We start from the raw sequence: 286,436 nt of genomic DNA, 5'->3' as shown, positions 1-286,436 counted from the left end.
TATCTGATATGATTTTCATAACTGTGTAAAACAAAACTTTAAACCTGTGCTATCATTATTTAACAAAAACTAAACTTCTTGATTTGTTGTCTTTTCAAAAAAGAAGTTTATGTTGCTGCAAACTGTAGGTTCGGCCTTAATTGGTCACATAGACAAATTCGATCTAGAACAATTTATAGATGAATTGTTGGAAAAGTCAAGTAGTTATTTTTTTTTTTTTAATTTTGAGCATCGACCTTCAATAACATCATATGAAGCTCAAAGTATTTCTTATGTCACGTCGTTACGTTGAATGTACCCTGCAACCTTCTCCGAAAAGAAACAGAGAACTGGCCCGAACTCAGTTCGTAGTTGTCTAATTCTTCAAAACTATAGAAACACTAATCAACGGTTGTTGGTATTATTCATAGCAAGTGCTAACTCAAAGTTGACAACTGTGATGTGTGCAGCTAGGATCACTGGAACGGGGAGACCATTTTTCCACAGAGAGAGAGAGTACAAAAAAAAAAAAAAAACTCAGAAAGAGAGACAGAAAAAAATTATGTACACTTAGCACAGAATTAAATTTCATCATACGGTCTGATACAGGGGTCTCCATTGAAATATTGGTCCTAATTAATTTAGAAAAAATCACTTAAGACCGAGCCGAAAAAAATCAATTTAGAATGGAGCCTCAACACTAGTGTAGATATGTTCTCATTGTATTAAGAAAGGATGAAAATACCTTAAGATTTATTGTTATATGTATCTACATATCCTTGCGCAATTTAATGTTACATATAATTACAGGATTACCAGATAGTATGTAAGTACAATTCTACAAATAATTATTATGATGTTGAAAACAAAAATCTACAGTGTTGATAAATTCCTTGGATTGCCGCATTCTTACTGATAGAACACAAAAAAAATGTTGTATACTTCTTTAATTCATCTGTGTTTATTATATCCTAGCGGGAGTACCCGTAATTACTCGGACCTATTAGCCGTAAATGGATATTGTTTTAAGAATATAGATATTTATTATTATGGGCGTCTGCATTGGGTGGACTGGTGGGTATGTAGCCCTTACTCCCAAATTAAAGAATTTCAGCTTTTTGCTAAAAAAAAATTGTCAATGGGGGAAAATATGAGGCTCAGCAAAAAATTTAATTTTACAGGAATTTTTTTTTGTCTAAAAATTTTAAATTTCGATTTTTTTCCCCAAAAAATCCAAAAAACCAAGCTTCTATTAAAATATAATCTTGTGGAGGCCCCTGATAGCAATGTTGTATTTTTTAACTATTATTTATGATTTTAAAATAACGAAATCGGCATCTCTAATTTATAATAGATTTGCATCGGAATTGGCATAGGGATTTTTTTTTTTTTAATTGTCCCATATTCACCGTATTTAGCAATGAAATTCAGAAATTACTCTGATGTCGATCCTCAATCCTACACCGAGTACAAAAAAGAATTAATCTTATGAGCTACCACTTCATTTTTCCAGCACTAGTTATGACTTTATACATAGATTTTCTTCCGAAAGATGAAAGTAATAACGTTAATTGCAATGGAAAATATAAAAACACTGTTCTAGAGGAACTGCAAACAGTCTCACACTTGTCAAATGTCACATTTCCCCCCAACTCTAAGTACATATATATGTATGATGCATTCTGTTTATCTCTATAATAATTTTCCTTTTTTTTCAACAATTATCATTTCAAATAAAGTGATATTTTGCTACGTTATATTTGAAAAAACAAAGAAACTGCAAATCATTGGGCAGCACACCGAAGACCTTCTTGAATAATTAAAACAAGCTATACAACTTTTTTTCCTAATAAACCAAATGCAAAAAATTTTAAACGTTTGATTTTTGACTTATAGAATAATATTTGTGACGTTAAAAGAGTCCTAAAACAATCATTTATGAACTCGAAATAATAATTTTTGTTAAGGAAATAAATGAATGAATATACGTAATTGTGCAATGATTGAAATTTCAGTAAATGTTTGATAAGTGGTTGAAGTAATTTTTCATGTTTCTAATGACAATGATAATATGATGAATATTATATGGCACAATCATATCTCTTTTAATTAGTTACTATAATATTTATTCCAAATTTGATCAGTCCAGATGTTGCTAAAATACGGATTTTCTTTTCAAGACCAATTGAGTAATATAATCCACCATTTATATAGGAACCAAAAGTTAGTTTGTAGCACTATTAGTCTCGAATAGTCCAGTATATATGTGGAACCAATAACCGGATTGTTTGGTGTATTATATTTTATAATTTATAAGACATATTAATTTATAAAAATAAAATAATAACGTCAATGTGTTGTAACTACATAGTTAAATAAGACGTAATGCACTGTACAAAATTTCAACCAGTGCAAAAAATAAGTTTATTGATATTATAACAGAATAAAGTGATATTCTTTTGACCTTCAAATAAAGGAATCAGTATGATGTAATCATTCATAACATAAATATTAATCATATTAGAAAAACTGCATTTTAACGTTGATATTTTTATTCAATATTTAGAGGATTGCATGTCTTGAAATAAGTTCCCTTATGGTGCATACATGCAATACTTCAGCGTACTATACTTCTTTGCCTAGTTTGTATGATTAAGGATCTTTTGTATTGTATACAGTTTTGACAGGTCTAATTGGCTCCTGGGTGGTCAGTTATGTTATGTGTGCCCATATAACCAGGTTTTTTAACATTATGATTTTTAATAATTTTTGGGTGAAAAAAATAATTTTTTTGGAGGATTTTTTAATAAGAAAAAGGAAGTGCTTTGGGGTTATTGGCAGAGATATGGCGTCCTTTTCTGTTTTATATAGGTATATAAATTTATTTCAGCTATAAATTTTGATTTTTTATGAGAAGACAGGGCTATGGAAGATGTGCCCTTGGCCCATTGGCTCAGTATTCATTGATGCACTCCAAAATATATTTTTAATATTTGGGATTATAGGACCAAGTATATATAATGTCCAGTGTGTATAAGCAAATCCTACCGTTTTTGATACTAGGATTTAAATGAACTTCATCAATAACAATATGTACATTAGACTGTTCCAATTTCCATCTTTTTTTTTAATGTTGAGGCGTCATAGGCTTAAAATATACATTTGTGTAAAAATAGATTAATGACAAATTTTGAACAATTTAAAAGAAGTTTTAGAGGTCGCGCAATGAACTTACAGTTTTGAAAATTGACGTTTTTTTTCGATAATTTTGTCTTCTTCTTGTATTATCTTTCAACCATTAGTAGATATGATTCAATCTTTTTCATTATTTGTTTTACATAATGAACTAACTTTTATAAAATATTTATACTATTTTTTTCTTAAGTTAGTTTTTTTGGATTTTAAAAGGAATAGTAGTGAAGGACATTTTTTCACCTATTACTCACAGCGCGCATTATCGATTTTTTTTTTTTTTAATTAAACAGCAATATTGTCGAATCTTTACGGTTAAAAATGAACAATATTATCAGTGGGACTTTGAACCTTCATTAAAATTTGCATAGGATTAATAATAAATAACTATGTCATTGGCTGTAAGAGTACTTTTGCATATTAGCCTTTAATCACACAACTATTTCATTTTTTATGTGTCATATTACAACTTTAAATATTAATAGCAGTTCAATTTAAACAAAGAATACTAAAGTAATGGCAGAATCGACAAGAAGTCAAGCCAAAGATTTCTGGTTACTTGGACACGAAGAGGCCCAAATAACTGATGCAAAGTTACCTTTAAGAAGGCAGTCATTCGTGCTTCAAAAGTGATATTAGATATTATATTTTTTTTGGAAAAAGCTGGAATTCCTGTTCGTCCTATACCTCATGCTTTTAGACAACTCAAAAAGCTTCATTGTGAGTAGCAGATGCTTAAAAAGGATAAAAATCGTTCATCTAAAACTCATCAAAAATTTAAAATTACCATTGAGAGTAAACTAGAAGATTTGTTTGACATTGCACATAAAAATGAACTCATTCTCATCAAGAATCCAGAAGATGAATAATTTCTTTTGGCGCAGAGAGAGAAAGGACGTTGCGGATATATAGGCGTAGAAGATAAAACCCATTCTAAAAAAGTAATGAAAACAGCAAAGAGGTGAGATATAGAATCGCAAAGGCTAAGAAAAACGATAATATCCACTCAAAAAAAAGAATTTATTGCTTACCATGATATTGACGAAGAAAGTACATTGGTAGATAGTGATAAGGATTATGAAGTCCATCACAGAACACATAAAAAAGTCAAAAGTATTATAAGTCCTGAATTGGCTGGATCGATAGACAGAGCAAAGCTATCCGATCTAAATGCAACCTTTTTACTTGCATCAACAGTTAAAAGTATTGGCAAAAGTATTCAGGATTTCAACATCCGCAAATCATCGATAGGTAGGGCAAGGATACATGAGAGAGATAAAATATACAGTAACTTGACAGACAATTTTTGTCCTAAATCTCCTTTAACTTTGCATTGGGATGGCAAATTATTGAAGGACCAAACAAAGAGAAAAATGGTCGATCGTGTACCTGTAATTTTATCTGGATTGGGTACTAGTCAACTTCTGAGTGTTCCTAAGTTGGCCTCTGGAACTGGTGAGGCCCAGGCAAAATGTTCAGTTTTGGGGTAAGGGGCTGTGACCAGGAAACAGCCACAACATATCAACCCAATTGAAAGAGTTTGAGAAAATTCTAAAGAGAGAGTGAGGAACAACATTCCTTTAGAGAATCTTCAAAATATGACTAATTGTATGCCTGCTGGTGTAGATGCTTTATTTCGCAAGAAAGGGTCTAAATTGTAAGCTGAATAGAAATATATGTTTTTGGCACAGAATCATTCACGTTTATTCAATAGACCATTCATTTTGAAATTTAGTATATATATATATATATGATTGAAAGCACACTGAATATTTAAAAGCATTGTCAATTTTTATAAAAATTTTACAAGGGTTCACTAGAATAGTGATATATGTTACTCATAAATGAGAAGAACAGCCTAATTGCCATGACGGTGTATTATATCCGTTGCAAGTAGTCATGAGATGAAGTAAATAAATATATATAGGCTGGAATGACTCCAGTGCCAATCTTCAATTTGACTCCAAGTCCAAAAAGTCCAACTTATAACTCCCAATCCAACCGTCATTGTAACTCTCCGTCTTTCATAAGTAGATTGCAAGATTTTCTCTTCTCAATAAGTAAATACTAATGATAACATCTTTAAAATATAATCAATCCTGTTCATGTTGCAAACACAAAAAGTATCGTACGCGCTCTAGGTCATATTTTATACAACTGTATATTTTAGACATTTGTCAGTTAAAAGGATATGACTCGAATCAGAGGAAAAGCCGTAAGTTAAGGACTTCCAGCTTTGATTTGGTCGTGATCATCAATATTGAAATGCAATCATAATAAGAGAAAAATGGCGCTTTGAGCCTGAATCTTATTACCTTTGACTCCAAATTGCAAGTAGGAGTCCCTATTTCTGGTATTGAGAATCATCTGTGTAGATTTGTAGGTCATTTTTGGGAGTTGCAAAGAGTTTTTAGCGAAAAATACCTCCTATTATTATATTTTGATATAATAATAATAAAAAAACATGTTCAATGCCCATAATTGGACATCTCAACCATAAATCATGATCCCCTCTCTCTGAATAGCAAAAGAAAAATCCACACCACACATTAAGAAGAAGCCACAACATATCAAATTATTAATTTTCATATTTATTTTATTCGTCTATTAAATCATAGTTACCTATTGATGATACTCTCTAGGTAACTTTACCTTTTATTTTTAATGATATTATTTTTATTGTTATTTTGAGAGCAGAGGGGGAAAAAAGGTTATTCATTTTTTACAACTCATAATAAAAATTTTTACACCTAACAATTTTATATGTTATGTTGTACATTAGACTGGTTCAAAATTTAGAGTTTATCTTCTTTCTTTTTTTTGTAGGAAATGTTGAAGAGACCACAAATGTTCCTTTTGATAAAAAATAAAGAAATAGTTTGAGCTATGTTGATCAATGTTTAGATGTTGTGCAGATTTGTTAAGTTGTATTTTCACAATTTTATGAAATATTAAATTGAATTAAAAATAAATAAATTATTGTTACTTGGTGTCTTTAATGAATGTTTATGTCTTGGGCAATCAAAAGAGTACTCACATGACGATCAGATACCACGATTTCCATTACTTTATCCACAATTTCGACAATTGGTCTTCAAGAGCGTGGCGTATCTTTGACATTAAAATTACCGGAACGGACCTGACGAAACCCAAGTTTTGTATGATTGTCTGTTACAGTATCATAATCATAAACAATTTTCACATTTTCAATCGCCTGGCTAGCGTTTTTGCCTTATTCGAAGAAAAACTATATTTTATCTTTGCTGGTGTCCATCTTTGACGTGCGCTCAAACAATACTGAGTTAATCAAACTGGCTGATAAGTTTTTTAGGTTCAAATCTAATTTTTCTAACACTATCCAGCGTAAACCAATCACACGTATACAACGTGAGATACGTATTACTAAAGTCATTTATTGCAAATATAATGAATCTCTTTTTACTACTCCAGTTATAAAGATTTTTACTCCAGAGACGTGATATAATAATAATTAGCCAATCCTTTTTTATAATCAAATAATCATTTTAGAGAATATCGAATTAAAATTTTGAAATATTGTGTATTCATTTAAAATAGATATAAATTACAATCTACTTTATTTTTACTGTCATTGACCATTTTTGGTGGTGGGTATTTTTTTTTCTCCATAAAATGGTTAAATTTACACTTTCAAAGGCTCTGTGCAATCTCACAACATGGATACGTTTGGCTCAAATTTGATATTTCTTTATTTCTTATGAAAGGGAACATTTTTGGTCTATGTCCTCCAACATTCGAAAAATAAATAAAAAATTAAGAACCATTCTAATGGGCAAATATATTTTTTTATTCTCTGGTCTAATGGATGAACGAAGTTAAATTTTGGACCATAAATGTCCAGATATATACCTATACAATACTTCATTGCAATCTCTAAAAGAATGTTGCTCTCTTTGTGAATTGCAATTTTTATCTTAGTTATTTTTACATAGTCATTTGCTACATTTTTTTTTTCATGTGCGGCTTCCCCCTTTTTGTGTGTCTTTTGATACTATACAACCCAAATATATATTTATGTATGAATATTCAAATCTAAAAGGCTCACAAATATTTGGCTCAGACAACCCATGCAAATGTTAATGCATGATACTACATGACGGGGCACGATGTAGCCTATTGAATATCCTTGATAAATTGCTGCCTTTATGTGTCCTTGTTTAAAAATAGATTATTTTATATTTTTTTCATGTATCCAATCTCCAATGTATAATCCCCAGAAGATATTACCCGTTGTTGTTATTGTATTTTGCAACCTTTTATAATAAAAGAGAATGCAATAAAGTTTCGAAATCAATCGATAGTTGCTGAATTCTTTGAAATATTGTTTATTTAATAGTAGAAACTTTTTCAAAGGCCAACAAGAGCTAATTCGAGTTCAACATTCAACACATATTCAACTTTTTATTAGAGGATAGTTATATTATGAAATAATTTAGTGAGCCCTTAAGCCATGAATATTATACATTTCACACTGATCCTTTATAGTTTAAAAACTGCCATCTTTTAGCATCACATCATTTTAATCAATGAATGAAACAAAGCTAATCGGTATGAGCTCAATCAAATCATAATAAAGAAACTATAATGATTTAAAATCAAGAATGAGTCTCTGGAGATCCAAACAACATAAGATTCTCACTTTATTTTATAGAAAACTGCATTTTAATTATTGCATTAATAACGGGATTTATCATTAAATACTGTTTCGTTAATGGAATCAAAATATTCGACAACGAACTACTTGAGGAAAACTCCATTTTTTTACACCCTTTCACCTGTACGCGTATACCTGTTAACAGTGACGGTCATAATAACAACAACTAGATAAAAAAACTTTAACTGTTTTGTCAAGGAAATGAAATAGCTCCAATGTTATGTAATAGTTAAACCACTAGTTCAGAATACATTTCCAGAGGAACTTTGTCATATGTTTTTTTTTGAAAATCCTGTTGTGCATGTTAAAAAAACCGAAAATCAACATGGTAACTCCGACAATATCTAATATGTTTCGGAGGGGAGCAGCTTAGTTATCATGACGTTTAATTAGATCCGATACAATTACCTGTAACAAGGAAGGAAGTAGAAAAGGAAACGAACAAATACATTAGCAAGAATTATTCCGATGTCTATTGTCAATTCGAGTCTGAGTTCAACAAGGGCCTACATTTTATTATTATAACTTTGAAATACTCAAAATTAATCCCCGTCTTTTATGAAGACACCCACGACTATTCATTCAGATTTTAATATAATTGAATGTAGTAGAAAAAGAAGTTCACTACTCAGAAGTTAAATAACATAGAAAACTGCCAATGAATAGAAAATTCATTCTTCTTCAGATTACCAATTCCAAAAAAAAGGGCAAGCTAAAAAATACATATTATTTACATCCCAATCATACATATTATTATGGAAGGTGACTTACTCTACCACGAGTAATATCAGTCCTTCCCTTCTCATGCCGTGAGAACAACCAAGGCGAAACATTGCAACCTTCCTGACCACTGAAGCTGTAGTCAAAGCCTTTCCAGTTTAGTTCTTTGATTTTAGTATCATAACTTTTGCACACACGGTATTTTCCTTTTAAATGCTCCAATATTCCGCTATTACAATCATGCGAGTATATCAAACAATGATATTCCGTGCAAAGACAATTCTGTACACCATTATTCAGCTCAAAGATTATTTATTATATCAAATTTATTTATGTATATTTTCAATTAAATATACATATGTTAAATAAAGAACTCTTATGCTTAATTTGGATATTCGAAGCACTTAACATTTAATTTTATATTTTTTTATTTATTGTTACAAAAATCAAATATAGTCATGAGTTTTCAGACATCAAACGGCAAAGGAAAAACTTAAATCAAATCAGTGTATTTAAAGTTAAACTCATCATGGTTGGTGATGAGTTAACATATAAACAATCTTGCATAAATATAAAGAAAAAAAGAAAGACCCAATTTTTTTTTTATACCAATATACAAATATGACATTTAGGTCAATAACATGTATAAAATTTCTTGGATAGTGTAATATACCCCAAAATATAGACTATGGGGTAAAGCCTTTATTTGATTACTCTGACGTAGTTTGGGCCTGATATAGTCTTTCAAATACACAACATCTATTCATTTCTAATTCTTGTATTGAGATTTTTCTACTTTAATTGCAATTCGCCATAGGGTGAATCAGAATAGTTTATTGATAAGTACAAATGTCATGCAGATTCAATTTTAGGAAAAAGCTTTCTACCTTTTTATTTTTTTAGTTGACGAACCATATTTTGGAGCATTCAGTAGAAATATTTACATATGGATAACATTAAATGAACAAAAAAAAAAATTGAGGGGGTCTTAAAAATATACCTCCATACCCATATATTAAGTGTGTGTGCCCGTTTATTTGTTTTTTGATGTTTTTAATATATTTCTCTCTCTTTAACCATATAAAGAGGTATTTAGCAATTTTAAATTATAATTTCCTTTCGTCTTGGAGTAGTATGTTCTTATGTACCTATGTAGATATTTGAAATGGCCCTTACTCAAAAAAAAATCCAAGTACCATAACTTTGGTTAAACACATTGAAAGAGGAAATATATAAGTACGTACATAAGTGTAATGCCCATTACAAACTGCCAATTACATCTCTTTACCTGCAAATTTCCCTTCTTCTTTTTACGAATATATTTATAAGCACATATTATAATATGGGTACATATAGATATGCATATCTAAAGTAAAGTGTTAATTTGATGCAGTTGAAAACATGGGCTTCTAATTTCTGACGGCCTCCAAAGATGGAGTCCACATATAGATGGTTTTTAAGGCTAGCATGGATTGTTGGTATATAAACAGCAACACCACCCCATTGCTACTTCGATGTCTAATCTAATTCTCAGGAATTTATCGTAGGTGTAAGAACCCGAAAAATGTTTCTTTCTCGTCTATTGTTGTCATTAACCAATATTTTTTGCACCACTTCCGGTACTGGGTCGTTTGAAAAGTATGAGCAAAGTCTGAGAGATTGCACAACTGGTGCGTATCAAGGATATGTTTAGTTAGTGGAATCTCTTGGAAGAACACCAAATTTGAGTGTCATCAAGGAGTGAATAACTAAGGAATGGATAAACTTGATCTTGGCTATATTATTTATTAAAATATACTCGTTACTTCAGGCGGAATAAACCACATTATCGAGGTGTTCAAAGGTTCTATTAAGTAGAATATGAGTTGCAGTTTCTTTGTACAATTTGTCAAAATATCAAGTATCCAGCAATGAATAGTATAAAGATAGGCATAAAAATGTTTCATAAATCTATAGTATATCATAAATAAATTTACACCCCGTAAAAAAACAGTCAAAAATACTGCATGGTGGCTCTAGTATTTAAAGGCATCGCACATATTATTTACTTGCTTGACTCTAAAAACACTACACTGCCTTATAGTTTAACTTATAAGAAAAATATAAAATAATTATTTGTCAAATCGTAGAGAGAGAGAGATTTGTTTTACGATGACGAAAAATGATTTTTAAATATATGTATTTCTGCGAAGACAGTTTGTGATTCAGCATATCTCATGAGTAGTTATTTTCTTTCTTTCCTTCTTTTAATCTTTCACAAAACCACTCATTATGACATAAGTATATAATATGCCTAGTATACATATGCATGCTCATAGGGCCGTTAACACTTTATATCTTTTCATTATAACGATTATAATACTCTATAATTACGAACCTCTCTCTCTCTCTCTCTCTTGTTTTCTTTATCTCATGGTCATTCATTAGATAGAGGGAAAGAAAGAGAATCCATTATGTACTGTGGCGCCATCTACTTCATTTGGGGAAGCAGTAATAATAATATATTCAAAATATATTTCATGGAATATTTTAAGATAAGGATCAGAAGTTGGGAGAAAAAAAAACCTGAAGAAATTAGTGAGGGGGGAAGAAGCACAAAAAACACTCCTTTATGTTGGTGTTAGTAGTTAAAAATTGCAGTGTGGAGGGTGTAGCCAATGAAAACTGTACAAAAAAGTAGATAAAATTCGATAAAGAGCATTGTAAAGAGCACATTGTAGATTAATATGTAGTATATTTTTCTAATAATTGATTGTCAGTTTTTGGCAGATATTTTTTGTATATATTTATCAGGAGAAGTCATCGTTTTCAAATGCTTATAATAATAGTATTAAAGAAATAGCATAATATATACAGGGTGTAACATCAAAATCCAGATTTTCCGGAATATATGATGACGAAATTCTGTAGGGCTTTTTTATGGTGGAATATATGAAATATTATGGTAGAGGTTTTAACTCCAGAACAAGTTTAGACATCAATATTTTGGCAACCCTGAGACCTATGTTTATGACTGTTTATTCACCAGATTAAACTGAGTAAATTGTATTAAAAAAAATTTAAAATTATTGAGATGTATTCCAAATAAGAACGCCGTGCATCCATTATTGGCGGCCTCCGTAATTTAAAAATAATATGAATTGCTTAATAAAATTAGGGAAATGTAATGGGATATCATTATAACTAAATTTTCCAGATTTAATATCCCCACACTGTGCATATAAAGGTTTACTTATTAGCGAAAACACTGCCATTGAGGTAACATTAGAAGATTTCAATAACTACTAGATTTTTAGAGGCAGAAAACAAGTGTGTTGCTGTTATGATTTTAGTGAACAACGATCTGGATATCAATAATGCCAAGACCTCAATGATGACAAGGATTGACAGGAAAAAGTTTTCTGAGCTGATGAAGGCCCTGGCGAGAACAAAGGACCACAGGGGAGCTTCAGGAGAATTGCTACAACTGGGTGTCCAACGATATTTGGCCTTCTAGCTCCCCGGACTTGAATCAGATGGATTATTTTATTTAGAGCTACCTTGAGTCATAGCTATATAGAGATTCTCACACAACCAAGAAGTCCCTGATCGACTCCATCATCCAGGAATACAAGACTTTTGTTTAGGATCTAATTTCCAGGGCATGTGTGCAGTTTAGGACCCAAATGGGGACGTTTATTGATGTCAACGGATGCTACATTGAGTTATATATATTCTCAATGGTTATATCTGCTACTCAGTTTCAGTTGGATGAATAAATACTAAAAAAGTAAAATTTAATGTTAATTTTAACTGAATACATAAATAGCACCGGATTTCGTTGTAATACCCTGTTCTTATATATATTGAAGTTGGGTATTTGTCTGGAAATCCTAGACCTGTCCAAAACCATTGAATTTTTTTTCGAAAAAAAAATTGATTCATTTTGGTGTTATCTAAAATTGGGTGTAGTACGATTTAACAGCATCAATGGCATCATGTAGATCTCATACTGTGAACATGGGTAAAAAGATGTTTTATGAAGCTTAAAGTGGTGTATATGTGTACAATCTTATACACATGGAAAGGGAGAACTCAGTCTATAGAGTGAAACTAAATAAATTGGTACACGGTTTGAAAACGATAAAATTTCGGTTCTCGGTTCCGAGACCGTGGTCTTGACCAAGATATCAGCCTTAAATTTCCTCCCCTATTAAATTATACTAGTTTATCATATTTTAAACTTCATATTACGTCATTTTATTGATAATTAAAATGTGGAAAGACAAAATGATCAAAATAAAAAAAATATTATCCATAAGATGGAATATGGCAGTCTGTAAAAAAAAGGGGCACACTTAGAATAATTTTCACAGTACCACCTGTGTAAGTAAAATACACCTATATTATATATTAAATATGTTTATATTCTTATTGCAGGAGTTGCTTGATTTTATCGCAATACGGTGCCACTCTCTGTCACTTTGTTTACAAACAAGTATAAGTTAACAGTGATCATGCCCAATTTCCCTCCGCATCATTTTGCTTTATAATTTTTGTCAAAAAAGTATGGAAAAACAAATACTCAATTTTGAACTTGAACCAGTACAAAAATAATGCTATCGTGACAACACTTAAATTCTTTCTTTAAAATTAGATACATTTTTCAAACCACAGCCTATTTCCACTCAAATGAGTTAGGGAACAATTAATCATCAAAATATATGAATATATATACAGGAATTAATTAATTGATTCATCACGTCAGACTTAAAGCCAAATTATGCAGAAGGCAGTGCATCAAATTAGTAAGTAACGGATTCAAAATAAAGTATTGACTCATATTTATTAACGCATTTTTACATATAATTTAAAATAATAAATTGTTAGAACTTTTTATTTGATTATTCCAGTTTAGTCATTTTATGCTCACTAATTAAAAAACTTGTACAGTAACTTTTTGTCAACAATTGATTTTTCTCCTTATAAGTATTCTGAACGTTGATTGGTTAAATTTGAATTTACTGTGAAGAATACCAAAATATTATCATTAAATGATAGTCCCATAGTCGGTACCCTAAGCCTTGGCTGTTGGTGACTTAATTAAGTAGAAATACCTAGTACTTATTTTTTCATAGACCTCATTAAAAAAGTGATACCCCAAGACTCAGGAAACTGTCCCATTTATATTTTTCATGTGCCTCTCTAACAAAAGGGATCCCTAGGACCAAACGTTGAATGATTTTTTATATATTTATATCATTTTGGCGCCTTCTAATTAGTTATTACTTTCTGATTCGAGCTCAAGAGTAACAATGCCCAAACATCGGTCCTAACAACCCTAACATTCATTTATGACTTGGGCCCTCTATCGCATAATAGATGTACCTATCAAAACAATGAAAAACAAGGGTGGGGTGTAAAGGAAAAAGTCAATTCAAGGGGGTAGTTGTCCTGTTCTCATTTTGTTTTAATTGAAGCTAATTTTGTATTTGCGACTACTCTTTTCTTTCAATCTATTTAACTACATTCTGCTTTTAGGACTTTATTTTTTATTGTTTGGAGGAAACGCTGCTAAATATTGTAAAAGTAACAACCTGTAGGAAGTAAAAACAAACATAAACAGATCTATGTTAAAATACCTTTTTATCATGTTTCTCTTTTTGGTTTATTATATAATTTATTCATTAATATATTATTTGACAATTAATTTAAAGAAATACAGCAGGGGATATAAAGTGGTTTTTTAAGGGGCTCAATGGAGTTTCTTGTCACTCTCGAATGAATTGCTTATTAGCTCCTTATTATAACAAGAGATAACAAAACTTCTTTATTGTATACGTATACAGTGGTAAATAAAATCTTCTTCTAAATATGAGCTCATCCATGCATAAAAACACTCCGTTTTGGTTCAATAAATCCATAAGGAAGATCTTTAATTAACATATTACATATTAGTCGTCATATTTCCGTACTTCTTATCCATGATAAAGATGAAGATTGTTGCTAGGGCTCTGAGGATTGAATGGATCTGGTTAGATTTGAGATTTGTAATAGATGCGTCATTAATAAGTAAAGTTAACTTTCTCTTTCATTTAAACACCTCATAGGCATTAATTGCCTACAAATTAGTACTTATTTAAACTTCTGTACAGAAGATAATTATGCCCTTTTCCTCAATAGAAATCGTTTTATTATTGTTTTAAAAAATGTAAGAGATCCTTTACTATTAATATGAAATACAAAATCCGAATTCCAATATTAATGATAGTGAAGACGAGCGTTTAGACTCGACCCACCACCAAATTTTTCCCCCAGTTCAGTATTGAATAATTTTTTCAAAACCGATATAAACCAATCTTACATATATTTTAAATGTCTGTATAACCTCAAAGTTCTAAAAATTAGACAACATTATGCTCTATATGACACTCAGAATAATTCGGAATCTATCCACCTATAAATTACAATAAGAAATTTAACCATATAACTAAAATATATAACAATTTGAGATTTGTATATGGTTATAATTTGACAATTATGGCCTATGATCATTCATAATTCAAAAAAAGGAAAGTATTTTAAGCTTAGCCATACATCTCAAAAAATGCTCGAATTTGGATTTTTGTATTCCAAAGGGGGGTGGGAGGGGAGGACAAGATGAAAATTCATCGATCCTATATCTGTTTAAACTTTATATGTCATCATTGTACCGTGTTCCAAATTTTAAACACTTATGACGTCCTAAACAATATCAACGAGGATGGTATGAAAAGTTTCCAACCAAACAAAGATTCAAGACATTTTTTTTCTCAACATAGTCTCCTTGTTACTCTACTTACTTCTCCCGACAATGCCCCATCTTTGTAACTTGTCCAAATAATACTCGGCGTTTTTCTTTGCAAGGCAATTGTTTATCGGACACTTTTTGGTTTTGGCTCAATTACTCCGATTTGGATATACAAGCCTTTATATGTCTGCTATTTTTTTAATGTATTTATAGGTTATACTTTCAAAAAAATTATTTAATGCCAGCTCGATACCATTTTCACAAAGAAACTAAGATCAACTCAATCAAAGGACTATTGCAACTTTAGTGAGTCATTATAAACAGATTCTACATAAATATGACTAGCTTTTATATACAGGTGCTGCCATCTTCACTTGAAGGTCGGAAACTATGTAAATTCGTTCTAGACCGAATTTTAAATAAGACTTACATTGATGTGACCGATCTGGACCGAATTTTTCTTCGAGACCATTTAGATTGAACGTTGTTAAGGGAATGAATTTAGCTTCGTCCAACATAAATCATAACGGTATCAGATCGGTCTAGAAATTCCGGATCCAACCCCAATACTAGTAAATACATACATTTCCGTTGAACATTATTCCTGTTTGGATATATGTGCCTTATTATTCCTATTTTTTTATCCCATTCACTCTAACACGGATGTTACTCATAGTACAAGGAATTGCAACACATTCATGATGTAATTTCTCATCAGTCGACTTGCTATGACTCAAAAACCTTTCTATTCAATTTTTCCTCTTTAAAAATAGATTCGATGACTTCATAAATAAAATCCGATAATGTTCGTTTTACATGTTCCTCAAATGATGTATCCATAAATCCTATCCAAGAACAACCACAAAAATATATTCACAAGACATATTATATAGACATGACACGTATCTGAAAAAACTCAGACATTGGACTTATGCCAAAGACTCTCTTGTAACTTGTATCAAGTAAGAAAGAATATACTAAAAACCGTCGATTCTTCAATCATAAGTAGAAAAGTCGAAATTCTTCTAGAAGGAGACTGTATTTTTTCTGAAAATTGCCATCATTATCAACACCGAAATATAATTAATTATATAAGACAGTTTATTGTATATATGCTGTATCTAAGTTACGTTTTTGAACAAGTTGCAACCCAAAAATGAGATGAATAATTTTAAATGACGGATTTACAGTACATTGAAGAAGGATATTACAATATAATAATATTATAAAGAAGATCCATATATTAACATTGTCATTTTTGACAATTTTAATACAAATGACTAAAATATAAGAATTCTGTGGCACATTATGAAGTTCAAATGTCCAGAGTTATATTCCTCATAAATTCATAATAACTGTGTAATTTTAAGAGTTCGAAATGAAGTGATAGTATCAATTTGTAGTGATAATTAGAATGAGCCACTTTCTAATTAAATAATGCATTTTAAGACAAAGAAATTACAACTTGTACAATTTGCTTACAAGTTACAACTTGTACAGACATTGCAACTTAAAATAAATGTATATAATTGGTAAAAAATTTCTGGGGGATTCATAAATATAAATATTTTTTTAAAGCTCTCCAAAAATGGGTAAGATGATTATACGTATATATATATGCACAATTGTAAAAACATTATTTTTTTGTTTAAATTGTTCTCAAAAGAATATTCAAACTTTTGAATATTCCTTAATTTCTATATTTACTGATTTTGAGAGTTTAATAATAAATTCTGTTCCTTTTTTGAGAAAATCGATATTTTATATTAAATTTTACATTGATTTTTATTGGTCCAGAAAAGAAATTTGAGCTATAATAGGTCGACAACATCTCCAACCTTTCGAAATGTTTATAAAGTCAGTAGTAGTAATACATTATTTCTAAACTTTCTTAAAGTTTTAACAAAAAAAGTGTAGGAATGTAAATTTTAAAAAGGTTTTTTTCTTTCATTTTTAAGTTAAAATTGCCTACTTTTGTCAAAACATATTTTTTTTATATAAAATTTTTATAATTTTTAAATATTATATACAAACTTTTTGAATAAAATGTTTTGTAGAGCTACACATAATCTGTCATAAATTATCTGAATATTATCCCTTAGAAATGGATTCTTTCTATTCAAAAAAGTATAATAACTATGCAGATATGTGTACCGTGTATTGCGTACACTGATGTGAAAACTCCCTTTATATAAAAGGATAATTTTCGAATTAATAAATAATAGAAATTGTTAGATAAATATAGATTTCAAGGAGTAAAAAACAGATTTCAAAAGTTTCGCAAACGATTTTGATTATACAAAAATCATGTTCTACATGTGTGTATGACGTAATATGGAATACAAACATTATTTCCGGTCGTTATTATTTGATTCTACTTTTTGGGGAAGTATATCATGAATTATAACTATGTAATGAATATAACGACTAATATTAGATGTAATGATATATTTTACAGTTAATCAAACAATTTTTGTAATCATGTATTCTGGCAATTAAAGAAGAAGATGCCAACGGGGAAAAAAGTTTAATACGTCTACTTACATATCAATATTCCTAGTTGATAGCAACCTTCATTCTATCTATCAACCTTTCCTCTAAAGAGTAGAAGAACTAAGTCTCGAAACGGTAGTGAGCCAATTGTGCCAGTTCCTCCAACTAGTGAATAGTAGAATAGTTATTATTAAAAAAAATCGATTCCTATGCGATTTTAGTAATAATTACCGATTCCGATTATTTAGTATTTTTTTGGGGAAAAAATTAATTAAATATTGAATTTTCTTGTAAAAAGCAAAAATTCCTTAATTTTGGAGAGCTGTTTTCTTTTTTTCGAATTCCAGCAAAGTAATAAATAAGAATCGGCATTGCAAATTAACATTATTTTCCCGATACTTATCCGATTCTAGAAAATACCTGATTCCCAATTCCGATAAATCATCCCATCACTAGTAGGAATATTCACAGCTCCACAAAATTTAACTCAAATTTAATAAATCAGCGTTCGAAACACGAGCTATGAGCTATTGTAGACACATCGACACCTGAAAAAGAAACACTTAGGAATTGTTGATGATTTGGGGATAGCTGAAACAATAGACGAACAGAATAGCACAAGACCAGGTCGTGCAAAATGGATGTCCCACTAATATAGTTACTTTTTCGAGGTGACGTGATGGTTATTCGTAAATTTCCGATTTTTCACGCGACAGCTGACTTTTTAAGGTTTCGAATCAGCTATTGCAATCGCTTCTATCATTTTTGTAAACAATAATGGAAGCAAAATGAATTCAGATTCCTGCTTTGATTTGCCCCTGCCACAGCAAACCTGAAATTGTCAAGACTGTTGGGATTGAGAAAGACTACAGGCTCAGAAAGCAGATGAAAAAGGGGAAAAACCTTAAAATTGAGCCCCGTAGTAGAAGGCCAGCAAACTGATCTGGAAGTGGACAAGAAGGCTTTTGAGACCAAGCCCAAATTTGCCAAAAATAAGTCAATGGCTACCTCTACCATGTCCAGGGCGATCAAGGCCGCTGGGGAAAGTCCAAGAGGTACGTGGAAATACCATTAATGACTCAACATAACAACATATCCATTTAGAGCAGGCCAAACGCCTCCTAAACGACCTGAAGCATCATACAACCGTATGATCTTCTTCTCGGATGAAATAAAACATTATCTGTTGACCCCGTCTTCAACAAACTGAACAATCGGATGTTTTTCTTCGAGAACACTTCTCCCACGTGTCCAAGACGGGTGGGCGGTTGCCCCATCCTTCTGGAAGACGTAGGACGCCTTGCCCGACTACTTGGAGATCTTTAAGACCAAGGTACTCCTGTTGGTCCTCAAGATCACCAAGAAGTCGGGCAGGGCGTACTATGTCCCATCCAGCAAGATGGGACATCCGCCCACACAGCCAATGTTACGCAAGCCTGGATTGAAAAGAACATGGAGTTTTGGCCCAATAACTTCTGGCCTCCCCAGAGCTCCAATTTTAATTATTTAGATTAGTCTATCTGGTGACAAGTCGAATCCAAGGCCTCTAGATCACGCCACAGCAATGTCACAGACCTGAAGTGCTCCATGGAGAAGGAGTGGAAGCTCATGAGAAGGGACTACATTGTCAGAGTGTGCTCCACCTTCCGTGGCCACTTGAAGGCCGTCATGGAGAGCAATAGATATCAAATTTATAAATAATATATGTCATTGTGTGCTTAATAAATGTATTTAAGGAATCTATCACGTCTGACTTAATTGAGACTCAGGTTTGCTCACGTTGATTAGTGATACATCCATTTCGCATAACCCGATATTCACATATTAAAGTAAAAATTTGTTGAAATAATTTATCATGACATAAAACTTATCAACCTATTATAAAGTCATAACTTTATATAAAATTACTTTTGAATATTTTTGTAGAAATAAAAAAATAATTATATGGCATAGAATCATGTTCATTAAATATTCAACACAGTAATGAACAAATGTATATATTTTATGTAAATATATATTTTTAATTAAAAATAATTTTAGTCATTTATTATACATATGTTGTGTCATAATAATGAGCCTTAAAAATACAGACGCATCATAAATGAATAGCTTAAATGTTCCTACTGTGTTGAAACAACATTAAAGCTCATTAATTAGTTCTAATAGTTGGATTTCCAATCATTCTGAGGTCTTAGTATTCGCAGTAGGTCCTGATCTACATAGATCAACAGGAATAACGATTGCTCACTGCACCGGAATGTATTTTTAAGTAGGAGTGCCAAGTTTGTTTGTTTTTTTTTGGGGGGAATGGAAGAAAGGCTTTTTAGACCATTTTGACAGAATTTTAGACTTAAATTTTTGGAGGAGATCAAATTTGAACCAATAATTTTTTTTAAATTTCAAAATATTGAATTTCAAAAATTCATAAAATTTCATATAAATTATTAGTCCGTCGATGGCGTAATCATCAAGTTTTTGAGCTAGCCTCAAATCTCAGGCCAAAGTCCATATCTATGTGAATTGCTCTCAATGAAATTTAATACCAATCCCAAATTTGGTACAGAAACCGGTACGGAAATATTAGTACCGTGACAACACTAGTTTAATATCAATCAGTTTGTGTCTTAAATAAAAGTTGTCAACGAAACAATAGTGTCTTAATCACGATAATGTTATGCAGGAGGAAATAAACTCAAGTCACAATCGGTATCAAACAAAGATATAGGCGGAAATTACTCCATTGTAGATCTTCAATTCTGCTCGAAATCAATCTGAGACTTATACTGATAATTCCATAACAGCTTTTAAATAATTTAAGTATTCGTAACCGAGGAAGGAAAATACACACAACATCTCACTGCAATATTACACGTTTCTCTGATGAAATCGACTATTCACAAGTCCAATTGATGAACTAGCAAGGCTAGTGGCTATGCTCTACTCAATATAATAATTTAGACTTTAGAAGTGTTTGGGAATTGTGATTGCATAGACTATAGAACGCGTTTGAAATTTGGGAAGTAACCCTATACATTAGGTAACTTAATCAGTTTCATAAATTAATAGTACTTATATACTTTTTTTTCATATACTTTTTGAAAGGATCATAGTGACGTAACATAACATGGTGGCCAGTTTTGTTCACATCATAATTAGCCAGTTCGTTTGACATTAGTTTTTCTTTTTTTTTTATACATATAATTTTTGCAATAACTCCTTTAGTATATATTTATATTTTTTTTCCAACATCATTTGTTACGGGAGGTCTTTTCATATTATGTATTATATATTTGGTTGGGCTTTTTTAAATATATATTTTATATCATAAATAATAATAACAAAAAATATTATATAAATACATTGCTATATAATTTTAAGTCTAATATAAAGAGAGAAAAAGAAAAGAAAAAAATAAGAATTATGATTCCCGGTCTTATTATGGTTATTTAAAAAGATGAAAAATTAATTTAAAATGATTTTCCTTTGTACGCATACATATTATGTACATATAATATAACCTATAACTAACGACTATGACCATGTCTATGAATTGTATGTACATATACAGGGTGTGTTAGCACATCTTACAAAATATATACAAGTATCTAAATAAATAAACTTTCTGAAATTTTTACTTCATAAATTAAGAAAATGTATAATCAAAAAGACGAAGTAACTTAAATTTTACATTTTGTATTCTATTTTATATGACATCTCCCTGCTATGATAACTGTCTCAATGCGAGGGCCGAAATTACTAATGGCATACTCTCCTAAGGAACATTGTCTTAAACACTTGTAATGCCTACGTCTTCTTTGAACGAATCCAAATTCCGATGAGGTGTGAAATTGGACTCTTTATCGACAAATCTCAATCAGAAATAGACAAGCACGTTGAGATGAGGTAGGCCGCTTATTCGAACAACGAGATTTCCGGGGTTTTTCATTTTTGTATTCTTACCAATGATGTTATAAAAGGTGTTGGAGGACATTAACGGAGCTCTTAAAGCAAATGTCTTAATTAATAGCCCGACTGATTGTCCCCTCACTTGTCTATGGTATATTTCTTGAGCTAGTTAGAGCATCGAGATGTTTGGGTACTTCTTTATTTTACTCATGAAACTGCCATTAAATTCGGCATCTCATCATATTTATTTAAATTTAAGATACATTTTTGTACGGAAGGTTATATGTTTGTTTGTTTTTAGGGGGGAAGTTGGTTTTGGATTTTCAATTGAAAAATAAAATCAAAAATCCATAGCTATTCACAAAATAAAACAAATATATAAAATATTAATTTTTTGAAAAAAAAATAATATTAATTTTGAAGAAAAAAAATTAATATTAATTTTGAAGAAAAAAAACTTCAAAAATCCAAAGCTATTCCCCAAAAATTTAGAAAAACTTTGAAAATATAATATATCATCCTGCGGATACCTCTGAATAGTGTAACGTTTCAAAACTTTTAGAATTGTAGGACAGCTTATCTATCTTTAAGACTGATGAATGATGAAAAGCCCCGTACTGATTAGAAAATAGACTGAAAAGGGGAGAAAAAAAGACTGATTAGGAATGCAGTTCTACGACCGATCCAACACTCATTAAAATAAGAGAAAATAAGATAATTCCTGCTTTACAAAGAGTTTGACCTGGTTCAACTTATAAAAGTAATAAAATACTCTCAAAATATTTTCTAAAAAGTACTTACGCACCCTGTTGGTAGTAGTTATAATAAATATATTTAAGTATTCAACCACAGAGAAAAGATTAGAAACCGAAAAAAAAACATTTAGAAAATAATAACACAAATTCGGTTAAAAGGAAATGAACGTTTAATTAAAGTTGAATAAAAAAAACCTCGGAAAATGCTTAGAGTTATAATAAAAAACCCGGATGGGGTGCCAGAGTGAATGATGACATACATATTTATATAATATGCGTCATATATACAAGTCACAACTTGTAGCAACATATTGTACAAGTTGAAATTTCTATAACGTACCATCATCAAATTATATTTAATAACAACATTATCAATTATTTTAATTTTCGAGAGTTATAAAAAACATTATTTTCATAATAATGAAAAAATGAAGAAAAAAAAAAAAAAAACGGACGAACTAAATAATACATCGGATTTTCATCAAGAGCTTCTGATAAAATTACTAAAGTCAAAAATCTTTTTAAATATTTCATACTTTTTATAAGTTTGAGCCAAAAATCAATAATCAGCATAAAAGTTAATTTATTCTTTGTACATTTTTTGTAGATTTTAACTATGTGCTTGTATTTTATATGCGATCAACCAATTTTTAGAAGGAACTCCTATTCTATGGAATTTGTTCTAAAAGGAACAACACTTTGTGTATATTTTGTACCCCAAACGAGTATATTTGAAATAAATTAAATGTTCTAAACGAAATCATCGTTCTCTTTCAGGTAAATGAATAAAGAAGCATCCGATCAATTTCCTTTGAAGTGAAACACTGTGACATGGTATGTGGCCCACCAACACAAAAGAATAAGGGAAGGTTATTTATCAAGATTGTGACTGGATTACATTTATATTTTTGACGATAATTGGCAATTTTTATCTACAAATCTCGTTAATACTTTGGAAGAGTTATAAATTGTACATAGAGTACCAAAAATTAATCGACGCAATGAATGAACTAGAAAAGGTATTGGGAAAGGGCCATATAATGGTCAAATAAGGTATCATAAGTCAAATAAGGGTTCTAATCCATATTTAACCTTCTTAGGTATCTCAACTCATCCCAGATGTTTGAATATAAAGTCTATAGATTACCAAAATATTTTTATGAAATGTTGAAGTGGGAACTCAAAACTTAAAGAAAGATGACTTAATTATAAAACACGTGTTGTTGTTTTTTATTAAATACTTATTGTTGTAGGCAATCTAGATGGAGATGCCAACGGTCTTTCTCGGCAGTACCAGCGGCGCAGAGGAAACCACACAAGTGTTGCCATTTTTGTTGTTGCTCAAATATTTTAACACTTAGAGACATGGGATGAGAACAAAAGTTAGTTTTTTTGAAATTTTTTGGAAAAAAATTTCAAAAATTCACAGTTTTTCACAAAAAATTAAATTTTTGGAAAAAAATTTCAAAAATCCATAGCCACTCAAAACAAAAAATTGAAAAAAAAATTCAAATATTATTTTTTTGCTCTGCTCGATAATTTATTCGAATGACGTAAAAAGTAACTAATAAAAAGCAAAAATGCCTTAATTTTGGGGGAGGGCTACAGCTCCTCCAGCCACCCTTGCGGATACCTCCTATATATGATGTAAAAAAATATCCTAAGTATTTCTCCTTTTCTTGATTTTTGTTCAGAATTGTTTTTGTGTACATACCACCAATCAGGGACATCATTCTAAATAAAAAATAATGTATTATGGTGCAAAGCACTCGCAGTTAAAGTTTAGACTCTATAAATACATATTTTTTTTGTCAAAATGTTTTCACATTTTCAAAAAGTCACCCTTTATAATTATCTTTTTAAATTTAATCATAAAATAAAGAAACAGGAAATGACGTATCCATCCCGGACATACTTAGGTATGTGCATATACTTTAAAGCCTTTAGGTACTACATACAAACAAAGTATGCAACTTGTTAAAATACTTTCAAATCTCCACTGATTTGCAAATAGAATTAATAACAATCCAATTAAATAAAGGTATTTTTTCTTTTTCTTTTACTATTTAACTATTTTTGCATCATTAAGTTTCTCTGATTCACGAATGGTCTTTTCTATTAAATCCCCCCCCCCCCCCATTCTCTTTGGTTTAGTTTATTATTGTTATAGCTATTATGGTTAAGCACTCAGGTAAGTAAGTGAGTAGTGAAATGGTTTGCAAATCCCTAATATGAATCTAAGTTTATATGTGTACATACATATTACTCCGTCATTTTTACCTGTAGCTAGACCATAGAAATGATTGAAAAATGTGCCAATTAAAAGTAGAAATAAGAAACCCTTAGAAAAAACCTTAATGATAGTGAAATTAAAATCATTAAGAAACTTGTTATCAACTTTTTTTTATATATATATATATAATACTTGATGTAGATTTAGGTTTAAGAATCTGGAATTGACCATTTTTTAATGCAAATGTGTATATATATATGTATGTTGCAAATCAGTAAAGATGTGACACATATAGCAGTTTCCACCATTCCATCTCTCAACCTCAATTTTTGACACAAAAAGTAAACACTTTAGGTAAGTGTTTTTTGGAATATATTATAAATTATTATAAAACATGAGATTTTAATTTTATTTTATTAGTCTAGCATAGTCTAGCGTGTTGTTCAATTAATTAATATGTTTGCAATATATTATTAGTTTCAATATTCAGTTCACATCATTTATTCTGATTCCATTACTATAGAGGAGACTTGTTACACCCCATTTTAATTATATATACTCTTACTATATACATATATAAACATTTAGTTATGTTTTGTTTTTTGTGAAATTTCATGATATACTTTAATTATCAATCACAGTAAATAGTAAAAAAATAATTTTTTAATGTCATTATTAATTATTCTCTATTTCTGTAAATGTTTTTTTTTTTTTTTTAAATAATATATATGTAATTATAAGCATTTAATTTATCCTAACAAACTGTAATGAAAAGTAAATAAATGCTTGAATATAACCAATGATAGTTTTTATTACATGTTTTCTCCTGTTGTAACATGTATAATCCTACCCTGTACCATGTCTCCTCCTGGTATTAAATTGTTGTTAATGATTGCACTACATCGAAAATACTTTGGAATTATTTGACTTAGGTAACTACCTATGTCATGTTGCCGGTCGTTGAATTATCTTTTAAATTGTAAAACCTGTACAGTTTAAAAAAAAATTAATTTTAGGTAACATGTTTTCTTACTCTCCGCTAGGTGTATGTTACTTGTATAGAGGGTGCTCTGAAAAAATCAGAATGTGCCATTTTTTATACAACAATCTACAGACTGTCACACCACCTTGTGGATAATATATATATTTTTTACTTTCTTCATATTCTCTTGAATTTCATTTACGAGACAATTTGCCTATATTCTTAATTTAGGCTTAATCATCATAGTATTTACTATTCTTGTATGTATTGTACCCTTCATGGTCGTTATATCAATGATGACGTCACTATCTGATACATATGATGACGACAATATGCAAAGAATCCTGTGTGGGGCTACTTTTACGTCCAATTTGGACACATCTTGAAGATAATTAGCCACCAATTAATATTCGACATTGTTTTTGGGTGGAAAGTTGAGTAGTGCAATTAAGATTGCTGAGCAAAATTATAAGCATCTTCTTCTCCAAAAGTATAATGAAAGAAAACAAAATTATCTGATATATGGTCTATTATACATCTCATTCGACTGTTATATTCTTCTCTTTCTCAATGTGACAAATGCATTGCAAGAAATAGGTATCTACGTAACTTGACTTCAACCGATGAACATTTAAACCATCAACGAAGGAGAAGTGGAAAGATAAATAACTGACGAAATATTCAATGCAAATTCCCATGTTAGTAGCGTGCACAACAAAGTCGACATTATATCTCATCCATGCCCCTAAAAAGACAAGTCATTTGGTAGCAAAGTCAACCATAAAGTTATTATCTTTAACATCTAATTATTAGTCACATAAATATTACTGGATTAATATCTGGTGTCTAGAGTGGCCTGACTGACTCTATGCAAACATATACTTGTACTGAGATCATTATTGAGTTTGTTTTGTTTTTTTTAATGTTTTTTTTATTATATAAAAGTAACAATGAACACCTTTGTGATTGTAGTATCATCACATAGACGACATTTTTATAGAACTGCCTCATATTCGCCACTTATTAATTGTCCAGCGTACTTAGTTATTATTAGAGTTGTAGAAAATAAGATCACCGTTGTCCATACTAAAAAAAAAGAAACTGAAAAATGACGTAGTAAACCTAACAATTTAAATAATGTTTGGATTGAAACAGCTTACGTAGCCTTATATTTCTTAGATCAAAAATATGAATATGATATACATCAGAGATCACTATATACAGTTCATCCTCTATACACGCTCGATTCTACATGCAAAATGTCTGCAAAATTTCATTAATATGACTACAGATAGAGATACATTATTTTTCACCCCTTAGATGGCTCATAACTTGAATAAATTTTACTTTTTAAAGACTTTTTCACAACAATTATCAAGATGTTTTGCAAAAGAACATATGTTTCACTCAATTGAGTACAATTACATCAACCCACTGAATACGCACATTGTATATCCTACTCACATATTAAAATCCCCTAATTTCCTAAATGGAACATCCTTTTAGATTGAAGGAAGTAAGATATGACGCGATTATCAAAAGCCAGAAGGGAAATGTTGTTTTATGAATTCGATTGCATTACTGTTCATCCCTACACGTGAACTGACTGAGTGATGTAGGGCTCGGTGCGCTACAAGTGATGACCGACCACCAACTGTATGCTTGCAACTGATCTCGACTAACCCGTATGTCAACTATACCTCTTCAAATTTGACGTTTTTTTATTAAACATATGCAAATTGATATTTTTCCCTTCTCCAAAGTCTAAATTAACTAAATATACAAATAACTTTGACTTGGATCTACATCCGACAAGAACTTTTAAAGTTTATTATCGACGTTTTTTTAAGAATGCAATATTATTTTCATTGTAGCTACCCAGAAGTTATTGGTATTGCATTAAAAATGGTACCAAATGAAAGCTAATTAAATTATATTAACAAGTCAATATATATGAAAAAATTAATTATTTATAATGTATCTAATATATACAAAAATAAACTTTTGAATATTCCTCCTCCTACCCCATTTTTTTCTGCCAAGCAACAGTTTTTATTCTGCATTCTACTATTAAAAATTAGATGGGAAGGGGAGATTGCATTTGCCAGATAATTTGTCTTCAATGAACACTTATGAGAATTCAATCTTTTCAATATTTTTTTATAGGTAGTAACATAAAGGGAGACTACATTAACCAGTTAATTCGTCTTGGATTGCGGCAATTCAAACGATCACTTATAAGAATTAAATTTGTCCAATAAAGCCAAATAGTGAGATTGTATAACTAATTTGACACATTACTTTGGTAATATTTTGAATTACTTATGGCCCATAAGCATTGGATATTACGTAGGATACTAAATTATTTGGAGGTAAATTAATTTTATAGTTTCAATAGTTAGTACATGTACATATTAAGCGATCTTTACTTTAGGCAATTTAGGGGAAGTTTAGTTTATTGACATAGGGTTAAACAAGGTTTAATTTACAAGGATTATTATAATAAACTTTTTATTTGTGATATAAGAAACATCAAAAACAAAGTCAAAAAATTAATTTATCACAAATTTGGTTTAGCTACATACAGAGAGGATTGTGACGTAGCTATCTGATGACTATTTGCTGCAATCAATATTTAAATCACAATACACATTTACAACTAAAATTGATGATTACTCGCATTTTACAGATGGCAGGTTAAAAAAAAGTGTTGTACAAGAAATCTAGTGTGAGAAAAGCATTTTAAAGAATGATTGAAAATTGTACAGAATCCACCACGTATCTCTATAAAAAAAACTAGTATGTTGGGATACACGTATCTTAACGTATTACAGTATGAATTCAACCATGTACCAGCTACCCAAAAATATGTTTCAATGAGCATTTTCTAGAAAATAAGGGGCATTTTTCCTAATTATCTTGAGGGCTTTACATGAATGAAATAAATCTCCATATTTACAAACATAAAAAAAAAGTAGGAATATATGTATAGGTTCCTTGTTAAATAGCAAATATGAATAATAAAACTTTTATTCTCAATCCGCTTGCTTCCCTATCAAAAAATAAAAATGAAAAATTAATCATGTACTATAATGAATAATATAATATAAATAAATAAACAAACATGAGAATGACATTAAAAGCTCATTAAGGTAAATAATATTAATAATGAATTCGTGAGCCGAACATTAATTTTATATGTTGTACGTTTGTACAACTTTTCACAGCGTCCTTCCATAGCGCAAAAACCATTCAAAGGCACCTATATATTTATTTATGGTTATATATGAATATAGACAAACATATGATATGTATTACGAGAATTGGCATACTTTTTAAAGAAGTCCAGGGGTAGTTGCAACTCTTGTCGTTCGGTAAACCGGTACTGGTGTATTGACACATGGTGCTATACAAAATTCATATTAAAACTCCTCCTTGCATCCTCAAATTTCTGACCTCAAAGAAAATTGTTCTTTATAAAAGAAGCAAGATTTATTTTATTTAAAAATGCCATTAAATTTTAAAGCTACCCAAAACAAAAAATTTGTAAACACGCCTATCTACAGGAAGTTCAACTGCAATTACGTACATTTCGTTTTAAATTTTTAGTCGAAATACTATAAAAAAGTACGAAAATATCGATACTTATTTTGATACGAGAATCGATATGGATTGTAATAACACTGGTTCCAACATGCCCTTTGTCTCACACATGAAAAAAGCGACTTTTACAAAATTTACGTTAGAAATGTATAATAATATATTGTGAGCAAAAATAAATCATTTTTTTGATTTTAAAACAATTCCGTGTAATTTTTATTCATCCTCAGAAATGGCAAGGGCGTTCACAAGATTATAGAAAGACATTATTTTTTTGGGTGGTTGTTTTGATTTTTTTTTAAATTCACAACTGCTCAAAAAAAAATTTGAATATAAAATTTTTTGAAAAAAAATTTATAATATGAAATTTTGCGTTGAGGAATTTGGAAAATCATAGCTATTCACAGAAAATTAAATTTTTTGGAAAAAAAATTTGAAAAATTAAGCTAAATTTCAAATATTTAAAAAAATTTCAAATATCAAACCTTTTAAAAAAAAAATACAAATTATCTACTGAAAAGCAAAAATTCCTAAATTGGGGGAGGGGTACTCCCCCTCTAGCCCACCCTAGGGACGTCCCTGAATGATAGTATTATAATTTGTTTTTGACCCAACCCAAGGGTTTAGTTCAACCATTTAAGGAGCTGTGAAATCATCAAAATGTTAGATATAAAGTACTTCCTTGAAACAAAACAGTTAAAATTTGTAGATTTATGTTTGTTTATAATGTTAATTTACTTTTGCCAAAATATGGATGTAACAATAAATTTGATTTATCGTTGAATCTCATGTTTAGGTCCTTTTAAAAAATCCCTCTCATCACAAGAGTATCCAGTGAACACCAATAACGCCCATGAAGTTTTTATCCACCCGTATATGTGTCTGCTCTTGCAATATATAAATATTTTATAGTTGATTTACTATGGTAGAATAAATGAGCATATTTCTACTACAAATATTGAACTGTACAGCTGTTGGGGAGGATGACGTAATAGACGAAATAACAACTAACAGACACACAGTATTACTTAATGATTTGTTTGTAGGAAATGTTGAGTTTGCTGGATGTTTTACCTTTTAATTACCTGAGCGTTGATTTTATGAACTTGAAACATTCTGTTATGAGACTTAGACTCCGTACTCAACTTGTAAATGAACTCATATTGGGAAGACTTGAGATACTACTGGAGACTTAATTTTGACTCAAGATTTAAATATAAAAGAACTATTTTTAACAAATTGTCTATCAATCATTTCAATTTTTTCGCGGGTCATATATTACACTTTAAAGTACCCTTTCTAAGAAAAAAAATCCATTCAAGTCAAAATATTAACGATATGCTACTTAAAAACTGAAATTTGACTGTGACTAATATTTTTTATTTATATTCCTAACTCAAGAACTTGTAATGGGCTTGAAATGAGCTTGTTTAAATTCGAGAGATCGAGTTGGACTCAATAACATTTAAGGACTTTGATTTTACTTGTGAGCAAAGACTTAGGAATTCATGCAAGACTTGACACCAAACCCTAGGTACTCGAATTGTACTTGCAATAAAAAAACTTTCACTTATCTCTGGAAAGAGTGAATGTATCCCTGCTATTAGATAAATAATATATGATATAATATGGTAAGAATTACAATATTGGTAAACTACCAATTAATTTTGGGACGGTTTATATTTATCTTTTTAAGGAAAGGTTGAGAGATGCAAAGAATATAGCTTCAAAGGTGGGGATTTTGACTCGAGTCCATATTTTGAAAATTTACGATTTGATTGTTTCGCAATTTGCAAGATTTGCAACTTGAATCGGACTGGAAAACTAAGACTCGCTGCCCTACTTGAACTTGAGAGTCATTTCAATTTTTTCAGTGGATATAAAGTAATCTTTAAATATCTTCTGAGCACTTGAACTGCCATTCATGAAAATATTTAAGGACTTTAGACTTGTTTTGGACTTGTATTAAAAGGAATTATTCCCACCTCTATTGTGTCCACTATTAACATAGAAATATGCTTTTTGTCTGTTTACATTTTTAATCCCTCTACTGTTGTCTCTAATAAATGTTTTAATTTTTTACTTGATGAAATAAAACTATGTATTGCTAAGCAAAGAACAAAAAAAAAGAATAAAAAAAAAATAGAAAATAGCCAAACAATTAGAATCAGTTACGTTATAAGCTACAATTAATTTGGGGTCTTTTTCTATTTTACTTATTGAAGCAGAAATTGAGAGATACAACGACGTTTACTATATTTGCTCCTTATTAGTGAACGAGATACCAACAGAAAGATTACCAAACTATAAAATTGTAAAAATATGATTATTGATAAGCGTGAGACTTTTTGTAGTTGCAAACTAACCAGTGAACAGTTTTTTTTGTTATTTGTTTTTTTTTTGAGAAAATATATCATTTATTAACAAATCACAAGTCCTAAATGGACATAATTTTTCAGGGAGGATTTGTTGGGGAGCTATAAATATAAGACCTTGTTGGAGTCAGAGTAGATTTGAGGATCCACATCGAGGTAATTCTTAATGTTTTTGCAAGACACGGAGAGAAATTTGTGTTTTTTTCCTTTCTTTCATAGCTGCTACTCAAATTGTCATGGTTACCATGTTGATTTTCGATTTATTTTATTAACATTCTGTATTTTCTTTGACATTCCATTTTAGTAATGTTTTGTTCTATAGAGTTGAATCTATATCTCGTAACGTAATTAATATATCCCTAATACTGAAGAAAGAACCGTGCAAAAGTTGGGGATTATGACTTAATTGCACAACTACTAATTGATTTTATGTATTTTGTCACCTTTTTTTAGGAGGAAAGTTTGCGAGATGACATAAAACTTTTTATAGTTTTAGTTTCAGAGATATTATCAGAGGTTGTATTAAAGTGTTTATTGTGCAATTAGAATAGTTTTTGAATGTGAAGAAAATAGGGGAAATGCAGTGGATTTTATTAGAAACTGAATGTGAATTGCAAATAATATTTTATATTACTATTACTTAAACACTAAATGATGTGCACTTTAATGGACTTCAAAAAGGGCTCTACCTATACTTATTTACATGGTATAACTATATCCTAAGAATGTATGTTAACTCCAGTAAAAATAAATTTTTTACGAACTCAGACTTGACTCGGACTTGGAACCATATGACCTTGAATTTTGCTATGTACTCCATACTCCGGTAGATACTTCAAAAACAACCCAACCTTAAGCTTGTGAATGTATCTCCCCGGGCTTAGAAATTGGTACAATATCAAGAAGGACACAATGTCCTTTACCTTTTTATCCGATATTAAGCTGATCAGAGGGTATACTACTCGTTGATTGGAGCCAAAAGGCAGAGAGGTGATAAACATTGGTGGTGTGTCGGTCCTCTTTATTTAGCCCAATCCTGTGCTGGGTACTTTAAGTTTTTTTTTTAATGTCACTGGTTTATTAAGTCAAATAAGATAATAAAAGAGATATGTTCTAAGAGCATTGCAAAAATTAACAAGGTTTTGTATTATAATGCAATATAGGACAAATATATTATATTTTTACTTAGTTATAAAATTTATCCTATGATATAACAGAATAGTTGAAAAAGAAATTCATGACGTCACGAGAGATCAATTTTGCATTCTTTAAGGACCCACATGTGGGAGTGGACTGGATTGGAGTGCAGTCCTCGGTTCTAAATATGGACACAACACGAATGGACATGGACATGACTCGAAACCATATGAATTAGACTCAATTGGACCACAGAGAGAGCTGTATTGCGGTCCACATTTTCCGAGTCCCAGTTCAAAATAAAATGATTTGAGTCCAAGTTTGGACTCGAAGACTACAGTTCTGCCTATGTTAGGTTATTTTCTTCTCTTTCTATTTTACGTACTCAAATGTCTATATAGACATTTGGTGTACGTAAAATTAGGTTGATTTGCCCATGGAATAATTATATATTTTGACAATGAAATTTACTGTGAAGGAAGTTGGAGGAGATAAAAATAGCCATGATGGAAAGGAAGAGAATAAAAACACTGTCAGGAGCTAAACATATGAACTCTAACTTTGTCTAAATTATGTACTATCGTGAGTACTGAGGACTGCCCGGAGTTGTTAGGCGTCGACGAATAGGCAAAATTTGCTTAATAATATAGATTTCCTTTTTTAATATAAGAGATGACTCCTTAAGCAATCCTTAGTGTTACTCTACGTTTTACATGAGCTAAACATGCTCGTTACTAATCATCATCCAAAGTTACATTTTTAAATTTAAGTTTTAACTACTCACGCTCGTTGTTAAAAATATGTACTCAACTCATATTTTATAAAGTATGAAGTTGTATAAAAATTAATTTCCCTAAATGAAAGGGAGATTTTATTCATTTTTAGGTACTGTTTCTGTCAAATTCCTATATACTTACTCCTTATTTATTATTATGAAACGCACGCTCGATTGCATTGTTATTTCTTGGATCAAGTACCTATGCAGTCCTAGGGTAGACTCAAAAATGACTGTTTGTAAAATGAAACTCGATAACTGGTTCATTTTCGCAAATATTGCAAAAATTAAGTACAAAAATCTTCCAGAAGTTCAAAAAACTCCCTTTGGAGATATTGCATCGTCGTCTTGTGGCATTTCTTTTTAAAACAATGAAAATTGACGTTTGATGCAAAAATGGAAAAAAGAGAGAAAAATGGATTTTTTTTATTTTAAATTATTCAAAAAATGACGGTTAATTCAATTAAAACCCTATTTTTATTTGGCAAATTTAAATGCAAACGAATCTACCAACAAGTTTCTACAAACTTTACTCCATTTACTAATGCCATATTCCTTTGCAAATTCACTTTTTTGCACCTGAAATAAATAAATTGCAATTTTCACCGATTTCTTTAATAAATTTAGAAAACGAAGTTATTCGTATAGTTGTTTTTCTGAAGCACTTATTGATAAATAATTCAACCCCCTATTTAGTCTCCTTGAGCTGCAAAAAACGGTTGTTGTGTTTTGGGTATAGAATACCCACCCCCCTTATATGACCACTACCCCCCCCCAAATCGACACCCCGTCTTAGCCTGTCTAAGCACAAAAAAAGGACCCATGCAAAATTTCAACCTCCTAGGTTCAACGGTGTTGGAACGTATAAAGGACATCTACACGCACACAATCTCTCTTTTATATATATACAGATAACTCATATAAATAGATAAGTGAAAAAATGACTCCAGAATGTGATACCGAAAAAAAAATCCACTTAGGATTTTAAAATGAATAAATTTCGGTCTACGGTCTCAACTGAAATATTCTTCCAAATAGTCTTAGACAAATTATCATGAGACCAAAATATCCACCCGAGTATCAACACTACTACTATATAGGGCATTGCTTCATCTTAAAATTAAAAGCCCCTTCTTAATGGAGATCAACCAAAGAACCAATCAAAATCCACGAGTTACTTAAAGAAGATGTTTGATGATGCATTAAATAATACTTGTACCTCAAAGTCTCCGACAAAGAAAGTCAATATCTATATAAGTACGTATTATATTTTTATTTTCTTATTTATGATCTTAGTTGAAGAGACGAATCACGCAATAAAGTGGACATTTTTCAATCTCAAACATCATGGCCCATTAAGTCATAACTTCTTCTTTTATATAGGCACCCTAAAATAATAAACCTGAAAACAACAAGAAATTGCAGACATCTTGTAATTTTTTTAAATATTATACGAATGCGCATGTGTTAATCTACATATGTGAATGTGTGTAGATAATATTGACTCAAGACACACCCAAATACATAACTAATTCATGAAACACACATGATTTCAAACACGCCTAAGATACGCAAAAAGCAACTATCCCCAAACAGTGTAAAATAACTTTTATGCATGTTTTGTGTCAGAGCTGTACGTTGAAAGTTGAACGGAAATTCCGATTCTGAGTCATACTCTTCGATTAAGTTCGTTTTTAAGTTGGTGCGTCAACACAAAACACATCTTGAATAAAAATATGATCATATGAAATTCTCAATTTTACAGAAAAACAAAATTATTCATTTAAATTCCCCATTAGAGTCGTCACAATATCAATATTTTTCTACTGGTTTAGGAAACAAAATAGGCCTTGATATTTCGGTACTTTTCGATACATTATTGACAAAAAAAATACCAAAAAAATGTTGTTATATACCATTTTGTTGGAGTAGGATACGGGATCAGGAATTTGAGGAGTTACGTAATCGTTGGGTCATTGTTTATTAACGTAATGAAGCTACTAGTTTCAGTTCTAAAAAAATCCTTAGAATGGTGCATCATCTATCTACATTAATAAAGTAAGGTTTATTAGTATGTTTGTATGAATGTTTGAACCAAATGAAGGGATTTTTGATCAGAGACATAACGATGAGGTCAATGTAAATCTCGCAGTCATTCATCATGTAGCATCGAACATATATATAGGCTATATAGTGCTTCCTAATTTACATCATAAATATTCAAAGATCTAAGAAATAATAATGTAGTCATATTATTGAAATGTTGCTGGCGTGGGGATGTGGCACTAAGTATGCATTAAAGGAGAATTGTTTCTGTTTCAATTGTTATGGGTCTCTTATGTATAACAGGATTAGAGTTAAGTAGTTTGTATTGAAAAAAAAGAGAGCGAGGAAACGGGGATAGCCTGAAATATGGTACACCTGAATCCAGTTTTGTACAATTTTAGTGAGTTGTTTACCCAAGACGACAATGAATTTACATGGATTTCTCCCACATGCAGATGTTTCGCGTAGTCTGAGAGCTTTCTGTGCTCGCATACGTAATGCTTCAGATAGCATAACCTGGATTAGTGTATTGACTAGCCCTAGGAAGTGTCTTCTTCTATTAAAATAATGCCACATGACAAATAACAGGAACGAGGCTGATATGCACAAAAATAATCGTCAATTTAATTTATTGAAATGCTTTCAGACGTTCCAGTCATATCAGCTGTCATATCTTGTCATCCTTAATACACGTCAATGCCTTGACAGATTAAGTGGTTATGTCCTTAGTTTAGTCGCTCTGCCAAAGAGGTGAACCTGATTTCTTCTGACTTGAAAGAAACGATCAAATGGTAAATAATATATTGTAATATAGGAAGTTCTGACTTTATCAATGAATCAGCCGATTTTCTTTCTATTGAAGTCGGTTCTTACAAAATTTTCTATATAACAAGCATTATGAAACCTCATGTGTGTTTTACTATTAATATAATTTGCATGAAAGCAGAAAGAGAAGGATCTATTGAATTTAAGAAGATGAGTAACAAAAAAAAATGTTTTTAGAGAGCAAAAATCTTGTTCCACGACAAGTTTATTCATCCTTTTAACGAGATTTTTTAATGAAGAAAAATAATAACAACTATTCTTAAGATGATGACCAATAGATATACTCCAAATATATTTAATCTCATCTCGTTTGAACAACAGTTTATGAAAATGAGCTCTCTCAAGTCAACATTATGTTGCTAAAATGATAGAAAAAATTGCTCTTACAAAATATGTTTCCTATGAGATAGAAATGAACTCCCATCCCTCTCGTTATAAAAAGAAATTAACTGTAACATATTCATGTCCATCAATAGGTGGAATAATTAGCAGGCACTGCATTACATATTTAGTCATAGCCACCCCAAAATATTACTGTGAATAACAGTATGGTCCTTTTTATTTATAATTTTATTTAAAAGCTCAGAATAAAAAGTACAAATATGATAAAGATATTGGTCGTCATTTGGAAACTTAATATTCCATAAATTTTACGAGTTTCTTTCCTCCATTATTTTATTTAAATATAATATAACCATTTGAATGAAAATTGATATTTGTCTATCTTTGCAAAAAAAGGTATATAGAAAACCCATTATTTTTTTATATATTTTTTCACAAACTGATTGACTCAAAAAACCTATAAAAATAGTGGTTGGCCCAAAAAAGAGTTTAACTATGGGTGGCAGGTAAAAGGTTCTAGATATTATGATAAATATTTTATTTATTTATTTAGTAGTTATGATGACTGTACCTATATAGGTATGTATTTTAAAGACTTCAAGGTCAAAATCACTTGTGGTTGTACCAAAATAGATGAGATACCTATACATGTGTAAATTTATAGCTGTAGTTGCTGATATGATTAAACTACCATAAATTAAATTTAATGAGATGCTCATGACAAAAAAAAAGGCATATTCGTTGACATTATGAAAATCCTGCTGAATCATCCAAGATGTTACTCCACTATTTTTATTGAGGAATCAAAGCTATAAACCAAATGATGAAGCGATGACCACCTGATACATTTATGCCGAAATTTAGATGGCTACGAGAATACTTTTTGAGTGTACCATGAATTACACTATAATAAGCAGCTCAGATACGTTCTCTTTTTTCATCTTGTCCTGAGTGTCCGGAAACTCTTTTATAAATTTATGGAAAGCCTGATTTTTTTGCAATAAGTCTATTTTCATTCAAATTAGTATTAACGATAAATTTTTACGAAAAACATTTCAAAAATCTACAGTTGTTCACATAAAAATAAATTTTTGGGAAAAATATTAATTTTTTTATAAGAAATATTTCAAATAATCGGCGCTAGTCACAACAAATTCCAAAAATCCACAGCTGTTGATATAAAATTAAATTTTTTGATAAAAAAATTTCAAAAATTTAACTTAAAATATTAAGTTTCAAAGAAGTAAATTTCAAAAAATCACAGCTGTCACAAAAAATTTAGAATGTTAAATTTTCTAATAAAAAGCAAAAGTTCCTTATTGGTGGGGGGCAGCCCCTCCTGCCAACTCCTATGGTCACCCTGCCCTACTGCATAAATAACTATACATACATCCATGTCTTTTAATTAATAAATTAAATGTAAACTGTAAATTTCCTTAACCATAGACCTTTGGGCATTTATAACGACATCAACTCTTCCATCTTTTAATCTAGCTTATCATGGTTATTCAGACTGAAAAGCAATTTAGACTTCTGGGTATTCCATTTGAAAACGAATTTTAATTAACATACTCACGCTACGTTTGAAGAGCATTGACCTGCAAGAGTTTTCCAAAACTATAATGGGACTTGACGGTTTCTGGAAGCTGATGTTGTCTCTGTAATTAAGTATTTTCTTCCAATGCTGGAATATAACGAGCCGATCAATTTTAATTGGGTCATGCACCAGCGAAGAAGGTTCTGATGAACTCCAGGTTACTTTTTAACAATCCTTTCACGTCTTCTTGAGAAAAATGGCTCCGCTATCACATGGCCACCTCGTCTATTTTCACTAATAAATCTGTGGCGGATGAAGAATAGAGAATATTCCCCTTTTGCAGTTCAGCAATCGAAACTTCGAAGCATCTATGTCAATATTGCCCAAAAGTCTCCCATATTGTGGTTCGTCTAAAGCTAACCGACTAACTAGGGAATTATCTAGACCAGAGAGATGGGTCTTCTTTGTTACAATAAAATTAAATAAATAACAAGATTTTCTGCATTGTAATGTATGTTAGTATATGTATAAGAAATGAATTATTGGAGAAAAGAAAAGAGTGAGCAAGGAGTCTGCAGTAAATAAAAAACAAAACAGATGATTACCTATTGTTTTCATGTTGACGCATGCGCAGTGTTGTTTTTCAATCATTTTAAAATACTGTGATCATACTTCCAATTTATTCTAAATCGGTACTTTTATTTTCGATTAAATTTTCAATAATGTAATAATTACGGTGTTGGATTGAACAAATCCATATTCACTCTAAAAAATAAATAAAACTCTAGCTTCCTTAAATCTATAAGGATATAACATTAACCAAATGTTTTAGAGTGAATATGGATTTGTTCAATCCAACATCGTAATTATGAAGTATTAAGCACACACTGTGTTTGTGTGTGTGGTCATGAATAATGTTAAGTAACACTTATGATTTGTTGGTCCTTCTTATTCAACTCAAGTTGTTGCGGGTTTTTTTTTAATGTCCCTTAATCGGTTAGATGGAGTTGTACTGATCGAGTATAAGTAAACATTATAGTATTACAATTACTCCAACTAAAGTACATTCCATATACAAAGGTATATTTCTTTCTCTAGGAATCACTTGGGCGCGAACCTACACACACTGAGTTCAAGAGAATAATTTCTCCCAAGCGCGTTGTCCATAATCAATGGCGATTCCAAACCCCAAGTTTGTCTGCTCGTTGAAGCGTAATAACTCCAGGCAATACCCCGTATTACCACTAGTAATTGAATATTAAGAAGATGAATTGTTATAGGAGAAGAACTAAATACATACTTCATTAGGGAAAAACGTTTTCTTGTAGCCAAGGAAATATGTTCAAGCTCAAAGACGCGTTTATTCACTTTATTTTATAGCTTTGGGGGAAATACGAATATATACACAACATATGTTTTGCTCAAAAATGAATCCTTTTTTTTTTTGAGTGACTTTGAATGAGCTACATATGAACATACCCATTTCCCTCCACATCAAAGATTTGATGAAGACGATTAATAAAGATGTAACTTCATTGGAAACAATAAATAAAATATACTTCTGTGAATGAAGAGATATCCAAGTTAAATTCCATTAAGGGCAAACTCATAACTCTTTCTCTATAAGGACTTATTCTAGATATAACAAATCTCTTGGTTGTTTCCGTCCTTTTGATAAAATGAGTTTATTTTTTATATATAGCTTTGATTAATACATTACACACATACATATATTATATACAGTAAGTCCTTAGATTGCGAGACACTTGCTTATATGTCCCGATCTAGTCATTATAGGATGACAGAATCCCACATGTTACAACTTACACTTCGAAGGAGTTCACAGGATTATATTTTGGTTTTATATATTTTGTTTTCGATTTTTTTTGTAAAAGAAATCAAAATATTCAATTTTTTAGCAAAATTTTGTTAAAAATACGTAGCCATTCACAAAAAGTTGAATTTTTAGGAACAAAAATTCTAATATTAAACTTTTTGAAAAAAATTTCAAATATAAAATTTTTTAGACAAAAATTACAAAAATCCATATCTATTCACAAAAATATAATTTACTTGGTTAAAAATTTCCAATATTAAATTTTTTGGAAAAACATTTTAATAATTCAATGCCATTCATTAAAAAAATCACAAATTTACAGCTGCTCTTAAAAACTTTTATTTGGAAAAAAAATTCCAATATTAAACTTTTTGACTAAAACTTCCATAGAAAAACTAAAAATTAGAATACTTTTTTTGGGAGTGGGGAGATACAGGCCCTCCAGACCACTGCCTATGGACGCCCCTGTCTATTGAGGGTAAGATGAGAGATTGTATTAAATATGTAAAAAGAAAATTGCAAAATATTCAAATATCTGGGTTAAAAATCCCACCAAACATCAGAGAGATAATTTAAGTGAAATACACCTATGTAATATTCCTCTCAATTTTGAGCATTTAAAAGTATAAATAAACAATTATCTTATATTTTATAATGATTTCTGTAAGCAGATAATTTTGCTCTCTGTTTGTAAAACCTAAAATCCACATGTGAACGACCACCGTTTTTTGTGATTGTCAAATCTAGTGAAATTAACTAAGTAGCTAATTCGTCGGGATAAAATCAAGTTTCTTTGTTTGCTTTAAAAACAAAGAATTCGTGACTAATTTACAAAGCAAACAAATCTGGAAAACAACATATATTTGGTGGAGACAAAGCAAAAACTAAAAAACATGTGGATAATAGGTTTTAAAAACAGAAGCCAGATGTGTCGTCTCTCAAATTTACCATATTTTTTCCTACCAGGAGTGCCTCGTATTACTCGTAGTAATTAGGCATTGGCTAAATTTAAAAAAATGTTTTAAAAATATACAAAATAACTCCCCAAGAGATCATCAGTGTTTTTTATGGGTATACTCACACAATACTACTCAATACTTACTTGTGTTCTGTCCTTAAAATCAAAGAATAATAATAAGACTTTGAAAAAAAACAACTTAATATGATTGGATGAATGATGAGTACTTCAGTCTCTGGAGCACACACAAAGAAAAACAAACGAACGTATGTTCTCCGTTTGCTAAATACAAAACGTCTGCAAAAGTTAATACATTTTTACATACCAGTGTTTATATTCTATTGAAATCTTTAAATAACCTGAAAAGGCATAGGAATGAGGGTAAACATACTAACAAAAACAACCAGAAATATTTCTGCATATTTGATGCTACATTTACAGGCCTGCCAATTTTCATTAATATTGGTTTTTTAGATGACAGTTATGTAAATGACATACATCAGGGATGACTATAGAAAGTGCCTTCTGTTTACACATTTGATACTATATGTACAGGCCTGCCATATTTCATTAATACAACTATATTGCTATTTCTAGGATCAAAATATTTTTATGATATGGGGCACCATAAACGGTGTACTCCGTGACTATTTTTCATACAGACATACAAACTTTGTTTTATTAATATAGATGACAATATCACATAGTTCGTACGCTCACCAGAATTTTTATTATTTTCATACATCGAGATATAGTTAAAATTATTTAGGACACTAAGATGCTGTTTTGACTGAACAACTCTTCCAAAGATAAATCAATTTAGCTTACTCCTGTTACAAGCATATTGATACTTAATGTCGATTCAATGGCAGTTAACTTATTTTACAAAAGGGAGCTTGATGTCAGTTATGTAATACAATCCACCGTTTTCAAATTGGAAACAAATCCACACTATTGTTGATATTTCACCCCAAAACATCTTAATGATTGTACTCCTAGAGGGGGTTGCTTTTTCAGATTCCTTCGCCTAACCACATTATTAAGGTTTGACTGTACATAATATTTAAAAACTTCAAATTCAAATAGATGAAAGAAATAGCCCAGTGATTTTTTTAATAACCATGATGTTGCATTCTAAAAACAACAACCATATAATTGTACATTCCCTAACTTTGAAGATTGAGAAGACCAATAATGATTGGTCTTTCTTTTAAAAATAGATAGGTTTATATATTATAAAATAAAATATTAAAGTAGGAGCGATAATTGAATTAGTCTACCTGTTCAAAGCCCTCCGATTTTTTTAAAATAATATCTATACCTATTTTTTGTGAGATGATTGTCAATACCTTTTTATTTTATTTGAAAGAGAGGAATCCAACGTATGAACAAATATGGAGTGAGTGACTGCCTGAGTAGAGTGAAGTTCTACATTTAAAGATATGTAGGTACATACTTAGATATATGTATGTTTTATGTAACAGAAGAAATATTTAGGCTATATGTAGGTATATAGAAGTAGTAACAAGGGGGAAAATACAGAAAACAAATAAGATAAAAAAAATAGGGGGGAGGGAGATCACCTTATCATTACTATCAACGAAATAGATCTTGACAATACTTATAGATAGGCTTGTAAATTATAAGCATTTTGGTTATGTAAAAAAAAAAAAAGACCTGAAAATTAACATGTTAGCCCTTACAATTTGATGAATATTTGAGAGGAGAGCAGCTTAGCTGTCATGGCTTGTCTTCATATTAGTTACACGCAGCAGCTATTAAAGGAAACCAATAAATACAAGCAGTCTTCTATTCCAGTCTTTGGGTCTTGGAATGTTTCTTAAAAATGTCGATGGTTTATTAAAACCTATAATATATGCCAGATGGTTCTAGGACAATTTGTCGAATGCCATTTTGCCCAAGGACAATTTCCCGACTGTACATTTGTCGAAGGACAATTTGGGGAACAGAAATTTCGCCGAAGGACAATTTAGGACTTTTTGCCGAAAAATTATATTTATCTATGCGTTTTTAAGCACCAAGAACTCCATCTCATATGCAATTAGAACATCCTGGACCATGGACTGTATACATGAGCTGTTGTATCCCGAAGCATTTTACCTGTACAAACTGAGGGCTGAGAGTACTTTTGGATATATATATTGCTAACAGTGATGTTTCTGCACGATGATATTACTTAAAACAACTTTGTCTCACCATGATAATGTACACGATAATTTTACCAGGCAAACATTTTGTCTGCAACCTTTTTACTATAATCATTTTACAGTGAGCTACTACTGTGGTGTGCTTATATAATATTCATTAACGAATATAAAATATTTTTTTGCAAAAGAACACTCAGTTATTTACTTTATTGACATATATAGTATATCAACAATACCTATTTATCATAGTATCGTTTTAAAATGAATTTGTATATATCAATAAATTAAATATCCTATTTTGCCCAAATTTTTCAAATGGTACTTTGGCAAAACGTCTGTTCGGCAAAATGTACATTTGGCAAATTGTCATTTGGCGATATGTTATTCGGCAAAAGTTTTTTCGGCTAAAAGTCCGCTCACACTGTGAGATAATGTTGTTTTCATTATAATAATATAAATAACAATTATGTTGTTACTTAATCATATTATTTATTATATTATTTAGCTGAATAACTAAAACCAAATGACTTCACGAAGGATCGATTTTATCTTCTTAATAACCGACAAGTGGGACTGGACTAAAACTGGAGTGTAGTCATAAATAAGGAACGACGCAACACTAAACAATGGCGTCCGCAGGATTATATATATATATACATATTTTTATTTCTGGGCACCCCCGTAAATAAAAGTTAGTAATATCTATCTAGCATCTGTTGGCAGTCACTCATCAAAGTTTTAGTCATGTTGGACTTGTGCATGAGATGATGTGAGTGTTTTTGTGAAACTGGACAATATGGAGTATGTAGCTTTCATTCAATATTTGTTGTCCAAAATGTGTAGAACTTAGATGAATAACTTTCATCAGATGCTAAAGACTTGTAAATAGTTGTTTCAGCCAAGTTAGACAACAAATATTCTATACAAAATGGATGATTTAAATGATTAAGTGAGCGATAACATTTGGAATATTACGCTACTACTCAAGTTGTAAAACTTTCGTCCAACAATTTATTTCTGCTTTTATCCGCATTTGCTTGAAATTGAGAATATACATATGTTCTGAGGTTACTTTTAAGGTGAAATAAAATTATCATTCATATTATTTTGCCACAAAACGACGCCACTCTCAATCGTTTAGTAAACAAATTAACATAAGTAAACAACCTGTATGCCATATTTATTAAATCAATTATTGAAATATTTAAAAAAATAACAAAGTTGAATTTTTTTATTCGTTCATATCGCGGAAAAAAATTGATTAACTGTCCGTTCCTTAATTTTGCAAGTTATTCACGACTTTTACATATGGTAGTAGCACCTTTTGGCCATAAAACTTTAAATACTTCCCTTCACAACTATTTGGGCACCAATGTACATAAATAAATTACCCATTATATATGGATAATATTCACGATTTCCCAATATTTGTGTGAATCAAAGTGTTTTTTTTTTTCTTTTCGTTTTCTTTAATTTCTTTGAGGAGTCATGCGTATCTAATTTTGCAAATTACATGAAAAATAAAAAAAATTGGGTCCCACACGTTGAGATTATTTCATGTATTTTTTACAATGGATATTAAACTCAAATATAGTGGACGGTTTTTGAATTATACCTTCTTTTTTGCTTTGATTTTAGGAATGAAATGGCTTGAAATTGGTAATAAAACTACTTATATTGTTTAAATCGAAATCATATACATATATAGACACTAGATAAGAAATAAAATAATTTTTTGTGAGCCCAAAAAGTGAAAAGTCAATCAATAAATCAATTTAATTGATATTTTAAAAAAAGTTATCATTAACTTTTTTGGAAAAAAGACAAATCTGCAAAAAAAAAAAAACTTCATTTTTTTAGAATGGTTGATTTAATAGATCAACTTAATTTAATACATATCCAACGCTAAAGGAAAACAACTAGTTTTGGGTGTCAGAAGGTTTTAATCTATATAAACTATTATGACAGAGAGATTTTTATTAAAAAAATACGTCACAAAAAAAAATACGTTAAAGTTTTTAGAAAATAAATTTTACCAAAAAAATTAAAACGGTTGCAAGAAATAAGACAAATGATTGTTTGAACTTAAGAAAGAAAATTTTGGTCCACGGTTTGAAACTGGAGTGTACACCAAAATTTTGATCTATATTGGTCTTTGGTACAAAAAAATTACATAAGAACAAACGGAAAAAAGTTCAATTTCGAACCGAGTCTCACCACTAATAAAAACCTCATGAAATGCTAAAATGTAACTGTGCCAAGGAGATTTGGAATATATTATATAAGTTCTCATACAAACTACTAAAAAACTATATTGGGAAAATATTTATTAGTTATACAGTATGCACTATTTTTTTACAGCTGATTTTATGATGACCCAACAAATTGGGATTCATGTGTTAAGAAAAAGAATTATTCACGTCCAATTTTTTTATTTATCAAAAACAATTAAAATAAATAAGTAATTTTAATCAATGAAAGTATAAAGATAGCATCAATTAGAAGTTGGTAATTAAAATGACTGATACTCTAATTAATTAAAGTGCAATGAAATATAGAAATTATATCTACTCTTACAACTTATATATAAATTGCAACTTTTACACAATATATATATAAATATTTATATTACAACTCTCCAAACCTTTCACATATGCATAGCATTTTTTTCCTAAAAAACAAAGAGATTCTTCTACTAATTACCTTTAAAATACCTGGTCCGAGTGTGTAGAGATCGTCCAATCCAATTTTTTTCCTAATTTTTGCAATATCATGACCTTATAATATACATGGTATAAAGTTAATATTACCTATGATGCGATAATATTACGTGATTCAAGGTTTTATGAACTTTTTTTTTCGCAAAGGTGGTCGAATTTTTATATACATTAATATTTGGCCAATCCTGTGACAGTTGTTCTCTACCCACTTATTTCAGTTGCATCTTCAAAAAATATCTTGGTTTTTGCCACGTGTTGACTGATCCATGCAATAAAGGTACCCCCTTACGATAAGGACATATAATATATACACTATTAGTGTCTTGTTTCGATCTGAAAATCCTAGATTCGATCGGAGATAGTTATAACCTTTCTTGTCCCGAACTCATTCGATCTTAAGAAAATGTTTAGTCAAAACTAGTCTCCTAGAATACCAATTTTATATACATATGAATAGGCCATCAGCAAATTAAAAGAAATGTATTCCCAACTAGGAGGTGTGACAGCCTGTACCTTATTGCTTAAAAAATTCTGTATCCTGCGACATTTTAATACAGTATGTGAGTAAACTACATCTATACATTTTTTTATTAAATATTATTATCACTCAGGGAGTTGTACTATTTTACCATCTAACAGCGCCATTCTCTGTTGCTTTGTTTACAAACTAATACAGGGTACTAACTCTAATTAACAACCAACAAGATTTATTTTTAAATGAATTTTCTCCTAAACTAATTGTCCGATTTCAAATAAAAACAAATTCTAAATGAAAGTTGAATAGAATCCCCTTATTATTTTTAATATAATGCTTTGGCGTACATAACAGCCTCGACTCGACCTCGGAAAGGGCAGCAGGTCTTGATGACAGTCTCCCGTGGAAGATTGCCGAGTTCCTCAGGGATCCGGTATGTCAGCTCGGATTTTATGTTGCAGGAGGATCTATTGTTGTGCTGTTAAACCTTGTCTTGGACAAAAAAGTCAATGGAGTTTAGGTCTGGTGAGTTTGAAGGCCAAACAGTGGGTCTAATAAGGTTCTCTTTACGGCGCGGCATGAAACAGGGTCATAATCACCTCCAGACTCTCCCAGTTCCTCCCCGACTCTCCAGTTGGAGGACTTGTCCAGGTTTAATAAGTTTGGAATCTTGACATTGTCTCGTTCGGCACGGATCGCAACCAAGAAACTTTGTTTTTTTTACTTAGATGATCAACTCTATTTTTTAAATGACGGCAAACACTTATTGCTAACCTCGAAACAACAAACAACGTCCTACCTGGACATACGCAGATATCAATGGAGCTTAAATTTAGCTGTAAAACAATTTTGTATGAGTACAAACGTTGTACAAATAATGGGGAAAAAATTTGTTAAGAGTGAGGACGTACAAAATCAATCGTCGCATTCAAGACGATTAAATTACGGTCCACAATCTTGAGTAAAATATTGGTCCAAATAAGACAAGAAATAAATCACTCAGACCATACCAAACAAAAAAAAATATTAGTCTCAACACTAATATGTATACATAATTTACATATTCTTGGTTTTTTTGTTTTTTTTACTAACTAAGACGGAAGTAACGGATGGCTTGACAAATAAATAAATAATATATTAATTAATTGTATAAATCATTTTAGTTTTTAGTGTGATCTAAGGGGGGGGGCTACCTTTGTACATAGTACATAGGCAGATATAATATTTTGCTCTATATATTTACAATCTATGCACATTAGATTTAAAGGGAGAAAAAAACCTGTTTCAAAAACGAGAGAGAAAAAATAGCTCGGCTATGTAATGTTTTTAGTTTTTTTAATCAGGTACATAATTTGAGTATGCTTTTTTTTCATCCCAAAAAAGAAGATTAATTTACCTTAATTAATTTTTCTCTCTTCATTTTTGCCCCAAAGATAATTGACCATTGATAAATGTTTTTTTTGTTTTTTTATAGGAAGGTACGAAGGAAAGAAGATATATTTCCACTGTAGACACAGAGGTCTCTCCTACCAGTGCAACCAAGTACATACCTTGCAGTCATAATCCATCTTTTAATTAATCTAATACAACCATTGAATTAAACACTAATTGCCCTGAGAAGAAGAAGAGTTGAGGTTTTTGTTCTTATTATTATTGTTTAATTACAAATTACATTTAAGCAATAAATATTTGTACAAGGGGTCATTATACAGTGTCTATGGATTAGTGATATTTGTAGTTTTTTTTTCTAAATAAACTCTGGATTTTTGGATGTTGGAAGAAAATCTTTTACAGAGTTTTGTTATAGGCTACAAAAAATCAAACCCAAATTATCAACAAGGTTGTACATCTGCAATAAGTTATTTGATAAAGAAATAATTAAACAATTTACTTATCAACAAACATAACAAAATGCTATATATTTTACCCCCAAGACGGCGCCACTATTTGGAACTATAAAAATACAATACTTTTAAGTAGACAACTCTCATGCCCAGAACTTAAAGCATTAAAAAAATGTAGCAAAACAAAGAACATGTGATCAACGTGATTTTTACATGGATGTGGTCGTAGCAACACTTTTTTGATCCGCTAGGAGTGCTGAAAATTACTCCATAACTAACCAAGCAGCTTCCATGAATTCATTGTTTTAAAAGAATTAACAAAATAAATTATGCAAAGGATCGCAAAAGTTAAAAAAGGTATTAGGAAAATGATCAAAAATGATAAAGTGACGACACAAGCGTTATCATAAAAAGTAAAATCTTGCTTAGGAAAAATATGAATATATGACCATGTATCTCCTAAAGATAACAGCCCTATTTCCCTACATAATTTTAAAGGTTTAGTTAGTCCCTCCAGACAAAATCCAATTTAAAACCAAATTCATTGGCTTCTATAGGAAATCTGAAGGTCCAATTAATGATTATGCCATAGCTAGGATGTTTACACATGACTCCATGATCTTACACAACATTTTTGACGTTGAAAATAGTCGTCCATGTTGTTTCTAGATGTCTCGGGATCTCAGAACGAGTAGTTTCTGCGTGGAGAATAGTTTTAGTAAGGATTTTATTTAGGCTCTTTTGCACATCTTTTTTTTTTTTTTTGGTAAATTTTATTTAGAAAATATTTGCTTATTAGTTCATTCTGAATTAACTTTACAGAAGTTTGAAGAAAAAAAATCACGTAAACTTTGCTAAGTCATCTTAAAAAGCCACTCTCAATTTGAATCGAGAAGAACCACAAAAATGATACTTGATAACATGGGAAAGAGGGTGTGTGGTGCAAAAATACCCGAATAACTCCTAAACTCATTTGGGGATTCCCTCTAGTTTGGCCTGAAAAGAATGATCCACACAGAAATCGATTTACGCTCGAATATAGAATGTATCTCTAGTTTTGTTGTTTCTACTCTAGTAAGTTATTTTTCTACATCTCATTTGACTAAAGAGACATTTTTCTTTCTTTTTGTTCAGACCACCCAAGTGTTTTCTTTTTTTAATAGCTCTAATAAATGATATAAAAGATAAACTCTTTAAAAGAGTCTTTTCCCGAATATGCAGGGGGTTGAATCCACTTAAATACATATGTAGGTACACACAGTGTGTACAGGTACCTATAAATATATAATCAAAAAGTGGTTACTACTCTCTAAATAGGTAAGTATACTAGCTTCTCTAAAATATATTTTATTACATTAAGAATTCCCCTTCTGCCGGATTTTACTTTTTAATTAATTTTAAATAACTCTTTTTCCATCTCGTTCTACTACCCCTTTGAGCATAACTTAATCAATGGAATGTTGTTGATAATCTGTGGAATTATTTATGAGGAATGAGGATAATGACGAAAGATGTATGGAATGAGAGAGGGAGGGCTTGTTTCAAGGACAGATATGCTATGAATGGTCAGATGGTCAATTATCTATGGCAGAAGGGAACATCAGTCATGATTGTTTTTTTGTTTTGTTTAGTTGATGAATCTCGGAAGGGGAGAAAAAATGACATCATTAGTCTGTTTGTTTGTTTGTTATTTCTTGTGAGAACTCTGTTTGTGTTTTTCTCATCATGGAGTTCTTATCAGAATCAACAGCCTACGTAGATATATATGTAGGAATAATCCTAGGCTAAGATAATTGAGTCCTTCATAAGGTGACTCATAGAGAAAGAAATATATAGAGCCAACATATACACAGATGCATTGGGGGCTATTAATGGAGCAGAGGAAAAAATGTAATAGTTGTAATTGGATTTTTCAATTTTTTTTTGACAAAAAACTTAATATTTGAAATAAAATTTATCATTTTTTCCTTTCCAAAGAATTTACTTTTTGTTGTGGATAGCTATAGATTGTTTAATTTTTTTTTCCAAAAAATTTACTTTTTGTTGTGGATAGCTATAAGTTGTTTAATTTTTTTTTGCAAAAATTTAATTTCCCCTGAATAACTATGTGTTTTTGAAATTTTTTTCAAAAAAAATTATTGTTTTCAAATAGCTACGGATTTTTTAAGTTTTTCCAAAATATTTAAATTTAAAAGTTTAATTTTTTGTGAATAGAATTATTGAAATTATTATTTCGTGAATAGGATTTTTGGAAAAAAAATATATATATATATAATCCTGGGGACGCCTTGGCTAATAAAACGGGTATATGGCACATATCTTTGTTTTTATGACATAAATTTTCATTAACACAAACAACCGTAATTTCAACTAGGGAAATAATATTCAACACTGCTTGATTTTGATGATGTAATAAGCAAGTAAGATCTTCTTTTAGTTGAAGTTGATATTATAAGACACCTTATTTAAATTAATATACAGAAATACCTTTATATAGGAGTTCAAATTCGCTCTGGAACAGAGCTTGTAAGTCAAAGCAATTTATCTCCAAAGAAATATGCATAAAAATAAATAAAATGAAGTATCTCTCCTGTCCCTTCATTTGTTTTTCCTTACCGACAATCTCGTATCCATAAAAAAATTATAAAACCGTACATTTCATGAATAAATCATGTAAAAGATGTATAAAGATAGTATGTCCGCAGGAAAGAGGACGGTGTGATTCCATATAAATGTGGGACAGATTAAAAAATTGTTGAGTATAATTCTTAATTTTAAAAGTGTGTCATTAACATATTCTCATACAAGTAGTCTATTATGTTTAAATGATTAATATCAATTTTGAGCCTTTTAATGCTTGGGCAGGGCTGACAATTACCTATCCAGTGACTCTCTACTGGATGTCTGAGGTATTGTTTGTTGGAAATCAACTTTTTTCAATGCAATGAAAATGCAAAAATGGTTTTATAGTTTCTCTATCTTAATCTAAGCTCAAGAAAATAACATTGTTCTTTAAGACCTTATAACTTATTCATCATTCATGGTATTAAGAAATATACACAAATATCACATCTTTTATTTAAAAAAAAAAGATTTATTGAAAAAATATGCATATTCAGGGGTATCAGCTTGATAGAAACAGTTGATGGCAAGATAATCACACAACTTCCATTGTTCTTGTCTTTCAATAAGTTGTATGAGCTCAGGACTACCGAAATAAATCCGGACAAAATTGAAAAGTGTCTTTCTAAAATTGTAGGTTAAATAGAGATATAAGCAATAAAACAACAACTATTTGTTTGACATTTATGTATTATTTTATTCAATGTGACTCCCTTTAGCAGCAATCCCTTTTTCGATCCTGGCCCTGAAGAGCTTGCAGGTATTCTCCACATTTGTAGCCAAGATCCTCGCCCCCTCCTTTTTCATGGTTGCCTTCAGACTGCCCACGCTTTAGTGGTGCTTTGGTCAGACCTCCCTCACCGATTTTCCCTAGAAGAAGTAACCGAACGGATTGCAAACAGGAGAGTTGGGGGGGCAGAAATCGTAAAAGTGGGTCTTGATGATCTTGGACGTGTGGTAGGGGGCAGAGTCATGTTACCTAACGTAGGGCTCAGGGACGTTTGCCTGCACCCATGGAATCACAATGTGTCTAAAGCACTTTACATACACAGTAGAATTGACTTTTTCTCCCTTCGGAAAAAGAATGGGGGCATGACCTTCCCTGTGCAAGACCATAGTGTAGATTTAGTTTTTGGACTTGTACAAAAAGGAGACATTTTCCTTGGGGATGGAGAGCCATCTGTCATTTTGAGAATTCCTTTTGTGTTCAATAGTGGATATTATATCATCTGAGAAAATGATGGTGTGACCTACATTGGATTTCTTGAGCCTAGAGAGCAGAGTCTTGCAGTGGGCCAACCTGACCTCCTTCTGTTTTTCAGTCAACAGATCATATTATACACAAGACTCTCTCTCTTAATTGAGACACTCAGATTTGAACTCAGTGTAAGGATACCATTGTCATAAACTATTGAATTTTGCCCTGATTTATCTAATCAACCCAGTACATTCATTTTTTGACAAGAAAAACAATGTTTTTTAGACAAATTTGAGAGCAAGATCTCAGTCAGGGGAAATAGACTCCCTCCGGTCTTCTAGTAGCAACGAGCCTCCATAAACATAGTTATAAGATATACCACTAATAATGCCAGAACAAAAGTGTCCATTCCCTCCCACTTTTAAAAATGTTTATGCTAATAACAAAATTAATTTTTTGATTTACCTCCAAAAAATTAAATGTTCATTTCTCTTTGTTTTTTTAAATTGTCAAATTTGGATGTTATGAAAAAACTTCTTTAAACATTGTTAAAAAAGTCAATTACAGGTTATATAATAGTATTATTCATGAATTTATAATTTATTTATTCAAAAAGATGAGCTGGTCAACCTCTTCCAGTAAAAACCAAGACCGATTAGCAGTCACAATATTGCCAGCTATTGAAAAAAATATTTCGCCTGATACGGAAGTACCTGTAGTTGCGAAGTATCGACAAACTAACTTGGAAACTTATTTATTCAAATAATTTCTCCTCCATTACACTGGGTTTTTGTCAACTGGGATGCATTTTATCATTTTGTAAGCCATTATCTCATTTTCTATTTCTTTTAACTCAGGTTTGTTGGTAGCATATCAATAATTAAGATACAATAGATAATTACGAGGCAAAATATATGTTCGATCATTTAAAAAATAATAACAAACGCAATCACTTCGGCTTCTTTATATACGTATAATATATAAACCAAATGACGAATGATAAAAAAAAATAACAAATACGTTATAATATCCAAATATTTAACATGTGATTATATATATATATATATATATACGTACCGCACCGAGGCTATAAACATACCGAACCAAACCACGGTACAACCCCGTACCGTATCAGCCTTAGTAAATATGTATACTTTTCTCCATTTATTGATCTCTTATCACCACCCTTTGATACATACATACCTGCAGTCGTGATTCAAAAATCATTTTTGAGTTATGAAATCTCATGAATATAATAAGAATATTATGTAAATTTGTGAGTATCGTTATTAAGATTTTTGTCAATTTCATTATCATTACTGCTATGTGTGCTCTCTTTTTTTTAAACACCCCTTTTTATTTCATGCCTGATTTAGCTTGGCATACCTACATATATGGAAGAAGAGATGAAAAGTAATTTTCTCACGCCGTAACTGAAAAAATTAAAATAATCATAAAATCAAGTGCGTACTTAAATTAAATTCATAAGAGATTCCATTTCTTTTTTAAACAGAAAACTACCATCATAATTCGCAAAAAAAAGTATGAAAATATACATAATAGATGTAATTATGAGGCTATTATAAATAAGGTGGGAAAATGATGGTGGGCAGCATTTCCGTGCTTAGATAGTAATGAGTCTCATGCCTCTCTTTGAAGGAATGAAGGGACCCCCTGGAGTGAGTAACATCCGACCCGCATTTGTGTCAACTATGATACATTTTTCTCATGAAATCCACTCTTAATTCATTTTATTTTCTGACAAATTAACAAAAAACCCTCTTCCTCTCAAAACATGTATATGGGGGACAGGATCGGCTTCCGGCAACGTGTTTTAAATTCTAGATACGTTATGCTAATTTAAAAAATTTGTTTAAAATAAAACTTCATAATATTTTGAAGATATGGGGACTTGGGAACGAGACTTGCGACTGAACTTATGGGCTTGAGTCCATTTTTTGAAAACTTGCGACACGATTTGATCTTACAATCATTCTTGATTTTAATTAGTTATAATCATTTCTTGATTTGGACTCGATAGCTAAGTTCTCGCAACTCAACTTGGACTCAAAAAGCTAAGTTTTCTGACTCGCTTGGACTCAAAAGCTTCTTTAATACTGAACTCAAGAAATTAATTTACACAATGGCTGCTATGTTATAATTATGAAACTGAAATGACCTCATAAGAGGTCTGAGTAATCGAACTGAATTCATAAAAAATATTGACAGGCTCGAAATGGACTCGGTCAAAATATTTAAGGACTAGAACTATGATTTGGACTTGTGAGTAAGGACTTGAGACTCCACTTAAACTGAGAGTAGAGGGACTTTTCCGGAACCTATGATATTTTGACATAAAAGAGAATTGTTAAAGATTTGCTCATTTTAGCAGTAAAGTTGGGTACTAGCTGGATAAAAGTAATTTTGATGAAACCCGACTTTTTCATTCTGAGGTTGTTTTGGCTTTTCTTGGATCTACAACGAGCTGCAATATTGAGTATCCACGTGTGCTTAATGTTTACATCGCTAGGTACTTACACCTTACACTATTTTGCATCAGGAAATGTTGCCTAAAAGCATTTCACCTAAGGACATCTTGCCTGAAAGCCAATTTGCTATAAATATATTTTGTCTTAATATAAAGATAAATAAGTTTTATAAGTTGTTACTGTTTATTTTCGGCAGAAATGGATATTCCATTTATATTTTGTTAAATAAATATATGTAATGTTTTTTACTATAAAACTCATTAAATGCTTGTTTTCTGTAAGAAAAATTATGGAAATATGCCCGAAAATTTCAATGCATATCCATTATCAAAATCTCACTGTGTAATAACTTCAATCCAGAGACAAAATATGTGTAATAAAATCAGTACAATAATAAATAAAAAAATATATACAAACAGAACAATGATTCGAATGGAAGAAGTGCTAATCACTACTCCGTTATCGATTATCTTAGACATGATATATTAATCATCTTGGAAAAGACTCATAAATTGACAAACAAGTATAATATGAGGCAAGTGCATAATTCAATCCTTTTTCCGACAAAAAATAACGTTATATAATACGTTTAAATGTAATAAACATTACATTTTTTAGATCAAAAATAAACAATAACGACGTATAAACCTCATTTATTTATATATGAAGATATCCTAAGGCAAAATATCCTTTGGCGAAATGGTTTAAGGCAAAATAGTTTTAGGCGAAAGTACAGTGCTCCAATGTTGACTTTTATAAGGATTTTAAACATAAAAATATAACGTCCGGTTTCTTCACAAAATAAGACATGAAGGTCTGAATTAAATTTAAACAACGTGTTTTCAATTTCGATATATTTCACACATAATTTTCATAGTAATTTACCCGAATGTTCCATAGTTTTAAAGTTATAAGAGGTCTGTACAGATTACCTCTCAAATCCCAGTAATATCCGAATTAGGGAATCCTAGCATAAAATGCATTTTATATTAAGGAAGTAACTTCTATTGTTGTATACATAACTTAACCGGCATAGTATGCCCATGCATCAACTAAACAGGTCTACATATTAATAAAAGGTGAAATATAAATAACGAAGCAAGATGTGATTAATGATTATGAAAGACTTATTTGGTATTTTAAAATATGCAGATCATGTTGCCCAATGTTGATTGTTTAATATGTTTGTGGATTTGTGATGTGCAGTTTGGTTTTTTGGAGTTCGTGAGTCCCACATCTTTGGAGTTCTACAGCATTTGATCTAATTTGATTATTGTAGAAAATTTGAAAAAAACAACACATGATGTTAAATCATTTTTTCCACAATATATTTTCGTATACATTTTATTTAAATGTATGTAATTGGAACTTGGAAGTTTATTCACGAAATTACCCCAAAACCTTTGATCTCAAAACTTAACATGTTTCATGATGAAATTATGTTATAAACTCTTATTTTAGTGTGACGGAACATTTTTAAATAAAGCCTTCTAGGTGTACCCCCCAAATGTATTCAAAACTCATCACGGAAATGGATCCGCATTTACTCATCCTTCTCCTTCCCAGGAGATCATATTTTTGCAATTTGGAGGATATCCAATTTACACTACTCTTTGTACCAACAATTTAAACTTTAAGTAAATAAATGAACTTAACTTATCGAACATGGGCATGTCTTAAATTTGTCGAAACCAAGTAAAAGGCTGCCTCCTGCAATACCTAGCTGGCGAAGCCAGGCTAGTACTTTTATAATAAAAACTAAGAAATTTTATTAAAAAAAATTATATTGGAATATCTGAATGTGATTGCAATTCTCCATTAGAGTCGGGAATCATGTTATAAACAACGTAGTTGCCTATCACCATATTGAAATAATACTCCCATGAAGATCTAAGACCTCCAAGTAAATAAATTTATTATTGATAATAATCATAATAGTTAATTAAAAGTTTTTTTAAAGAGTATAGTTAAAACATGTTAAAACGTATGTATTTAGAAAAAAAATGTATTAAAAATAAGAACATTAAAGATATTCAGACAAATTTCGATTTCGTATTTATGTGTTCTCCAATTGTATTATTGATTCTATTGACTTTTTTTTCGGAGGGATTTTTATCAACTGTGTAGAGGCTTCAAAATCATTTTTATTGTCATATTCCGTTCTGTTATGAAGACAATTAAATTGAACTCTATATGTATTATATTCAGGATAAGTTATCAATAAAGATCTCAGTCTTTTTATGTTTTTAATTGATCAATTCATTTTTATAACATAATATCAAGGTATCTTAATAATAAGTATATATTGTATTAAAAAATGTTGATAATAATGTAGCAATGACAAAATTAATCATTTTTAGTAACAATCAATAAAATGAAACAATTTAAACAGTATATGTCGAATAGAAAATATATTTACACTTATACGTGTACACGCATGATATTTGTGGAAACCCATCTTAATGCATAATAATTGGTGCTGGATATAAGGAAATTATTGAATAAGTACTTAATTTTTGTTTCTTAACCCCAGAACGTAGTAATATATTTTTCTTATTTGGATATTAAAAGGTTAGCTTTAGAATATTGTTGACAAAAAAATTCTGACAGAGAGGAAGGGACTAAACAATTCCCAATGAATGAGCTGTAGTGACACTTGAACAATGTTACCATATATTTTTCGAAGGGCTCAAAGGTGTGTTATTTGCGCTCACCTTATTTTCCCCAGAACTTCCATCTTTGATCATAGCCTTAGCATCCATAGTGTCGCATCGAAAGTATGTAAGCTTATCTATATTGTCACCATGTCGTTTTTCATTAGGAGGAGAAATTTATTTTTACACGCCGAATGTGCTCATTTCCCCTTCACTTAATTCATCATTTATCATATTTTCTTGTATACGTTAAGAAAAGGGTATGAACATCCAGAAGTAATAAGATGATAACATTTAAGATATAAAAATGTATTTTAATTTAACAGCATAATTATTATTACATGGCAAAATCCATGTTATTTCTCATAGAGAGAGTCCCTATAAATTTTTATTGCCACATACGAGTCAATCTCTTTTTTCTTAATAATGATAATAAATTGTTAAAACGTACTTATGCGCCTTTTAAATTTATACAAGCAACTTACAGTTTTCACGGAACTAAAAATAAAATAAGAAAAAAAATCCCCTTCACTGCCCAATATAGGTATACATATAAGTACTTACCCATAAATAAATAGTGAAGGACTATGCAACCCATAAGATTTATTAGTTCAATTTAACTCAAGTCAATAAATTTTCGTTTAACAAAAAATTATTGTTATATAAACATAGGTAATATGTTTGTAATTCAAATACAAAGTTGCCAACTAATATCTAGAAGTTGTAGTAAAGGGTACTTCGATTTTGAGTACATAACTCTACTGCACCTCTCTTATTTATGTATTAATAATAGTTAGTGTTGGATTCTCGAACTCTATGAAAACCCGACTTTACTAAAGGTTACAATTTTCTGAAATGACTCCACCTCTTCCTAAATATTATTTGAAGAACTCGACAAAACTTGAATTCGGATGATCATAACTCAAAACATTCGAGTATATACGAATCTTATCTCCATTTTTTTTTTTTTTTACATTTTTATTGACTAATGGTGAGTTATCAAATCTATAATGTTTGTACATGCAATTTATTTGTAAGAACATTGCTTATTATTATCTTCAAACGTCAACAGTTCTCCTTTTCAAAATGAAGAGGTTCTATAATTCAAAACGTTTTTTGGTTTTAGGGAGAGAAAATGCAAGTTTAGTAATTTTTGTGCATCACAAATTTAATTTATCATGTATTTTTACTCCTGCAAATAAGACACTTTTAAAGCAAAGAACCTCATGAGTTGAAAAAGATAATTATTGATAGGGACGAAAATCGTTGGTATTTTTTAGCTCACCTGTTTTTTTTTTTTTTTGAGTTTGCAAACTAAAGAGTGAATTTTCTTTTTCTAAAACCTGTTGCCACTATTATTTAAGTACTGAGGAGTGAGTTCCCCTTTTATTTGCTGGTGATTGAATTGTCAGAGGGAGACTCAGATATAGTGATGTAAATGTCTGTATTTTTTAGCTGGCCTGCTATTTTGGAATTGGTAATCTCAAGATTGAATTTTCTTTTCTTTTGCTGTTGTCATTATTATTTAACTCCTGAGTAGTGACCTTTCTTTTAGACTAAATTCAATTATATTCAAAACTTGAATGAACAATCGTGTGTACTCATAAAAGACGTATAGTAACCTTGATTATTTGTTGCAGAGGTGTTGGACTCAGAGTAGAATAAACGATTGACATAGGAGTAATTCTTGCCAATGTCTTATATATTTACATATCTTCCCTCTTCGCAGTTTATATAGTATAATGAAACCTCAAAACAGCTAAGCTGCTCTCCTTCAAAACATTCTTCAAATTGTCAGTATGTCCATGTAAATTTTCTTTTTCTTTTTTGAACATACCTAGAATACACACGAATTTCATAACTACATATGAGTACAAAGCGTAACCAAGAGTGTGGGTGATCATTAATGTTAGAGAGTAATGCTAAGTAGTTATAACTGTATGCCATTGGTGGACTCAGGTGGAACTTAGGATCGAAATCGGAGTAATTCCTGCCAATGTCCTTGCCAGCTGATCTACTAACACATCATGATATTTAAGCAACTCTCTTCCAAAACATTCTTCAAATTGTCAGACTAACCATGTTTATTTTCGTTTCTTCTTTTTTTTAACAGCCTCAAAATACACACAATTAGCATGACTGATAATTATTGAGGTTTGAAAATTATAATATGCAAAGTTCTTAGAAATAAATAATTATATAGGTGTACACGCATAGTACATGTGGTAAATCACCTTAATTCCCTATCAGTTTTATCGTCACATTTTTAGCAGGACATTTTTTCCCTTTGTTTAATTACTTTTTTAACTCCCATATTGAAGTAGTCAAACTGACCAAATTGTTAGATTTGATCAATTTAATAAAAAAATATTTTTCCATGACAGATACTTTTATTCAAGCTCTAGCTCATACTCAACTTTACTCAACGCTCAAAACTCGAACTTGATAGTTATAACTCCAATCCAACACTTAAAATATTAATTATTAAATGACGTCATGAAGAAATCACTTTAACTAGTCATTGTTATGGGTAATCATGTTATTAGTAGGTACTCTGTACCAACTAATAATGTATACCTTATAATAGCCAATATGATTCTTTTTTGTTTAGGGATGTGTGATAATAGGTTTTGAATGACTTTCAAAAAGATATATACATGGACCTATAATGTACAACACATATTTCATTCATTTTTTTTTTTTTAAATTGCTATGAATTTCCGAGTATTTCCCCTTTTTATGATGACGAGTAAAAAAAGAATAATGAAACAGAGAAACATAATATGTAAATAGCTGTTTTGGACAAGTTACGATTTTGTACAAGTTGCAACAATCAAAAAATGAGATGACTAATTTTCAAGCTTGGAGATTGAACGGAAAAAAGAATGGCGTTAATTATTCATAAATGGTATAATTATTATTATCTTTAAGGGTGCCTAAAATAAAATAAATATATATTGAAAAATTAAGAATATAATTTTTTCAGTACAATTATCATTTACCATGTAAATTGATTACTTTTTATGAAAATTCTCACAGCATAACATTTGCAAATCACTGAACTATGGAATTGTCATGTATAAAATAGGTGTTCAAGGTTAAAAAAGAGTTCAATTTTCTACATACTAAATCATTTCTTTTTTTAATAGGAAAATACTTTACTCAAATTTGAATTTTATTTAAGATACAATAATGAATGTAGTATCAAATCAAATACATTCATGGGAATACTGCTAAATAAGTAAGGTACGATTTTTGGGTGGCCAGAAGTTATTGGTCTCCGATTATGTATCACGAGAAGAGTGATGTTAGAACCAAGTAGGGTGTACAAAATAAGGTTTCAAAATTTTTAGATTATGTCATAGATTATTTTTGGTTCCTCTACTTCCGATCTTATTTCACTTATATTAGCCATGAATATATAATAACTATGTAATTTTAACAAATCAAAATGAAATGATAGTATCAATTAATAGTTGGTAATTAGAGTGACCAATGTTGTAATTTGATAATCCATTTTCTGACGAAGAAAGGGCAACTTTTACATTGTGCTTATGCAAGTTATATATATATAATATAATATAACTAGAGTTGATATCTTATACGGAAAAAACAGCGCGAGGAGAAAGTGGGCGTGATATATATGGTATTCCTGAATTAAAACCCTTATTAATGTCAGCTACCTGTTATATGATTTTGGGGGATATAATAAATTGAGCCTTCTATATTTAAAATAGTATCAATCCAGGGAAAAAAATATAACTATATATTTTTTAAACTATTTACACCAAGAACAAGCAAGAATTCTTTTTTCAGAGAGATATACGAACACCACAAGGACCTCTTAAATAATGAAAAAAAAAAAAGAAGAAAGAGCACTGATTTTTCTTATCCAATTTTTTAAGGTAGTTTTTTCATTACAAACTACTCAACTAGAAATATTGTACAATGTGTGCACGGAGGATTGCTCTCAAAAAAATTTATGTATACGGAAAATTGGACACAGATCAGTATGTCCCATCTACAGATGGGCTTGGTCCATTTAAGAGTTTTTTGATAATTTTCCCATCTATGGATGTGTGATAATAATATAACCCTCCTAATTTCCCAAATTACACACTAGACATACGAAATGTGTTTTAAATAACCGTGCAACATCATTGTATATTAAAAACCCCAAATGGTACTTCAAAGAATATTCTATAGAATCGTCTATGTCAACGGGTTCTGCAATAAAACCTGGGATCTCGATACAGATTAAAACCGAAAAAAAGTAATCATGTAGTTAACTCCATACAAATGGAGTATTTATCTGAGAGTAATTTTCTCATGACAATATTACGGAGTACAATATTCTAAGAACCAACGAAATAGTCTATTATATCTCTACATCTCTATATTGTCAGTGTTTTTATTCTGATAATGCAATTTGTAATTTTTTTCATGTTATGACATTAACATTTTGCTGTTGTTCGTATTGAGAAACTAAACAACTTTTTTTTTTTTTTTTTTTTTTGATTAAAAAATTCATTAAGAATAAGGTAAATGATGAACTACTGGCGCGTATTTGGATGACAAAATGGGAACAATAAATAAAAGGCTTTAAGCCAGTATTTTCTATCAAAAACGTAGGATTCTTATGTTTGGCTTTATTATATACAAATAATTATATTTACATATAATATGTAATTACATCGTGACACCTTTTAAGTTACAAGGTATAATCAATTAATTAAATATTACACTTGCAAGAATCATATATTTGTCTCCAATTATCTAAAATAAATTATAAAAGCCTATCCATTTGATACGTCTTGATTTAATTCAAATATCATTGTTTTTCTAAGGCATCAAATTGCAGTTTATACAGGTGTCTAGTCTTTTTTTATCATTATAGCCTTTATCGTAAATATAGTAAAGTTTCTCCCGTTTTTTTTTTGGAAAATTCGGCCATTTGAAATAATAAATATCGTGACAGGTAATATCTAGTAAATTTTGAAAGGGCATATTTATTGACGTCAACTAATTCATGTTTCTATACTAGTTTGAAATGTGTGAGTAATACTGTACAGGGAGGGCTGAGTTGGCAGTCGGTATGGTGATGAATAGTGATGGATAGGAAAGGGAAATGATTATCTGATGTCTATGAATTATAAATGAAATCATCTAAAATATTTAATTGTGGTTAGGAAGGGAATCTATGGATATAATTGGTACTTTGGAAGATGAAAGTAAATCCCATGATTGTTCTCCCCCTTGCCATTGACCATCGTCTATCCTTACTTCTTCGGATCAATTAAGAATATTAACCCGTTCTTTTTTTTTTTTTTTTTTAATCCACTGTTCCTTTTATATGTAAAAAGCAATTACATAAAATATACATAGATAAAGATTATAGTTTAAAGTTATTGCTTCATATAAGAACTTTCAAAAATTTCGATCAAAGAGGCCAGTTGAAAAATGAAAACACAAAATAGCCTATTTGAAGCATGCAGTTTATTCTAGTGGGGGAAGTTCAGTCTCATTGATTTAATTTTTTTTTTTTTTTAAATTAAGCAAATCAATAATAAAAAAAACATCATCAACAAAACTCATCGATAATTGTTACTATATAAAAATAAATTCTAGCAATCAAGAGTCCGAGTAATAAATTCTAAAACTTCTGAGGATTGACTTTAGTTGCTTCTTATGTTGGAGTGATACCGATGGATATAATTTTACTTCTTTTGCCGCCGGGATCCAGGACGTGTCATCAGCATTAGAGATTTTCAAGGGAAGGGTGGTATATCTAGCAGCGGATGCCATAAAAATTGATCTAAGTTCGTAAGGGTATATTGGGTCATAGGATGTAAGCTCCCTGCAATTAATGACTTAGAGTTTAATATGGCAAAATCAATGGCTTTAGACTTTTCTGGAGACTGTTTCTTCCTTTCAGATAATTCGAAGAGTATAGAAGGTTTTATTAAATTCCTAGGTCCATTTTCCAAACCCTTGATGTTGATGGCGATGAATCTTTGCAGAATTTTGACAGTCCTGAGCCAGCATCGGATCATAAACTAATAGAGATCAGCTTCTATTATCATATGAAACAGCGTTTATTTATTTTATCAAGATGAACTATTGGCGAAGAAAAATTTAGAATAAATATTTAAAAAAATCTTATTTAAGGTTATAAGTCAAAATTCAACGCAAAGCAAGCAATACATATTCTATCTCGAGCTATTTAAACTTCTGCTTCAGAATTTTACGGGAAAGGAAAATGGAAAAACGGACATAACAAAACAAAGTAGAAAAATTATTGAATTCTAGCTCTCTATTTACTTGAACCTTTACGGCAGATACTGTTAATTCATTTAGAATAGCAGAAATAGCCGAGAAGGAGATGATTGACAATGTTATGGATGAGAGTGATTCTAATAGAAGACTTAAAAATTTGCTCAGACAGAAAATGTAATCTGCTCCTGGGATAAAAAAAGATTATTACTAATGGCAATGTAATTACAAGCCCAAATATATTTATAGTATTTTCATTCGGGTTTTCAATCAGTAGTCCACACTGGGAGGATTTTGTTCCCTAAAAGGCGTGGATATGACCTGAATGATAACGCTTATTCAATGAAAAATATTAAGAATTTCATCATGAAAAATGAACAAGGCGACAGGCCCAGATGGAGTTTCTGCAGAGGTTTTTACCATGTGCCTGGATGAAATTACGCCCATTCTGAATAGAAAAGGGTGTATGATGAAAAAGACTGGTAGAATGCCTGGATCATTCACAAAAGAAGAATAGCTGTGATTCCTTAAAAAAATAGATTGGACGGACTTCAATCACTGGAGGCCTATTACCGTATATAATGCCTATCAAAGAATTTTATCAAGTGTTTTGGCTGTGCAAATGGATCCCATATTAAATAAAATATTGGAATGGCTCGGAAAGGCTTCTTGAAGAAAAGGAAAATTTCCGATGTGTCACGAAACATCCAAGCAGCTATCGAATCAGTCAGTACTAGAAAAGGAAAATATGAAGCTGATCTGCTTCTTCGAAGAGTATGAGAAAAGATCTGTTCTAAGACTCAAAGGCAAAAGACCTCCATTCTTTCTCTGGGTGCTTGGAAGCCAATTGAGGATCAAAAAGAAGTTGTCAAGTTAAAAATAAAATTGAGATCTTGGAGGTGATTTGGGAGTGTCAAGGTGCTCATATTTTGAATTGACATTCTATAAAGGCTGATATTTACCGAAACTTCGCAAGGTGGAGTAATTTTCATCTTTAGAGAAGAATTGATCTATATAACACACAAGTAGTTCCCCAAGTTATTTAAAAAGCCACTGCGTTGCCTCAATTTTCTATGAGGGTGAAGAAAGAGGAACAAGAGTAGCTTCAAAAGCTATTTCACCAATGCTATTTTACCCCCATAAAAAAGTCTAAATCGCTCATTGCACTTCTAGTAAATATAACTCCAAAAATATATATCAAAACTTTTATCAATATATCCAGGAAACCGGATGTTGAATGGAGGAAACAGGTTTCATGCCGAGTTCTACCATAGGGTTATGATTGGTACTGACCTCGCCAAAGAGAAAATTGTTGCTCACTTCCCAGTATGGGCTACAGTTCAACTCATTATTTGGTCAGCTGTTCCTTTATTCATTGGAGATTCTATTCTGGATATAATCCGAGGCAAGGTTAAGAAGCCTGTCTTCTTTAGGAATCATAACAATTCAAAGAAATTAGAGGAAGAAGCCCTGAGAAAAAATATTTTAACCTTTCATGACCTAAAGGCGCAAACCCCCTTTTGCAATGGTCGTTTTTATTTCCCTTTAAAAATAGCGACAAAATAATTTATTGTTTCTAGACTCTGGCATCTTAAAATGACTTTTATTAAACCAACAAACGAAGCTCATTCTATTTTTGATTACTATTTAAATATGTTAAGACTTTGAGAAAATTGGAGAAGAAGAATTTTATCTTCCCTTGTGTATATTTCGAATAGAAGGAAATTTACTGCACAATTTCAAATTTCTGCCAATTGTATCAAATTATAAAATCCATGGAAAGATTGTGCGAAATTTTTTAGCAATATACTGCTGCATTCCTTTGTGGATTGCAGGGCTGTCAATCCGTTTTTCTATTTCTTTTTTCTCCTGACAATTCAAATCTACTTATCCAATAAGTAGTATTCGGGTACAGCAATACACAAAACTACTAACTACTTTAGAAACATAAACTGTATGACATCACGAAATATCCCTCTTCCAAATGGGGATGAAATGAACCGGGATACATGTTGCACCAATAAATAGATATATCAACTCTGGGCCCTCAACTAGCGTCACTTAGCTTTATGATTTATGATTAGTGGTCGTTCGAATTGTTTTTGACCATCTATATGACGAAGAGTTAGGAGATTTTGTAAAGTTCCAATCGATGTTCTCTATTTATATCAGCTGAAGCTGGGTTTCTTAACTAATGTTGTTGTATGTTGATAATTAATAAAAATGGATGCAAAACGATTGCCACATTGATCTGTGCCACCCTTAACAATTCTGAGATTGTTAAGAGCTTGAATGTAAAACGTCATACGGTATACAAGGTCAGTAAGCTTGTGGATGATGGAGAAAGTCTCAGGGATCGGCTTAGAACTGGTTGAGCTGCTGAACATGCATTTGAGTTCAATCTAATCATGAGCATGTCAGCGTTTGCTAGGAAAGATGATAGGGAGAAAGTCTCTTAAGCTATTCAATGTCCTGGAAGAAGATATCTGAGGAATGTGGAAATTCAACAACCAAAATGACAGAGTTGTTTGCTTTTGACGGTACCACTAGAAACCTTTTGAAAGTTTCTAAAAAGAAAAATTGAGCATTAGGTGATGCTTGGGATCATAGTCTCAACAAGTGACAAAATGTCGTCAATTTTGTTTCAAACAGACTACTGGATAAAGAAATCCTGGATATGCCAACAAGAAAATGGTGCTGCAGTGCAATCAGCAAACATAGTTCCAAATCTGGAAGAGAGAAAACGTGGATTGGCAGGCAAAGACTTATGGGCGCTCCAGTCCACCGATCTGAATCTTTTGAACTTTTCAATTTTGGGGCACATTTATTCCAAAGCCTGTAGAGTCAGCCACAGCAACATCACTAATCTCACACCCTCTATGGAGGCCCATTGGAGGAGGATGTCCAGGACTTACACTTCTAAAGTATACTCGTATTCTTCCGACCTTATTGGAGATGGTGGAAATCAAATTCATAAATAATAATCTTCATAATGTGTATGTCAAAAATTATTTTTATGATTTTCTTGTACAACCTCTATCTGATCTGTTGTGCATGGCCATTTGCGGCAGAATCAAAGTGGTCAAATACTTTGCAGACAACCAGTACGTGATGTCAGTGAGAACACTTTTTTTATTTGCCTATTCTTGCCTTTTTTATATGTTCTGAACTCAAATTATATTTTTTTTAGCTGTGAATATCCCCACTATGAATTAATAAAGAATGACTTTACTTGTTTGTTTACTTGTTGTACTTGTTCTGTTTACTTGTTTAAAAATTACTTGTTTACTCTGTATCAGCAAATCAACACCCTGCTCGTATTAACATTCTTAAGACATTATATGACGCCTTAGCCTTAATAAATCTATTTTAAAAAATTTATTTCATTTTGCAGCACATTTCAATTCCAATATATTTCTTTAGTACAAATGCATTTCTCCTCAAAAAGTGACATGACATGGTGCGAGCTGTCTAAGGGATATGATTTATGTACTATTTATTATTATATGCATATATCACGCAACCCCTTTACTCCCAATATATAGAGATGAAGAAATTATTTTCACCGCTAGAAGGGACATGAAGAACTTAAGTATATATTTATTATCAAATCTATTTTTATATTAGGTACAACATACCTACATATAAAGATATTTGCAAAAAGTATGTATGCTGATGAATATCAGTTTATTTGATTATGCTCTCATGCCCGAGCCAAAGGATTTCTTGTACGCGTCATCATCATAGCCTTCGGATATCCATATTTTCATTTATCTTTATTAACAAAACAAAAAGAAGTATTTAAAAACAAAAATCGGCGGGGGCTGAAGTCCTATTTATGTACGTAGATTGTAGATATTATATTATATAATTCCATTAATATTATAAATCATCAACTAATGTGCCTATACATATGTATGCACATAGGTAGTGAAGGGGAGGAAAAAGGAGGAGAATCATTCGTTCTGGTTGAGACCACAGCCAGGGAAACAATGGTTTCTGTACGACAAGCGGCGTAAATAAACAACATATCGTAACAATCATAAATTATAATATTAAATTCAAGTTAATTGAGATTTCAAAGACGAAGGAAGGGCAAGGAGGAAAGGTGGAGTCAACCTTTTTTCGGTTATAAAGTGTTGCTCTGTTTCTAGGTAAATTATACAAGTAGGATTGTAAATCCTAATCATTTTTTGGCGTGCGAGTTTCTTTGTTCTTGGCTATCTGATGACTGTTTATATTTTCTAAAGCTATTATCATTATCCTTTCATTCTTGAGGAGAGACGTGAAAGTAGTAATGAAAATCACTTGTATTTTTTGGCTTGCCTACTTTCTTGGAATTGGTTATTTGAAGAATAAGCTTTCATTTCATTAGGAGTTGTCATTATTATCTAATTCCTGAGTAGTGAACTTCCCCTCCTACTCTACATTCAATTATATTCAAAACCTGTTTGAGCATTCGTGTGTACCCATAAAAGACGGATAGGAATTTTGAAGATATGTGTTGTAGTTAATATATGATCTAATGATACCAAATGTATTTAAAAGAAGAAGCTCATGGTCATTTTTGTATTAACTCCTATTCAGTTGGGATCATGTCTTTGAGTCAATAAATAGTTAATATAAGCTATGAAGAGACCAGCGACAGTTGTAACAAACAATTTTGTCAACTACTTCTCGAGGGTTAAGATAAAAACTGATTCTGATTTTTTGTCAAAAATGCTATCATTTTTTAATTATTTTTCCTCTAAAATTATATTATATCATTTGAACAATTGACTTTTTTGCCATGAGTGAAAATAATTTCATCAAAAATCACTCTTTGAGATTAAGCAGGAGATATTGTAACGTTTAGTACAAAGGGATCCGTTGTAACAGGTGTTTTAATTGTCCTCATATTGTTTATTCGTTTATACATTTACACTTCACAGCAATCATGTTTGTTTAATAGAGAAGGGCTTTGAAGAGCTTTATGAAAGTAAATGTATCTGAAATAATACATTAAAAGTTGATAATTTTCTTAGTCTAATTGTCTTGATACCCCAAGGTGGGAGACCACATCTATTATGCATGTACATGCAACTTATGTCAAAAGAACCTTTCATATTATAATCTAAAAACATCAACAATTATCCCTTACAAAATAAAGAGTTTCTGTCATTTAAAATGTTCATTGTTTTGAGGGAGAAAAAAAAATAGCCCTAAAAAAATATAAATTTTCTTCAACAAATAAAGTTATCAAATTCAGTTGTGAACAGCCAAGTAAGTGAATTTTGATTGCCGTTGATGATATCTGGTTTATATTTAAATTAGGAAAATGTTGAAAAGTATCACAATACCTATATCTAAAGAGTGGAACTCAAAACTTACAGAAGCAATACTAAATTACGAAAAACATGATTTTCATGGAACCATGACAATGCAACTCAAAACAAATTTATCATATGTTTAAATACTATATTTAGCTATAGTTTTTGTGTAATATGTTCTTCTTCCCCAGCAATAACAGCCTCAACACTCCGGCTAACAGATAGGAAGCTCATGACGATGAAGCCGTGTCCATGGCGTACCACACTGTCATGATGCCATCTTGGAGCAGACATTCTTCGCCAGGACAACCCTACTGTAAAGTACTGGGGGGGTTGAGGTCAGGGCTGGAAGAGGGGCACGTGGATGTAGGCCAGAAGTCAGCCATATAGTGGATTCAGAAGTTTTAGTCCTGCTTGGTCGTATAGGGCTACAATTGACTTCTTGTAGGCAGTCCGAATGGATATACCAACAGTCTTTGCAGCCTTCACGCCACAGACATCGACGCAAATATAGTAATTAAAAATAGCTGGGATAAAATTGTAATTAATTGCTACATTATTTTTTGGGTCCTTACTCAGAATATTGGTAATGGAACAGGTATTACGACGACCCTATATTAGACACAGAGGTACAAATAGATTTTATACGCAATTGAATCACTCTTCTGCTAATTTAGGGTGAGTCCTTCTTGAGGTAACATTGTAAGGTTATACTCCAAATGAAGAAAATAGGTCAACACGCCAAATATAACAAAAATCCGTGATATTACTGTATGTTATCAAAGGTGGTGATAGAAGTTCATTTCATGGCTTATGCCCCTCTATCAAGATAACATTATCTTTTCCCCTCCCCCTTTTAGATAATCATGACAAACACTTTTGATAGGAAGCAATTAAACAACAACGAGGGAAGGAACAAGCGAACCAAACGACTCTCAGCCTCCTGATCATTAATAAGAGATAAGTGAATATATGTATACATATGTGTGTAGAACGTACATATTTGTAGTCTTATCTCAAAATTTAATTAAATGATTTTCTATGACAGATTTTTGGATGGAATTTTCTATTTTTCTCCTGTATATATATATCCATTTTTTTTTGGGGGGGGAGAGGTATCAAGATTGAAGTGTCCATTATTGATGACGGTGATCGTTAAACTGGGACAGCTTTGACAATTATTATTATTATTTTTTTTGCTTAATTAAGATAAAGACACAAGATAGGTAGATACTAAGGTTTCTTGTCCGAGGTCCCGGGATCTGGTTCTCCGAGTTTTCTCTGGGTTTTACACCTTTAGGAAATTCCTCTGAAATATATATATATTTTCCTGGGAAAGAACGAATTTATATATGTATTAACATAATTTACATTCAATTACATTTTAATCTATATTATTAAAGCAAAGTTTATCTGTATGTATGCAAAACTGTATCTGTGTGCACTATAAACAGTGCACCCTGATTTATAGCATATACAAATACATTATAAAGAAAAAAAAGAGTATAAATTAAATCTTGCAGGCGTTGAGTTCAACTCATATTAAAAAAGAAAATAAAGTAAAATGTACTTCATATAAAGTTAAAAAAATGGGGACTTTTAATTAGGTTTAAGGACGAGCAAAAGTACTCCCTGGCTCATATAATCATATTTTTAAAAAATTATAAAGCTTTTATTATTTTTTTTTAAATTCAATTAAAGAGATCATGTAAGTATTGAGTGAGTAGCTACGTGTGAGTGTGGTCATGAAACATGGGGAGTAACACAAATGATTTGTTGGGGGAGTTATCTTCTATGAAACTAAATTTGTAGGTTCGTAGATCACGAATAACTTGTGCAATGCCGGGTACTACCACTAGTCATGTCATAAATTAACAAACTATTAAATTAAACATTAAATACATATTGTAGAATCACTCTGATTAAAGTTTTACGATTGCGGTAATATACGTTGCGAAATTTGACTTTTAACTTGCAGGTCGTGCAGTGTACTTCCTAATTATACAACCCTATCTAAAATTAGCCAGTTCATCATTCACTATTTGAGCTTTTAATTTTACGTATTGGATCCGGTTACAGAATTAAAAATGTGGGATCTGCTGGCCCTATATTAAAAAAAGCCGCCCTCATTAGTCATAATGAAAAAAATATGAATTTATAATATATAGATTATTTAGCTTAAAATCTAATTTTTTTCTAAAATACTTAAATTTCACGGTATTTAGTATCCCAATATTTCCCGGGAGCCCGTAATTTAAAAATGAGTTTCCCGGAAAATGAGATACCCTAGTACATAGCGACAAAGTTTTATGTATACTTTGTCTTCTATATATTTTTATGTGATGTAGTTCATACTGATGAGAAGAGGAGGCTGATTTGGCTTTCTTTGTAAAATATAAACTTACATATTATGTTCGTATATTCACATGCCCTTCCTTTATAATTGATTTACTTCCAATGGACAAAGAATATTCCATCAAAATATAAAACATTCCATCAATATAATGAGCTATAGATTATTTGAAATTAAAAATTATCATAAATTGGTGATTGATATATTATGTATATACCAATGGATTTATTATCAAATGCAAGATCCTCCTGTCCTTAAGTACTAATTTAAATTTGTTCGTTACTAATTTGGTACAATTATATATTGTACTTATCACCGCGTCTCCTCACAAACAAAAAAATATCCATTGTATTGTATTATCAGCTCTCGATGTTTCTGCTTCTTTTCTCCTAAGCAGTGCTCTGAACGTTAATTGGTTGTGTTTGAATTAGCTATTGACAATTCCTTATAATTATTGAATAATAATGCCACAGTTAAGAAGAACTGTTTATTTACCAACTGATTCTGGGCCTTAGTTCTGTTTACGGTTGGTGGAAAGGTTGAGTGATACAATAAAGATAGCTATATGTTATGTGAGAATATGGTATAATTGAGAGTAAATGTGATTTAAAAAAATATATATTATTTGATTTGTGATCCTCTTATTATTTCCAGCCATTGTAAAATTTAAGGAACTGATGCTATTTCATAGCCTTACCTCATTAACACAATATTTTTGAAGTATTTTGTTACCCCCTGTCCTTATATCTGTTTCTTTTCCACTTAGCTGTGCTTGGAACGTTGATTAGGTGGCTTTGAATTAGCTGATGTTAAGCTTTGAACAATTCCTGAGGTTATTGAATCAAAATTCCGTATTTTGAAAAAAATGGATAACACCAAAACAAACTGTTTTGGGTCTTTTTTCTGTTTTTTGTTTTTTATTAATGAAAGGTTGTGAGATACAATAAAAACATTGAGATGATATATACAACAAATAAAATAAATGAATATTTCTTCTTCTTTTATATGTATGTATAATTTGCACCAATCAGCATGTCCCAACTCGCTCCCTACCCATCACTCTTTGACTTCAAAGAACGATGTCTCATTCAATACTTAACTCTTAAATTAACCACAAATAATTTTGTTTTCATGAAATAAAACGAGTCCAAGGTAGAATTTAAGTCAATACTTGAATTTCAGAAGATTAAAGAGTGCCAAGTTTCCTCACATACCAACTATCCCCGCTCTTCCCTCCACGCAATATATGAGGGCTTAGGTGGTCTTAACCAGAATGTATAATTTACTCTTTGACCTTGTGTCGCATAATCCGAGGATTTATTACAGATAAAGTATTCAATGAATGTGACTCCTAATTAAGCTCAATTGTTATGCCCAACATTACAAGTCATTCATGTGTGTAGACAATTATTTATTTACATAGTCAATAGTAGAGTTTCTCATTCCCGAGAAAGTTGTCTTTGAGGGGGATCCCGGAAAACAAACTTCTAAACTATAATGGGCTTCCACCCAAAACCATATACATTATGTACCTTAATTAGATTTTAATTTATTTGGAGACAATGCGTTTTAACATTTTGTGTGAACTTGACCTTTGATATTGACCTCTTAAAATTTAATGAACTCTTACTGTGAACATATATAATCTTCCTATACAGATTTACTAAAATCGGCCGGTAACTTTTTTCTGCATCCTCCTTACAAATAGACAAACAAACGGAGACGATTACATGCATAAAGTCTACTCCGTTGGGTGGAGGTAATAACGGGATCCTAAGAAATATCGGAATCTTATTAATAAGTAATATATCAGTGAAAGTTATAAATTTTTTATTATATTTGAAGAGACAATAATATTTTTAGCTAATAATATCAATCCTAATTTGTATTATTATCAACAACAGTGGGCAAGTTGTTTTTTAGAGCTCACTTTTTTCATTCTCTAACCCGATTCGACGCACAACAACAAAAATACTCTAATAGTAAGTGATTAACTAGCTAATTTTGATCCGAGGTTGGAGATTCTATTATAATTGTGAAGTACACGGCCTGACCCAAGAACTGAAAACAACTTGTGCATCACAAGAAGAATCCATGTTGCTCATTTGATAACAATATGATACATCACTTCTCATACTGCTTTAGAGACACATATTTTATTCAATCTATGGATCTCTTGTGCAGATTTGGAACAATTTACAAATAATTTACCTGACACATAAATAATGGATTGAGTAGGGGTTTCTTTTTGGTTGATTCCTAGTCCTTATTTTCTTTTTTCAAGTATCAAACCTAGTTATTCTTAATATATATATTTAACGTTTAATTTAACTAATTGAATCTGATTAGATGAAGCGTATATTATGTAACAATGAAATTTGAAACTTTCAACTGATTTACCGGAGCTTAGAAGCCCAAGAACTCCTGGGAAAACCAGATCCTTGGAGAGAACCCCTATTCAGTAATTCTACACTCGATTATTGTCTTTTACTTGTATATATGGATGTTGTATACAAGTTGCGGTTTGTACAAGTTGTTTCACGGCTAAACAGATTATGTAAATTACAATTTGTACGTCACACAACGCCTGTTTTAATTACAATATACGTCCTTTTAATTAAAAACTATTAATGGATGTCATCATTTCATTTTGATTTATTAAAATGACTTATTTATTACGCATGTACGAGTAACATAACTCTGGGTATATGAACTTTATATACTACTTATCAATCAGTAATTTTCATTCAAATGGTTAAAAATTATGCCAATAATGTATCAAACATACAAGGAATATCCAAATATTGCATTATTTTCATGACAAGTATTTTATATTATAGTAAAATTTGCCACATACGTATGTCATGAAATTGAATATTTTCATAGAGTCCAGTTCTAGTCTTTGAATATTTTCATCCAGTCTAGCTCGAGCCTTAGAGCTATATTCCGTTAGAAAATTGAAAATGATTGTGAAGACATTTTTCTGTGGGCAAAAATATTCAAAGTATTTACAATTCCAATGTATAGGGCGCTGCTATGAAGACTAAAGAGTACTTTATATCAAAATTGAAACAATTTTTACAACATTTGTTAAAAAATGGTCTGAAATCGAATAAAGTCTAAACTCAAGTAGCGAGTCATAGTACTCAAGTCGAAGGCAAGTCTCAAGTATTTTATTGAGAGGTCATGTTGAGGCGGAAATCTTTAAAATATGAACTCAATTACAAGTCGAGTTTCAAATCTTGAATCCAAGTCCACATCTCTGCAATTTGCTTTTAAATGTAAAAATTAGAAGTTGTACTAAATATATATGTTATTTGTCTACATAAAAATAATCTTGAACAAGATCAATAAAATGAGAAAATCTCAATTCATTTTTTACTTCATATTTACATACAACCGAAAACTTTATATACACATTTGAATCAATCATAGGTTTTTATAAAATTTGTCGGATAAGCTATGATACCCCATAATTTTGGATATACCGGGCCCTGCAAAATTATTTACCGATGATGTAAATATACTTTTTAAGAGGTTTTGTGGCAACCAATCTGATTGTTTCGTATTTTTACTATTAAAATAAACAAAATCCTTCCTGTGAGAGCGTAACAACTTCCACACGTGAGACCATGTCCAATCTGGAAGTAAAGAGGATCGAAATTGCAGCCGTCCTTCCGAGCGGGAGTACCTCATAACAACATTAAGGAACAGGTTGGGGCCTCGTTGAAGACAATTTACAACGTTTCCAAGCGCTTGGAGGCTGGGGGTGATCTCAAGCATTCCCCTGGGGCTGGCAGGAAGCCCACTGTCTCAAGAAGGCAAGTAAAGGCAGTGTTCAAGAAGACTCCCAACAGGTTCATTGCCGACATGGCCAGAAAGATGGGAACGTCGAGATCAACTGTTTCAAGGGCATTGAAAAGGGCTGGAGGAAAGTCCCTGAGGCGTACTGAACGCCCTCTGCTAACTGAACCTCAGCGAGAAGTCAGACTTGAGCGTGCCAAGAAAATCTTGAATGATATCAAGAGCTCATCTGGACGCATCATCATTTTTTCAGATGAGAAAACTTATACGGTCGATCCTGTTTTCAACAGGCAAAATGACCGTGTTGTGAGCTTTGGAGATGTGCAAGATAAGCACCGCTATGTGGCAACAACAAAGCACCCTGCTTCGGTGATGATGTTGGGTCTCGTGGCATCCAACGGGAAGGCCATGAAGCTGGTATGATTCCCCACTGGCTACAGATTAACAGCGGAGGATTATGTGAAGATTCTTCTGGCGTCCAAGGTCCTTCCGTGGATCAAATCCATAGTCAGCAACTCTCCTTGGGTTTTTCAACAAGATGGATCACCCGCCCACGCTTCCAAGAAAGCTCAGGAGTGGCTCAAGGACAACATGAACTTTTGCCCCAAGGACTACTGGCCCCCTCAGAGCCCAGATCTGAACCCACTAGACTTCTCTATCTAGGCGCACGTGGAGACCAAGGCCTGCAAAAAACGACACAAGAACATAAATGCCTTAAAGGCTGCTGTCAACAAGGCCCGGGCCTCCATGGACGCCGATTACATCCAGCAAGTCTGTGGCAGCTTCAGACGTCGCCTGACCAGTGTCATTGAGTCAAATGGTGGCTACATTGATTAAATGGGATCACAAACTATTTTATTATTCTAAAAAGGTATGAATAAATTGTTTCTCAAGTCATTCGAAATGTAATTATTGTCCACGATATGTTCTGAACAAAAATCGGTAAATAATTCTGCACAGCCTGGTAGTTTATAACTTTTATTTGATTTAAGAGACTTATATTGGCCTTTTCAAATAAAATCTATTCAATTATCATTTTTTCTTTATTGTGACTATACATTCGGGGAATTTTAATTTGCGATTTGCGACACTATTTACGCGTTAATAATATTTTTTTTCAGATAAATCAACGATAATGAGCCAAAGAGTACAAATGTATACGCAATATAAAGAAAAATCATTTTAGTTTACTTTATTGTTGACGGACCACATATATTAGATATAGCTATTAACTTCAAAGGAAGTAGTTTTTTTTTACTTACTTACAAGAAACTTTTGAACTTGTCTCTCTTTATCAGTCAAACAACATAATATCTACAAAAGTTATATATTTATTTTTCGGTAAAACCTTTTTATTAAAACAAATTCGACCTACATACAACATACATACATAAAGGTTCTCAGAGCAAGAGGGATAATAATGATTGCATACCTACATATGTAGATATGACTACATACATATATAGATACCCATGCAGCAATGACGAACCAGCTTCCTTCCTTGTTTATTTATAATGATATATATAAATAAATATTAGATATTATTAGAACATGAGTATAACAATCTCAAATTAAACCTTGATATCCATACATAATCCTTCGTTAGATAAGAAAACACACGCTATGAAAGAGTTGTTTGGAATATATATTATTATGTTGTACAAACATATATTGTTCATTAATTTCTTACTTCAACCCCCTTGATCATGTTGTTATTCCTATTTAGGTAACATACAAGATTATAACTTAGAATTGATGACTTCTACGACTTTTAATAATAATTCTCATTTCCAACGATGATGTGAAGTATTAAAAATCATATCTGGCTACTACCTACATGAATATTATGTAAATTACATATTGGGTGCATATATTATGTACCTTAGACTGTTTCGGATTTGCAAGTACAATTGAGTTTAAAATAGAGGACAGTATTCTCTAATTGTTTGGATCAATTTAGGATGTTGTAGATTAATAGAATTTATAACATATTGATATGGACCGAGCGCATTAGGATTAAAGTTTTGGGATTTTTGGGGTATGAAAACGATCTTTAATGCCTACAATCAAATCCGGATATATCGGGTGTAGAAAAAGTAATGAGACCTGCTTTATGTAGTGATTCAAATACTCATAATTGATCAGAATGACGTTGTACATAGAAAATTTTATTTTATAATATTTTTTACTTTAACGGAGGTCTTTAGGGTATCCATATCCGGGTGTCGGACTTTGCAAGCCTTCTTCTCAATTTGCCACCAAATGGAGTAAATCCAGTTGATTCAGATCTGGGCTCTGAGGAGGCCAAAGGTTCTTGAATCACAAGTTCATTTTGCACTCTTGTACAGTATTACCACTATGGGCCTGAGACATACATAGAAGACACACAAAGTTATTTTCAAAAAAACTAAGCACCCCCCTCCCTGCGGATGCCCCTGTCTTCATCACCACATTGCAAAAATCTTGAAACCCCAAACTCGCTGCTCTGTTACTATCAACATATCCGAAATATTATTTATCATCATTAATTTAAATGGAACCAAATAACGCAAAGATCCTATTTTTCAGGTAAAATTCGATAGTTACCATTATTCTGAACCAGCTTAACGTGCATATGCTTAAAAATGATAAAGTGATACCAAGATCTAAGTAGCTTTTTGATGATTATGCAATAATATTTTATAAATACCTATGAGAATTGGGGCAGTGGGTCGATTTACATATATTGGGAATAAGAGGGTGAGTAATTAAATTTATAAATTTTGTAGAAATTAAGGGTGAAGAAAATTCTTGGTGTTTTGAAAAAATCGATAACTCTGCACCCAAGCTACAAATGTAGTTGTCATAAATTATCACCCATCAATTTTTCGACCTTTTTTCTTAATTCCTACACAACTTCAAATTTGTTACTCCGTCCCAGTTATTACTTGTAATTATAAACCCACTTTGAAAACCGGCCTCCATCAATGTATGACGTACAGTTACCTTAAATGGCAAACATTCACATCTGATCTGTATTTCTGAAGTAGTTCAGATCAAACAGAACAAATACTTGGACTTTAAAAAGACTAATGTACTACTATGGATCCAGGAAGAGCTTTCAGGAACTCAATTCCGTTTTTCACAGGATAAAGCACCTTTAAACAATAGCTAAATTGTCTTGGTATGCAATGCGTCCAATTTTGAGCAATTTTAAGCCTAAATATTATTTGGCTTCCTCTTGCTTCTGATTAAAATCCCTCGGAATTGGCCATGTTGTGTATAAAATCCTAAAGCTTCCGACGGCCTCAAGTATAGTACGGTATCATTGGTTATTTACAAATCTTAATAAAATACATATTTTCAGGAATTATATTATAGAAAGATAGATTTATATAAATGTACTTCATTTAATCCCATTTCCTTATCAAACCACGGATTTCAAGTGTTAGTTGAATCTAATGTCGTTTTATACTTAGAGTAATATAAGTGATCATAATCAAATATCAAATTCAAAAGAGGTGACTGGAATTAAAAATAATGATATAAAACATTATTCAAGAGGTTAAAGAATGAAAAACATTACTTTGAAATATATTTCATCTTTTGTGAATATCTATTTCTTAATTTTGCATTGGGTTGAGTCAAATGATCAAAATGGAGTTCATCTAATAAAAAGTTCAACAAACCAATTCAAAATCAAGTTATCTATTACTCCACTCATGAAAGTCAAATAGGCCAAACACCTTATTAATTCATAACTTAAAGTAGTATATCCCACGATTAATAAATAATCGTCAAAATATAGGGAATTCGCACCATGACGTCTGCTGCCAACGAGTCTATTTATTATTATACGTATAGTTATTATTACTATTCGGAATGCAAATCTGTTTATCTGTCTGTCTGAGAAACTAACTCCTGGTATAGTTTATTGTCTTTAGTTAGCCCTCCTTCAAACTAAACAAAGATATGATGATTCTATTATGTATGTTAATGAATTAAGACTCGAGAGTTGTACAAATATTATGATCCTTAGAGGAGATGCTGTTTTTGTTTTTCCTACATATATGTAATGTAGGGATGACAGGGTAAGTTGCATGACGTCAACTAAGCCACAACCACAAAATTTACTTCACAATAGCATTATGTAATGCAGATTATTGTGAAAAAGGATAAATAATATTTGCTAACTTTTCTTCCAGATATTTAATAAAAACTTATAATTAGAGGTAGAAGTAAACATTTTGATGAGTCAATATATTCGAAATGATGCCATGGGGGTCCACAAGATTATATTTTTGGGAGAGGAGCTTGGTTTTTGGAAGTTTTAAAAGGTTTGAAAAAAAAAAAAAAAAATCCAAGCTATTCACAAAAAGTTTAATTTTTTGAAAATAATTTCAAAAATCCATATCCATTCAAAAATAATTAAGTTTAAGGAAAATAATTTTAAAAAAACTAATTTTTCGGAAATAAAATTTCAAATATTTAATTTTTTTAAATTTTTTTGAAAAATCCTACCTACTAACTTTTATATAATAATGTAAAAAAAACATAGCTACTCACAAAATTTTTCAAATTTTACATATTTTGTTCTGCTTCGCCAATTGTCCAAATGGCGAATTTTTTTATTTTGTAAAAAGCAAATATGTCGAATTTTTTGGATTTTTATTTACTTTTTTCGACTCAAATGCAGTTTTGTTTATTAAAAAATTGATTTATTTTTAAATCTTTGTTTTTATTAGTTTGTACAATCCAGTTATAAAATCGTTTAAATAGAACTCATGTTATGTTCTGAAAAAAAATGCTAGATGGTTTATTCAGAGGTGGGAATTGGAATCGAATATTTTTGATCAAAGATGTTTAACTCCACCTAGCTGGAGACAAAGAGCTTAAAATTTTTGCTGTGAGAGTCTTAATGAATAAGATGGATACTTTTGTTAAATCGTAACAAACATTGTTTTCATTTTCATTGCTCTACATACAAAATTAATCAGTATGTAGGTGAAGATATTATCTTTTCATTCGTCAAATATTATTAAAGTTTTTACCTTTTCCTCATTACTGTTTTGATTCAATAATTTATATAAATATATTTTTTTATCGTCAATTAGTTATAAATAAATATTATTTTACTTAGAAATTGATTATTCTTCCTAGACGTGAAATATGCCTTCAAATTGTGTGATTCCTTATTGCTATTATTTATTAGAATAAACAGCTTCAGTCTAACCATTTCTGATCTAGATCAATTAATTTCAAATGAAAAAATATCATTTATTTCTGAGCAGTTAAAGCTGGGAACTCAAATCTCTAGCCAGAGAAGATATTATTCAGAAACTTTGGCGACAGCTTTTATCTTGTACAAAATTTTATCCCCTGTTTATAAATAACTTTTAAAATGTTATGTCTGACAACTTTGTAAAAAAACTGTCTTCCGTTATTTTGGAATCAAGTAGGATATCGAAAGCAACATTCAATTATTTAAAAGCAAGATATTCAAAATTCAGTGAGAAGGATAAAGTATGTCCAATTATATTAGATGAAGTCTACTCTGGTTCGAAGAATGGAGTTTGACAAAATATATGGTCACAACAACAATGGACCAACAAGGATTACTTATGTTTAATGATCAATTTAATTGCTTGAAATTATCAAGATGTTGTAGTAATACATGATAGGATTTTCAAAAAAAGAATATTATTATAGAACTGTACAAGAAATTATAAGTTTATTCTAGAATGTTACTTTATAGTGAATTACTCTACATCAAGTGATCAATGTAATTATGAGTTATTCCAATTAAAGATCCTTATCTAAATATAATATAATATAAATATCTGTAAGTAAAAGCCGAACTTGCTGTCATAATAAATTATCAAAATTACTTTGAAATGAAAGAAATATCAACCCAACTTCATACTGTGCCGTGTTTTCAGTTTAAGTAGTGACGATAAAACCGATTTGTTGTATTAAAATAGGTAAAATATGGACTAATTCATGCCTAACATGTTGAATAGCCCACACTGAGGTTCTTAATTTATAAAATTAGTTTAAAATTCATGAGGTTAAAGTCACATATTCAAGCAGATATCCCCTCCTCTCTCTCTAAAAATATGTACATTGGAGGATGAGGCAGCCTAGATAATAAATTCTTCAAAAATGAACCACAAACATATACCCATCCTGGAAATCAAATCTGAAACACTATTTTCAACACTTTATTGAATGAGAAAAGGGAGATCAAATCCAAATACATGTGACCAGACATGAATTACTTAATGTGAAGTCGATGAAAAAAGGTTCATCAAGAGACGCTTTTCTCCAAAATAAGAGAAATATGACAAACTACGAAAGAACTCACTATCTCATAACTATGTTATTGATATTCCTTCAGTTAATGTTTTCCATCAATGAGGTTGAATAAGAGATCCTTCCTTCCATACTCACTAATAAATACGATCCGCAATTAAAAGTTAGATCTGAAAGGAATAAAAGGAAATATTTTATTTAAAAAAATAGCACTTCCTTCGACAGAATTGAATCATACTTGATAATTAATTGCTTTTGTTGGACTCATTCAAGTTTCACCCCCAAAAAAATAAAATTTTCTGACAGAATTTTCCACCAAACGACCCACAATTCCATGATTGATTACTTGGATCACGAATGAGGGTTTTCAATGGACAATCGGATAAGTCCCTATCTCCGCGTTCATGATGTATTGCTTTATAAAAAAATATTATCTTTTATAATTGTTATTAAAAAGAAGAATGATTTATTATTTATTGAAAAAGTACAAATAACAAGGTTGCACGGCGATGTTAAGTAATCTATTGCTAAAGTACACCAGTCAAAAATGTTCCAATTCATTGCAATAAGAGCCAACATTTGTTTCATATAAATTACTACAAAATTCCATAATTTCATCATTAATTACAAGGACTTCAAGTAAAGGAAAAACTTAAATTATACGTGGAAAGTGCATTTTTGCAATAATATATATAAGAGGGGGAAATTCCCAGGCCTAAACTACAAAGGGCGTAACTTCCGGTCCCCACAATGACCCATCAAAATCGATGAGGGGTATTCTCAGAAATATCCCTGGATTAATGAAGCTTCAGCTGGGAGAACATTCGTCTGGCAACAAGACTCTTCTCCATGCCACACTGTAAAGAAAAAGTTGACCTGGTTTTGCGATTATTTTTTTCGACTGTATTAAGCAGAAGCAGACTGCTTCAAGCTCACCAGAGCTCAACCACAAGGAATCATTTTTGTAGGGCGCAGTTAAGCGACACATAAACAGATCCTCCCGCAACAAAAAAAAATCCAAGCGGAAGTACAGGATCTCGGAGGAATTTCAGAATCTGTCAAAGGAGATTGTCATCAAGACCTACTCCCGTTTCCAAGATCAAGTTGAGGCTATTATTGACACCAAAGGGGATTATATTGATTAATCATTTAAATAAATGATTCAGCTTTCACATAGCATTGGTTACTATTAAAATGGGATGATTAGTGTTAGAGAAAATCTATTTTAAAATATTGTGTTGGTTGTTAAATAGTGGTTCCACCCTGTAAGTCAAGTCTGGACTCTTTGACAGTTTGATCAAGTAGAATCAAGAGACATCAAAGTGTGGACTCAAGTTCATAGCGAGTCGCAAGTCTTGATTCCAAGTCTCTAAACCAAAACTGTCCCCTGTCTCCCCTACTTACATTCTAGAGTCCTCGTTTTCCTGTTTGATTTGTACATGATGATGATTATGATGATGTTCGAAGAGTCACCCCCTACCTATGTACAAGTACAATGATAGTTGTTCAATCTTTCTCTTTCTTTTAATTACACATTTGTTTGTGTCAGAAATGTAATTAAAAATGTGTCAGTGAGCAGCCATATAAAATATATATTTATACATATATAAAAAGTTTAAATAACACATCTCCATGTTTTGCTTTGTTTTCGTTTATGAGACATGTACAATAGTACCATATGTATTTTAAATGAAACACACTCCAGGACTTCATAGTGAGTTTCTAGAAAAAATAGGGAGAGGAAAACAAGAAGGGGAGCTAGCTGTATGGATGTGGGTATTTATACCTAGTAGCATGTCAGTTGATGGAGATAAATCTGAATAATTAATGATCCATGGTTTTATACTTTGCCTGGTATGAATCAATTGTGTGTATAGCATCACATTTGCAGGTAAATAAATATATAAAAAATAATGGTTTTTATACTCTCCTCATTTATTGGAGAACATAATCATTTTTCATCTTTTGTTCGTTGGTGCCTATGGATTATCATATACCCTTTACTTATAACAAATACTAAAATTCGAATATGCTTTTTTTTTAAATCCACAGCTGTTTACAGAAAATAAAATTTTTGAAAAACAAATTCCCAACTATTGGCCCCAAAAATCCTTTAAATAATAGGGTATAAGCAAACTAAACAATCTATATATTATGCAAGATGGTATGACAGTCTTTAGCTTGTTATTTAAACTATGTATTTGTCAAGACGAATTTTCACATTGAAAAATAGTTCAATAGTATATTTAGTTTTAAAATGTCGTTTTACATTAATCATCAAACGGACTGTAGTAATAGTTATATATTAAAGAAATAACCAATTTTTTTCCAGACCTGACTTGAATATAGTTTTCAATTCAAATCCATTTCAGGGTAAATACTATCTACAATTAACCCATTAACGCCTATCGTTATATTATGAACACTTCAATTATCTATACACTAAAGTCAATCCCATATTAAATAAATCATTTCAATTTGAAAATATGAAGTACTGTCATTTTTGAAAGAGTAGCTGTTATATATTTCAACAGTTTTTAATTACATCTTCCATAGTTTATAAAAATTTTTACTTACAGAGTCGGACACAAAACTTGCATTTTCATTTCACTACTATTCATCCCCTTCATTTTTTATTAACATGTTTTATTACGTAACCAAACGGCAGCTTAAACAAAGATAAACAAGTTTTGTTTTATTTCATGTCTATAAGTGTAAAAATTTCGGAGCAACAACAATAAAGGCAACTCGTCTGCGATCTCCTCCACGTGGGTGTCAGTGCTGAAAAGGCTATCAAGAGGTCCATTACAGCCCCATGCAGCAAAGAAAAACTAAAACTTCTGCAAGAACCAAATATGGCTGACTTCTGGGTTATTTTCATGTGGTCTTCTTATAGCCATGACCTCAACTCCTTGGACTTTGAAGTTTAAGGTGTCTTAGAAAATAATATCTGCTACACTTTTCATCCAAATTTGGATTCGTACCGAGCTGTCATCCCGATAGCCTGGTACGCCATAAACACTCCCTTCATGGTCAAAAGCTGTCAATCTGTTAGCCAGCGTGTCGAGGCATTTTTTGCTAGTGAAGGAGGACATATTGAATCAAAAATATAGCTCAATATAGTGGTTAATCAAATCACAAATTGTTTATGAATTGTATTTTCTTGATTCTATAAAAACCTCGTTTTTCGTCATTTAGTCTTGCTACTACAAGTTTGGTTCCCACTCTGTAAACATCAAAGTCAATGCCAGATCAAATTAATCAAATTAATTAGAAAATATGAATTAATATCATTTTTTTTAAAAGGAGTATTTGTGATTAGTTTTAACAGTTTCTATTTATGGGTCATTCCACGTCAAGTGAACACACTTTTTTGCAATTTACAACCTGATCATCTCTGATTTTGATGATTTTTGGAGAGCTGGCTTCTCTATATAAAATAAGAGAGTGTGTGAAATATTAGGGTTCTGTGACTCCCCTGGGCCGTTCTAGGCCCGCTCAAAGTTGGGCCTGATGCGTTGGACCCAGTGATGTTTAGAAGTCCATAATTCCACTCGCAGTTGCTCGATTTTAACACAAGTTACGTCAAAAGATGAACTAGAAGACAAATTTAACTTATATTTGATCATAATCTTATTTTAATCAAATATAAAAGTTTGGGGCTCTGGTGTGCCCTTCAAAATTGGGCCCCTGCCTTGCAGCAAACCTGATTTTGTTTTAATTTTTATAGAACATGCATCAGTATATGTTTTTTAACGTATCAAAAATTCAGGGTGGGATCTTAATGGGATCACTTCCAACAGGAGCATTATTTAGAGCATATAGAGCTGATTTTATAGTATATTGGTATGATTGTTGTATATTTAAACTCGTATTATATACAATATACATCTTACCTGTTGATTAATAAAATAGAATAGGATTCTTATTTAAGTATAATAGAATTGAAAATTTATATATTTTATAAAATAACAATATGATTGAGTCAATCTCAGACTTTTGACTCCAGTGATTCACTATACAAGTGAACTCTTAGTGATCGTTCTAATTCGGGAATAAATGAATGAAGTTTTTGTGTACCATAAATGGTTTTTGCAAAACCAAACCTTTCTTTTAAAATAGTCTTTTCTTTTTCATAATCTTCCTCTGTGCAAAAATATATCTTCATATTTTTCATATTGTCCCGTATATATTCGAATAAATCGTTCGGCTTTGTAATTTGATTTTTATAAGGACGTCGGAGGCTCTCATTCGTAGCTTCTCTTTTAATAGTGCCACATACACCATCTGAAGGTCCCTTACCGTTACTTGTGGAAAAGAAATGCCACTCAGCAGACAATTGAAAGTCCTCTTGGTGGAACATGAGGTTCAGGAAGGCTTTACAGTTTTTATATTGGGCCGCACACCCGTCGGAAAAGTAATATATTTTTTTAATATGACTCAATTTTTCCTTTAAATGATCTACAGGTCGTTTCTGGTATAAATGAACGACAACAACATCGTGATTGTTGTTATAGGATATAATAGTGCAAGAGTGGTGACATAGCTTACCATTATTCTTATAATAGTAAACTCAAGGGTGTATTGTTGCCTGTGCTTTATTCCAATGAAATACTTGAGCCGCATCCTGGACAATAAAACTGTAATTTTCTGAAAATTCACCAATTACCACAACTTCTTCCACCGTAATTTCTTCTTTGTTAAGAAATTGCTTTGTGCCTTTGCAACAAAGTCGTGTTTTGCCAGCTTGACTGCTTTTTCAAAGAAACGCTCAACAAAAATCTTGTGTTGGAAGTACTGTAGAAGTTAACTCACATTTATCAGTGGATACCCACTATTGAAATGGAACCTCGTCGATTTTGTTGTTTTCATGTTTGTTGAGTAATATATTTTCATGATCTCAGTACTCTTTCAGGAATCACAAGTACGAAAGTAGCACGAAGGTAATGCAAGGTTACATACAATAAATGCAATAACGTGACGGTACGTTTGGTAAATTGTTATTTCGGCCATTTTCGATCCTATGATCATAAGTTGAATGTTTTGATGAAAAGTGCAAACACATACAGAGTGTGTACCACAAGTACCAGCAACAACATATTCTGCTGATCTAAGGATGCGAATTCTGAAAATCAAATACTCAAATTTGGGCTTGTATCTTTAAATCTCTGATAAAGTTCACTTAAATTGTTCAGAATTAATCGCTTTTATATATATTTCTTGCCAGTAGGCTCTCGTATCACAACATAATCTTTTTAACCAGGTAACACTCTACTTGAATCATCAGAACGATAAAATTCGACCACTTTGTTTATCAAATCGGGTGCCAGTGGCTTGCCATCCTTTGAATTAGGAGATGATAACATGCCTCTTTCATCGAGTAATTTATTTGCCTGAACTGCCATTATTTGTGAGCAATTGAAATTTTACATCAATCATTAATCTGATGCTCCTAGTCTTGGCAAAAATTGTTAAAATCTGAATTTTCTGTTTATTATTTGAAACTTCATCGTTTTCTTTTAGGTCTTTAATGACTTCAGGCATGCAGTAATCCTCACATAATAGAACATTCGATATATTTTCTTCAGGAGAACCAATGACTAAGTAGTTTTCTTTTTACAGATTCCTGTACTTTTTTTCGCTTAGATAATGCATAGGTTTTTGATTGATCTGCTTTTCGTTGGACAAATAGACTTTCCCCATAAAGAGTAAATGGCTGATTTAAAGTATACATTTCAGTATTTTTCTCCAAAACTTCATCCTCAGTAAATATGTTATCAATTTCTGTTGCTATTGGAGAAACACTGATTTCTGTTTCTGTTGGTGATATAGGAGAATCTGTTTTATTGAGCATTTTCCTGCATCCACTGCAAAGTCTATCACCTGCATTTAATAACGAAGAAAACTGCACTAAAAGGCTTTGAAACATCAAGGAGATCTGTTCCGTAATACTTCTTTTTGTGTGCTTTTATAGGATCTGCACAATACTTACGAAAATCCTTTTTATTTGCAGATGCAATTTTATCAGCTGTTTATATCAATTTTAGAATGTGCCTAACTTAATAGTTTCTTCAAAATGCACACATCAATTAAAGTACAATAATGCATTTCGATGGTTCAATTATTTAATGCGCAATAAAACTATGTGGGGATTTAAAGTACTTTGAGCACGTAATTTATTTGTTAGGAATACTAACTTATTGACTTTATAATATCATAGTGTTATTTTTATTGTTATTTTATAAAATATATACATTTTCAATCATATTATACTTAAATAAGAATCCAATTTTACTTCATTAATCAACAGAAAATATGAATATTATATATAATACGAGTTTAAATATAGAACAATCATACCAATATGCTGTAAAAGCGGTTCTATATACTCTAAATAATGCTCTTGTTGGAAGTGATCCCATTAAGATCCCACTTTGAATTTTTGATACGTTAAAAAATATATACTGATACATGTTCTACGAAAATGGAAACAAAATCAGGATTGCTACTTGGCAGGGGCGCAATTTTGAAGGCCGCGCCAGAGCCACAAACTTTCATATTTTATTAAAATAAGATTATGATTAACTATAAGTTAAAGTTTGTATTGTTGTTCATCTTTTGACGTAATTTGTGCTAAAATCAAGCAACTGCAAGCGGAATTAAGACCTTCTAACAAACACAGGTCCAACGCATCAGGCACAACGTTGAGCGGGTCTAGAACAACCCAGGTGAGTCACAGAACCCTAATATTTCACACACTCTCTTATTTTATATAGAGAAGCCAGCTCACCAAAAATCATCAAAATCGGTGATGGTCATGGCGTGAGGGTGTGTACACATGGAATTACCCTTATAACTTCCGTAGTTAATATTGATTTTTCCCATTGCAATTTTTTTTCAAAAATAGAAATTGCAAAACTCTATATTTTAGCTGAAAGTCTTCATGGATATTGACTAAATGAAGTGAAATGTATTTGAATTATTTTCTATCATTGTACTTTAATATGTATGTACTATTTTTCTTCCGTAGTTTGCTTGCAGTTTCATATCGAGAAATTATAGAGAATAAAAAATAGGTTTAAAATGTATTCTGGTTTGCCTGATGTGTTGTTAGAAACATATCCTTTTTATCGGCCAAATGACATTCATTTTCGGGAGCAAATATTCTTACTTCTGATTTCCATTCATATTAGTGAAGGTAAACAGTTTCATTCAAAAAAATTTACAAAATATTTAACAGTGTTAATGAGTAGCATGCAAAATGTTTTATGTGTGTGAGAATATGCCTTGACCAATATATTCAATGTTCATATTTATTATTACTTTTTAAGAGATATTACGTATCACATTCTATTTCCGACAGAATAAAAGTTTGCATGAAACAACCATTACTTAAAGACACTCAATAATCATTCTTGTCAATTATTTTACAATTGCTATATTTCCCTCTTTAACGAATATAGGCATATAACAATACTATTCAATATAAATAATATTTAAACTCTTTTTCCTATTCTGTATAAATAGACTTTAATGAGATGTAATTTTTCAAATTCTTTGGAGGGGGAAGAAAAAGATATGTATATAGCAGTAGCTGAAGCATTTACTCCAATCCCATACTTGAATATTTTGAAATTAAAGGGGTATACTTTTGTATTTATATATGTACCGGGTGTTCCTGAATTAGTTCCCTATCTAAAAAATTGAAATTACTTACAAATTATGGCTTGTAGTGGCGTGTCTATCCCCTTTTTTGGGAGATGGCTCAATCTTGCCCAAAGTTTTCTAAAGCCCCACCGAAAAAGCCAAAATAATTTTATCATACATATATATTGTTGGTGGTTGAAAAGTTGTCTACTTCAACGTGAAGATGGCAGCATCAGTAAATGAAAGCAAGTCACATCTGTCTAGTATCTATTGGCAGTTACTCACCAAAGTTTTAACCATTTTGGACGCGACGTTGTTATGTAACAGTCGTTTGAGTGAGTTGATGTGAGTGTTTTTGTGATCGGTAGATGAAATTTGGATACACCATTATACGCCCGAAACAAAAATACAGTCCAAACAGTGGGCAGTAAATATTTTTGTCAACCTTCATGAACAATTATTTTGCAGGGCAAAAAAAAAAAAAACAATTACTATTTGGACGGGTTACAGAGATGGGAGCATCGCTGGAAGAATTGCGCAGTGTTATAAGGAGACACTGTTGAAAAATTAAATAAAAATTCGGGAAAAATGTCTTTTATCTTTGGCCGGTCGGAAACTTTTCAGACCACCCCGTTTATATTAGGGGTAGTATCCGGCATTGCATGGAGTAATTAGCCACTGGCTAAAAGACACACAGTTTTATTTAATAATATAGGAGATAACTCCCAAGAAATATTCAGCGTTACTCTCCATTTTTCATGAAAATATCCAATTGTACCTACTGGATACTTATATCAGTTCATATATGTTTCGTCCTGAAGAATAAAAAGAGTTTGAGAAAAAAAAATAATATGTTGTTTTTGGTTTTTTTACTTTAGTCTTTAAAGTGCTCAAAAATAAAAATTTATTTCATAATTTATTCAAATCTGAACAAATACCCCAAGGAATTATAAATATATACATAAGACACCAATAATAAAAACAGTTAGAAACAGTGCCCTTGTTAAACGCACACGCCTGCAATATTATTTTTTTTAAGACTTTATTAATTCAGAGAAGTTACATATAAAATTTTTTGATATTCTTCTTCTTTTTCTACATGTTATTATTATTATTTATCAAGAATATAATCAGTAGATATTTGAACTTTAAATACTTTATATTGGTGACCCCGAGGTGATTCGAGAAATGGCCCGAACGCAAACTTCACCACCTGTGTCTCCCCAAAAACAAGCATGGTCGATTAAAACGGAAGTGGCGAATTTAGCAATGGCCGTTGCAGAACTCAGCATTCCTAGGTTCTATTCTTCGGATGTTGATAACTGGTTCCGGAGAATTGAATTTGATATTGCGTTGAGGTGGATTTGTCATACCTAAGTTAAATATAGTCTTATGGCGTCAGCATTGCTGGGTGAGGTTTTCAATATTATTTCTATTAGTGAGGAGAATCTCACTTATGAGGGAGCGAAGAAGTCCATATTAGTTCGATATTGGCTATCATCTTCTGCAAGGATTAAAAGAGTAGTCGACATTATGATTGATACTTCCGGGATCTCCAGTATGGAGGTAAAAGATGAGGTTGAACGTATTCTAGATGAGGAATACCTGAAGGATTTACATGAAAGTTTGGAGTACCATTGAATAGAAGAGCTCTAATTGTGTTTAAAAATCTTCTAAGAAGGAGTATATATATTTTTCTCAAAATATGTCGATGTAAAATGTTATCATAGGCCTTACAGAAGTCAAAATCCTTTAACTTTCAAACCGAGCTTATAATTTAAAATTTGCTCCATTTTGGCTGCAATAATGCCAGAAAGGATTCTATAGCTTTCATAATGTAATAACTGATTTATACGACAATATTATTATTTCTTATATATCAAAAATATCTATATGATTTACATCAAGGAGCACTATATACAGTGCACCCAGTATACCCGTTGGATTCTTTATCATATAGCATAGTGGTTCTCAAATTGGGGGTACTTGGAAGCACTCCAAGGGGTACTTGTGATTTTGAAAGAATATTTTACAAGTGGTACATAACTCACGGTAAATTATTGAGTTGTAGCTCCCAGCGCAGATTCCAAGGAGGACTCCGTGCCATTTCCAAATATTTAACACAACTAAATCGTTAATTGATTCAATATATTTTTAACTGGTACAAGTTTGAACAAGCTATCTACTAAAAAAAGACAGGTACTTTAGTTTGCCCAAAAGAACCAGCCAAAAGTGGTGGAATAGACAGCATGCACACCCTGTACATACATTTATTGATAAAACTTGATATTTCTTACAATCAGTCAAATAATTGACTGAATCATATTTAATTTCATAACATTATCACGTAACTTGACTGCTATGCATGGGTGCCTTTAGTGGAGATAAGTAATATTACTATCCCATTCTCGTCGCAATCCCCCATGACTCAACCTTCATAATTTATGTAATTTTGTAGATGCTGGTTCCCCCCGAGCAAGAAGTAAGATTAACACCAAAAGGACGATCATCGATGATAACAAACAAAACATACTCAATTGTTAGCGGGAATATGAAGTATAAAGTAAAGAAAGTGGAAGGGTAGGAACAAGTTTAAAGACATTGCAAATGTATTAAATATTCTGTATGAAAATTAAGAGTTAAACTGATTTAATTAATCAAAATCAAACTTGTTTTGACGCCAAATCTTTTTAAAGTTGTAATATAAGGTGTATTCTTTAGTTTTAGCTATCATATTATGCAATTGAAAAAAGTGTTAGCTTTCAAATAAGATCTTCTGACATGAGAAAATTCCACTCTTGATATATCATTCAAAAAATTGTATAAAATTGTGTGTCATCATCTTTGTTTATTAAAAATTTAATTAAACAAAAGGTAAAGCATTAATCTATGTAAGGCCTCAAAGCTACTTAGAAAATTCAATAAGTAAAATATAGTGGTAAAAACAATGTGTCCAAATTTTTTAAAATAATTTCATTCTCTGGCTTTTTTGGAGATCACAAGGTCTGTCGAAAATTTGTCCATAGGATCTAATCCATTTATTTGAAACTATAAACAATGCGTTTTATATGTTAGAAACGTGGTCTGAGTGTTATTCAAAGTAGTATTGTGTCAAATTCAGTCCATTCGTTACAAATGAACTCGAGTCGATAAACTAAAAAAGAGGGGGGAAATAAGTGGCTACTCATGCTCATTGACCATTAATAAAATAGCCAATATTACTTAAGCAAAGATTGTCTGTTTGTCGGTCGATACCTCATTTTTGAGTTGCATTTAATATTATATAACTGCGTGCTACTTGATCTAAAAAATAAAACCTCTGGAATGAGCGCGTGTAGGTAAAGCTCATTTCCTCATATTAAAAAAGAAAAGGAGAGTATATTTATACATTTTTAAGGAAGGTTTGTCTGTACGTTACGCCTAATAATTCTGATCAATGCCGGGTACCCCGTGTGTACTTTATTTTTCCTTCCCTACTTTTTTAGGTTTTGGATCACCAATGCAATGATACTTTTTTTAGTAAATATTAGATCGTACATGTCGTTGCAAACCCGTAGTAAATATCAAGTCTGGCTCTTTAAAGATTAAATGAATTTGAATGTAAATTGGGATTGATTAGAAAAATTCAGACAGGGACAGCAATGCCACCAATCTCAAAGCATTTGATGGAGTTCAATGACAAATATTAAGCCGACTCAATAAAATATGAAGTCGATTCTGTTTGTTTTTTTGCGTTGGAATTTAAAAATTGCACCATTCGACACAATACTAATTCGAAGTCACGATATCCTACCCCATTTGATACCATACATTGTTGGACACGCTCCATGGGTCAAATGGGTGTCTATCTCACCATCAGAAAAAAGGTTAAACCAAAACACAGAGGATCCCATTTTGGGATAGGCTACCTTGCCTAGCTCAGTGAAGGCAGTTCCTCCACCATCCACGTTGCTCAACTGAAAAAAAAATTATAATCATAAAATATAAACCATTTGAGGGATATTACGTAGAGCATCAAAGTGGCAATTCTATTTCCGATGAATTCATTCTCATAATTCACCAACTAGGGGTTGGAACATTGAATTAGTATGACAGAACATAATTATCAATTATATACTTACTTCATTCTCTGTATTAAAAGTGTCCATATGAGGAAGATACACTCCACCTGGAGAATATACTCCAATCTATAATAGGAATCCTGGTCAATAACTTAATTATTGGCTAATTAATAATTTACAAACGATAAAATTGAATGTATAATACATAAATTAAGACCAAACAATTGTAGTGATTTTATGGACTAAGTGATCTAAAATTTCATTTCGTGATACTTATGATTGATTATGTCCTAAATTCTGAACTGCTTCAATAATGTATGCTGGTACCTCAATAAAATAAATATTTACACTGTATTTTGTTATCAGCTCTGGATTTCCCGCCTTCCTTTTACATTTTTAGTATTATAAACAATGATAGTTTTGTAGAAGAAATAATTTTTGTTAAGTTGAATAATTATCGACTTTTAATTATTGAATATTAATTTCATAGCAAAGAAAAATTGGCTAAACACTACCGATTGATTTTGGACCTTTTTTTTTCTCTTGTTTAAAAAGAAAGGTTGGGAGATAAAATAAAGTTAAATACGTGACTATTATATATTTTTTCTAATTTAGTCTCTGTTTCGACCCTAAAAACAAAAGATCCTATGAGAAAATTATGTATCGTTCGATATCTTCACTAATACTTTAAAATTTATAAAATACAATATGTGAAAATATTAAATAATTCAAGCACTTATATTTTACAACTGAAAAGGTATTTACAAGAGACGCCGAAATGTATTTGCAAGTTTTTTGTTTTTGTTTTTTGGAGGGAGGTCCAAATTTTATAATGGTGACGTATAGTTACACAACTTTGCAATTTTACTATAGAAATAATAAACTTAGTCTCAAAAAGTGGGGACCAATTGCTCTTATGCAGGGACGTATGCAGGATTTTATTTAGAAGACATAAAATAATTTTTTTAATAATTTTTGAGGTCGAGCTTAAATTTTAAAAAGAGACTTCCTTTTTTTTTTTAACTTGAGCATTAACTTCTCATCACTATTTTTACGTAAAATATTTCAAAGAAAATTGCCCAATAACTACAAATATTTCTTGCCCCGCCAGCTCACGACCTACAGATGCCCCTTTTCTGGTTTTGGTGTCATATTATTACATTTAACAAGTTCAATAATATGTAATACCTGATAAGTCTCTGATTCCACCATGCTACCATCATTGAATAATTTTGAAATGCTGAGATGTGTAACCTTTTCAAAATATTTCGATATTTTTGGTAAATTTGGATATTCGCTATTCTGTAACCATGCATTAGATTGGGTTCTATCGTAGCTTTTCTAATTAAAAAAAGATAAATTGTAAATATTTTTTAGCTATCTTATTTGGAGTTACTTACTTTATTGCCTTCATCTGCTGCTACTTGTGCTCTGACTATCTGTGAACATAATAAATCAGACATACATTTTATCGTGAATCCTGCTTCAAAGCTATAAATCTAGTGGCGAAACGAGGACAACGGGATAAATACTTGTACAAAGTAACAATATAATCAAAATGATTTTTTCTGTTAGGGACGTTGAGTTTACATGAATATCACTCTATAACTATCTATGCAAATTCCATGAACGTACTCTTTCAATTGAGTTAATACGGGAAATTCCGCAACGGGAAGAAAAAATTGAATAGGTTTTGAGAGGAAATGAAAAAAAATGATCAAGTGATGTAATCAGTGCAAACATAAAAATCAACATCTTACCGGAAAAGAAAGTTGTCAGTAACTCAAGGAATCTACTCAATCTACCAAACGCGTTTTGCAACTTGTTTTAAAGCTAAACTCTACCCTTACTTTATTTATACTCAATTCTTTGATCTTGTCAATCCAAGAGAATGGAACAACATCGTGGATTTGAACTAATGTCGGGTTCTCATTGAGAATCTCAATTTTGGCTGGTTGTAATAATAAAAATGGATTGGAAAAGTGTTTGACGTAGCATCTTTGATCACTAGAAGATGATGATGCTCTTTTGGCCCATTTCTAAAAAGATTGATAAATTCAGAGAATTACAATCTAAAGAAAAAGTTTTTATTTGTTTTTTGAATCAAAATATTTACTTGTTCTTCACCACGGCAAATCGAGAAAAAATCTCTCCCCCCAAGGAGATCTTTGATTTGAAAATTTATTGACATGTTCTTTTTCCAATTTTCTCATTTCTTTGGAGGTCATATCCCTATTTCCATTGAACCTTTGAACAAAAAATTCCTCATTGGGATACTGCAGTAAACTTTGGCCTGTCCATGGTTCTTGAAAGTGTTTGTCATGCTATAAGAGTAATAAATTTCAATTAAACAATCTGTAAGCAATCAGACTGTAATGAGATACTTCGTCCTGTATTTCAAGAAGAAGTGTCTTGATTTCTTCAATAAACACATCTTGCAAATCATCTTCAAAGCTTAGTCTACGAAGAGCAACAATTCAAAGATAATCGATGGTTAAAAATAAAAATTTAAAAACCTTATAACACCCTCGAGCCATGTTATGGCCAAAGCATATTCAATTCCAGAACTATAATATGTTCTATCAGATCCGTAATACAAAATTTTAACAATTTTGTAGAGCTCTTCAGCTGAAAGTCTTGCATTTGTCTGTCGAGTTCCGAGTCTGCCCATTGCCATATCATAAGGATCTAGTTCATAAGCCTGTTGAATCCTAATCAATGCAAACGTAACTCCAACTAAATCATCCTGTGATATATCTTTGATTTGGGGAGAATCGAGGAAATCCTTTGTTTCTTGAGGAATACCAGGCTCCTTAAATGGAGAAAACCTCAATAATTATCATTTATCACACAATACATAGGCAATTTTATTTGGATAAAGAATGAATAATGGGCGGTTAAACAATTAAGAGAGGAACTCACTTTTTTGATCTCATTCAGCTCTTTTGAAATGATGGGTAAAAGTATCAAAATTCGATAAAAGAGGGAAAATACATGGAGTGGATTAGCAACTAATCCCTCAATTCCATAAGCTTCATCTTCGTTTTTCTCTTGACTCTGAGTTCCAATCAAGCTCTCGAGCGTGTTCTTGTTTAAATACCTACATATAATATTATTATTATTATGAAAGTATGATAGAAAATGTAGAAATTCAGATTCACATAAAGAAAGTCAACGCTAAAACACGCACTTATTCAATAAATTAAAGTAGATGGGATTGTCCTGTGATATATCATAGAGAGATTGGAAAAACAATTTTTCTTCTTTCACAATTCTGGAAATGGCAATTGGATTTGAAAAGAGATCCGATGATTGTATCTGTTCTATCAAGACAAATATGAGCACAATAATGGAGAACTTCATGTTGAGGACTAGATTAAAACTGAGGATGAAAGCAATAATGTATATTTTTCATGTTAATTTAGTCAAGTGTTTTCATAAAAAATAATTCATGAAGTATGTATCAGATTAACGATTTTACGTAAATAAATATGTTACAATTGGCCAGCATTGTGCGATTCATAGAGGAAGTAAAATACTATTCAGATATTCTATCATAACATTTTCTTAATTTTATTCTTTTAAAGAATTGCTATCAAGTTAGCAGATTGCCTGCTGATCAAGTCTGGCAAGGGAATTAATTTTGCATGACCTTCATGTTCTCTGTAATATTATATAAAAAATCTCTACTAAAATAAATGATAAAATATATGCATGTAATTTGCCTTTTAATCTCTAGTAGGGCTAGTTAAAGAGTTTTCAACTATGCACACTTGTAACATATTTATTATAGATGAAGTGAGTAACCGACGACATAATATTTTGACAAATGATTTATTTTTTCCAAGATACAACAAACTTGGGACTTATCGTTTCAGCGCCGCTGATGTGAAGCAATATATTGCTCGGTCCACATCATCGTACATATTACGCTAAAAGGGAATACGACATCTCCCAAAAATAGGAAAGCTGACGGCTACATCGTGAATTCAATCCGGAATGGGAACTGGAAACCCCAAAAATTAAAGGGTGTATCCAAAAGCTGTACTCACATGCCAGTCCAACTGGACGATTTCCATTTCTTTATCGACATTTTCGAGGTCCATATTACCAGAATGGAATCATTGGAACCACCACATTGCAATTGCATTCGATACTGTATTGGATCCATAAAGAGTACAAATTTTTTCGGATGTCTGCTCCACCTTTTCACCTTGGTCGTTGAGATACTGAAGAATGTATCAAATTTTTACTTCCATTTTGAAACGCTGTAATACACAACTGGCATCACCAAACACAAAACTGTAGATGAACTTTTTAAAGTATATGCTTTACCTTTAAGTATTTTTTAAGATTTTTTTTATGCAATGTATATTCGTGAGATGATATCCCTCACCACTCGACGAAAAACCCTCAGGTATTTTTTTCTATAAGAATGTTTCAAAAGATGTAATAACTAATAAGCGTTGTCAGATGATATTCTGATCTTGAATCGGGACACTATAGAAACCATTTCATGCGTAGGCAACTGTTTTGTAGGTCTCTGAAGGCATAGATCTCGCCATTTGGAAAGAAAACTTCATAGCATGGGTTTCTCTTTTACAATATTTATTCAATAGTGACAAATCTACCAAGTGTCTATGATTTCCATTATTTTTCCTAGTTACAAGCTTTCTGTGGTGCCATTAACTTGATTCGCTCATTGGTAAACGTTCTATAATGTTTTTTTAGATCTCTTTCCACTTTATCTTCCCAGTGGATGGGTACTGGTGAAGGAGTATGTACAGTCATAGGAATATAGCCTGCCTCTAATATGATCTTAATTGTAGACAATCAACATTGGGTATTGGTTGATTCAGACATATATTAAAAGGTTCTAGGATGTTACGCCCTGGGCAGTTTCGACGTGAGAAAAACAGCTCTGGTAAGTTTCCCCTTATAGAAGATTCGCCCTTACAAATATATTATAGCATAAATGTACCTTCCACATATGATTTAATACTTAAAATGAGTCTCCCCCAATTGAAGTCATTTGTAATGCATTTTTGCACTCATTAGTGTATAATGAGTGCATTTAATTCAATTTTAATATATTTTAAATAGAACATTTCAAACATGAATATTGCACCTTTTTATAAAGAGTTCGATCCGACGTCTTTAAAAACCATTATACCTCAGATGAAAGAAACGAAAAAGAAACACAATAAACAAATAAATAATTATGAGATGAAGTATTAATTTATCATATCCCACAGAAGCTTGCTGATGGGAGGCCTCTCGAGAAGAATCCCTACTAATAAGGAGCACAACAGATCTGGCACCAGGAATCGCACTATTAACTTCTTAGTGTACCAATAAATCGCCATGAGTGATCAGAGCAATGACTCGGACTGTTCCATAGCGGCTCTACAACATATCCAGTTGTACAAATTCTACTTGTTAAAGCTGAATCAGGTATTTTAGAGGCTATTAAGAAGCACTAGTCCAGTAAGGCATTGGCCCTCTTCTTATCGCTCAAAAAGGTAGTCCCTCTTTTAGGACGAGAAGATCTCTGTGGAAGACTAGATGGCACATGAACGACAGGTGGTTTATGTATGATCCGTAGGACGTGCTTTTATAGACAAAAATAAGTAACTGGCATCTGTGGACGTCTTGTTCGTCTTCATCCATGAGGGGGTGAGGGGCGTGTCAAGTCGCACATAAAGCTGAGATTGTAAATACTCTCAATTCCTACATCTGCGGCTTGAATTATAAGGCCCCAACAATAGTTTTCACCTTAACGTGGGCTCCATGAGACAAAGCTATCAATCTTCCTCTCCTCTTTGTTCACCTATTTCGGCCTCTCCTCTTTCTTCACCTATTTCGGACAATCAATATAGCTTTAAAATTGGTTCAGAACTAATTCATTTTCAAAAAATGCGTCATGTAGGATTTAAATACAAGCAAATCTTTTCATTCCATCGTTAGGTCTTGAAATGTAATTGCATCGTTTACATTGGACTCCTATTAGGAAAAGGTATTGATTTTTATTTACTTTTTTCGACTCAAATGCAGTTTTGTTTATTAAAAAATTGATTTATTTTTTAAATCCTTGTTTTATTAGTTTGTACAATCCAGTTATAAAATTGTTTAAATAGAACTCGTGTTATGATCTGAAAAAAGAAATAACTAAAAAATGGAAGATGTCCTAGTCAGAGGTGAGGAGTTGGATTCGAAAATTTTAGATCAAACAACTTAAAATTGTTGCTTTAAGAGTCTTAATGAATAAGATGAATACTTCTGTTAAAATCGTAATAAACTTTGTTTTCATCTTCATTGCTCTACAATTGCAAAAATAATAAGTATTTAGGCATAGTAATTTTCTTTTCATTCATCGACTATTATTCAAGTTTCTTCATATTCCTCATCATCTTCAGATGAATTTTTGGAGCATTCTGACTTGATTAGTGTATAACTGACGTTTACATCTCATTGTTTTAAGATTTTTTTTTTAAATCTGCAATCAAAACAAGATTTTCCCTTACTTTTATATTTTCAATACCAATGGATTCAGCTATTTGGGGATACTCTTCCACGGTCCAGCCAATTATTTAATTGGTATAGTAAATTTATACTCTTCGAGACACTTATCTCTGAAGTAACATCTAATTTGGATGAGAACATTTTAGCTCTACTATCGAGCACTCCCAGCTTGTCAAGAAATATTCGATATTGGAGACAAAAGAACGATCAGGTCCATCCCATTCCTACTGGACGGAGTTCGTATTTAATTCCCATCGAGTATACCTTGCTAGCCAATGGTGAATTTTTTTTTGCTTTTCGACACTGGACAGTTTGATGAGGATAGTGTATTGATTTTTGGAACAATAAGTGAGATTATCGTTTTCGTTAATTGCAAGAACTGGGCTTGTGATGGGACTTCTAAATGCTGCCCAAGTATCTACCATCAGATGTTTCCAATAATTGCTGTTCTAGGGCATACATGCATCCCTCGTCTTTTTGCATTACTCCCATCCAAATCGCAGGAGACATACCAGCGCTTTTTCATAGCATTGAAGGGACTGAATGAAGCTTTGGAACCGTAATCGTTAATAATTGATTTTGAGAAAGCCCTGGTGAATCCATTTTGGTGAAGTTTTTCCCACCACTAATATCACAGGATGCCTCTTCCATTTATCAAAAAATGTATTTTGGTATATCATGAATCTTGTGATGAAAGAACGATAACACACCGATCCCATTTTTAACACAAAAGTTAAATGCATCACCGCGTTGGCATTTTTACCGGTAGAAGATGTCATTGATGGTTTCATTGACTTAACCGATGATGATGATTTGCCTCGAGAACTTGTCTCATATTTTGAGACAAATTACATCGGAGGTGAAAGAGGTCGAGGAGATCATCGAAGGCGAATACAGCCTATTTTCCCTATTACATTATGGAAAATGCATGAACGAACTCTTCAAGCAAATTGTCGTAAAAATAATATTTTAAAATGGTATCATAATGGAATCCGAAGTTCATTTGTGTGCAAACATCCCCATTTATGGAAGCTTATAGACTATTTAAAGAAAGGGGAATCACTGGCAAGAAAGGAAAAAAATGATAAAGAACGAGGTGATCCGAGACTATCAAAAAAATATACAGGGATATAAATACAAGACTGGAACGTCAAGTTTCTCAGCATAATCTCAATGACAAATTAGAGGTTTTGAGAAGCATTGTTAGGGATTTACAGAATTTTTAATTTAGTTTTTTTTTGTGTTTTATATAATATATATTTGTATTTATAAGTCCTCTGCACTTTTTTTTTTCTTGTGAAAAAATTAATTTTCCTATTTATTAGTATAAATATTTTATGGAATATATATATATTTATATATTGTGTATTCTATTATTTGTGTTCAACACAACAATAATAGGTAAACAATTAGAATTTGATTGTCATGCTTCCACAATGGTGAAAAAGATGGGGTACCCAATCTAGGTAAAAGCAATAAAAGACTCAAGAATACGTTAAATTAAAGTCCTCCCTGTAGCAACAGCAATACAGTCAAAACATTGATGTAATATAAATAATTGTACTGAGGGAGATCGGTATAATAAAAGAGGGTTTCTATGATCCCCCTCTTTCGATCCGGCACTGATAGTTAATTTTCAAAGATTATGCAAAAAACAACAACATTAAATATGCGATTTTATATTCATACGGGGGATTATTCGTCCCAGTACAAAATCTTAGTCTTAGTTGTGAATAGAATGAATAATTCTGGTTAATATCATAAAAACCCTTGCCTTCCTCTCCTTGACAGGTTTATGAAGACCATATATTAATATATAAAATACCTTGCGGCAAGCTCAAAAACGTTTATGTTACGTTATCCAATGTCCATTGGAAGTTTATGGCTACGATTGACCCTAATCTTAATCCGTCTTGGGATATGACGACTAAAAAAGCTGAAAAAAGGTCCCCTGATTTAGCTGCAAAATATTAGAAATTGAATATTTTATATTTCTTAGCAGGGATTCTCAAAGGGAGTCTGATGATGATCGTCGCAAGTCTCATCCTATTTAATTTAAACATTTAAAGCCAAAAAGTTATTAACAAGCAATAAAGTATTACAAATACTCACATTATATGTCAAAAAGTGTAACAACTTCTTGACTAAAAGACTAAGAGCATGTAAAATTAAAGTATTCCCTGTAGCAACACTTACTATATCCATGTTCATTCAAAATTATTTATTTGTGTTCCTTCTTCCTCTTTTCCCTCAGCTTAAGTACACCAGTAAAAAAAACCGTTCGAATTCATTATAATAAGAAACAACAATTATATTATATTAATTACTCAAATACCATAATTAATTACAAAGGACTTCAAGTTGAAGTAAAGGAAGACCTTAAATTATAAGTGGAAGATACATTTATGCTATAATATATGTATGAGATCGAAACTTCCCATGGCGAAATTGTACAGGGCGTAACTTCCGGTCCCAATATTAAAAGTGGATGTTGCATATCTGTCAATTACCTATTTTCTCATCAGAGTCTTCAAAATTCTCTAAGTACCTTGTGTCTCAATATCCCAGAGGGGAAAAAATTAACTTCCTATTGGGATGTTTTGTTCGTTAATAATCGAAAATTTCCTCTACTACATCACCATTGTTAACAGCTGAAAGAAAAATCAAAAAAATTTCCAACTAAGTGTAAGTTCAAATTTTGATTGCTAAATTTTTTTAATTTTTTTTTGTGAAAATTCAGATGAAAATCTCTGTATTTTTCGATATTTCTTCTCGACAGATATCCTTCACTCCAGGGACTAAATATTTCAAAATAACATAAATTTTAAAAAAACAAAAACAAGACTAACTTATTTTCATTTTTTAATCAAAAAACTATAACTTATCTCAGCGAAAGATATTAGAGTCTATAAGGAGATATTTCTTATTAGTTCTTTTCGAGTCGGAAGTATTTTGATTACAAGCCCAAAACATCCCGAGTAGGGAAAAAATACGACTTAGAGTCACACTTGAGTCTACGTCCTCAGCTCTGAAAGGCCCATCCTTTCCCGTGATGGGATAATTTCCTGATGGATTTTATACCAAAAGGAATCGCATATTTTATACCATTTGAAAGCGTGCGTACTTACGTATACCTTTTAACACATAAAAATGGATTTTTTGCAAGAAAAAACCATTTAGCTATTTCTTCAGGTGAAATAACTCTACTTATAAAAAATTTGCTTCTTTAATCCATAAATTATGGCTTGAAAAAAAAAAATGCTTATAAAATGTGTTATCATCTTTTTTCCCCTAACTAAGAAGAATAATTAATTTTATGAAACATATCACCTGTACTTTAAAAAGGTGATAAATGATAATGCTAATTAAATGGGGTACCCATAGATTGTGCTTAACTTATTTTATAGGCATAGGAGTGGTCAACGGCAATAATTATATGTATTGCATTGATTATAATGTACATTGGAGAATATATTTTTTATTATTGATATACCTTGAAATAGACGCAAGAATGGCATCATACATAGATTGTGGGGGTCGGGGAAGGGGTATGGGTGTCATTTGCCTCCGATTGCATTTGATTATACAAAATGGAGTAGATTTTTATTAATTCATTAAAAAATTATAATAAAAGGCCATTTGATGAAAAAAAATCTACAGGCTCGTGCACTTCAATTGGAACAAACTTTGTCTCATCCAAATTCTGAATAAATCCATTGTGACAATGTTTATGGTTTTATTTAATACTATAGATGGTAATATCAAATGAATTACCAATATGAACTTTCTGGGGGCTCAATCACTACCTCAAGGCTCCCAGTGAGTAAACATTTTACTTCCTAAAGAAAAAAAATTAATGTTGCACAAACGGTTGCATAGTGGGTAATATTGGTTTTAAAGTCAAATTATGGTTTAAATATTAGCAAATCTTTTGAATACACAAGGGTTTTGTATTAACAAAGGTTCACATTATCTTAACGTAACTTTGTATTTTTCTCTCTGTTGCACTTTTTCAAGGAATAGATGATTAATGAAAAATTTCAGAAATTAAAAAAAAAAATAAGGCCATGTTGTACCATTTGAAACCTTTGGTATTACTGATATTTCTACTATTTTAACTCTATTAACATGTAGATATATTCATTTATATAAATTTATAAATAAAAACAATCAAAACTCTTGTATTTTACATGTTTTAAAGAGATTTAATTTAATTTTTCAATTTAATCTTGCATAAATGATACCAAAGTGGGTTCCAATTACTTGATGTGGACCAATTGTACCAATTGGAAATACTTGAATGAAGGGAGATCAGAAGGCATCCTTTTCAGCTCTCTATCAAAATACATTTTTCAGTTATTTGTATTGAAAGAATTTTGAAAGTTTCCAATTAGCAAAACATTATTTAATGAGTTATCCTCTCGACAACTAACTAAAAATGGAAAAAAAAGAGAATTTATTTTATTAAGCACCTAACCTCTTGTATGAGGAGGAAAAAATCGGTTGTGATGTACTCATACAGGATCTCGATAAGGTCAATATTTGTTCCAACTTTCGTCCACGACTTTGTACATAAAAAAGCCCCTATTATATTTTCTATTAAAAGATTTGGATGAAAAAAAAAAAAAATTAATATTTGGGACATTTTTGAAAAAGCAAAATTCGAAATAGAATACAAATAAGTCCAAAAGAGCCCGGTACTTTTATCCTTGCCCCAGGCCACTCTCAATGTAAAACCATCCCTGTATATAGATATTTAATGTGTAATACCTCTAAAACTAAATTATTACAGTTGTCGAGTTACTTTTGGAACTCTTGAATTATATTTTGTATTTACTTATTTATTAAGTTCCTTGATACTAATATAAATATATAACAAAAGATAATAGAAACATAATAATAAAGTCCAAATGATACATAAAAAACATTAAAGCGAAAAAAAATACTAAGACATTCTTTTCCGAAAATTATTTCTAATTCTCCTAAAAACTCTTATACCGTTCCTATCTTTTGAATTTTTAGCGATAAGATTATACATCTCGTGGAGGCGGGACAAAATTACAGGTCTCACTTCTTCCCCTGCCATAGGTTCATATACGTTTATATTTCTGACCTCAACGACCTTCTTAACCGTTTGTTTTTTGCTCTAAGTTTTGATTTTTATATTTTAACCCCCCTATATACATTTTATCGTACTCATATCCGGTGATTTTCAAAAAACAAAGGGATGTAATTGCAAGATAGTCTCTAACTTGTTCTAGAGACCAGCTTGAGGTCTTAAAAAATAGCTTATTTGGACTAAATAGAAAAATTATTAGTTCTAGTACTTCAAAAATTAGGATTTTTAATATACAAAATTTAACATGACAATGATTAAACGTTACGGTTGATCTTTTATTACGCTGAAGAGAGTAAGAAGAAGGACCAAGGCTATTATTACAACTTATTTTTTAAGCCAATTTTTTGTAACTAGTGTATGGATGAGGTTCCTTGAAGTTGAAGACTCAAAGCTCTTCAAATACATTTACCCACTGAATTTTTTTGCAGAATTTTCGGCTATAAAACCCAATTTGTATTTTGTCTCTAACTGTTGATATCGAAATATTCACTTTTTTTTATCAGAGGGCGAGTTCGAAAATGAATTTGTGTTTGAGTCGTTCCAAATAAGACTTTTGTGTTGTACTATAGAAAATTTGAACTTTGAGGGATCAGGACTAAGACTAAGTCGAGACCAGGATAAAAAAATAGACATTTTTTTAACAAAAAGTTTTTTTACATATAGCCGTTTTTACCTTTTGACATCGGGTCATAAAATTTCAAGGGTCAAAACCAAGATTTTAAGGAATTGATATAGGAACGAATATCGATCTCTAGAACCATTTAACTAATTTGAGTATGGAGACTCTTCTTTATACTGAAGTGATATAAGAGTAGCCTTTTAAATCTATCTTGGTCTTGAGGTCAATTTTTCAAAGTATTGGCTTGTCTTGATATCACTAAAAGAAGGTGTGCCCCTACAAAGTCTTGTCTCTGTCAACACTTCTCAAAGTCTAGATTTTTTCTTGATCTTGGATAAAGTGGCCCTAATTGCAACACTAGTAGACTCATTACCTGAGTTGTTTAAAATATGATCTGCCAGTATATAAAAATGAATGAAGTCGAAAAATGACCATGTAATCCTGACAATTTGAAGAATGTTTGTAGAATAACAGCTTAGCTGTCATGGTGTTTTACTAAACCCTAATCCTACTCCATATCTGTTGTGTCTGGACGAGGGAGGGGAGACGACACAAACTGGAGAGATCCAGGACGACCGAGAGACAAATGAGAAGAAGGAATGGCGTGGAGGAATAAAACTATACTTATTAAAGGAACTATTCTTTGTAATACAAAACTCTACTCTAATTAATTTACAAAATACATGACTATTTATACTATGTAAAGGACAGTACTTTAATACATATATATATATATAAAAGAAAATACAAGACGATAAGAAGAAGAACAAGGAGGAAGGAAATACATTACACCACCCCCCAAGCACCAAATCCATGACAGTGCTTACACAGGTTCCGCTCCATGAATAGTAGCTTATTAATCCGCTCCATCCATGTCCAGGCGCGGACAAACCATTCGCTCTTGTACATAAAAATTTTATCTCTATAGACGTGCCGTGCTCTCAGTTTTAGGGCGCACCGGAGAAAGGAGAACACTACTCCTCATAAAGGTTTTAGGGACACGAGCACCCTGCTCGTCCCTGGGAGACATATCGATCACCCTTATAGAAAGAACATAGGTAGCAATGACTCCAATGTCGATCTTCAATTCTACTCCGGAACTTAACAAAGAATGACCACTCCCCGGAGAAAACTTCACTGTTACTCTCCATCATTCATGAGCACACCCATTAGTTATTACTTTGATGTTCTCTCTTCAAGAATTAAATAATAATGAAAACAGCTTTGAAAAATAAAATTCCTGTTCAGATTGCCTACTAAAAAAAGCAGCTCCCACATTCTAAGACATACTTTATACGCTTCTGCTTATATACACTGACAGAACAATGTTAACCCAAAAACGTCGAAAAAGGTTTGAAACTTATTACTCCCCAATAAAAAAGTGTTATTATTTGTCATTCATGAGTACACGCACTAGTGATTACTGAATATTTAGATGTTCTCTCTTTAAAAATTAAATAATAATGACAACAAGTTTGGAAGAAAAAAGATACACTCCACATTGTCAAGTAGGAAAAAAATATAATACGTGTGAATGACATACTTTGTACAACTATATCCATTACTTGCAGAAAAGTTTACGTCCAACAACAATTTGATAAATGATGCATAGTTTAAATGGGAATTGTTTATTAATTAAAAAACGAATTTGTCTTGAATGAATCAAAACGGAGAAAGAACAAAGTTTGTCTAATAATTTGGCAAAGAACTATGGGCGGCACAAATAAAGTCTTATTGTTGGATTCGTTTTTGACAGATTATGATTCCAAGTGTTGTTGTTTTTTCATTTAGTTATTTACAACAATGTGATGATATTCAGCTACAAATATGTGCAAATATTACTTTAAAACAAGCCAAATTAATCATCTAATCCGCATCTTAAATTATCGATAATAGACCTCCATCCCTTAATATGATTAACACATTTTTTTGACATTACGGATTAATTTCCTAATTCATAAGGGTTTATCTCTTGTTAAAACGCGCTTTAAATAGAAGATTAACTGTTCTTTACACTTTCACCTTTAAAAAAAAGCGTATATTGTATAATATATCTACACATAACGATAATGATGAAGAAGGTAATTTAATCAATGCTCTAAATTGCTTTGCATAAATGAACCTCATATATTTCTGTCATTTGCTACACTCAAATATGTACATTGTACATACATAATATATTATGACCCCATATTTTGAGGGGCGCCTCAAAAGAAATGCTTACCTATGTGTGTAGACATTTATACGTTCTATTACCTATTATGAGTACTTTTATGTGCATAGGTATGAGTAAGGTTTGAATTAAATTATATTCAAAGGGAATTCAACGCAGTACAATTTCACTGACATACTCGTATGTACAAAAATTAATTTGTACAACACTTTTATCAGCTGTAGTGTGTCTTTTTAAAGGTCGATTTATATTTAGTGTCGACTATTTCATAATAGACCGAAAGTTACTCTATCTTGGAGGCATAGTTATTACTTAAATCAGTGATTATCAGCCTTTTCATCACTTGAGAGCCCCATGATATAATTAAATAGGGATCATCTAATTTTTTTGGGAGATTGTTTTTTAAGCATTTATCTAGTTTAAACTTTTTTTTAAACAGAAGACAATTCTTGGAAATGAATGACTAATGTTTTGATAACCATGTAGAGCAGTATTTGAGAATCATTAACTGAAATATTAAAACAGTTATTAAGCAAAATACGAAAATAACTAAACTCTTGCATAGTTCTTGACTTGAAATTTGACTTGTTATTTCCAAAAAAAAACGGATCAAAAACAGTCTTGGGCTTTAATTTTACACTGGTTCTTGATGGAACAAAGTAGACAAATAAAATAAATAATTATTATTTAAAAAAGGCAATTTTGAACGGAAAAAAATATGTTTTCATTGTTAAGCCCGGAACATTTCGGTACATGTGTTATGTACTTTAAAAAAACATTGATAGAAAAAATTAACCCACTTAAAGTTCTTCAAACTCAAAGCAAAAAATTAGGTTGAGCTTTTGATATAGCCTCATAATAGAGTAAATAATACAATTCCAGGAGCTACGATGATTTAGATTAGGTTACCTAAAAATCACTTTTTGCAAATTTTCTAACTTGTTTTGTGTACCATAAGAGGGACAGATTTTTGAATGAAAGTTTTAGTCCATATGTTAGTCAGTTCAAACGCACTGCAAAAATTCACCATTTTCCTTTATCAAAAATATATTTGCTGTTGTATTTTCCAATATGGCTGAATTACATAATGATTAAATCATGTGAAGACGCACCTTGTTTTTAGCCAAAAGGCCAAGAAGCTATTTTATGAATTGAATTCATAGAAGACTCTTCATATTATGTTCTTTAAAATCTAACAATTTAGTGATTCGCATGTTTCACTAAATGATTACCTTCATAACATTTTTAACTTTCCAAAAAATTTCTTACAAATAAATTTTTTTAAAAGACAATAAATTTGACAATTTGAGCAAATATTTTGGAGGAGAACAGCTAAGCTGTCATGACTTGAGTTGGGTCTTGGTAGGAAAATTCTAGACTCGTCTTGGACCTTTATCATTTTTAATTGACCCAAATAGTTCAGTCCTTTGAAGAAACTAAGTCTGGAGAGGTTGGAACAAAAAATTCGGTTAGGATTTGTCTCAAAGTTAATAGAAATACAAGGTTATACCACAACGCGAGTACACCTGATGTTTGACTTCTACCACGCTATTAATATTGACGTCATAGTAAATGAGTGGTTAAGTGTTTTGTCTAATTCTGTTGGTTTTTTTTTTGCCCAGCAGTCGGTACGATACATTAAACTGAAAATTCTAGAAATTGTGACGTCATAGACTATGACTGGTTACGTGTTTTGTTAAAATCTCCCTATTTTGCCCAGCAGTCGCTACAATACATCAGACTGAAAGTTCTAACAAGCCCGATTAAGTGATTGTCAAACCTTGTATTTCTATTAACTTTGGATTCGTCTTATTTAAAATTCAGTTTAGACCGATTCTATAGATGAACTGTTGATAACATTATGAGAGTTTTAAAATTGAGAAACATTAATGGAAGAACAACATCATATGAAGTTAAATGTGTTATATTTATCATGTTAGTCTAATTTATAAATCAGGATCAAGGAGAAAATCTGTTCACGGTTTGAAAACGGTTAAATTTCGATCTAGAGTCTGAGAGTGCGGTCTGGAACAAAATATAGCTGTCAATTGGTTTAAAAAAAATTATTAAGACTCATGGAATTCAAGAGATATGGAATAATCACACATGCAGCTTAAATATTTTTCTTTTCCTCCCGTCTTGAAGGAATTGAGAAATATATGAGCTTGACTATTCTTTTCCTTTTTTTTTTTTTTTTTTTTTTTTTTTTTTTAACCAATCACTCTTTTTTTCTTTTTTTTTTAATTTTCCTCAAGTGGGAATAAATACTCTTCGTGATTATCCAGGTCTCTAAAATTCCAAACAAAGGAAAAAGTTGGTTTTGGACGAGTCTCAACATTACTCATGATGTTTTATTAAATTAGCAGCCAAGGAAATGACCACGAGTCCCACTCCGAATCAAACAAGAACAAATGCAGGAATTACTCCATTTTTGATCTTCAATTATACTCTGAGTACAACAGGGACTGACTAGTATTGAGTCCGTCCTCATATATTGAGTCCAGTCCAGTTTTATGACTGGTCCTTAAGACCGTCGGTCCTTTGGACTCTCAGTTCTAGAACTGATTGAAAAAAGAAGAAATAAAGTAGATTGACGTCATCAAGTTTTATGATTGATATACAATAATATGGTCTCATGTTGACCTCTTGATTGTACTTGGATCTTCTAAAGAATAGAGTGATGCCATAGCTGGAAGTCAGATACCCTCCAGACACAAAGTTCATGTGGATTCAAGACTTGACATGCTCCTAAAACTTTTATGCATTAGCTTGACTTAAGTTCCACGTCGTTATCAAAGCTGATGAGTGGCCTTCCAACAGCGCTGACCTTAACCTGTGTCATTTCTAGTTGTAGTCAGAGCTGAGAAGGAAGGTACACGAACATCTCCATAGTCCCTTGAGATCCCTGAAGCTCTTTATGAAGAGGAACAGGTTCTGCTTCAACAAGAAAGGTGTAATCTAGGCCCGCTCAGCATTTTTTGGTAAGAGAGACTGACGGAAGAATACTTCTAACTCCCCAACAAATCCACAGCCTTACTATCAATCATTAATGAGAGAACCCCTGCTGGGTACACTTTATAATTAGATGTTCACTCACTCCTTATGTATGAAGCGACAATGAACAGCTCTTGAAAATAGAAAAAACACTGTTCAGATGTGAACAACTAAAAAAGTAGCACACTAAAAAATGCTTAGGATTTACTACCATACATGTGTAGATAGTGATATTTCAATTGTTAATTTTAATTAAAAGTATGTACCTACCTACCTACATACATACGATGTGATACACAGATGTTTCATTATTTTGTCTTCATACGCAGAGAAGAGTATAAGTTCAACTACATACATATACTTCTATAATATAAAAAGATCTATCTGAGAAATAAAATATTTTTTAATTAAGATGTTCAATTCTTAACTCTTTGTAAAAATATATATATGTGTATGTATGATTTCTATTATTTGAATTCCTTAAGATGAACTCAAGTGTAAATATATACATACATATGAGATTGAGAGATGAAGTCCGACTTGAGAAACTTTGAAGCATTGGGTGTGAAAAAATAGGGTTTTAAAAGAGAAAAATAGCTGCAATCATACCAAATAAGATCAAAAATATATCAGGGATGTCAATAATAAATCAGGGTGGGTCTTTTTGAAACTTTTTTATTTATTTTCAAACGTATGTATATCTTATTAACTCCTCAACTAAAATATTGTATAATTGACTAATTATATAGTTTCACATTTAGAGTTTCTTTTTTCCTATTTTGTAACAAATTATATATAACTAAAGTCCGCAACTAAACCAAAATGTATCATATGCCTATATAGAGAGGTGGGCAAAAGTTTAAATAATAGTAGATGGCATTTTAAGACAAAATTTATTAGATATGAAACTTAAATTAAACAATTAGCCGTTATATCATACAATATGATCACCCTTTGGATTGATCACTAACTCTACACGGGACAGAAAGACTGAGTAGGCCTTTATTTCATCTTTCTTGTTGAAGGAGGACATGTTTCTATTCACAAAGAGCTTCAAGGATCTCAAGGAGCTATGGGAATATTCCTGTACCTTCTTTCTCAGCTCTGACCACAACTAGAAATTACACAGGTTCAGGTCAGAGCCGTTGAAAGGTCACTCATCAGCTTTGATAACGACGTGGAACTGGCTGTAGAAGTAATGTATGACAGTTTTGGCAACATGACAAGACGCAGAGTGTTGAATCCACATGAACCTATGTGGATTCCACGTAGGACAACACAACATTCTTAAGAAGGTCCAAGTATAATGAGGAGGTCAACTTGAGACCGTTGTAAAAAAAAAATTGAGCTACCATGACATTCCTGTGACTGGTGATCAAGCCAAACATCTTCGACGGGGCAGTAATAACTACGTTTTCGATCTTCAATTCTACTCTGAGTTCAATAAGGACTTACAATCATAACTCCCAAGCAAATCCTCATTGGTACACTCTGATCTAATACACTAGATATATTATAGCTGTCTTGACGTTTTATTAGATTATAGGGCTATAAACAGCTATACAAGGATGGAAATAAACACAAGTGCATCTCCGTATCAAGCAAGGAAATAGGCTCTGTTGTCGATACTTAATTCTAGTCTGAGTCGGACAAGTACTCACACTTATAACTCCTTAGGGTTATTCGACGTAATTTATGAGCACACATGCACGCGGTTATACTTTATACTTAGATATTCTCCCCTCAAGAATGAAAGAATACTGAGAACAACTTTAGAAGAACAAGAAAAACACTTTTCAGGTTGAAAATAACAAAAAAAAACTTGCACATATTAGCTCCTGTTGCACTCATGCCGAGTGGTCCATTAAAAAATAAACACTTTGAATTTTAAACTTCAAGAAGATATAATTTATTAATTAACAATAGAATTTCAACAAAATTAATAGATGTGTGTCGGATCTCCTTTAATCATTCATGTAGCCAGCCTTGGCGGCAATAAAGGCTTATAGGTGGCTGCCAAAAAACAAAAAAATAACTGCAGTACAACAATAATCTAGATATGTCAAATTTTCTGATATACTGAACCTTCTTTTATGCTGGAAAACAAAAACAAAGGAAGACATAAAGATCAAGGTTTTACATTTACTTATCTCACCCGTCCATTTTGTTCTGTTTGTAATAAAACTTCCCTCCTCAAAATATTCCGTACTTTAATAAATATGAGATGGTGGCCCCTGCTACAAAATGTATTGCCCTATATTGACAAAGTAGTCGAATAAAAATTCGATGTCTGCAATTATTTCTAGTAATATAAAGTTATAATATCGAGTTTGTCTGTAAGCATGAATAAATTTTATGACAAAAGAAATAACTTTATTCCTTGGTTTAGTAGTTTTTGTAGTTTAAATGTTCAATCCTGCATAAAATCAGTTACCGATTAGTCCATTAAAATTTGAACACTTTAAATTTTGAACTTCAACGATACATAATTTATTAATTAACAATATAATTTCAACAAAATTAATTCTATAAACAGATGTGTGGATGAGCTCTGTTAATCATTCATTTAGCCGCCCTTTGCGACAATGATGGCTTCCAAGCGGTGATAAAAAGCCTGGCATCCATTATGGATGTAGTCTTCTGTCTCATAGTCTGTAGCACAAACTGATATCTACTTTGAGGATCTGGAACGATTCAAGGAGAGGTGTGCTCCATCCTTTGGAGATACTACTAAATTTAATCGGTTAAAGACTAAACTATTGATATCTATATAAAACTTCAGTTTGCCTTCATTTAAAAATAATGACTATTAACTATTCAAAATTTACAATAAAGTAAGATTTGTATTATGTAGTTTTTATCTCATAATTTAACAAAACATTTCAATTCTTTGAAAGGGGTTAAAAAATTTCGTTAAGTCAAAGTTGACTATTTGTATTCAAAAATGTAATTTTTTCCTCAGTAAATTTTCTTTCAATTATTGAGTTTACTTTATGGTTTTACATTGTACATAGAATGAATGGATTAGAAGCTCAATGAAGTGCAAAGATGGCTTAAATCTGTTAAAAAATATTTTCCTTTAATCCCATTGAAATAAAATTCCACGTAAGCTGTTTATTAGGTAAGATATTTCCAATTGAGTGGATTTACCTTCTTATTTCCTTCTTTTAAGAAGAAATTGCAATATAATATTAAGGGAAAATGAAGAAGAGGGACAATAATTGTCTCGGGATATACTAACAGTAAAAATAAACAAATACATTAGTCGTCATAGCAAAAATAGTAACGTGCACTAAATAAATTACATAGTTTTTTCAAAGGTTGGATATTTTGATAACTTTTCAAGAAATGATATTAATAATAAGGTTGATAATGATTTTTAACTGATAAAAAAATATATATGACGGAAAAAAGTGGGGAAATAACATTTATAGAAAAAGCTGTATTAAGTAATATTATACTTATCTTTAATATAGAAAAAATATTTATAATGTACCATTCAATTTTGAAATGTTTCTTTGATCAGATCTTTATTATCCCAGTTTTCCCAAATAATACTTTGCCCAACAAGATCCCTCTAGTATGAAACAAAACTTATCATAAATTGTTTTTGCTGTCTTGGTGTGGAAAATATAATCAAATTTGTTTTTTCCTTGTTGTTATATTTATTAACTCTTCCGCCTCCATTTGTTGAGTTGTGGCAGCAGTAAATAAAGATTATTTACTTTCTGAATTAATGATTAATTTTGGGAGGATATAATTTTCCAAAATATCTTGATAGAAATTGTTTCAAATAAAACTACTATACATAACATTTGTAATGATGCAGACTGGCCACCCATCTCTATTACATATTTTAAGGGAATCTGCATTAGACGTTTCATGGTATTTAAAGGATAATTTTTCGAAGGTTTTTATATATTTATCTCTCCTTGAGATTCGATGGGAACTTGTGTGAACAAAATATATTCTACGTTTTTTCATAACCCAGATGACCAGTGTATACGAGTGTGGCCAGAAAAGTTTCCTACCTCAACGTGAGGATTGTAGCACATTTAAATAGAGGCCAGTCATATCTATCTAGTATCTGTTGATAGTTACTCACACAAATTTAAGCCATTTTGGACCTGCAGTTGTTACGAAATCAGTCGTTTGAGTGAGATGATGTGAGTGTTTTTGTGAAAATTGACAAAATGGGGTATCGACCGTCATTAAATACTTATTTCTGAAAGTGTAAGTTATAAAAAGATTCAAACAATAGCAGATATATATAAGCTAGTTGTGGTAAAATTTGATGCGTCTAAGTCAATCCAACTCGTAGTAATTGAGACAAAAAACAGAAAATCTCTTGTGAACAATTACTTTGCAGAAAAAAATGCCGAGTACTATTTTGAATGGTTACAGATATGGGAACATCGCTGGGAGAAGTGTGTTGAAAGGAGACTGAGTAAATTAAAAAATTCAGAAAAAACAACTTGCATCTTTGTTAGGTAGGAAACTTTTCAGACCAACTTCGTGGTATATTTAGTTATAGAAAAGAAGAAGGGAATCTAATGACGACTAATGTATAGAAACAAAAAATGTTATCTCCTGTGTACTTCATGATAATTATTGACACAAGAAGGAATTGATCTCTCAACCTTTCTTTTAAGACAAAGAGTCCAAAATTACATTATAATCTCATTGTACCCAATTCTTGAATATAGGATTATAGGAATATTCAAAGTTTAACTAGATTTACTTAGATTTTTGTAGGTCAATGATTAAAATATTAATAAAGAGCCAAAAAAAAGTGTGAGCTTGTACGTTAATCGAAAAAGTATAGCTTATTAGCACGTTATAATTTTTGAAAGTATCCTGGAGAGACAAATTTTATAATATTTGAAAATGACCTTTTTATATAAAAGACATAAAATTGACAATTTATAATTCCGAATAAAAAATTCAAAATTAGGACAATATAATTTCATTTTTTGACAAAAAACCACTGTTGTTGTTTTTTACCAATTTGGCAACATAATTTAAGTCAAAAAATTTAAGACTCGGTCCTACTCGAGGTTTGAAATCCAGGATCAAGAAAAAAGAAATATCTGAACTATTTTACTTAAAAAAAGGTCATACATTACAATTTTAATTTGTATTTTCTAAATTAAAACATTATTTTAAGAATACATATATTTTGTCAGATATGGAGGAACATAGCTCAATGGACAATGGGATCTTATAAACTCAATGTGTGTAGGTTGGATACTCATTTGCTCCTAGAAAATAAAAATGACATTCATTATGTGGATGGACTTCAAAGGCAATTCTTAGGTCAGATGGAGTTATTGTAATACTATAATTCTTACTTATACTTAACCAGTACAACTCCATCCTACCAAATAAAAGAATATTTTTAAAAAAAGGTAATGCACAGCCAATTTTTAAGAATATATTTTCTCGGATATCGATTCTAAGTACTATACAGAGTGATTAATTAAAATCTGAACACTTTTGAATTTTAAACTTCAGCAAGATATAATTTATTAATTAACAAGTAATTTCTACAAAATTAATCCTATAAATAAATGTGTATCTGAGCTCTCTTAATCATTAATTTAACTACCCTTAGCGGCAATGATGGCTCCCAGGCGGTGGAAGAAGTCCTGGCACCCAAGGCAGATGTGTCATGGCGTCTCAGTGCTGGCTGAAAGTGGCTTTGAGAGTCTTGGTGTTTGAATTACAGACACGACAGGCCTTTATTTCGACATATAACCAAAATGTGACGTTGAGAGGGTTAGCATCAGGGCTGTAGGGGGCCAAAAGTGTAAGAAATAGTTCAAATGAGTATTGCCACTAAGGATATGTATTTATTTCATTGCTGGTGTTAAAAGTGGACTCTCCACCATCACAAGGGTCTCTCTGCCCACTTTTTTGATAGCTCTCGACAGTCTGGTCTGTAACCCCGATATATCTTGAATAGGTTCTTAAGGTCTTGAGGGGATTGGCCTGGGCTGGTTTTTTTTAACTCATACGTATCCAGTTTAGCCTTTTTGATAAAAGTCTTCCTCATCTTAAGTTTGGATTTACTGACGGCGTAGACGGTGGTCCTTGAGACACCCATCATCAAAGGAGTGTACAAATGGAAGATCTTTGATGACGTTCATGATTTTGACAACTTGTCTGTAGCCTAGAGAGCTCAGGTATGTTTTGTTTGTAACTAATTATTTGTGCTGTAATATATTGGAATATGAATTAATTTCAATCATTCAAATTTCATTAATTATTGAATTAGTAAGTGTTCAGATTTCAATGGACCACCCAGTATTAACATAACATCTAGGATGGTTTACCGTTTGGAATGTGTGAATTTGGAAGAAAAAAAAGAGATTGAACTATAAATATTATGGATTTGTGAGGTGAGAAAACGCAGTTTTAATAGATTTTCTAAGAATCGTCTTTTTTTTTATTAGCTAGTATAAAAAGTCCTTTCCTCACCTCGGAAATCTTTTTCCAAGTTAATTATTTCCTCGTCTTTTCAAGAATAAAATATATTTTAAAGTATACAAAAATAACTCAGCAGGAGTTGAACAATTTTGACGTGTTGAGAATGAAGGAATCAACATTTTTTATTATTATTTTACTGTACTTTGACCTTTCTCACCATGAAGACGAACGAATATTGCTTTGATTCATAATAACCCCAGTATGTTTCACTTCTTTTATTAAAAAAAAAAGTTGTGTGACACTGAAAGGATGTAGGTACCTAGTTTATGGGCTTGTAGTTTGAAGTATGGGCATTTATTTTCAAGAGAGATTTGTAATGTTGCAAATTAATTATTTTATTTTCATTGCTTTGCACCATCGGTACTACTAATCAATTCTGTCTAATTATAAAGTTACATAATAATTACTCTAATTTTTATTTGGATTTTAACAAGTTACTAACAAACTTTCAATTTCATATCAATCTATGAAATAATAATTACATTTCAATGATGATAAATTAAACAAAAAACTATGGCTCAAAACCATTGATAAACCGATATTTAGTTTTTAAAAATTAAGAGAAAATATTTTTAAATAATTAGTTAAATTTTAGATACTCTTAACAACTTGTGAACCAAATTTAATATATTTTCAGAATATGCAAACTTTGTTCAAAAAAAGAAATACTCAGATCTATCTAATAAAGTATAGATAACTTTACATCTGGATATATGCTAGACACGCACACTTGTTAATAGCGCCTCGCAAATAGATATTAATTAATTATTCAATAAAATAACAACTGTAAAAGAGTATAATTAATTTTTGCTAAAATGTCATTAAATATGAACGCGCAGACATAGATTCATCACATCCTCCATTGAAAACCCTCATTTGTGATTTATCTAATTAATCATGGAGCTGTGGGTACATGAAAGATATTGCTGGAAAGTTTCATTTTGGGTGAAGCTTGAAAGAGTGGTCCAAAAGTAATAATCAAGTATGATTCAATTTGTTCAAAGAAAGAGCTAATTGTATATATGGAATTTCTTTCTATTTCTGTCAGATCTAACTTTATTTTAGAGAGATTGTGTGATTTTAAAAGTGAATAGTTTATTAATATGTTAAGTAATCCATAAATGAAATCGAGATAGTAAAAAAAGAAAATATAAATTTCTAGCTGTCATTGACGTCACTGATGGTATAAATTTGGTAATAGGATGGAACCTGCTCAATGCTGAATACGGATATTCGTTTATTGAGGACACTGGACATTAATGAAAGTCCCAGTTGGTTATTTAATAGAATATATATTGATGATCTTTGTTTAAAGCGTATCCATCTATGACGAATTAGTTGATGAATATTTTTGTCCTGTAGTATTTTCAGTGATTGGCAAGTTAACTTATCTTTTTAACAAGTTTATTAAAATTTAATTATTATCTTATTTTTTAATAACCAGCTGAGTTAAAGTTAATTTTGATTTCTATAAAAATTAGCTATGTAAGTTAAAGTTAAATTCTAGTTTAATTTTTTTTATAATTAGTTAAGTTTTAACTACAACAGGTATTTTCAGTGATGGGCAAGTTTATTTATCTTTTTAACTAGTTAAGTAAAAGTTAATTATTATTTTATTTTTCAATAACCAGAAGAGTTAAAGTTAATTTCGATTTCTATAAAAATTAACTATTTAAGTTAAAGCTAATTTCTAGTTTCATTTTTTTTTAACTAGCTAAGTTAAAATTAACAACAACGGGTCCTTTTCTATTGGCTTATTATACAAATTTTATTTTCAACAGGTTCTTACAGATAAATTGGGACTGAATTTAACTGCTTCTATATCATTAAAGGTTGGAAGTAGAAAAAAAGTGTAATGATTCAATTTATTCTTTATTTTATTGAGAATAATGTTATTCAATGTGATTTCCATTTTTGGCAACCATTCTCTCTATTTTTGGCCTGAAGCCCTTGACAACTTCCGCAGGATCAATAGCCGCCTGATGCTTGGTAATAAAGGCATTCAAGACCTTGATACTGTTGTGGCTTGTAGCAAAAACCTGAGATAATAACAGTATATTTCAAACAGTAAATTAAAATAATAATTCATACTCTTTTTATTGATATGGATGCAGTTAATGTTAGTCACAATTTATATCAGACCTACTAAACTAATAATGGGCCTCATGGGCAAAACCAATTCGGTATCCCTTTCTTTCGAACATTCCTCAATTATGTATATTTCTTTTAGGACTGATTTACCTAATAAATGTGATTTTTAAGGCGAGTTATGTATTTACAAAGTTTCTAAAAAATTTGATATTTTATTTCTTTTTTGATGTACATTTTTAAACTTCTATTACATGATGGAATTTACGTGGGATGGGAAGGCAAGATCTTGTTGAAGACCTATTATTAGGGATAATTGCCACTGTAGATATTGATAGAATAAATATGCGCCGAAAATGTGTTTCGAATAGATTCATGGTAGAAACAGTGGAATTTTATACATAAGTAACGAAAGAAAAATAAAAAAATTCTACGTTTACTTGATGGTGGTTTTATATACATAGCCATCTTCATTGTATCACTCAACCATTCTTTCATAAATATATAAATTAACAATCAGAAAAAGTTTGCAAAATATGTTTGACTGATTCCTATTCACTATAATATTAGGAATGGGATTTTTGTAGAACACTAGGAGAAAACGAAGCGGAAATAGAAGTACTTCATGAAAAAATAAGTAAACAATTGGATTATAGAAGATATTGAAAAAAAGTAGGGATCTCATATAATTTTTTCTAAATAAAAAGATTTAATATTGTATTTTTTGTATTATATCGTTTACTTTTTTTTTGGATTTGTTAATCGTTTATCGTTCATGAACGATTATAAACAAGGCTGGTCATTGATTAGTGTGCCCATGTTTCATGTTTTAGTGTTGGGGTTCAGTCTGGAAATCCTAGACCGGTCTGAGACCGCTATAATTTAGTTAAATCAAACTAATTCTGTCCAACAAAAAAGTTTGGTTTGGACAGGTCTCATAGAAAAAATCGTTCTAGATCTATCCCAAGGAAAAGTTCGGTCTAGATTGGTCCAAAGGAAAAATTCGGTCGTGATCGGTCTAAAAGAAATGTTTGGTCTAGTTGCACTCAAAAAATTGGTGTAACCCGATTTTACAGATAATTTGCTTATAACATGACATCATATGTATTTTCAAGTACATTGACGTCATAATGAGTTTAAACAGAGCTAGCTTTATTTTAATACCGTCGTCTCTCGTGAAATACCGAATTCTCTATTCCAGAATCTCTTAAGATGGATTATCAAGCTAGAAGAATCTTTTTTCGATTTCTTCTATCTTCCTTTGGTCCTAGGAAATAGTCTGTAAAATTTTATTTAATGAATGATTTATTTTCAGTTTAAAATAAAGTCATTTAGGCAAATAATGTAGTGAATTACTGTGGCGTTTTGAATTTTTTTGTGAATAACTATGGATTTTTCAAAAAATATAATGTTTGAACTTTTATTTTATTTGTATTTTTTCCCCAAAAATTTAATATTTGAAATGACATTTTTGAAATTTTTTCACGAAAAAATTAATACATTGTGAACAGCTTTGAATTCTCGAAATTTTATTCGAAAAAATTTAATTTTTTGTGAATGGCAATAGATTTTAGAAATTTTTGGTGTAAAACTATTATTTCAAAAAATTCATATTTGCAGTTTCATTTTTGAAATTTTTTTCCCAAAAAATTGATTTGATATGAATAGCTATGTTTTTTTTTAATTTGAAAAAATAATTAACCGTGATCCTGATACATTTAAATACATAAACTATTTCCTACATCCTAAACACGGAAAAATATTGAGGTGCGTCTGAATTTCCCTTAACAGGATTTTTTTCTATATTTGAGTAAAAAATGTATTGGAATAGCCATACCAACTTTGATTTGAAGACGTTGCCAAAATATTGGTATCATCACCAATGGAAGTGTTTTACAGGGAAGAACATGTGTAAATTTCAGTGTTGATATCCTACAGATTTACAAAATTACATTTTTGAAAAGAAAAAAAAATTGTTACAGAAATTTCTGATCCTGTATTTTCTTTTTTTTTTTTATATTTTTTTGAAGTAGCGTCCCCTTCAGAATATTAGTTGATATCCCTAGGCCAGAGCCAGATTTAACATGAGCGGACTCTTTTATTTATTTCCTCTATAAATCTTTCTAAACAATAAAACCTTTTTATATTAAATTTTATCAGAAATATAGTCACCTTTTGGATGTCAAACTGAGACCAACAAATAAACCTTAGCCCTACTATCCCTCCAACAAAAATATGTCCCTATATTACCTAGTTTTATATGAGCCCAAAAGTTAATTTAAAATTAGTTATTACATCGTTATACAATATTATTTCGATATTGTAGATAAACAATAAAAAGGAAACTTTCTCGTCCCTAATTAGACATTTTATAGAGATTTTTAGTACACAATTACTTTTATTATATTCAAATACCCATGTTTATTATTGCCATCAAGTATAATTCAATGCAAGTGTTAACTCTGTTTTTATTCATAAGCCCATTTAATGATGTATCATGTAGATTTATTGGAAAGTTTTATTTTTTGTAGTAAAAATGTCACTTTGAGCCACCAAAGACGGCGGCGTCTTCCTCAATTATGACAATAAACAGAGGTAACAATACATATATCAAAATAACAAATTGTCGCTTATTTAGAGTTTCAATTGAATGGAATTTAGGGGGATATGTCATAAGGAAACAATAATAAAAAATAATGGATATTTAAATTACAATAAACAAAATATACGCCTATTTTATGAGCGTGACTTACAATTCAAGTGCTCATTTGAAATAATAACAATAAAATATGCTACACAAAGAGGTATATAGGTATACAGTAACAACTTGAGATGCGATTGTCCCAATTTAGAATGGTTTATTTTAGATACTAGCATGTCTAGAGTCACTTCAAATAGCGATTCAACAAGGAATTTGTTACAGGATTAATACCTTGACTTACGAGCTCTGTCCAAGAGCTCGTTAGTTAAGGTAATACTGTGCCTATACTGTGAATAATTGCAATTTCGAGTTATTTATGAAGTACTTACATTTATAGGAACTTGAGGTTTTAACCTTCCCGCCTCATGATGCATAATAGGTATGTACAATGTACATACTGACATACATATATATATACGTCAGTATGTACATAGTTAAAAGTGTAAATTAATAGGGCTAATTAATTTAGTGGGTAACCGGGCCCAGCTACTAAATGTGTGCATGCGGTATATGTTGTATATATTTATCTTGGTGTGAGAAATGAAGTTTACTTACATACATATGAGAAGGGGGTTCACTTTTTCTAGAAAATGACGTTAAAATTGCAAAAAAAAAAAAAAGAATGGCTCCAGGGACTTTGAAAATTATTTTAAATGTGTCCGGGTTTTGTATAAGAATACAAATACAGATTGTAACTTGCACAAGCATATCCATTTTAAATGATGCTACTTATATATAAGATGAAATTTTTTATATGAAAAAGGTGCAATATATCATATATCTATGGTGCGTCAACATAAAAAGAAACTTGAACAAAAATAAAGAAAAAGGGGATATTCCAATTTATTTTTTACTCCATATAATTTGTGAGCCATAAGTCTTAGGACAACTCCAACAGCTAGGAAATTATACAAATATTTATTTCTCGAAACCTATTTTTATAACATTGAAATCAACCTAAAAATCCCTTCAAAATGAGTGCCAGTTCATTCCGTATGGCCACCATTTGCGGCAACTATAGCTCTCAGACGCTTCGAAACTGTTTTACACGCTGCACTGATGGTCTTCTGGGACAAGTTATACCATGCAGATACTATGGCTGCCTACAAGTCCTTCACGCTTCAGTAGGAAGTCATTACATTAAGATCTGGGGAAGAAGGGAGCCATATGTATTTGCTCCAAAAGTGCTCGAAAGTGGTTTGGCACCACTTTTGCTCAGACTTTGCCGTATATAAAGGTTCTCCGTCCTCCTAGAAGCAGTAAACCCCTATGCAGAGCTGTTTCTGGATCCAGGAAAGTACTCGGGAGTGTAATATGTCCAGATAGACAAATTGATTGACCTTCACGCCCTCGAGAAATAAAATCAAGGGTTTTTTTATAACGTAAGAGGTGACGCCCACCAAGACCATCACCAAGGCCGGCTTTTGGTCCCTGAACGAGCACAGTGTGTCAACACTCAACGCACCAGGCCAGCAACCGGTCGTTGTGAGTGTTGTAAGCATCTTCTCGGCAGTCCAAATTATTGAAACGTGTGTACTATAATTGAGGAATTTCAACAGCACCTTTTTCTTGGTCAGCCTCTTGAGCATTGTGGCTTCGTTGAGAAGTTGTCGCTTTTGTGGACTATACGGCTTCATCTTAAGGTTCTCCCTGAACATCCTACGCATGGTTTTCGATACACATTATCCTCATAAGGCATCTTTCTCAGTCTCTGAGTACAGTATCCTTGTATCGCTTGATCGTGTAGTGGACCGATGAATAGACACATTGAGGTCTTTTATGGCCTTCATAGTGGTCCGACAACACTTCCCTTCCAAATGAAGCGAAATGATGACGCGATTCGGGTTCATGATATCATCGTTAGAGCCTCAAGAAACAGTTTCATATAAAAGTTTGTTTTACATCAAACAAAGATGGAAGTTGCATGAATTATATTCATTAAACAGAAGTTAAAAATATATACTTGTCTAGAGAAATATTAAGTTGAAGTTGCTGTCCTAAGACTTATGGGTCACCCTATAAATAAAATACATAGTATGGACCCTAAACTTGCAGTAGCATGGCTAAATTACGAAATACGTTATTTTTATTAAATCAAGAAATGACAACTCCAAACCAATTGTTGATATCTTGAAATACTATAAAAAGCTATATTTTTCATGCAATAAGTCCTACTTCACAAGCAATGAAAGCATCGTTCGGCAGCTCTTGACACGATGACGGACGTGTCCACCAAGTACCGTGCTCTCATGATAGTAGCTCGGAGCGAATCCAATTTTAAATGAAAGGTGTGGCATACATTTCTTTTCAAGACACCCTAAACTGAGAAGTTCAGATGGCGGAGGTCATGGCTGGAGACAGAGGGAAAAAGGCCCAAAGTCTGCCATATTGTTTCTGTAGAAGTTTTGATTCTTCTTATCTGTATGGAGAAATAATGAACTGTTTGATGTTGTAGGCAGTACAGATTGAGATGCTAGCAGCCTCTTCAGTCTTCTCGTTACTGACACTGGCAGGGAGGAGATTGCAAACATTTTTATACTTAGGGGCATGGGATAAAAAAAATTATTGTTTTTTGGTTTCAGCTGTCGTTTGTTTTCATAATGAAACCTCGTAATTAAACAATACTGTAAGTTTTGATTCCCAACTTTGTACATGCAGCTCAATATTTCATTGACATATTTGAATCAATAAATATAATTCAAATTTATGGGATGAGTAAATATACTCAAAAATCTTAGCTATAGTTTATAATCTTTATTTATTTCAAGAGTCTTATATTGGCCCTGGTATGGCCCCTTTCAAGGAAAACATGTTAATTTATGATGTTTTAATATGGCGATTCATTTTGTCTACTTTCAGTACCATTCGCGACACACCCAAAGGGTGAATAAAAATAATTTATTGATAGATATTAATGATAATTGTTCGAAGAATCAGCAATAATCCACAGTCAATTTTGAGAGACATCCTTCTAGCTTACTTTTGTAATGACAAAAAACTATGTATTAGATATAACCATAAACTCACTTCAAAAGAAGTTCTTTTTTTTTTACTTTGAAGAAACTTTTGAACATGTGTCTTAATCAGTCAAACAACATAGCTACAAAAGTTATATATATATAATCTATTCATTCTTCAGAAAAAATATTTTATTAAAACAGATTAATTCTTGCTTGATTTTTTATTGACGAGCTACACTTGTGATGAGTATAGATTAGGGTGGCTCTTGTTGTGTACTTAAAAAATACATGTTTTTATTTCAATTCTCTCACGCTCTTAGTCAGTTCGAATGGTGAAAATATATTCAAGGGCCAAAAAAGGTAACATTTGACCGACATTCAGTGTTGGCAATCCTTGGCCCTTAAAGTTTTTGCTTAAAATTCTACATTTCTGGACGCTTTATTTTTAGCACAAATTAAATGTAGAATAAGTTTAAATATATCCCTTACCAAGGTGCATTAAATAATGGTTCTATTTGTATATAAATAACTATATAACACAATAAACATTATATAATCTACTGGGTAGTCCAATGAAATATGAACACTTACAAATTCAATAGTTAATAAAGCTTAAGTGATTAAAATTAATTCATATCTGGATATATTAAAGCATAAACAATTACTTACGAAACAAAATAAACTTAAGCTCTCTATCTTACGTCAAGTAAAAGAAGTGACACTTGAACGGGATTGACGAATTTCCATTAGGCACACTCCAAGCAGTTCGGTGTCTTCAAGATAGCTAGTCGGAAATGTTGGAGAGGAAGAAGGGTTCTGTCAAAAAGGCCAAAATGGATCCGGGGAGTTAAAGAAAGAGCCCAGGTCAATCTCCTAAAGTCCATGAGGACCCACGCAAGAGTTCTCGGGGTTTCACACCAGACTATCCAGAGAGATACAATAAGGTGTGTGGAAAGAGCCTTGTGGGGCTAAAGAGAACACCCCTACAGCCCTGATGCCCACCCCTCGACTACTCCTTTTGGGTGAATGCAGTGGGGAAGGTGTGCAGTGTCCGTCATCCAACCACCAAGGACCTCAAAGCCACTGTCAGCCAACACTGGGACGCCCTCTCAGAGGACGACATCTGCAGCAGGTGCCAAGTCATCTGCCGCCTCCTGGAGGCCATCATTGCCGCTAAAAGTGGCTACATTAATGATTGAGAGAGCTCAGAAACACATCTATTTATAGTATTAATTTTATTGAAGATCTAGTGTTAATTAATTATTTATATCTTGTTAAATTTTAAAATTCAAAGTATTTAGATTTTGGTGGACGAGTCGGTAACTGATGTTGAACGGGATTGAATATTTAAAATACAAAAACCACCAAAAGAGACGGTTAAGGTTGCATACAATTTATTCATACTTACAGATAAAATCGATGTGATAACTTTATGTTATCAGAAAAAAATTGCAGATATTGATTTTTTTCCGTCTAATTTTCCTAAATATTATGAAGAAAGGTCCACCATTTAATATTTAATATTAATTAAACTCAACAATAGTTTGCACATCGAGGTTTTATTACAAAGGGCCCAAAATGGATGGGTGAGTAAAAGTACAACATTGATTTATAGGTCATCCATTGATTTTGGTTTCCAGTCATTTTCAGTCATACTGATCCTACACTTTTTTAAGTTAAGATTATTTGCCCACAAGAGCTTTTAACTTTTTTTAGTTGTAATCAAATTGTAAGTCGTGCCTTCGGGATTGGATATTTAGTGAATAGTTTAAATAAGAAAATGAACGTTAACTCTATTGCTAACAATTTATTACTCGATGTATAAGAAAAAAATCAGAAAACTAAAGACATTGTATAAAAGAAGTTTCACAATATCAGAAAATTTGACGTATCTAAATTTGGTGTAGTACTTTATAGTTTGGATATTTATTAAAACGCTAACTATGTAATAAATAAATAAACTTATTTCCCCCAAAAAAGTTAATATAATTGAACTGAATATAAAAAAAGACATTTTTGATATAAAAAGATAATTTTATAAATAAAGGTCATGGAAATCCTGATCTATAAAATACGGAGAGGGGATAGCTTTATAGAGATTTTGAAATTGGGTAATGAAGGAAAAATACTTAAATAGTACATATATATTTGGGAATAATTAAATATCTAAAAAAGTGTAGTTATATGATTATCAAAATTTAGAGGCAAATGCAAAGATATATAAAACCCGAGTAATCTGCAGATACAATTGTGAGTATTCAATACATAAAAAAATATTCATAATTTGTAGTTATAGACAGGTATGAGCCTGTTTATAAAAAGCCCTTAAATATTTAAAATCATTGTTTGTTTTACTCTTGAGTCTTGTATAGATTTTCTTTTTTGCAATAATATTGATTGATGATAAGAATATGAATCAATATTTGCAAATCATTGTGCAATTACTTGTTCAATTACAATTTGCAAAACCAAAAAAAAACACTACTGGTTATACAAAAATTCTGCAAGGATATACTTGGTTACCGTTCTGGTTCAAACCCCTACAACAAGTCCTTCAGAAATTAAGGTGTGGAGTTTGTTCTTTTAAATTTTGTTTAATCAGAAAAACTTTCAGTCTTGTTCACAAATTTTAATTTAGGAATTTTTTTTTAAACTTCTGAATCCCAGGTCCAGTCTGAATTTTAGACACAGTGTTTAATTTAAAAACTTTAGAATATTTAAATTATATTTCCATAACTTATTCTTATTGAAGGATCTTCATGTACCTATACAGAAATTTCATCAATAATAGATAAAAAGCTACGGAATCATTGTCCACTCTTTGTCAGGGCTGTGAAATTGGCACCTAATTTTTTGGTGGAATCCGAAAATTTGTACCGACTCTGCCTACAAAAATTATTATTTATATTCTAAAGCTTACATTGAGTGTTTGTAATTTTTTTTTTTCTAAATGGTTATAAATTATAGCTATTCAGTACTTTTAATTTAAAACACATGAAAGTTAACTCATTCGTAAGTTTACTTCACAAATTTCAAACGTACTCTATAGTATAAATCAGTGGTTCTCTAATGGGGGTATGATTATACCTTGGGGTACTTGGAGGCACTCCAACAAGTGGTACATAACTTAAGGGCATCCGCAGGGGGTGGCCTGGAGGGGCTATTTTGTTTTTTACAAGAAAATTTGATTTTTTGTTTTTTTTCAAAAAAAAATTATATTTGAAATTTAATTTAATTTTCTGTGAAAGGATATGGATTTATCAATTTTCCTACAAAAATTTAATATTTGAAATTATATGTGATCAGCAGTGGATTTTTTTTCCAAAAAATTAATTTTTTTGTGAATAGTTTTGATTTTTTTTTTTTTTTTTGAAAATTTTATTTATATTTTTTTTAATCCAAAAACCCCTCCTCCAAAATATAATCCTTTGTATGCCCCCACCATTTAAGCTAACAATGCTTTGTGCTGATAAGGGAGTACTTAGGTTAAATAAATATTTTACAAACACAATTCCTGATCATATTTTCAGTCTATATTATTATGTTGTGTAGATCATAGCCCCTAGCCATGCCGTGAATAGTCAATTTCATTAGAGTAGGTAAAGCGTAACATTGCAAAGACAGGGTGTTGGTATTGTGGTTCCTCGGTTGATTCCTTGTTGATTATCGTATATTCCAACTATTTTCATTATATCTGGGACAATTATTTGCTACTAACCATTGCTCTAAATTAAATCTATATCAATAGTCTATATACTCAAATGACTCAATAGTACTTAAACAGGGTAAAAATATATGTTTAACAAATTGTCTGTTAGATTGGAGTCGGAATCGGGCATTTTATGTACCGACTCAGTATGTATGTACATTTATGTCTTTAAAATGAATGTATAGGGATTTGTTTTTCTAATTATGTGTCATTCTATCCAATGATGGCGTTCATGCTCCCACAAATATTTATGAAGTATGTACACAATTCCAAATCCATTCGATTACGGATCAGTTTACGTACATGCTATCTTACTTTAAGAATAAACTACATTATAGTTATTAGTATTGAAAATAAATATTTCGTATAATTTAAATGCAACTAAATATGTAATCTTGTAGAAACACGAACTGAAGTTAAATCATTATTTTTGAAGGTCAAATTCATCATTTTAAATAATACGACCCAACAAAAGAACAAAATATACTAAACTTAGTAAAATTTGATACCTGGATTTCAAATACGGTATGATTTTTTTCCTATTTCTCTCAGGGTTTTCAGAAAAAGCCTATAAATTTTTGGTAACTTTCTTATTTTTTTAGATTCAAAGGTTTTTTAAGTACTTGGTGTTGACAATAAGGATAAATGATTTGAATATACCTAAAAATCTATTGTTAAATGATTCCAAAACCATTTTTAGATTACTTTTTTTATGATGTTGGGAACTCAAATATCTTTGTTTAAAGTTGAAAATTGTTTATGTTTTTTTATATTTAATTTGATAGTTAAAGGTCTTAACTTTAATTCTTCTTTTCAAAATTTTCTTCAAAAACACTCCAGATCGTTGTCAATTTGGAATAAGGTATCAAACAATATTTCAAGGATACAGTTCCTTTTTGAATTGATTAAATAAAAAAAAGTGAATTTTATTAAAAGGCCATAAAAAGAAAAGGGAAGAGAAACAGAGAGTGAAAGATAGACAGACAGAGAGAGTGAGGAGACGATATAACTTAAAATTTGTGAATTTTTTTTTTTTTTTTAAGTTTACTTTTGAAATTTCTTAACAAATATCTACTTAGATTTCAGTTGTAAATATGCAGTGAGCACATAAAAGTTTTAGCTGAGGAACAATTTTTGGAGATTTCAAATATTTCCACAAAATGAAAGGATTAGTACAGTACCTTTGAGTTTGGTATGAAATGACAACTACGACAAAGTAAAGACATGAATTTATCTTCCAGAATGATGTTTTTTCATCACGAAAGGTTCCTGTTTCTATATATTAATATTCTTGAAACTTATTTACACTTTTTCCATAATTAATAGCAGCAAAACAGGTTAAAATTTCTTTTGCAGACTTGATTCTGAAGGTTGAATCATCTAACTATGATTATTTCGTGACAACATTTGAAAATAACCCAACAGCCAAGAGTTCGGAGGTGTGACGTAATTATGAATTTGGGGTTTGTATAGTTCTCTGTTTGAAGGAAACGTTGAGTGATATAATAAATAAAAGAAAGAATCAAGTCTCTGGCACAAACGACATAGATGTAATTTTTTTTATCACATATTTACTTAGTCATTATCGTCTTACAGGGGCTTCTACAATACTTTTGTTTGAGAGAGAGGGAGAGTAGCTCATAAATTGCATTACAAGTTCATTTTGGGGGTGTGGAAGTCGTCACATAGCCCCTCTCCTCTCTGGAGCTACCCCCGTTTTACTATGGCCATTTTCATCAATGACTCAAATAATAAAAATCACAAAACCTCTTGAAATCAGTTGAAGATTGACTATATTTTATGACTTAAGAGCCTGCAAATTGATGCAAGGTACAACTAATTGTTAGATGAACTGACATACACGGTTCGCTATTTTAAATAAACACAAATGCAGTATATATTCATTTCAGCTGTTTAATTAATTTTAAAAGTACAGAGGTTGGACACTGGTGCATCAATTGTTAATAGCCGCTGCAGTAGACTGGGGATCTCTGTTTTAACTTGCCTCCTAAAATAGTATTGGGGAACCCTTTTACTTCCTATGAACAAAAGGGGTTTCGAGATCGAATAGCTACATCCACAGTGACAAATCAGTAGTGGAAAATAAATACTGTACTTTCTGAGCCTTGGGAATTGAAAATATAGAGGACCTCTTCTTACTGCAGCAATTGATTAAAAGATTGGAGAAAATGATACCAAACAAATGGAACTGTAGAGTCACAAAAAGGGATTGGCGCGTGTCAACGACGTCAAGTCACCCAGAAAAGTTCAAAATGGAAGCTTTGATAGACAAAAAAACAGTCAGTCATGTACGCAGCAAGTACTAATAAAAAGACAATACCTCGAGGAGGGATGGAGAAAATAGTCAAAATATCAATATTAGTGATGGAGAGTTTTGATAAGATGTTGATTAAATAAATAATAATTAATTTTCAAAAGTTTACTCATCTATGATTTGAAGCAGATGACTCTACGTATTATGAACTCAAAAAAAGGTATTACATAGGATTTGGATTTGTATACTAAACAAGGGCCTTTGTTTAGAATTAGTGTCATTTCATACTCAGTCATTGATAGTATTATCAATTTAATGTTCATATCTAATAATTAATAACTATTCAAAAATATTAATTAACAGTTGGTAACAAGAAAAATACAGAAGACTAACTACCATATGTTTTATCTAATTTTTCCTTTCCCTTTTGATGATCTAGGTTGAGAGTGGATAAAAAAGCTGGTCGCGGTAATCCTCTACGAATGGGGCATGAGCGTTGTTTACTTATCTCGGTCAGGTTCAGTTCCTTCCTAAAACTTATAAAGTTTTGTCCTTCATGACGTCACTCAACTTTATTTCTTCCTTTTTTAACCACTGAAAGTCTGAAGGACCGGTCCCAAGGACTCATAGGACCGGCCTTAAGACTGGAGTAAACTGGAACAAATAAATAAGGTCTGACACAACACTAGTAATGGGTGTACATAGGTTAAGTATTGAATGCTATTCTGGAAGTTATATGGCCCACAATTTCATTTCGAACCCACCAATATACAATTATAATAATCAAAAAGCAATATGACCTATTGACTGCTTAAAAAAATATAACCCTTCAATTTTTATGGAAGAGAAAATCAATTGACTTCATGTCAGTAAAGGGGATGTGGGGAGGATCAAAGTTAATCAAACTGGAGCACAGATGTGCACTCATTAATCTACACGAATAAATAGGCATATAAACTCAGGAATCAGATATCTACAGTCGAGTACATAGGTACAAGTACATATTGAAGGGACGGCAAAGATGTTACAAAAGAATAAGAAGGCATCTTACAGATGTTATTGAATATATTTTTTTCTTCCTTTGATGGAGATATAGATCTGGGAGATATAACTCAATGTTATGAGGCATCTACATGAGATGAAAGACTTTCTAACTCTAAGGGGGTGGTTTTTTATATAAAAAAATACAGTCGTATCCAAAAAAATTGTCATTCCTCTCTTTTTTGTTTTCATTGGGTTGTAGATAAAGCTTAACAAGATTGATATAGAAACAAAGGTGTTCAATTAATTTTTTACGATGATAACTCATAATCACAAAAAATCACTGCAAAATGTTTTCACTAATGTCAAAAATCGTATCATAAAACACCATCTTGGAGGCCAAGAGTTGCTATAAACTCCCCCCAAAAGGGAAGGTACAAGAAAACTCTTCTTGATAGCTGTGATAACATTTATTTTTTTAATTTGATTTTTTTTAAATTCAAATTAAAATGTCCCAAAAAGATGAAGATAGGTTTAAAAAATAAGTTTTATAATAAGCAGCACCATTACATCACAATAAGAAAACAATCATTATAATCTCGAGGAAAATGAAGATGATCAAAACGGAGGATATAAAATAAAGTTGGGAAATGCGCTTGTTAGCTTGAGAAGATTTCTTGTCATATTGATACCTTTTTTTCACGCAAGATGTCGCTTGTTATGATATAAAAAATGATTAGACTTGATCATTTTCCTTTATGACGTATGTTACATTTTCTTCTCTGAGCAGAATTCACCTGGTTAATTCTGGTAAATGAGTGAATTTATGGAGGATGCTGCATAGATAGATAGATGTAGAGTAATATTCAAGTACCATTTTTACAAGTAGGAGTCCAACCTCAAGTCTTTTAACTAGACGAATTTATGTAACTAGTTATATTATGGATATTACACAGCAAAGCTCAATGGATAATGATGTCGCAATTTTATTTAGTTAGGCTTAACTAGAACTCTATGTAGTCTGAGTCCTGAATGACGAGTCTTTCTCAGCTTTGAGTCAATCCTTGCATTAATATTAAAATTATATAAAAACGTAAATGGTGCTTGAATAATAAAAATAATTATTTGAAATACCTAGAGGATGTGTCTGAGTCTCAAGGAGCCTCGAATTTTTATATTCAAGTATGAATTTCTTTACTTCGAGTCGTGAGCCTTTTCAACTCAAGACTGAATTTGCAGATTAATTAGGCTTAAGTGTGACTTGGGTCCGAGTCGTGAGTACAAATCTTCAACTCTTTGTATAATTTAAAAAAAGATGGCTGGGTAAACCTTATTTTTTAAATGATTAATATTACTAAAACGATTGCCATGTTTTTATAGTTGCAATATAAGCTGTGCTTTTATATTTTCCGAAGCTGTTATCATTATTATTTTACTTTTGAGGAGAGAACATTTAAGTAGACCCCATGAATAATGGAGGGCAAGGATTGGTTTGCGAGTTATAAGTAAAGTTAGTCCTAGTTAGACTCGGAGTAGAAATCAAGATTGACATCAGAGTAATTCATGTCTTTGTCCTTGCTATATACAGGGTGGAATTTGTGATTAATCTCTTGAAATGTCATGACAATTGAGTTTCTCTTCTCCTAAGCATTATTCAAATTGTCCAATTTACCATGTCATTTTTCGATTTCTTTTTTTATTACCATACTGACAGAGCATATTTTCTGCAACTCCACTAATACTTCACAAATAGATGAAATTATAAGTGTTGTATTTCGTTATAAAAATTAAAGACCGATCTGAGGGTGTTATACTTTATATTGAATGAAACTAATACTATCTTTAAAATAAGATTAGTCTGGACATTGGACAGATTGTAAATATCATGTATACAGGGTGCCAGGATAAATTGGAACTATCTTAAAATTCAACCTACTTGATAAAAGGGAATTTGGAGTGTATTTGTTAATATGGAAAAGTTAGATATGATATTAAACAATAAATTTATTCAACATGTCCTCCCTCAGAAGCCACCATCTTCTCCATCCTGCCCCTAAAGGATTAGCATGCCCTGATGACTTCCGCGGAATCGACAGCATTCCAATCCCTCGTAATGGAGCCCTTCAGAGCCGCGATGCTCTTGTGGCTGACCTTGCACACCTCCCTCTCCAACTTCCCCTACCAGTAGTAATCACATGGATTGAGGTCGGGTGAGTTGGAGGGCCAGGTGTTGCGATCCCAGAAAGTGATGTCGTGGGAGTTGAAGATGTTAGTGGTCCTCATGGCGATGTGTGCGGGCGCTGAGTCTTGTTGGAATATGAACTCCCTCCCAGCGGCCGTATCTTTCATCCAGGGGACGACGAACTCCTCCATGTCTTCGCAGTACTTTATCACGTTAACCCTTTCCTTGGGATTGAAAAAGAAAGGAGGCATCACCTCACCGGTGCTGCAGACGACACCCAGGGTCATCGCAGAGGCCAGGAACTTTGTGGTAAAGACCGCAGGGACCTCTTCTCTCTCCTTGGCAAGCTACCTGTCATTCTGGACGTTATAGCTTCTGTCGACAGTCCAGTTATTCTTGTAGGAGAAGAAGATGATTCTTCCTCCATGGCTCTTGAGGTCATTGAGGAGACGCTTACCGTTGGTGAGCCTGGTGGCCTTCATGGATGCCGTGAGGATGTGTTATTTGGCCATTCGGTATGACTTGTACCCGAGGTCCTCATTCACAGCCTTGGATACCAGCTGCTTGCTCACTCCACGGTTCTTGGCCAACCTGGACAAGGAAGTCCCTGGCGAAGCCTTGATGGACTTCCAGATGCCTTTAAGGAAGCGGGGAGTGCGGATTCGGTCACTTATCATGTTGTGGGCCTTGCGGCAGACCTACCCCTCAACCTCCCAGGCATTGAATACCCGGTACACCATGGTCTTGGGGTAGTTAAGAAGCTTGCAGATAGCAGAGGGCTTGTGTCCCGCACGAGCCAATTGGAGGATGACGTCTCTCCTTGCTTGTTCTATGATTAATATTGTTTGTTGTCAAAACAATTGTGGTGGAACTTATAGTTTATTGTTAACTCTACCTTTTATATTAGTATGATTTAACCCCGAATATCCACATTATGGATCTGGATGATGTTTAAAGTAGTTCCAATTTATCGTATAAAACACTTCTAAATTGTGAGTATAGAATAGATGCAATGACGTCATATGAACATAATATTGTTTCATATTTTTACAACTCGTTTAGTTTAATAGGGATGAAAATTGGACGATAGAGTTAGACCCAAAAAATGATCCACGGTTTGAACACGATTAGATTTCGGTTCACGGTCTGAGACTGCGGTATTGACTAGCATTGGTCCAAATAAGTATTTATAGAAAAATTTACATAATACTGAATACAAAACATATGTCTCGGACGAGTATCGACAATGGTATATATATATATGTATAGAATTGGAAGTTACGAGCCATTCATACCAAACCTCTTACTAGTATTCATCCTCTACTACTATCAATTTTAAGTTATCATGATAAACAATAGACATTATTTTCGTCTAAAACTATAGTAGTGTATGTCAATCATAGACTCTGTCTAAAAGTAATGATTTATCCATAAAGGCCCTGAAATCCTGGCTTGAAAAGAAGTGTAATTTCATGCTCAAACAATATACCTATATGTAGAGCAGAAATTCAAAAGGTCATAGAAATCAAGAAATACTGAGCACTATCCTGAATCATGGAAAGAGTTTGAATATGGTTCAATGGTAATTGTCCCATGGTTTTCACTTCCAAATGGAGTTAACCACACATAAAAAAAGTTTATAACCATTTTCATTTGTATTCATTCACATATTTTGAAACCATTTCTACAGAGTGGTTTTGTAAAATATATATAAATAGACACCTTAATATTAAGAATAATATTTAAAAAAGGAAGAAAAGGAGTACATTCCTTTGCTCGTTACATGAATCATTTATAATTTGTTCATACATCTACATATAAGAATTAGCAACTAGTTGAAACCACATGTACCATTTTGAAATAAAGAAGATTTATCTTGGATGTCCTATGGTATTAACTTTTCAGTCACTATAACCTCATGCTAAACATAATATGTAGGATATAAGTATTTAAAATCAAACCATAGACTTTCACAAAAAATATATATAATCCTACGAATGGGGCATTCGTAGGATTATATTCAAAAAAAAATTTCAAAAATCCACACCCATTTACAAGAAATTTTATATTTTCGAAAATAATTAAAAATTTTATATTTTTGTAAAAAAATATAAAAAATCCATAACGATTCTCAAAAAATTAGAAATTTTGGAAAAAAGAATGAATAATCTACAACTGTTCACAAAAAATTACATTTTTTGTGGAAAAAAAATTTCAAATATTACATATATATAAATTTTTTAGAAAGTAAATTCAAAAATTACATTTTTAGAAGAAATATTTCAAAAATCCACAGCTATTCACGAGAAACTCAATCTTGTGGAAAATAATTAAAAATATTTAATTTTTGGAAAAAAATATCAAAAATTCATAGGGGTTCTCTAAAAATTAAATTGTTTGGAAAAAAAAATTCGATAATTCATAGCTGTTCACAAAAAATAACTAAAGGTAACTTCAATTATATCTGGATGTTCATAACTATGTAACTCAATGCAAATTTGTGACTAGGGTTTTTATGGATAACGTTTATATATTTTTTTTAAAGTTAATTTCTGGTTTGGCTTTTAAAAATTAATAACTCGAATATTGGCCCCCTCTTCCACATCTCCAACATGGGGGCTTTAACATCTACTACAACTATCACATTGTTATTTGGGTAATTAGTAGAGAAAGAATCGAAGAATTGGTTGGTTCTTCTGGAATCGGAATCGGGAAAATAAGATGTAGCGTCTTATAATTCTATTCCAATTATTATGTATTACTTTTCTAAGTTAAAAAAGTGGAAAATGAAATGTTTCCGCCAAGATATACGAAACGACCATATGAATATAATAAGACTTTTAGTTTTATATAATAAATAAATAAAATCATTTCTGAACAAAAAATAATGATCAAACACTGAGAAGAAAGAAAATGAACACAAATATATTCGTATATATTCGGTAATGTCTCATGTGATAGTTGATTTGATTGGATACTTTATTGACAATGAGTTGACCTATTACATCTCACGACATGAACTAGACTTAGAATCAAGTCCTTGAGACTCATAAATACGATAATTTGTACCACCTCAGCTATATACTCTCACATATAGGTATGTCGGACTACAAAAAGGGATCTACTTAAAAATAAATATATAGAAATGTACTTTGACGTCATAGCGTTTTATGTGGTTAGATGGACTCCGTGATACATTAAGGGTGGTGAAATCAGGAAATACATTTACATACTTATAATGGCTCACTTTTCAAGGTATACTTTATATTTAAGATATAGAATAACAAATGAAAATTAAATATGAAAAGCCCCCCAAACATTCTAGGCCATAGCACAATGTATATTACCCACAATCGGTCCACAAAGGAAAATTATTAGAGACACGCAATATCAGATATCAAAAATGTAACATACATGGGTCCAACATAAGAGTACATATTTGTACAGAGAAGACTGTCAGTTTTAATATAATATAAATTTGTACATTATCATTAAAGAATATTTTTGATGTACACATTAATATATAACCAATCACTGGGTTAGAGAAACGAACCATATGTTACCTTTTGTATGTAGTATACATTATATATATGTAGAATAGACTGTCTCGTTTTCGAGTCGATTTTTCTTTTCAATGCTAATAAGCTGAGGTGTATAAATTATGTCTTAAAAAGAGGGAACGACATTTTTTAGTTGGCCATCTGAAGAGGGTTTTTATTTTCCAAAGCAGTTATTATTATTATTTAATTATTGAGAAGATATAAATACGTATAAAGTAATAACTAGTATGTGTACCCATACAATAATACAAAGAGTGGCAATAAGGGTTTAATCGGAAGTTATACGTGTAATTCCTTTCATAAGTCGGAGAAGAATTGAGGATTGACATCGGAGTAATACCAGCATACACATATACTGAGTGGAATTTACATTTATTTACTTTCTCTCACAGCTGCTTGTAGCTGATCCAATAAAACGTTTAAACAGCTAAGCAGCTTCCCTCCCAAACATACTTCAAATTGTAAGGATTACCACGTTCATTTTCGGTGTATTTTATTTTACATACCGGCAGGACATATTTAATGCAGTACTGCACATAAATGTTCTCCACTTGTGGTAATAAAAAATTAATTTTTCCAAAGTTTAAGCCATTTTTAGAGTCTATGGTGTGTAGTGATAAAATTGGGTGTATTTTTTTTTTTTTTTTTTTTTTGAGTTGATTAAAAATAGTAAAGTTTCGTATCTTAACTAGTTGTCATTGTTACTTAATTCCTGAGGATTGAACTTCCTCATCCATTACATTCAATTATATTCAAAATCTGATTTAACATTTGTGTGTACTCATAAAAAAAAGAAAGTCATCTTGAGGATTTGTTGTGGGGTAATAAGTGAAAGTCGTTGTTGGACTCAGAGTAGAATTGAGGATCGACATCCGAGTAATTCTTGATAATGTCCTTTTTTATTTCCTTCTCCCACTCCTCCCTTGTCACAGCTGATTTTTAGCTGATCTCCTTCAACACATTCTTGAAATTGTCAGGCTTGTCATATTGATTTTTTTTAGCATGCCCAAAATCCTCCTAATTAGCATCACCTATGCAAGTAATATAACAAAATTTAAGATCAGTTGAAGGGATATTTGTTAAACAAAAAAGAGTAACATTATCTTTGATAAAACAGGGTACCCGCAAATTATTGTGTACGCTTTAGGCCCTCTAAATGATTAAAAACAAGATGCTCAATATTTTTAGCTAATAAATCAAATAAAAAAAATATATAAAATAATAATTTTTGACTCATAGCATCCTATTTGGGACGGTACAAATGGCTTAAAAAAGGGCAATTTTGACACAAATATCCATTTTATTTAGTTATTGATATGGCTTGAGAGGTTTTAAACTTTGCCAAAGACAGTTTTTGGATTGTCCTGAGTAGTAAGGATTTTTTTTTTTCCCCTGAAAAAAAATAAATTATCCCCGAAACGGGACAGTCTAATTTAAACATACCTAGTTTTATGCTGAATACGTACTGACATGTATACATGGGTATTATGGGTACAAATAAGTACATAATGTTGTAGGTATAAATATGTATACCATCATATAGAAAATGCAAAATCCAGGAACTGCCATAAATCATTACCTATCTAAACATGTAATTATGAAGAGAATAGGGGTTGCACATACCTACATACATTCTATGTCAGATCCTTTATTTGAAGGCACGAGATAACATCATTATTCTTAAATACATATCTGTACATATTATTTGATACGAGGATTTTCTGAGTACATTAATACCTATTAATTATATAAATTTACTCAAAAAACAAATTTCATAGGAACCACTCACTCAGGGGTTGCCCACACAAAGGGATACCGTGCATTGCATGTGAACCCATTATCATTACATATTGTACTATGGCTGCCATGCCCTAATGTCTTACATACATATTATTTACAAGACAAAGTCTTTCAATTCCTTTCTTTGTTCTTACTCCAAGTATTTTGTTGTGTGTGCAGCCCATGAAGTAAACAATATTTATGGCTGACAAAATAAGGGTTGATGTTTCAGTGCGTTATCTCACGAACACAACAATGTACACTATTTTTTGTTGTCAACGCTTCTTTTCTTCTAATAAGTCTTCTGAACGTAGATTGGTTGAATTCAAATTAGCTCTTGGGAAGAAGTGGCTGACTATTAACTGATTTGAAGCCCTTTTTCTCTGTTTATCCTTGGATGAAAGGTTGTGATATACATAAAGCTAACGATATCGTTGAAGTTGAAATGAGATAATAATTGTAAGATTCACTTCAATTAATGAAATTTTCTTAAATATCTATTAATCAGGTCCACATTTTCAATTGTTTTTAAACATTGTGTTGTTATTTTTGCAATTGTTTAGAGGAAACTATTTTTAGGACTCCATTTCCTTTTTAAACATGTCGATTTTTAATCAAATCTGCTGTCTCACGAGCAATATTTAATGCTCCATGTGTTTTACTATTCTTTTATTATTTGTATAGTTTGCCTGCAGAGAAATATGATGTGAAGAGAACACGGCAATTGCAAGAAAATGCTTGATCCCATTAAAACCATATGCCAAAGTGACAAAACGATGAGCAAAGGACCAATTTATGTAAAAATCTTATTTCTAAGAACTTTTAAAAAAACCTCTATCAAACGGTTCCAGAATATGCGATGACTGTTTAATTTGTTCCATTTACAACTTATAATCTCGTATTCTGACACTCGTGTGAGGTCGAAATCTTGATAATGCCTATAAAAGCTCCCAAAATTAATAGACTTACTCTCTTCCTCTTATTAGGATATCAAAGGATTTTAGTGCAAAGCGGCGCGAAAAGAACAAAGCAACAATAAAACGTGTTAAGAAAGAAATTAAAATAAATTTGAACAAAACCTTATTTTTCATTAATTAATTAATTCAATGTCGATATCCCAGAGATTTACAAGGTTTTACAGATGTTACTCCTCCTTCAAGGACCCCCTTTGGACTCTCATTAATTGGGGCTAACGATGCATTAATTGCCTTTAGATAGATCGACAGTTGTTGTAGCATAGCATAAGAGATTGTACAACACTGTGCCTTAGGAGCTCTTCCACAGAAGAGTCAACCCAGCTTATTTCTATGTATCAAGTCAGTAGGGATGAAATAATTTATTATGACGATTATTCAAACCATCTGCTTTTTTTTTTCTCCCCTTCAAGATCTTTTCTCATTTTTACCTTCGTTTAATGAAGAAAAAATTATTATATCAGCTATGGGCTGATGGAATAACATGTTGATTTTTACCCAATTAAAGAAAAAGAAAAATAATGATCTCATCAATAAAGCTAATATTAATAGTAATACAATGTGTTTTGTAACATTATTAATTACTCAATTTCCCTTCTACCTGCGCTCTGGGTAAAACATCACCCTTGAAAAAAATATGCCACTAAATTTCACAAGCCATACAAGAAATTAAATCATATAAAAATTTGTGAAATATTTAATGATGAGAAATATCTTTTAAGGAAGGGATATTAAGTTTTTATTTCACAGGTAGATTATATGTACATACATAATTTGTAATTATGCAGTAATATTCATCGCCAATTGGAGGGATTTCTATTGAGTTTTATAGGAAAAAGAGGCAACTTAGGACTGATAACTAATAACTAAGGACATATTAATATCCTTTTGAGTTCATAAAACGTACGATCAACTGCTTTCAATAAAAAAGATTCGATGGATGAAAAAATCAACGAAGAAAGACAAAATATTATGTTCGTTAATCCTAATAAGCGAGACGTTATAATAGCTAGGTTTCTTTCAAAATTATTGTTTTTGTTATTATATTCTCAAAAAAAGGCAAAAAAATTAAATGTCTATTTATTAAGAAGGCGTTGAATATTATTGAGGGACGCCATATTAAGTATTTTGCTATAAAATAACTTCTTGTCTAAAGAACCATAACCCAAAAAAAAATCAATTTCTATTCACCAAAAGTTAATTTTTCTAAAAAAAATTTCAAAAATACACAAATATATATAAAAATTAAATGTTTTAGAAAAAAATTAAATCTTCTAGTAAAAAGTAAAAATTCCTTAATTGAAAGAGGGCAACAGCCCTTACAGCCACCCCTGCGGACGCCCCTGACTAGATGAGATGGCTCTAAAGGTACAATTTGAGGTGTCTTCTAAAGATTAAACAGAATGATTTCATTATATAAATGGAAGATAAGAAATTGTAGAAACATAGTTATCCAAAATCATTCTTTCATACTTTTGTGTTGATGAAGCAAATATAGTTTTTCATTTTTTACTTTCAAAGAAATTATAGCCCTTAAGGAGATTTTTTATAAATTCTTGTTGTTCAAGCTGCTTTGAACGAGGATGTATAAAAAAATACTTTCCATAATCAAGAGAATTATTGTTCTATGCCTTCTTTTCGATACACGAAAAGATGTACAAAGGTATTTAAACGTGTCTTCCAGGCATTAAAAAATCATATACATATGTACCTATACAAATGATAACTTTACATATAACATATATGTATATAAAATACTCAAAAACGGGACTCCCTATACAAATGTCGTCACCCAGAAAGTATACTACATTTATTTATGGTTATTATCATAACCATTAAAGGTTACTCAATCTAAATCTTAAAAACGATAATTATTGCAACAAAATCTTCATATATCTTATGTATAAAATTGTCAAATGACGTTTTTGAGGTATGTTGACTTGGCATATCATGTTTCTTTTATTTATTAAAAAGGCCAAATAGGATTCTATTGAGTTACCTATCAGAGGCGTTCACCCCTGATAGGTAACTCAATTTTCAAAAAATCAAATTTTCTGCCAATAGCTATAGATTTTTGTTTGTTTTTTTCAAAAAATTTAATGTTTAAAATTTAATTTTTAAAATTTTTTTTTCAAAAAATTTTATGATTATAAATTAAATTTTGTAATTTTTTTGAATATATTTTCGAAAAAAGTTATTATTTGATTTTTTTTTCAAAAAAAATTGAATAGTTGAAACTTCTTTTTTTAATTATTATGGCTTTTTGATTTTTTTTTTTTTTTTTAATCTTAGTTTTTTGACTTATTTTACAAAAAAAAAACCAAAAACCAAGTCCCCCACCCCCAAATATACTCCTACGGACGCCCTTGCCTATTTTAAAAAAATATACAATATATTTTGTTGTCAGCTTTCATTTTTCTGCTTCTTTACTTCGAATCATTATTTGGAACGCTAATAAGTAGACATAGGATTAGCTTTTCTTAGCTATGAATAAGATTTAGGAAGAATTTGTAAACTAATTCCAATTGATTTTTGGCTTTTTCCCTGTTTCTTTTCGAAGGAAAGGTTAAGTGATATAATAAATTTAACGACGTGTTTCATGTACATATCTACATGGTGGAGACTTTAACGATCAAAAATAAACATTGAAATCATTAATGATATAATTTATTGAAATAAAAGGAAAGAACTCGTTATCAAAGACACATTTTGGATCATTAGGTGACTTTATGTTGTTATCTAACAATTATTACGCATATGGGTACATAAATTGGTGTATTATATATATATTTAGTAACATGATTAAAGCCCATTGTATAAGTCATTTTGTCTTACTTAGCAATTTTTCAATGTGTGTATTTATATGAGTACATGTATGTGATATATGTACTCATATTAACGCAGTCTTTCCACCTTTCATAGCAATATAGTTTTTTAAGACAACAACGAAAATGCTATTGTATTTTTTAACTTTTTTTACAAAAAAAAAAGAGAAAGAAAAAAGGCCTGGAATCATTTGAAAGTTAACTCATACATTATTATATCCCTCAGTTTGAATTTATTTCTGCAAATCAATTTTCAGATTCAAGAAGCTAACAAAAGAGTCAAGTCTGGATGTTATTTGGAACTAATCAAAAAAATATCGTTTTTGATGCTTCAGGTTTCTTTACAAGATGTGATCTTTATGATATTTATCAATCTTTCATTTGAAAAGGAAGAGAGAGAAAAGGCTGTTGGTAGTTAGCCAATTCTTGTTCCCAACTTTCTATCATAACTATTTTACAATTATTAATGGGAACCGTTCACAGCTTAACCTATATTTATTTTAATTCAACCAATCTACCTTGTTTAGCACAACTCTCTTTTGGGATAAACAAAATTGTACAACGTATTATCCCTTCAGCTGTTTTAGTCAATTGACTCATTCTGATTTAAAGTCGTTAACTACGTATTTATTCATCGCAAAGACAAAACCATACAAAAAAGTGTCGAAACGTGCCTGTTGCCGTAAGAATATATTTCCTCAGCTATGAGACAAAATTTGTCATAACATTTTGTTTTTGTGGATTATCAGATGATTTCACTTTATCGCTTCCTCGAAGTAGAAGCTGTATACTATGTGAGAAAAGGGAGGATTTTCTTGGCTAAGGTAAAAAAATTCCTCCGCAAGATCTAAATTTTGAGGTACCACAGATGACGTCACCTGGATAGGTTATTTGTCTGGAGAGTCAGGAAGGAACTGGAAGAGTCTGCAGGTGATTATGAATCAACAGCAAAGCGTGCTGATCACAAGATAAGTTCAAACTGGCACCAGAGGGATCAGGGTTTCATTGCAAATTTGCAAAAAATCATTGATGATTAGCCATACATATCGATGAGGGATCTCAACTCTTCTAAAAGGTCTAGATAGGCCTATTAGAACAGTATCCTAATTTTACCTATGTACATAGTTATAAATTTAAGTGAAGGGGTATAATGCTGAGAGGGCATGTTTGTACAAATCTAGTTATTAGGTGTTTGGGAAGCTTACATAAAAGTATACTATAGGAGTTAATAATTTATTCTTTTTTAGTTAATGTAAGGTGATTAGTTTTATTAGTTAATTCCTACCAGTTAATGATATTATTTTTTGTTATGTACTGATTATTACTATTAGCTTGTTGGCGTCAGTTTAATAACTTAGGGGCGGACTCTATTCAGCAAATGCTTCTAAGAGAGGGTGAGCTTCTGCTTTTTTTGTCTTAAGCGGATCCCCCCCCCCCTGGTTAGGGTTTATTTATAAATTTAGGTTATTTAGGGTATCAGAAAGTGTGTGGCAGATGAATTGCGATAAAAATCCTACAAAATGCAAAGAGCTCAGCTTCTGATTAAAAAATAAAGGAACGGAAGTGCAACGATTTTTTTGAGTTTGTTTGACGCAGTGTTTAACCTCGAAGCTCACCGAACCTTTACCCCATGGACTTCTGTGTGTGTGGGGGGGGGCGCAGTTGAGCTACATACCAGCAGATCCCACTGCAACAAAAATACAAGCTGATATTCAGGATCCGGGAGGTTGTACAAATTTTCCATAGGAGACTATTATGCAGACTTGCTCCCGTTTTTGAGGTCGAATGAAGGCTGTTATGGACGCCAAAGGCGATTATACTGAATAATAATATTTTTATATTTTTTCAGTTTTCCTTTGGTATTCGTTTTTATTACGATCAAATGTTTAGTTTTGTACAAAATCCATTTTGTTAATAAATTGTGTTGCTTTTTAAATGGAAATCGCACCCGGCAGAGACATTTACAGCTGGAAAAACCCCACTGATATACTAAGTAAGCACAAACGCAACTTTTCTTTCATTCACATGAATACAATTTCTTTGACTTCACGAGTTTTCTGCATAATTCTTTAAAACTGAATGAAATTTGATACTTTTTTAAACATTTTTACTATTATATCCTAGTATCCTAAAGTGGTTTTCATATATAGGGAAATAAAGATATCCATCAATGCTTCATTGTAACATGATACCAGCCCAAAAGTTGTCATCAACTCATTATGATTGTAATCTGAATACATTATCTTTAAGAATGTGAAATACATATATACTTTTTGTGTAGCTTTTAACAAATTTTCTTTTGAATAAAGGCAAAAAAAAGTATTTCAACCACCGTTAGGTATTGAAAGTAAAAGTACTTTGATATATATTATATGTACACTTTCAACAGGCTGTCTGTTGAATTAGGATTCTCCATTGAAGCCGAGAGAGAAATCTATTTACTACAAAAGGGATCTTTTTTGGAGTACCAAATAACGTCATAGGAAGAGCGCGATTTCTACTTTGGTTCTATGTACATACATATGTATTGTTTTGTTATTTTTATGTGAAAAAAAAAAAAAATTTAAAAATTATTTGAAGCAAAATCCGTCAAAGTGAATCATCATCTATTCTATAGTGCAGCCTTTATCCATTTATTTTGTTTCGAATAATAAGTGAAGATGTAAAAAAATTGTGAGAAGGAGTCTTTTTTAGATATGCAAAAAAAAACTTCCCATGGACAACAATGAAAAACGTGTATTTTGTATCCCTTGTGCCGTGGTTCCTAGTTTTGGTTTGCTTCTGTTGCTTTAATAATGGAGAGGATGTAGAACTTGGACCTCAAAAAAGGACTACGAGTAAGATAATTTTTCATTCGTTTTTTTGCTTCTTTTTTTTTTTTGTTTCTGATTATCTTTTAAACTATAAATTACGACTGCTTCAAATAGTTGAAGTGTCTTTGAATGTGTGCGTTTAATTACCTGTCTCCTTAAGATAATCTCTGTTTTATTTATTTGTTGTATATATATAAATATATATATATACTTTACCCGTTTCAAGAAGCAGGAGGAAAGACAGAGGACAAAAAACCATTAAAGATGCTTATATTCTCTTATTTAAAGGCAGCCATCTCACACACACAAAAAAAACACCAACCTATTTGTCAAAAGGAAGACATTTTCTTCTGTAAGAGTAGTTAATTTATTATCATAAACTTGCAATTGGTATTAATAATAATTTATTTTACAAAAATAGCAATTCAAGCATTGAGCCAAGGTTTTCTGAATATTAATAGACAATATTTTGATGGTCAAAATTAAATAATGTATTGTTTTTACTTGGAAATGATTAGTATTATGGAAGTCCTTATTCATTAGGTACAATTCAGTCTGAGGACCAGTCCCATTAGTCTTTGGCATTGGTCCTTAGGGCTGTCATTACTACAATTGATTAAAAAATAAATATACTTGAGTAACGGCATCAATGACTACTGAACTTTATAAGTTTTAGGACTGATATGCATGACTGAACTGGAACGGACCGAGACTGTTCTGGAAGGGACAACAATCTTTAATCCCAAATAAGGATCAACACATCACTAAAAATGATTACTTATTCAAATTACAATTAAATCTATGAAAGAATGTTAATGAATACTCTGTTAAATCCGCATCAGTTTGTGTTCCAAATCATAGTACAGTTTGTCAATTCGTACTGTCTACGTAATAAAATACATTATGATAATAACTTGGTAGCCCTGACACTTATTGATGAATCTAAAGTTTGGACAATTGCTCAATTACTTCATATGTAGGACTGTATCAGTCCATAACATGGGAATTAAAATTTGCCATGTCCAGTTTAGTTCCTGTTATTGAGCTCTGAACAATGTCCCAAATTTTAGAGTCCCTTTCGTAAATCATTATTTTCACTAAGATCATAGAATGTACCTCAGTTTAACAATTCCAATTAGTTTAGCAATCCCTCAGTTGTTGTTTTTTTATACACGAGAATAGCTTTCCATTATTCTTAATCCGGGACTAATCTAAATATTTTTAATTAGATTAATTGATGATGACGTCACATTTTACATTCAATTCTGCCTCTTCTAAAGATTTAGAATTTTGATACTCTTATATCCCTATTAATAGATAATATTACTCCAAATGAAAAAATAATTAAAAGTAGGTAGGTGTGAGTTATCCAAGGATGGTACAATTGAAAAAAATAATTAATGATTCATGTATTATTTTTTACTGGCAAATGATTATTTGTTATATGGACATACAAACAATGAAAGGAGGTTCAGTGATTTTGATTAGTTTAATAGATCATTTATTCTAATGAGAAATTTCTTCGAGTCAATTTATAATTTTGTACTGGCAAATGATAAGTTATTAAAAATGATTCAGTGATAATTATAATTTGAGGGTCCAAACTAAAATAAAAATATTTTCTTGTATCAGAAAATGCATTTGAAAAAAAGAAAAATACATATAGACACGTCAAAAACACACAACAGCTGTGAGTGAAATTTGATTTAAAAAGAGGAGTAAAAGTGATTAATCCTACAAGAAAGAACGAAAAAATAGAAGATTTATCAAGATGCTTCGTTTTTTTATTATTATGATTATTGCTGCAGCTATTGTTAAGTATAAGAGTATGGCTTTATGGCCATTATCAAAGTACTTATAATGATTTGAGAAATGTCAACACACTCTTATAGGTAGGTAGGTAGATCAACAAGTCTTGAGATAAGAAGAGCCGAGGGAATAGACTAAAAAATAAAGTTTATTGGGATCTTAATGACATTTTTGATCTTTTTTTTAAATGGCAATTAGGCTTTGACTTTGCCAATTTTAATCTTTTTATTTTTCCTCATAATATCCCGGTAACTAAAAGATGATTGTTTTAATAAAAATCAATTGATGAGATATTTGAAAAAGTTTATATTGTCATGATGGATAAGCAAAAATATGGCAGTCATCTGAGTATGATCTGATTTGGCAGTTTTTTAACCCTGCCACAGAGGTGGGGGCTTGAACTTTACTTGATATCATAGTTGAAGACTCAATACTTGACTTGGGCTCGAAAACTAAGACTTGGGACTTAGCTTGAACTCGAAACTCATCTTAATTTTTGTATCAGATATAAAGTACTCTGGAAAGGATCCTTTATTCCTGAAGATTGAACTGGTCTCTCGATGAAAACATTCAATAATTTTGACTTGAAGTATAACAACTTAAAATCGGTTTAATAGGTGCTCTTTAAGATTAAATAAAATTAATTTTGTTATGGTGGGGGAAAAACCAAACTATGTGGGATGCAACTCATATAAAAATAGGTTGAAAGACAGCTTTTTGACAGCTAGAGTTTTCGAACTATAATTAAATATTTGACCCAGTAACGTCCAGAAGCTCGACCTTATCCCGCTAACAACAAAGTTAATACAGCATTTTTGTCAGCTATCCATTTTTCTTCCAGTCATTTTCTTTATTATATTATAATAATGTTGACTATTTGAAGGAATTTTGTGAGCAATATTTATCATTTAAGAATTATTGACATAATTAGATTTGTCATTTTTCAAAAAATATTCAGTTTTAACACATCTTTGATGAAGCAATGCTTTTACAACATTGTAAGGTCATGAATGAGAAATTCACACACGTTTTTTTTTCATTGATCCATAGATTATATAAATATATCCATGAACTTTCTCATCTAAAAAACGGCTCAAATCAAAGATTCAAAAACTTATGTATCAAATATGATAGGGTTAAGTAAAATGGTAGAAAAATAGTTTAGTAGTCTATGTATTTAGACTCACTCTTCTTTTTTATATACATTGGAATTATAGCATCAGTATAATATGTTGATACTTAAACTTAGAAAAATCAAGGGATGTGAGCCATTCTTAGAGTGTGGTGTATAAAGTAATTCAAAAACCATTAGTTCAGTTGAAATGAAGGAAATTTGAGTTTTTTGAAATACAAAACTTATCTCAATTATTTTTACGTGTTGTGAACTTTAGCTACTCCAAAAAAAGGCCAACAAATATTTTTATCTTAGATTATTATACTCAAGAACTATTCATCATCTTCTAGAAGGAGGTTCTGGTCGAAAGAGGATGGAAGTTTAAAGTGATTCCGCCAATAATAAGGGTATTTTAATATAGGCAGAGGACAGATCCTCCCCTCTTATATGACGTCGAACTTTATTCGATATGCCCCAAAAAAATGAATGCATATTTGCATTTAAAAAATGCTAGAGATATTAATATCCTTTTTTCTCTAAATGCAAAACAATAAAAGACTGAATAATAATTATTTTTTACAAAATTTTTGAATTGGTATTATTCATACTTCTAAAACAATCATTTAAAAAATAAGTTCTAATTAAATTTAAATACAGTAGGCACATTGATTATCATTGAATCTAAGATGGATCTATATAGCTCGTAATCCAAGGTACCCCAGTATTTAAAATCAGTATAATTGAATTGCCTCATAGTTTTACAAAATATTATTTATTCATGATTAAATGGTAAAAAAAAGTCAGATCGTGACTGTAATAAACTCAATCTATTAGACCATCTCATCCTTCTCTGTGCTCGTTATGTTGGTATGTTATAACTAAATAAAACTTTGATGATTGTAGTGTATAGGGACTCAAAAGTGATCCATTCGGATCAGCTAGAAGATGTAATCTGTTATATTTTGTGTAAAAAGCTGGATATTGCATTGTTTTCTTTGTAATGACCTTTCCTATGTATAAAAAAATTATCATAAACTTTAAGGGAGGTTTTTTTATCAATATTTATCAAGTGTGAAAATGACATTTATCCTCAACTGTCCTCGATATTTCATAATTACGAAGAGTTAGATCCAAATGTCAAAGTCAAGCCTTCAAAATGTATAGAATGAATTATGAGCTTGTTTGATCTATTTATACACAATAGAGTCATGCTGATTTCACCCTTTGCATTTTGCCGTGGAGAATCAAGGATAAAAATGATTACTGCAACGGATTTTGTGATGGATGGTGCGTACAAGATTCCAAAGCTCGACCTTATCCAAATAACATCAAAATTTACACTGCATAATTGTCAGCTATAGATCTTTCTTAGTATTCCTTATTATTGTTTCGGACGTTGATTAGTTGAAGCAATTTTCTGAGCGATTTATTGCTCAGAAAATTGCCTCAACTAATATAAACTCTTATTATTGAAGAATAGTACCATATTTGTGAAAAACATGTAAACTGCATACTGATTTTGGGACTTTTCTTCATTTCTCTCTTTGGAGGAGGAAAAGTTGTGGGTACATTGAAGATCTTATATAGAGCAGTAAATTCTAAGCATTTACTCGTGTATATATTTTTCTGCAGTTGGCCATCTGAGCAGTGTTTTTGTGGAGTGTGAGTAGAGTAAAACTGTTATGTTATGTGTGTAAAAAGATGAGCTATAATTTTATTTTCTCATTGATACCGAGTGGTCCATTAAAATCTGAACACTTTAAATTTTGAACTTCAACGATGTATAATTTATTAATTAACAATAGAATTTCAACAAAATTAATACTATAAATAGCTGTGTGTCAAAGCTCTCTTAATCATTAATGTAGCCACCCTTAGGAGAAATGAGTGCTTCCTGGCGACTGCAGAAGGCCTGGCACCCATTGCGAATGTATTCCTGTATCATGACGTCTCAGTGCTGGCTAGCAGTCGTTTTGAGGGCCTCGGTTTCTGGATGACGGACACTGTAGGCCTCAGGTGCATATCGAGGGGGTTGGCATCAGTGTTTTATGGGTACGAAAAGTGTCAACAAAGAGTTCAAATGAACTCAAAAGATTCTTGCAACAAAGGAGATATGTTTTTTTCATGAGTGGTGGTCTCCACCTTAAGAAGGATCTCTCCACCCAATTTTTGTGATAGTTCTTTTAACAGTCTGGTGCAAAACCCTGAGATCTCTTGGATGGGCCCTCACGGACTTGGGGGATTTGGCCTGGGCTTATTTCTTAAACTCATACGGATCCAGTTTGGTATTTTTTACAAAGATATTCTCCCTTTCCAACGTTGCGGATTTCCTGATGGTGTAGACAGGGGTCCTGGAGACGCCCAGTGTCATCGAGTGAGCGAATGGAAATTCGTCGATCCTGTTCAAGTGTCATTTTCTCGACTTGTACGTAAGCTACAGTGCTCAATTTTTTTTTAAACTATTTGTTTATCCATTAATATATATAAATATATGTTAATTTCAATCTCTCAACCTTAATTATGAAATTAGTAAGTGTTCTGAATTCAATGGACCACCAGGTATGTATGATGCCTCTTTTCTTTGAGTGTCTTTAGTTATACAAAGAGTTTAATTTGTATATATACCCTTAATAGCTACTAGAAGCTAATATAATGAAACTTTGTAAAAGCTAAGATGCTCTTCTTCCAAACATTTTCCAAATTGTCAGGAAAAAATTTTGAGTTTTCATTTTTTTATTTTACATATCAGTAGTACATAAAATTTACAACTCTCATCATATTGTGAAAAACGACTTCTATATCTACAGAATAGAATATTTTAAAAATGTTTAGGATAAAGAAAGTTAATTAATAGTACCGGAGATTCAGGAAATGTAATGACAAGAGGCTTTTAAAAACTAGATATGGTATTAGAATAAGGAAAAAGTATACATACATCAAAGAAGGTAAACAAATTCAACACATCCATCCTTCTCTCGTGCCTCTTTTGTGATGAATAGAAAATACTTTAGAATGATTTTGCAATAAATCCAAAGTTGATATACAGTTAAACGTTTTCATCCACTTCTTGATGAAACAACGTTTCATCAATAAGTTCCATTTTGATATATACTATGTCACATAGCAACATTTTTTGGAATCTCTTAATATTTTCTGTTAAAACAAAAATAAAAAATGACAGATATGAATGTTTGTTCCCCAATTCCTTTGTTATCCCCAAACTGTTTGACTATTCTTAACTCAACAGCCGGAAATTGTTCACACTGTTTTGTAAAACTTGTACTCGGTCAATCAATGTAAAACTACCAAATGATTAGCCCCAAAAACGGGTGCATTACTAATGGATGGTAAAAAATACCGAAGTATTCGTATCTTTATTAGAGGGTACCCTTTTTATCAGAGCATTTGTCATGTATCAATCCCTAGTGTTGTGTCGAACCTTATATAGGACTAAAAAACTACAGTCCCATCCAGTGCAGTCTCGATCAGGTCAGGTTCATTCCTGCATTTCAGTGCATAAAACTGATCAAGTTCGATCTTTGATGACGTCACTCAACTTTACTTCTAAAGCTGACAGTCGTAAGGACCGATCCTTAGACTGGACTGGATCGAATAAATCAGGACTGATACAACATTATCAATCACAAGATAGTATTTGTGACGTCATTATAGATCATATAAACTGATCCATAAATAATCTCACTCACCCCAAGGCTTGCCGGAATCCATTTAAAAGTAGGCAGGATAGTATTATAAAAATAATTATTCACGTCAACTTTTCATTGTTATTGTCTTTTGAAAGGCTGGAGGCAATGCCTTCTGTTCTATTGACTATTTGCGCATCACTTATCAATAATTTAGTTACATTAGCGCAATATAATGTACTTCTGAAGGGGTTTGTAATTAAAACATTCCTTTTTATTTATTAAAACTAATTAAACCAAAACTAATTATAATTTTTAGAGTAAAATCAATAAATAAATGATGATGGGAGATGAGTAGAATAGTATAAAATATGGTATTAACACGTCTGAGATATTGTTCTAGTTGATAATCCGTACGGTGTTTTTTTTATTTTCTTTAGCTGATATTATTATTCTTTAATTATTGAACAGAAATATATAAATAAAATGTAATCACTAGTGTGTATACCCATGAACACGGAGTGGGATTTTTGTTTATTTCCCTCCGCTCATAGCTAACTTGTAGGTAATCTAATAGAACGTCACGATAGCTAAGGTACTCAAAAACATTCTTCAATTGGGCAAATCATATTTCCTACAACTCTATAGATGAGTAACCCAGGCCCATAACTACAGTTAGGGGATACTAACCTCCTCCTCTGACTACAATACATTTTTGTTAAAAATACGTTTTCTATCTATGATTTATTTTTTTAACAACTTTGAAATTAACAAAATTCATTGTCGATAAATTTTGTCCTTCTAAAAAAGGTTGTTTGTCCAATTTTTCCAAAAAAATCTCTCAAAACTATCAAATATGATTCAAAATGGCCATCACCCCTCCTCCCAAAAAAAAATATTAGTAACAGTCCTGCAATAGATAAATCAATAGCTGAATGTACTAATATATTGTTATCTCCGACAACAAAATTAAACAGAAATTATCTTTTGGTTATCTCCGCCAGTAAAATTGAATGGAGGTTATGTTTTTGCCTCTGTTTGTTTGTCTGTTTATCAATTGGTCACCAAGGTAACATATCCATTTCAATCTAACCTGATACGAAGATTATATGATCACAATAAGAGAGCATTCAATTTTGAGAGGTTAAGGTAGCACAAAACGTTAGAAATATATAATCGAAAATAACTTTGGAACATATTGAGGTACAGAGCTCATATTGTTGTCATTATGTAGGTGTAATAAAGATGATTCATGTAGCACAAAATAAACAAGGTCAAGATTAATGGTTAGTCAAGCAAAAGGTTTGCACTCTGCCAAGTGTCCATTCCATTTGATCATGTTTTGAGGGGTATACTATTGATATGTACATAAATAATATGTAATGTTGCTTTATAAAGAAAATTTAAATTTCAAATATTTATTTCTACTTATTATAAGAGATATTTTTTGAAAGGTACATATACTTATCTTAGAAGGAGATGAATTTAAATGTCGCTTCAAAAACGCCTTCCAAGATGTACTTACATATTTGGAAGCATCTTCTTATATTCTTTTGTGACTTGATTCTTTTTGATGAATTCGATTGAAGATTGGATTTTAAATCATTGATTTTATTTATTAAAAAAAGAACATGAGGGGGGATGGGGAAGTTCAAGGATAGAAAAACAACTCCTTCAGAAAAGAGTTATTCCCTTTCTACCTATTAGGCATACATTATTATTCAACAAGGTCAAACCAACGAGGGAGGTCGAAAATGTATTTTTTTTTTTTTTTTTTTACATAATGTAATTATACAAATAAAGGCCCAATTATTTCCGAAATGGTTCAAAGAAACGCTCTGTCACACTTTGTAACACCTACATTTTTTTATAAAACTCATATCAAGTTTTGTTATTAATCACGGTCTTACTTCACTAAAACAAAAATTACTCTGTCTTTTGCTGTTGAGGTTTCTGCTCTTCTCCCATAATCCGCGTTCTTAACCTTGATTAGTTGAATTAGAATTTGCAATGATTAAGAAGTGAACAATTCCCAACAATTAATACTAAATACATAATGGGGCGTTGTTTACTTATATTCGCTTGTTTACAAAACGATCGAGTGTTTCGCCGTCTTCCGGCAAAAAAATACAACTCCCTCATTAATAATATTATTATTACTTGTAAATTCAAAAATGTATTCGGGCGAAAGAATTAAATAACTTTATATTTAATTATGTTAGGCCCCGAAAACTGCTTACTGTAGTGTTGGATCGGTCCTAATTTAGGACTAAAGACTGTAGTCCCATCCCTTATTAAGTATATGTCCAGTTCATTCCTGCAACTGAGTCCTAAAACTTATAAAATTCGTCCCTTGATGACGTCACTACTCAACTTTATTTCCTCTTTTTTAATCAGTTTTAGTATTGATAGTCTCGAAGGACCGGTCCTAAAGCTGGGACTGGACTGGACCGAATAAACTGACACAATACTAGTCATACCAGCTTGCAGATTATATAAATATATATATATATCAGTTTGTATATTCCTCATTGGGAAGAACTGAATAACTACCAACGATTATGCCCCTGACCAACTGATTTTAATCCTTTTTTCTGTTTCTTTTAGGGGCAAAGGTAACGACGAGATAAATAACTAAATTTTATAATTAAAAGAAACTCTTTTCCTACCTATACAAGTGTTTAGTATATTTTTATCTATTTTTAAAGTCATTCAATAAGTCAACTACTGCCTTTATTTACCCTTTATTATGTATTGAACCTCGACTCACATTTAATTTATGATTCAATCTTAAATGTATGACGTATATAAAAAGGATCTACTCCTGGGATCTCAAAATAAATTATAAAGATGAATTAATAACTGCTAAAAAACTTCCAATATATCTCGGTTTTTATTTTTTCTCATTTAATAGGAAAGGTTGAGAGATAGAATAAATATTCAAATGATAAATATATTTATATGTATTTTTAGACCATTCCATTTTTAATATACAAAACTAACTCAATTTTGAATGGAAAATCTTGTCACGGAGTACATCCATTTGAATACAAAATGCAAATCATGATTTTTGTTTCTGTCGCCAAAGGACAAATATGATTTTTTAATTTTTCTCAAATTTGAAATTAATCAAAGTAAGGTCAGGGGAAAAAGAGATGACAATTGTTCTTAGATGAGATCCTATTTGAAAAGGATTCCATTGAGATCCTTGAGGAAGTTACAGCGTTATCACATCAGGCACTTGAATGTTTTTTCTATATAATTTTGTCAACAGTTGGTTTGCTCTATTCTAGGCTTTGATTTGTTGAACTTGAATTAAACCGTGTTAAGTAGGGAACATATCACTACTATGAAATATGGAACATTCCAACAATTTGAAATATCATAATATAATTGGCTGCTTTGTGAGTAATATGGAGCTTTAGTTTCTGGGGTACAAGAAAGACATCCTTGTGTTGAACATTAGTCCTATTATCTTGAATGCTATATTGCATCATTTAAATGAACTCTTTTTTAGTCATATACAAAACTGTTAAAAGCGATTGACAAAATTTATCACCAAATGATTTCGACCTTTTTTTATTATTCAACTATATCCTTTCAGTTGTTCAACATAACCTCTTTCAATGAGACCAGCTGAAAACTGAAGTTTAAAGGAGAAGGTGTATTGCTAGATCTTATTATCATACGTTCTCGCTAACATTCATTATTTTTATATTCTTTAATCTTGGGTAGAAGTGAAGAAAATAAAAAGATAGCTAGGACTGACATATCCGTCCTTACAACCGTTTAATGGTTTAAAAGACCTTACCAACGAAGAAAAAAATATTTGTATTTTTTTCACTACGTTATTTCAGATATTGTAGTTACTATAAAATACTGATAAGTATCGGTCCTAGTACTGAAAAATTTTATTAGGACAGGACAGATTGCAGTATTTTTAGTCTTTCTTGACCAATCCAACAATACTGGTTAGTGTTGGATCAGTCCTAGGATTGCCTAATAAATCTTTTTCGCCTTTCATTGTTGTTGTTTTTATTGGGCTTATCTTTTTTACCATTCAACAGTCCTAAGGAGCGATACATAGGTCCATCAATCCTACGGTCCTATCTATTTTTATAGCCATACTTCACTCATAGCTAAACTGAATAATATAAAAGCCCAGAAGAAAAAAAAATAGCTAGAAAGTATAATAATAACTTCTAGCAATAAACTTTATGTAATAGCTTGTCCCTTTGTAAAGGCTGATGTTGAACAGCTTAAAGGACATAATTAGTAACTAAGTCATTTCAGCAGTTGTAGTTACTATATAATGCCAATAAGGACCTGTCCTAGTCTGACAAATTGTATTAGGACCGGACTGATTGGACTGAATCTTATAGGTTTTTCTAGACCGATCCAACACTACTGGTAACCGATATTTACGAGGGTTACTTAAAAGTCCATGCATAGTCCGAGAGATGACACTACTGGCGCAAATCGAGGTTATGTTTAGTTATTAGCATCTCTTGGTAGAACATACACCAACTTTCAGCCAGATTCGTCTATTTCTAGAATATAAGAATCGACCGGGAAGATTATGACTTTTGGATTTACAAGGAATAATACTAATCGACTATCTGGAAATGGGTAAAACTATTATAGGCGCATATTATTCATCCTCATTGGAACGTTGCAAAACCAAACTACACGATTGCCCCACAACAAAAAAAAAATCCTATTCCATCACAACAATGCACCACCTCACACCTCAGCAGTTGTGGTTGCAAAATTAATGGAAATAGTGTTTCAACTCGAGATACCCACAGCACTAGCAATCTCATGCACCTTCACTCTTCTGTCATCCATCAAAATTTCATCGAGTTTATCAATATAATATTTGAAATTTTTTTTGTGATTTTTATATTCATTTTTTTTCAAAAAACTATATTTTCTATGAATAGCTATGGATTTTTGGAATTTTTTCCAAGAAATTAAATAATTGAAATTTAATTTCCATATGGCCACTCCAAAAAATTTTCAAAGTACTTATAAACTGTTCCAATGGAAGGGACAGAGTCCCATAATTTTTATCAATCTTATTTTTAGTCTCTTGAGACGTTGTTCTTTTTATAAAGTAATGTTTTAGAAGCACACAAAATTACTCCACTTCCTCAATTCAAACGAATGCCAAAACGAAGGATATAGACTGATCTGGCTGAAAGTTGTTGTGTGTTATTCCAAGAGATGCTACTAACTATATATAACCTCAATACGTTCCAGTTGTGCCATCTCTTGGACTTTGCACAGACTTTTCAGACGACCCCCGTACATCTAGCTAGAAAAAAAGGAAGGAAGGGATTAAAAGAAGGGAAAATTGGATTTAATTTCCTTCAAAAGTTTCCTGGTATCATTTGCAGATTTTTAATTTTGATAATGTATTTAAGGCAATGATGCCCGTTACTTATTAAGTATGTATATATGTAATATAAGAACATGGTTCGTAGGAGAGAGGATATAAAAGAACGAGAATTCATGGATATTACATATATACATACATACTCTAAATTATGTATTTTTTCCCCTCATTCTAAACAAAAATATATCTCTATAGGTGGTCCACGTATTACGATGATGATTATGATTACATAGCTATAGAACCAGATCTCAAAGACCCTATACTTTTTTATAACCTATGAGAGTTATAGGTATTTATTTTTATTATTTTTTTACTAGCCCAAATAGTTGTTCATAGAATGTAAAAATAAAAAAAAATTGCTAAAAGGCCGGTCAGATATATTACATAAATAAATAAATATATAACTGCGAATACAAGACTATTTACGGAAGAGAAATTTTTCTCTTTTTATTTTGTGGGGAGCAAATAAAATTTTAATTAGAAGCATATAATAGAAGTTCTGTGGTGTCTACAGAGGATGGGCTGGCTGGAGGGGCTCCCTTCATAAAAAATAATTAAAGAATTTTTACTTTTTACTAAAATATATTTATTTTCGCCATTCCGGCAAATTATGCAGCAGAGCAAAAATTTTAATATTTGAAATATTTGTGAATAGCTATAGATTTTTGAATTTTTTTACGAAAAGATTTGATTTTTTGTAAATAGCTGTGGATTTTTAAAAAATCAATTTTTTCGTGACTAGGCATAGATTTTTGAATTTATTTTCTAGAAAAATTAATATTTAAAATTTAATTTTTGAATTTTTTTTTTCCAAAAAATTAATTTTCTGTAAGTAGCTATGGATTTTTAAAAAAAATTTAACTTTTTTTTTCCAAAAAATTTAATTTTCTGTCAATAACTACAAAAAAAATTTTTATATTCTTTACAAAAAAAAAAAATATTTGAAACATTTTGTGAATACCTATGGAGTTTTAAAATATTTTTAAAAAAATCCAAGAACCCCCCTCCTGCACCTAAAAATATAATTCCCTGATGTTAAATCAAAATTTGGGAAGAGGTATGACGTCATGAACTTTACTGATGGTGCATATATAGAGCATTTTTATTTGGTGTCAACATTGATTATGGTAAGAGCTCAAACAAACAAGTTTTATAAGGGGGTCATTCATATTTATGAAAATGGCGACCATTTACAGGTGCTGTTGATGTAAAAAGAAGATTAAATAATAAAAGGGCTTAGAAATTTATTGTACATCAAAAATATATCTCTCTAACAACTATCTTTATTGTATAACAAACATTGATATATATTTAAAATGTGTTATTAGTCTAAAATTGATAATTCTGTAGAGAAAAACGCGTACAAGGAGAAGGGGGGAAAGACTTATGGTATCATTGTTTAAAATACTGATGTGATTATCAGCTTTTTGAGGGTATAACGAAAGTATTTACTAGCAAAATCTTTAATAAAGATATACTACGACGTTTTTTATCCGTTACAGTAGATTTGAAAACGTCACACTCCATGAAATTGTAATTCATTATGAACCATATTCTCAGAATAATAACTAATGAAACGACAAAGTAGAATATTTCGAAATATATTTGAAGTTCCAAATTTAAAAAGAAGGCTTAACTTAAATATAATCAACATACTAAAAAATAAACCATCATACATTTTTGTTAAATATACAAAATTAAACAATTACATATAACTAATAATAACAATAAATTATAAATACAGAATATTGAGATGATAGACGGATCCAAATAATATTTTCTTGTTCTGACATAAATTTAATTTAAATATGTCATAACTTTAAGTTGCTAAACATAAGCCAGACGTGGAGTTTAATCAAAAATATAATCACCCCTTTTTCTTCATGTGGAAGTTGCAATATACAATTGTGCACAGGATAGATATCGATGAGATCTAAATAATTCTTAATAATAAAGTAAATGTCAAAATCATAAAATTAGACAATAAATATACTAATAAAAAATATGTTAGAATGAAATCCATCGTAAAGATTTAGAGCAAAAGCTAATTATGTAGTAATGTCTGGAGATATTACTCCTCATTAAGAGCATCAAAAAATATTTTCCCCCTTTATTTATGCTTATATAACAACATATCATGAAGGATAGACACTATTGCTAATTATAATGCTACACCCAATGCAACTACCTCCGTTGTTTTTGCCTTTGATGAGTTTTCTGAGCACCATTTCTTGGAGCTTATCAACCATAGATAATCCTTAAGTGATAAAAAAGTAATATTTATTGACCATGTAATATTATATTGTTATATATATGTATCCAAGTCTTTAAGTGAAGAAACTAGTCTCAGACAAACTAGTTGCGAGCCATCCAAAGCTACTACCCTTGTTGTTGTGACCATTTAAGCACTTGTTTTTGCCATTTAATGAGTTGTGTATCATAATTCTTGATAATTTTAGCTAAAATAGAATCATATTTTATGATTAGATTTTTTTTTTTAAATGAATACTTACTGTTAGATGGTAAAAAAATTCTGAGTTCTATTTCGTAATTTGGTGTGGATGACTCTAAACATTCTGAAAATTATCTTAACTGCACAATTTAAAATCTATAAATGACATCATTACCAACATTCTCCATTAAATAATGATGGTTCCTTGGGAAGGGAAGAATTTAAATGTGTATTTCTCCATAAATTTTTTGAACGTAGGATGATTAGCAATAGATAAAGTTATATTGTACGCAATAAGCATCTTTGTGAGATCAAAGTTAAAGTCTGACTTAATATATTTATCGTGAACTTGATTTTATAGATGAATATCCATACTCTTGATATGAGATGAGAATAATGAGTGGTGTATAATTCTAGACAGGGTACTAAATGCACATTTGTATCGACAAATCCGACAAGCCATCTATTTCTCATCCGGTAAGTATTTTCCAAATTCCTGAGCCTCCATTTTCAGAAATCCAGACAGAAGGCGACGTTATTTTAGGCATTTTATTGAGTTCTCTATCGACTATCTGCATCTAATATTATGTTAATATTGAATAATAAAGGCGGGAATAATAACGTTCTTGATAGAAGAATATGTATATTACTTAATCAATGATGCCATAAGTATTTCTTCCCTTCTCCTCGCACGCTTTTCTCTTCTTATTAAAATTATCAACCTTAGTTATTACATCATTTTCATAGCTGTAGTAAAAAGAAATCCATTATCTTTCCAAAAACTAGGTAAAATAAGTTTACTATAGATATTGTTAGAGATAGAAAATTTTGTACTAAAAAAACTTCACCACAGTTTTGTGATTGTTTGACTCAGTACTGTTTGATGGCACGTCAATATGGACACCGGCTTTGAGAAAATATGCCTCATTTTACAGTTTTTTGACGATAAAGGAGAAATCACAAATCAGACGGATGAAAATGTGAATACTGTATAGTGTATATGGTCTTGATACTGTAACAACCAATCACGCGGAATTTTGGTTCCGTCAATTCCGTTCTGGTAATTTTTAAGTGAAAGATACACCACACCCTGGAAGGCCAAATTCCGAAAATTTAGATAAAAAAATGGAAATTGTCTATTCTGAACGTCATGTAAGTACTGTTTTGATTGCCAAGGAGACGCTCCCTCTCCTATGGCCAGACTATAAAAAGAACCGAAACCTTTATTGTCTATCAAAAATATATTTCTCTAATGACTAGCTGTATTACATAATAGGCTGGAGAAAAAGTAATTTCGTATTTCCCGCCCTTTTTTTAAACTTAGTATATCTTGTTCATTTTTTGTCAGATCGGATCATACAATATGGTATTGTAAAGGGTTAAGTAAATACTACAAATGTTTTTTTCACAGTATTGCGCTTGGTCGATAAAGTTGTGAATTATTGTGCATCGAGAATGGAGATCTCAAAAGAAGAAATTCGAGATATTTTACATATTTACAACCAGAAAGGGAAAAACGAATCAAAAGCGACCAAGAAAATTTGGGATGCATACAGAGACGATACTCAATTGGTTCATGTAGTGCAGCAGTGGTTCGAGCAATTTCGTTCTGGAATAGTGGAAGTGAATGATGCACCAAGCACTCGTAGGCCTTTTGTCGAAAATGTCCATAAAATCCTGGAAAATATCGACATACACCGTCATCTTGACAGTCTTAGTATCGTCCAGGAGCTGGACGTTGATCATAAAACCGTTTTGAACCATTTGAAGAAGGGTGGAAACAAATTGAAACTCGAGTAGGAGAGTAAAAGTTTTTCATCAAGACAACCCCAGGTCGCACATATCTTTAATGACCTCTAAAAGCTCCGGGAGCTTGGATGGGAAGTTAATGTATCCAACCTACATTCCAGACCTGGAACCAAGTGACTACTACCTGTTTGTGTCTATAGCTAACGCGCTTGTGGTACAAATTTGGCCTCAATAGAGGCCTGTGAAAATTGTTAGCCCAAGTTTTTTGCCAATAGGGACAAGGGCTCCAACGAAAAGGGTGTTATGGAATAAGATTCTCGTTGGCAACAAGTTATCAAATAGAACGATACATACTTGGCTTAAATCGAATCATTATAATACTTCATATAAAACATACGAATACATAGACCAAAAAATACGAGATTATTTTTATCTCAACCTTATAAATAGCAAAGCCTAATATGTTATTACATAATTATAAATTCATATTATATATATATACATTTATCCAACAAATTAAGTATTACATTTTTGCAGGGATTATATATTTTTCTCCAAATACCATACTCTTCTCGTTCCTAATTGATCGAAAGCAAAATGTATTATACAAAACTGGCCATTTCATAGGGATTTTCACAATAGCTATATTAATTTGATTTAATTCAAATATCATTGTTTTTCTTTGGCATCAAGTAGTATTCAATGCAGGTGTTAAGTCTTTTTTATTTATTTTGAAAGCCATTAAGTGGAGTTGAATCAAGATTTATTAGAAATTTGTTCATTTTATATAGTAAAAACATCAACTATGAGTGCCCAAGATGATGAAGCCTATAATTATGATGCAATTTTTGACGCTAGTAAAAACGCTCCATTCTCCAAAGATTCAACTGTTACTCCTATCACTCATGTTAAATGACATTTGATTAGTTAATCTCTCTTCACATTACATATATAAATATATGTGTCATATAAATTGTAATTTTTATTAGCAAATTGTAAAAGTTGCAATCAAAAAATGATATGAATAAATTTAACAGTACTTGGATTTACAGTACTTGAGATGAGGATCATGCCAATAATTGAAAGTTCAATGGATAAGTTACATTTTAGTAGTATAATATTTGATTAGTTTAGTATCAATTACTAAAATATAAGTATTTTGTGGGGCAACTTCAAATGTCCAGAGTTATATTACCCATAAATACATAGCAACTATGCAATTTGAATAGATCAAATGAAATGATCGTATCAATGTTAGATGCCAATTTGAATCATCAAGCCCGATTCTAACCTTGTATTTGTATTGGCCTTGATATCAATTAATATAATATATATATAAAGCATTTTAAGATGATGAAATTCGAACTTGTACACAACATACATATACAATCATGTAAATCATGTGTGTTTTTTAGCTGGTCCGTTATTTTAGAATTGGTACCATAAAGAATAAATTTTATTTTCCTTAGCAGTTGTTTTTATTATTTAATTTCTGATTAGTGAACATCATTACCTAAATAGTTTCAATGATATTCAACCCCTGATTTAACATTTGTGTGTGCACATAAAAGACAGAGCGTAACACTGAGGATTTGTTGTGGAGTCATTTGTCATTGGAAGTCCTTGTTGGACTCAAAGTAGACTTGGAGATCGAAATTGGATTAATTCTAGTAAATGTCTTTTTTTATATCCTTTTCTCCTTCCTCTCTTATCACAGCTGATTGTAGCTGCTCGAATGATTCGTCATGAGCATTATTCTTTCTTTCCTCCTAAGCATTCTTCAAATTGTCAGGGTTACCATGTTGATTTTCGGTTTCTTTTTTATAAACATGCCTATTCTACATTGGTTTGTCATCATTGTACATATATTATATATATTTTGTTTACAGAGTTGGCCTTAGGCCACTGTAACCTATGCTGCCGAAGTGGGCTTGCACTTATATTAGACCCAGCTCAGAGCAGATTTTTTTAATGTTATTAATAGTATACCAGGGCATTAGAAAAAAATTATAATCTGCCCTCATTATATTTTCTTAAGAAAATGATATTCAATATTAAAAATATCCTTACCCTAGGCCCCACTCACGCTAAAATCTCCCCTAGCCTCAGTTATTATCATTCTTTCTAGCCAATCAGTTTCACATAGGGTTCCGTAATAGTTAAGGGATGAAAATATATAAAATGACTACTATATGAAAAAAAAGTTTTTTATTCTTATAAAACTTGGTTGTTTAAGAACCCAAAATGGCCGACATCAACACTGCTGGCGTCATATGAAAACGCTAAATACTTTATTCTTAAATTTTATTAATTTCAAAATATTAACTCTTCCCCCCCCCCCAAGCAAAGTGTCCCCTTTTTTGTGAAATAAAAATATAGTCGCCCTAAAGTTCAAAAAAGATATAACGGCATGAACTTTATTGACGATGAAGATGGCTAAAAATTTATAGTAGTTACTCCAAGCAGTTATCTTAGAGTCACACAATTTGGTTAACACAGCATTACCTGGCTAACACAAAAATACCCTAAGTATTTTGTTGTCAGCTGTCGATTCCCTCGTCTCACTTGATATGTAATGGCTATTTCATAATTTATTCTTTCTGTTAAATAAACGAAGTAATATGTTATTCCATGGTTATGCTCTGTTTCCAAAAGAACATTTCTACAATTTCTTTTTTATCACTCGTCGTATATATATTGGCTATTTTATTAATTCTATGAAGAAATTTTAGCTATCTTATATAAATGCAAATGTATAGCTACGCTTTAAAAAAAATTCTACTAAGTAATATTAAAAATTGTTATTCAGTTTCAAATAAGATACTAAGTAAGATTTTAATATTATGACGTATATATATATATATAGTTCCTTTTAAAAATTGTGAAGGATTAGTATGCCAGTGATAGTCTAGCAGTAAATAAGAGATAAATAGATGTTGATATGATTGACTTATTTAATTAACTACCAGAAAGTGTCTTTTTGTATGAAAGGTTGTGTGATACAATAAAGGTAAAGACGTGTTAATCAACATATCTATGTTTCTCTATGGCTTAGAGATTGAAACAAAATATATAAGATAAGTTTTTTTATGGTTCCTTGTCTACTTCTTGTACAGTGGTGCCATCCCATGGGCAACATTTTTTTACAGTTTCATCATATCCCATTTCTAGAATTCAATGTTCCTTCAGTGCATATCATAATTTGCTTTATATGCAGACTGACTTGACAATTAGATACATTTATTTATTCACATCATTGCATGCCTATCAATGTACATACAAGCTTAAATATTTTATTGCTTGTATATCTTTTTCTTTTTCCTACTTATTTTCTTGGCACGTCATAACTGATTAATCATTGGCCTCAAAATCAAAGTAGATATCATTCCTCCTAAAAAGAAGGAAGTTTTAATAAATATTTTTTTATTTTTTCAAAAATATTGTAAGGAGAAGAAAAACACATCAAGATTTACTGATTGATAGGGTTTGCAAATTGAATTGGCATGGATTGAATTTGACTCACCATTTACTCATTAAATGATAAAAGTTGATTTTCAATTTACTCTTACAAAACGGGAATATGAAAATGAAGATATCGATTAACTGTGTAAAATACTAGTTAGCTGTTAATTATTGTGTATGTAGTCTGTATTTATATATCCCAGTGTTACCTTACAAACATACAAATGTACCCTGTATTTATTTGTCAGGTGTCGATATTTCTTTTTCTTTTCCCTCATCAGTATTTTGAACGTTGATCACGGTGCTACCTCGCTAACGCAAAAATGTGCTTTTGTTGTCAGCTGTCGATGTTTATGCTTCTTTTCTCTTAATAAGTGTTCTGAACACTTATTGAATTTTGAATTAGAATTTACTCTTGTTAAGCTGCAGACAATTCCCAATAATTATTGAACAATAGTTAAATAGTTGGGACGAATTGCCTGGCTACCAGCTGATTTGAGGGATTTTTTGTTTCATTTCAGAGGAAAGGTTGCGGGATATAATAAAGGTAACGACGTTTGGGCTGCACAGGCTTTTTTTTTAAAGATTTATTTCCTTTTAAAAATGTTCATTGGGACAAATTATACCAGAGCAAAAAATTTCCTTTTTGTAATTTTTTGTGAATAGCTATGGATTTTTGTAAAAAAAAATTCCAAAAAAATTAATATTTGGAATTTAATTTTTGAAATTTTTTATAAACAGCTGTAGATTTTTGATTTTTTTTTTCAAAAAAAATCACTTTTGTAAATAGCTGTGGAGCTTTGAATTTTCTTTACAAAAAAAATAATTTTCTGTCAACAGCTGTTGAATTTTGAACTTCTTTTCTAAAAAACTTAAAATCTAAAATTTTCTAAAAAAAATTAATTTTACATAAGAACTTAAAATGGACCTATTTTTACTGCCCAAAAAAAACAAGAGGAATATTATTGAAATACAAAATTCAACTCTGTTAGATCGAATTTAAAAAAAAATTAAAATTAAAAAAAAATCGTATAATAAATTAGAGTCTATAATTTATTTTGTATTTCTTCTATACTAATCTAATATACCGCCTTCTGCACATTTTGCCATTAAATGTGGCGAATACAGTTTATATTTATATTGATGGGGATATTTTCATGATTAATAACCCTAATCATCAGACTATTAATCGAAAATATATCCAATATAGCTTTAAGACTATTAGAGGATTTTCAGGACTATCTACTATGGAAAAAAAAGACAATAAAATATCTTATGTTTAATCCTCATATACGAGTATGTACTAAATAAGTAGATGAGGTTGCGTGGGTATTAAATATATTGTTACGACTTTTTTACTCATTGAATATTTATTTATTTTATATTTTTCAGAGCCATGCAAATTGGTTTATTTAAACAAGGGCCAAAATGAATCCCTGGTAAGAATGGATTTGTACAATATTTTCTTTTATTAATATAATCCTTTTTCTACCCTATTATTTATAGACGAATGGAAGGGATCAATACAGTCTTCGGTATAAGGGAAAGATATTTAAATATAAAGAAAAGTAAGTAAACCGTTCGTCATTCCAACAAATATCTATCATGAATCATGATTCAATAATAGAGTGATGCATGGCGCTCCTCCCTTCTGTCTGTTTGTATGATAATCATTGGCTTACCATTGTTTCGTCAAGTCATGCCAAATAAAGCCTTGAATAATATGTACAAATCTATAAATATAAACTGTGGAAAAACAATAAGATAATAATAATTCTATTATTCGATTCTTAATGCCGTGAAATTATTTTAATTCCCAAGATGAAAAATGATGATAACACAAAAAAATATTTTATACGTATTCCAGATCTCTCGCAGTGGTATGTAAAGAACCCATTGAATCCCTCATGCCTAGTCTTCAATGCGGCCATCGTTCAAAAAAGGGTTTCGGCTTTCAATGTTTGAATCTGAAAGAGGAAAGAAAATGCAATGACCCCATGGATAATAATATGGAATGTAAATTAATTGATAAAATTAGACATCATGTTGATATATTCCCAAATGTAAAAAATGGCTCGTCATTAAGGAAAGCGAAAAAGAAGGTAAATACAAGACCCACTGTGGTGCTATTCTTTAAATCATTGAATACCTCTGAATATATGTATGTATTTTTGTATATTTCAGTCTGTCCTACTAATGCTCCCATGTAACGAACACGATCCATCTCTTACACATAAATGGCTCAAATACTATAAAGCCTCGTCTTCCAGTACTGTAAATTTTAAATACTTTGCAACCCTTTCATGTAAGGCAAGGCGTTACTTTATGGACAATCTCTCACTCCTAAAGGATTTTGACTATGTAATTCAATTTAGTCGCAAAGACGAAGTTACTCAAAATCAATTTGTCAATCAAACTATCCGATATTGCGATCGGAGTTCTCTTAACTTAGAAAATTTACAGAATCTCTATGAAACCGTTGTTAATGTTCGGGACTTTACCATTTTCAATACCTTTTCTCCACATACGATACAGGCCATGAATCTTCTTTCTAAATTAGCAGTCAAGGACATGATTCGTTTCAAATTAAAAAGGCGGAGACTTCGGGCCAAGGATTTATATGGGGATGGCGTTTTGCATTTGGGAGGGACTCGAACTTGTTCCGATGATATGGATCAGGACTTGAGTGTTGAGGCCTTAATGAGAATGAACCAGGTAAATGAAATTGTTACTTATCGAAATTGTAAATCCTGTTGGCGATTTCGATTTGTGTCCTTCCCAAGTACCACGACAATCACTAAGACAGCCACTCTGTATACTACTACTACTACTATTCCAACAACGACTATTGAAATTACGACAACAACTATGACCACAACCAGTATGATTACAACCAGACCATCCACACTCAGAACAACTACTGTAATAACCCTCCAACCTGTTCCTACAATATCAACCACTCCTCAGAGAATCCTCATTCCTAGTTCCCCTAATATTTATAAACAAGAAACTTATACAACTGAAATGGCCAATCCGGGTTGCCAGAGCCATCAGAAAAGGAAACAAGAACCTCTCTTCTCTTGGGAGCTTCTCACCATCATTATTAGTCTTCTGGGGATCACCATTATTGTATTCACAATTGTGTCCTACCTTATACTCATGAGAAGGAAGCGGGAGTCCTTTATCGAAGTTATAAATGAAGAGGACACAGAAATTAAAATACACGAAGTATTTCTTCCATTTGGATTATTAGTACTTTATTTATCAAATTTTGTACTCATCATTGTGAGAGATCCAGATATCAATTGCACACTAAGACGTCTCTTCCCAGGGATCGGAATTGCAGTGTCTCTCACAGGGGTTTTAAGTCATATTTTGAGAGATATGAAACAAAATGCCTACACAGTGAACACATTTGAAAGTAAAGTCTCCCGGGGAGGTGTCATTTTCCTTCTGGGTACATGTTTGATTGCTATTCAAATATTAGTTCAAGTTCTTTGGATTCGTTTATCCCCGAGGGGCCCGTGTGGGGGATTTTGCGACTATGATGTCCATCGTCAATTTGTAGTTTCGTTTTCCTATCCAATCTTTCTAGCCTCACTAGTTATGATTTTATCCATAGTTGGTCTAAAGAGGAAAGTTAAGATTGGAGCCATTTGGAACATGGTAGCCCTCTTTGGTTCCCTAATAGGTGCTGTTATTTTGGGTTCTGCAAATAGCTTTATGGACAACAATAATGCAACAATCATTTTATCGCAGTCAGTGATTGCTTATAGCATACTTACGTGTATATTCCTTCGCAAATATTTGAGTAAATCCAAAATACTTTGGCCTCAAATTCAAAGTGATGACAATCAAATCCGACACATCAATACAAGAAAAAATACAAGTCGAGTTAATACAATTAGTCGTAACTATACAAGGGACTTTTCTCTCTACGGCGCTGGCAATAGTACTGTTAGAAGCAATGCAACTAATCGAAGCTTTGGAACTATAAGAAGTGGAGGGTCATTTATCCTTCCAAACATTATCGGTAAGAATTATATTTTATAAAATATTTTTGTATTTGTAATAAATAATACATTTTATAGCCATGCCTGAAACCACTACATGGCGAGATGTTTGGGACTACTCCGAGCGGGATAGAGGACTAGAAGAGCTTCAAGAAGAGGAAGACGAGTTCTCCACGAGTAATTCAGAGCTCAGTGATCGGAGAACTCATTACTTAGATGATGAATACACAACGGAAAATATATATAGTGAGGCGGATGATGTTAGATAAATCACGTTCTGACTATTCATCTACATATATTCTGATTACGCTTTTATTAAATATATATATATTTGTTATAATTTATACAGTATAGTCTGTTATATTTTAGTGCAATATCAACAATAAATATAATGAAATATTCAAATTTAATATTTATGTATATGTATAGGTATATATATTAATTGTTTCATTCTCCATCAGAGAAAGCCCCAAGTCTTTCTTTGTATAAGACGTTATCCCACATCGTAGTCGTAGTTACTTAAAAATGTGCACTGGGTAACAATTCATATACTTTAAATATTACAATTATTGATGTTAAGTATTAATATAATCTCGATTTCTTTCAAGAACTGTATTTTAGCTGTATGGTCATGGACCAAGTGCAATGTTGGATCCTTTTGAAACAAATTAATCGATGTGTATTTATCGAAGTACTTTATACAACCTAAAATTTTAAGTAAATTACAGACAATTTTTTACACTGGGTCTTTTCTCTAGGCAAATGTCTACGTGCACCTTTCCGTACCAAATTCCAGTACCCCAACCCCGTATAAAACATTAGGAATGTCGGTCTTTCAGACTATCAGTACTAGAACGGATTAAAAAAATAAAAAAATGTAGTTGAGTGACGTTATTATCAGTTTTTAGGACTTATATGCAGGACTGGACCTGGCCGAGACTAAACTTGACGTTACTACAGTCTTCATTCCTAAATAAGAAATGACACGACACTTCTCATGACCTCATCATACGCTGCATTGCCCTCCTATTAGGATCTAAATTACTTTCCTACCAAACTATTTAAAACTTTTTCTAAAAGAAAAAAATATTATATCGAAGCCATATATTAGGACTGTACGAGAGATAATCATTCACTTAATCTCATTCTTTCATTTGAAAAATATTTTGTGATGAATGAGATCTTTTATTTTTCATTTCAATAATTATATATATTGTCAATTTTTCTAAAACTCATGCCCCTATTAGTGTTCTGAACGTTAATACCCTTATATTATTGAAAAATGACTCACAGTTGGGAAGAATTGGCTAACTACCATTTCCTCCTTTGTTCTTCATCACCATTGTCAAATATCCATCAACTGTTGCACCTATTATACGATTGGTCTCTGGACCGATATTGGACCATACAGCCTAAATTGCTTATGAGTAAAGAAGGGATTAAAGTAAATATCGATTCCAACCCAATTAAAAGATTATCGTTTAGAATATATCTTTAACTTAAATGATTATTTATTTACACATGAAGGAAGAGGGATTGTTGTATATTATAATTGTATAACTTCCCTATAAATAACTTTATAAATGTATATTATATTCTGTAAATTTATGCAAGACAAAATATTTGTTAGTTAGAGAACATCAAACCCATCATTACTGGAAATGTATTCGTAACTTCTTGGTGACCACTGACCATAAAGAATGAATAGATAACTTTGGTATGAAATCTAAAGAATAGAAATGAGGCAATAAAGTAACAAATTATTTAAAAAAATATTGTTAATAGTTACGTGCTAACAATTAAATGATAACAAAACTTTCATTCCATTTGGTGATCAACAATTCCCTCAATTTCATATTACTTAGTTTGGACCTCCTCTTCGTACTGATGATATTCATTATACTAAAGACTCTCTCAACATCACAATTGAAGTATTTATGTATACAAGGTTTTCACTTGTTGAGAGTTCCTTTAGATTTGTGTAGTCAGGATTCTTTTGAAGCACTTCTTTTAACTTGATCTTGAATGGCTCTTCCTTCAAATCTTGAGTCAGATTTTCTAATATGGTTAGCCTGGTAGGAAAAGGCAATCTTTCCTCAAGTGCAGTTATTGCCAAAGGTATTTGACGAAAATTTTCCTGGATAAATACGACTTCTTCTCTTAGAAATCATTATTAATTACTTCTTGTGCTCTTCTGGTTGCTACCAAATCTTCATCAAGGCTGTGTAAATATTCTCTGAAGACGTAGAAGTGATGGTAGTAGTACTCTACTGCTTTTAACCAAGTTCCCTATCTTGTTATAATTCGTGATGGAGGGAGGAGAATTTCGTACGAAGCAGTTAATACTCTCTTTCTTCTTCCAGAATTCCAAAACATCTTCTTCACATTGGAAATAAGTTCGTTCGTTAGAGGAAAATTTTGTTGAACCATATCTGCAACTCTATGTAATCTATGAGCAATACATGCAAAACGGTAAGATATACTTTTATTTTCAAAATCATAATTCCACACATCAATACCTCCGTTGTAAGAAACCCATAAAAAAGGCACGTTGTCTACGGCATGATAATGATGCAAGTACCAGAGCAGTAAGTTGGCTTTGCTGATGATTAGTACAATATTAAGGTTAATTTGATTAGAAGATGCAAGGGTACCAACGTATTTTATTCCTTTTTTATATAATCTCTTCCAACCAATCAAATTCGTTCTTTTCAACGATTCCAACAACTATAGTGTTACCTCACCAATATATAGACAGTTTACACCGTATTTTCTTTACATCAGCTGTAGAATTTTTTTTTTCTCTTCCATAGTATTATTAACGCACTAGCTGGGTTGTTAAGCAGTGAACAATTTCCAACAATTATTGAATAATAATTTGATAGTCGGGAAGAATTGGATCACTATCAATTGGGCTTGGGGGATTGAACGAAAGAATGAACAGCATTGACGCTTTTGGTTTTTGAACGAATGAGTACTAAACGGGGGAAAAATAAGCGACATTCATTTTTTTGTTCATTTTCTTATTCTATCAAGACTAATAAAGCCAAGGAAACCACATTATTTACTTTTATAAAAGCTTTATGCTCTGGAATCTTTAAAAAAAAAAAACTCACAGAAAAAACCTATTTTGCTACGGTTTTCAATAATATTTCCATATATATTTTTTTTAATGTGGTACTATAGCATTTATTTTTTATAATTATGATAAATTAATGTAAATATATCAAATTTATAGATTAATTTGTTAATTAAATTAATCAACACTTAGTAGATTTTATATAAAGATAGACACGGACCAATGTTAATTGTATCATATTTGTCGTTGAATAGCTTGTAGTATTTTCATTAATAAAAAACATCATGAGAATTATAAATAAAAGTCGAATTATAAATATTTAAGGGTCAAATGTCTTCTTTTTTATTTCATCATTTATTTCTATTTGAATTTCGATATTTGTCAATACAGTGTACCCTGAATCTAAACATGATTCTTTATGTTTTTTAAATACAACTTTTCTATTCTAATGATGAGGGAAACAAATTATTTTGGAAGATCATAATGAGATGCAACTTTTCCTGATACAAAAATACCAAGATCCTTCATTAGGTTCTCCAGAAAATGTTTAATACCTTCTCTTCTTTTATTAATATTTCGACTGTACGGATTATTAGATGGATTTCCAACCAACTAATATGTTTTGTATGCGGGAACTCGTTTTTCAAATGAGAAATGTAAATTCCCTTAACTCTGGAACTCTCCATAGCCATGAAGAAAGAAAAAAGTTGAGAGACAAACTCCCATCCACTAATTTTGAATTTTATTTTTTGATCTTCTCTATCCAGGACGCCAAAATGTATAAGCATATACGCTTCATGATTCATTGGACAAATAGAAGACATTTCTAAGCATTGATCTTGCAAAAAAAAAAAAACACTTAAACCAATGAAAACAAGGAGTTTAGTTTCCTAAGAAACAACCATTTTTGAGATCTCTTTCAACTCTTTGTCCTTTTTTTTTTTTTTTTTTTTTTTTTTTTTTTTGCATCCCACATTACAAAATGTTTCTATGCTGTGAAGTTCGGATATCAGAGATATCACCACTAATTGAAGAACAAATCAGGGAATTCATGACAAAAATATATTATATCAATATAGCAATGGCGTCGAAAGATTGAAAATATAAGAATTAGAATAATTCAGATCAGCCGGTTAGGAACCTATCCTACCAACATCAATATTTACTCATCTATATAATCTAATTTAATAATATGTCATCTTTAAGAAGCTATTGAGGATTTTTAAACATTATAAAGTGCATTCAAATTAAATTACAGATTCTAATCAATAAGGTTTTCTTTGCAGTTTTGGAAACTTGTAAAAAAAGTGGTGACCTTTCCTGTTCGAAGAATAGTCTTTTCTTTTCTTATGCAACAAAAATAGCTAGAAATAGACTAACCCGTTTTATCTTTTCCACATATTTTTTCTAAAGCGGATTTCTAGTAATTGCCTCACATGTGCTCTTTTTTTATAATTTGTTTTTATTTTACTTTGATTATTTGTAAATACAGGGTGACCAGTATAATTTAGAGTGGATTAAATCTTTTATAACATAATAAGACATGGGTTTCACAAAAAAAATATTTTCCATAATATGATAAATATGAACCTTCAATTAGATAGAAAAGGTTCTTTTTATTAATAAAAAAAATCCAAGCCTTGTGTGAGAAGTAATATCCACATTTTTGGTTGATAGAAATGCGAACATCTTCCTCTTCAGATCTCAGTCATAAGTGGGGATGGGATTTGGATAAGAGGGCGCGGAGAAGGCGGGAGTGAGACATATGGTACAACTGAATTAAGACCCTAGTTTATACCAGCTCCTTGTTATATGATTTTAGAGGGGAAAAATGAATTACTGCTATAAAGTAGATAACCTTCTGCATTTAAAATAGTCTTAGTACAGGTAAAATATTATAACTGTATTTTAATTCATATATATTTATTTTATTATGCATTTTTAAATCAGTTTACACCTAAGATAGACGAGAATTCTTCTTTTAGAGGAAAATGTTAACACCCCCCACGACTTAATAAATAATGAGCAAAAAAAGAGGAAAGAGCACACACACAATCGTTTTTCCTTTTCTAATCGCAAAACTTAGTTTTTTATTTACATAGATCCCTTCTTTGCCTTTGGCAATTTAGGCTGTATGGTAGTATTTTGGTCTAGAGATCAGTTGATGGATATTTGACGAGGGCGATGAAGAGGAGCGAAGGCAATGTCGAATAAAAAGAACTTTTTCCATTTCGTTCATCATATTTCGACTAAATACATTTTTGACCACACTGTGAGTATAAACTAGAAAATATGGGGAAAATTTGATATTTAATTGGGGTTGTGGATGGGCAAATAAATGTGAGATATCATGGATTATATATGAAATACAGTGTAATGTTGAACCCGATTCAGACTGGTTCAAAAAATAAAATGATCAGGTAGTTATAAATTTGTGATCAAAAAGATATGTTGTTTTAGTAAATGTCATGTTATACCCCCTCTTTCAGACACTACTATTCTAATTAACAAAATAAGAAGCTTGATGCGGTATACGTAAATGTAATAATGTAAAAAATTAAGTAATATCAGAACATGGATATTATATTTGAGCTATTGTAATAAAATTTAAATCTATTAAATTTAACACACCAAAACATTTGAGTAAGTGGAGAGACTAATTTTAAATTTAATTGTCCTTTTCATTTGCTTACATCGATCTAAATTTATTGAAGACGGAAAGACTTCCATTTTCTTTAAGGATTCGGACAAAAGATGAGATCCGAGATACTTTATCCAAAACGAAGATGCTCTATTTCTGATATGTACAGGGGTAATGATGGGAGGAAAATGTATCCTAAGAAGAGAACCAAACGAAACTAAGCTTCATACAAGAGTATAGAGAATTCCTTCCCTATGTAGGAATCTATTCATCTATATATAAAAAAGAATATATTCAAGGGTTTAAACGATGACTGGATCCATTCACTTTCCAATTCCGATATATATTTATATTTGTCGATTTCTTATAAAACATTTATTTTGATCTTTTTTTGGAAAAGACATTTCTTGATGGTCTGATAGACCTACAGAGGATAGATTTTTTCTACATAAATAAATTATTACGAAATAAGATATGTTTTATACAGAATCAGACATCTCGAACTCTTTTTCATTTTTTTCGTTGGGCAGTGTTACCTCTCTAACACAAAAAATACTCAAAGTATCTTGTTTTCAGCTGTCAATTCCCTCGTCTCACTTGATACACCATGGATATTTCATAGTTTATTATTTTCGATAAATAAACAAAGTAATAAGTTATTACTTATTATTAAAGTTGACATAATTGTAACAAAAAAAAAAGAATAACTGTTTTTGCGTGTGCTCTTTCTTCTTTTTTGTTCATTTTTTAATAGTTAGTTGTGATGTTAACTTCTCCTTCTGAAGTAAGCATTATTGTCTATCTTTCGTGTAAATTTTTTTTTAAATGCATAATTAAATATATTTTTATATAAATTTAAATATAACTACAATAATACTGTTTTAAAAGATGAAGGTTCTCCTCTTTATAGCAGTAATTCATTTTCTCCCTTCAAAATCATATAATCAGGCAGCTAATATTAACAATAGTCTTAATTCAGTATTACCATATGTCTCACTCCCGCCTTCTCCTCGCGCTCTTTTTTTTTTTTTTTTTTTTTTGTCTTACAAAAATTGTCAACTCTACTTATTCTATACTTATTCCCCGTTTCCAAAAGTACAGGAATACAATTTCTTGTTCATCCCCTCGTCGTTGGTATTGGATCGGTCTAAAAAAACAACTAAAAAGACGACAGTCCTATCAGTTGGGTTCTAATAAAATTTGTCAGTCCCATGACCGGTCCGCAGTGTTTTATCTCTCAAAAAAAGTGGCCAAATCTATAAAAATTAATTTTGTATATTGATTTTTACGATTCCAGTTTGATATAAACTGTTTATCAAAACATATCAACGTTGACTTATTTCATATGATTCTTAAAGGATTTATTTGGATATTTATGAAAATAATTAAAATGTGAATTATTTTTTTATATACCTACAAGGCAAATAAACGAAAAAATAAGTGTAATCTATTTAATATAAAAGTTTATAAAATATTTAATTCATCATTCACTGTATCAATATACAATAATGATTTAGCACCTGTTGATAACTCTTGTTTATTTCTATTATAATTATATTTCCTAATGTGAGATATATCAAATTCATTTTAAAATTTTGGAAAAATAGTATGACAATTATAGTCTAAGAGATAAATAGTAGTTGGCATGAGTTACTTATTTGACTGACTACCAAATGATTTCTGACCTTTTGTCTGTTTCTTTTTGGAGTAAAGGTTGCATATAGAATATGTCATGTGTGGAGTTGATAAATAATATCTTGTATAATCCATGTTACATAATAAGAACGTATAAAAAAACTTCTTTGAAACCCCCGATAATGAATTCCAAAATTTGTTAATAGCTCATAAACTAATAAAGTATCAACTCTAAAAAAATTTTATATGAATTTACATAGAAACTGGAGGAAAAATATAATATTCACAAAATATTATAAGGATATTTTAGTTCCTGAGTTGGATAAATACCCCAAGTGAAATAAAGGAGTGTTTCTTTCACAAATGTATCTAATACTAATTAAGGATCATTAATTGTTGAAGAAAGGAAAGGATCCATAGAGTACTCAATCATGAAGAAACAGTATAATTTAATTGATCCTTGTTCCACAGACATACGAGGGTCGTTTGAAAAAAATGTTTAGAGTCCAAAAGATGGCACTACTGGAGCGTACCGAGGTTATGTGTAGAAGCATCTCTCGGAAGAACACATACAAACTTTCTGCTAGTTATGTCTATTTTTTTCTGTTTGGTATTCGTTTGAATCGAGGAATTGATCGTAAAGATTATGACGATTGTCGTTTGGATTCACAAGGAATAATCATCATCGACTTTCTGGAAAAGTGTAAAACTATTACAGGTGCATATTATTCATCGTCATGGTACTGTTATGGAACTGAGCTGCAAGAAAAAGAACTACGATTGGCCCAAAAAAAAAAGTCATTTTCCAACACAGCAATGTACCAGCTCACACCTCAGCAGTTGTAGTAGCAAAATTAATGAAAATAGGGTTTAAACTCGAGATGCCCACAGTACTAGCAATCTCACACACCTTCATTCTACTTTCACCCATCATCATATCATGGATTTTATCTATGATTTCTGGAGTAGTAACCTCAACTGAGTATCCAGAACGTTCAGCGTCATGTGCCCATATTGCCACTCCAAAATTTTTTGAAATCACATATAAAATGTTTTAATCGAAGGTGAATAATAGTCCTCATAATGGTTATCAAGCTTCTTTTTAGTCTCCTCAGGCGTTTTTTTCATAAAATAATGTTTAATCAACATACAAAAGTTATTTATCGTCCATTTTTTTGAAAATAAATCCACTTCCTCGATTCAAACGAATACCTAAGAAAGAAAAAAATAAGCAATCTGGCTGAAAATAGTTATGTGTTCGTCCAAGAACACACACCAATTAGACATAACCTCGATATGCGCCAGTAGTGCCATCCTTCGGACTTTTCAAACGACCCTCGTATTAATGTATGAAGTTTACATTTATGTAACTTTGTAAATATTGTTTGTTTTGAAAATTGAATGTTATTTGCGACTTATTAGATTTCATGTATCGTAAAAGAGAAGGATATTTTCATATACATATGTGCTTCTTGAGTCAAGTCTGATGAGCAAGTGTCATATTCATGAAACATTAATTAACTACGTTTTATAGGACATACCAATTAAGTATCGTAAATGTATATCCTAACGGATTCAAATGTACTCCATGAAATTATGAGGAGGAGGAAAATGACACACATCTGGTTTGATTAAGAGATGGTATCAAAGGTCAAAAAAGTTGTAATAAGTGCAAGAAAATAATTATTTAATGTCATTCGTCTTATAACTAACAACAAAAAAGAGTTGACCCAGTTATCGTTTTCTTTTAGCAATCGTCATAGTTGGGCAAAATTTCAAGAATTTTTTCTCAATCAGCTTTCGAATTTCCTAGTGCGAATTAGTTGTGAATTTAATTTATCATAGAGATGTAAGTTTTTATTGTTAGTGAATAAATAACATAATATAATATTATTCCTGAGGTGGTAAATATTTAGATACCCCATGTGTTAGTGTTCAAACGGTCTGGTTTGGTATTTGACTTATTTTTTAACCATTGTAATATTCATTTCTTAATTTGTAAAGAAAAGTATTAAACAAATCAAGTCGTAATAAGAGATTCTTCGTTCTGATAGTATATTTATTTAGATAAATTAATTAGATTCATGACCAAAAATTTACATAATTACATAGAGAGAACACGAAAATTGAAAAATAAATATAGTATTTACATAAATACATGTATATTTAAAACATAACCCAATAACATTTGTCTCAAGATTCATAAATAGCAAGTTGTCAAGTATAACTCACATGTTCCCTAGTGTGTCATAGAAATCAGTCTACTCTGTGACCTTAATATATCAATATATATTTTTTCTAATTTCTCTATAAGATTCTAAAGATCATTTTCCAAAAACACTTTCAGTAAATTAAAAGAGTCAACTTCTTCAAAATGTTTCGAGTTAAATCTCCATCCATTTTGAGAAGCCAAATGCGCCTATCTTCAAATGACTCTGGTAGACTCAGAGTCATGGCTATTCGAAGAGAAGATCAGTCTGTTTGGGAGCGTCGATCCCCATTGGGACCTCAACATGTCCGGAAGTTAACCAAGGAAGGAATTAAGGTTCTTGTACAACCCTCAAACAGACGAGCATATCCTATGGAATTATATAAAAAGGCTGGAGCATTTATACAAGAGGATATTTCTGAGGCTTCTGTCATTTTTGGTGTTAAACAGGTCCCCGTGGATAGTTTAATATCAAACAAGACATTCTGTTTTTTTTCTCATACAATCAAGGTAGGTGCATTTGTTACTATTTAAACTCCTGAATTACACAAACCCATTCACTCTGGATGTAATTTATTTCAGGCACAAGCAGATAACATGGATTTACTAGATGCCTGTTTGGAAAAGAATGTACGTTTAATTGACTATGAAAAAATGTGTGACGAAAGTGGGCAGAGAGTAGTAGCTTTTGGTAAATTCGCCGGAATTGCCGGTATGATTGATATTCTGAATGGTCTTGGACTACGAATGCTGGCTCTTGGGCACCATACTCCCTTCATGCATATTGGCCCTGCACATAATTACAGAAACTCTCACCATGCAAGGTTTTAAACATTGTTATGCATCATTATAATCCTATATGATATCCATTTATTTTCAGACAAGGTATTCGTGACGCAGGTTACGAGATCTCAATGGGCATGATGCCTGATTCGATAGGACCAATGACTTTTGTTTTTACTGGAAGTGGAAACGTATCACAAGGTGCTCAGGAAATTTTCCAAGAACTTCCATTCGAGTATGTTTCCCCATCAATGCTTCCAAAAGTTGCGAAAGGAGGAAGAAAAGATCGTGTATATGCCTGTGAGGTGAGTCGAAAAGATCAATTTGAACGAAGAAATGGTGGAGGCTATGATGCAGTGGAGCTTGAGGAATTCCCAGAGAGATACATCTCCAATTTTTCTCACAAAATAGCTCCATATGCTTCTGTAATAGTTAATGGTATTTATTGGTCTCCACAAACACCTCGTTTATTGACCATTCCAGACGCAAAATCTTTGCTCACGCCCCCTATCATTCCATGGATTCCAAGTTCGCTTGGCACTCCAAATTTACCTCATCGTTTAATTGCTGTTTGTGATATATCTGCCGATCCTGGAGGTTCAATTGAATTCATGAACGAATGTACAACTATAGATGAACCTTTCTGTCTTTATGACGCTGATCGCAATAAGGATAAAAAGACTTTTAAGGGACCTGGTGTCCTCATTTGCTCAATCGACAACATGCCAACTCAACTTCCAAGTGAGGCAACAGATTTCTTCGGTGATCTCCTTCTCCCACATGTTCCTAATATTTTGAACTCAAATGCAAAGACAGCATTCGATTCCGAGGAAATCAATAAAGTAGGCTCCATAGTGGCTGGGTCTGTTATTACTTCCAATGGAAAATTAACCCCTTCATATGAGTATATAAATGATTTACGAAATGCATCAAAGCCTCAAGGCGCCACTCCACCAGGAGATTATAAAAGCTCGAATCAAAAAGTTCTCGCTTTAGGAGCTGGATATGTTTCTGCTCCTATCGTGGAATACTTGAGTCGCGATGGATCTATCCAAATCACAGTAGCTGCTGATCCTAAGGACCAAGCCACAAAACTTGCGGAAAAATACCCACATACTGAACCTGTATTACTAAATGTGAGTGAACGCCCAGATCTTTTGGATGATCTCATTCAGCAGCATGATGCCGTAATATCTGTACTTCCTGTTCCACTTCATCCTTCTATTGCTAAGAGATGTATTGCTAACAAAACAAACATGATAACCGCTTCATATTGCTCTCCATTAATGAAGGAACTTCATAATGATGCTGTTAATGCTGGAATCACAGTCGTAAATGAAGTTGGAGTAGATCCAGGAATTGATCACTTCCTGGCAATGCAATGCTTTGATGAGGCTCACACTGGAGGTGGTAAGGTAGAGAGCTTTATATCCTTCTGTGGAGGACTTCCGGCTCCTGAGGCATCTGATAATCCATTGGGCTATAAATTTTCTTGGAGTCCTCGAGGTGCCTTAATGAATATGTTGGCTGGAGGTAAATGTATATTATTTCTTTTAAAAAAACTTCATTCTAATTGTAATTTATAGCAAAATATTTGAAAGATGGTAAAATGATAAATATTGAGGAAAATGGAGGTCTATTGGATGCAGTGAATCCCATGAATTTATTCCCTGGTTTTAATGTTGAAGGATATCCCAATCGTGATTCCACAGTTTATTCAGAGCTCTACGGAATCGCTGAGGCTTCAACAATTCTCCGAGGAACTCTTCGTTACCAGGGCTATGTCAATGCAATTAAGGGTTTTGTTCGTTTAGGCCTTTTGAATCCTGATCCACATCCTGCTCTTCATGAAAAAGCTTCCAGTATTACTTGGAAAGACTTTATGGGTACTTTAGTGGGTATGTCAGGAGATACTGAGAGTATTGTGGAAAAGGTTTTAGACCGAGTTGGATCTGAAGAAAGACTTAAAGTTATCCAAGATTTGGGATTATTAGATGATGAGCCCATTAAAAAATTAAATAGTCCTTTAGATACCCTTAGTGCCCATTTAGGACAAAAGTACGTTAAATTTTAAAGACAAAAATATCAAGGATTTGAGATCTTAATGCATAATGGACATATTTATTTCAGACTCACCTTCGGTAAAGAAGAGAGAGACATGATTCTTATGCGGAATGAAGTCATCATTCGTTGGCCAGACAACCGAAGAGAGAAGAGAATGATCAACTTTGTCAACTATGGAGATCCAAATGGTTTCTCTGCCATGGCCCGTACTGTTGGCTACCCATGCGCAATTGCCACCAAAATGGTTCTTAATCAAGAAATCACACAAAAGGGAATGGTTCTACCCTTCTCTAAAAATATTTATGGCCCCATTCTTGAGAAGCTAAAGGCAGAAAACATTAAGGCTACCGAAAAAAGCATATATTTGTAAACTTTTTATTTTTATTATTTAAATATATATTTGTATTCCTTATCACATATCAATAATAACCCTATTGAAGCATTTAAAATCAATTACCATCTGAGTTCTGAGTGTCTTGGGACACCACATATTAGGAATAACCTAATATGGAATGATACGATACCAATTATTCTACAAAAAATTATACTTTTTGTCAACTTTTCTTCGAATATATCCATTGGATAAAGACTGGTCTTGAGGGATAAAAGTAAGAATTAGTGTATCTTCATAAAAGATGGAGATTAACTCTAAGGAGTTATAATTTTATAAGTCCTTATTAGACTCAGAGTAGAATTGAGGATCGACATAAGAGTAATTCTTACCTAAGACCTTGCTTATTTTCATCTATCCCTTACTTTTCACCACAGGCGCTTGTAGCTGATATAATGATACTTCATAACAGCTAAGCTGTTCCCCTGTAAGAATTTCTTCAAATTGTAGGGGCTACCATGTTTATTTTCGGTTGTTGTTTTTTTGAACATATGAAAAATTTTATAGTATGTGACATCCTTTCTATCAAATTAGGCCTACACCTTTGATTCCGTATCCCTTGGCCACGAACTACTCCCCGTCTATCAATGAAGAGCAATAACCACAGTTGGATAGACTTGGCCACCTTTTTGTCCAGAAAATAAATTTCAAATCTTCTTTTTTGACACCTCATGGCGACTGATTTTAATTTTTTTTTTAATTTTGAATCTTATTTTGTTTTAAAGAAAATAAATTACAAATCTTATTATTTTAGAAAAAAAAATTTTTTTTTAATTTTTATTATTTGAAAACCCCTCATACTAGTAGCACCGTATAAAATATTCATCAAAGGAAGGGACGTAGAACGCTGACATCCCTGGCAACTCTGCTACTGTCCGAGGCATGTGCATTGTGGTGTGCATATGAAAATCCGGTGTATTATTTAGATGGCCCGTTTTTTTGGAATTGGTAATCCGAAGAATGAATTTTCTTTTCCTCAGCAGTTGTCATTATTATTCCACTCCTGATTAGTGAAAATCCTTTCCTAAATAGATTCAATTATAGTCCAATCCTGATTGAACATTCGTTTGTGCCCATAAAAGATGGAGCATAACTCTGAGGATTTGCTCCGGAGTTACAATTGTAAGTCCTTGTTGGACTACGAGTAGAATTGGGGATCGACATCAGAGTAATTCTCGTAAATTTCCTTGCTTATATCCTTTTCGCCTTACTCCCTTTTTCACAGCTGATTTAATGAAACGTCATGAGCATTATTCTTTCTCTCCTCCAAAATATTCTTGCAATAGTCAGGGCTACAATGTTTAATTTCCGTTTTTTTTTTTTAACATGCCTATTCTACATTGGATTTTCATCACTGCCCATGTGTATTCTTTTTCAAATTTTCTGGGATAAGTTGAAATACCCAAGAATGTGAACTATAGCTTAAAATTTTCATAGGCTTGCTTTTGATACATAGTTTGATCCGGATAGGCTCTTTCATGTAGAATCTATCAGTTTCTAATTCTTTTAGTATGACGATAAACTTTTGCTACTTTAATTGCAATTTGCAGTGTCCTCATGGGATTAATTCCTTGATAGAAATTGATGATAATTTGTTGAAGAATAAAAATGTAATCCAGACTTAATTTTTACTTGCTTTTGTGTCCCCAATGTGGACGGATACAGTGGCTCATGGAGTAGTATTTGTAAATATTACCCTTTCCACACTCAATTACAAAATGTAAAAAGATGACGAATATAACAGTTTGCACAATTACACATTCTTAGTCTCAAAATAAACAAATGAATCAGGGACTGAAGCCACATTTATATCATGTTCAACTTTCATAGCACTTGAATCCACCTGTTGTATTTTTGATGTCGTCTTTCTATACATAACTATACATCATACAGTTAGTTATTTTCTAACCATCTATCAAAATGAAGAATTGGATAATTTTCATATTTATATTTATATTGATACAATTAAGGGTACACGCATTGGATCTCTTTGCAAATCCAATTGCCATTTCCAGAATTATGAAAGAGGAAAAAGTGTTTCTCCAATCCCTCTATGATATATCGCAGGACAATCCCATCTATCTTAACTTATTGAATAAGTGTGTGTTTCAGTGTTGCTTTTTTTATGTGAATTTGATCTTCTTTATTTTCTATCATTATTTCATCATTGATGAACCATTAATATATGTAGGTATTTAAACAAGAATACACTCGAGAGCTTGATTGGAACTCAGAGTCAAGAGAAAAACGAAGAAGAAGCTTTTGGAATGGAGGGATTAGTTGCTAATCCACTCCATGTATTTTCCCTCTTTTATCGAATTTTGATACTTTTACCCAGTATTTCAAAAGAGCTGAATGAGATCAAAAAAGTGGGTTCCTCTCTAAATTGTTTAACTGCCCATTATTCATTCTTTATCCAAATAAAAATGCCCATGTATTCTGTGATATGATAATTATTTTGTTTTTATCTATTCAAGGAGCCTGGTCTTCCTCAAGTAACAAAGGGTTTCCTCGATTCCCCCAAATCAAGGATATATCACGAGAAAATTTGGTTGGAGTTGCGTTTGCATTGATAAGGATTCAATGGGTTTATGAACTAGATCCCTATGATATGGCAATGGGCAGACTCGGAGCTCGGCAGACAAATGCAAGGCTTTCAGCTGAAGAACTCTATGAAATTGTTAAAATCTTGTATTACGGAGTAGATAGAACAAATAGTGATCATGGCGTTGAGTATGCTTTGGCAATAACATGGATGGAAAGTACTTTAAGGTCATTCTCAATTACTAAGTGATTTTTTTTTTTTTTTACAATTGACTACACATGATCATATCTATTTTATAAAGATTCCCGTAATTGTAGACTAAGCGTCGAAAATGATTCGAAAGATGCATTCATTGAGGAAATTAGGACTCTTCTGTTCGAGATTCAGGACGAGGTAAGGCTTTTACAGTTTTGATTGATTTCAAAAGATTTACTCAAAATAGCGTACTCTAATAGCATGATGAAAGCTTTCAAGAACAATGGGAAGGTCAAGATGAGGAGCTTATAAATCCAAATGAGGAATTTTTTGTTCAAAAGTTTAATGGAAATAGGAACATGACTTCCAAAGAAATGAAGAAATTGGAAAAAGAACACTTTAATAACTTTGCAAATCATAGTTTTCTTTCGTCCAGAGATTTTTTTCGATATGCCGTGGTGAAGAGCCAGTAAGTAACTAAGGCTCCATAGTAGAAAGTCAAAATAATTTCAAATATCGTACGTTATTGCTTAATTAATCCATTTTTTTTTTAGAAGTGGATCAAACAAACATCCGTTTCTCGTTCGCAACGATGCTACGTTAGGAACTTTTCCAGCCCATTTTTACTGTTACAACCAGCCAAAATTGAGGTTCTCAATGAGAGTCCAACATTAGTTCAAATTCACGATGTTATTCCCTTCTCTTGGATTGATAAGATTAAGGAGTTGAGCATGAACAAAGTAAGGGCAGGATTGCTGTATTTAGATAACAGCAATTATATATTCATTAATCATTAGATTAATTATTGACATATTGTATAATTCACTGATTATCTATGCTTATAAAAATCACAGATACGTAGATCAAAAATTGAAGCAACGCAAGGGGCCAAAGTAAGTTTTAAACATATTATAATCAGGGCCGGTTTTAGCGTGAGCGGAGCTTGGGACAAAGATAAATAGTAATAAAAATCGTGTCTACTTGGGACATGTAAAAAACGAAATAGGAAGAAGATTCTTTTTAATTTTTCGAATTACTTTTTTATAAAAGGCCAAGCTTTCTTTATCCTTTTTTAAAACGTATGTACATATATAATTTTAATATTTCAGTATATTTTTAAAATGGGCCTTTTCTATTTTTAAATGTCTTCCTCAGATATATATTTACAAATTATATCAAGCGCAGGGGCCCAATTAAGAGTGGGAATAGAACAAGTGACTCTTTCCTTAAACCGGTTTTTAATCATAATATTAATTCAAAATTCGTTATCATTTCAATAAAATAGACAAGTTTCGTTAGAACGCAATCCAATGCCTGGTTATATAATAAAGATTATCCAAATCTGAATAAAATATCAAAATATTTCGACACCGTCTCGCAACTTAGCATATCGAACACATTTAGTGATCAATACATGATCGAATCTGAACCTTATCAGGTATGTACATATTATGTATTATTCATTTTAGTGTTTGATGCGATTATTATTGGAATCAAAATAAAACTCGATTTTACTAAAGACGACAATTATCTGAAAATCAATCAAATTCGATCGAAATATTATTTCAAAACTCGACTGAACTCTTGAAATATTCAAAGATAGATTAATTTTATCACCAATTCATTGAACTACATTTTTATTGAGTAATTCCTTATAAATTATCTTGTTACATTTTTGATGGGATATTTTTTTCTTTATTCTAATTTGCACCTAGTTTTTCTACTTTGCTATTTTTTTTAAAAGTATATCCCCTCATTTTTCGCTTTCATAATATGCATATTTTTTTACAATTGGTTTATATTATACCAAAAAAATCGCCGTCAAAACATAAATTATAATTGATTTTTTTCAGATTAATTCTTTATTTTTTTTAGAATACTTAATAAATAAGAAATGTGAGGTTGCATGACTAAATGTTAATTAAGTCGATTATTTGCCTAATAATGTAATATTATAGCATTTTAGGGTGTTAAGATATTTTTCAGTGGATTTACTAGAAAAATGGCTTGAATTGTACATATAAATGTTGAAAAAGAGCTAATGTGATATATTTGCCTCCAAAATCAATCATGGCCTTGATTTGGGATGGATGCTGGAGCAGGCGTTGACGAGTTCGTTCCTTGGTATGTTAGTCATTGTATCCTTGATAGAGGCAATCAGAGAGTCCTTGATGGCATAATATGTTCGATTTGTTTTAGATTCAACTTAGCCTCAGACAAAATAATCGATAAGATTAAGATCCGGACTCCGTGGGACCCATATTTCCTTACTAATGAAGTCATAGCAGTGCTCACATTTTTCGAAGCTAATGACGGGTCTGGGATCATAAGTCTCCAGAAGAGCCATATAAATTTTTTGCACTGTACGGATTTAATGATTTTTTCAATACTGATTTGGAGCGATATTTCGGTCCAGACTGAGATCTCAGACATTATGCATTAATTATACTTGCCAGTCATGTTTGAGACCATCTAGTATAAATTATACTGATGGGCACTCGGAAGAAAAACCACTTGAATCACTTAACTAATCCAAGAAAATAATACTTTTGCCTTGAAGGTTATAACCTGAAACTTCTTAATTGCATATGAATAGCTTGTTTCCATGTCTCTACCGACTATATTAGACCGAGCTTTTGAATTGATTGGTATTTGCTAATTAATGAATTTGTCACACCACCGGCGCATGCACAGGTTAGTCTTCACTAGTCTTACGAAGGTGGATGTTAGGTGCTGAACTCTCCCTCTCCTCAACTCTTGTATAGTGCAATACTTTTTCTTCCCCTAAATTTTATTTAGTGTGTGAACTAAGTCATATTCTTTCAAGTACTTAAGAATGTTACCAAGTGAAATATGCATAAATATTCGAACCCAATTTACTTTAAATTTGGAAAAATTATAAGTTACCCTTGTTTAAAGATCAAGAGTTGAATTTTTATGTTATAAGGTATGCTTCTTCAGTAATGAAGTATGCCTCTCAAGATATTGTAAGACTAACAGACCCTACTTTTTTCTCGGAACTCGTCAAAAGCCTGAGAATATTTTCATACTTTACAAAAATATTAACACCAATATCGTACAGAGATAATTATATAAATCTTTAGATATTTTCACACAGGAATTGGCATCAAATTAGACATCTTCCTTAATAATTTCATTGTTCAGCCTTGTCATTTTCGGACTGCAAATCGTACACATGATATTTATTTATAATTATATGTATAAACATTTCATAATCTCAAAAAATTCAATATATCAATTTACATGTTTTTAAATTGTACACTCAAGAGTGAATTAAGTCATTGATATAGATTCCTATTACAGATTGGATTATATTCTCCAGGCGGAGTATTTCTTCCTCATATGGATACATTGAAAACGCAGGAAAATGTAAGAAATAATTAGATTTATGATGTAGTTATGTATGTACAGGGTTTTCGAGATAGATTTACACTATATTTACATGTTTATAAATAAATATGTATAAGAAGCAGAGTTGGGCAAGTTAACGTAAATTAACTTACCTTAAATAAGTTAAATAGTTAGGTTAATTAATTTTTAGGTTAACTAGTTAATTATTTAAATAGCGTTATTTTAATTATAACTAAACTAGTTAAATTTTTTTTGCATCAAAATTAACTTTTAACTTAACTAGTTAATATTTTAAACTGCATTATCTTAACTTTACTTGATCAAGTTAAAGTTTAAGTGAAAATCCACAGAGACGTCGTTCAACGTGTTTAATTCCGCATTAGCCTCCTCCCGTAGTTATCAATTATCTGTATTTTTTTCTTGATCATTCAATTGGAAGTGGAAAAAATCCCAACCAGACCAACAGAATAATCTTTATTATGTAGTCTTGATAAATCTCTCAATTCACTTTAACTTAAATATTTATTTTTTAATATCAAAATTACCATTAACTTAACCAAGGTAGGCTAAGTTATTTAATTTAAATTACTCTTTTAAGTTAATTAACTTAAACTTAACTAGTTAATTTTTATAGAAATCGAAATTAACTTTAACTCAAATAGTTATTAAAAAATAAAGTGATAATTAACTTTAGCTTAACTATTTAAAAAGATAAGTTAGCTTGCCCATCACTGATAATAAGTAAATAAAACGTACTTCGTTAGCTTTGAGCTTTAACTATAAATTTAAAAGTTTCGCAGAAACACTTTGTTTAATCAAAATGGAGTAGAATCGAATTGTACCACTGTCGATATAGTAAGACACCCTTTTTATGGCAAAGTGCTTGCCGAGACTGCATATACATACTAATAAAATCTCCAATTCATATATAAACAAAGAGATCCTTTTTAAGTGTCTTAAGTAAAGTTTCCTTCCTTTTGTGACTTACAAACATTGCTCCAAAATTGCCCAGATTCAAATAATTTAGATTCGGCCTGTAAATGAGGGCATCAAAGTCCTAAGCCCTATTATGAAGTTACAAGGCATATCTCCCAGCTTATAAATTAGTAAAAGCCAATCAGCCATTCCGTAGTCACCTTGAACAAACAATAAAGGCTAGAGGGGCACATAGAATAAATGTGATCCTTGATATATTATGAAATCATTTTAAAATCAAATTATTGTCAAATCCAATATCAAATATGTTTCTCAAGACATGAAGAAAATTGCTTTAATAACGTGTAAATTTGTCTAGAGAATCCTGTAAAGAGTATACGGACTTACATAGTTTGTATTCTTTCCCTTTAGTTCATCAACTCCAAAAAGGATTACATCGGTAACAGAATAGCCACATTGATGCTTTATGTAATGCAACTCAATATATACAATATGAACTTTAAGATGTTGATATTTATTTTCTTAGTTGAGTGATGTGGATGGTGGAGGAACGGCCTTCACCAAAATAAACAAATTGGTATATCCTAAAAAGGGATCCTCCGTATTCTGGTTTAACCTTTACTCTGATGGTAAAGAGGACACACTCACGATACACGGAGCGTGTCCAACAATGTATGGTATTAAATGGGGTAGGAATTTTGTTATACGCGTTGTAACTCATGTCCATTCAAATAAATGATATCCCTTTGTTTCCAGTCTCCAATAAGTGGATTCGTTCCTTTGCACAAATTTTCAAAAGACCTTGTCACACAACCAAGCCTCAAAGACTGCACTTACTTTAAATTTCTTCATTTATCGATAAAAAAAACATTCCATATAATATATTATACGATGTGTAAATTGCGGTTTTGTTTGTACTTTTATATCCTTTTGTGTTGCAATAAAATTGACATGACTTACAAATTTAAAAAAATGTGTCAGACTTTTCTCTATAATCATATTACAAAAAAACTTATTCACTTTGTACGAAAAACACACAACTCAATTCATAGAGATAGAGTTGATAAACATACTGATTAATACAAATTATATAAATATAAATTATTATAATAAGTAATAAAAAGTAATTTTTCTCTCCATCAGAATGTAATCCATCTATCTTCCTTCATGAAGTAATTTTATGTGGCATAGATAAATTTTCAGGCAGAATAATAATAATATAATTATTTTAAATAATGAATTTTAAAGGCATAAAATCAAAAAAAAAAAAAAAAAAAAAAAAAAATGGAAAAAGGGTTGTAAATAACATTATGACTCAACAAAAATAAAGAACTTGACTTCTCCTACATACATATGCATACAACATATGTATGTAAGTATACCATAAATGATTGTGTCTTTGAGATTATTCATCATGAGCCTTAATTGGGAAAGGAAAGTCAACATATTACATCAAAAAACCTGATGGACTTAATCAGAACCAATAGAAGTAGTAATTTGTAGTAGTAAGTAGAGTATCACATATTATCAAAAATGTAGAAATGTAGAATTATTTTTGTTGTTACAAATTATTGTTATTATTGATAATGGTTTCATCATGAAAAGCCCAAGGGCTTAATGGAAGGTGGCTTCTTCTCCTCAGAACCTGGTGGAGTATTATTACTGGTTTGATTATTTATAGTTTTTTTGAAAGGTGATAGGAAGTCCTTACGAGAAGGATTTGAAGAAGAGTTCACGGATGACCCTCCACTCCCAGGTGGAGGTCCACTCCCAGGACCACTGGGACCAACACCACCCCCACTCCCCGTTGTGAGGTTCATTTTCTCGAGTATTTTATTGGTGTTGGCTCTATAGTCTAGATTTTTCTTGAAAAATTCACCACCCCAATTGGAGAAGACTTTACGAACAGGGCTTTCAGGCTCATCCTTTTTCTTAAGAGAAATCCCACTGGATGAGGATGAGAGACCGGAAAGACGATTTTCGGCAGGGGAAGAGTCTCCACTAGGAGACTTTGAAAAACCACCGATATCAACAGGTAAATGACCGCCATACAAACTGAAAGAAATTTTTGGTTCCTCATCTTCATCCAGATCCTCCTCGCCATTGTTATCATGGTTCTTAACCACATTAATACCGATCCCACCATTAAGACGATCCCCATTTAACACTTTAGAAGAGGAAGAAGAGAGAGTTCCACTCTTTTGAAGGCCAGCAGTTTGAAGGAGTCGTCCCGGGGATTTTCGAATAGTCTTATCTAAATTAGAATCCCGTGTGGACTTTGTACCCACTTTTAAAAGGGCATTTGCAAATGAACTTGTCTTGGATACCTTTGGGCTCTCAGAAGTTTCATCTGCGGCTTCATTTTCTTCTTCTTGTTTGATCACCTCTTTAATTTGTTGTTCTTCACCCGCACTAGATTCTGAATGATGAGGCTCTTCACTTGAGGCAGAAATCATGTCGTCCTCGAGTTCATCTTCCTCTTTATAGTCATGATCGTCATCATTGTCATTATCCTCATTAGAGGACGAGTCGGACTTCCACTTGTGTCTCTTTGATGGTCTTACTGAAGATTTAGGTAGGCGCTTCTTCCTTTTGAGAGATTCTCTCTTCTTTACAGGACTTGATTTTCTCGAAAGCTTTTTAGGTGAAGTGGTAGTGTCATTGGAGTTTTTCACATCCAGCTTCTCTTCGTCCTTTATAACTTCCTCTTCTTCCACCTTTATCTTTTTGTGTTTAACATTGTCATCGAAAATATTATTCCTCTTGGAAGAAGTTTTTTGAGTTTTCTTAATAATAGGAGATGATTGTAAGGAGACCTACAAAATTAAAGAGGAAATAATGATATGAGAAGATTCATAAGGCATAATTTACTCCTGTTACTCACATCACTGAGATCATCTTCGCCTTCGATTTGAGGAGATAAAGGTTCATCTTTCTTTATTTCTAGATTCATTTTCTGAGTTTCAACCTCTCTCGGAAATGTTTTTGCGACTTCTTTTTCAGCAATTTTCTTTTCTCGTAACTCTTTCATTTGCTCTCTTTGACGCATCCTTTCAGATCTATTTCGTTCAACAGCATTATCTTCATTTAACCTACGACTTCGTCGTTTCCCGCAATCCTCAAGGATTTTTTCATCATAGTCTTCGTCTAATTGCTGATCATCTTCGTACTAAAACAAGGCAGTATTTTTACAATCGTAGACACATATAATTGCGAACTTAAATTAACGCATTACATTTCTTTAAAACTGTATACCACAATATTTTAGTAACTTTGATTTTTGAAAATGACTTTCCAGACACAAAATATGAATTATGATTACAAAATCATATATTTCAATTAGCTGAGGAGTCCCAGGGGCTTTTTTTATATGACTTTTTTCCTACATAACTCCCCCTCATTTACTTCTTATATAGATAAATTATGCCTTGGAATGGTTTTCACTATTCTAAATACCAAGTATCGTCTTTACTGGGTTAATTTATTAAACATACCTTTTCAGCCAGAACCCGATCCTTTTCCTCCTGCTCCGCACGCTTCCTTTCGATACGACTACTCATCCTTTTAGGAGCAAGTAGCTGGAGCCTTCTACGTTCCTCACGCTCCTTATCCGCAAACATTTTAATTATTTCAGGTAAGAAATTATCCGATAATGTGATATACAAATCCTTATCGTGTTTCTTTTTGGAATGTCTCATTTTATTTGTGAGATCAATCCAATCTTGTAGAGTGAGACAAGCCACAGACCATGTAGGAGGGGACGGCGTGCTGTCAGCATAGTTGTCATCATCTGAAGAGGAATGCGAATTCTTCTTTTTTTTCTTCTTTTTCTCTTTCTTTTTGCGTTTCTTCTTATCCTTCTCCTTGCGTCTTTTCTTATCCTCAGAGGATGATGGAGACTTCAAACTCAGAGAAGATGGAGCAGTAGTTGTGCTTGCCTCTTTGTAGAGTCTGTAAATAGAGAAAATCAATTGACAGCTATTTATAATATATATATATATATTACCTTGTCCCGTAGAAATACCAATATGTGAATCCTTCAGAATCCTTTCCAAGGGGCTCGACCCGTAGACTTGAAGCTTCTAGATTCTTGACTTTATCACTCACATCCTCTCCATCCAGTCGGAATTCACAGAGCTGATGTAGAATCGTAACGCGATTTCTTAGTGAGCAATTCTCAAAATTAACACTTCTCTCAATAAATTCCTCACACTCAAAATCGTAGTCTACTTCATCTTCCTCTGCTTCTTCGGCTTTCGATATAAATAAGCGACGTAGATATTTATTGTAATTCTGAATTATGGAGTAGTAGTAGTAGTAGGGTATATAATAAGAAAGTATGTAGAAAAATAAAAAGGAAAAAAAGAATTAGTATTTTTAATATTTAGTAACATACATAGTTATCGTAGAGTATATACATATAAAATAAATAAATCCACTAGCTAATTCCGCGTCATCAAAATAAGAAAGAAAAAATAAGTATAAATCCACATTAAATACTGCATATATATATATACATGCATATGTACACGACATATGTATGCATGTATATTAGGCCGGTTTGTTTTTCAATTTCTTTCTAAATTCCATATCAGCTAGAGCGGAAAAGCTGTGATAAGGTATGAAAATGACCTATCCAAAATTTCATTGTCCTACTACATGGTCATCTTTAAGTCGCACATCTCGATCAAATTATTAAGAAAGACAAAAACTCTTCAATTAGTAAATATAGATACTCAGAAGACATAAATAATTTTGATAGACATTTATTTAATCCAGAGATGTGGAACCCATGGCTCGCAAGCCAGATGTGGTTATTTTCATGACTGCATCTAGCTCGCAGACAAATCCTCAATCAAAAAAATACTGTTAAAAATAATATAGCAACCCCTACTAATAGCTTCTATCTTCAAAGTGACACAATGTTATAAGGGAAGCTGACCCACCCAAATCATTGAATTTGAGTTTTTCGTTTTTATCATAAAAGTTATTTGTCAGAACAAAAAAAACAACACGCGAAATGAGGGGATTTTTTTTATAAGCCAAGCCAATATATATATATTTTTATAATATTGCAGACGCCACTGGGTTTAGTTCTGATTTCCTATTGCGTGAACAAACAGTGAATGTCACATGCATTATTAACTTTATTAATAAGAATTCAGAGACTTTTTGTACTTTGAAAGTGTTGGTCTTACATAAAATGCACAGATTTACTTGCATTTAATGTTAAACAGTATGTTAGTATGGCTCTCACGGAATTACATTTTAAAATATGTGGCTTTCATGCTTCAAGCAGCCAAAAAAGGTTCCCAACCCCTGATTTAACCGAGTTTTACAACGAGAAAAAGGTTAGGATAATCCCCGGATAGTGCGCATCATTTTTTTTCATCTTCAGGAAGGAAGGATTAAGATTTTCTTATGTTATTCTTTCTTTTTACTCCATAGGGTAGCTTTAGAAAAAAACGATCATTCTTTTTTTTATAGGTTAGTATAATGTCTATCATTCTAAACAGATGCAAAATAATGAATAAAGCATTGTTTTAATCTTTATCTATAGATAAATAACTTGTGGCTCTTTTCAAATTTTGAATGAGGAGTTATGTGCTAAGAAAAAGACCTATGCAAAATTTCATTGTCCTGCGAGTTCATCTTTAGGTAGCACATCTAGTTCAAATTTTCTTAAGGAGACAAAAGTTATTTATTTACTCAATAAAGATTAAAACGCAACATTATCATCATTTTGCATTAATTAATTATGATAGACATTATACTAACCTATAAAAAAGATTAATAACTTTTTTTACCTACTCTATGGATCAATAAGGGATAATAACATAAGAAAATTTTGATCTTTCCTTTCTAAAAATGTAAAAAAAGGGACGCGGATCATAAAACTTCCATAACTTTTATGATTCTTTTTGTTCTATAGGACAATTATAGAAAAACACATTTGATACACTTTTTATGTTTCAACAAAATGTCTATAAAAATTATTATATGCAAAATAACTAAAAATGTCTGCTAAGTAATTATATTAACGAAGTAATGAGTATTTGCCTTTTTTCATAATTTGATCGAGATGTGCAACCCAAAGATGACCTCATAGGGCAACGAAATCTTGAATAGGTAATTTTCTTACCATATCACAGCTTTTCCGACCTAGCCGTAACCGATATTCGAAAAAAGTTGAAAAGCAAACCGGCCTAATGTACATACTTACAATAAATAAGATTAACAAACGGAACGCTTCCCTCCTCCCCCCTACACAATATTTATTATCAATATCACATAGGAAATGTGAAATACATACATATGTATGAACGTACGAACATAGAGCTAGAAACATACAGAATTATCGAAGAGTTCAAATAACATGGTATCACACACACAAAGAGGTGCTTCTAAGCTTAGTTTATCTCCATCTGTACACAATAATATCATATAGCAGTACTCAGCACTCAGCATCATCATTGATTATAAAGAGAAATAACTAAGCATATGCACATATTATTATTATTAATATGTATAATTGTAACTAAAGGTTTCTAGTAGGGGAGACGGAGGAGAGTATGCACAAACTACATGTGCCCCCGTTAATACAAAATCAAGCTGGGATAATTTACTCAAAAAGCCTTACATTTCTATTCTGAGTCGAATGTTCTTGCATTTCTATTAATTCATTATTCTGATAAGTCCTTAGGGTGCCTCACAAATGTGACTAAAATAATTTGGGCTACTTTATGCGTAATTTGTATGAACCCTTTGGGGTTCATACAAATAATAAGTTGATGGAAATGAACGATAATTCAGTGAAAAATACAAAACTCGCAAAATTATTCTACAATCAAGGGCGTCCGCAGGATTTTTTTAGGGGGGAATTTTTTGATACAAAAAATATCTTAAAAAAAAAAAAAATTCAAATATTCAATTTTTTAGATGAAAAATTCAAAAACCCACAATTATTCACAAAAAAATTTCAAAAATCCATAGCTATTCTCAAAAAATTAAACTTTTTGGGAAAAAAAATCCAAAGCTATTCACATAAGATTTTATTTTTTTGAAAAGAAATTTCAAAAATCCACAGCTGTTCAAAAAAAATTCAAAAGTTAAATTTTTTTGAGAGAAATTTCAAAAATCCATAGCTAATCACAAAAAATTTGAAAAATTAAATTATATTGCAAATATTTAATTTTTTTTAGTAAAAAACCAAAAATCCTTAATCTGGGGGATAGATAACCCCTCTAGCCCACCCCCTGCGACGTCCCTGGCATTGGTTTTGTTTTGACGGGTCATATATTATGTTCTTTGGCGATGGTATTAAAAAATAAGTTAGGAGAGTTTATTTGAATATAACACCAGAGTGTTATGTTTTGATTAAGACGATAGTCATAAAATCAACTACAACGACTGAAGATGTCAAAATTAATTAATGATGTCCATTTTTATGATAAATAAAAAGTAGATCTTTCATAACTTATCCAGAGATATTGTAGAAAAGGTGTTTTTGAGTATAGTCACATTAGACATTTCACACTCGAATGCAAATTACGAAAAGGTCATTATTGTATGTGTTTTTTAATTGATTTATCTTTTAGTACAAAGATGTAAAATTGGTAGGTCAAAACCATATCATATTCGAGTAATTGAAGAAAAGATGCCTCAACTGTCGACAGTCTCCTCTATACATATAAATTCTAAAATAGAGTAAAATAACCTTAAACCCATCATCTGCGTTCTCTGAGGAAAATGCAGATTACATAGTATGTATTTGTAAATATAAATCGTCAACATAAAAGCAAGAAACGAAGAATAATACTTTATCATCAAAAATTAATTTGTATTAAATTTAATTTTGGTCACTAATCAAAATTATCTTCCATTTCTATTAATAAATTATTGAAATAGATCCTACAGAATTTGCCGCAAATTGCTCTTAAATCCACCCAATATCAGAGTCAAATGCAGGCTCTAGAGAAATAGTTATCATACTGGGATTCGTTGAATCTTTTTCCGGGCCATGGGGAAGTAGTGTTGTATCGATCCTTATTTAGGACAGAAGACTGCAATCAGTCCAGTTCAATCTCGGTCCGGTCAAGTTTAGTCCTGCATATCAATCTTAAAACTTATAAAGTTCGATCCTTGATGACATGACTCAATTTTATTTCTTCTTTTTTTAAACAGTTATAGTCTCGACAGTCTTAAGGCCCGATCCTAAGACTGAACTGGACTCAACCAAATTAATAAGAAGTAATGATGTACCACGAGCAGAACTCGTAAATTGCTACTCGAGTTTTAATAAGTGAATAAAAAGCGACACAAAAGACTCGGCTCGTAGGCATAAAAAGCCGAGTGATACTCGGAACCCGTCAAAACCTTGGAGCTCGTCAAAACAGGGGATTCTATGTTTTTCTTAGTTTGATTTTTTTAGACTAGCAGGATTAATCGATATTGCCTGGAATTACTTAGTTTATTAAGTACACACTCAAAAAGTTATCCTCAGACCAATAGACATACGACAAACTTGGCTGCATTAATATAGATAAATGAATATAAATCTAAATGCATGAGGGAGGGGTCATTATTAAACCTGAATTTCTATGGTCAAATTTTATTTTCAATCGACTAACTACTAATTCGTTTGGCATATCCCCTGAGATTTAAGCTTTAACATAAACCCCATTCCTCTAGCATTTGCAGCATTTCAGTACTCGAGTATTATCTTAGTAACTATCATTATCTTCTTTGTTGAAATAGTAGTTATTTTTAACTGAATCATGGAAAATTAATTACGAAAAAAAATTTTAATTAACAAGTTTCAATCATTCTTTAAAAAATATGATTTTTTTTTGTCAGACGAGTTTTTTAGCTAGCAAAAGTGTTAGGGTGAGTAACGCGTAAAGCTTGTAATTCCTTGAGTATTTTTTTTTTTTTGTTCAGCAAAACTCAGCTCGCGGCACATCACTAATAAGAACTGAAACAACACTATTGGGAATTATTAGTATTTCGAGGAACCAAAAATATTTTTTTTGTGTGGACTTGCATATTTATATAGAGATATTGTAATTAATATTAAAGGGTCTGCGAGATATCTAAAGCAGTATAAAAATAAAAGTAAAAAACTCTTAAAATAGTTTGAGAACGCCTGCTCTAACGACAATTCCTAGGTATCCAAATATATCCCAAAAATATGAATATAACACGTTGTTACACTTATTGTATCTTGCAACCTCTCTCCGAAAAGAAAAAAAAGGGGGGAGCAGAAATATCAACCGTTGACAAAAAAATACAGTATACATTTTTATGTAAGTGAGGTAAACCTATAATTGACAGAAATATGAGGTGCATCGAAATAAAAACAATCTTGAGCAAAAATCAAGAAAAGGAGAAAATCCAAATTAATTTTTGAACTTAATAAAGGCCAATATTTGATTGATAGTTATATTTGAGTAAGCTATAGGTTTCTTATTCCAATTTGTGGGCCAAGTTAAGATACTCAAGAATTTTAACTTTAGTTTAGAACAATTATTTGATTTAAGAGACTTATATTGACCCCGATAAGGCCCCTTTTAAATAAAATCTCTCAATTTCTCATTCTTATATGTGACAGTCAATTTTGTCATCTTTAAGTGAATTTGTTATGCTTGCTAAGAAAACGAACCAAAACATACATCCAAGCTCTGCAAAAACTTCTTGGAAAAGAAAAAAGCCTCTCATATCTTATCTTTTATGCATTGGCCAGCTCAATCTCCTGATTTGAACACAATAGAGCTATTGTGGAAAGACCTAGACAGAAAAGTCCGGGAGGAATGCAAAAAAAGTAAAAATTAGTTGTGGAACATTTTGAAAAAATGCTTGGAATGATATCACACACCTGCCTATCTTGAAAAACTAACAGCAAGAATGCCAAAAGTCTGTAAAGCAGTTATAGTGGCAAAGGGAGGATTTTTTGATGAAGCTAAAATTTAAACAAAAATACTTTGATTTTTACAAATAAATGTTTATATCTATATTGAACCTAATTTTTCTTCATTTTAATAGCTTATTTTAACCCGGTATACTGGATGATAAAGTCATAGGTAGCTAGAAAAATAAGTAAAATTCTTTTTTTTTTTAAACTTGTTCTTGTTAGTGTATATATAACAAAAATGTGCGAAATGGATGTACCACTAATCAACATGATCAAACTTTTATTCCTCTCGAGTCTCAATTAAGTCAGACTTGATAGATTACTGAACACGGTGGAGGAAGCCACTGACTTCTTTTTGGTAAATTTGGTCATGAACATGGTGGGCTTGGTCTCAAACGCCTTCTTGGCCATTTTTGGAGTCAGTTTGGCTGGCCTTCCACTACTAGGCTTGATTTTAAGGCTTCCACCCTCTTTCAGAGCTTTCTGACCCATTAGACAGTGTGCTCGATCCCAACAATCTTGACAATTTCAGGTGTGCTGTGGCCGGCGTAAATCAAAGCATCAATCTAATTTCTTTTTGCTTCCATTTTTGTTTACAGAAATGATGGAGGCAATTGTAATAGGTCATTCGAAAGCTTAAAAAGTCAGCTGTTGCGTGAAACATCGGGAATTTACGAATTACAATCACTATACCTCGAAAAATTAATCTGTAGTAATAGAACATCCATTTCACATTACACATTCCACAATTATAATATATTATTAAAAAAATTGGATGGGAGGGGATCCAGACACTTTTACATAAAATAAAAATATCATAAATCCACCACCAGAAAATATACTTGATAATATTATAAATGTTTTTTTTTTAATTTGTGAGAGGATTCAATACATCTATATTAACGAAGCAAAATATATGTATGTATGTATTTATGAAAAACAGTCAGAAGATGCACTGTATATAGTGGTCCACGATGTATATAATTTACCTAGAGTTGATATTTGGTAGAGGGAGGGAATTAGCGCAAAGAGAAGGCAGGAGCGAGGCATATGTTACAACTGAATTAAGACCCTTGTTAATATCAGCTGCAAGTAATATGATCTTTTTTTGTAGGGGGAGAGAAAATGTATTACAGCAATAAAGAGGAGAACCTTCTGCAATTAAGATACTATAGTGCAGGGGAAAATTTTGTTTTATATTTAAATTTATAAATGTTTAATTTATTATCCATTTTTAAAACAATTTATACCAAAGATAGCAATAATGTTTACTTTAGAAGGAGAAGTTAACACACCATAACGATCAATTAAATAATGAACAAAAAAGAAGAAAGAGCATACGCAACAACCGTTTTTCCATTTTAATTTCTAAGCGTAGTTTTTTTCATTACAAATATGTCAACTCCAATCACAACAATATACTAATATAGTATAAAGAAAAAAAGGGAGTATAATGTAAGGGGAGCGCTGCATAAAATGTATTAAATCTTTCAGGTATTTAGTTCAACTCATAATAAAAAGAAAAAAAGCGGGCAGTACTTTATATAATATTAACAAATAAACATGACTTCAAAATAGGTTTGGAAACGAGCTAAAGTACTCTCTTGCTCATAAAATCATATATCAAAAAAATCTCAAGCTGTTATTATTACTATTTTTTATCCTCGGGGAGAGAACGTCTAAGTATTGAAGGAGTACCTAAGTGTGAGTGTGCTAATGAAAAACGGAAATTAACACCAATGATTTGTTGAAGAGTTATATTCTATATTATTAAAGTAATATTTGTATGTTCTTTAACGCCAAATAATTCCGGACAATCCTGGGTACTACTGCTAGTAGAGAAATAAGGCAATGTAAATGTCAAAAATGATTTCTACTCATGTGGTTGGTTGGGAGATAAATAGCACTTTTTACTTTCTCAAAATTATTTTTCATTCCATATTTAATTCTATTAGTACTTGAGGATTCGGGTTTCCAACTATTTTAGGCCAAATGAATTAATTTAAACTGTACTAATTATAAAAAGGGTAAAAATACTCTAAAACCATACTTGATAAATAAAAAAAAATACAGATTCGTGATCAACTTTTCAAGTTCTACTAGAATTGAATATGGAATTTAAAAGATTTGTTTGTTATTGAATTGTGTTACTTAGTTTCAAGTAAGATATATTTAAAACACGATTAATTATTCTTTCACGGTCAAAAAAGTCTTCACTTCTAGAGGGTCTAATTCAGCACCAATATTGATTTGATTTTTTTTTTTTTAATTATACAGAAATTTCTCAAAATTAAAAATAATACTAACTATTAATTATTTATTACATATTTGTAGACTTCTGTCAATCTACAAAACAGAGATTCCCAAACTTTTTGAATGGAATGAACTAATCTTCGTTTCTTTAAAAGACATTGAACCAAAAGTGGTGTTCGGTATAGTATACTTAATTGATATTAAAACCTGTATTACAACGCAACTACGTCATAAAAACATTTACCTACAAGTAACGTAACCCCTCAAATTTCCCTCCAAACAAAATTGTCCTTTTTAAAACTAGCAAAAAAAAGATATTTTTTTCTTAATGTATTGGTCAGATAGAGAAGCAAACCTACACACATTGAGTTGAAGAGAATTATATCTCTCGAGTACGTTGTCCATTGACAAAAAAAAAAATTGTTCTTTATAAAAAAAAAAGTCTTCAAGTTCCTGAACTAGCTCCCACCCAAAAAAATTAAAATTCCTGCAGATGCTTTTGTGAATGTATGTGAAAATTGATCTAAACATTTTTTTTTTCTAGTAAAAAAAAAGTACCGAAATACAAATATGGTACCAGACCCGGTACGAAAATATTAATATCATGGCAACATTATGTGCTAAGCATATGCAAGTTTTTATACTCCAAGCACCAAGGCGTCTTTAGAGCGTATATATTTTCAGTCTTCATTCCACTTAGTGCCATCATATTGGGGTTTCTGTTTATTTATTTTTACATTTTTCCAATAATTGGTCAGATTTTATGCACAAATCTTGATCATTTAGCATTAGAAAACTTACCTCAACTTCAAGGTTACCTTGCTTGAAAATTGAATTTTTTTTATACATGAATTAGTAATTACTAAAATTACCTCTGTATCATTTTTGGATATGGATTCACATCAGAATAGAGATAAGGCGTCTATATTCTTATTAAGGCCTAGATACCTCATTTTCCAAGCTATATTCTATTTACATGTACAATAAATAAAAATTTCAACAATTAATTTATTTGTACAAAATTACAGGTTCAGATAGTTATCCTTGCATTTACTTTTAATAATAGATATATTATTAATATTTCACATTAAAACATTATAAATAGACGCCGAAATGATTAAATCAGGGTATCCTTGGGACTTCATAATTAATTTTATGGGGTATGAAAACTGTCATTTTATTTCTATACTCATCTCAAAAAATTGGTATGACATAATAGCAATGATAGCTAGTATACGGTAATATACAATAACTTTTTTGTAATCGAAGATAGAGTGTTTTCACTCAAGTCATAAATTGTATCATAATTGAAGGAAAACGCCATCTTATGGCTTTAAGTTGATATTTTGAATACATAAATGGATAAATTTCCAGTAAATCTAGATGAAACTTCTTCAAATGACTTTATGAATAAAAAAAGGCTTAACTACTGCATTGAATACTACTTGATGACAATGATAAACAGTGATATTTGAACTAAATCAAAGTAATATATACTGAAAATACCTATGTATAAATGTGTACAGTTTTTTTACAAATTCAATTTAAAAAAAGATTTTTCCTGATCAATACTCCACTTTTAATCTATTAGTAACATTCCGAGCTCATTGATAGAATGACATTGTTTAAAAAAAAAAAAAGTGTACAAAAATAGATTAAATCACACATAGGGTATACAACCGAATGTGAAAAGAACACAGATGTGTTGTAGATCTTATATTGTATCAATAGATTACCCGATATGGTTTTAATTAAATTTCAGTTAATTAAAAAGGAATTTTTAAAATTCAAACAATGTATGTGTGAAGGAAAAATAAACCCCCAATAAATGAGAGAAAAATATTTCATTCAACAAACATTAATTTATTCGCTCTAACAGTAATCCATATATCTAAATGAATATAAGCGTCTATTAAGTACAATGAAATGGTGACAAATCGGTTCAAAAATCTGGATGAGATCATTCATCTCTGGAGCGTTATGTACAGTTCAAATCAGAATGATTTTTCAATTCTAGTTCGAATATAGAGTCGTGCCTAGTGTTGGATTCGAGTTATAGCTAGGGATGTGAAAATTTTTAAAATCCTCTTGAGCATACATTTTTTTTAAAAATAGATCTTTGTAACCTAAAATATATCAGTCCTCTTATTAAACATTTCTTCCTATTTTTAAAATTCAAACACATTAGCGAGTAAGGAGTACTAGAGTTTTTATAGTGATCTCTTTCAGCAGATATGAAGCTTATCAAAAATGCCAACCATATACTTAATTTTTTAATTTACACTCATTTTCACATCACTAAATATAACTATCGAGTTAGAGTAATTTCAATATTGTGACAAGTCAAGTTTGAGTAAAGACATCAGGCAAAGAAAAAAACTATTTTTTCATTAAATTGATCGAAGTTAAGCAAAATAGTTTGACTACCTCAATAGGGCATGACCAAACTAAAAAACCTTCTGTAGCCTGTGCTAATATAAGTATAGATTACTTAAAGTGCTGGTGCCCCTCTATGTGATAATGGTAATTATTAGTAGTGAAAATTTACTGTAGAATGGGCATATTAAAAAAACGAAAATCAACATGGTAACCCTGACAATTTGAAGGATGTTTTGGAGGAGAGAAAAAATAATGTTCATGACGTTTCATTAGATCAGCTACAATCGGTTGTGACAAGGGATGAAGGAGAAAAGGATATAAACAAGGACATTTGGTAGAATTACTCCGATGTCGATCACAATTATAAGCTCAGGGTCTAACAAGGACTTAAATTATTACTCCGCGACAAATCCTCAGGGTTGTCATCCATCTTTTATGAGCACACACGAATGTTCAATCAGGTTTTGAATATAATTGAATCTATTGAGGAAAGGATGTTTACAACTCAGGAATTAAATAATAAAGACGACTGCTAAGGAAAGGAAAATTCATTCTTCAGCATACCAATTCCAAAATAACGGACCAGCTAAAAAATTCAGCGAATTTACATTGCTGGAAATTATCATTCAGGGAGTTGTATTATTTTATCGCAATACAACGTCACTCTCTTTCACCGTATTTACAAACCAATATAAGTAAACAACGCTCATGCACTATGAGGCAGTCAGTAATGTAGACAATGTTATAAAATATTGAGGTATTTGCATAATTGGAAATTATTTAAAAAGTTGTATCTATATAATCACAACATAGCATAATTAATTTAGTTGGCCATTATGTATCCTTAACATCTCAGAAGCATCACTAACAATTGATATAATTTCGAATTTTAGGTGATATTAATCTATATACGAATATTTCGAGTGTTGATCATTCGAGTAATACTCTATTCCAACACTAGTATTGACTCTTCACACTTTTCCGTCCATAAAACTGCGGCTCAAGAAGACCAAAATGTTGTTACTAATATACATTTTTTTTCACTGATAAATTAAAAAGGAATATCATGAGTTAACTATAGTTTATTTCTTCACATTTCAATTTTTCAATTGTCAAGTGGTTTTAGCTATCTGAAAGGTTTAGATACCCTTGATCTCAAACTTATTTTTACACCTTTAAACATTCTTGATTATAGTCTATAATTGTTCTCTCTCAACTGTGTCACAAAGATTATATATATCGTTTTAGAGTATCATATACTAAAAATTATATCCATAAAAAATATCTCAAAATATATTAATAGACACTCAGAATTATTCAAATATAAATGATATAACTACAATAAACTAAGATACAGCCAAATCTGGATGAGAAAATTTTTGCATTAAAGCAACTGATTGTAAAAAATCCAGGTAAGTGATAATTTTGCATGTAATTTTTAGATGGACAATTATTTTAAATTCACAGATATAATTTCTTATTATCTCATTTGTCTATTTTATTATAATGTTGAAAGAAGATTTATTTAATCCCAGCGTTGAGGAAATTAAAAAAATAATAATATATATTACTTAAAAAAATAAATATGTTTCGAAATTAATAGGAAATGGTCTTATTTCAATGTTGTTAAATAATAAAGAAAATGGAATTTGTTTCTTCACTTTGGATAAAAGCAATTTTTTGCCGGAACCAAAGGGTTGCTCTTATCCAGATTTGACTCAAGTAATAAACATTTTATTTAGAAGTACATATTATCAGGGAGGAAAGTATATTAAAATCAATTTGGTTTGATGCTGCTCGTTTAAATTAGAGGGATGATTATAATAGGAACATGAGTGTATAACATTTTCATAGTCCAAAATGTGTACATCATTGAATATTTAGGATAATATAAATTGAAAGACTTTACAGAGCGTTTTCACGTGACTTCAGTATTGTTGATATCGACCATTTTGGGGGATAAACATCCAAGTTTTATATCAATAAAAACTCTTTTTCAACTATTTGATGTCAAAAGGGGAGCAACAAATAAAAGGGGCTTTAAACTTGCTCCCTATCAAAAATATATTCCTTTATTGCCTAGTATTATTATACATCTGACCCTAAAATGTATTCAAAATACATATATTAGTACATCCTTATAAAATCTTATTTCGATATAGTAGATAAGAATTAACTATTACAATGGAAATAATAACATATTTTTATCTAATCAGCCTACTTTTTTTTGTTCCTAATCGATCAACAAAATAATAACTGTACAAATCTAGGATTTTTAGGGATGTTTAGTACATATTACTTTGATTATATTCAAATATAAGTGTTAGTCATTGACATCAAGTAGTATTATATGCAGATGCTAAGTTTTTTTTATTCATAAAGCCATTTGATAGAGTTTAATCAAGATTTATTGAAAAGTTGTGCATTTGGTGTAGTAAAAATATCTACTTAGAGCCCTCATGATGGTGTCTCTTTCAATTATAATGCAATTTATGATGAGATTTATATGAGATATCGGAGAGGATAGGAATTTGTATGTGTGCCACAGGGATTCTACAAAGAAGAAATGAGCTCCTGATGAAAGAGCAACTTGATTCCGTAGGAAGGATATCGTCTATCGATAGACGATATCGGATATTGCATTATAAAAAAACTAATGACAGCAGATACTTACATTCTGATTGACGTTTTTGGTAAAGGTCCTGGAGCATCCTTTAAGAAGTTTAACTACCAATTGTGGAAAAAGTCGTTCATCATCCTCAAGGAGTAAAAGTCCCTCTTCCAAGTCTTGAATATCAAACTCCAGGAGATCAAAAGCCTTTCTGAATAAGGAGCAAAAATGTGCAATCCTCGGCACTTCACTCCAAGTTTGTAGATCATCCGTCATTTTCGTGTATTAAGTAGTAGAATCTTTACTCCGGATCCGCTCCAATCCAATCCGCTCCCTCCTCCTCCTTCTTGATCCTATGTAGGCTGCTGCTTCTTTTTCTATCTCAGCAGCAGACAGCAGCAGTGTCTTTATTTCTTTCTCTAATTTTTCCTTCCTCTCTCTCTCTCTCTCCTTCCCTTTAGGGTGAAAACGCACGCTTGGCTCCTCCTTCTCTCTTTCATCCCACAACTACTTGTACTACAGCTCTTCACTCATCACTCTTCCCATCCAGCTTCTTTTTCTTAGTTATTCTCCCTCGCTAACACAAAAATACCCTATGTATTTTGTTGTCAGCTATCGATTCGATCGTCTCACTTAATACGTCATGGCTATTTTATAATTTATTCTTTTGATAAATAAACGAAGTTATAACTTCGTTAATACTTCCTATGCTCCGTTTCCAAAAGGACAGGAATACAATTTCTATCAATAAATTATAGCCATCATATACAAATATATACTATGCTAATAATTAAATATTACTATACCATTTTATAGTAGAGTATCGAATAAAATACTATCTAGGATTTTAATATTATGAAATATATATTTGTAATTCATCTTTAAAATTGGGAGTAAACAACATTACAATGTTATACATGGATTCCTTAAGAGATAAATAAGAGTTGGTGTGACTGATTTATTTGGCTCACTACCAACTGATTTCAGGCCTTTTTTCCTTGTTTCTTTTTGGGGAAAAGGTTGATTGATACAAAAAGTATCGGCGTGCCTTTTCCCCTTCTTCTTTTCAACTTATTCTTCTCATTCCTTTCTGGGCGCAAATTGAACATTAATATAAAATTGTTATAAATTTATATATCAGCGTATGTGGTATATGACATGTACTTCAATTTAGTTAACCACCTTGATAGTGATGATCGAAGTTCGAGGTTCTTCTCAATAATTTCATAATCAACATTCTACTTTTAAAGAAACAAATACAAAAAAAAAGTTGAATTTACTTATTATTTCATATTGCCTTTGTCACATTAAAAAGATTAACAATTAGTGTTACAATGTAATATTAAAACGGAACTTGATCATTATTGATTCTATAAAACCTCGAATCAAATCTACTATGAGAGTATGTTGAGTACAATGAAGTGGGTATTTTGTAAAAGTTGGAATTATAAAATGAGATTCGCCCATTTTATGTACAAACTTGCAATTTGTACAAAAAAATAAAGAAAAACTATTCCGATGGTTGTGAAGTTTCGTTCATGAGCATCTCCGACACATTTGTCTGTGACCATGATCCTTTCATTAAAATATTATCCGTTTGGGTTTCTTTCTTTTTGCGAGGAAAGTCAATGGTTTGGCACCAACGCTCACAAGCATCTCTTTGATCCTTATTGAGTACTTTTTCATTGATTTCCTTATTTGAAGATGTATCTAGAGGAATGCAGGTTCCAGCAAAGGCTAGTATCCATATTGTACTCGTTTCTTTCAAATAAATGCTAAAAGAATCGGTAGATGACGATAAGTTCTCCTCATTTCCAGACATTTTCGAACTAATAGGCCCTAGAATAATAAAAATCATTTTTTTTAAATATTAACTCTTGATTAATTATGTGCATAGTTTATTACCCTTTTGACGTAATTTTGGATCTCGCATATTCATTTTTTCTTCTTCGTCAATAGTTTTTTGTATATCATTTTCCTCGTCCTCAATATCCTCTTGATTATCCTCATCCAATGTGACTGGCTTGCCTCTTGATAATGCTCCCAATCCAGAGAGAGCATATATGGTGTTAGTCACATTGATTAGAGCTTTAATGATTGGATTGGAACCAGTTCTAATACTTTGATCTCCCTCAATTCTATCCGGAATAAATAAAGGAATCGGCGTAAGATCCCGTCCGGTTTTACTTTCCCTTTTTAGAACGGATGATTAATTTCAACTATTTCATTTTCAAGCTCATATTGTGCCTACCTATATTTTATAACAAGGTTGTCATTGACTCCCTCATATTCAGCCTCGACAGAATCATCTTCCAATGACATTTTGTTGTCGTATTGTGAATCTTGGTAATTTTGTTTCATGGATTTATTGATATAAACAAAATACAGGTAATAGTTGTGAAAGCCTCAATTTATATCGTAACCTCTGTTCGTGTGTAATTTACCATACTAGTATATATTATGTTGTGTACAAGCTGTAAAAATGTAATATGTATATGCAGATTATTCATTTGATATTCAATCATTACATTATCCTTAACACAAATGATTTAAATTCTTCATCCCATTCTAGGGTAACAACTGGTAAAATTTGCTTCCACAAGTTAAAACTTATACACGACTTATGTAGTATTACATGTATAAGTCTTTACAGTCAAATATGGATAAGAGTAAAATTTGGCTAACGTCAAATTTTCTAAAAAACTTTTTTTTTTAATATTCAATTTCCTACATTAAGTTTCTATATTATTAACATTAATTATCAAAATAGTAGCAACTTTTAATGGCATATTACATACATACTCCAAAATTTCCTACATTAAATCCCAAATGTGTAGTTAAAAATATTTTTTAGAACATATTCCTACCATATATTCTACCACTTCGTACCCTTAAAATTTATTCTTAATACATAGTTATAGATTATTTATTCGTGAAGTAACTATACATTCCGTAAATTATTCAAATGAAAATCAAAGGGTCGCCTTAATGTTTGAAGTCATTAAGAAGACTGCAAAAACGCTCAATACGGAATTGATGATGCTTTTAAATCAATAATGACCTTGAAGTCGGAGAATCGGGTGCTTTTTTCAAATAGGAATCGGCATATCGAAAATAAAGTGTAATTTCCTATTCTTACATGTTATTATTGAATACTTATCTAAGTTATGGAGAAGAAAAAAATAAATATTTCCATCAAGACGTAGGAAACGACCATGTGAATTAATGACTTTAGTCTTATAGTTATCGTAATAAAATAATTTATAATCAAAAAATGCTCAAAAACTGAACTTAAACAAACTTGTTCTAAACATATGCGGTCGTTGCAGCAATTGTTATTTTAGTACAATAAGTTTTGCAAAATGTAATGCATGTTGTGTCATATCTGGGACAGTACCGAATGTTTTTAAACGTAGATGATCATCGTACTTTATCGTTGTACCCGTTAGACACAAGTAGAGCTGTAACATCGTTCGACATATAAGTGTACATATTACGCTCTAACCAGGGATTATTTTAGGCAAGTAAAATGTGATAAGATGTAAAATAGTTCAACAGATTTTTAGCAGTGTTATAAATATTATCGGGATTGGATACACAATCGACATTGGAGTCGGGATTTTTTACGAGAATTGGAGATGGGAAATTTTCAAGAATTTTCCTGTCACTAGAAAAAAATCAATACAAATAGAAACAACGATTAAAAATCAACCTCGAGTGATTTTTTGCCTCATTAAATTAAGAAAAAATCCATATTGGCGCTGAACAAAAACTTTTAATAGCTAATATATATATTTTTTAAATAAAAGAGCAATTAGTTATGCTTTCAATAAATATGTTTGTTTTAATAAAAAATTAAGGTGCTATATTTCATTCCATACAAAACCCTAAAAAAAATAAAGTAATTTTTTAAATTGCATTTTGTCTGCAACAGTCTGATATGATTTTCAAAACTTTGTGGAAACTTTAAATCTGTTCATTATGAAACAAAATGGGGGGGGGGGGGAATTCGATTATTGAACTGTAATAATTAAAACTAAAAACATTTAAGTAATGATTACTCAAATTTCAAGTGTCGCTCAATTAAAGGAAAATTAAAAAAAACTGCAGAAAAACTTCATTTCTTTTCAAAAGAAGAGTAGATGTATTAAAAAAGATAAACCACATTACATATTACCTATGTAAAATTCTCATAAACTCGAACTCGAACTCAAAAATTGATATATTGTCCTAACACGAACTTAAAATTTTTGAATCGAATCCATCACTAAAAATTAGTCGATCAAGAGTAATTAGTGTTGAATCAGTCTAAAAATTAAAAAGACTGAAGTCCTGGCTATCAGTCTGGTCCACGACCTATATAATAATAAGAATACAATGGCGACAATGTACAACTTATTGAATAAAACAAGGAGAAAGAGAGCTCCTCGTTTTTCAGCTGTTGACTACTACATAAGTACTACTACTACGCGAGGTCCCCGCATAACCACCGTGCTTTTCTAATAACGCGGATTTGTAATTATTGTGACTCCCCATATAATCTGTATATATTAATAATACAGTTTGTCTGTGTGTATGTCATTTATGGGTACCAATACCGTTGGGGCTAGGGGGCTGAAACTTTGAATGCCTGCTTCTTTTGAACCTGGTATGGCTAAGACGGGTGTGCTGACTTTCGGGAGGAGGGATCATATAAAGGGGGCTTAGTTGTAATGGTTGTTATAAAAAAAGTATACGATACAAACTCGAACATATGAACTTGACCAGCGCAATAATTCTGAATAATGGGACTGAGGCTCAACATTTAGCCGTGAATGTAACCAAATGGGCCACTAAAAATAATAAATTCTTCTCTAGTGTGTTGCTAGGGCCGCAGCATATTCCTGCTGGAATACATAACTTAACTCTGGAGTTCACCCAGTGCAAGACCACCTCCTTGAGGACGTCCTGGTTTTGGGCATATTAAAAAAAGAAACTGAAATATAACATGGTAACCCTGACAATTTGAAAACTGTTTTGGAAGAGATCAGCTTAGCTTTCATGACGTTTGATTTGAGGAACTACAATCAACTGCGAGAAGGAGAAGGAAATAAGCAAGGGCATTGGCAAGAATTAATTAGATGTCAATCCTCAATTCTACTCTGAGTACAAAAAGGACTTACAAGTATAACTCCCGAAACAAATCCTCAAGGTTACTCTCCGTCTTTTATGAGCACACAGGGATTTTCAATCAGGTTTTGAATATAATTGAGTGTATTAGAAAAGGAAGTTCACTAATTAGGAGTTAAATAATAAAAATTACCAATTCAAAAAAACTGAAGAGTTAAAAAATACAGCGGATTTTCATGACTAGATCCGACACGAATAGCAATGCAAGACTTCCACAGTGTAGAAGGGATTCTTAAAGGCTAAAGCCCCGTCCACACCCCCAAAAAAAAATCATTTTATAACAAAAACTGAGCTAGTCGGCCATTTGAAAAGACCCCATTCTTGTGCATGTTCCTGTATTATTTTATTTTATACTAACTTTTATGAGAAAAGATTAAATGAATGATGCAGGTACTTTCAATTGACGTTATATCAATAAGATTTTGTTAGTTATTGCTTAGTAACTTAGTATTAAGATTTCTTCTCTTCAAGAATATTAAATATTCTTAAAGAATAGACTGAGAACGAAATACATACTGTTTCTTTTCAAATAAACTATTAATATGAGTATTCAAAGGGGACATGTGATCACAACAGGTTTAAAAACAGGAATGAAAGGTATATTGAGTGACTGCTACACGTTAGTGATACTTACAATATTTCCTAGGAGTCTCAAAATTTTGCATTGTATAAAATATACCAACGGGATTACTTGTGTAATATCATTTTATATTAATGGTTCAGTAAATATATCTATCTGTCTAAATCTAATGCCAAATTGAAAATGTTATAGGGTAAATACTCAATGACTGTGGACTATTATAATACCGTCAAATATATGAGAATTCTTCGAGAAAGTGCCTACATTTAGTCTTAACATATATGTGGTACAATAGCCAAGTAGAATAATTTTTATCAATATCGAGTGAGGATTAAATTTATATTCTAATACGAAGTATCGTCAATTTCTATCAACAAATTATTGTTATTAACTCTCTAGATGCACCGCAAGTTGCACTTAAAACATCTAAAATTGATCGTCACAATAAAAGAATGAGAAATTGAGAGATTTTATTTAAAAGGAGCCTTATTATTCTCTTAAATCAAATAAAGATAAAACGATATTATGATACTTAATAGTAATTAATTTTACCCTAACTAATTAACCCATAGAATTAATGACATAATACTATCTTGACAACATTACATCTAATAGAAAATATTAAAATTTTCATCAAGTATAAACATTCATGATGAAAATTTAGAAAGAAAATTAGGATGACATGCATTGAACCAGGGTATTTAGTTAGAAAGAAAGCCGATTATTTGAAATAACTAATGGTGCTATATGATTACTACGTAAAAAATTTATTTTTATGAATAATAAAACTTGAACAAAACACGTGATTTGAGCACGGGACACTAAACTAGATTATTTTACTTTAGTTAGAGGGGGTCACCTTCACTGAAGGGCAAAATCTTTCAACAGACATGCGCTTTTAACTCTTCTCTACTCTTACTGCTGAGAGTTGGCTTGCTCTTAGCTCTCTCTTTTTCTATTTCTTTCCCACTTCTATGATTTTGTATTATGCAATAAATGATTACCGTCAGTTATAAAGCACTACTCGATTGCTAAGTACATCGCGAGGTTCCTACTAATTGTAATATAGTTGAAAAAATACATTCAAAAATGGGTGGAGGAAGAAAATTTTTCGTTGGTGGAAACTGGAAAATGAATGGAGACAAGAAATCTATTGATGGAATCGTAGATTTTTTGAGCAAGGGGGATTTGGACCCAAATTGTGGTATTTAAAAATCCCCAATTTTTAAATTGTATTTATTTTTCTAAGTTACTAATTAAATTTGTTATCAATTGAACAGAGGTTGTTGTTGGAGCCTCACCCTGCTATTTGGACTATTCCCGTTCTAAACTTCCTGCCAATATCGGAGTGGCTGCACAAAATTGTTATAAGGTGGCCAAAGGAGCATTTACCGGAGAAATCAGTCCTCAAATGATTAAAGATGTTGGTTGTGAATGGGCGATTCTTGGTCATTCAGAGCGTAGAAATGTCTTTGGGGAATCTGATGAGCTCATTGGCGAAAAGGTTGCTTTTGCACTTGAGTCTGGTCTCAAAATTATTCCATGCATTGGAGAAAAATTAGACGAACGTGAATCTGGGAAGACTGAGGAGGTCTGCTTTAAGCAACTTAAAGCCATTTCTGACAAAGTATCTGATTGGGATCGTGTCGTCTTAGCTTATGAACCAGTTTGGGCCATTGGAACTGGCAAAACAGCTACACCTGCTCAGGCTCAAGAAACACATCTTGCTCTTCGTAAATGGCTAAAGGAGAACGTTTCTGGTAATACATTAATTAGTTATATGCATAACAAATGATTATCACGACTTCTTTTCTCTTTTAATTATAGAGGAAGTTTCACAAAAAGTGCGAATCCTCTATGGAGGTTCCGTGAGTGCTGGTAATTGTAAGGAACTTGGCACTCAGCCTGATATTGACGGCTTCCTTGTTGGAGGAGCCTCTCTCAAACCTGACTTTGTTCAAATCATCAACGCTACTAAGTAAACAAAATACTGGATATTCGACTCTTCTATAATAGTCTTATCATCTCTTTAATGCTCTTACTCATTATTTGATAAATAACGAGGTTAAAATATTATTTATTTGATTAAACGTAATCTAACGTAATACATATATATTAATTTTCACGAATGCAGAAAAAAAAATTATTGCATAAATACGTATTTTACGTAAGATTTGTCTTTAATTTTAAGTTCTTGGGAGTACATCACCCCCTCAAGAAAAAATACATAATGAAATAGTGGTAGTTTTTGTGGGGAAGCCATTTTAAGAAAAGGTAAATAATTAAATTGTGTGGGTAGAGGGATTTTAGATCAAAAAAACCAAAAAGTGAATGTTAAAGCACATAATCCAAATATCTACAATAATTGTTAAAATCTGGAGGAAAAAGTAAGAGTCCTACTATTTAGTAAAACTTGTGTATTAAGTCTCAGCTTTAGGTCGTAACTTAGGTACTGTGTAAAAGGGATTAAGGGAATGATGGAGCTTTCCCTAGAATTTTCCAAAAGTTCTTAAAAATATTAACAATCGCTAAAATAATATAAACCTTTTTATGTTCATACCACAAATTTTAGTGAGGAAGACCGCATCCATGAGCAGTGAAGAAAGATATATTATCTACCGGTATGTTAAAAAATAGATGAAATTAACGTGATCACCCTGACTATTTGAATATTTTTTTGGAGGAGACCAGATTAACTGACCGGTGATGCTAATCGGGAGGATTTTGGGCATGTTAAAAAAACAAACTGAAAATCAACATGGTAACCCTAACTATTTAAAGAATGTGTTGGAGGAAATTCCCTTTTCAGGTTGCCAACTCCAAAAATTGGCGAGCTAAAAAATCCAACCGATTTGAATCACTGCTTATATAGGAGTATGATAGTTTGAAGATCGCGCTCCTTTTGTAATTGCAACTTGAAATTATTTTTTATTTTCCAAAACTATTACACTGTCCAACAGCAAAAATAGTACAAAAAACGTATATGCTTTATTTAATAGAGTTTGATCCTCTGATTCCAAATATGGCCTTCTTTTTTCTCTCATAGCTCAGGGGGTACTGTAGTACTCCCTACATGGGCTCGTGGCCTTCAGAAAGAGGGCAAACATTTTTTTGCTATATTTAAGGTTCAAAGCTGTTTTAAGCCCTCGGTGTTGTAGATGGGGATAAATTATATTAATATATTTTAAAGCTGAATGTTAAAAAATTCTAAAACCATTTTTAAAATGTCTGCACAATACTTTTAACTACATTTATCTTTGTCTAAAGTGTAAAATAGGTGAATTTTGTTCAGAGGCTCATAGTTTCAAGACGAATAGATTAAAAAAAGCTTAAAAGTATTGCATTGGCTAAAATCGGTTTGCCGATAAATCTGTGGTTCCCTTAAAAAATACATACGAACAATGTTACTTGTCACCTTTTTCGCACTAGGACCACGATATTGACTACATAAAATAGTTTGTAATAGATTAATTTAATTAATGGTGGGGCTATTTAGAATATTTAATGTTTGAGAATAAATTTACATAATATCATTTTCAAAATTATGATACCACGACTAATTGAATGGAATGTAAGAATGAACGGCAAAAATGTCTTCATTTGAATGGAATGTATAATATATTTATATTCACTAAATTAAATTGCCTAAGTCACAAAATAAAGTATTTGGCGGAAGACTATGTAAAGCTACAATATGTTTTGAGCAAATATTGAGTTGAATGCGTGCAGAAAGCCTTTTTATTAAATCTGCAACGGAGTTATAAGCACCAGAGTACATACATATTAATCGGTACAGTCTTTATCCGATGAGCTGGCTCCTCCAATATATTTCCTATAATAAATAAACATGATCAAAATGTATTAAATTATCATTTAAAAAAAATAAGACTACCGTGTTGTAATATCCATGGCATAGTGAACTATAGTATCAATGGGATGAACAATGAATGGAATAGTTGCAAGGCCTATAAAAGTAGTTATCCATTTACGAGTAGAGAGTGGGATCTTCGGTAGTGTTTTTTCCAGCCCCATGAGAGAGAACGCGCAGATACGATTAATCGTAAATCCTGGAACAATGACAGACGCTAATGCCTAATAGCAAAAGGAGTTATTTTGACTACTTATTCATTATCTAATATTCTGAGAAGTCCTTCAAACCTGCCAAATCAGGGTATCCCCTGCAGCTACTGCCACTTTTTTCATCTTTTCAGGATCGCTGGATTTGAGAGATGAATTCATTTTGATGGATTTATCAAATGTGTCTGCTAATACATAGGCAGAAGAAATTCCGTAGGAAAATCGAACCCATCGCACATGAACTAAGGCACGAAAGGCTTCTCCTACCTCATTTGCATATCCCAACAGACGTACGGGAGTGTCACGATATATATCCACTTCTTTATCCGTCATTTTGTTTACTTAAATATATCTAAGTTGTTAGAACTAGAGACACAAAAAAACATACGAATATGCCCACAAATTGTCAAAAACTAACAGTTACGAGCATTTTCTAAGGACTATGGATACTTGAAGCGCGCAATATTAAATTTATTTATTATTGTGTCCATAATTTTGTATGATAACTAACCCAAGTAAATTTATTATTTTAAGGTCAATTGATATCTACCTAATTCAGAGTTTATACACTTAACAATATACAAATACGATAATGAAACAATAATTAGGGCCTAACACCTACGACCCTTTCATGAGCAATAAAATATATAAATAATAAAGTCCCAAATCCCTCATTGTTACAGAAGGAGTACGAGATTCATAGAGTACATTTTTATATTATGTATGTATATCTGCATTAATTATAATTTATATTTATATAGAGCTTAGAGCGCTCCCTACAGTAAACATTGCTCCAAGATACAGGCAGAGAGGATGAAGAAAAGACAGTGAGAGAACAGTGTTGTATTCAACAATTGTAAGACCATATATATATATAGCAACGTCCTCAATTACGAGCAGTTGAATATGCATATGGATTAATATTAGCTCTAAAGTAATTATCTGGTAATTAAATAAAAGATTAAAATTCATGCATTAAATTTGATAGTAATTGAACAGATCTATTATTCTGCTCGTAGTGTGAGTAATCCCTGAATAATCATTCTGAAAACATGGACAATGTTTTGATCCTCGGATGAAAGCAAGATAACCTAAGAATTCAAGTTGAGAATCTTGGTGGAGGTCATCCGTCCCAAGGGATTTTGAAGCTTATTATCATCATCATGTCTTCTCTTACCTTCATACGAAGACTCTCGAACCCTTCCTTTATAACACGATCACTTCGACCTCTTTCAACCACTGGAAATGTGGAAATCCGTGAATTTCTTCGTCATCCTCAAAGACAGACCCTAAATTTCCATCGAATCAAGAATCTTCCGTTTCCACCTCAGACTCACCGATTCTATTCCTCCGATGAGTCCTCCAATGATTCATCGTCTGCTTCAGATGCCGTTCTGTCAGAGCCTGCGACCCCTCAAGTAACGGATTTGCCAGCTCCTCAAACCATTCCAGAGTTCTTGCCCGTAGTTCCAATCATCCCCGTTTCGCGCAGTCCTGTCTTTCCAAAGTTTGTTAAAATCCTTGAAGTAACTGAGCCTAAACTCATGGACTTGCTTAGAAGGAAAGTCAAACTCAACCAGCCTTACGTAGGGATATTTGTTAAAAAAGAGGACGATTCCATGAGAGAGACGATTCGATCCATGGATGAGGTCTATCATGTCGGTACCTTTGGACAAATCATGGAACTTCAGGATCTAGGTATTAATAATTCCCTTTAACTATCTCCGAGAAATATGACTATAATACTGCCACGCACTCCTGAAGGTGACGATTGTAGTCAAAATTACTTAACTTAATGTTTTGTTATTCTGCAAATTCAGAGTCAATGTGAAAAGATTTGCAGTCAATTGATTATTATTTATGTTTCATCTATCTTTTATGTCATAATTGATTAGCAATTAATCAGAGCTGAGGACTCTGACTCGAGTTACATTTAAATTAAACTTAACTGATTCGTACTCGAAATGAAAACAGCTCTGCTACCTCTCAGATATTACCACATAATATCTAATTTCCTCCAAATTTCACTCATAAAATAATATTTTTCCCTTTGGGGTGGTCAATTTTTACTTAACGCGGGATCTGCAGGTTGGGGTGTATATCTTTAACCCGTAGTTCCAACAATAATCAGCTTTAAATTGTTTTATTTGCACATTGACTACAAAGTTTCTAAAAGTAGAAAATTATATATAATATTAAAGGAATCATTATAGTATCCGTGATGTACGATTAGCACCAGAATTGCCAATTTGATGAGTGCGTGCAAGCTCTTTGGTCATCCTGAATTTGGTAGGCCAAAAATGTTTTATTTATGAATGGAACATACTAAGAACTTAATTTAGAGACTGAAAAAAATAATCAAATCAAGCATATTACTTTTGACTATGATGTTCTACGTTTTGAAAGGATTAATTATATTTATTTATTGTATATAGGAGAAAGACTCCGTATGGTACTCATGGCTCATCGTCGCATCAAAATCATGGGCCCTCATAATGAGGATCCCGAAGTTACGGATCAAATTTTGTGTGTTGATACCATCAATATGGAGGCAGAGCCCTTTGAAACCAATGATGAAGTTAAAGCTTTAACTCAGGAGGTCATCAAAACTATAAGGGATATTATTGCCCTTAATCCACTCTATAGAGAATCTCTTCAGCAAATGCTTTCTATCGGACAAAGAGTTGTGGATAATCCTATTTATTTATCGGACTTGGGTGCTGCTCTTACGGGAGGTGGTGGTGAGACATATGAATTGCAAGAGGTCATGGAGGAATTGAATATACCAAAGCGACTAAGTCTTACTTTAGGTCTTTTAAAAAAGGAATATGAACTGAGTAAGCTGCAACAAAAGATTGGCAAGGAAGTCGAAGAAAAGGTGAAATCAGTTCAGAGAAAATATATGCTTCAAGAACAATTAAAGGTTATCCGTAAAGAATTAGGAATGGAAAAAGATGATGCTGAGAGCATTGAAGAGAAATACACGGCAAGAATGGCAGACATGACCATTCCGACCGCTATTAAGGATGTCATAGATGAAGAATTAGCAAAATTAAAGTTTTTAGATAATAATTCATCCGAGTTTAATGTCACAAGAAATTATTTAGACTGGCTCACAACTATTCCATGGGGTATTTCCTCTGAAGAAAATCTTGACATCGAAAAGGCACGTTCTATACTTGAAATGGATCATTACGGTTTAGATGATGTTAAGAAAAGAATATTAGAGTTTATAGCCGTATCTCAACTCAAAGGTTCATGTCAAGGAAAGATCATTTGTTTATTTGGTCCTCCTGGTGTTGGGAAAACGAGTATTGCCAAGTCAATTGCTCGAGCTTTAAGCCGACAATTTTTTAGATTTTCAGTTGGAGGCTTGTCTGATGTTGCCGAGCTCAAGGTAATTAATTTTTTACAACTCATTTTACTCATTTTCTTATTATTAAATATAGGGTCATAGACGTACATATGTTGGAGCAATGCCTGGAAAGGCTGTTCAAGCCTTAAAGAAGACAAAAACAGAAAATCCAGTTCTATTAATTGATGAAATAGATAAAATGGGTAAGGGTTGGCAAGGAGATCCTACGGCAGCTTTATTGGAAATGTTAGATCCCGAGCAAAATAATACCTTTTTAGATCATTATATGGATGTCCCGGTGGATTTATCAAAGGTTTTATTTATTTGTACCGCAAACACAATTGATACTATCCCTGAACCATTGAGAGATCGAATGGAAATGATTGATGTGTCGGGATATGTGGCCGAAGAGAAAGTTGTTATAGCTAACAAATATCTCATACCGCAAATGTTGGAGGTATCAGGATTACAGGTATTTAGGGTCTTCATTTGCGTGGTGTAAGGAAAGAGTCTCTCTTCTCCTTCCATTCCCTTTAGTTTAATTTTCTAATATTGTCATTATCTTTTATTAGGAAAATGATATTTCCATTACCGACACTGGTTTGAATAAGCTAATCAAGTCATACTGTAGAGAAAGTGGAGTACGTAACCTTCGAAAGTGCTTGGAAAAGGTGTATCGTAAAGCTGCCTATTTAAAAGTAATGGATAATAAAAAAGAAAACGGTCATCTCAATGTCGACGAAAATAATTTGGCGGAATTTGTCGGCAAGCCAGTGTATAGCCATGATAAAATGTATGACGTAACTCCGTCTGGTGTGTGTATGGGATTGGCATGGACTTCTCATGGAGGTTCTACACTCTATATCGAAACCGTCGAACAAAAAACTTCTTCAAAAGAAGATGGAAAACAAGGAGGGATCGAGTTTACTGGGAATTTGGGAGATGTCATGAAAGGTAATATTTTATTACCTTATTTCTTTTAAGTTATTTTATAATATATATCAACAAATGATTTCTTGATTCGTTTTAGAGTCTATTAGGATCTCATATACTTGTGCAAAAAACATTTTAAGTATATTAGACGCCGAGAACAAATTCCTTTTAGAGAATCATGTTCACCTTCATGTTCCTGAGGGAGCTACACCCAAAGATGGCCCTAGTGCAGGCTGTACTATCACGACTGCAATTTTGTCTTTAGCTATGAACAAACCCGTTGCAGAAAATCTTGCTATGACAGGCGAAATATCATTAAGAGGAAAAATTCTTCCAGTCGGCGGAATCAAAGAAAAAGTGATTGCAGCTAAGAGATCTGGAGTCACTTCTGTTTTACTTCCAGGAGATAACCGAAAAGACTTTGAAGATCTTCCCGAAGTTGTAAAGGATGGAATTAATGTGCATTTTGTGAACATTTATGATGACGTGTTTAAAATTGCATTTCCTTAATGATGGACTTGTATATTTTATAATATTAATGTTTATCTATTTTTTGTATTAAATGATGAGCTTACTGCTTGTGATATTGATTGCAGTTACTTTTAATATTGTATTTAGATTATTACCTCCTATTAGTAAAAATTTTGAATATATTTTGCGAAGAGAATATATTATCATTCATCAGTTTTTTGTATTTTGACAACAAATTATGATCTAATAATTTTGAATAATTAAACTCACAAAATATATTAACAAAAAGTATTTTTTTTAAATAATAAAAAATCTATTTTAAATTATATTTATAGAATCTTAATAATGTTAAACAACATTATCTTGAGTAGGAGTTTGAATTTTTGGCTCCGCAGTAATCGATATCTTTCAACAATATATGCGGTGTCTTCTGGATTTGGAAAATGTGGAGTATCTATTGTTAGAGTTTCTGGACCAAACGCATCCCTCTCCTTGAAGATGCTCTCTCCAATGGCAGCAAAATCATTACGAAACCCGAGGAAGGCTGTTTTTACACCGATTCAAAATCCTTATTCATCAGATCTGTTGGATCGAGGACTAGTTCTTTGGTTTCCTTCCCCAAATAGTTTTACTGGAGAGGATTGTGTTGAGTATCATGTACATGGAAGTGTTGCTGTTTTACGAGAACTCATTAGACTTTTTGGCTCATTCGATGATCACAAACATGCTGAGGCGGGAGAATTTACAAAACGAGCATTTACGAACGGGAAACTTGATTTGACTAAAGTTGATGGGCTTGCAGATCTCATTCATGCAGAAACTGAGGAACAGCGTAAACAAGCAATCAGGTCTTTTTTAGGACATAAATAATATTTTGTGTTATAGTAATGTAATTTTTATTCATTTGTATTTAGACAAATGGAAGGGGGTCTATATAGTCTCTATCAAAGTTGGACCACGAAGATTATTAATGTTCTTTCCCAAATTGAGGCCCTCATAGACTTTTCAGAATCGGAGCATTTAGACCCCAATTTGGAAAATATCATTAAAACAGGAATATCCAAACTAATTCACGAAATACTTTTACACATCAATGATTTTAGAGTTGGAGAAAGGATTCGTAATGGCGTTAGAGTAGTTATTGTTGGAAAACCTAATGTTGGAAAGAGCTCCTTGCTTAATCTACTACTACAGAGACCAGCAGCAATTACTTCTCCACTTCCAGGTTCAAAATTTGTATTTTATAATTGTAGCTAATTATGACATAATTTGATCTCAAGGAACTACTCGCGACTTGTTACAGTTTCAAATTGATCTGGGTGGATATCCAGTCATTATTACGGATACAGCAGGATTAAGATCTGATTCGCATGATCCAATCGAAAATCAAGGTATAGAAAGAGCCAAGAACGAGGCCAATACTGCTGATATTATTATTAATTTAATGGACATAAATGATTCAGAAAATGAGGAGTTCACCCATGATAATGTGATAGATGTTTATAATAAGATAGATTTGGCACCTACTGTCTACTCAGTACCCAAAGGTACTTTTCCTATTTCAGTTCTACATTCAAAAGGAATAAATCCTTTATTGGAATCCTTGACTATTAAAGGTAACATTAATTTACTCATCAAACTGTTTATTATAAAGGACTCAAATTCTTTTAGTGCAGGAGTTGTGTCAGTCTAGTGGAAGTTCCACTTCGCCCTCGCTTACACGAATGCGCTATCAGACACATTGTAAAAAAGCCGTTGAATTCTTAGAAAAGGCGCAAACTGGAGATTTAGAGAACAACACGGACGTTGTTGCTCATTATTGTCGATTGGCTATGCGAGAAATTGAGAGTATTGTTGGAAAAATTGATCCAGAATTGATTTTTGATGTTATATTTGCAGACTTCTGTATAGGGAAATAATGAGTAGAAATTAACTAAGTCTACTCTATTAATGTTATAGTTCATTGAAAGCGTAGCTATACCAATGAGTTCTAATACTATAGTATAGTATTATAACTCATTTCCTATACATTTATTAATTATTAGAATGTGATAATATATTAGATGATAAAATAAAGTAAAATAGGTTATAACTAAAGCTTTATATAAAATATTTAATCATGTTCCGTACTCCTTTTTTTTTACTCTCCGGCCAAATTATTTTTTTATTTCCATTTATTCACTCAACTTCGTTTATTTTTCACCAAGGGGGGAAATGTCAAATAATAATTTATTATGTACATGTAGGTATGTTTTTATTATAAGGGTGTAAATTAGAGAATATCTATCCAATGGCTTCCCTTCCATCTTCGGTGAGTTTTTCCTTGGAGGCCCCTTCGGCAGAAGACTCTGCACTTACCTCGGATTTGAGTAAGATGGATCTGGGAAATTGTATTATTGCAACTGATGATAACATTAACATCACTGAGGAGGAGGATCGAAATACTTCTTTATCCATGAGTAAAAAGAATGATGTCGAAGTGGAAGAAGACGAAGAAGAAGAGGAAGAAGAAGAAGAGGAGTTTCTTGATGCAAGGGATGATTTAAGTCCAAATCTGGAGAAAGAATCAATCACGGACAAAGGTTTTTATATACTTCTTCTTCAGTATCCATCATTGTTGTAATTTAGCTTATAAATGATTTATATGATTCATTCCTCTTTTTCAGAGTGGAGATGTCAAGAAAAACATTTTTTTGTTCTAAGTGAAGCAGGGAAACCCATCTACTCCCGCCATGGCGATGAAAATGAATTGGCATCGTTGACTGCTGTGATGCAAGCCCTTGTTTCTTTTGTACAAGACTTGGATGACTCCATTAAATGCATCAGTTTCGATGATGCTCAAATCTCATTTCTCATCAAGCCCCCTCTCATCCTCTTAGGAACGACGAGAAGGGCAGAAAGTCATTCACAAATGATAACACAACTCACATATATCTACAATCAAATCCTCTCAGTTCTTACACTGAAGCAACTTAACAAAATATTTGAAAAGAAGAAAAGTTATGATCTTCGAATCATGTTGGGGGGTGCTGAAAGACTTTTGACTCATTTGATCAGTGCGTTTCAAACAGATCCCTCCTTTATGTTAAATTCTGTTAGAGTCCTACATTTACCCTCCTCTGTGAGAGACTCAATTTCGAATGCCATACATATGACCTTATCTAAGACTAAAAACGTTGTTTTTGTAGTTCTAATGGCAGAAAATCATCTTGTGACACTCATTAGGTAATGAATTCCCTCTATTCATGTATTTAAAAAAAGAAGAAATATAATTATGGCTTTAATTTAGGATGAAGCAATACTATATCCATTCAGCTGATCTTCATATTCTATTCAACTTTGTTAATTCATCTGAATCCCTTAAGAACTCTGAGAGTTGGACTCCCATTTGTCTCCCAAAGTTTAACTCTAACGGATTTCTGCATGCTCACGTCTCATATTTAAAAGAAGACGTTCCTGTTTGTCTTTTAATGCTGACCGTTCAAAAGGATATATTCTTCGAGCTCTCAGAGGCAAAGAAAAAGATCGTTGGAGTGAGTATCATTTTTATTTGTTATCAATTGTGTAACTGAAAATCCAAGGCCCCTCAGAATGATCGATTTAATTTTTAATAGTCTTGAATCCCTTTATTTTGCTCCATTACGCCACTGACACTAACTCTAGTCATAATCATATTATTAATATCCGTTATCAAATTAATTCAATGTAGATTCTTGAAAAGAACAATGCTATCCCTGCCATGATGGAAAGCCTTAAAACATGTCATTTTGATGCTAAAAGCATCGGTGTTCCAGAAATACGGCATTTCCTCTACAAGTCCAAAGTCTCTGGACAATTCACTTCAACTACATATAGCCCACCCTATAATTTAGAAGAGGACAAGCGACGATTGGTGGATCTATATTTTATATTGAACAATCGTTTACATTCAGCCAATCGACCTTCAAAATTGATTTATTATGCTGGCACCTTGGAGAACATTATGTGTTGGGTAAGTGGAGTGAGTCTACTTTGTGGTATTGAAATGATTTTTTTTTTCTGCAGGCAACCCCTACATTCGATATTTATGCAACCTTTGATCCTCTTACGAGTCGGATAGTTTCTATTAATGCCGTCAATAAACTCCTTCGATGGATAAAGAAGGAGGAAGGATCTCTTTTTATCAACTCCGCACCGACTTTTTGATTTTATATTTATTTATTAATTAATATTTATCATTATGTGCAAAGGTTCAACAATGACTCTAGTTGACTGCACCATATTTATTGTTCAAAAAGGATGATCATGCCAATTATGTCATAATATGTCTTTATTTTTTATAAATAAAAAGATTTAATCAAACACACACTAAAAAAAAACTACGAATTGAACTCTTGAAATATTATTTTCTACACTTATTTACAGAGTTTTATGACTTGAGGAGAGGCGCAGTGATCGATACAATGAACCAAGTCCATGATCTCTTCCAAACATGTTTCTGAGGTTTTGCTTTTAGAATTGACTCTATCGTTGCAGGTTTCGAGCCGTGTGACATAGGAAGTGCAGGCCTGGGTCTTGCATCTCTCCTTGATCTCCACTGCAGGATCCACCAATTCCTCTTCTTCTTCCTCCTCCTCTTCTTCAGCTTTCACCTTTGGAATCAATTTATCTTGGATCTCAGATGTCATTTTCTACAAATAAATTAAAATTAATCAAATCCCTTCATTGAATATTCATTATAAATATCCTTCACCTAAAATTGATGGATATCCCTTCGAAAAAAGAAGAAAGTAGGAATAAAGTAAATAAAAAGGTAACGACCCCACAACTCACTGACCGATCAAGAAGAAGACACAGTTGCTGTATGTAGTAGTAATTTGGTTAATAATGTGTATCAGCTGTTTCAGCTGTTACTTCGTCATATGCTGGGTTGCGTGGCATATTCATACTTCTCCAATGGCGTCAGAATATTATTGCCACACTAATTGTCAATATTAGGCCGACGGAGTCTGTGTTAATGACTTAGGGAGGTAGGGGAGTTGGAAATATTTTCTATGAGGGGTGCGTATTATTAGGTAGTTTTTAAATGGAAGTGTTGTAACGAATTTCACTGACGTCATAAATGACATATTAATTGAAGGAGTCGCCATTTCGGGGCCTCAAAATTGATATTTTTACTACGCAAAATGGACAAATTTCCAATCAATCTTTATGAAACTTCATAAAATGGTTTTCTGAATAAAAAATGACTTCACGTCTGCATTGAATACTACTAGGTGACAATGATAAGCACTGATATTTGAATATAATCAAAGTAATAATTATGTACTTAAAATTCCTAAAAATGGCTCTATTTGTACTTTTTTTTTTGATCAATTGGGGACGAGAAAAGTAGGATAGTTAGAGAAAAATATCCTACCTTTCCATTATAATAGTTAATTTCTATCTACAAATTAAAAAATGCGATTTTATAACGATGTAATAACATATTTTTTGATACATTTTAGTGTCATATATATAATAAAACAATACAATAGAGGTATACATTTTTGAAAGACAGTAAGGTCCTTCTATTTTTGGTCCCATTATAGCGTCCCATAGTTCACTTTTTTTTTTTAGTTCAAGAAGGTAAAGTTGATGTAGCTCAATTAGTATCAATAAATTAATTAAGGGCAAACTATAAGAGCTGAATTAGAACATAACATAGGAGTTTCTGAGTAAGAGGCAAAGGTCAAAATGTTTTGATCTTAGTAATTTATGCACAAAATACAATCTAAACTGCTAATTAGAAATTTTATTGCATTGATAAATTTATCTTATACATTTGTTTGTGAATGTTTCAATTGAAAGCAATTCTTTTTAATATTGTACCAATTTTTTAATATATATTTTACAATTTCAGCCTATAATTTTCAAGAGAATAGGACACGTATTTTGATAATCTACTTTAGAATATATTTATATTTAGAAATTATTATAAAATAAATTTAAATAGATAATTTTACTATATCCGAAGATTATAAAATACCTAAATAATAATCCAGTGCTGATTATTTTATACATTGAAAAATATTCTTAAACGCTGAATATTGTTCCTGGAACGTTTTGAAATGCTTTAAAACTCTTTCAGGAAGCTCTTTAGGCGTCCATTTAAATATTTTTTAAAGACAAGATGAGTAAGACTCTAATAATAATTATCTGCTCCTATTGCAGTTTCTGATATATGTGACTTTATAAGATTTAGAAAAGGGAAAAGTGTTTCAGCCAATAAAATCTTTTGCAACCATTTTTCTAGAGCATTTTTGTTAAAAGCAAGATGTTGATAGCGTCGAAATATTTTCTCCCAGTGATACAGTAATTGGCACATACTTCCTGAAGGATAACATAGTTATTTATCACTCATCTTAGAAAAGACAATATAACTCTTGGAAAAGAATTAACGATTCTTCCTTGCAGGGATCGCCCTCTCATTGAATAAGTGCTAACTTACAAGTAAGACTTTTAATTGACTGACTTATTGTGCGTGCCAAAAATCCAGCAATGTAAAATAAAGATGCTGTACGTACTTAGTATCTGAATGAAAAGTGACATACTCTCAAGTGTTTCAGTTCAGAATTGTTGTTCTCATCTGTTTGTTCTTCCTCTGGATAAAATTCTCCAACCGTTGGCATCACATAATTCAAGGTCAACCCATTATACGATACATTTAATACACCAGTTTCATCAAGAGCCGTACAGTTAGCAGAATAACTTCCAACAATTTGCTTCAATGAATTAAAAGAGATCGATATGCATTTGTGAATTGTCTGCAGGTAGGATTATAACTCCATCCATTGCGTAATCTCACAACATTGAACCAGATTTCTAAATGATCCTGGCAAAGTTTATATGGTGCAAGGTACGAGAGCTCTATTGACTCCAAATTTGAGATAAAAAAACAAATAGATTTGATATAACCAAGAATGCCAGGAGGGGCTGTTTTTCTCATTGAAAGTGTTACTTTCTACAAAGTGAGAGTGTTTCTTATGAGTTTTTTTAAACTAACACAGTTGTTTTCTTTTTTTGTTTTTGGAAATTTAAAATTTCAAAAATCTGTGTTTCTTTAAACTCTGGAGCCTTCATTGTGCGACTGTTGAGAATGTCAAACACTTTATCACGAAGAAGAATAAACTAAGCTGTAGCGAGTGTATCATCTGTTTGAAATCCAAGAATTATTTTACTCTGACACCATTTTAGTGCACGGCCAACACTTTGGCCTGCTATAGCTTGCAATGCTAAAGCAACTTTCATTTTATTCTTATGAAATTTGATGTACTTCTCAGTTAATATATTTCCCAACGAAAACCGTGTTAAATTTGAAGTTCATGCAGTTTGGCTATCAAGTTTCACCGAGCAGTTCCTATCCTATGCCAATACAGTTCTTTGAAGTTTGCTAAAGTACCACGGATATTTTTAAAGCAATGAGGCAATTCGACTAAAGTAACTTCATTACTATTGCAATCTTCATGTGGAGGAGAAAAAGTTACCGACTGCTCATTAATAGACTTCGTTAAAATATTAACTCCAAGCGAAGACAAAGCAGAAATATTAACTCTTGCTCCATCCATTGAAACAGATCAGACCGTGATACCAACTTCAAATGCACGTAAAATGCATTCACGTATTATTCCAGCAACCACAACTGATTGTATGCCTTTACAAAGAAAATAAGCGATTGTCAGTTTCCAGTAAGCTCGATAACCAACAAGCATACAAACCAAACCCTCGTTTGCTTTCTCTTCCCTATACCCCAAATCACATTGTCTGCCGTAATTAACAAATCCAAAAACACGGCCCAAATTCTTGTCGTACTCGAGAGCTTCTTTTAAATGTAGTCCATCAATAATAAGAGCTATATCCTTTCCTTATGTGAAAATAGTTCACGAAAAGACGCTTCCTGAAAGCCCGGCAGACACTTGATGGCATACATGTATCTGTGTAGACTGGATGGTGATGGCAAAAAGAAAGTTCGATGACACAATTCATACGCACGAGGGGAATAGAAATTAAGAGTTAGTGCAAAATCTTTGAGCATGGCGGAATAATGATGAGATTTTCCGCGATTTCCAACCAACTCCTCCACTGTCCGAAGTCTGGCATTCTGAAAATGAGTCAAGGCTACTACTCTCTCTGAAGATAATAAATTATTTTTCTGCAAATCTACAATTATATCTCTCACCTCCCCCATTCGCTTTCTTTGCATGCCTCAAACGATTGCGAATGTTTATATACAATTTATATGTTTATGCTAATCCTAGAAAAAAAACACATTAAATATGTAAGCATTACCTTGTCTAGTTTTGAATAAGTATGCAATGTATATTAAGATATATATATAGATAAACAACTACATTACCTCAATAATTGTATTTGATTCTGGAACATCTGAATTGCATTGCATATCTTTATTCGTCTTTCTCTCATTCTGAGCATGACCAACAAGAAATCGGGGTCTTTTCAGACTACGAGGAATAGTCTATCCGGAATACGTGAGAATACTTCCTTGTCTGAAATAATAATTTTGTACGACACCATCAGGAACAAAGTCCGACTCCTTTAAATATTCAGACCACAAATAGGTGTGAAGTGATGGTTTAAAATTTTCACTGGGAATTGCCCGTAGCCATTCACCCATCTTGTGGAATCTGATGATATGAAATTTGGTTTAATTTAACCTTGTCTGATCCATGGCCATTACTACATTTTATTGCATAGCAACTTCTAACCATATCGCATTGTTCCACTAAAGTAAAATACTCTATAGATTATTAAAGCACGTAGTTTCAAAATAATTTATCTTGCCCCGCCAAGTCGAGCCAGGTCAACAATTTTTCATATATCGTTCTTTGATAGGCAAGTAAAGAGGAGAGTAGTCACTCTACTTATGCATATTCTCTATGGTTTAAGCCAAAGAACATACAGGGGTGTTCAAAAGTATTAAACTTTTTAGATATAGCGGTAAAGTATACCATCTGCGATCTGATTGGTTTTCATGTAATCTGAATTCAATCTCTCTCTTCTGTTATAAAAAGAGGACCATTAAAAGATATTTTTATTGGTCCAGATGTATCATCTAAGAAAAGCAGTAGAAAGTATTCATCGTGCTAGCAAATCATCCCTTCAAAATTTATCAGATTTTGAGAACTTACATCAGTCTCAGTTCTGTTAAATATAACGTTAAAAATATTCCAGAGACTAGAAACGTTGCTGATAAACCAATAAGTGGAAGCTTAAGGTCCGCTCAGAACCCGAATAACGTCCAGAAAGTTAAATTAAAAATAAACAGGAACCCCAACAGATCAATGGAAAAAAATGGCTAACGAGATCAACGTGTCAAGGACTTCGATGAATCGACCGAGGGATGGTTTCTCTGAATTTTAGTTACGGTGAGAATATCACGGAAGATACACCGATGAAACGGATTCAAAGAAGCAAAACGTTATTAGAACTTTACACGCGAAGAATAAATAAAGTCTTTTCCGATGAGAAGAAATGGGACCTAGATCAAAAATTCAAGCGTCAAAACGACCGAATCTTGGCTCCTTCATCAAAAGATGTATCTTTAGACCAAAGAACAAATCGGAAACGGGTTGATAGTCGATCCCTTTTGGCTTTGGCAGAGATTTCAAGTAAAGGAGATAAGTTTCCTTCGGTTTTTATTCCGGAGGGCCCCCGTATGAAGACGGGTAACTACATTTCATATGTTTTGGAGCCTGTGGTCCTTCCGTGGTGTAAAGCCAATTCATCTAAACCGATTCAGGTGACCTTTCAGCAAGATTGAGCTCCAATACATACCAGTATTCAATACGAAGAGTGGCTTCAAGTAAACATTCCTTTTTAGGAAAAATCTATGTGGCCCCTTTCGAGTCAATATCTTAACCCCCGACTACTTTGTGTGGGGTTATGTCGAATCGAAGGTAAAAACTTGTCAATTTTTAAATTTGGAAGATCTATGTGCCTCAATTCAGACGGAATGGGCGAAACTTTCCAAATCTATGGTGCGTGCCGCATGTGAAGCATTTCTATCAAGTCTATGGGAGGTAGTCGATAAAGGAGGCAGTTATATCGAATAATTTATAAAATATGAAATAAAATTCAATCAATTTTCTGAAATATTTAGTCAGAGTGTTTTTCTCTTCGATCAATCAATATATAAAATTTAAAAAGGTTTAAAACTTATGGTCACCCTAATGCAGTAGTTGTGCTGAAATTTATGTATTAAACTTTTTTTTATATTTCGTTATAAGTTCCTATTAACATTTTTATTAACTATTGTTTCGTAATCTATGATATTATTATTCAATGATTATGTAATAAGTACTATTTTTGATTTATAATATTTATTTTATTAATAAAAAAATTAAGTTTTAATGTGGTTGATGAAATTATTGTCCTGGGAGGACAATGTAGGATTTTGAAGAATATCATTGATGTTCTAGTTATCTTAATTTTTTCAATGAATACTCTAACAATAGTATTATTATCTTGATACATTTTAACTATTTTCTTCAATCAAACAATTTATCTATTTAGTAGAAGATTCCTATCTCAATAAGTTTGGAAATTGCAATGTCATTCATATATTACAATAGAAATCGATTAAAGTTAAGAAGTCACTTATATTTTTAAAGCAAATTGTAGCTTAACAGTTCCCAATAACTGTTCATATGTAATAGCATAATAGAATAATGCATTGTAGACCAACATATGGAGAAAAGAAAATAATTTTGTTTTGAGAGTTTAAAATAATCATCTACTTGTTTTCCAAAGGCAAAATAGTATCGAGTACTAAGGAAATTGGGAGTGAGGCTTGAAGTGTTCAAGATGTTTCATTGTCCATATTTGCAGTACAGACCGAATTCAAACTTATAAATGGAATTGATATTTGGGATGGAGACTATTTAGTTGTGATTTGTACGTTATATGCATAAAGGACTCTTATCAATGAAAGCGTTTACTTAAAGTAGGAGTTGACTTTAGGATGATTGAACAAGAGAGTTTAAATGAAGAATTTTTTGGTAGAGAATGATAATTTTTTTTGTTCCTCACTGTATTTTACATTATATTTTTCTTTGTGTAACTCTTCAGTTCAATAATATAAGTATAGGATGATTGGATAGAAGATACAATAACTATTTATATGTAATAGCAGAATAGAATATGCGTTGCAGACAAAACTATCGAGAAAAGAGAGGCACATTATCTTTAAGAGTCTAGAATCATCTTCCACTTATTTTCCTATCACAAGAGAGACTCAAGTATTAAAGAAATCACTAATTAGGGATGAGGCTTAAAGTGGCCAGGTTATATAATTATCAACATAGAACATATATATTAAACTCAACCTTATAATTTGAATTGACATCAATGTGATTGAGATAAGTTATTTCTCCATTATATACATCAAGAAAACTTATTAATTCAATAGTTTTGTAAGAGTAGGAGACGAAGCAGAGTTTACTTAAGGAGAAAAAGACTTAAGAAATTCAATGAAGGAGCAGTGAATGGTGGATTAGAACTCTATTTGTTCCTCACTGGATCTTTAGTCGATTGTTCTGTCGTTTTATGGAACTCAATAGCTCATAAAACAACAGAAAAATCGACTAGAAGTAAACGATGATTCCATAGAAGATCTGGAGAAATTTTATACATTCTTAAGCGTTGACGCAATGATTCTAAAGGTCAGCAACAAGGCATTTCGATCTTTTAGATGAAGATATATTAAAAAAAAATATATATATTGCTTAACTAATAAGTAATAATAGCCAGTGTTGCCAGGTGGATTTAAGCAAAATCAGCTAGATGTGTTTCTAAAATCGGCTAAAAATCAACTAAAAGAAAAATATTTACTGTTTCAGGAACTATTTTATTCCTTAACTTGGTTTTTATTAAATTCAATTGGGATGAATACCCTTTCAACTTCAGCATTGGAATGAGTAATATTAATATTATTAAGACAACAGACTTAAGCTCAGCAAAAGTATTTAAGCTAGACGCACCCTTGTACCTATATATCTACGTCTGCTCAAAATTTTATTGTATCTTTTGTTTCTAGCCATTTGCCAAGGGATATATTGGACCATTGAATTCCTATTTTTTGTTATGTCCTCTGGGCTCAGAAGGTGTATCCAAAGATTTACTAAGGATAATATGAACTTTTTCACGACCCACGAAGTGCTTCCAAGACTAAACATTGACATTGTTTTTAATAATTTAGTATTGTCGGGGAGCCTATTTCTATGTTCTTTAATAAGTTTCAACAAAAATTGAGAACATCAATCCCTAAGTTCTTATCTAGCGTGCGCGGACACATTGCCAAAAGTAATTTGGCCGAACAGACACATTGCCAAATGACCACTTTCCCAATCAGAAGGATTAGCGAATGGCAGTTTGCCGAAGGACCACTTTGCCGAATTCTTTATTAAATACATTTCATGATGATGATTCTTGCACCAATACTATGTTATTATGATTCCCATTCATGTTACTCCAAAATTAAAAGATAATATGTTTAATTATTTGTCACAAATTGCAATAATTGAGTGTTCATTAATTAATGATTTATTGAAATTCGACTAAAGAGCCCCTCATTATATTTCCTAAAAAAAGAGGTTTAAAATGACTTCTCTAAAAAAAATCTGGCTATTTGTCTTTACCCCAGGTTCCCTCAGACTAAAACCGACTCTGATTACCATATATTTTTGAAAAATTCTATTCTAAACACGGTTTTAATCCCAACAATATAAAAAATTAGTTTTTTATTTTTAAATTATATCTTTTATTTCAAGGGATATGATTTTTGTAAAGAAAAAATACTTTTTTTTTATTAGGAAAGGAAAAAGGGAATTTCTTGTCAATTAGCATATGTTTTCATTTTTAGAATGGTGCGTTAAATGGATTGGTAATAATTAGTGATGCGCCTCGAGCTTAATTTGACAAAATGAGTATTTTCGAGTTTCTAAAGAAAATACTCGACGAATTACGAGCTTTACTCGTTACTCGCCTGAATACTTGTTACTCACTTAAAAACTGGAGACTTACCTGAACACTCGAATCTCAACCTAACACTTTTTACTCACTAAAATACTGTTCATTCATGAAAAATCATAATTTTTCATTAATTATTCAAACTTGACTTCAAAAAATTTGTGTAGCTCTTGAGTGGACTCTGTATTTGTAATTGTATATATTATATAACATGTACTAATATACCAGAAAGACTATAATACATTTAATATAAGATGCTGATGATCACACAAAATTGAATTCGTAATTTATTAATCTAAGAATTAGGTTAAATTATTTGAATCGTGATCATAAGCGTAATTCAACAGTTTACATAGTCAATAAATCTGTAGTCTGGTTATAATTTGTATAAATATGTTTTTTTAGTGGCACTGATAAGTAATTCTAAGCAATGTCAAGTAATCCCATTTGTCTTAAAAAATCAAAAAAAGTTTTTCTTTTAAAAATAACTCGGATTTTGAGTACACATTGCAAAAAATCAACACATTTCCAACTGTAGGCAAACATGTATTCTAAATATATAATTATAATATAAATATATAATTCTAAAGTAAGTCTACAAGTTATAATGGGGTCAAAAAAGAAAAGAAAGAATCCCAAGTTTTATCGAGTCCCGAGTAATACTCTGCTTTTTATGCCCTCGAGCCGAGTTTTTTGAATCTTTTTTTATTTACTGCATACAACTCGAATACCAATGTACAAGTTTTGCTCGATGTACATCACTAGTAATAATGCTCCGCCTGACGACAAAATGGTTAAATGATAAGTTTGTAGCAGATAAAATAATAATTGAATTTCATATCAATATTGATTAGACTTTTTAGTTTGACTTTCAATATTAATAACTAATGATATACATTAAAGGTGACCTCATTTTTATTTCCAAAAAGAAGGACGAATTCAATTTTTGAAATTCATGGTAACTTTTTTTTGGTTTTTTTTGAAAAAATGCTTTAAATCTTGTTTAAAAAAAATGGATTATATTGTTAAAAAATTGTGTAATTTTAAATTATTTATAAAGTCGATTTTCAACAATTCAAACAAGCAAGAGTCCCATAGCATGTAAAAAGAGGTCACTCTAATAAGGTGCCCATATTTTAATTTCCAAAAAAGAGGATTTATGCCCCAATAAGTGTGAGTTATAGGAGGGGCCACCTATAAATGGATTTTCATATATTTTGTAATTATAAATTTAGAATACATTTTTTTGCAGATGTGGTTCAGCACTTTCGTAGAATATCCACCTATTATTACTCCAATAACGACCACTCTTTGGAGGTGGCGAGTACACCCAATCCCGAGCTATAACTCATTTTCTGAATTTAATGCGTCGGAGTAATTTTTTACTTGTTCACTAATTTTCTTACGAAACTCAAGTAATACCCTAAATTCTTTGTATTGTATGAAAATCCCCTAATTATTTGTGGTTAATTTTAGAGTTAATGGTGTTAAGCAGTTAAGTATTCAGTGAGATATTAGCAGAGGTGTATAAGATATGTTCTGGAATGCAGGTTCGTCTTTCTCTAATTGGCAATCTGAACAGGGTTTTTTTATTTCCAAAGCTGTTGTCAGTATTATTAACATAAAATATAAGTATCTTGAACAAAGGACATCTATGTATAAAGTAATAACTAGTTTGTGTGCTCGTGAAAGACAGAGTAACAATGAAGGTTTGCTTGGTAGTTATAAGTAGTGATGAAAATCGTGTGTATTTTGCCCATATTAAAAATAAATAAAGCGAAAATCAAAATAGTAAACCTTCTAATTGGAAAAATGTTTTGGAGGAGAGCAGCTTAGCTATCATAATATGCTATTAAATAAGCGACAATCAGCTGTGACGAAGGAGGAGGGGAGAAGGAAATAAACAAGGAGATTGGCAAGAAGTACTCTGATGTCGATCATCAATTCTACTCTAATTCCATCAAGGACTTACAAGTATAATTCAACAACAAATCCTCAAGGCTACTTTCTGTCTTCTATGAGCACACACGAATGTTCAATCAGGTTTTTAATATAATTGAATGTGGTAGAAAAAGACGTTCACTACTCAGGGGTTAAATGATGATGACAGCAGATGAGGAAAAGAAAATTCATATGTCAGATTACCAACTACAAAAAACTAACTAGCTCAAAAATACACCGGATTTTCATCACTAGTTATAAATGACTTGTTGGAGTCGGAATAGAATTGAGGATCGACATCCGAGGGATTCCAGCTAATATGTCCTTGCTACAAATAGAGTGGGATTTGTGTTGATTTACGTCTGCTTGCAGCTGATAAAATACAGTGTAATGAGAGCTAAGCTGCTCTACTCATAAAAATTCTTCAAATTGTGAGCATTACCACACTATTTTTTATTTTTATATACCGACAAAAAAAAACATAGAAAAAATTTGTGGTTCTCGTAATCATTCGCAGGTTTTTAGAATCTCGGAAATTTATTGAAATATGGAAAATTTTGAATTTATAAATGAGTTAATTTCTACCATTTTTTATATGTCGATTGGGATTCTATATATATATATATGACGTAATGCATATCAATAATTGAATAAAACTATAGCTTCAATGGAAACAAAAACTGTCATGCTTCTTATTAAGGGTGTTCCTTGGAGATTCAGACATGTGTCATGAATTTAGAGGAAATCATCGCATAGATTTCACAACAGTGGCCTATTGGTAAAAATCTATAATTGTCCTCCCTCTCCATAACTCGACAACATGATAACATAACTTCTTCCGGTGCTGAATACATTTTGTTTAGAACTGAAAGTGTCAGTTCTTTCAAAGTTTATCGTGTTAAGGAGACCTAATAGCTACTTATATTATTTAAGAATGGGTAAGAAAAGTAAAAAAGGTGCAAGTGACGAAGATGGTCTCATTTATATAAAAGTTGGAATATTTGGCGGAGGCGGTGTGGGAAAATCCTGCTTAACTCTCCGATTTCAAAATAGAAAATTTGTCGAAACCTACGATCCCACCATCTTGGATTCTTTTCTTAATAAAACCTTTATGGTGGACGGTGTTGTTAGACCCCTTGAAATCATGGACACTGCTGGGCAGGTATGTTTTGGAATCAAATTATAACTGTAAAAATATGACCTAAAACGAGTGCAATAGTTTTTGTAGTTGTAACCAGAACAGTGTTTGATGTAGCTTCTAAAGTATTATTCTTTCATTCTTGAAAAGGAAAATCTAAGGATTTTTGTTCCGTTTTGTATTTTTTAAGGGATCCCATTTTGAAATATTAAAATTCTCTTCTCATTGTGAATGGATCGCTTTATTGTTTCCTGGTATCTCATTCCCAAGGAAGGAATCCACTGTAATACCTTATAAGGTCTAGTAGTTTTTCTCGGATGAATTCCCCTCCCGTCATCCCTCGTGGAATTCAGAATCTCAATTCGAAGATCTCTTGAGATGGATAATTAATTTAGAAGGATCTTCTTTCGATTGCCTCAATCTTCCTTTTACAAAGCATGACGTCATGAAATTGGCATTGAAATGGGAATAAAATATGAAAATAATGTTAACTATGTGTTAGTAAACCCCCATAAAAATAGGATCACTTAAAAAAAATAAAAAAGAACAAAAATTCTTGAAGATCCATATTTTTTTAAATTATACATTAAATATTTTTCTATAATATAAGCTTTGATATTCCTCACCACTATGTACAAATGGCAATATATCTAGCTCAGAACAAGATACAGAATCGATAAAAACACTATATAATCCTTAAAAGCACTTTTACATAAGTTTTATTTATCCTACTTGTCATTTGGGGGTTGTTTTATGGCTAAAATATGAGTCTGAACGATAATAGTCCAGAATGACTGTAACTCCGGATATTTCAGAATCCAGATGACTGAGAGAAAAAATGAGCTTAGTATTGGATTCAGCGCTCATAGATAAATTCGATTATTGTCATCAATTAATTTGTGCAAAATCTCTCTCCCCCTCCCCAATAATTAATTTGTTGACGAGTTATCGGATTTTTTTGGACTCGGAGTAGAATCGACATGTCTTTTTCTTACTAGTTATGGATTGGGAATGAATTGTGTTTATTTCCTTCCTCCTATTGCTGCTTGCAGTTAATCTAATAAAACGTCATAAACCCCAAAAAATTCTTCAAATTTTCAGGATTATCACATTAATTTTAGGTGTGTTTTTTTTTTTTTACATAACCACAGGTCATATTTTTTTTTGCAACTCTAGATAAAATACAGGACTATTTTTGCAGATTAATATATTTTTACGTATCAGGATGAGTATAAAACCATGATGGATCTATATTTGAAAACATCAGATGGATTCTTTATGGTATATGATGTCACGGATCGAGCCTCTTTCAACGAGATTTCCACATTAGTTAAAAGTCTTAAACTTGCTCGAGTAAGATACATTTTAGACTGGGTTGATTTTAAGGGGAGAAGGGGCATTGAGGAAACTTTCTCTAACCCATAACTTGATTATAAAAAATTGGGGCTCCGCATAGGATAGATTTTTGAAATAAAAGTAGAAATCTTCAATTTCCTTAAACAGTTATTTTAAAAATATGTTAGTAAAATATTCAGTTTCCAATTTTAAACATAATTGTCAACTCAAGAATTAAAAAGAGAGCGCATTTTATTTTCTAAAATAATAAACAAAAAATATAAATAAATTTATATATTAGAAAAGAAAGAAATGGATGCGTATATTTATCTTTGCCATAGCCTTAATTATTACATAATATATTATCTGTACATATTTAATGATTATTTATCATAAATCCAGGGTATCGAAGACGCAAAGGATCTTCCTCCAACTATTATCATTGGAAATAAGTGTGACTTAAACGAACGAAGGAATATTTCATTTGAAGAAGGACAGAGTCTTGCAGAGCAATTTGGTCCAAATTTTGCATTCGAGGAAACTTCAGCTAAAGAGGATATCAACATTATCAAAGTCAGTATACTTTATAGTAATATTAAGATTAGTAAATTCTAAGCATTTACTCGCGTGTAATTTTTTTTTAGTTGGCAACCTAAAAAAGTATTCTTTCTCATTTTCAAAAGCTGTTACCATCATTCTTTCATTTTTGAGGAGATAACTTATAAGTTTAAAATAGGGACATTATTTACATGGCATAACCTCACTGAGACAAAAATGTACATTGTATTTTGTTGTCAACTCTCGATTTTGTTACTGCCCTTATCAGTGTTCTAAATATTGATTAGTTGAACTTCAATTAGCTCTTGTTAAGCTGTGAACAATTCAGTAACTGTGGGTTACCACATGTATCGTGCGTGTACAAGTCTAATTGTATATATATATACATATAAATGATATACATACACGATAGATGTGGTAACCCGCCTTAACAAAAAAATATATACTGAGTATTGTTGTCAACAGTCGATGTTTTTGCTTCTTTCCCCTTAATCAGTGGTCTAGACGTTGATTGGTTGAATTAAAACTACCCCTTTTTAAGCTGTGAATACTTCTTAACAATAATTAAATAATAATACCATAGTTAGGAAGGATTGGCTATCTACCAACTGATTTTGGCCATTTTTTCTCCCTTGTTTTTGTTTGAAAGGTTGCGTGGTACAATAAAGGTACCGACATGAACTATCAACCATTATTAGATAATAATTATATAGTCACGAATAATGTAACTTGAAATACTTGTAATTCAAGTCCTTGGTCGGGAAGAATCCCAATTGATTTTGAGCCTTTTTTTTGTTTCTTTTAATTAAAAGGTTGCGAGATACAATAAAGAAACGACGTGATGAAAAACGGAGAATGACACTGAGGATTTGTTGGGGAGTTACAATAAGTGTCAGTTCTTATTGGACTCAAGTATAATTTATGATTGACATCGGAGTTATTCCTACCTATGTCTTTGCTAGTGCTTGATAATTTTGCCTTAAACCATTTCAACTTAGGACATTTTCCCTTAACATTTAAATAAATGATACTAATGAGTCGTTTCTGTTATTTGTGGTTAAAATTGATGTTCCCTTTGAATTTTTTAATCAAAATATGTAATGTGCATTACTATAAAACGGTTGTTTTCTCTTGGAAAAATGATGGAATCATGCCCCAAAGTTTCAATGCATACACAAACAAAACCTCACTATGTAGATAATTTGAATTTGAAACAAAATAGGTGATAAAATTAGTATAATACGAGAAAACAATAATAAATATACACGGCAACGATTCGAATAGAAGAATTGCCAATCACTTCTACGTAAGTAATTATCATTTGACATGATGTATTATTCATACTAGAAAAGACTCACGGATTGACAAACATGCATACTTGAGGCAAGAACATAATTCTATGATTATTCTAAAAGAAAACAAACGTTTAATGCATTTTAAAGTTATAAAAATTGCATATTTTGCTTTTTAAAAAATCAAACGGAACATCAATTTCAACCAAAAATAAATAATAACCTTCATTCATTTATATATTAAGGCGAAATATCCTTGAGGCAAAATAGATATCAGGCAAAATGTCCTAAGGCGAAATGGGTTAAGCCAACATTTCTCCAGGCAAAATAGTTTAAAGCAATATTACCGGGGACTGTCTTTGCTTGATATTGAGTGGATACTGTGTTTGTTTGCTTCTTCTTATAGCTGCATGGAGCTAATCTAATAAAATTGCCATGACAGCTTAGCTGCTCTCCTCCCAAACATTATTCAAATTTTCAGGGTTACAATGAAATTTAATGAATATTTCTTTCTTGCATAATGGCATTGCTTAGAATTTACAGCTCTAAAAATATTACTTGATTATATAAATTGATGTATCCCCCCCTACAATTTTGATTAGGTCTTTGAGGATATTGTACGCATGATTTTGAGTCATAATCGCAAATTGAAAAAGAAGAAGAGGAAGGAGAATCGAAACTGTAGCCTTCTTTGATCAATATCTTTGAGATTGGAGTGGATAATTCATTTATTATGTTGTGTATGCTCTTAATTCATTTTTAATCAAACTAATAAATTCTTTAAAGAATATATTTCTGATGTTATTAAATGTTTTCAACATTTAAACTCTTTATAAAATAAATCGATATTAGTTAATTATTTCTAGTAATTTAGATTTATCAAAATCCTATTCGTTTAGTAGGGCATAAATCAGGAGAATGATCCGGTTAATATTATAAGGATATATTTATAAAGTACTTGATTCTTTTGTATCATATCCTCGCTCCCTTCTTAAATAAAATCATCTGTTCCTTAAAATATAAGGTAGTAGTCAGATACGTTGGAATTGTACTAATTAAAAGGATAATAATGAATTATCAACAAGAGGAGTTTGTTTGGTCCGCCACATTAGATAAAAAGAATCCGTGAGTATTGACTCTTTGTGTTAAATCATTTTTTGATTTACTAATCTTAGTTGCTTTCTTTGTATAGAGAGCACAATTGGAGTCCTCCTGACTCTGATAGCGAAGACATTGATGATTCAATCATACACAAACTTCGCATCAAAAATGCATTTCTCAGCTCTAAGGCCAAAAAAGAGGATGAATTCAATACAATTGAGTTAGAAACGACGGGTTATAAAGAAGAAGAAATCAAGTGCCCTCTTGTTATGATGAAGTCGAGTTCCACCTCCCAATGCACAGTAGATCTAAGTTTCAATAGATCTGTAAAATTTACTTTGACAGAGGGAAATGGGCCCATTCATTTAGTAGGAAGTCATATTCTTGAGTTTGGGTAAGTGGAAGGATCAAATAAAAGGCATTTTTATTTCACAAAGTTAAATTTTGAGGAGTTAAATCTTTCAGTTATACGTATCGTTAGGTAGTGAATCATATAATAAGATCCTGGATCTTAATCACATTTAATTAGCAGATTATTATTTTTGTTGTAATTTTTGTGTTAATAAGTTTTAATCTCATTTTTTGTTACAAATATCAATCCTGGACTCTTGTAGAAACGGAAAAGAGGTGGGTTCACTCAGACTAAATTTATACTTATGTTTTCATAATTTACATATGTACAATCTAGGAACCAGAAGATGAAGGAGCTGGTGTGGAAGGAGGGAGTGAAGGTGAGGCCGAAGAAGAGGAAGAAGCAGACGAAGAGATGACGGAGGAAGAGTCACCGCCTCCTAAGCCCAAAAGGAACTCCAAAAAGCCAGTTGTTGTCAAAAATGGAAAGAAACGTAAGGCCCGTAGCGATGATGACAATGGTGATGAGGACTGCGACAACAGTGATGATGATGAAGAATCTAAGCAATCACCAAAGAAGAAGAAAATTCAAGAATCTAATGGAAAACAAAACAAATCCAAAAAGTCGACTAAGTAACATTTTACTTCAACTCTCGTAAATGATTTATAAAACAATTTTTAACTAGACTTGCTGTTTTTATAAGAATATGTGAATATAATTGTTTAGATATTTTAATTTTTAGAGTAAATATATTCTATTTTTTGAAGCATAATACCGAGCTCTTGACATACATACACAATGCATAAAAAAATATATGGTGTGCTTAGATGATTGAGTGTACATAGAAAATTTAATTTAAGTAGTGGGTATAACGGGCGCTAATTTGGTTATGACACACTTTTTTAAATTAACTATTTAGAGGTATGACTAATTGTAATCCAAAAGTTTCGTGGGGATTCAACTGTTATCTTTTGCGTTTACAAAAAAAAAAAACACTCAAATATTTACATATTTTTTAGATGAAAAACAAAATTCACAACGGATTTTAGCGCATTCTGCTCGCCAATATGTAATTTGTGAGGAATTAAATGTTTCCAAGTTAACTATATATAGAATAAAACGACAGTCTTAGGAAGAGATTACTTTGGGAATCGACAATGTCAAAATAGACAGCCTCGGATCAATAATATCATCGTCAATTCGAGGATATAAAACGGTTTTCGTTACTATCAACGCGAATCTATGAGTCTTATATATCCGTCCTTCATACTGATTCTCAAAATTGGCATCCATATTTGGTACAAGATCTGTGCCATACATATACCAAATTTGAGTGTCCTCAAGGAACAATTAACAGAGGAATTCATGAAAATTGAGTCATATATTATCAAGGTATACTCGTCATTTTCAGATGGATTAAAGCGCACTATCGAGGTGCATCAGAATTATAATTACGGGTCCTATGTTATTTGTACAAAGTTATATCAAGTATCTTGAAGTATCATGTTTAAGAGATAAGTACATATAAAAATGTTTAATTAATCTAAAGTGTGTCATAATTAAGTTTACATCCGGTACGGTACATTTGTAGTATTTTAATTTGAAATGGGTAAGATTGAAAATATGTATCACAAGGGAGGAGAAGGGAGATAATTATAATGAATTAATGAGCAGCATGACATGTAATTAGGAGAATGAGTTGGCTCATTAAAAGACTGAATGAATACTTTAATTGCTCAGTGTGTTGTTCTTGGTTATTAATACATAATGCAGTTGAAAGCAATATTATTTGATATGTAGATAGGTGTAATGATAATGCAACAAGTCGGCTAAAGGATTGTCCATGACGTAGATGAAGTGAGCTGACTAAAAGGCCTCGCTCATATCCTGAAATTGTTTCACGGCAACATCCACTGGGAGATTGAATCCGTAAAGAGAAAGACGCTCTATTGATCGAAATGCATCATCGAAATCTATTAATATAATAGTTGATATTAAAAACATTAGGGAATTATAAAAAATTCTTTTTTCTTACTAGTTTTGACAACATAGCTCCAAGGTTGATAAAAGATCTCCAAAATGTGCTGATTCTTCACTATTAATTTCAACCATGGGATTAGCTTGCGTTGACTATAAAATCGAAATAAAGATACATAATTACTCATTACAACTATGCACATAACTTGTGTACAATAGAGCGGTATGATTTGAAACTTTTTTTCGAATTTCGATCACGTATAGTGCAGAAAAGTTGTCATATGATTTGAAAATTACCTATACAAAATTGTCGGAGGTCATCTTTAGGTCGCAGATCTCGATCCAATTATGAAAAAAGGCTAAAAACTCTTTACTTAGTGAGTGTAGATATTAAGAATACATTTTTAGTTATTTTGCAGAAAATAGTTTCGATTAACATTTTTCTAACCTATAAAAAGTATTAAAAAGTGTTTTTTCTAAAATTGTCTTACTGAGCAAAAAAAGAGAAAAAAGTTTGGAAAATTTTATAGTCTGCGTATGGCGCGCATCATTTTTGCTCAATAGGATAGTAATGTTTATCATCATTAATTAATGTAAAATAAAGATTAATGCTGTATTTTAATCTTTATGGACGAATTAAATAACTTTTGTCTCCTTTGAAACTTTGAACTAGATGTGCTAACTAAAGAAGACATTGTATGGAAATTAAATTTTGCATAGGTTATTTCTTTACCAAAAACCAAACTTTTCGGAACGAGCCGTAATATAAATTCAAAAAAAGTTAATAATCAAATCAGACTAGTGTACAAGTTGCCATTTTTTATACACGTTGTAACTTTTAAAAGTAGATTGTAATAGTTACAATTTTTACATTTCAATCTTATTACGCCTTATTTAATTACAATATGAGTCATTTGAATTCCAAATTAGCTATAAATTGATTCTATCATTTCATTTTGATCTATTAAAAATACTCAGTTATGATGTATTTAGAATAATAATCAAAATTTTGGACATTTGACTTTATAATATGCCACAGAATACTTATTGAAGTAATTTTCAACAACATAATCAATATATTAATGATATATTGTTGACTATCAATGGAATAATTACAGAATTTATTTAATAGAACTTTGCATATCCACACTTCAACAGTTTGGTTTAAAAGGTGTTTTGTTTTTAGGAGTGAAAATACCGAAAAGCACGAACATTATATACGTGACATATTCTTTCTCCCAAACAAGACACATTTTAAACCTCATAACTTCATTATTTTGACCAGAAGAATTATTGAGTTTGAAGATAATATTATGAAAAGTTCTTAAAAATAAATTGTATACATGTCCGTTCTAAAATTATTCACGTATATACGTGTACAATGTACATGTACACTAGATGTTATAACCACCTCATTCCTCATCAGAAGAACTCTAAATTATTCATTTTATATTTGGTTTCCAACTGTTACAACTCATTTATACAAGTTACAACAGTCACATGACATTTACTTAAGTTGTAAATCCCTAACTTTGATACTCACTTAAGCCCAGCGCATATAAATGCCTTGAACTGTGCATCTGAGCTGCGTTTGTAAGGTTTGTGACTTGATATAATAGAGCCTATCGTAGATAAGAATGATTGCTTTGGATTTATGGCATTTGCGTCTAGGTTTAAACCGAAGCTTTGGCTCAGTTTTCGACTTGTAGCCGAATTATAATCTCGTCCTCCTTTCATGTCATAAAAACGTATTATCACATTCCATGGATGAACTGTGCTCGAATACCTAGAAGATGTTGGTGTAGCGCAGCCCAAAAATGGAACTAACTTTTTACCAGCGTTGCGACCATACTAAAAACAAACATGATATGAAATGATATATGAAACTGAGGTTCTTTAACTACATAATATAGAGTCAATTTTGACCAATATATATTCCTTCTAATTTTTACTTACTTCAATCATTCCATGTTGCATGAGATCGCGAATCGCTACTGATAGTTCTCTTCTCACGATTTGAGTCACTCTTGGTGAGTCAATAAGAGTTTCTGGATTCTCACTTGAGACAATTGAAGTACAGTCAGTGTCAGTTATGCACTCAACTTGACTACAAGTCTCTAAAACATGATCAACGGATATCTCCAAACGAGCACGTAGATCTCTGAAAAAAACAATTTCATACATGTGTGCGCGTCTAAAACTGAACACTCTGAAATTTTAATAAATAGTTAAATAATTCTGTAATTTTTTAAGTGGTCGACGAATTAATTTATTTAACATGAAAAATGAGAGTCTTAGACACATGTCTATTTAATATGGCGTCCCATGTTCTCCACTACCAACTCCAGCCTGGACCGGAACTTGTTGCATGACTTGGCGATGAAGCTCTGGTCGAGGTTGGCTCAGGCATTCTTGAGGGCAGACTTCAGCTCGTCCTTGGACTTGTATTAGACTCCTGAAAGCATCCCCTTTAAACGCCAAACACGGCGAAATCAAGTGGAACAAAACGATGACATCGGTTAGCTTTTTCTTAAGCTTGTTGAGAAGAATCTTTAACCTTGCGAGGCGTTTTGTCTACAGGCTTGAAGGCTTGACGAGGGATTCTCTCGTAGACCTTAAGGCCAAGATCTTTCTAAACTAGTCGGTCCATGGTCCTTCTGCTGACGTTGAACTCCCTGGAGAGGCCGCTGACGGTGACCTTGCCTCTCTTTTCCTCGACAGACTTTTTCACGCCAGCAACCATTTCGTCCGACCTTCGAGGCCTTGACTTAGACCTTGTGGTCGCCTCAGGAGTCCCTTTGGCTACCACGCTGTAAATGGTGGTGCGGCTGCAGCTCAGAACCTTGGCAATTTCAGTGGGAGTTTTTCTCCGCGCGGAAAGTTCCGAAATTGGGACTCGATGTCTGTCCATATTATCGGCTGTTGTTTCCCTGTTGCTATTTAGATTTTGCTGGAGTTTTGTTTGCAACTAGTCAAGACCCTTACCTCGAAGTATAAACCGGGTTCAACTCAATAAAATCACGCATATGTGCATGGCGTAAAATTTAAAGGAGTGTTCAGTTTTAGACGCGCACACCTGGATTGTCAGTTCGTAGGTTAAATGAAGAATCAAAGATATAAACCAAGTGTCGAAACGATGACCCCGTGATCAACATAAATCTTTGGCCAAATTTAATTGGCCAAAAAATACTTTTTTCCCTCTAGGAGCAATGAGGGTACAATAACTCAGGGCCATCCGTAGGATTATATTTTGGGAAGGCTAGGTTTTTGGAATTTTTTTTTATGGAAAACCATTTCAAAATCTACAGACGTTCACAAAAATTAATTTTTTTGGAAAAAAATTCCAAAAACTAAATTTCAAATATTTAAGTTTTTTGGTTTTTTAAAAAAAAAATCCCCAGCTATTCACAAAAAAATAAATTACAAATTTTTAAATTTTTTCAAAAAACAAATTAAAATCCATAACTATTCACAAAAAATTGAATTTTTTTGAAATAAATTTCTGAAATCCATAGCTATTCACAAAAAAATTAAATTTTTCTCATTAAGTTAGGGAGCGTAAAAATTGCATACAACTCGAGCAAAGTGATAAAGTAACTTCAACTGTGGTATGTCAAAGGTCATGCAAAGGGGGATAAAATGGATTATTTCTAGTAGTTGCTTACCCATAATGATTGCCTTTAGGAGTTCCTTTAAGGATATTACTTTGGAATTGCTGGGAATTCATTGCAGAGCATCCAAATTGAGAGGTGGCAGCAATTTGAAGTACAGCCATAGCTCTTTCCATTATGTTAACTGTCTTTGCTCTTATTTCCTCTCTCTCAGACGGGGTCCGTTTCCTTCTATTCACCTCAAGTCCTTCATGCTTTTTACATCTACAAGTATATAAATTGGTTTCAATCCAAATACTATAGAACCACAAAGCTAGACTTACCCACAAGGCTCTTGATCTCCGAGCATTTCATCCTGAAGAAAGTGAATAAACATTTCCAAATCTGTGATCTGAGTTTTCAATTGATTGACTAAATGGCTTTTCATTTTGAGAGGATTAATTATGTCTCGAACAGCATTGTCGACTGAAGTCTTTAGTTCGGAGTCACTCAAAGTATCTATATTATCAAGGTTGAAATTTAACTGTGCCTTGAGCTGATCTGAAAAATAGAAAATAAATTTAGTGTGGAAATGATAGTGATGTGGTTTTTATCAAATATGACGTACACGATGCTCAATTATGAAATGAATTTACTAGGGACTCTGCATGTATTTAGTCTTCAAACTTTAACAAGTCTACTTTTCAATATATTTTTTATATAAGTTTTGTGACCGCAAACGTTACTTGTTTATTGAGGTAAAAGAATATCCATATTTGAGGAGAATAGGTTAACTAACAATAGGGCAAAAGCAAACCAAAAAGATATATTATCCGTAAGGTGGTGTGACAGTCTGTAAATGTTTAAAAAAGATGGTGGATGATGGGAATAATTTTCTCATCGTCCTCTATGAGAAAAACATACAACTATATTTTATATTAAAGAATATGATCATCAGGGTGGTCGGCAGGGTGTGGGCTGGAGGGCTGTTGCCCTCCAGCCCCCAAAAAAATAAATTATATAATTCTGCTGACGCTCCTGATCATTCATAGAATTGTACTAATTTGCTGCAGGACAGCGCTCCTCTAGGTTGCTTTGTGTACAAACTAATATAAGTAAACAATGCTCATGCTCTCCTGCTTAATAATTATAGCCCTTTTTCTTTCTCTTCTTAGAGGAGAGGTTGCGAGGTACAATAAATATAACAATGTACATAGAGTGATAATTTAAGTCTATAAACAACATTTTTATGGCATAAAATGCCCTTATTTTAAAAATGACGCAGTATACAGAGTCTCAAGAAAAATAAGGCAATATATTGATAATAGTCACGTCACCCTATCTGAAAATCCATCTATAGAACTATTATTTTAGAACATACCCATAACGATCCTTTGCCGCTCCAAAAGAATATTTGAGGGTATGACTCCATCACCAGATTCATATGCATACGTTTCTAGTTCTTCCAATTGTTCTTTTAATTGATTAATGAGAGCAGTCTGTCTTTGCCTATGAATTTCGAGTAATTCATTGTTCTATATCGAATAAAAAAAATAGAATTAGTATATATTTGTTAATAGGGTATGAAAGGTTGAGTATATATAAATTTGGATTTCAGGAGTTATCTTTTACACCGATATATGGGACTAGTGTTGTTTAAAATATTACCTGCGGGTATGCTAAAAAGACCCAGACAATTTGAAGAATGGTTGGAAGGAGAGCAGCTTACTTCCCTCTGTTTGTAAAACACGTTATTGCATACATCGGAACTACTACTATTTTGTGTGATTGCAAAATATATTTGGATTAACTAAGTAGCTAATTAGAGGGGATTAAGTCAAGTTTCTTTGTTTGCTTAACAATTTGGTGTATGATTAATTTAAAACATCATTTATTCTGTGTAGGTACAAGGTTGAGCCCAGTTCCTGTTTAGTGGTTCTTTTGGATTACATTTCGGTTCTTTAATTTTAACGGTTTCAGCTTTATCGGTCTCGGTTCTTTTTGTTATAGGCTCAGTTTGGTAAAAGATACTTTACGCATGGAGTGCTGCAAGGAAATTCGGTTCCAAGTAATGATATTTGATACAAACATGGCCGCAGCTACAGCAGATTTACAGCTTCTGGTCCTTAAAACTACTTTTCCAGATAAAAAAGAAGCCTATTTGGAACTCTGATACAACTGTATCATTCTGGCAACATACAAAAATCATTGGAAAACGTTGAAATTGCACATAAGAAGCTCATAAAATTGACTTATTGATTAAAGGTAATTAATTTTTTTATAATATATTTAATATTGTATTTTCTTTATATATTCTATACAAGAACAAAAACACAAGAACTGAGACAGATAAGCAATATATTGCAGTCTGGGTTCGACTTTGTCAGTTCTAGTTCTAAGGGCTCAAGAATCGGAACCGCTTGTACCGCCAGACTGATAAGGGTACAACCTTGTGGAGGCATGGTAAGCATGTGGATAATAGGTTTTATAAGCAGAAGGCAGCTTAACTGTCCTGACGTTTTATTAGATTAGGTGCAAGCAGCAATGAGAGGAAAGGATGAAGCACAAATCTTATTTTGTATCTGGCAAAGACATTGGCAGGATAAACTCCGATGTCGATCCTCAATTCTATTCAGAGTCCAACGACAACTTACACTTATAACTCCCCCAAAAACATCCATGTTACTCTCTGCCATTCATGATCACACTCACGTGTGATTATTTTATATTTGGATGTTCCCTCTTCAAGAATTATTATACCAGCTTTGGAAAATCAAAACATTGTTCATATTGCCAAATAAAAACAATATTACACTCGCTGTATTTTATATAACTCTATATATTAGTATAATAATTACATAATAAATTATAATTGTACTGATCTTAATTCTAGACAAAGGAGCGTAGACCAAACCACTAACACATTATATTGCTCAGAACCATGGATAATTAATATATAGAGTGACGAAGTTAAATATCAGAAATTGAATGGTAGAAATTTATGTTATTTTTTTATTTTCCTTTTGTAATACTGCAAAATTTCAATTTTATAAATATATATACTCTTCAAAAAGTTCTCCCTGCAACAGTTGACAAGAAAACATGCAGCAACAGCGCTTTGAAGCAATTTATATTTATCTGTGGAAAGAAAAAATAAAAAATATCACAAGAGAGTGAATTTGAACGGATAGGCAAACTTTTCCGGAATAATTGTAGAATTACATTTCTTCTTAAGGCATAAAAAAAAAAAAAAAAAAAGTACATTTATTTTTTAAAAGACAAATTTAAGTTTTTTTCTTTTTGAAAATTATGACATTAATATCTTTTTAGGCAAGACAAATATTTTTTATTGCAATACCTATGAAAAATCACAGAAAGTAGATTGGGGAGGGGAAAGGAAGGAAATTGCTTCTATCGTTCCGGCACCACTTCGAATAGTTGTACAAAGACTTACCTAGGTTTAAGACTAGGTCCTCCTGCCTGTAGAGGTCCCAGAAAAAATTATTTTTTCTTTAATTTTTATTTTAACATATAATAAGTGCAATTATAATAGACCTACATAACAAAGTTCAGTCCCATCCATTGAAAATTAATGTCTATTCCTTTGTGCGGGCAATATATATGAGCCAACCAGGAATAAATGGATTCCTGAGCACAAAGAGGAACTAACTTTTTAAATAATTTTAATTTCAAATTATTTACAACTAACTATAATTAAAATTATGATTTATATATTTATGTTTTTTCCCGTACAACTTCAATTAATTAAAATTATGATTTATATATTTATGTTTTTTCTCGTACAACCTCAATTAATTAAAAGTATTTCATTTTAAAAATTTATTGATCTAATTCCTTTATACATAATATTAATTAGGAATTGGTATTGAAATCGTTCATAAAGATGGTATCGGAGTAGTAATCTGAATTTGCTGAAATTTTGGGATCAGTACATTCCTAGTAATACTATAATATTTACTTATACTGAAGTGTAACTCCATCTGACCAATTAAAGGAAAATTTATTTAAAAAAAAGCACATAGTTGGTCAAAAAGGGAAATAGTGCATGTTCCAATTATAGAGTATTCCTTGCGTAGTATATGTATAACCTTTGGACCCAGGGAAATAAGTAAGGAATGAGATACATACCTTAATTTCATCCGTTGCTACCTCATTTCCTTTGCCTGAAATGAGAAGCTGCGATTGGTTTGAAGATGATTCGAGACTATTCGAAGGTATTTTACACGTTGAGACAACACTAGGTATGCTCCGAAAGGCAAAATTTTCCAACTCCTTCAGAAGATTATCCTTTGCACCATCCGGTGCACTCATGACCTGTTGAAGACGGAGTTGTACCTGTGGAGAAATACATTTGTAAACATTTCCTCCAATTAACAATTATTTACCCTGTAATATGTATTAACGATTAGTTTGAGTGTGCTCATGTGTCATAGAATATTTATGATCAATCAATAGTTTTAATCGGAAAAGTCAAATATACCCCATATAACATACAGTGTGGATGAGATAAATACGGACAAGTTTATACACGTACTTTGGACTTTCATACCCAGGGACACCAGTCTCCCATAAATTCAATATTGATTATGGTATTGTTTTGAAAGTATTTTTTTTTATAGAATAGCTGAGGTGACAAATATATATTTCATATATCTATATATTAAATGCAAATGCTGTGTGTATTTTCCCGGGAATCACGCCCAAATTAATGAATGGATTTTGCTGATTTTTTTAATGCAGGTTTTTAAGGCTCAAGAAATGGTTCAGGGAGCAATTTTTTTGACTGACAAATGTCTATTTCATATACAACAAAAAATCTAGATCGTATCATTCTAAGAATTATTCTCGCTGCATGTTGTTATGCATCTTTGCACACTTTAAAAAAAGGATATTATAATATTTAGACAGTTGAACTTGAATATTTTTTCTTCTCTAAACCTTATAATCTCCTTATAAAAAAATCAAAAGCATTCAGAATTTATTTCCAGTTCTTAATGTCCAGGGCAACGCCGGTCAAACCTACTCTATCTCCTTATAAAAAAGGGTGCAAAGATTGATTCCAACATGCATCCAGAATAATTCTTAAAATTTTACTGTGTTTATATTTTGTTCTATATTAGCAGAAGAGTTGTTAGTTAATTTCAATTTCTTAATCGTCCAGGTAAACGTACTCTAGTTATAATGATTCATCAAAAGTAAGTTTTGAATATTTTGTAAGCTTCCGAATATCTTCATTTCTCTATATTAAAAAATAAAAACAAACTTTAAACTTCTTTAACTTTTATTTTATTTTTGAAGGAAATGATTTTTTAATCAAATATATGTTTGTAGATACAGTGAGACATCTACAAGGCAGTGAATAAGTTTTGCACCAGCCCTTAACGGTATTTTTGAGAAGTTTAAAGAGTTTTAATCACTAAGTTGTGTAAATGTTAAAAATCAGTTGTTGTTACCTCTCAAACGATATATATTTATTATATCTTCACTTTTGGACAAAGATAGATATAAAAAGGTAGGAGATTGCAACTTTGATTCACACCACCCACGACACCTACAATATGGTCAACAGATCGGGGTCCACCGCTACACAATCTACCACGTTTGCAAGCGCCTAGAAGATGGGTCTGGGCTCAGGAATCGTTCTTGAAGCCAATCAAACTAACCTTCAAGGTCGCGGAACACTCTTTTCAGGGCAACCCCGTCTTGTCCATGGCCGAATTCGCCAAGAAAAGAAAAGAAAAAGAAGCCCCTAGACCCTGTCAAAAGTGGTCAAAGAGTCAAAAGAGGTTTGAGGAGAGGCTATTCTTGACTCAAAAGTATCAACTATAGAGTAGGAACAAACAATAAATATATATACATTATCCGCAAGGTGGTCTGATTGTCCGTAGCTTGTTGTTTAAACTAAAGAAATTAAAAATCAATGCTGAACTCTTCTACTTTAAATAAAAGAAGAAATAAAGAATTCTTCTCTCTTCACGTTGTTATATATTTTTGCACTCTCTTATAAGGTTTAGAGAAAAAAAAAAAAATTAAACTGAAGTTCGTTCAACTTGAATATTATTATAAAAATCCCTATTCTTTTTTTCTTCTTCTTTAAGTCTTATTCAAAAGAATATGTGCGAAGATACATACCAATATGTTGAGAGAATAATTGAGAAAAGGCGGGAGAGATACTCATGGTATTACTAAATAATGACTTTTGTTAACATATTGTATGATTTTTGAGGGGGGTTAAATGAATTTGTGCTTCTATAAAGATGAAAACCCTCTACATTTAAATTAGCATTCATACAGAGAATATACTATAGTTACATTTAAATATATCGTTATTAATAAAACAATTTTGTCTTCATGTATATATGTATACGAAACGTAAAGTCATTTTTGAGTTTAGATACTCGATCTAGAAATAGCAATATAATCGAGCGTGTCCTTCATATTTAGAAAAAATGGAGTCTACGGTTGTATTTAAAAAAGAATGAAACCTCACATGTGTTGAATAGTACTTTAGTCTCTAGTACTCTCTAGGTCACATTAAAAAAATCTAAAGCTTTTATTATTATTCTTGAGGAGATAACATCATCTAAGTATTGAGTAACTGCATGTGAGTGTGCTCATGAAAAATGGAAAGTAGTACTGGGTATTTATTATGGAGTTATCTTCTATTTTATTAATGCAAAATTTGTCAGTTCATCCACACATAATAATTCTCGACAAAGTCGAGTACTACCACATGTATATGAAAAAACTATAATTTTATTAAACATTTTTTTAAAATACATCTAAGCTAAGCAGGAATTCTTCCTTCAGATAGATCTGTTAGCACTATTAAATAATGAACATAATAATTTCAACAAAGAATAATAGCACTAATCGTTGTTCCTTACCTAATCTGTAAACTGTTACTTTTCTCAACAAAAATCCCAATCCTCAGTATTGCCTAACTACCAGTGATGGGAAATTAAAAAAATATTCTAGTAAACATTCCCGATGCCGGTTATTTAATATTTTAAACAATAGTTAAAAAATAACATTTTACTTTCAGGGGCGTCCATATGGTTATTTCTTTTTTGGGAGGGGGGCTTGGTTATTGGATGTTTTTTGAAAAATAATTCAAAAATATATATATTTTGTTTTAAAACTTTGAAAAAAAAAATTAAAGTATAAAATTTACAGATAATTAAATTTTTGTAAAAAAAATTTCAAATATAAATATTTTAGTAAAAAGCAAAAATATCCCTTACTTCGAAAAGTAATAAATCGTTAAATCGCATTAATAAATAATAATCGGATTTGCAAATTCAACATTATTTTCCCGATGGCAATCCCGATTTCAGAAAAATACTCGGTTTTCCGATTAATTGTTATATCACTACTAACTAAATAATTAGGGTACATGCCCCCCGAGGTTATGAGATGCAATGAAGATCAAATCCTAATGTATGAATGTAAATATATAATTCTTTGTTTAACAAAGGGGCTAATAGCCTCATAGCCTCTCATATATACAAGTAATATATTATGTAAGTAATATATAAAGAGGAAAAAATTATGAATGAATGAATGCAAGTAGATTGTACGTGGGAGTATTAAAGAGAGAGGAATGATAAAATAAATAATAGAAGAAAGCTTTTAAGGGTCCTTTCATGACGTCAAAAGTATGATATACAAATCAGTACAATGTCAATAAACAAGTAAGAGTTTCTTCCTCTCATTTTTAAAATCTAATTATAGACAGATTATATATCATTACTACAGAAATGAATGGAAATTCATACGTATTAAGTGGGTTTAATGGTTCGGCTCGGACCGGTCTTGTAGACAATAATTCGGGTTTGATCCATTGATAGCACTCTAAATCTTTCTAAAACTTTTATAAAGTGTATTAAATCTACAGGCATCCCAGTGTAAAATATGTCTAAAAATGACATTAGATGGCCTGAATGTAAGTGTCTTGTTTATTTAAACAAGATAGTAATGAGTAGAGCCGTATAGAAACTAAATAATAATAACTCTAACTTTTAAAAACACAGGCTTACAAGCTTGCTTGACTCTCTAAGCGACACAGCAGGAGAACTAAAATGAAATGCATGAAGTAGGCTGAGGCTCTAATTCATAGTCAATCACGTCCAGTCTTTATGTGGCTTTTCTTTTTAGAAAACGATCCATGATGCTGTTCCTTGCTCAAAGTGAAATCAAACGTTAAATGATAAAACAATATGATGCGCACGGCAGTAACGCTTATCCCAGTGTGTTACTGAAAATAAGTACTTGAGATATATTTTATGGTTAATTTTATATATTTATTTATTTGAAATGAATTTATACTTTTATTCATTTTTAATTTGTATAAGGAATGTATTTAAGTATTCAAATATATTTATAAATTAAGTCAGATATTTTTTTAATTAGATGACAAATTGTGTATTTTTTCGGAGGCACACCTGATAAGGTAAGAAGCCACTCCAGTGTGCCGCAGTATCCACTTATTGACTACTCTAGATACTTGGAAGACAGTATTCTTCCTTTTCCCAAAAGAGTCAATTTTTCTTTTATTATGTATAATATTATATCCGAGTAAAAATGGGACCGAATATATTGTGGTTAACATTTTTTAAATGTCAAACCACAATTTTCAGCAGAGATTGGTCTTCTTCATATTCTTTATGAATTGCAAATTTCAATCTTAACTAGTATTTTTGACGAAAATTTTAAATAAAAAACTAATTTCTTGATGTTTCGTCCAATATCATCCTCAAATTTTTAAACTGATACTTGCGTGAAGTTTTGAGATCTTTTGTTAATTTAATACATAAAGATATAAGAAAATCGAATTTCAGTTGGGAAAATTTGCTTACAAATAATAAAGATTTATCTTCTCACAACATCTTCACAGAGATGGCAGTGCCACTGTGGGAATCGATGCCTGAGTTTTCTTAAAATGCCCAATTATATGAAAAATTAGCAGAGAGTAACATAAAAAAAAGATTTCTAGCTTAACTTGAGATATAACTTCAACCGTCTATTCTTGCAATCTTTAAGATGGTTATTTATCTCTCAATTTTTTTTAATGTTATCTCATAAGAGATAGGAACAGAAATAGAAATACAAACTTATCTAAATGAGCTCAAAATCGATAGATTTTATCGTTCTTCTATAATGATGAGCGCTCTCCCGCTCGTTATTTAAAACAATGTGCATGCTCTCGCTCAAGAATTTTGAGCGTCACTTAGAGCAGCGCTCAATTTAATGCTTTGAATATAAATATATGGATATAGGAGAAAGAATGTAGATTGTAGATGAATCCCCTCTCTAGATTTTCTAAATTATCCTTTTTGCAAGTGCCTCAAACCTACCGATGGATAACTAACTACATATTATGTGGCCGTCAGTTCTAAAATCAATTTTTTCGCAAAATATAATCTGTTTTAAAAATCTATTTTTGCCGAATTATTGTTCTAAACTATAGTTAACATTCTTAGACATCTCCACTTATAGAATAAATTTAAGCACAAAGCCTAAAATTTTCCAAAATATTACCAGGACCTCTTTAAATCAGTAAGTTTTCATCAAACATATCAAACTTGATATGATTATCATTTTCCAAGGTCTAAACAAAATATAAAAATAAATTTGATTTTAGACCTTGGACATCCCCGTTGTAAGAGTATACATTCTACACAATTATGAACATTTTGACCCTCAAGGTTACTCTCCGTCTTTTATGAGCTCCCAGTAATGTTCAATCAGGGGTTGAATTCAATTGAATGTATTAGGAAAGGAAGTTTATTACTCACGAGTTAAATAATCATGACAATAGCTTAGGAAAAGAAAAATTCACTCTTCAATTTGCTAACTACACAAAAAAAAACCCAAAAACAACCAAAAACCCGGGAGTACTTAAAATACGGTCGATTTTGATCACTAACACTGATACTGGGTAGTATTTTATAGAGATTAATTTTTAAACAAATTTCTTTATTTATTTTTGTTTTATTTCTATCTAGAAAAGAAAGTGGCTTTACGTTTTCATTAAGTATTATACAAACATTTCATTTTGAAATGTGGAAAATTAGAGTGTTATCAACCAACTCTCATTACCAGGGGGGGATGATTATATGTTTTTGATTGTCTCCATGTCGTACACCTTGATGTACATATAGATTGGTTGTGCCCAAGATAATGAGATTTCTTTTGCAACAATAAACTGATCAAATACTGATAAAAACCACATATATACCTTTGCAAAATGAGACGTAATCGCAATGAGAGATGCATTTAATTCCTCCTGATTATCTTCCATTTCCTTCAATTTGAGATTCAGATCCTGTACGCTATCTTCAGAAGGAAAAGTTACATTCTCAACTTTCTCCATGGAGTTTATTTTTGAGCTATCAAGTGGATTTGAACTGTGTAGACTGGGCTTATTGTTTTTATTATACATAATCTCTACAGCAAATTCTTGAGCCAAACCCTTATTATCTTCGTCATTGGCTCCAACGGGTGCTAATCGTGTACCTGGAGGTCCAAAATCTTCTTCTTCATCGGTGTCGGATATTAATGGAAAATCTCGAAGAAAATCTGAGGTTTCATCCTTTAAAGAAATTATTCCTTTCTGTAAAAAAAAAAAAGTATTTGAATAATTACCACTAAAAGTAATAGAATAATGGTCTCTAGTATTGTCAATCACAGTTCTACAGGTGTAAATTATATATATATATGGCAAGATAAGCAATATTATATATCGCAAATGATATTATTTTACATATGTATATGAATCATTATATCTGTGTTGTCTCTATCACACCAGAAGGATTAGTATAAATTAAGCAATTTCATACTATTGACACAGATGTTTATATTCTTAACATTGACGTCAATCCCTTGTCCTTTTCTCTTATATATAGGTAATAAGACAACAGAGATGTTTACGAGGTGCTTATCAAGTCTCAAGTATTTTAGCTACCGTCCTACAAGTAAGTCACGGGTATTTTCATTTCAATTTCGAATGAGGTTATTTCGAATCTCAGTTCAATCATGAGACTTGATTGCAACTCGAGTCCTAGTCCCCAGCTCATAGATATTGTCCTCAATACATAAATATTCAAAATAATAGAATGCACCAAAATAATATTTAAAAATAAAGGTAGTTTGTGAGTCTTCTCAAATCTTCTAATCAAGTCCGAGTCTCCTCACACGTCTTTTTCGATATAACAGCCATGTCTGAAGTAGCAGTTTAGTCATGAGTACGATTCTAGTCTGGGTCTCTAGCTCTGGACGAAAAGAATGTTTTCAAGGTGTTTTTTTTTTTAAATCATAAAGCATTTGAAGCCCTGAATAGGTTCAAGGTCAACAGTATTTATTCAGTACGCTATTTTTGAGCTCCCAATTGTATTATTACTTTACGTAACAAAAATAACAAGGACATATATCAAAATATACTTTAATATGTATTATTATATAAATAAAGCATTAAATGCAATTTCCTTTGTATTACTGGATCTTCTCCAGGATAGTGGCTGGATGTGTGATTCAAAGTGAAGGCACACAGTTATAAAGATAATTTTAATGTATATAATAACTAGATAAGTACCTGATCATTTAATACTAAGCTATCTCCATGAAGTTCCATACTTATTCGCTAATCAAATCACTCAAAGGAGTTGGTCACACATATAGGTATAAATAATATATTGCACTATAACAGCCCTTTTTTTAATATTCTTCAGATTTACATTTATTGTTGTTTTTTATAAAACAGCAATAAGCACAATTAAAGCCTTCTTCCTAAATGTGACGTGTCAACGAACAAAACTTCTAACTACTAACGGTAAGAGTGTTGTTTTCTAGGTATGTCATTTCATTTGTAACAGCTTTTCTATACACTGGAGGAAGGCCAAAGAGAAAGAGAGAAGATTTGTGGAAGAGAAAAGAGCGGGGGGTGAGTACTGCTGACTGGTGGAGAGAAGAGGAACTGAGTGCACTCCCTCCTTCCTTTTCTGAGGGCTTTTTATTCTTTCTTCTCGTAAGTTTATTGTGTGTTCTTTACTGTTACTTGAGGTTGATTAAATGAATAAATACCTGATATTATTGCTTTTTTAACAACAATATATTATGTATGTACATAATTTGATGCATGCATATTGCTTATCTTCCTTTCTAAATCCCCATACATGCTAACAGGATGTACGATGTCAATGTGCTTACTTTTGGTATATTTTCTTTATCAAACCTTTTTGACTCATCGCACTCATTTTTCAAGTAGTATTAAAAGAATGAATCATGAATTACACCATTCTAGAAGCTTTATCCATGGATAGAGATGGACGATGGGATGCTGCTGACTGCTTTTACCTCGAGAAACATGAAAGTGAATAAATGTTTTTGTGGTATACAAAATAGAAAGGAACTTTTTATATACTATAGATATGCTATACAATAAGCAGGGGCGTTTGCAGGATTAAATATTGGGAGAGGATTGGTTTTTGGATTCCCCCACCCAAAAAAAAAAATCAATGAATTAAAATTTTTTAGATTTTTTTTAATTAATTAATTTTCAAATATTAATTTTTTTTTTTTATTTATTAATTTTAAAATACAATGCCATTCTAAAAAATTTGGAAATATTAAACTCTTTGGAAAAAAAAATCAAAAATCTACAGCTGTTCGCAAAAAATCAATTTTTTGTAAAAAACATTTGAAAAATTAAATTTTTGGGAGAAAAATTTCAAAAATCCTCAGTTATTCGCGAAAAATTGTTGTAAAAAAAATATTTTTTCAAAAAACTTTGTAGGGCACAAAACCAGAAATTTTGGGCTAAAAATATAAGGTCCATGTTTCACAGGCTAAAAAAAATTCGGAACACACCATTTCACTTAAACAGCAAAACAGAGTTGTAATTATGTTGACTTATGTTATCTAGTGTTGTGCCGGTCCTTATTTACTCGGTCCAGTCCATTCTTGTGACCAGTCCATTAATCTTCGGAGTTTATCTAAAAATGTTCATGGAGTGAGGAGCGTCCATAGTATTATTATATGTATACATATTTTTATTATGATTATCAATTATATTTTTTTTGGAGGTGGGGACGTAATCCAAAAAAACTATTTGAAGAATAATTTCAAATTATAACATTTTTTCGAAAATATTTTAAAAATCCACAGCTATTCCCAAAAAATTTCAAAAATTCATAGCTCTAGACAAAAAATTAAATTTTTAGAATTTTTTTTCCCAAAATACCATAGCTATTCTCAAAAAATTACATTTTTCGGAAAACAATTTCAAATATTAAATTTTATAGTAAAAAGTTAAAATAGGGGGGGGTGGAGTGGAGCTGCTGCTCCTCCATCCCACATCCTGTGGACGCCCCTGGGAGACATGATGTATGTATACTGTACAGGGTGCGCAAGGGATCTATGCCTCCAGTTTGGTGGACTCTATTGGGGAGCTGATATTTTGTGTTAGATAGCTTGTTTAAACACCTGCACCAGTTGGGGAAAAAATGGAATCATTTGACGAATTCGTTGTCGCAAATATTTTGGAAAGGCCGCAAAGCGCTCCTTGGAATCCGTATAGAGCGACAACCTCAAATTGCTCGAACTTTGGAACTCAGTGAGTCGCTCGTTCGTAAGGCCTGTATAATCAGTTTGTATTATTTTAATTTGATAACTGGTTGAAGAGGATATTAAGTTGAAAAAAAATCTTTTCCTCGGCACATGTAACATGTGCATCCTGTATTAAGAACATTGCACATATCTTGGAAACAAAATAAACATATTTTCGTTATAGTAATAACAAATTATAAAAAACACTTTATTTTTACTTAGTTAAATAATTTATTACATTATGAAACATAATAATTTAAAAAAATAATTAGGGAAAAACCCTTTTACGATGTCGAGAGGGATCCATTATACTTTCTTTAAGGACTGACAAGTGGCACTGAACTGGATTGGGGCCCAAAATAAGGACCGACACAACACTTTTTGTTATCGTTATTTATACCTTAACGGAACCTCACATTCTTAACACCACGATGAAATCAATATGGCCCAGCCAATTGTACCTCTCAACCTTTCTCCCAGAAACAAAGATTAATAAGGCAGAAACTCAATAGTACAGAAAATATTTTTTATGTGAGTGATTGTTCAGAAATGGGCTTCATACATAAATAATTCAAATTCTGAGCCCGAGGATAGGATATGTTGCTCATATGACTGCCTAAAAATATAGCCTATTCTAAAGATAGTGGAGAATCAAGTCATGAAACATTAGTAACGCTGATATTTCTAAACTCTGTTTATCAGTCTCAAGTTCGAACTTCTAGTCCAACAAACTTTTCAAAATTAATGTTCTATTCATGAATGATACTAATGTATTAAATCTCGTCTAATGTTTGACCAAAATGCCCTATAATGCCCTGAATTGGGAAAAAAATCCTATTTGGCATTATATATTTTTTTATTAATTATATTAACTTATGAGGAATACGGAGTTTCCATTCAATCAATTTTTTTTCATGGGTGCTGTAGAGCTGTTAAGTCTTTGGGTATTGTTACTTCTTACTGGAAGAAAATGACCAATTCATGGAAATCAATTGTGGACTTCGTTCTTACTATGCTGGTCAGTAGACAGCCCACTGAACTACAACAACTAGATATGAATTATTCAAGAGGGAATATTACGAATCATCAATAATGATTATAGATTGTCTTGTAATGCCACCGCCTACACACAGATCACACTTTAAAATAGAGTAATTACTCACTGAGGTCCTATTTATTCTTCACTCAAAAAGAAGTAACCATCTAAGGATTGGACAGACTGGAGAGGTTTGATGTGAATGGAACGCTTATTGTTTGAGTAACTGGGCGAATGGAAGACTACACATCTAATCAGAAACCTTTTTTAAGTGTGTATATGTATTTGATTTAAAAATATGTGGCTACTCGTTATTTTTTGTTTGCTTGTTTAATTAGTTATAACTTTTCCCATAAAGTATCCCTTCTTTTTTATATATGCTACATCAACTAACAAATACAACATTACAAAAAATAAGTCGTACATATCTACAAAGAGAATTTTATTTGAATGATTCCAAAATAACAAGACCCCTTATTCAATGATAAAGTTTTTTATTAAGAGCGCTTTAACTTTTTTTTATACATAAAACACTAACAGGTTAAAGATTTTGTAAATATATTTTTTCATTATAAATTATAAACATATACATTTATGTTTAAAACCCGATTTTCTAGCGTGACAACAACGAGCACGTTAACAGAATATTTTCTCTCAGCAATTCTTACGTCGCCGCCTTATTGTTGTATACCAATGACATGACGTTACCCCAAAGAATATATTCTAAAGGCCTTAAATCATACGATCGAGGCGGCCAATTAACTGGTCATTTTCTCAAAATAACGCACTCTACAAATTTGCATTGCAATAAATTGATTATAAGTTTTGCTGTGTGACAAGTAGCATTGTCTTGTTGAAACCATCTGTTTGGCAAGTCCATACCTTGCAATTATGGAATAATAATAAAAAAAAATCAGTTATCATGTTACAATAGCGATTTCCATTTAGAGTAACGTAGTGATAGTGATTATCATCATTTACAAAAAATATGGGCTAATGATCCCTCGGTATGAAGTCCACATGAAACAGTAATTTTTTTGGAATGCAATGATTTCTCGTAAACCACTTGTGGCTTGCTGCCTCACCAATAACGCATATTTTGCTTATTAACAAAGCAATTGAGCAAAGAATGAGCTTCATCACTCAAGATGATTTAATGCTCCTAAAGTTGGAACAATTGAACGGTTATTTTCATAATAAATTTGGATAATTTGCAATCCCTGATCAAGTGTATTTCACACCATAATGAAATGTATACTAATGAATTTTTTAAACGTCAAAGAAAGGAAAGAAATATGGCGTCATTTTTTCCCTAATGGAAAAAAAAAATGAAGTTTCCCTAATGAAAAACAAAAGATTTACAAATATTTTATGTACAAAGTATTATTTATTTATAAAATAATATGTTATTTTTAAATTTATGGAGGAATGTATTATATTGTGTAGTCAAATAATGATAATAGTGAATAAATAAATAATTAAAATTGTATATATAGGGGTAACTGGGATAATATGACCCCCTGGGTAATATGAGACACCCTAATGTACAATTTACTATTCATTTTATAGTTACATTGTTTTGACATATGCCAGTAAATTAAATCTGTCATCCATCAGCCGAATTCCATTAAAATAATTATGCACACATATGAAGTAGGCATTAATTATTATTGTCAGCTTTTTTCACAGATTTTTTAATTTTTTTAATTCCACTCTATTAGTGGATTAAATTTTTTTTAAATAGTTAAAATATTAAGCAATGTGGATAGTTATCTGGTCATAAAATAATACATTTTTTAGTAAGATAACAGAATATATGAAATGGCTTTACGCCTTGTAATCTGAGACACAATAATCAGGGATATATTGGCCATGGCTTTGTGAATGTTTCAGATATTGTCGTTAGGTTTTCAAAATCTAAATTTGTAGGAGTGTATGAAGCTTAACAAAGACTTGTTGGCCACATTTCATGTGCTGTCTTAGTCCTTTTATCCTTCATGTAATACTGTATATGCATTATTACGTCATTAGTAGCTTATTCATTTTAGATATAGATTCAGTATAGATTCATTTATACTAATGAAAATTTGGTAGACCGTATTACCCTGAGCATGGGGTAATATGGGCTAAATGCAGGTTTAAAAAAAGACTCTTGACTAAAATATTTTTTAGTGTGTTAGAGATAACTACTCAGATTTTTGAATGCACAATATAAAGGTTTCTAGCTGTATGGCTACAACAGATTAAAACATATTGATGATTTTGAAAAAGCGTCTTATATTATCCAAGTTACCCTATCATTTAATGACTGCAGAAACGACATTGTTTTATGAAGTTATCTAATTTGATAATAGAGGTATAGGCTTCCGTTCCACAACGACAGCATCTTAATGGTATTATATTTGAAATGTTGTTTTTGTATGCACAAGCATTTCTGAAACTGTTTTATCCATCTAAATTTGAATTTAACCTTCAATTATTGAGAAATACTATCTTCAGCAAAAAAAAAAAAAAAAAAAAAAATCGTTCAATATTCTGCTGACTACATGGCTTATCACATATTGTTTTCGTATGTAATCATGGGCAATATGTGATTGGTTGACCTTCTTTTTATGTGACAGTTTGGAGGGAATATTTCCCTAGTATTAAATTTAGGGAGACAAATAATTAATAAGTTCAGTTCATTGTATTCAAATAAACAAATTTGTATAAACTATGATTATTATAAAACACTATAATTTATTTTATATTGTGCCAATATGCTCCGTGGACGTAGTTAATAATGTTCATTAATTCTTCACTACGAAATCCTTAGATAAGAGAGTGCACATAGTGTTGAGTAAAACATAGCGGAAAAATCGCCCATCTGATTGTCATTAATTAACAAGTTTGTGGGTAAACACGCTATGTCCCATATTAGATAATTTTGAAAATATGACCCCTTACGTATTTTGGGTTAGGTGTTAATGATGATTATAACCCTACCAGCAATAATATATGGTAAATTCCATAGGATGATAGTTGCAATTTGCGTTTACCTTGATATCCTCAGCTAGGTCAAAATGTCACATAGGGCAGCATCGTAATACCCCATTGGTTAATTTAGACGGTAGAAGTAAGAAAAAACATTTTTAGAACACGGTGCTTTAACTTATATTCGAATTATATGTAATTTTATTATTTGAGCAAATCAAGTCAAAATTACTTTATTGTCTTTGAATATCTAGATTATCTTTGAGATTTAAAAAAAAAGGATAATCCTATGGATCAGATGGATTAACTATTATTAAATAATTATAATCAATAAAAAATCAGCAGTGTATCCGTGTTGCTAAAAGAGCAAACTGTATGGTCTTGATAGTTTCAGTAAATTATTGATTAATTATCATTTACAATAAGTAAGTAAAGGTCATTAAACTTAAAAAAAAAGAAACAAATATTAATAATAGCTGTAGTAAAATGAAATCCATTATTTTCCCAATATATATCTTTAGTAATGTGTATCTCATGCAATTGGTTTACTAAAGATAGTGTTAGAAAGATAAGATTTCCTATTAAAAAACTTTTAAGACAGTTTTGTAATTGTTTGTCTCAATATTGTTTAAGCGCGTCAAAGATGGACAGCCGCATAGAGAAAAAACAGCATATCTTACAGTTTGCCTTCGATAAAGGCAAACCCACAATCCAGGCGGCTAAAAATGTGAATAGTTTTTATGGTTTTGATTAGTGATGGGACAATTAATCGGGAATCGGGTGTTTTTTCTGGAATTGGGATCAACATCCGGAGAATAATGCTTAATTTGCGATTCCGATTATTATTTATTACTGATATTTTAATTTTATTGATTACAATTATAAGTTACGACTTTTTTTTTCAGTAATAGAGAGATAAAGGTCTTTAATAGATTCGAATCTAACGTCACAAACTAGATAAAAATATGGATTTTTGACTTTGCAAAACTTATTTAAAAGAGCTTGAAGAAACGATTTATTTATTAAGCAAAATACAATTAGGCTCATACTACTTAATGTTGATATTTCAGTGTTTTTTAGTAGGGTGGTTGTTTGTTTTGAATTTATTTCTATGCTTTTTGGAGTTTAAATGAAACTTAATGTATGTTTTGTAGTTTTATTTTATTTATTTTACTCAATTCGTCTTTTATGTGTATTTTTGTTGTTGTGATGCTAATGTTTTTAAATTGAATTTATAAATAATGTAGTATTTGTAAGCCTGTATCCTGTGAAGGAATTTGAGACTATAATGTTTGATTATATACCATCAAATACCACTTCACCAGAAAGTTTTAGATAATTCTTGTACCCTTGTATGTGCAGGCTATACTATTTAAACTATAAAATATATATCTAAAAAAAACCAGGCTTCCTATTTAATAACAATTTTAAATTAGAATACCGGATATGACCATTAAGTGCAGCCACACGCTAACAACAGGTGTCCGTTAGACCAAGTTTGGATGTATCTGGGCGTTAACTTGCTAACACAAAAATACTGTGACAGTTTAAATTATTATTAGTTCTTTTAAGCTGTTAACCATTATTGAGAAGAATACTTAACTACCAACTGATCAAAGGCATTTTCCAAGTTTCTTTTCGGAGGAAAGGTTGTATGATTAAATATAGGTAACAGGCGTATAAGTAAGGTATGACTGGAAGGGCTGTAGCTCCCACAAATTAAGGAATTTTTGGTTTTTACTAGAAAACCTAATATTTAAAATTTAATTTTTTATAAACAACTGTAGATTTTTGAAATTTATCTCCAAAAAATGTAATATTTGAAATTAAAAAAAAAAAAAGTATGGGACTATGTGGATTGTAGGCAAGAAGTGAGGATCTGGAGCCAGTTCTGACAAATAATCGTTGGTTAACATTTTATATTGTGTATAACTTATTAGTACTTCTCATCGATAGAGAGGGAGTTGAGGATTATAATTGTTTGAGAGATGTAATCATGGATCCACGAAGGGAGTTCTTGGTTCTTGTGCTTTACTGCGTAAATTATACTTTAATATACTTATATCGTAAGGAAGTATCAATGAGTCAATCTGAGGGACTCAGTCTTACATCAAAGTTTATTCAGATCTCTTCTACCACCATCTTAACTATTTATTTTTATTCAGAAGAAATTTTGAATGACTACTTTTAATACAAAATTGAACATATTTTGACAAAATGGTTTTGTAAAATAAAATATTTAGTAATTATTTTGTATGATTCTTATTGCATAAATGGAATTTGGATCTAAAAATTTGGCAGTATAATTTCACTTTTTGACAGTTTATTCTGGTAAGGTATAGATTTTTTTGTATGATCAAATATTTTTAAAAGAGAAAAAACCAATTGTTGTTTAATATTAAAATTTTTGACAAAAAAATCTCCTTTTTAGTCCACCTTCTTGAAAGTTTGAAAAAAAAATTTGTCCTTTATACAAAATATTCAAAAATTGTAAATCAAATTTTTTTATCGGGAGGGTATATCATAGTATGTTTTTAGTATGTACCAAAAATGGCAAAACTTTGCGTACATACATGTATACCTATGATTTTAATGTGGTAACCTAAAAATCTCGATTTTTCTTTTCATTATTTGTAACTAATATCAATTTGGTAGACTTTGTTGATAAAATATAATTCCACATAATTACAGATTAGGAGCTAAGCCATCAATTTACTATTGTATAAACTCATGAATACAATTACTCAAAGACTAAAAGTTGGACTTAGTTCAAGAAAGACAAGTTTTAATTAACTTAAGAACAAAAATTTGTAAAAATAAAATGTTGACGTATGTATTTGGAGATTTTAAATATACAACAGTGTGGCGGAGCAAATATTAAACAAGTTGAACTTAAACATAGATCCTCAACTTATGTCAGCAACTTAAGGAGTATAAATTTGTATCCCAAATACACAAGTTATTTTTACATTGAAATTTCAAAATGGTGACCCTCGGTTGTTACCAGGACCTCCACTCTGTGTCAGAAGCTGAATAAAAATTGACCAAGAACTCCTCATCAACAGAGGCCTTCAGACTCTAAAAATTTAATCGGTGGTACAACATACCTTTTTCTTCTCATTGACCAAGATAGATGTCATAGTCAAGCAATCTGGACAAGAAAACAGTCACATTAACTAAACCTAGAAATTATCTAAATTCTTCTCACACCGTATTTGATATTAACTGTATTGTGGACTGGAACTGAGTTTTTTGCCGCTCATAAGGGTAAGTTTGGTCCTTCATGGCTTTAAAGTACTCCTGTGTGTTCACCACGAGACCGCCCCTCTTTCTTTTTGGCTTCAATATCTTTAGACTGTTGGGTTTTTGAAACAAAATTCAAAAAACAAAATAAATGCCTTGATTTGTTTTACAGTTTCATGTCTAGATTGACCAAACTCGAAAATGAAAAATAATATAAAACGATCCAAAGTTTGCCATTTGATTCCCTCGACTATTTGAATCTAAATGGACCTATTGACAATATCCGGCCCCCAAATTGAACAAAAATGGAGCAGTATTAAGCTACATGACTTATTTTTAATGTTCCTTGAATTAATCAGATAAAGTTGCACTGATTAAGTGTAAGTAAACATTATCGTATTACAATTACTCAATCTAACCTGGGAATGGTCTTTGAAGTCCATATATGTATATAAAGTGTATTTCCTTCTCTAAGAGCGACCGAGTATCGAATCTATTCAAATTGAGTTTAAGATAATAATTTCTTATTATTCTATTCCTACTTTATACCTGTTCAATTAAATTATACTATAGATAATCAGATATCTGTGGATATATAGTGTATATATAATCAGCTGTCAATGTTTTTGCTTCTTTCCCCTAATCAGTGTTCTGAACGTTGATTGATTGAATTATAATACGCTTCTTTTAAACTGTGACTAATTCTCAATAATCCCGATAATTGGGAAGAATTGGCTAACTACCAAAAGACTTTGAATTTTCTGGTTCTTTTGGGATGGAAGGTTGCTTGAAATACGTGGCAGATATTATTATTTTTGACAAACCTTCCCAACATCTCTAAATACAACCCAACCCATTGTCAAATTTTTGGATTGAAAAAATATTATTTTGAGCAAATGTCAACACAACTCCGGTGTTTTTCCCGATTACACAAAACATGTTGAAAAAGGCTTAAAATGTTTATAAAAAGGAAATCTTTTCCAGAATAAATCTAAATAAATTCTGGATGAATAATAAGGAAAACAAAAGAAATTAAGTCTTGATTATATGTAGGGGTTAGATTCTTGGGAATTGTTAATTTTAGAGAACATTCCAAAATAAGTTCTGAAGGTATCTTTAAAAGACACTTTTTTTTTTGGGTTAAAACAATGATTGTGCAAGTGATTTCAATTTTAAGAGTAAATTCCTTGAGAATTATTAGAACGGAATATTAAACTGCTTATAAGGTATTACTATACACTAGGGAACGTATGCAAGAGGACTTCCCTGCTTTAAATATTTACAGGGGATGGCTAATAAAAAAAAAAAAAAAAAAAAACAAGCTCAAATTTTTCTTTAAATCCTGAAAATTTCTAAATAATATGCAGTTTTTGACTCAGAGCTATTTACGAGTCTTTTTCTAAGCCATGTTTGTATTATCAGCTGAATGATCATAACTAACCCTTTCAGATCCATAATATCCCTGAAGGTATTTTTTGTTGAATGTTGTTGATATTTTAGGTATTTAGGATCATTATTCAAATTAATAAAAACATTCTAACTCATTCCGTTTGGTAAGAATATATACAATACACAATATCAAGCAGAAACAGGGGTGTCCACAGGAGGTAGGCTGGAGGAGTTGTAGCCTCGCAAATTAAGGGATTTTTGATTTTGACCAGAAAATTTAATATTTGAAATGTAAATTTCCATTTTTCCACCAAATAAATTTGTTTTTAAAAAAATGTAATTTTCTGTAAAGAGATCTCGATTTTTGAAATTTTTCTCTTATTTTTAAATTTTTTTTTCAAATTTTTTGTTAACTGGGATTTTTTAATTTATTTTTGAAATTTAATATTTTTAATTTTTTCCAAAAAAATTAATTTTTTGTCAATAACTATAGATTTTTGAAATTTTTCTTTAAAAAATTTCATATTTGTAATTTATTTTTTTGTAAAAAGGTGTGGATCTTTCTGATTTTTTTCCAAAAGTTTAATATTTGCAATTTTTTTCCAAAAAATATAACTTTCTGTGAATAGCTCTGGATTTTTGAAAAACATTTTTAGCAAATTTAATATTCAAAATTAAAAAAAAAAAAAAAAAAAAAAAAATCTTCATACGAGAGAAACACCAGTGCCCTAAATAATTCAAACATAAACAACTTCTGATGTACATGTTTATATATACAATATTTAAAAAAAGTAAATGTCTGAATATATAAAGAAGCATATTTTTGATAACAGATCATTTCCTTCAAAATAAAAAAGTTATATGGAATTAAAGTTGTTTTGTTCAAATGTGGAGAATTGATTATATTTTAAAGCTTACAAAATATTATGAAGTCACTTTTGATGAATCGTTATAACAAATGAATGATAAATTTTGACTTCTTGGCTATCAAACAATACAAAAATTAATTCGGTTTAAAAACAAGGGCACTCAACAGTATTATAGGGCACTTTTGTCTATGGGTGCGAAAGGGTTAATGGCTACTCAAGTCAAAAGAATTTGGAGTACCTGGAGTACAAGATGAGTTATACTTAAATAATAATTATAATAATTGAGGATGACATAATTCGTAAATCTCAAACCTTTAATCTTCTTATTGAAGTATGATTCTTTCAGACTTTATGACTGAGTCAAGTCTGAAGTCACATTTTAATAAGAATTAAGTACGATTCGAATCCGAGTCAAAACTACAAGTTCTTAACTTTAATCTATTTAGATAAGTGGGAATAGTTAAAAGATATTTAGATACGTTCCCTGGTTAAAATCTTGCCAAGGATGTCACTGCTGTCTACAGGGTGTTCCAGATAAATGGGGAAATCTTTAAAGGATTATAACGAACGAAATAGAGATTTTTTTTTATTTGAAAGATAAATTTAATGCCATTCAATTATTTATATGACATCTGCCTCTCTTGATAACTTCGGCCACACAGAGCCGGAAGCTTTGGCAGGCCTAAAGCTCTTGCAGATCCAGGCCTGCCATTATATTGGTTTTGCTCTTTTAATTTACATTCCCTGGATGGATGAAGTAGCCCAAGGAAGAAATAACAACTTTTAAACAGACAGTGAACCGGCCCACTAATCTGGGGCACAAAATGGTATCACTTTTGGAGCCTGTATTTTTGGTCGCGAAAAAGCTCGGATCTAAACCCATGTGATTTCTATATCTGGAGGAAGTTCGAACATGAGGACTGTACTAAGTATCTATCTCCTGGGGAGGCCCTGAAGAAGTATATTACCCGTACAATGGCAATGGTGGATCTGTATGCGTTCACCCAGTCCCACCAAAGCTTCTGGGGTCGCGAGGCCTAGGTCATCAAGACAAACAGATGTCATTATGAATAATGGAATATAATTAATTCTAGCTTTCAAATAATAAAAAGTTATGGTTCTACCCCATCCTGTTGGTTCGCTATCTCTGTCATTCATGAGCACACACTTGTGATTACATATTATGATATTATACTTAGATGTACTCTCCTCTTGAGTGAAATAATAATTATGGCAGCTCTTGAAAATAAAAAAGGACTGTCCAGGTTTCAAACAACAAAAACTCTCACGCTAAAAAATTCTTAGGATTTACAACCGTTAACATCATTTTAATAATCTAATTTAATTAAATAAAAGAGACTATTGAATTACCAGAGTTTGTAGAGGAGAATGCCGGAAATACTCGTGTCTTTTGTAAATCACCACGGTTTATGTATGTATGTATGTATGTATTAATCTTTATATAACACAAATCCTTGTAAAGAAGTGTGGATTAGAGGATTGTTCAAGAGTATGTGGGATTCTATTATTCCTACTTTTAGGATGAATAAAACTACATAATATGTACGTAGATATGAATATGATTCAAATAAGAATTTGTGAATGTGTTACATAAAAGTAACAAGGTTTGATAATGGATTAATATATATATATATATATTTTGAAGGAGGATGGGTTGAAACAATGAGCTCTATAAATATCTGGAGTGGCATCAGATCAAACACTGCAACTTCATTAGTGGGATAAATAACATTTTAATAAAAAAATAAAGTGGGGCATTCTTAAGGCGGTTACCACATCTATCATTTGTGTACACAGAATGTATTTCTATAAGCTTTGCATTTTATAATCTTCAAACAGCAATAGCTCTACTTGTCAAAATAAAGAGGTTCTGTGATTTAAATATTTCTTTTTTTAGCGTTAGTAATTTTCATGCTTCTAAAATTTAATTCATCATGGTATTTTCCAAGGTGACTATATTTTACAATGTTTATAGATAAGAAAAATACAACACAGTCTGGTTGACGTTAGCTGACAACTTTCTTGATGACGTCACAACGAAGCCAATTTCAGTGTTAACTCAAATTATTCCAAGAATTATGTCTTCTTCTAGAGGTACTAGGCGTATTTGTGCTCTGCAACCTGTACAAATCCATCAAATGTCCACTATTTTTGTATATTTCTTTGAAAATTTATGTTTTGAACTTTTTCATTAAAAATAACTTTTAATTTTAGTACCATAATCGTTGCAGGGTAAAAATTAACAGTAATATTATTATTGTCTGATGAGAAATAAAATACTATATTATCTATTAATATAATTTGCTTTATCTAATTTCCTCCTGAATTGGCTCCTATGTGACGTCATAAAAATGGCCAGTAAACAAAAACAAAGAAATCTCTTATCGACATATCTTATTTATATAGTCACCTTGATATTTTTCCTCCAACAAACCAGAAATATTTGAAATAACAAAACCTCTACATTTTGATAGGTAGAGTTGTTGAAATTTAAAAATTATAATTTACAAAGTTATGTTAAATAAATTATCTATAAATACACGGTTACTTGTAATTTATAGACCTTTTCAAATTTGACTTTTTCCATCAAATATATGCAAACTAATATTATTTCTATTTTCTAAGTTCTCAACTAACTAAATATATACATACCATTGATTTTGGACTTTGGATATGCCAGGTGCAACGGCATTTTATATTTATTGTTGGTTTTTTTTCTTCAAAATGCTGCAAAATTCAATATATCATGTCTTTGTTTTCATTGTAGCTACCCAGAGATTGATGCTATTGCGTTGAAAGGGATATCAAAGGAAAGCTAATAAAATTTTATTTAATTTAAAATGTAAACAAATCAATATATGTGTGAAATTTAACTATCTTTAATGCAGAAATATACATATTTTTATCTTTGGAAAGGAAGACATCATATGATTTGTAATTTTATTTAAAAATGTTGTTCTTAATACAAATGTATAATGAGAAGACATCAATAGATGTTGAAATGTCAATGCACAATTCTTACTAAAATCGATGAACACTCACATGGCATGCATCTCAGGTCATAAAAAAGTGTTTGAGAAGAAGTCTAGTCTGAGAAAAGCTTCAGGAATGAAAAAAAGGAAGGTAGAATTTTATCATAAATGTCTGATGTCGGAGCAAAAATTGAAGACATCTCAAGTGATGAAGACTCAGAGAACAGTCAAAACTCTGGTACTAGTGAGTGTTCATAATACACTGAGACAAAACCAGGATGTTCATGAAAAAACCAAGTACAATATTTTTACACATTCCAAGTTCAGTTTTTACCGGGTAATAGATTTGTGGCACTGCAAATCGGTTGTTACTTGTCAATATTTGGCATCCAGACTATAGTCATCGTGTCTGCTGTGTTGAAGATAGGAGGCGTAAATCTTGATGGCATTGTTAAATCAACCTTCACTGCAAGACAAAATAGAATATATACCCACCATAAATAGTGCTAAAGTTTAATTAATGACTAGAAGGAAAATCCATCAAATTCCTTCACACGACAAATTATTTAATTTCAATATCAAGCTTATCATAGACCTTTTTTTTTAACAATAGGTATACATTCGACTATTTGAATCAAATTAATGATTATTTTTTTTCCATAAAAAAATGACAAATGGTCTTTTAAACTAATGTTAAGTAATTTCTCAGTTCTTCTCTCCCATTTGTAGCGGGCGCGCTTGAGCCTTCGCTCACAGGTTTCTGGTATTATATGCATTAATCTAAACTGGCCCCTTAATGAGCATTACATTTGCTGCTGATGCACCTATCTATGGCCTCCATCTTATGAGGATAATGATACAATACAAACAACATGACTATGAACTGACAACCTCTTTAAAAAAAAAAAAAAAAGAACAACCACTACTGGTATCTGACCAAGAAACTGGTGCCATTCATCATGTTCAATTCACATGACAGCATGAAAAAATCTGCAAAACAGAAGCTCGAAGTCAAACTATCAGAAATAGAAAGACCGGAGACTTACAAAAACCGCAAGCCAGTGTTCCCGGCCATCGACTCAGCTACGGTTCTCACAGACCTGATAATACCTGAGTCTCACTTTCTTTTTGATTCTCTTTGGGGAAATGTGACCATCTCACTAATCCTGCTAACACCTGGGATGATAATGACAGCTACAAGAAAGCACATAAATTGGCTGGTTGTAAAAGTGACAATTATGTAGCTGAGAGTGGTATGAAACTGATGAGTGACTTATCGAATCGAATTCCAACTGAGCCAGAGCCGAGAAGTTGCTTACTAAAATTATTAAGTACTACAGGAACAAATTTGACAGTATCAAGAAAGCCACATTCAACAAAAGACAATAAATATATTAGTTACATCCTATCTGACAAGTTATTTTTTTGTTATTATGCTATTTGTATGTTTGCACATTAAAAAAAGTTAAAATTTTCATAATTATTTATTAGTTCACTTTCATATTAAAAAAAAAAAAAATTAAACGCTTTCTTTTGGTACCACTTTCAATAAAATAGCATCCACCTTTGTGAGGCTACAATTAAAACAAGGATATAATAACTTTGGCTACATTTTTGAAAAATATCAACAATAAAGCTAGATGGTTTTTGTGGCAGGCATATCCAAGGTCCAAAATCAAATTTATTGGTATATTTGGATAGTTTAGACCTTGGAGACTGGAAATAAAATCCGTTTGCAAATATTTGATGAAAAAGTCAAATTTGAAGAGGTCCAATGTGCACGCATGATTAATTGTGATGCCGCCCTTGCTCGATATGTTAAATTTTTGTACTTCTTGAATAGACCATTCTCCCTTCTTTATTTCTCCACCATATGGGTCACAAAACTATCAAAATTTTTAAATTAAACTAAAAAATATTTTTTATTAAAATATACACTTAGAAAGATTATTTGGCTATGTGCATACGATATAATCTTCAATAAAAATTTCTACATAATACTATTGCAAAAAATTGGCAAAACAATGAGTTTTTAGTAAGTTATTTGATACTTTGAAATTAAGGATTAGATTATGTACAAGATCTTATACAGTTAAAGAAATACACTTACATCACAGAATTACCTCATGAACATAAATATATCAACACTTGAATTGGGTTGTCGTCAGTTGTTGATTTTTCTGTTTTTTCGTCAATTGGTGGAATTAAAATTAGGTCTTGTATATTTGGTGTGAACAAGTGAACAATAACTAACTAATAATTCAATAGATGGGAAGAGTTGACATTTATTGTAAGGAAAAAAGAGTAGGAGGAGAAGGTGGGAACGAGACATGTGGTTCAACTGAACTAAGACACTTGTTAATATCAGCTGCCTCTTATTTGATTTCGGTGTCTACAAATGAATTACTGCTATGAAGAGGAGAACTTTCTACATTTAAAAATGCATTAGTGCATGGAAAATATTATAATTCTATTTATATATTTTATTATTAATATATAAAGCCATTTACACCAAAGATAGGTGAGACTTCTTCTTTTAGGGGGAGATGTTAACGCACCACGGCTTATTAGATAATGAACAGAAAAGAAGAAAGAACACACGCAACAACCGTTTTTTCTTTTCTAATTTTTAAATTTTATTACACAAATGTCAACTCTACTTATTCGCTAACTACTACCTGATTTTTTTTTTTTTCTTCCCTTTTGGAAAAAAAGCTTGCGATATGCAATAACGGTTAGAACGTTTATAAAATCCCTTCAAAATTGATTAGGTCATTTTTATGTTTGACTCAAATATGTAATAACATAATATATTGAATTCATCTTTATAAAATTTCTTAAAAATATATTGCGTTAATATTCATGCACATATAGGCATGTATATTTCATTTACTTTTAGGTAAAAACAAACATGCTTTACATTAGATCTCATAAAATTTCCCAAGACTCCTTTGTTGTAAAAATACAATTCATCATTTGATTGCTCAATCAAGACCTGTTTGTTTTTTTATTTCCACATTATTTATGGTAGGTACACGACAAAAAATCACAATCACAATGAAGTAACTTACCATTTCAAATTAAATCCTTTATCCAAGAGGAGAGAATGGCTTATGAATGACGTAGCCGACAAGGAGATTGATTCTTCCTCATTCTTTCATGGCAGAAGTGAATCATAATTGTTCAATAACATATCAAGGTTATATGCAAATCTAAAAAACAACAACACACACACACATTTGGGATTCGTTCCTTAACTTGTGTCATGACTATTTCGTTTTATAATTCATACATTCCATTGGACTTATTTGATAGGGACTATGTGTAATGATGATGGATCAGTTGGCTAAGGGTTTTATTTGGTTGTATGCAATTAAATGACGGAAATGTTATATCTACTATCTTTATGTCTATATAACGTTGAATATACTTATGTGAGATATGAAGTATCAAGACAATCCCCGACCTCATACGACAACCCTCCCCCTCGTCCCGAGAACAAAACTTATCTAGGAAAACATTCCTCCGAGATAAAAAAAAAAACACAAATATATTGACATGCTATAGTTTATATGTCATAATTCCTCAATCAAGCCCAATCCCCCAAAAAAATTGTTCTCTTTCACAAACAACTATTACATTCTTTGTTTTTTTTTTGTGATCCCCAATGATCCTTGATTCATGTGAAGATAAAGTTAGATAGGAAGTTCCATAATAATTGACTTATATATATTATACAGGGAGCGTCATCTACTGGATATGGCGAAAAAATCTTTACACTTCGTTTTTGAAAGATAAATTAAGGTTTTTGTGAATGCAGTAAAATTGTTGCGGTGAAATAATAAGAAAAAAAAAAAAACAAGATCTTAGAAACCGAGAAAATGCCATCTAAACGTGACGAACAAATTTAGGTCAGCGTAATTTTGGACGCTGGCAAGAAACCAACGGAGGAGAAGTTGTTACCATGGGTCCAGACCAACTATCTGGACAATCAACTAATCACCCACAGTTATAAATAACGAATTTCAGAGAGAGCTTTTATTTTCTTTATATCATTAGAATAAATTACGTCAAACGATTATAGAGAGTTTAAGTATATATCTCATTAGAAATTTTATGAAATTGGAAATATTATTATATCTATAGGATATGTTGCTTATTAAGTTTTGCATCTTTTTGTATTAAATAACTAGTTGTTGAAAGAGAGACAAAAAAATTACAGAATATTAAAGTATCGAAGTTTGGGTTATTCAAGGAATGGACTATCTGATATGATTTTGAATACTATATAAAATAAAATTTTAAATATATACAATCATTATGAAAAAAAAAATGAAATTGTTTTGATTTATGAAACTTGTTTGATTGTCTTTTGGAAAAAGGAAGTTATGTCGACGCACCCATTACGGTGCATTTTTCAGAAAGAATTTATACTATCGAATACTCTTAACTGGAATACACGAAAATTGTCAGGCAGACTTTAACTGGGCTGTGGTATAATTCCCTCTCACTTCAGAGTTAGAATAAAATAATTCGAATATTTCACGGAGTAATTAGGGGTTGGCTAAAATACAAATTTGGCTTACTAATATAGAAGATAACTCCATAAGAAATCCTCAGTTTTTTTTTCATGAGCACACTAACATGTAACTACTTTATAATTACATCAATTCATTTTTAAAATATGATGGGATGACTGATGAGTACTCAGTCTTTAGAGAGCTCATTAACAAAAACAGACACACCAGTGCTCTGCATATACTAAATATAAACCCCTGCGAGAGTTTATTCATTTTTATATAGCAGCGTTTATATTTCATTCAAATCTAAACATTTAATGAATTATACATAAATGAGTAAAAAAAAAAAAAAAAAAAAACAGAAACAGTATGGCGTATTCGTTGCTACACACACGCATCTGCAATAATTCATTAATACGACTACAAAAATATGTATATAATATACATCAGGGTGCACTTTATATAGTGCATCCTGAATACATGATCAATGCTAGATGCCCACACCTGCAATAGTACATTAATACGACTCATTGTTATTTCTGAAATAAAAATATGTTTATGATATACATCAGGTGCACTATACATAGTCAACCCCGTGACTGTTTTTCCTACGTACAGACATACAAACTTTACTTTATTAAAACAAATATATTACAATCATTTTGGTAAATTGTTCGATTTAAATTTTTTCATACAAATTACAACTATATAACGTGAAGTTTGCTATATACCTTCCCTATGAATATTTTTTTCTGCAAACTTATCTCAATGTTCAGTCTGTAATTTAATATTTACAATAGGTTAAAAGTGATTGAGTTTAGGTTTATGTAAAGAGTGACAAATTTTATAAATGGAGTTAGATATTTATTTGTCCCTTTGTGTTTTTTATCTGGTACTACTTAGAGGGGTTTGGTTCTCGGGGGGATTTTGTACACCGTATTTTTTCAGCTAGTACTTTCTCCTAAATTATTGTATCATTTATAGTAAATAACAACAACAACAACAAACAACAACTTTATTGTTTTTTCTTAGATACGTCACACGAGTCTTCAATAAAATATAACAATATTTAGTGTTGGAAGTGAACATACTCGGACTCAGACTTTGGAGTAATAATTTTTACTAAATTTTTAAGGATTGATTTCATTTCATATAATCGAGCGGTAAAAATGAGCATGAAGAACCCCAAATTTAACTGGTAGATAGTTAATAGAACAAAAACAATATATATTATCCTCTAGGTGGTGTGACAGTATGTAGTTTGGGGTATCATTATAGATGAATTAAAATAGGTATTCCTATATAATTTATTTTTCTTGAAGCTACTGCAGTTTTATATTTGATTTTACAAATAACAAATAATAATATCTTTGAAGAAGTTATATTATTTTGCCGCCGTCACTTTCTTATCTTTTTACAAACAAACTAATTTAGTTAAACAAAGCCCCATCATATAGGCATGTAATTCTTTCCGAGTCGTTTGTCCATTCTTCGTTTAATAGGTGGGTTATTATTAATTTGAGTTGAGAAAATCAACGTTTAATACACTAATAAGTATTGCGAGCTTAACAATAGAATTGTCGTAATTTTATTTATACCTCAAATGGCCAAGATGTCAAAGTGACACCAAGCAAACATATCAATTTTTTTTTAAAACAACAATCATAATCAGAATAATATAAATCATTATAGCTATTACATACGGGTCATTCCATAGAAAATTGACAGTAAATTTTTTTCCCCCTCCGATTTGAATAAAAATTAGTATCTGAAAAAATTTATTGTTAGGAAATTAAAAAAATTGAGGTTTGGATTTTAGTCCCTACACCCCTCATCTGTCGGATGCACTGTTTGATGTAACAAAAATGATAAGTTAAGTAACAAAATATAAAGTTATGTTATAAAAAAGTATGGTTTACCTTAAATATCTCAAAAATTATATCCTCTGTTTTTGATTTCAAATTTAACAAAACAAGATCAAATCAAGATCTAAATAAACAAAAAGAATGATTCAGAGTTTTATTAGTTTATATGAATAAAATTATATAATACAATTTCACGTTAAATAGTATCTATAGGTAAAATGCTTATAAATTAAATTAAATTTTTTAAGAAAAAATTTCTTATTTGAATTTTTTTTTTAAACATTGGATTTTTGAACTGTTTTTTCAAAAAAAAATTAATATTTGAATTTTTTTGTGCACGATTTTGGATTAATTTTTTTTTTTTTTTTTTGAACAGCTTTGGATTTTTGAAATTTTTACCAAAAAATTAAATTTCTTGAGAATAGCTATGGAGTTTTGAAATTTATTTCCAAAAAAATTTAATTTTTATGTAATTTGAATTTTTTTCAAAAATTTAATATTTGAGTTTTTTTTCCAAAAAAAAAAAATCCAAAAACCAAGCCCCTCCCAAAATATAATCCTGCAGGCCCCCCTGAAAACAGATAGCAAAGATAAAAAGTATCGCCCTTGTCTTAAATCATATTTTTTTACAACTAGGATGATAATAAGCTTGGAAAATTAAAACAAAACCTGAACTACAACCATTTTGTTTGCAACTCTACTCAAGTCATTATTATATATATATGAAACAGCGGCTACGTCAGACTTGATCCACAAAAACGTCCTATATTCAACACAAGATGTTATCCAATCTTATTTACTTCTTATACCTATTTATGTAATTAGGGTCACTTCACCTTCTAATGTAGATAATATATAATATTATAAATATGTATATACCTATCTTGAATGTTCCAAATTCTATTGAAGAAATATTTGGATTGTTATTCGACCATAATTACATAATATATGATATATTTACATACATACAAGGGATATGTTCTACAAATTATACCTAACAGCCCCTAGAATAAGGAAGTATAAAAAGGGGGGATGGGGGGGAGGTTACACACTATGAAGTAGAAATGAAAGGTCAAAGCTCCTAATCATTCGTGCGGATTCCTCATTAGCCGTTCATTTCCTTCTTCATATGTTTATTATTATTGAGTATTCTCAATAATGCTGTTGCTTATCACAATAAATATGTAGTCTCATAAGTCAAATAAAGGTTTCAAACTATAGCCAAAATTATTGGGTATCCTCACTCATCCCCCAAATTTGAATAATAAGCCTTTAACTGACTCAAATATGTCAATGAAATATTAGCCTGCATGTAGGTATATGAAGTCAAAAAAATATAATTGGGATCTTGACTTTTGTATTTAGATATATTTTTTACTCAATATGTCCTCCTTAACAAGTAATAACAGACACGTCACAAATGGCAAACAAATTGGCAGCTCTTGATGATCAAGGCGTTTTTGATGGCGTACCACACTGTCATTATGGTAGCTCAGAGCAAATCCAAATTTGAAAGAAAAGTGCGATAGACATTCTTTTCAAGACGCCTAATTTGTAAAATCAAGTGGGATTTGGGTTGCGTGTGAAATATTAGCTTACATCAAGGTATACCTGAAATAAATAAAAAAAAATGATATTTTCTCCTTTTCTTGACCTTTGTTCAAGATTGCATTTATGTTGATGCGCCACTTATATAATTATAGAATATATTAAATTTTTGTTAAAGTAACAATGATGTATATTGCTGTAAGTTGCCATATAAAAAAATTGGGTATTGATGAGGTAGTACAGGAAGAAACCAATACATTAAAATATTGTATTAATTATAAAACCTGTAGAAAGATTTACCAGACACTCTGTACTCTTTTTCTCAGGCTTGTTTTGTAGAAAGTCTGATATTGATAAATTTTAAGAAATATTTTTTAAATCGGGGTTAAAAGTTACACTGTATTTTTAAACAAGTTGATACCTTTGGCTATAAAGATGGTTGTGAGTTCGATCCAAATTCAGAACAAGCGAATGAGAGGGTTTGATTCCAATTGGAATAATTGCTGGAGTAATGTTAAGGTATAATAATACACTAACCCCAAATTCGAAGAATTTTTTTTTAGAATGGTGTTTCTCAGCATAACTCAATTCATCTTTACAAATCTAAAATGAATGTATATCTTACTATTGCATTTGTAAATCAATTAGCTAATATTATTTGAGTGGAATAAATACACTTTGAAACATATATACCTTCTAAATTTGATATTTAATGACTAATGCAACAAAATGTTGGTTAAATAAAAAAAATTAAAAAATAATTAATACCTCTGTTTATAGAGTTAGCATTTTAATTGTTTTTAAATCTGGAACCCTGAAACTATGTAAATTTAAGAAATACAAACATAATTTATGGAGATTTTTTCTTACTTATTTCTGCTTATAAAGCACTGTGAATATCTATTCAATTTGTGTACTAAGTTAACATAAAAAATTTTTTACATCATATATTAAAATAGTTTAAAATCATCATTTGATTTATGAGACTTAATTTGGCCCTGATATGGCCTTTCAAATAAAATCTATCAATTTCTAATTCTTTCAGTAAGACACTGATGTTTTTCTAATTGAACTGCAATTTGCGGCAAACCCAAAGGGTTAATCAGAAGAATATGCTCATAGAGTTGCACGATAATTAGTTCAAGAATACAAATGTAATCCAGATTCAATTTTGATAAAAGTCATTCTAGGTTGCTTTTGCTGTTTACAGGCAGCAAAGACACAGAACAGCAAAAATAAATAAATCCTGTAGTTGTCATAACAAACATAGGATTATAGGTTTATTGCAAGAGTAAAATTACCATTGGGGAAAATTACCCTGGAGAAAATTGCGAGTCTGGAAAACTGCCATTTAGAAAATTTCCCATCATTTAATAACAAAATCAGAATACATCGTCCCAAAACTTGTTTTGTGCAATATCAGGCTGTCATGCATTGTTAAAATCTACCATTACTACTTATCAAACCATTAAGACCCTCTCCAAATACTTCAAAATGAACCCCAGATCCTTGGGTGGATTAAAGCTACGTCAAAGACACTAAGCTAATTAAAAACCACCGCCGACTTCACAGAGCATAAGCTTCTACATAACGCTCCAAAATAAATCCCGGACTCATGGGTTAATTAAGTCTACGACAGGGGCATCAAGTCGGATGAAAACCCACAACTAACACTTCAAAATGTATGTAGACCCCCTCCGAATGGCATAGTCTTAAATGAGCTATGGACTCGGGGTTTATTTTGAAGTATTCAAAGGGGCCCTAAATACTTTGTGAAGTGGTGGCGGTGGGGTTTCTGCTTGTTGGTAAATATAAGTTTTGGGCCGATTTATTCGGATTTTGTTAGTAAATGACAGGTAAAATGTTCCGATGACAATCACCCCCCCCCCCACAACAATTTTACAAATGGTAATTTTCCAATCGCAGTTTTTTCCAGGACCTTTTTCCGTGCACTATATAAATTATTTAAACCTGCATGTTTTGTTACTAACATAAATGACAGGAAAATCTGGGAATTCAACATCAGTAGAAAATATTAAATTACACATAATTATACTTATTTTTAATATACTAAAAAAAAAAGAAGTTATATTTTACTATTCAATTTTGATATGTTTACTTGCTTATTTAGTTATGGCCTCGTATTCAGCGCCTATTAATGGGGGAGGAGGGGCAAGAAAGTGCCGACACGATCAAAAAGGGAACCTTGTTTGAAATATTTAGGGATATTGATTGTTTAACAAGAAATAGTTATATTTCAATATATAAACCATCGGAGAAATAATAAGAGCAATGAGTTGACAAATAAAAAACATATCAAAATACATATCATGTTTTAATATTATGAAAAACAATTAAAATCTGTAAGTTGTAATTGTCTACAAACACGAATTTACCCCTCAAGCATTAAAAATTATTTTGGATTTTGTGGTAAGCTAACTATTTTTATGCTTCTTTTCCCCTGATCAATATTCAAGACTTTTTTTTAATAAAACTAGGATTAGTTTTTGTTAAGCTGTGTACAATTTCTATTTACTATTATTGAATAAAAACCTCATTTTTTTGGAAGAATTGGCTAACTAACCATCAAATTAAAACCTTTTTTCTATTTCATTTGGGAGAAAAGGTTGTGAGATAATATGTATAAAGGCAATGATGTAGATAATATCCAACATATTCTCATGGTTTTTCCTTTTCTGTTTGAAGAAAAGGTTGAGAGTAGTGATGGGACGGTTAATTGGAATCAGTATCCGGAATCAGAGAAACGGTTGTATTTTCTGGAATCAGGATCAGCATTTTCAAAAAATTTAATAATATATTTTTTTTTCAAAAATTTAATATTTGAAATTTACATTTTAGAATTTGTTTTTCCAATTTTTTTTTATTATTTAAAATATTAAAGAATTGTAATCTAGTAAATCTCCTTTTGAACAAGCCTTGCAGCGATGCGTCTCATAACCAAATTTTCAGTCAAAAAGGTACGAACTGACCCGTGAGAGATGTTAAGGCTATGTGATAACTCATTAAGCTTGTATGGCGATTTTTTTGTTCAATAATTTCGTTCATTGTAAAAATCGTTGACTTATCCTGCTGTTGCAAGGAAACTGGTCTACAGATCGCGCTCAATCTTGGTATCATAATTAAAGACAGTGCTGCCGACCAAGAAATTAAATTAACAATTATCGGTACTTTTTTTGGCAGAATGTATGAACATAAAAGACAATTCAAGGATCAGATGGAGTAATTGTAATACAATCATTTTGATTTATCCTTAATCAGTGCAAATCCATCCGACCAATTTAAAGAACTTTGAAAAACAGGGAAAAATATATAATTTTAGGGTTATAAATCCTAAGCAATTTTTAGCGTGTCAATTTTGTTGTTGTTGGCAACATGAACAATGTTTTTAATTTCTCAAGCTGTTATCATTATGCTTTCATTCTTGAGGAGAGAACATCTAAGAATTGAGTAACCACTTGTGAGTGCGTTCTTAAAATACGGAGAGTAGCACTGATGATTTGTTAGGGAGTTTATCTTCTATTTATATTAATAAAGCAACATTTGTGTGTTCGTAGACACCTAATAACTGCCCTTAGTAACTATAAAAAATATTAATTAATGCCTTAATTTTGTAGCATGTTAACCTACTTTGGCACTTTTCTTTATGAAACTTAAAATATTGCAGTCAATTATACTACTCATTTATTATATAAAAAAATATTGTGTATTAAGTAAATATAGCACAATATGTATTTTCAAACGTATATGTAACATAATATATTTGCTTATTTTCATATATTGCAAGTACAATTAAAATAAGGTACATGGTTTTATTTATTCAATTCGTGTGTCACGAAGCGTTTTTAAATGCACTTTTTGAAGAATAAAAATACAATTATGTATTTATACAGATATTATTTTAAATGCTGAATACGGCACACACAGATATGTGCAATACATTGATTAAGGATGGAGTATATAAATGGATTACCAGTAATTGTAAATAAATTGACAAACCCAGCATTGCCCAGAGTAATTAGGCGTTGGCTATAAGACAAACTATGTTTGAATAATATAGAAGATCCTCCTCCAGAAATCCTAAGTTTTATACTCCGTTTTTTTATGAGCACACTCACACGTAACTACTCAATACTTATATAAATTCATATGACGTGTTCTATCCTCAAGAATGATAGTTTGAGAAAGACAAATTAAAATACTGGATGAGTAATAAGTACTTTAGTCTTTAGTGTTCACTAATACAAAAAAAACCAAATTCATTTGAACATACCATCGTTTATATTTAATTTAAATTTTGACATGTACCAAAAATGCTCATGAATTATGATATACTTACATAACAAAAACAAACAGAAACAACGTTCATGTTATTTATGCATAAGCCTGCAATATATACAGTACACACTGTATACACGATTGATGTTATGTGCATAGTCCACACGCCTGCAATATTCTATTGATAAGACTACATTGTTATTTCTTTGATCAAAATAAGTTTATGATATTCTACATCATGGAGCGTATATAGTGTACCCGGTCACTCGTTTTCATATATCAATTCATTCAGACATATCGACAGACAAATTTTGCTCTATTAATATGGATTTAAAAACGTTTATACACAACGTTACAACTAACAATCAGCGACACCCAGCTGGAGGAATTGTACTAACCCTTGTCCCATGACTACAGAAGTGTATACACCATCATCAAAATATTCTTGTCTATTATGTCGAAATATAGATGAATGTATCAATATTTTGATATTTTTTTTCAGAAAATAATATTAATTTTTGTCAATTATTCTTTTCTAAAAAAGGTCATTAAAATATATATTTTTAGAAAAAAACAACATTTTGTCATGGATAATTAGAAAATTAGATTCTATAGAGTTCAACGACATAATTTCCTTTTTCTGAATGATAATAAAATTAGTTTTGGAAATCAGAAAAGCTTTTTTTTTGTTTCATAATGATATTTCACATTTAAAGTTTTGTTTTATAGGGGTTT

General features: G+C 31.4%; 15 protein-coding genes and 1 non-coding gene across 35 annotated transcripts; 9 read left to right on the top strand and 7 right to left on the bottom strand.

Moving 5' to 3' along the window:
• Window positions 1-91,502: 91,502 nt before the first annotated feature.
• On the bottom strand, window positions 91,503-96,489 carry LOC121115764 (prolyl 4-hydroxylase subunit alpha-2). 3 transcript variants are annotated; one of them, XR_011779783.1, is made up of 12 exons: window positions 96,253-96,488; window positions 95,985-96,162; window positions 95,579-95,874; window positions 95,447-95,522; window positions 95,179-95,386; window positions 94,823-95,101; window positions 94,463-94,698; window positions 94,251-94,403; window positions 93,123-93,188; window positions 93,008-93,064; window positions 92,795-92,957; window positions 91,503-92,049 (listed from the first exon to the last, which is right to left on the bottom strand). XR_011779783.1 is itself a non-coding variant. In XM_040709896.2 (12 exons), exons 5-12 carry the CDS (start codon window positions 95,251-95,253, stop codon window positions 91,964-91,966), a joined length of 828 nt encoding a protein of 275 aa, XP_040565830.1. In that variant the 5' UTR covers window positions 95,254-95,386; window positions 95,447-95,522; window positions 95,579-95,874; window positions 95,985-96,162; window positions 96,253-96,489; the 3' UTR covers window positions 91,503-91,963. The 3 variants fall into 3 exon arrangements, 2 of the variants coding, with proteins under 2 accessions (XP_040565830.1, XP_040565829.2); XM_040709896.2 differs by having other exon boundaries at window positions 94,463-94,501; window positions 94,913-95,101; window positions 96,253-96,489; XM_040709895.2 differs by having other exon boundaries at window positions 91,503-92,085; window positions 94,463-94,501; window positions 94,913-95,101; window positions 96,253-96,446.
• A 49,169-nt stretch (window positions 96,490-145,658) lies between these two features.
• On the top strand, window positions 145,659-169,876 carry LOC121115762 (uncharacterized). The gene is made up of 6 exons (XM_040709894.2): window positions 145,659-145,849; window positions 166,846-166,892; window positions 166,960-167,021; window positions 167,321-167,555; window positions 167,638-169,486; window positions 169,545-169,876. Exons 1-6 carry the CDS (start codon window positions 145,738-145,740, stop codon window positions 169,733-169,735), a joined length of 2,496 nt encoding a protein of 831 aa, XP_040565828.2. The 5' UTR covers window positions 145,659-145,737; the 3' UTR covers window positions 169,736-169,876.
• An 8,400-nt stretch (window positions 169,877-178,276) lies between these two features.
• On the top strand, window positions 178,277-182,326 carry LKRSDH (lysine ketoglutarate reductase/saccharopine dehydrogenase). Of its 3 annotated transcripts, none has more exons than XM_040709893.2 (6): window positions 178,277-178,670; window positions 179,169-179,540; window positions 179,613-179,854; window positions 179,911-181,346; window positions 181,400-181,871; window positions 181,944-182,326. In XM_040709893.2, exons 2-6 carry the CDS (start codon window positions 179,196-179,198, stop codon window positions 182,245-182,247), a joined length of 2,799 nt encoding a protein of 932 aa, XP_040565827.1. In that variant the 5' UTR covers window positions 178,277-178,670; window positions 179,169-179,195; the 3' UTR covers window positions 182,248-182,326. The 3 variants fall into 3 exon arrangements, with proteins under 3 accessions (XP_040565827.1, XP_071743944.1, XP_071743945.1); XM_071887843.1 differs by having other exon boundaries at window positions 178,514-178,670; window positions 179,136-179,540; XM_071887844.1 differs by having other exon boundaries at window positions 178,663-178,773.
• A 1,790-nt stretch (window positions 182,327-184,116) lies between these two features.
• On the top strand, window positions 184,117-190,289 carry LOC121115756 (prolyl 4-hydroxylase subunit alpha-1). 12 transcript variants are annotated; one of them, XM_071887848.1, is made up of 12 exons: window positions 184,156-184,367; window positions 184,460-184,637; window positions 184,746-185,040; window positions 185,131-185,206; window positions 185,269-185,477; window positions 185,563-185,748; window positions 185,863-185,901; window positions 186,294-186,446; window positions 188,333-188,398; window positions 189,728-189,784; window positions 189,843-190,005; window positions 190,073-190,289. In XM_071887848.1, exons 6-12 carry the CDS (start codon window positions 185,740-185,742, stop codon window positions 190,156-190,158), a joined length of 573 nt encoding a protein of 190 aa, XP_071743949.1. In that variant the 5' UTR covers window positions 184,156-184,367; window positions 184,460-184,637; window positions 184,746-185,040; window positions 185,131-185,206; window positions 185,269-185,477; window positions 185,563-185,739; the 3' UTR covers window positions 190,159-190,289. The 12 variants fall into 11 exon arrangements, 8 of the variants coding, with proteins under 8 accessions (XP_040565816.1, XP_071743949.1, XP_071743948.1 ...); XM_071887847.1 differs by having other exon boundaries at window positions 185,115-185,206; XM_071887849.1 differs by having other exon boundaries at window positions 184,746-185,058; window positions 185,115-185,206.
• Window positions 190,217-206,878, bottom strand: dikar (CECR2 histone acetyl-lysine reader dikar). Of its 2 annotated transcripts, none has more exons than XM_040709877.2 (5): window positions 206,533-206,878; window positions 193,323-193,609; window positions 192,811-193,267; window positions 192,201-192,485; window positions 190,217-192,132 (listed from the first exon to the last, which is right to left on the bottom strand). In XM_040709877.2, exons 1-5 carry the CDS (start codon window positions 206,743-206,745, stop codon window positions 190,912-190,914), a joined length of 2,463 nt encoding a protein of 820 aa, XP_040565811.1. In that variant the 5' UTR covers window positions 206,746-206,878; the 3' UTR covers window positions 190,217-190,911. The 2 variants fall into 2 exon arrangements, with proteins under 2 accessions (XP_040565811.1, XP_040565812.1); XM_040709878.2 differs by lacking the exon at window positions 206,533-206,878 and adding an exon at window positions 193,713-193,777.
• Window positions 206,879-207,735: 857 nt separating this feature from the next.
• LOC121115758 (uncharacterized) lies at window positions 207,736-210,333 on the bottom strand. The gene is made up of 3 exons (XM_040709889.2): window positions 208,721-210,333; window positions 208,375-208,661; window positions 207,736-208,308 (listed from the first exon to the last, which is right to left on the bottom strand). The coding sequence occupies exons 1-3, from the start codon at window positions 208,828-208,830 to the stop codon at window positions 207,980-207,982; spliced, it is 726 nt and encodes a 241-aa protein (XP_040565823.1). The 5' UTR covers window positions 208,831-210,333; the 3' UTR covers window positions 207,736-207,979.
• Window positions 210,334-211,509: 1,176 nt separating this feature from the next.
• Tpi (triose phosphate isomerase) lies at window positions 211,510-214,389 on the top strand. Its single transcript, XM_040709881.2, has 3 exons — window positions 211,510-213,422; window positions 213,499-213,978; window positions 214,046-214,389. Exons 1-3 carry the CDS (start codon window positions 213,308-213,310, stop codon window positions 214,198-214,200), a joined length of 750 nt encoding a protein of 249 aa, XP_040565815.1. The 5' UTR covers window positions 211,510-213,307; the 3' UTR covers window positions 214,201-214,389.
• A 1,424-nt stretch (window positions 214,390-215,813) lies between these two features.
• Window positions 215,814-216,628, bottom strand: LOC121115759 (mitochondrial fission process protein 1). The gene is made up of 3 exons (XM_040709890.2): window positions 216,377-216,628; window positions 216,111-216,310; window positions 215,814-216,050 (listed from the first exon to the last, which is right to left on the bottom strand). The coding sequence occupies exons 1-3, from the start codon at window positions 216,626-216,628 to the stop codon at window positions 216,002-216,004; spliced, it is 501 nt and encodes a 166-aa protein (XP_040565824.1). The 3' UTR covers window positions 215,814-216,001.
• A 172-nt stretch (window positions 216,629-216,800) lies between these two features.
• Lon (Lon protease) lies at window positions 216,801-221,342 on the top strand. Of its 2 annotated transcripts, none has more exons than XM_040709876.2 (6): window positions 216,801-217,240; window positions 217,315-217,993; window positions 218,731-219,692; window positions 219,745-220,122; window positions 220,223-220,604; window positions 220,681-221,342. In XM_040709876.2, exons 2-6 carry the CDS (start codon window positions 217,459-217,461, stop codon window positions 221,091-221,093), a joined length of 2,670 nt encoding a protein of 889 aa, XP_040565810.1. In that variant the 5' UTR covers window positions 216,801-217,240; window positions 217,315-217,458; the 3' UTR covers window positions 221,094-221,342. The 2 variants fall into 2 exon arrangements, with proteins under 2 accessions (XP_040565810.1, XP_071743946.1); XM_071887845.1 differs by having other exon boundaries at window positions 217,057-217,229.
• A 57-nt stretch (window positions 221,343-221,399) lies between these two features.
• On the top strand, window positions 221,400-223,176 carry LOC121115754 (tRNA modification GTPase GTPBP3, mitochondrial). The gene is made up of 4 exons (XM_040709880.2): window positions 221,400-221,902; window positions 221,969-222,279; window positions 222,335-222,670; window positions 222,726-223,176. Exons 1-4 carry the CDS (start codon window positions 221,400-221,402, stop codon window positions 222,971-222,973), a joined length of 1,398 nt encoding a protein of 465 aa, XP_040565814.1. The 3' UTR covers window positions 222,974-223,176.
• Window positions 223,177-223,225: 49 nt separating this feature from the next.
• On the top strand, window positions 223,226-225,268 carry Mon1 (vacuolar fusion protein MON1 homolog). The gene is made up of 5 exons (XM_040709879.2): window positions 223,226-223,636; window positions 223,721-224,279; window positions 224,344-224,587; window positions 224,764-225,045; window positions 225,099-225,268. Exons 1-5 carry the CDS (start codon window positions 223,345-223,347, stop codon window positions 225,237-225,239), a joined length of 1,518 nt encoding a protein of 505 aa, XP_040565813.1. The 5' UTR covers window positions 223,226-223,344; the 3' UTR covers window positions 225,240-225,268.
• Window positions 225,269-225,345: 77 nt separating this feature from the next.
• On the bottom strand, window positions 225,346-225,957 carry LOC121115760 (uncharacterized). Its single transcript, XR_011779782.1, has 2 exons — window positions 225,787-225,957; window positions 225,346-225,724 (listed from the first exon to the last, which is right to left on the bottom strand). It is a non-coding gene; the product is annotated as an uncharacterized protein (transcript).
• A 2,692-nt stretch (window positions 225,958-228,649) lies between these two features.
• LOC121116597 (uncharacterized) lies at window positions 228,650-229,260 on the bottom strand. The gene is made up of 2 exons (XM_040710861.1): window positions 229,065-229,260; window positions 228,650-228,936 (listed from the first exon to the last, which is right to left on the bottom strand). Exons 1-2 carry the CDS (start codon window positions 229,258-229,260, stop codon window positions 228,650-228,652), a joined length of 483 nt encoding a protein of 160 aa, XP_040566795.1.
• Window positions 229,261-236,853: 7,593 nt separating this feature from the next.
• Window positions 236,854-241,165, top strand: LOC121116596 (ras-related protein Rap1). The gene is made up of 4 exons (XM_071887842.1): window positions 236,854-237,162; window positions 238,363-238,491; window positions 238,876-239,046; window positions 240,926-241,165. The coding sequence occupies exons 1-4, from the start codon at window positions 236,935-236,937 to the stop codon at window positions 241,016-241,018; spliced, it is 621 nt and encodes a 206-aa protein (XP_071743943.1). The 5' UTR covers window positions 236,854-236,934; the 3' UTR covers window positions 241,019-241,165.
• Window positions 241,165-242,548, top strand: LOC121115750 (nucleoplasmin-like protein ANO39). Of its 2 annotated transcripts, none has more exons than XM_040709874.2 (4): window positions 241,165-241,448; window positions 241,516-241,818; window positions 242,039-242,051; window positions 242,113-242,548. In XM_040709874.2, the coding sequence occupies exons 1-4, from the start codon at window positions 241,393-241,395 to the stop codon at window positions 242,410-242,412; spliced, it is 672 nt and encodes a 223-aa protein (XP_040565808.1). In that variant the 5' UTR covers window positions 241,165-241,392; the 3' UTR covers window positions 242,413-242,548. The 2 variants fall into 2 exon arrangements, with proteins under 2 accessions (XP_040565808.1, XP_071743942.1); XM_071887841.1 differs by having other exon boundaries at window positions 242,036-242,051.
• On the bottom strand, window positions 242,506-259,251 carry LOC121115749 (RUN domain-containing protein 1). 2 transcript variants are annotated; one of them, XR_011779776.1, is made up of 11 exons: window positions 258,958-259,251; window positions 257,605-257,979; window positions 251,493-251,699; window positions 248,725-248,878; window positions 247,688-247,904; window positions 247,419-247,628; window positions 245,710-245,914; window positions 245,297-245,604; window positions 243,812-243,906; window positions 243,346-243,749; window positions 242,506-242,598 (listed from the first exon to the last, which is right to left on the bottom strand). XR_011779776.1 is itself a non-coding variant. In XM_040709873.2 (10 exons), exons 1-10 carry the CDS (start codon window positions 258,994-258,996, stop codon window positions 243,643-243,645), a joined length of 1,917 nt encoding a protein of 638 aa, XP_040565807.1. In that variant the 5' UTR covers window positions 258,997-259,251; the 3' UTR covers window positions 242,506-243,642. The 2 variants fall into 2 exon arrangements, 1 of the variants encoding a protein (XP_040565807.1); XM_040709873.2 differs by having other exon boundaries at window positions 242,506-243,749.
• Between the last annotated feature and the right edge of the window lie 27,185 nt (window positions 259,252-286,436).

The sequence above is a fragment of the Lepeophtheirus salmonis genome, chromosome 4 (assembly GCF_016086655.4).
Source record: "Lepeophtheirus salmonis chromosome 4, UVic_Lsal_1.4, whole genome shotgun sequence".
In the NCBI taxonomy this organism is placed as follows: domain Eukaryota; kingdom Metazoa; phylum Arthropoda; class Copepoda; order Siphonostomatoida; family Caligidae; genus Lepeophtheirus; species Lepeophtheirus salmonis.
Note: the sequence above shows the minus strand (reverse complement) of the source record. Positions and strands in the feature narration are given on the sequence as shown.

What these genes read in the sequence shown, in the direction of transcription:
- LOC121115764 (XM_040709896.2), bottom strand. Translation starts at nt 95,253, where the DNA reads ATGTCAATAAATTTTCAAATCAAAGATCTCCTTGGGGGGAGAGATTTT. An exon ending in CAGCAGATGAAGGCAATAAA is followed by an intron (nt 94,404 to 94,462) that starts GTAAGTAACTCC and finishes TTTTTTAATTAG; the next exon opens with AAAAGCTACGATAGAACCCA. An exon ending in AATGTATGGTATCAAATGGG is followed by an intron (nt 92,050 to 92,794) that starts GTAGGATATCGT and finishes CATTGTTTATAG; the next exon opens with TTTCAAATAAATGGATTAGA.
- LOC121115762 (XM_040709894.2), top strand. Translation starts at nt 145,738, where the DNA reads ATGAAAAACGTGTATTTTGTATCCCTTGTGCCGTGGTTCCTAGTTTTG. An exon ending in TAAGGAAAGCGAAAAAGAAG is followed by an intron (nt 167,556 to 167,637) that starts GTAAATACAAGA and finishes TGTATATTTCAG; the next exon opens with TCTGTCCTACTAATGCTCCC. An exon ending in TATCCTTCCAAACATTATCG is followed by an intron (nt 169,487 to 169,544) that starts GTAAGAATTATA and finishes TACATTTTATAG; the next exon opens with CCATGCCTGAAACCACTACA.
- LKRSDH (XM_040709893.2), top strand. Translation starts at nt 179,196, where the DNA reads ATGTTTCGAGTTAAATCTCCATCCATTTTGAGAAGCCAAATGCGCCTA. An exon ending in TTTTTTCTCATACAATCAAG is followed by an intron (nt 179,541 to 179,612) that starts GTAGGTGCATTT and finishes AATTTATTTCAG; the next exon opens with GCACAAGCAGATAACATGGA. An exon ending in AGTGCCCATTTAGGACAAAA is followed by an intron (nt 181,872 to 181,943) that starts GTACGTTAAATT and finishes TATTTATTTCAG; the next exon opens with ACTCACCTTCGGTAAAGAAG.
- LOC121115756 (XM_040709882.2), top strand. An exon ending in CATTGAAAACGCAGGAAAAT is followed by an intron (nt 188,399 to 189,727) that starts GTAAGAAATAAT and finishes CTTTCCCTTTAG; the next exon opens with TTCATCAACTCCAAAAAGGA. An exon ending in TAGCCACATTGATGCTTTAT is followed by an intron (nt 189,785 to 189,842) that starts GTAATGCAACTC and finishes TTATTTTCTTAG; the next exon opens with TTGAGTGATGTGGATGGTGG.
- dikar (XM_040709877.2), bottom strand. Translation starts at nt 206,745, where the DNA reads ATGACGGATGATCTACAAACTTGGAGTGAAGTGCCGAGGATTGCACAT. An exon ending in CCAAAAACGTCAATCAGAAT is followed by an intron (nt 193,610 to 206,532) that starts GTAAGTATCTGC and finishes TCCATAATTCAG; the next exon opens with AATTACAATAAATATCTACG. An exon ending in ATCGGGTTCTGGCTGAAAAG is followed by an intron (nt 192,486 to 192,810) that starts GTATGTTTAATA and finishes GCCTTGTTTTAG; the next exon opens with TACGAAGATGATCAGCAATT.
- LOC121115758 (XM_040709889.2), bottom strand. Translation starts at nt 208,830, where the DNA reads ATGAAACAAAATTACCAAGATTCACAATACGACAACAAAATGTCATTG. An exon ending in AACCTTGTTATAAAATATAG is followed by an intron (nt 208,662 to 208,720) that starts GTAGGCACAATA and finishes CGTTCTAAAAAG; the next exon opens with GGAAAGTAAAACCGGACGGG. An exon ending in TCCAAAATTACGTCAAAAGG is followed by an intron (nt 208,309 to 208,374) that starts GTAATAAACTAT and finishes TTATTATTCTAG; the next exon opens with GGCCTATTAGTTCGAAAATG.
- Tpi (XM_040709881.2), top strand. Translation starts at nt 213,308, where the DNA reads ATGGGTGGAGGAAGAAAATTTTTCGTTGGTGGAAACTGGAAAATGAAT. An exon ending in GGATTTGGACCCAAATTGTG is followed by an intron (nt 213,423 to 213,498) that starts GTATTTAAAAAT and finishes TCAATTGAACAG; the next exon opens with AGGTTGTTGTTGGAGCCTCA. An exon ending in GCTAAAGGAGAACGTTTCTG is followed by an intron (nt 213,979 to 214,045) that starts GTAATACATTAA and finishes TTTTAATTATAG; the next exon opens with AGGAAGTTTCACAAAAAGTG.
- LOC121115759 (XM_040709890.2), bottom strand. Translation starts at nt 216,628, where the DNA reads ATGACGGATAAAGAAGTGGATATATATCGTGACACTCCCGTACGTCTG. An exon ending in GGGATACCCTGATTTGGCAG is followed by an intron (nt 216,311 to 216,376) that starts GTTTGAAGGACT and finishes TTTTGCTATTAG; the next exon opens with GCATTAGCGTCTGTCATTGT. An exon ending in GCCATGGATATTACAACACG is followed by an intron (nt 216,051 to 216,110) that starts GTAGTCTTATTT and finishes TATTTATTATAG; the next exon opens with GAAATATATTGGAGGAGCCA.
- Lon (XM_040709876.2), top strand. Translation starts at nt 217,459, where the DNA reads ATGTCTTCTCTTACCTTCATACGAAGACTCTCGAACCCTTCCTTTATA. An exon ending in CATGGAACTTCAGGATCTAG is followed by an intron (nt 217,994 to 218,730) that starts GTATTAATAATT and finishes TATTGTATATAG; the next exon opens with GAGAAAGACTCCGTATGGTA. An exon ending in TGGAGGTATCAGGATTACAG is followed by an intron (nt 220,123 to 220,222) that starts GTATTTAGGGTC and finishes ATCTTTTATTAG; the next exon opens with GAAAATGATATTTCCATTAC.
- LOC121115754 (XM_040709880.2), top strand. Translation starts at nt 221,400, where the DNA reads ATGTTAAACAACATTATCTTGAGTAGGAGTTTGAATTTTTGGCTCCGC. An exon ending in AATTACTTCTCCACTTCCAG is followed by an intron (nt 222,280 to 222,334) that starts GTTCAAAATTTG and finishes TTTGATCTCAAG; the next exon opens with GAACTACTCGCGACTTGTTA. An exon ending in GGAATCCTTGACTATTAAAG is followed by an intron (nt 222,671 to 222,725) that starts GTAACATTAATT and finishes AAATTCTTTTAG; the next exon opens with TGCAGGAGTTGTGTCAGTCT.
- Mon1 (XM_040709879.2), top strand. Translation starts at nt 223,345, where the DNA reads ATGGCTTCCCTTCCATCTTCGGTGAGTTTTTCCTTGGAGGCCCCTTCG. An exon ending in CATCTTGTGACACTCATTAG is followed by an intron (nt 224,280 to 224,343) that starts GTAATGAATTCC and finishes GCTTTAATTTAG; the next exon opens with GATGAAGCAATACTATATCC. An exon ending in CAAAGAAAAAGATCGTTGGA is followed by an intron (nt 224,588 to 224,763) that starts GTGAGTATCATT and finishes AATTCAATGTAG; the next exon opens with ATTCTTGAAAAGAACAATGC.
- LOC121116597 (XM_040710861.1), bottom strand. Translation starts at nt 229,260, where the DNA reads ATGGGGGAGGTGAGAGATATAATTGTAGATTTGCAGAAAAATAATTTA. An exon ending in TCTTAATTTCTATTCCCCTC is followed by an intron (nt 228,937 to 229,064) that starts GTGCGTATGAAT and finishes TTTTCACATAAG; the next exon opens with GAAAGGATATAGCTCTTATT.
- LOC121116596 (XM_071887842.1), top strand. Translation starts at nt 236,935, where the DNA reads ATGGGTAAGAAAAGTAAAAAAGGTGCAAGTGACGAAGATGGTCTCATT. An exon ending in TCATGGACACTGCTGGGCAG is followed by an intron (nt 237,163 to 238,362) that starts GTATGTTTTGGA and finishes TTTACGTATCAG; the next exon opens with GATGAGTATAAAACCATGAT. An exon ending in AAAGTCTTAAACTTGCTCGA is followed by an intron (nt 238,492 to 238,875) that starts GTAAGATACATT and finishes TCATAAATCCAG; the next exon opens with GGTATCGAAGACGCAAAGGA.
- LOC121115750 (XM_071887841.1), top strand. Translation starts at nt 241,393, where the DNA reads ATGAATTATCAACAAGAGGAGTTTGTTTGGTCCGCCACATTAGATAAA. An exon ending in ACATTAGATAAAAAGAATCC is followed by an intron (nt 241,449 to 241,515) that starts GTGAGTATTGAC and finishes TTCTTTGTATAG; the next exon opens with AGAGCACAATTGGAGTCCTC.
- LOC121115749 (XM_040709873.2), bottom strand. Translation starts at nt 258,996, where the DNA reads ATGGAACTTCATGGAGATAGCTTAGTATTAAATGATCAG. An exon ending in TAGCAACGGATGAAATTAAG is followed by an intron (nt 248,879 to 251,492) that starts GTATGTATCTCA and finishes TATTCGATATAG; the next exon opens with AACAATGAATTACTCGAAAT. An exon ending in GGAGATCAAGAGCCTTGTGG is followed by an intron (nt 247,629 to 247,687) that starts GTAAGTCTAGCT and finishes ATATACTTGTAG; the next exon opens with ATGTAAAAAGCATGAAGGAC.